Source organism: Argiope bruennichi, chromosome 4 (assembly GCF_947563725.1).
Source record: "Argiope bruennichi chromosome 4, qqArgBrue1.1, whole genome shotgun sequence".
Classification (NCBI taxonomy): Eukaryota; Metazoa; Arthropoda; class Arachnida; order Araneae; family Araneidae; genus Argiope; species Argiope bruennichi.
In genome coordinates, this window is record NC_079154.1 from 72,226,913 (window position 1) to 72,505,234 (window position 278,322).

The 278,322-nt window shown below is 29.0% G+C and overlaps 4 protein-coding genes across 10 annotated transcripts; 2 read left to right on the forward strand and 2 right to left on the reverse strand.

The window, feature by feature from the left end:
* The first annotated feature begins 4,330 nt into the window (after positions 1 to 4,330).
* LOC129966934 (uncharacterized) lies at positions 4,331 to 23,557 on the forward strand. 2 transcript variants are annotated; one of them, XM_056081549.1, is made up of 4 exons: positions 4,331 to 4,708; positions 5,963 to 6,056; positions 10,663 to 10,833; positions 21,420 to 23,557. In XM_056081549.1, the coding sequence occupies exons 1-4, from the start codon at positions 4,706 to 4,708 to the stop codon at positions 22,292 to 22,294; spliced, it is 1,143 nt and encodes a 380-aa protein (XP_055937524.1). In that variant the 5' UTR covers positions 4,331 to 4,705; the 3' UTR covers positions 22,295 to 23,557. The 2 variants fall into 2 exon arrangements, with proteins under 2 accessions (XP_055937524.1, XP_055937523.1); XM_056081548.1 differs by having other exon boundaries at positions 4,331 to 4,508.
* Positions 23,558 to 38,069: 14,512 nt separating this feature from the next.
* Positions 38,070 to 95,836, reverse strand: LOC129965589 (tetratricopeptide repeat protein 36-like). Its single transcript, XM_056079618.1, has 3 exons — positions 95,615 to 95,836; positions 45,432 to 45,620; positions 38,070 to 38,514 (listed from the first exon to the last, which is right to left on the reverse strand). The coding sequence occupies exons 1-3, from the start codon at positions 95,715 to 95,717 to the stop codon at positions 38,270 to 38,272; spliced, it is 537 nt and encodes a 178-aa protein (XP_055935593.1). The 5' UTR covers positions 95,718 to 95,836; the 3' UTR covers positions 38,070 to 38,269.
* On the forward strand, positions 55,638 to 133,176 carry LOC129965588 (lipoma-preferred partner homolog). Of its 5 annotated transcripts, none has more exons than XM_056079612.1 (11): positions 55,638 to 56,012; positions 115,938 to 116,167; positions 117,929 to 118,161; positions 120,252 to 120,492; positions 122,500 to 122,532; positions 123,214 to 123,315; positions 123,405 to 123,472; positions 124,404 to 124,451; positions 125,218 to 125,348; positions 127,648 to 127,768; positions 129,471 to 133,176. In XM_056079612.1, the coding sequence occupies exons 1-11, from the start codon at positions 55,993 to 55,995 to the stop codon at positions 129,597 to 129,599; spliced, it is 1,356 nt and encodes a 451-aa protein (XP_055935587.1). In that variant the 5' UTR covers positions 55,638 to 55,992; the 3' UTR covers positions 129,600 to 133,176. The 5 variants fall into 5 exon arrangements, with proteins under 5 accessions (XP_055935587.1, XP_055935592.1, XP_055935589.1 ...); XM_056079614.1 differs by having other exon boundaries at positions 55,645 to 56,012; positions 117,956 to 118,161; XM_056079615.1 differs by lacking the exon at positions 55,638 to 56,012 and adding an exon at positions 115,385 to 115,523.
* Positions 133,177 to 141,724: 8,548 nt separating this feature from the next.
* On the reverse strand, positions 141,725 to 267,640 carry LOC129965435 (eukaryotic translation initiation factor 4 gamma 3-like). Of its 2 annotated transcripts, XM_056079295.1 has the most exons (47): positions 267,512 to 267,640; positions 255,816 to 255,847; positions 251,454 to 251,648; positions 246,065 to 246,161; positions 244,450 to 244,589; positions 243,109 to 243,268; positions 239,132 to 239,190; positions 235,719 to 236,010; positions 232,921 to 233,054; positions 232,726 to 232,842; positions 231,444 to 231,741; positions 228,524 to 228,657; positions 228,314 to 228,445; positions 226,217 to 226,264; positions 225,842 to 226,048; positions 222,421 to 222,564; positions 222,234 to 222,310; positions 221,966 to 222,143; positions 216,814 to 216,912; positions 216,494 to 216,653; positions 215,420 to 215,511; positions 214,636 to 214,808; positions 211,130 to 211,334; positions 210,168 to 210,266; positions 209,952 to 210,083; positions 209,771 to 209,846; positions 209,508 to 209,654; positions 205,430 to 205,602; positions 188,102 to 188,215; positions 182,793 to 182,945; positions 182,387 to 182,593; positions 170,216 to 170,362; positions 170,005 to 170,081; positions 169,743 to 169,920; positions 163,182 to 163,280; positions 162,870 to 163,029; positions 158,204 to 158,301; positions 157,238 to 157,359; positions 156,060 to 156,265; positions 150,943 to 151,037; positions 148,981 to 149,153; positions 145,372 to 145,576; positions 144,664 to 144,750; positions 144,450 to 144,581; positions 144,272 to 144,347; positions 144,018 to 144,164; positions 141,725 to 142,150 (listed from the first exon to the last, which is right to left on the reverse strand). In XM_056079295.1, the coding sequence occupies exons 1-46, from the start codon at positions 267,534 to 267,536 to the stop codon at positions 144,025 to 144,027; spliced, it is 6,294 nt and encodes a 2,097-aa protein (XP_055935270.1). In that variant the 5' UTR covers positions 267,537 to 267,640; the 3' UTR covers positions 141,725 to 142,150; positions 144,018 to 144,024. The 2 variants fall into 2 exon arrangements, with proteins under 2 accessions (XP_055935270.1, XP_055935271.1); XM_056079296.1 differs by lacking the exons at positions 244,450 to 244,589; positions 246,065 to 246,161.
* Between the last annotated feature and the right edge of the window lie 10,682 nt (positions 267,641 to 278,322).

Genomic DNA, 278,322 nt, shown 5'->3' on the forward strand with positions numbered 1-278,322 from the left:
ATTTGAAAGGATGTTATAATTCAATAAAAATTTCATATCAATAAATTCACAAAAAAATGTAGAAAAAAAATCTTGCATTTATTATAGCTAAATTATTAATACTTAGAAATACATGATGCTGATCAGTTATCAACGACATAGAATACTGATAGATCTATCGAATAAGAAATAAAACATTAAATTATGATTCTTAGAAAGAGACAATAAAAAGACGTATTTATTATAAATAAATACTGAATGCAACATAAACATATTATTCTTTAAAATGTATTATCCCCATTTCGTTACAAAGCTATTCGTGAAAGGAAAAAAAAAAAAAAAAAAACTTCCGATGTAACGCACAATTCCCCATCACTATTCATTTGAAGTTTAATATCAATACCGTTCAACAAAGAGCTTGATCGAATAGAAAACCCGGAACTGATGAATAAAATGAAGTTTCTGTACTCTTTTAAAATATCAATAATCTTGTAAGAAACACGATTAGTAATATTCTAAAATAGTATAAATTCTCTCAACTCATAGTAATAATCCTCTAATACGTTATTTATCACTGCAGTCTTTGTATTAATTGTGAAAATGAATTTTTGTAGCAGAAACAATATTTAGGATGAACTGACGTAAAACGGTGTTATATATGAAAAAAATTCCATCATAAAAGTAATTCTTGAAAAATTTTGTAAATTTTATTTCTTAATCTTACAAAAATAAATATTCTGGTACCAAAAGAAAGAATATATATCGTTACGCATTTCATTGGTTTTTCAAAATGAAAACATTAAATGTATTGAAATATCAGATAAAAATTTTTGCTTCGGAAAATATAAAGAAGCCGGTTTAAACAATTTAAGGTCTTTTATACTTTTTTAATTTTGAATTTTCCTTGAGATATTTTTGAAAAAAAAAAAAAATTACTTAGTTTCAAAGGGAAAGAAACAAAAAAGTAGGAAAAAAATTTATATTGAAAAATTTTATTTACAAATATTCCAAATGCAGAATTTTGCTGTGTTTGTTTTGATCAATTGAAAGAGATCAGAAATAATAATTTTGTATCTTTATAAATTTATTATTGAAAAGTTCCCAGCTAATTTCTACTAAAGTCAGAAGACTAATAATTCGGAAGGCGCAATCAAAAAAGTGGGCGTGGTCATCCCGACATATTCCCGCATATAAAAGATTTTATACTTCTATCTCTACCGTAAAAGTGGGGAACTTGTAAACTGCAAGATCTTGAATACCTTGTATGATATTGACGAATAACAATTGCGATATAGAGATTTTTGTTGTGAATCAAACATTTTTACTGAATTGTATTGTACGAATATGTATTATGGACTATTGCTTCCGACCCGGAACAATAACTGTAGCTACAAATTCACATACCGAAATTCGTTTATTCAAGTTATTGCGTTTATAAGTTGCTGTACTTACACGCATGCAAAAGTACAGACAAAAGTCTCAACTCTTTGACAGACTTTGATTCAGAATTTGGTAAGAATCTTACATTCTAAATGATAAATCTGAGCACCAAATTTTACTTCTTTAGCTCCTTACGTTTTGTAGATATCAAGTTCGCATGTACTCGAATAGCAAGACAGGCAGACTTTATGAATTTCGTTCGAATTCTAATAGAAATCTACAGATTTCGATCTAAGATTGGTATACCAAATATCATTCATTTGGCTCAAAGTGTTTCTGATATTGTTTTACACACAGATATTGTTTTTACACACAGACAGGCATAAAGTCAAAAATGTGTTTTACGAACTAAGGGAGGTTTGAAACAAGGAGAATTCTCACAATTTCTAGTTCGGCGTATGAGAGAAAATAAAAATCGCAACGATATTCTTTGCATTCATTAACCGAAATTCGTTCCCAATGGAATAAAAATTAATCATAATACTTTACTTCCTTATTATTCATAATTTAAATAAAAAAAAGTAAAGCATGTGTAAATAGTGGAAACTAGATAGACTACACATATAATCCTGTGAGGATGACTTTTTGAACTCAGCTCTTAGAATGCTTGTTACCTTCCAAGAAATAGAAAGGCCGAAGTGACTTTATTAAAGAGAAGAATATTTTTTTTTCTATTGTACCTAGAGTCATTGAATCTTTTATATATATATAAATAAACATTCGGAATACCTCATAATAACCTGAAGATATCCTAAAGATATTGTTAGGTATTTTTCTGCTAATAGATATTAATCTTCGCAAATCTTTAGCTGAAGAGCGAGACTGAAATCATCTATCACGTATCAAATAGCCCATCTTCCCTACTGGAACTCTTTAGACCTTATCCTAATAATGCTAAAGATTCAACAAGATTTCTTCGACAATACTATACGAATTAAAAAATATTGAATAACATTATAAAATATTGTGCAACTTCTTTGAGCTAGTTGAGTGGAACTTTCACTTTTAGAAGATTATTTGTTGTTGCAAGTTGCGTTCAACGATTTCAGGCCGACTAAAATCTCTGCCCTCAGGAGCATTAAACCGAAAAAGCAGAAGGAAGGATTTATTTAGGAAGAGATTTGGGGAGCAGTATTTATATTATTTGCATACCAGTATATTTTTCAGGGACTCAGTTGGGTTTTCAAAAGCCTAAAGGGCTTCCTCTATAAAATAAAAATCCATTTAATGACCTGCAAAGATTTAAGAATATAACCCTTTTGTGCTCTTCTATGGATATGATATGTCATGCGTTGATCATTTTTGTCGCATTTGCATATCGCGTAGTAGTAAGTTTAACTTGATCGTTATTGAATAGTTAGTTGTATCGCTCTAGCTGTTTTATAATGCGTAGCATCTATGTACATAATTTTATTATAATAAATAAAATATTTTCTGGTTGTCTTTGTCTTGTGTTCATAACTTTTATGTTGATTAATAATCACTAATTTTTACAGCAGCGATAGTTGAATTAAAGGTATATATAAGTTACAGGACTATTTCAATTTAATATACATTAAAACAGATCGTAATTTCCAAATTTGGATTTTATCCAAAAGTCCTATCAAATCTTATGAGACAAGGTGCATTTTTAAATCCTATGATTTTGCAGGATGAAATTTTAAGTTTAGCAAAACTACACACATGAAGTTTTAAAGATTGCTTTGCTCATTTTAATCAATGAAATATTGCATCCTAATAACACAACATATTGTACTATAACCTGTATCATATTGTTCGATATATAAAATGCTCTAAATTATTTGTGAAGATCGTAAATGAATTTTTAGCTGATGGAGCAGAACAATAACATATTGATATTTTGAGTCAAATTCAATTATAGATATGAAATTTCACATATTTTTGAAGAATTTGGATTGTGAAGACACTTAGGAGTAAGCATTTGTTTTTCTTTGAATAATTGAAGGTAATGCATTCATATCTTCATTTTTCACTTTTTTTCTTTTTTTTTTTTGATCGAGAATATGAGTTGAGATTTTTTTTTTTTAGTGAAATGGTTCATACTTCTTTTGATTCTTTGATTGAAAATATTTAAACATGACACTTTGAAAGATTTTCCTCCGTTTTCACGTTGAAATTAAATTATTGCTGGAACCACTCTAAGCAGTAATAAAAAGATTTTAGAGCAAAATAATCAAATAAAAAGTGAAGGAAGGGCAGTCGTAAGAATATTAAAATTCATATCTATTCGGAAAGTGAAAGCGGAATTGTTCATTTATTTATTTACTGAAAATTTTCAAAGCTTTTAAAACGTATGTTTCAACATAACTTTTATGTCATTTTTGTAATTTTTTGTCTTTAAGTGCGTTACGCTTTTTACCTAATAGGCTTCTTCTTAAGAAAACATAATAATTAGCAACATTTGAGCATTATTTTATCATTTGTTTTGGTTGCAAATTCTACACATGTATGTGTATGGACTTTAGCCAATATCATACTAGAACTGCTTTAGAGTTACTGAAGATTATCTGAAATTAAATTTACCATGAAGAATTTTAAAAAAACTTATAGATTAAGTGTATGAATAACCTTTACTTATAAGTTAGGGAACGTATAGTTAATGATTTAACTATTATTCAGCTTTTGCACAAATTAACTTCCAAAGAAAGACTCGAAAACATTTGATGGGGTAAAAAAAAGGAACATTTTCTTTCTAGAAGTTCATTACTTATAGTATGATAAACTAAGGTGGTAAATAAGATGAAATTCACATTTTTATAAAATTTACAACCATAATAAAACATGTTATTTTGACTTTTTAACTGCTAAGGACCTCTTGTGTGGATCATAGTCAGCAGTATTTTTTTTTCTACAGTTGTGTCAGCACTCCAAAGGAAAACTGGAAGTTGGTTTCTCTGTTTCTCCGCTGTCGGCCGGTCGTTTTAGTTACCTTACTGCGGGGGTGATGGGCAGGTGAATTTGGGAAGGAGAAGGCAGATGAATGAGAATCCCTGCAGGTTTTGAAGCAGGATTGAGTATTTAGAGTTTCGAAACTCTCAGAAAAAAGCTATGAAATAATGACATCTGCAGTAAGTACTTGACAGAATTCAGCGGGATGTGCATGACCACCGACCCTGTTTGAAACAGTTATAGATTCAGTAGGCCTAGTACAAATAAATCTAAAAAAAAATTATCAAAGATGAATTTTCTCTTTTTTATTCCACATCACTCTAGAAATTTTCTATATTATCAAATGATAATGAAAAATGAATAGAGGTTCTGCTCAATGGTATGTAGATCAACAGAAACTCATCGTACTTTAATATATTAAAATTTACAATCAATATGCCAAATTATGCATTATTCCAATTCGCGATTATTTTAACATGCTGTTTTTTTAGTGAAATATAAATTGTGTGCATGAGTTGTTTCAGATGCAAATTGTTTATTTTTTTTATTTATCAAAATATATTCAAAGGATACTCAATTGTATGGAAAATATTTATATAGTAAACTATTTATTCTTGTTTTCTGTATTAAGCGTATACTTTAAGTCTTTCGAAAATATTTGTGTTATAAAAATATGTTTTCATTGTAAATAATATAGTGCATTTAATTTCATTAGAAAGCAGACTTTTAAGTACATAAGTTCACTATTTAAATTGTAAAATAAGTATGCTTAACATTTTTTTTCAATTAAAGAGCTTTCTTATTGTGCCTTTAGAAATATTAAAATAATTTCATAATATACTTCATTCCAAGATGGCATGAAGTTAAGTATTGTAATTTATTTCTAAAATGCATGTTTTATGATCTATCAAGGTTTCACATGTGCTTTTATGTATGTCATTTAAAAGCAAAAAATATTCAGCATAAAAGTGTTGCATTTTGTATTTTCCCAATCGAAGCTATCTAGTTTTCTACTGTGATAATTACTAAATTCATAAAATTTTCCTGATAATTCAAGTGCATTTTTTTGCATATTTGCTATTCTGTTTCCATTGTAATTACATTAGTTATATTGTGAATTTTGCGTTAAAAAAAACTAATTATTTCATTTACTATTATAAATTTATTTTCTGTATTCATTTTGCATTTCATTGAATTTTCTTTCTCTTAATTTCCTGGAATAAATTTTCTAATAACTTTATAATTTTTGATATATGATAGTTGTTTGTTTTAGTTGTGAGTATGCAATTTTTTTAAAGAAAAATAATCAAGATATGCCATGCTTTGAAATCTTTTATTACTAATAATTGCCTTTCTGATTTTTGAATTTTAAATTTAGATTTTTAAAACTACTGCTAGTATAGTTTGTATGCCTGTTCTAACATCAATATTTTATTTTAATAAAATGTACTATTTATTTGAATAATCTCAAATACCTATTATATATTCTAAGTTCTTGTATCTGTTTTTTTTAATTTTAGTGCTGCTCTAAGGAATATTTCTGTTAATCAATTATGCATAGTTTAACACCAAATTTTGTTTAATATTTCCTATAATTTTTTTATCTTTTTATTTCTTTGTTTTAATTTTCTAGGAATCCAGGCAGCGTCCATATAAAGTATGGAGCTGTGACAGACAAACTAGAAAAGCTGTCATGGCATCTAATTTACGAGAATTACGTGAAAGAGGTGTGTTTTTGCAATTCTTTTTAACGCTATTACTTTTATAAATAATAAATTTTGTCAATAGTTTTTAATATGTATTTTTGAGAACAAGTGATATTTTGTTGTTAATGTTTTGCATATAATAATCTTATAATGTGGTATCTTAAAAAATTACTCAGGTAGCAAATAGTTTTATGGCACTATATAATTAATATTCACATAATGGAATCTTATAAAGTAGCCAAAAGTTCTGTATAACATAGGTAATACATTTTGATTGTGTAAAATGATTAAGTTGCTGTGACCACATAAGAACTTGACAAAGTAAATTTTACCATCTAAGTACTTATAAGTAGTAGAGATATATATTCTACTCTCATAAAGCTTTTAAAGAAATAATGTTTCATGTTGTAGTTTAAAAGTTGGCTTAGAAGAACATAAAGATAATTAGATTTTATCATTTTGCTCACTTTTCGTCTGTAGCTATTTTGTCATATTTTTGAAATAGAAATGTCTAAAATAAAATTGTTTCAAGCAGTATATTTTTCAGTCTTTGGGATTTTAAAAAACTGCCTCTGAAACTTGAATGCAAATCCTATATTTAGTTCCTAAATGCTCACATAGAATATAAATTTTTTTATTAAAAAAATGCAGATGTGAAAGAAATATGATATATAATTGTTTATTTATCCCTGTTGTATCAGTTGGAAGGGAAAGGAATGAGAAATCTTCTAAAAAAATAATAGAATTCTTGAGCATCTAAAAAACATGAATGATAATAGTAAGTATATTTACATCAGTATACTGTATTTACAGTAGTGAATGTTTGAAAGAATTCAAAGGGTCATTCATATTTTTAATAATAAGTTGCATATGGATTCATTTTATATCATTGTAATTTGATATTTCACACTTAAGATATTCAGTTTAGTTTTCTAATTTTGATTATTTGTTTCACTTTAATGGTATCTTGTTAAAATTATATATTAGGGATTCAGATTTGCTGCATTTTGGAATTTGAGATTTTTTAAATGCAAACTCATTATCTTTCTGAAATTTTATTTCAAAGAAAATATATCCTACGTGCATTAACATTTAGTTGATATGTTCAAATGCAGGTTCTCATTGAGTACTGAGAGTAGACTAATGAAATACTTTATTCTCGTTAAATAAAGTGTTGGAACTTTTTGCACCAGAAATAGGAGTGGTAAAGAATTTTGGAATATTTAAATGTATAACTACATAACTTAATAAGAAATTTTGCATCACTTGAAGGTTCTTTGTAATAACACATCTTTAATATCTATTAATGAGAATTCTATTCTAATACTTGAGACACAATTAGAAATATGCTCTGTTTCAATATCAGAATGCTCCTGATTAATCTGAACTTTCATTATTAATGAAAAATATGTTTATTTCTCAGTCTGCAATCCTCTAAAAAATGAAGAGCTACTTTTTAAAAAGTTAGATAACTAGAATGTTAGATATGTTAATTTTAAGAATAGATGAAGATTTCTTACAAGTTGAAAATTGTTATAGAATGTGTTATATGCATTTGGAAATTTTTATACCTTTAATATTCTAAATTAGTAGAATTCATATTAAGTTTTTACAACATCATAGTTTTGAATTAATTTTGAATATCCAATTATCTCTCTCCATTATGCACTGTCATATTCTGCTCTAAATTTGGTTTATCAAAATTACTATTTTTTAAGAATGTAATAAGTTTATGTATGAAATAGTTTTTTATTTTTAGTATTAATATATTTACATTGAACAAAAACTAAAAAATAAGCATAAATTTTTATAGAGATCTTGCGATTTTCTATTTTTCTTGCCTTATTTTTTTTATGTATTTTTTTTATTGATTAATCTTTTTAATGACTAATTCATTTTTGGATGATCAGTCTGTTGTAATTATTTAAAACTAAATGTTTAAATTAGCTTTAAATAGTTCAATATCATACATTTTAAATATATAAAGTATAAATATTTTATGTTCTTTATAATAATCTTCCAATTGTTCTTATTAAGATTTTAGATATACTATGCAAGTTTATTTAGAAAGTGTTTCATTTATTATTTGAGATGGAGGCTTGAAGATTAATGAATTTAATATTTTATCCCTGATTACAAATAGTAATGAAATAGAAAATACATTTTCCAAAATCATTCGCCATTTCTTTAAAAGCTGGGATTAGAAAAGATACATAGAAATATACATGTCACAGTCTTGATTATTTCTAGGCATTCCAAATTTTGAAAGCTGTGCTTTTGAAAAATTTGTAATATCTAGAAAGATTTTGCAATATATTTTGCTTCCCAAAATCTCTTCTCCTTATGTTTTTGTAACCAAAATTATGCAGAATGTTTGAAAAACTGCAGCACTGAAAGATTTGAAAAGTTATATGGTTTATTTTAATTTAATCTAAAAAAAATATTGTTTTAAGAAATATTTTCGGTATATGATAATTTCATCAATTCAGAATACATGTTTTTAGAAAAATGAAAATGTTAAATTTTTTTTTGTTGAAAAAAACTTTAAGCAAAGCATTAAGTTCTGTAGCATTTCCCCTCCTCTTCTTGTTAGGATTGGAGGAGATCAATTTTGAACTATTTTCAAGCTTTCTTTATTATAGGCACGGCAAATAGCATATGCATTCTGAAGAGTTGGTAATACAGGCTGTGGAAATATTTCATTAGCTTATATTACTTTAAAATGAAATTTTGCAAAAAAAAAAAAAAAAAAAAAAAAAAAAACTATTTTTGATTTTGACACACCTTAGAATCATTTTGGAAAAATAAAGATCTAAGAATAATAAGTAGCTGAAAAGTTAAAATGAGGTCTCATTTGAAGTAATTATTAAATATTTATTTTTTGAGTGAGAATAAATTAAAATTACTCTACATATATATCAAAATATTAGAAGAAAACACTATTTTTAAAACATAAATAAGTTATTGGTTACATCATTTGGTATCTCTTACTACATAATATTTTTATTTGTTAAATTCATTAAATAATGATATACCAAATCTCTGATAAACTTTTCTAATATTTTTAATCTAAAAAATACTGGTATGTCCAACTTTTTTTTTATTGTTATTGAATTTGAATATACTTTTCATTCTAATATGGGGAAACCCAATGCACTTGTATTAGTTGGCCTTTATTTTGTCAAAGAAGGTATGGAAGACAACTTGACAAAAGGAGGCATTTACACTTAACAATAGGGTGAACTTAGTTATTCATGAAATTAGGAGGCAAAATAATTGCTAATCTTTCTGTATACCATCCTTCTATGAAGTACAATCATCTAAATTGCTAATCTCTGGATTCTGAAATGAACAGTATATATGTATGCTTATATACACACACACTCACACATATGTATGACATAATTTGTATTATCTTATCAATATGTTTAAGTTGGAGGAATGAAAATATCAATAGAGCTCCAAAAATAAATAACAAATAAATTAATAAAATAAAATTAGTAGAGCTCCATAAAAAAGTTCCTAGTCCTAAATAGATTGCTTGTGTCTATACAATCCTTTTATGTTAGTAAGGATATTTTCCAAAACTTAGTGAAAGATTAAAGGAAAGCAATAGATACTTTGCTTTTTTTTCCCCCTGTTCATTTTCTTATCTTGTAGTAAATGTATGCTGTATTCTATATACAAATAAAAGTAAATGTGTGTTTAGTCTATCTACTGATCTTTGCTTGGCAAATTTCACCACCAATTGTTATGTGCCATCTTAGAATTCGATAATATTTTTTCAATTAATCCAATTGAATTGTCTATTTTATTCTCTTACTGTAATGAATATTTCTCTAATTTGTGCAAATATTTAGTTTCTCTTTTGTTGTTAAAAGTTAAAGCATTTGGGTTCTGTCCCCTTCCCCTTATATACATACATTCATAGTATCACAATCAATATTTTTTATATTTCTTCATTTATTTTTTATAGAATCTGTTTGGAAAGCTTTCTAAGGTATTAAGTATGCTAGTAAATTATCTTATACACTGATTTATTTTAGATCTTTTTTAATTATTTTTATCTTCATGCTTTAATGTTATTAAGATAGTGCCTGATATAAAATATACCTCATTATTTTAATAGTTAATAAAGTTTTATTGGAGTTTATGCAGTTTGATGATGCAAGCAATTCTGACATGAGACTTCATTATATGCATCTTATGCACAATAAAAATAAGAGGTGCAAGAGTATTAAAATAACAAGGTATAAATGTACCTCAGTTTAAAATTTAAATATGTTATATTAATTTTAAGGGAACTGTTAATGTCAAATTATGCATAAGTAATTCATTTAAAACAAACTGTTTGTTAAAAATAAAATCATTCCATTTTCATTCGAAATATAATAGAATTTTTTTAAAATATGAGCAATTCTTTTCTCACCTAAAATTTGTGTGTATATTTGTTCAAATAATTGCTGTGGTTCAGAAACATTTCTGTGATTCTTTTCAAAAAACAGCATTTGGTGAAAAAAAATTAGTCGAATTTATTTTTGTAATTTTCCTTTTAAAATTTGTCTGTATATTGGTAGTTAACATTTTAAAAAATTCAAATTGAATTTGAACTGTTTCATTTTTTTAGGAGCTTCCAGATTAGGCTTGCCTGGTGCTGATGTCAAAATTGTTCTTGAAAGTGATGGTACTGAGGTTGAAGATGACATTTATTTTCAAACCATTGACAGGGATACTATATTTCTCATTCTCTGTCCTGGAGAAAGATGGCTCCCACCTGGAGTAGAAGCACTCAGAGCTGGTGAGACTGCTTATTCTATTATATTTGTAAACATCTTAAAAACTTAATAGTATATTGCCATTGTTTTCTCTTTTTCATATAATATAGCATGATGCCTGTTATTGATTCTGTTTATTTGCTGGCTTTATTTTCCTCTGAGACTGTACAATCTAATATTTTAATTATTATTTCCTATATGAACACATTTTAGATTATAGGATATATGTTCTATGTATTAAACATGTAATGTGGTCCTTGTCTTTTTCAATTTGTATCTCTCTGCTTTAAGCATTTTTGAAAGCATTTATTTTTATTAAAATCCTCAAATAAGATGTTTTTGAGAATAGTGTGCTGTCATATGCAATAAATGATTTATTGCAATTCTACGTGCATTTGTTCTCGCATGAAAATAGTTAAATAGTTAACCTAAATAGAAAATATTTAACCTTAAGATAAACAAATAGCTTCAAATGGGAAAACAATTAAGGCTTTTTTGGATAGTTCATTAAATATTACAGACATGACACTTTTCTGCAGAAATGTGATTTTTCCCCTATTTGAGGATTGTAATTTATTATTCTTGGAATTTATGCCAATATTTTCAAATTGTGAATGTATTGGGGTGTAAGGGGGAGGGGTATTCATGTAAAAGATGTGAGTAATGTGCAAACAAAAATTGAGCACTGTTTGCAGATTTTGTTGTTTGTTCTTGCATCCAGAAATCATAGAATAATTTTATGCATATGCCTGGAGGTGTTTTTTTTTGCCAAAATAGGGATGAGGTGAAGATGAGAAGAAAAAAAATATGTATAATGGGATGGAAGTTAAGGTCAAGGCTTAACAAAGAATTTCATAAACATGCACTATTTACTGTGTATCATCACTTTTGTGGAATTAAATTGTCTGAAATATTAATTTCAAAATTCTGAAACAAATTTACAATTCGAAAGTGGGAGAATTTCGAATTTATAGAATATGATATAATCCTGTCGAAAGCCTTCAGAATTCAAAGGTGCAGAGGAAAAAGAATGGGGAAGGGAGGATTTGTTGCATTTAGGATCAAATTTCAGTGTTAGGAGGAATGCCTTATGGTTATATTCTTTTCTTTCTCGCCTGCCATTTCATCTAATCAAGAAATATCTGGAATGAAGGGATGCAACTTATTGCATTTTGAGTACAAGAGGAGAAAAAACTAATAACTCTCTGTGAAAATAGACATTTTATTTTCATGATTTTTTAACAATGTGTTGTTTTTGTTAGGCATTTCAATTTAATTTTTGTTTAGTTTTGTTTCCTTATATTAAGACTATTGTTTCCAATAGTTTGAAATCGTTAGGGCACTGATAAAAATAATCCAAGGAATTTATGTGACTGACTGGTTTTTTTTTTTTTTTTTTTTTAACTTGGAAGGGGTAGGGTGAAACTAATGCACCAGTGAAGGAAGTATAAAAAAAAAAAAAATTGATGTCAGTGGGAAAAGTGTTGAACAGTTTTTACAATGACTGTATATTATGATAAAAGAGGATTGTATGCCATGCTGACCATATAAATGGAGCATATAGAGGTCTTTGCAAAGAACACAAACTATTTTTTATCTAACAATTTTATTTTCAAGCTGATCATCTTGAGTCACAGAATCTCAAATGCCGAGTTGCTAAATTTGAGTTTTATTGCAGAAATATATTAGCATTTTCAATGGCTCTCATTCTGATAATGTTAACAAGGCCCTAGCTCAAGATTTTATAATATGCGCATACATAGAAGCTACAAATCATTTGTTATGAAATAAAAAATTTTCATTTCCCAAAATTTCGTGTAACAAAAACATTTTTGCAAGACACTTTGAAAAATTTACCAACTATGAAGTTTGCATTGGATTAAATGAAGCTAGTAATAATATGAGAATACTTTCAGTATTGGCAATTTATCCCTCCTTTCTTCTGTAAATAGAATTATGCTGAAATGTCTCCCCCCCCCCTTAGTACTCTAATAATTAGTTCGGAAAATATTTTAAGTGAAATTTCAAAACTTTTTGAATATAATAAAATTTTTTGAGAAATTCTTGTGTCTATTTTAATGGACTCTTGCAGAGTTATATGGAGAGTGAAGAGTGGCATTGAAACAAGAAATAGGAAAGAAAGAGCCTATGATCTGTTGGATATTGATGGCAATTTATGTTATCATATTCATAATGCCAGTGAAAAATTTTGTTTACTTTTTGACAATTGGTATAGTTATAATTTAATGAAGGATATTTTTAATAATACAAAATGGTCAACTGACATTACAAAGTGTCTGAGATATGTTCCATATTACATCTGAAATATATTTCTCCAATAAATGTTATTTCCTATCTTTGGTTATCACATTATGACGCTGTAATGAGCATGTTATACCTCATTGAGGCTCTGACTCGGTACTGTGCATTCTTCAATAACCATATCAATTTTTTTTTTTTTTTTTTTTTTTTTTTTTTTGCAATATTGCTCTATTTTAAAAGCATAGACATGGTGATTCCGGAGATAGGGGCTCAAATGAAGAAGCTGCCATCTAAAAATGACTGATAATGTAAAAAAGATTGAATGAACCAGAAGTTGCATTACTATTGGGGATATACTCTGATAAATCCCCATTTTAAAATTTTTTTTTTATGCTGCTGCTACATCTCTATTAAAAAAAAAATGTATATGCATGTTTCATTCTAACAGCCTCTCTGTTCATAAGTTGTGTAAAGAACAGAGACAGATATTTGTAGATTTTTAAAATCTTGTTTTGTGAAGTAAGAATTGTCGCAATGTAAAAGTTAAATAATAATAATAAGCATTCATGTAATGAATTATGGGAATTGTGTAGGTTTGAGTAGGATATTTATTGGTGCTAGAATATTTATATGTTAAATGATCATAATTGTTTTATTTAAAAAATATAAAAAGTATGCTGATTGTTTGCAAAATAAATTATTTCTGGCTGGTCTTTTACCGAAATGCACCTCCTCTATTGATCAGGCTGCTAGAGGAAAAGAGGTCGCACTTAAGAGGCTACCGATGGGCTTAAGAGGCTTATGTTTTGACAAAAACTAAGGATGAAGAGGATTGTGCATTAGAAATTCACCTGTGTCTTTAAATTGCCATTTCCTGTTTATGATTCAGGTAAATTTAATCTCGTGAACATTAAGTGGTCTAAATTATTCACTATAAAAGATGTACTGGTCTCTGTAAGATGATAATAGCTATAATTATTTGTTCTCATTATCCTCAAGTTGAAGGTATATTCAACGTAATGTCAGACCTAATACATAAAAGATCTGGAAGAATGAAAATTTCAATTCAGACTGTAAAATACAAAATGATGAGCAAAGAACAATCTGCTCTTGAATGTTTTAGGAAAGAAAAAAAAAAACCATGTGATATTATTGATAGCAGCTTCTACAAAAATTTAAAATCTTCAAGATAATACCACCAAAAGGCATCGTCACAAAAAGAAAGAAAGTAATAAAAGAATTTTTAAAATGGGAGAAAACAAATTGAAGCGTAAAAGAAAGCTAAAACTTTTGGTCAAAAAATTAAAAGGTTTAAAAACAATGTAAAAGTTGTTACATGACCATTGTTTCATTATGAGAAGGTGTCTTTTCATTTTTACCATAGTTTTATTTTAATAGAAACTTTTTAAGTAATTTATTTTCTACCAATTAATTCTATAATATCTAATATTGTTAAAAAATTATTTTATTATTCAATTAACCAAACTTATTTTACTTCTCAGTGTTTATATTTGGCACATTTCAAATTTATGATGTTGTTTCTTTAGTTCCAAGTCTGTGTTTTGTTTCAATAAGATATGTTAAAATTTAACTATTCATTCATAAAAAAATTATCTATAACCTTTTCTTTTAAAACTATTTTAACCAAGGAAACTGAATTTAACATGTGACATTATTTTAAATATGTAATGTGTAATTCTTTGTGCTCAAAAATTAGATATTAATATAAGCTATTAAAAATAAATACACTGACTGCAATTGGTTGTAACTGCCTTGCAAAAACAATAATAGGAAGATAAATTAAAAAAAAAAAATAGAGATGGTTTGTTAAAGCACTTGTAATTTCTCTATGTGACTTCTTTCTTCATATAAGCAATATGTTTGTGGTAATCCATTTCACTGTATTCAAAGCATGCACACAGTCATCACTTGTGCTTCAATAGCTGTTAATGTTTCATATTCAGAATGAATGGACTGAAACATAGATGTGTCTATGTAGTCAAAGAAGTTGCATATTTCAATTATTATGCACCCAGACAAAGCTTTTCTTTTTGCTTGTATTAATTTTGTTTCTATCATTTCTATCTATCATAAAATTATAGCCAATAATAATGGGTGCAATTGTTTTGAATTAACAATATGTAAAATCCAGGGAATCTTAAATTTTTCATTTTGTGAAGAAATATTTTATGACCTATTTCATAAAAGGTTTTATGCAGAGGACTTTACGAAATATTTAAGAACACTTTTGAATACAACTTTTGAGATAAAATTTTAAAGTATATTGTTTTTTAAACTAAATTAGTGGCATTTTGCATTCATATCTCTCTTGGTAATTGCTTTTCTTTACTATTGAACTTGGTAACTCTCCTACCTTGTCAACCATTCTGAGAAAAAATACCATATTCACATTTATAAGAATTGAAATACGAAAGGTATAAAGTTATTAAGTAAAAAGGAGAAATTCTGTTTCACCTTTTTATAAATGGATTTTATATAACACTCAATTATGATTATTATTATTATTATTATTATTTTTTTTTTTTTTTGTATTAATGACTGAATTTTGAGAGATCTAGTTTGTTCTATTTAGTTGTAATAGTACTTTGCTAAAAAGGAAAACATATTTCAAAAGATTTTTTTTTTTTTTTTTTTACCGTAGTATTTCTGAATTAATACTTTATCTGGTTGTGCAGTTATTGAATGCCCAGTGGATCATTTAATACCCCCATTAGATTCAATCTACTAATGAGTCCGTTCTGCTTACTAATAAATATTTATTATTTATAGAAATCCTTTTATAATTCAACTATACCATATTACCATGATTTTGGAATTTGATTAAAGGAATGTTTGTTCATTTTATAGTTGTTCATTAATGTTTGTTCATTATATAGTTTGTTCGTTTAAGGAAGCATCTGAAGTATTTTTATCCTACCTCTAATCATTTAATGTTTGCAGTCTGTTAAAATTTGAAAAGAAGAAAGCTTTTTCATTGCAGTAATGCCAGAAATCATAACATAAGACAGATAACATTAGAAAATGCTGCTGTTTTAGAAAATAAATTATTTTTCTTATTCAAAATTGTATTTATTCTTACATATTAAAGTATAAGTTTTATCAATATTGCTTGATGAAATTTTTATTAATATACTTTAATATGAAAGGATTTTTAAAAAATGAAGCCAGCTAGTATCAAAGACTGAGGGAGGGATCTAAATGTTATTTTAAAAAATTTGCTAATGAAAGATGGATATTCCATGTTAAGTGAATAGCTATTAAAAGGGAAAAGAATTATAATAATAGTGAATAATTACTTATTGCTCGTCTATAGTATAATTTTAATTTTTCATGTAATGGAGTATTTTTTAGATTTTCAGCATTTTTACAGACTCTAAAATTAGAAATCATTTGATTCTTGATCACAAATAAAGATGAGGTTTAAAATATATAGATTAAAATTATTTGTTTTGTGATTAAAACGGTGAGAGTATATTTATGAATTACACAGACCTATACAGAAAAATATAAATATTTTAAAATAAGTTTTCTAAAATTATATCTTGAAATACAATAATTGATTTCCTTTTATACTGTACTAGGCTTAACTTTATAAAATTCCCATTACAATGTAATTTTAAAAACTAGTTCTGAACTCTAATTCAATTCACTAACAAACTGCTATTTCAAGAAATTTTAAGCTATCAAACTATTCAAACTGTAATAGGCTAAGGCTCTGTCGACCATGCAGACGTTGTTTATTATATATAAACAACCGATTCTGTCAGCAACCAAAAGTACTAGTCAGTCAAGCTAATGTCAGATGCATACCACCAGTTATTCATGTAAATGTCATGCCTGTGTTTTTTCCCAAAACTGAATAGAGTTTGATTTATTGTAATTGTGTAGTTAAAGCCAAATATGTATAATGCTGCTCAATATATAAGATAACTGCTATTTAGAAAAGAAGCTATGATTTTTTCATATAAAAATGAAGGAATGCAATGAGAATAAAGTACACAGCAGTTATGACTTATTAAACTATGCTAATAGAAAGTCATTCAAATTACTTTTCTAAATGGAAAAACTATTTGAAACTGATTTTATTCTTTTTAAAATGGAGAATGAAATCGTTACAAGTTGAAAACTATTTCTCTTTATCATCAAAATGTTTAAATGTTTTTAGTATGAAATTTTACAAAAAGTATCTTTCAATCCTTGTAAAGACATAAAATTTCAATTAAAAACACTTTATATTGTAACTGGACCAAATTGGAAAAAATTTTATCAAATGGCTTCAAAGTGAAACCAGGGAAAAGAATTTTATTCATTTTAAAGAAGCTGATTGTTTAAAGTCAATCAGTGATAGTAATATTGAAAATAATTAAAATGCTGAATTCTGATAGTTATGACAAAATTCATGATGCAAGATTTGCTTGTGATGAATTTTTAAAAAAGAAAAAAAAAGGTGAATTATTCCATGAAATTGGATGTTTTTTAATAAGATTACATATACTTAGTTAACACAGCTGATCATCCCTGATTAATTATGAAGAGTTTGTAAAATTATAAAAAGAAACATTTTATTGTTGTTGAAATATTTGAAACTATGTTTGGAGTTGTTTTACAAGAGTGGGAATAAAGTTTGTTGCTAATTTCTTTTAATGTTTCATAGAGAAATCACTTGGTTAAAAGAAATTTCTTCGTAGATTTTCTCAAACTCTACATTCATTAAAATTACTTCTTTCAAAATTCAAGACAGCTGAGAGTAAAAATGAAGGAAGTTACTCTTAAGGTGATAAGTAAGGCGATAGAAAAGCTTATGTATTCATCTGTGGGAAGTTCGTGTGTCACCATTTTTTGATATCGAAACTCTTATTAACATTAGAAAGATAGAGATTGCACTGCAGTCTAATAAATTTTCTAGAATTTTTAATTTTTATGTGTATATATAATTCACTGTTTATCAAGAAACATATAATTAAATTTTAATCTGTTAACTGAATATGACGAAACATTTCAATGGGAAATAAGTTGACTAAAATTGAATAACATAGTTAACAGGTTAGTGAGCATGCAGGTGCCATTTTAGAATTATAGAAACATTATAAACATATAATCATTTAAGAATTCTCATTTTTTAAGAATTTATCTATCTAGATAATTCAATATAAATTCTTAATATATTATTAAAATTTCAGAGAATTTTTAATTTACTAAACATAGACAAAATTATTTCCAGAAAAATTATTCTGTTTTATTCTTTAGTATCTAGAAAAAAAGAAAATTCTGGAATTGGAAAATTATTTAGTTATATGTATGTGTATAAAAAATGAAGTTATTTCTGGTGTAAATTATCAAGCACTAGACGCCACACAGGATAGAGAATATTTACTTGGACAAGATATTCTTTTGTTCACTGACATTTACTTTTTATGAAAAAATGTTGGCATACTGCTAAAAATAATCAAATTTAAATTTTTTTCCTTTCCCTTTCAAATGACATTTTCAAGTCTGCAATTATTAAACACAAAATATAAGTGCTACAGAAAGAAAAATGTCATTTTATTGAATATTGCATTCAAATGTATTTTTTAATCAATAGGAATTTTTAATGGAATTTTTTAAAGGTTTTTTTTTTTTTTTTTTCTGATTTAAGTGATACATGGGAGATTAATATATGCCAATCTTCAAATGATATCTCTAAATTTTTTTTAAGTAGGAATATTTAAGTAATTGTTTTCATAATAAAAACTGTTGCAAAAACTGGTAAGGAAAAGATTGAATTTTGAAAATTGTTCAAAATTTTACAAATGATCTAAAAAAATCAGCCCATTTTAATCTTTTTTATATATTTTCCAAGATTTTACTTAATATAATTTCTAACAGAATAAATGAGTTAACAACTTGGAAAGAATTCCAAGTCTATAATTCACCATTTTCATCACTTAAATATAAATCAATATTATTACACAATATTTTATTAGTTTCTTTTTAGTTCAAACTTTCCAATATCCAGGCAATTCAGCAAGAATGCTTCGTAATTAGCAAATAAAAAGTTTATTGTAAGTTGAGCACTTACCCTTGAACACTTATTGGAGATATCAATTTATAATGACTGTAGAAAGAGAAACAACCAAAATAAGAGATAAGATTACTCTTTAATGTTTACCGACCTTCTTGGAAGAAGGGGAAAGAAATGAGTATCAGTTTGTATGTTAGATCCTCGGAGCCATTTTTGTCGCCAGAGAATTAACTTTCCTTTGATATTAAACAAAGTGAAAGTATTTTTAATTTGTAATAGTTCCATATAGATAATGTGTATTATAGTAAGTTTGATAAAACTACAATACTTGTACTATTAATGATACATTGTATTATTTTTGATATAACTATTACTCAAGTTTTGAATGAATATAAAATGGCAAACCTTTTAATATTTTTCAGTTGTAATTATACAGATTTTAGGACACATTTATGACTTCAATCAGACTGAAAGTTTGAAGATAAAATCTTATTTATCAAAATTGATTTTTATGCAACAAGATCTTTCATCACGTTAATCCTCATCAAGAATAACATTTACTTATATACATTATTACCCATTTGTCATATATTATGTTTTATTAGTGTCATTTCAAGTATGACACTAAGATACTGTATATTTAAGATGTTATGCAGTATTTCATGATTAACTGTTCGTTTTAGGGTGCATTGATTTTTATTCAGAAAATGCTTTTATGCTGATATTTATCTTTTTTAGCCTTATTTATTAGACAAAATTTTTTTAAGTTTCAGGACCTCTATATTATAGTATGTTGGGGATTAAAATGGTAGGATAATGTCTTTGCCACTAGAACCAGACCAGTTTGAATTTTTTTTTTTTTTTTTTTTTTTGCATACTTGTTTTTTAAAAGTCATTTTATTTTTTGTTTAATTTTATATAATATAATATGCATTTAAATGTAACTTAATGAGTATTTTTTATAACTAATGATTTGCATAATGAGCAAAACAAGATATTTTAAAAAATGACCCCTTAACAAGCAATGTTTCAAAAAATACATTATGAGGGGACTTCCTGATGTGACATTATATCTCAACTCTCAATTTGTGTTTAGCATAATAAAAAAAATGTAATTAGAAAGAGAACTTTAAAGTTTCAATTAACTGCATATAAAAAAAATGTGAGTAACATGAAACATGTTACATGGCAAGAATCATAGTTTCACATTGTAATATGAGGAAGAAGTATTTCAATAACATGCAAGAACAAATACAAGCATAGCTAATAACTGTATTCTGTGTCATAGCAAGAAGTTGATTAAGAGCTTTCATTGGTATAATAGCTTCAGTATAGCATAAAACCTTCCATTGAAATAAGGGAGATGCTGAAGACACATGGAAACTATTGTACTGCATAGTGAGAAGCATTACCCTATTAAGGTAGTAGGTTTATAAATAAATAATAAATTACATTACATTATAACAAATTTGTTTGAGAAATTTTTTTGGAAATGAACACATTATTCCTTTATGCATTAATCCTATGTGTAAAAAAAAAGAAAAAAAGATTATTCTTGTTCAGCAAGATTGCCGTGTGTATATATAGACAATTAAAAATTTTCGGTTACAGGTTTTTCAATTTTATTTTTGAATATGCATTTATTTTATTATTGTTTTGCTAATTTATTTACTGTATAAACAAATATTATTGGTAAATGTTGGATTAATTGAAGTTAACCTAAGATGTGATAATTTTTTTAAATCTTGGTTTTTGCTGTTAAAACCAGTTAATGCCAATGCAAGAATTATTAATCTTGTTTAGTTAACACTATATAATCAGGAAAGTTTTAAAATAATAGTAAAAACAAATATAAATTCAAAATTATTTTTAAAAAAAGTAATTAAGCAAATAAGCTTTGAAATCTTTTAGATTATTTCCTGATATTCAAATTTGCTTATTTCTGATGTGACAATATGATGAACTGAAGATTTAAAAATACCGTTGTTGAATTAATATTACCATTTGTTAATGAACAAATTAATGCTGCCATTTATTAATAAACAAATTAATGTGTGCATTTCTAAAAATTATGTAATTCTCGTCAAGTTACCTTTCATTTGCTTTTAAGTGTTTTTCAAGATTTTCTTTTAAGCAATATTACTTACATAAAAAATATTTAGAACATGTTGCATGAAAGCTTTTGCCTCCAGAAATAGTATGCATGTTTTATTTATTTTTTAAAATTTTAAATCCATGAATAATTTATGCAAATGTTTTAAAGTCTTTACTTATCAATTATATTTAAAGTTCCAGTTTGAGCTTGTTTTTTAATCCATGTAGCCATTACTGCCATTCCTCGTATTGTCTGCGAAGCCATCAACAGTATGGAGTTGATTGACAAACAGCCTTCTTGGAAAATCATGGATAACAAGGGGAGAGTTACTGTTGTTTTACACTGGGATCAGCGAGACATTCGACGATCGGCCGACAGTAGGGACCGTTCAGGAGACAGGGAGGCTGTTTGGCGAGTTGAGGTGATGTCCCAAGAAGTTCAAACTGCTGACACTGCCACTTCCACTGATGGAACAGTCATTAGCATACCTCGAACCAAGCTCACCCTTGAAGGGCTAGGTCCGAGACCCTCATCCAGAATGCTTCCACAATCTGAGGGCAAGGAGAACAGTCCAGAACATGATCATTCCCTCTGTGACTTTCACTGCTCGGCTCTGCACGAGAAAGGTGCTCAAATCCACGTCAACAAGTCCGTCGCTACCTCGCCCATTCAGGAAGTGCCCGAGGGAACTGCAATTGCCACTGCCACTGTTGGGGGAGTTGTCAAGAAAGGGACAGGCAAAGGTCATGTCCGCTTTTCAGATGTGGCCGAAGAAACAAAAATCCCAGCTCAAGACGAATCAGAATCAGACACTGAGAATACGGCCAACGAGGAGGAACAGCTCTCCGAACGTTACTTGTTGTTGGTCGACCAGTTGTCTTTGGAGCAGAATCGTCATTTAAGTGTCAAGGACCTTGGTATCATCTTGGAGAGGCTAAGCTCAAAAATAGTTGATGTGGACAGGCTGGAACGAGAACGTGAGAGTACAGATGTTCACAACTGGACAATCAAGGCCACTATCCGTGGAGAAGTTCTTAGAGAAATAGGAGTCATCTATAATGGACAATATTATGGGATAATGGAACACCCAGGGTACTTTTGATGCATGGCCTTCTGTGCTAAGGCTAAAAATTCCATTGTTTATTGTCTTTGACCTCTAGAGTCGATGCTGTGTCATCGCGAGGTCGTGCAATTATTGAATTGAGCGATGAGGATAACTAGTCTATCGCCAGTCAGTAGTATCTCAAGTTAGTCACATATATCGCAAGTGATGGTGGTTTAAATGCGATATGAAATAGCAGTCACTGCCAGTTGAGTTTGTAATGGAAACCAAACTCTGTATGCTGTCCCTGATCTACAGTATATAAACTATATTGTTAAGCAACTTTGGAGATATACTTAAATATATGCGCTGCTACTTAGTTATAAAGGTTTGTGGATGCAACCTTGTTCGAAGTTAAGCTATTTAGTACTTGTTATTTAAATTACCTTTGGATGTATGTATGTTCCTCTCAGTGTACATCTATTATTTACTAGAGTTTTATATATATATTGTGAATTTAGCATGTTTCAAAGTAAACTAAATTTGTTGTTGGCCAAAGTGTTCCTATGCTGCTATATGGCACTTTGGATTTTGAATAAAATGAAACTTTATATTGAGAGTGAGGTCAGGGACAGCTTTGTTATATTAGGCTGAAGATTTATCAATTTTAACACTGCCATAGGGTTAATATCTATATGGAGTGCTGTCCTTTTAACTTGAATAAAGTATGAATTGGAGATAATTGCTTAGTAATCTCTTGTTAAACAACAAGCAATGTTTGAGAGCCTGTTGGGTTTGGATTGTAGTTCTCTTCCAAGTCCACTATGTAAATAACTGTACATAAAAAAAATAAGTATTATTACCATCATGCATTGTAGATAGTTTTTAGTTGTAGTTTTCCCTTTATTAAATTTTGTTCAGTAAGAAAGTAATGCTCCCACCAAAGGGTCTTGTCAAAACAGTTACCCAGTAGCCTTGTTATGTCTCATGTAGGAGTCTTCCCATGCCTATTTGAATATTGTAGGTAATTACTCAGGTTGGGAAGATTCCATCCAAGTTACAGAATATGTTAAATTGTGAGACAGTCCTGTATCTCTGTAAGCAAGAGCTGTTTGTTTAACATTGAGTTTTCTTCATTCTTTTGATGTTGTAGAATGTTAAAAAAAATCGCTTTTTTTTTTCTGATTTTTTTTATAGTAGCAGGGCTGTGTTTATAAATCATATCACATTAGAAATAGTATATCTGTGTGATGTGGCAGATTATTTTTATTACTTTAAAATTATAATTTAATGTATTAAAATAACTTGTTTTTGTTTATCTGAAAGTGGAATGGGTTTTTTTTCTGTTCATTAATTCTAAATATGCAAGTTCCTAAGACTATGCTTGTATAATTAAATTGATAAATTATTGAAAATCATGATTTTTTTCTTTTAAAAGAAAAAGGTGTTTGTTGCATTGTTAAATATATTGTATTACTTATCCAAGCTAATTGTTATCATTAAAAAGTATTGATTTTAATTAGTGATTTTTTTTATGAAACTATTTGGCATTTTCATAGAATAGTAAGTTAAATAAATTGAAATAACAGATAATAAAGCAAAGAACAAATCAAAAGGTATATCTAATTTTTTTTTTAATTCAAAAAAACCAACTGATGTTTTAAAAATACTTATATCTATTGAAGATTAATTTTTTAATTTCTGTATTTGCTACTGAAACTTCAGCGTTAAAGACAATAATACTTTTAATAAACTATATTCCAAAATAGATTAGCCCTAGTTCCGAATATCATTTAAAAATGTTTGGGAAACATAATTAAATTTAATATTTATTGTATTGGATTGTCTCGTATATAAAATTTGTATGTTGCATACTTTACTTCTGATAACCAAATATATGGAAAAATAATGATAATTAAAAATAATTTTCTAATATGCATTATTGCAAGCATTCCTTTGTACACTCAATTTAGTATTGTTAGGTTTATTTGATAAGATTTCCTTTTAATGTGAGATTTTTATGTGATTAAAGTCAAATCTGTTTGCTGAAAATTTTGATGTTCTAAAATTATCCAGAAGCAAAATAAGGGAACCATTTATCTGTTTCTACCTGCATGATATAATTTAATTGTATAAATAGAAAATGAGATATTAGCTTTCCAAACTTGGAATCTGATTCCAAGTTATTAATTTATACAATTTTTTTCAACAATAAGATTTATCATCTTTTTTAGACTACTTTTTGGATCTGTAAATGGAATAATCCCTTTTGATGGTTTAAATGTTGACATTCTAGATGAAGTATTAATAAATTGTGAAACTAAAAGATTAATTTTGGGGGCATCTACAAGTTTGTATCCTCTTCATTGCTTAAATGTTGAAATTCTAAGATGAGGAGGTGTTAATAAATTGAAAAAAAAAAGATAACTGGTAGGGACATATGTATGTGTATCCCTTTTGATTGCCTAAATGCTGAAAATCTAAGGTGAAAGAGGTTAATAAATTGAGAAACTAAGGGATTACTTTTGGGCTAAGTAATATGACCACAATAAACTACTTGTTAAATAGATGAGAAAAGATATAGACAATCCTTTTATTTATTTGTGTGTCAAATATATTTTGTTACATAGTTGCTTCATGAATATAATTTAAGAATTGAATCTGAATTTTGATTATCCTATATGAATTTTTTTTATCAGAGTTCATGAATATCTATATAATATTTCACTGCAGCATAAATTAGGTTATAATTTTACATCTTAATAATTTGGCAATTTATTAAGTGAATCATCTTTATTCTATCACAGTTTTTTTTAAATGCCCTTTTTTTAATCGTCAATAAATTGTTTAAAATAATTTCAATTTTTCTGTTTGTTTATAAAACAATGCAACAAATACTCTGTTATTTAAATGTAATTAATAATAATATTATCTTTCTTCTTTGTTGTGCTCAAGGGTATTTTTAACAAATAATAATATAAGGATTTTTGATAAATTTTTGCTTAAAATTTTTCATTTAATATGCTTATTGCCATGAAAATTTTAATTGGGAAGAAAATTAATAGACTTTTCATGGCATCAGTTCCTTAATATCATTCTTCTAAAAATATGATTTGGAAATTAGTAAATCAATTTATTTTAATCTTTTAGTGAAAAAATTGATAATGGAATCATTTTTTAAAGTATAATTTGACAATTTAGTACCTTACATTGACATTCAGACCTATTACTATGTGTCTGAGCTATTTCATTATATTGCATGCTAAGATTTTCTATAGATACCTGTGTCTTATATCACAGGTAAAAACAGGCTCACACACAGCCCTCTGTACTTAATTATACTGTGGAAGAAATATTGGTGTGCATTATTTGATATTGACTAGACTTTTTAAACGCATGCTTTATTTCAACTTTCATCAGATGTTGGGTGTGTTTTTGGCAGCTATAGATATTTTCCATACAATTCTCAAATCACAATGACAATGTTAAATGTGGCCTATGCACAAATTTTTATGATACATCATTTCTGTTGCACAATACTAAATACTGCAAATTTTTCGCAATTATTTCAGTATAAATGTGTTGGGTGTTGTGAACGCCTTTTATATCTGATGTGAAATAGCTGACTGAATTTATTGTATGTGGATACTTATGGATGTAGTATATATACCATTTTACTAAACTGTCTAAACAAGAAAGAAAATTTTAATGTTTATTCAAAATTTTGTACTTTGTATTTTGAAATATTTTTTTTTCTGTGAACAGTGCCAAAATATGTAGGGTTCTATTGAAAACTCAAAATATATCTACTATCTCAAACAATGATCTGAATGCATTTTCCACTTGAAGACAACTTTCATAGAGATTTACATATGAACCTTTTTAATAATATTTATTGGTTTTATTTTTGTCAGTTCTAAGTAAATATTGGACCAGTGATAGACACTAAAGAATTTGTGAAGTAAAATCTTGTAACTTTGTTATGAAAGTTGCTGGTTTGTTGCTTTGAGACCTTTTGCTTGCTATTCAGCTGACTCCTCGCTTATTGGAAAAACAAAAATATTTATTAGAAGCCCATCGTGTTCTTTTAAATGAACTTGTTTTTATATATAATTTGCTAGATTGATGGTCTATTGAAAAAACAGTTGGACAGTTCTCAGTTTTACACAAATTTTCTCCCTTTGGTCAAATAATACTTTATCGTACTTTGGTCAAATAATTTAATTGTAAATGATTTTAACTCCTTCTCTTTGCTTGTCAAGTGCACAAGCTTGTGATTGTAACAAAGTACATCAAATAATTTGTAATTCATAAATAAAAATAATTTCGATTTTGTTTCTTTTTTACAGAATATTAGCTACAAGTAGTAGTTGTAAAATACTTTATGTGAAAGTAATAAAACTTTGCTGCCTTACCTAAGCAAAAGTATTGCACATGATTATATAACTAAAATATGAAGAAATATTTATTACTGAAATTAGGAAAACATTTTTTTTATTTAGAGAATAAAATTATTTCAAATCTTGATTATTTCAAAATTATTTAGTGTTAAACTGGTCCAATATTACTTTCTGTGAAGTTCCTTTGAGAATTGTAGATTTATATGTATTTATTTTTACTTCATACATTTCATGTATCATTAGATTTAATGGAAGTAAAATTTATCTGTTTATTGTAAAATATAGAAGATATTCAAAAAGCTGAGACTATATTGAATTATCTAGTCAAATATTTTGAAATTCAAACTTAATTATCTGCTTGAATGCTTCCTGTTTTGTGTATAAAAGTATAAGATGATTTAATTTTATAAAACTAGATCATATCATTGGAAAAATTATATATTAATACTAAATTATTTGTTTCCTATTTATTCCTGTTTTCGAAATGAAATTAATATATACTCTCTTTTTTCATATGTAGCAACTCTTATTATCAATTTGTTATCCACAAATGCATAATTCTATATATTTATTCATGAATTGATATTTAAATTGTCTATGACAATGATTTCCATGAAACTAATTACTATGATATATAATTAGAATTTCACTGTTAACTATATTAGAGTGCCTCTGTTGTTTCTTCATGTATTATTCATGACTGAAAGATTTTAAGTCAAAACTCATTACTGTTTATTACTATTTTCATAAAAAATATTTAAGTGTCTAATGAATAATCCTTAAATGTCTATATTAACCATGCTCGTGCAATGATCAGATTGATAGTATTTGGAAATATGCATTCTCCTGCTGTAGTATTGCAAACAACGGGGGAAAAAATCTAATTTTTAGCTTTAATTATTTAAAATTTTATATATGCTGTTATTGAAATTTTGATCTTCTAGTCATTTATGATTTTTATCTACTGTGATATTTTGATTATTGCTATTAATGTTTTTATTTTTATAATTTTGATAGCATTTATTTCAAAGAGTTCTTAATTATAAGTTATTTCATATGCTTTTAGTATGAGATTGCTCTTTCTTATTTTTAAAGTGTATGAAACAGACATGTAAATTGTAAAGTGTAGAAAGATGATTTTAAAATGTGACTCTGTAAGAATTACAGAATGTGTAATCAGATTGTAAAGGTTTATGATTGTAAATATATAAATATATATATATATAATAATAAGAGAAGTATGAGAAGTACAAAAAGTAAGCATTTATATTGTATGTGCATTTAACAGACTGTATTGCTACTGGTATGTATCCTTATTCAAGTGTAAGGTTTTTACTTTAATCACTAGGAAAGGGTGTGGTGCTAATATTTCTCTTGATTCCATTTTATAATAAAGGATTTTTATGAACATTAAAATATACACATTAAGAAAAAATATGCTTAAAAATAGTCTCATGTTCTAAAAAGAATTTGGAATCACAAATGTGTATTCCCATATCACTTTTTGAGCTGCCCAGTTTAAAATTTTATTGCATAAATTGGCTTGAATATATATTCAGCATCTAGTGTCAATACTCTTGTTATAGTGACATACATTTAAATGTATTTTGCAGTATGAGCATATATGTGCCATGAAAACTTTAAAAAGAAAAGCTCTTACTGTGATGCTTTGTTGAGTATGCATTCTCCTCCCCCCCCTTTCATAAGGCCATTAAGTCTAATCTAAGAAGTTTCTAATGTTATTCGTTTTTGGTATTTACTTTTTGAAGTTCTTTTTAATGAAGTATGATTTAAAATAAATTATATACCTATTAATATTCTCCTTTTTCACTTTTAAGAATATATTCCATTTATTTAAGAAAAGTTTTGAAAAAAAGTTATTTTAAAAATGGTATAAATATATATAATATTGAGTGCTGACAATGTTTTATTGATTGTCAGTTTTAATTTCAAATGGTGCTTTTCTATCCCTGATCTATGAGACATATATCTGCAAGATAATAGTTCATTGTCAGAATTTAACATTAACATGGATAATGTTAGAATTTAGCATTAGTTAATTTGGTTTTAATTGTTAAAAAAAACAACTTATGCTTAATATAAATGCATTTTATTTTTACTTTCGGAATGTGTTTTAAAAAACTGCAGCATTTTTTCTTAATGCTCAATAATTTCATTCAAATTAAGGTATTATCAGCATATTTTTTTAAATTGCTGATCATTTTTACATTTGTATTCTTAATTATAAATTTGCTGTCATTTCTATCTTGAATTGTGCATACAAATTCCTATTAATCACTTAGGAGTCTGGTTAAATCTGTTATATAAAGATAATCGAATCTTATTCAAATTATCAAAATTCTGATCTGTTTTTTTCCCCCAATATATCATCACTCATTCACTATGAAATCATTACATGTTATTTAAATGATCTGTATTCAATAAATTCTTTTTTTTTCTTTTTTTTTTTTTTTTTCATAAATATTTTGGGATAGAAAGCTCCATTTACAGTAAGTTCTTTATAAAAAATAAATTTTGATTTAAAGCTGGAATGCAGTTTGAGAATGTAAAAAAAGTTGACTACATATACAAAATATTAACTTTGTTTCTTTGAGAAATGAATTTTTCTGGAGAAGTAATAATTTAATTAGGCTTCTTTCAATTATTTATAATCCTTTTATTTTTTCCTAAATTTATTTAAAATTTTCGCTATTGTTTTTCCTTGGGTATATTTTAAAGTATTTAGCTGTTATATTAGCTGTATATATAGTGTAGCTTACTACTAATCCTTTTTTGCTTTGGGTTGAAATATTGCCCATTTTTAATACTGACACTAATTTATAATTAATGATTTAGAATTGCATTTTAATTTAAAACTGGTCTTCTCTAATTAATATTATTATACTGTATGGGGTATTTGTATAAACTGAGATTAATATTTATTTTCGTTTTTGAGACCGTGTACATAAAACTATGTATACAGTCTGTACTGAATTTTTATAACTAATGACCTTGTGTCAAAAATATTATGTGAAGATTCTTTTTATTGAGCAGGTTAATCATCCCCTTTCCCTACCACTTCTTTCACTTATTGGTTAGAGAATAAGAGAAAAAATCTTATCAGTTAAAAGAAAGATGCCTTGAATAAGCAGTATATCTATAGAAAAAATGTTTCTTTTTTAATATTATTACTTGAATATGTGCAACATTATGAGCATGGGATACATACTACAACTAATGTTCTGAAATGGTTGTGATTAATTATAAATATATTCAGAAACTTAAAAACAGAACTGTATGTGGCAATTGCAAGTGAGAAACAGGTTAGTGAATTATACTTTTAAAAAACAATGGTAGATAATATCTACATCATTGTTAATGCTTTTTGTTTTATTTATTTTTTTGACAACAGAATGTGTATTTTAGTTATTTTCTTCTCCAAAATAATTTGAGAATTGTGTTTTCTAATTCCTGTTTAATTGTAGAATTTCATTTAACATGAATGATAAAGTTTGGAAAAGTTAAGCATAGATAATTGATTTATATTAAGTGTACAGAAATGGTCGCTGGTACTGATGCTTAATTTAATGCTTTCTGCTGATAAATGTTTATTTTTTCACATAATTTCTACAGTTCATGATTATCAGCATTTAAATGTATGTATTACATGTAATTCTACTAACACAAAGATGCTCAATTAAAAAAATAGTTTATGTGCAAGAAATTTTTTAGCATGTTTAAACTTCTATGTTTTGATTGTATGCTCATGCCAGCATGTATTTTTAGATTTTAATTGTGTATAGAATTTTTTATTATGAAATAAAATTTCGTAGTATTGTTTCTTATATAAAATGTGATATTTTAATGTGTTTAAATGTAGTTTTAAGCATTGTTGCTAGTTAAAAGTATATGTGATATTCTATAATATATATAAATATGAATTTTATTTTTTATTGTTTTTTTAAATATTCTATATTTTTCCCTTATTTGTTTATTTAAATTCTATAATATTTTCCCAATATATCTGCATTTTTTTTTTATTAGTTAAACTGATATGTTTTTATGTTTAAAGTTTTGATGTAGTTACTTTTCACAACTTGATGCTCATGTTCATATCACCAAATTACTGATTTCACCCATTTATATGTTTTCATTATATGCTTTTATGTATTTATTTTTAATTGTCTTATTTTTTATTTTAAAAATTGAATAATGCAACTTATAAGTAACAGGAAAATAAAGTAACAGTTTCAGCTGTTATATAGCCAATCTTTTTAAGAGAGATATTTACAACTTTATTAAATAACATTAATTTTTATATTATTTTCACAGATATTTAAAATATTGAAAAATACTCTAAAACTATTGAAATTTTTTTGAAGAATAATTTTATAAATGTTGCATATTAAATTATTTTTGAATGAGGAAAAAATGGTGCTTGTTTTATTTAAGTATTATTTCTAATTTGGATTTTGTAAATCCTGAAATATTTATGAGGTTTAATTCGTTTAAGAAATATTTGTAGTTATTGAATAAAATTTAATTTATAATTAATGTCTGAGAGACTGTCCTAATTTTTACAATATTTTATCAGTGGCTTGCTTTTTTTTTTTTTTTTTTTTTTTGAATTGGAAAAAAAAAAAAAAATTGCATTTAACATGGTCTTTCCCCTTCAAGTAAAGCAGAATAAATAAATAAAATACTTTATTTTTAAAGAAACAATTTGCTGTTAATTCATATAAAATAAATTTTCTGTAGGATTCATGCAGTCAAAAAACAATATGAATTTACCTTTTTGTGAAGAAGGATTAAAAATATCAGAAATCAAGATCTGTATATTGCATTAAGCCTAAAAATAACTTATTGCTTATGCAAATATGTGGCTAACTTCTTGAAAAGGTTTTACCTTACAGGTTATTTTTATTGTTTAAATCATTGGATTTATAAAATTTTTAAATGAGTCTATAGTTTTTGCTGTTTTATACAAAAATATTTATTTTGTACAAAGAGCATCAAGTAATTAACCATCTGATCTTTCAGTATATTTTGTGGTAAGTGATCCCTGAGAAAAAAAGCTTCACTTAGTTTGTCCTTATGTTATTCTCCATTTTGAATTTAAATCATGATTTTATTTCTTCTTAATGATATTGCATTTATAACAGATAAATACTGCCTGTATGCTCTTAACAGGACAAGCTCATTTGCTTGTACTTAATTGATAAAATTACTTTAGCAACGAATATCAAACTCTCTATGCAAATATTGATGCATTTCTAAAAATATTGATTGTTCTCATTGTGTAGTGTTTAGTAATTATAATATTATATTCTAATTCCATTATGCTTGCAAGACTATCTTAAACACATGAAGTGAAAGTGTCTTATAAATACGTCTTAAAATTTTAAACTTAACTTGTTTATTTAAAAAAAAAATGGGCAGCTCTGTATATTTTAAGCACCTGGTATATCGCAAAAAAAAACTTGGTAGGTGCTCAAATAAACTGGTACCTGAAATAATTCTAGTGTTCCCTGCCAATTTCCTGTAAAATCGTTATTAATAGTTACTATTTTTAAAAGAATTCCTCTGTCTCCCACAATGTTTGGGAATGAATGCAAAGTTTGTAGCAGCAGTGAGCATTAATAATACTAACTGCCTGTCATAAAAACAAATTCGTTTAACCCTTTCCTTACCCTTTTTTTACCGCAGACGATCTTTGTAGATTTTTATTTATTCTTTTTTTTTTTTAAGAGAAATGTGTAATAATTCAAGATATGTGTTGATTTTAATATTATCATGAATCGTTTGCGTTTTGATGTTCGAATTTGTGATCTTTCAAGATGCTGTTTTAAAACGATGGATATTAATTTTATTTATTTAATTTCAATATTTCACTTGTCTGATACTTGTATTCCATAAAAACTTCTACAATTTAACTAGTGTGTCATATGTAGAGAATGTTGAGGGAAAATTTTAAACATTTTATTACATATGCATGAATTTGCATTTAAGAGGTTTTTATTTCCATATCTGAAAAGGAAATTTATTGTAATATTGAATAGTTTACAATTTGCGTGTACTTTTTATGTTAGGTAAAGATAATTAAATTATAGATGCAACTAAATTAAAAAAGAAAACACAATTTTCTCCTTAATCTAAAGCTATAATTTTCGGGAAAAAAAATACTTTTTTTAATTAAGATTTAAAAGCGAATCAAATTTCTCATTTGTACAAAAATTGCTGTTATGATATATTCTAAAGTAGTTTATATTATCAAAATATATTGCACTATGCAATAACTGAAAAGCAGCCTATACATTTCCTCAGTTAAAAAATATTTTTTTGAGTGCTACCAATTTATTTATTATTTATTCATTTAACTGGTTATTTAGCCATTTCCACAGTTTTCTAAGGATATTTTTAAGGTTATTTATTTTTAATTTGTTTTCTATTCAAGATTATTTTTCACCCGTCTTCACAAAACATTTTCAGAATTGGATTTTGAACAGCAGGCTATTATCTCTTATTCGATTCCCACGCAAAATTAGTCAAAAGTAAGACTTTCTTGTAAGAATGGTAGAACCGATTTTAAAATACTTTACAGTATTTTTATGATGCTAGTCTGCTGTTTGAAATCTCTTTTGAGTTTCTTTGTAGCCGTTCTCTTGATAAAAGAAAATTTTGCTTATTATATGCAAGACTGTTAACTATGAAAGATTTAAAATATATATATATATATAAAAAAAAGCAAAGCGGATTTAAAATATTAACAGAGAAAATAGAATAGAAAATTCTACGTTTATCGAATCGCAGATGTAAATAAGTATAGGAACTGCAGGAATTCCTTTTCTTTCAGCTGTTGTATGTTAACATGCTTTATTGAAAAATTAGTCTTTGCCTTTCAAACACGAGTGAACATTGCTCTTGTCATAAGTAGAAGTGTTGCAACGGGATTTTCCAGACAAAAATTAATTAAATATATTAAGAATATCATTTTATAGCAGTTTTGATTCTTCTGGTCAAGTATAGCGTAATATAACTATTATGAAATTATTGATTGAAATGTCATTGAAACCTCTATAATCCATTCAAAGAAAAAATGGATTGCTCATGCATTTCTTATATGCAATGTTCAGTTTTTATATTTATATGTGCTTATATACATATATATCTATATATTCGAAAATACTGAACAAATATGCACCCATTGCTCTCTGCTGATGTCTTTTTTGTGCCAAAACTGTGGGTGCTTTGTTTATTCTTAGCCCTTTCGAGTTTATGAAAACATTTGAAATTGTTATATGAAGTTGATTAAATGTTCCCTGTTGATTTTGTTAAAATTATTCTGGCCATAAAAAGGCTATACATGAAGTGACTTTTTTTTCTTTCTGGTTATTAATAAAAGCTGAAGACAAAGCTCACAGAAATATTTGTTCATCTCTGTATTTTGTGCATATTTATTTCAATTTGTACGTTATATTGACTCTTATTATAACAGAGAATTAAAATCTTTTTATGGACGTATATATATAATGGCTCCCAAAGTGTTCATATACTTTTAAAAAGTGCTGCAACCTGGAATTGAATTCAAATATGAAATCTAGCATTTTTTTTTCATATTTTCGGGGGAAAAAATCATTTTTTTTTAATAAAAAGGAAAATGCAAGAAAATAGAAATGAAGCGTGTTATTAAAGCGATCGTACATCGAAAAATGTTTTAATCAACTCATAACTAAAATTATCGTCTGCCACTTTTTATTTTTTCGTTAATCGTTTAACTTCAATCTTAATTTGCCGGATTCTTTATATTCTATTTATTATTTTAATTAGTTTCGCAATCGCAACGATACAACAAGCAACATTCAATTATTTTTCATTATAATAATGAGTAAATCAATTCGGCATATGGTCAAATTTGTAAATTTAATCCATTCTACAGTGCCGCATGTGATAAAGCACTTTGAAGAAGAAAATCGAATTGGAAACAAAAGTAAGAAATGATTCTCCAGGAAAGTTAACTCCATGTAGTAAGAGATTAATAATTTTTTAAAAAGTTTTTTTTTTTTTTAATTCACTATATTTGAGAATATTTCTGTACAGTTTATCAAAGTTTTCTTCACTTTCATTTGAAACTGTTCGGCGAATTTTGAGATCAGCTGAATTACATAAACTTTTATCCTCGGGGAAAAAAAAAAAATGTTAATGCAAAAAAAATTAAAAAACGTAGGCTTTCATTAGCGAAATCGGTCATAAATAACTCTGAAACATTTTGAAATCGGGCCATATTTGCAGATGAAAATAAATTTAATATTTTGGTTCTGGTAAATATGTAATTGTATGGAAAATCAAAAATTTAATCCTAAGAACTTAGTTGGAATAGTAAAGAAAGGCTTTGGAGGTGCTTTTGCATCGGGTATAAGGCAGCAAAAGCTCTAGGTAATTTGATATTTATTAATGGATAATGAATCATTGCTTTTTTTTAATATCAGCCCAAAATCTAAATATTAGGAAAGCTCGTTTTTTTTAATTTATTTATTTATTAGGATTATAATTCAGAAGTTATCTCAATTTTCCCTTCTAGTGTCTGTAATTATCTACAAAATCTGAAATCACCACTTTAGTCGCCTGATTTAAGCCCATAGAACATATTTCGAGAGAACTGGAACATTTATTATTTATTAATTTATATAATTTCTTTGAAGTATGGAAATACATTTGTGAAATAACTTTCAAAGTAAACGTTTCTGTACATCCTTAAAATATTAAACGAAGTTTTGTTAAGATGCATTTGTAGGTATTATTAAAAAAAGAATCGCATTCTAAAATATTAATTCTTAGTAACGGATAGAAATTTTACGAATATTTTTGGGTGCCATTGTATGTATTGCATGTCCAAAATTGGGAACCGACAGTATATTTCATACCGACCGAAATATTTCAATAACAAAATGATGCATTATTTTTTTAAAGTTATATGTGAATATCCATTATAAAGAAGTTTAAAAATAAAGAAAATGTATACCTCTAGTCAGGAACATCGTACTGTAACTAATGTTATGTAAAAAAGCATTTCTATTTCGTTCTCGTTGCTGTATCAAATTTACAAATTCATAAAAATGTGATACTTTCAGTAAATTTGAATCTAAATAAGCTTGTAGATCTTGAAAATTATTTTTTAATTGTAAAGTTCTTTTACTTTCTTTTTTATATATATATTAAAGGAAATATCATGAAACTGATTCCACCATTAAATATATTAAAAGATTTCAATACCGAATGAATGATAAAAATATATTGCATGTATCATTGTATAAATTTTTTAAACGTACATCAAGATCAAAGGACCTTAGCTCAGGATTAAGATTGGTATTGTTGAAATGATTTTTATGAATTTTAAATTTTTTTATGCGATAATATGCTTTGAAGTTATAGAGAATCAATATTCAAGATACGATTAATTTGAAATAATTAAATATGTGTTAAATTATTTGTAGTGATCATGTACTTACTTATGAAGTAACTGTGTACCAAAATTGTTCTTTAGAGCATTTTGCATTATTTTCGCATCTGGCAGCTTACAGATAATATGCTAGTCTAAACTGTATTACCACTCTTTAAAAAAAAAAATTGTAAACATTTTAATATGTATTTATTTGAGAAAAATTCGGAAACATCTTACTCTTAACTCGAATCTTACTTTTAACGCTAAACACCCGTTAAACGAAACGCTTCTTTCCATAGGAATTGATGTAAAGGACAACGCGTTACGTTTCATATATATGTATATATAATTTATTATTTATAACATACTTTTTCTTACAAGAAAATTGTGCAAAGACATTTATTATCGGCTACGCAAAAAAAAATTGGCGAAAATGTGACACAGCATTATCGAATATGTAGCGAGCATAGCTACTGCTTTATCAAAGTACTTCTCAATAATAATAATTTCCCATAGCTTTCAACGTCTCTCTTATTTCATTGGAAAGTTGCTACTCCGGTGCATTATTTCTTCCTGTCCTGATCTAATCTCCTCCGTAACTTTTTGCTGTGGAACAGAAAACAGCTTCAAAAACTCTTCGGTATTTCTGATTATATTCTACCATTTCATCGATGTTATTGCTAACCACCTCTAGCCCCATAATCTTGGCCAGAGATAAAATCTCGTCGATTGCTTCCACAGGCACCTCCTCAAATTTTTCAGAAACGCTATCCGGCCAATTTTCTTCCATGCAAATGTAAGGGTTCTCTTCAAACAAGCGCTTAACCAAGGACTGCTAAAGCCAATTCCGCATGGGATAGTGTCACCTTGCCACCCGTTTTGAGTAACATCGCTCGTTAAACAAAGTCTGACTGTGCTGTTACATCACTAAAGGCGGTATACGATGGAAATTTGAATGATTGAATGAGAAACTTGAGGTTTAATGTTATTTTCATGCCTTATTTAGATTTCACATGAGAATTTTGTCATTGAATTTATAACTAAATTTGATTTTACTGAAAACGAGTAAATATTATTGGACTGAAGAACTAATCAATACTTTTAAGGATAATAGCAAGGGATTCATCTAGATGTAAAGATGTATTATATGACCCTTTAGATTTACCCTATATAGACTTATGAGTTATCAGTAAAGACAGACGAAATTAAGATCATAAGACAGTCATTAATGCTATTAGTGTTTTTGTAGGAAATAAAGGTCTTACTTGAGTCCTTCAATCCTCCATCAGCTGGATACAGCTTTAAAAGTAAAAAAAAACTTTGAATGAAGAATTTGAACATTCATATTTGGAAACTTCATCAATAATAAAATGTTATTAAATTCATTTACACTTAAATGGCATGTCCGTAGATCAGTTTACATTATTTCTTAAACTTACAAATTAAAATTACGTCATAATTTTTTTGTCATAAGTTACATTTTTTTTTTTTTTTTTTTACAGTTTTAAATTTTTAAAACGGAACATGGTATCTGATTAGACAGCAGAGAAAACTTAACATTTAAGCGACCCATTTGATAAAAATTTATAAAATGAAATGTATAGAAATAAGAAATATCCGTATTTGCCACATTTATAATTGATAGAATATGCCTATTTAACATCCTGTTAAAAGAAATCAATTGACATGATTTTCACATGAAAAAAAGAACATTTTTATTGTTGTTTAAATTTTTCGGTGCTTCAGCTTGGAAGTATATTGAAAAAAAAAAATAATAATAAATAATTTTAAAAAAGGAAAGAAAGTTTTTTTATTTACAACGCTCGGCTTCAAAACAAATTATTTCTTAATATATCCATATAAATAATTAATTAATTCTGTTCTCAGGCATTCTTTTCTTAATGTATGGAAATTGCACACATAAACAAATAAAAATGAAATTATGTTTATTCTTATTCTTAAAAAAAAAAAAAAAAAAAAAAAAAAAAACTTCACATAGTACATTTTTTTTAGTACAAAAGTAGCATGATAATAATATAAAACTAGTAAGTTATGATTTTAAACCATATATGTACTAGAATTTTTTATATATATATATTCCAAACCAAACAATGCCAGTGCATCAATAATTCTTCATAAAAGGGTTACTTGGATATATTTTTTAAATAAAATAGTTTGTGATATAACTCCTTTTGCTTAACGATATTGCGCCATTACTTTTCGAAGCATCTGGTTGCACAGAGCTGCATACGGATTCATCAGAACCAGCTGCGATCGGGCAAATTCACTTCCTAAGGCTGCAGCCTTCTCAAAATCGGCCACTGCTTCCTTTTGTTTGTTCTGTAATCGATAGATAAGAGCTCGCTGACAATAAGCTAAGCAGGCTGATTTGCCTTTACCTCCACTCAGGTTCAGTGTATTGTTCAAATCTTCCAGAGCAGCTGCAAGTTGAAAATAAAATTTGCTATTACAACTCGTTCATTGAATAATTTCGGATTCGAGTTAAACTATTTTATATCAACACAGATAATGGGATGAAAGCTATTTAGATAATTTTTTTCTTTGCACTCGCATTGTAAAATCATATAGAGAGATTGTAGAGTAAATATTATTTTAATTGTCATCATACTAGAATTTTCAGTGGCCAAATAATTCGTCACTATTGTTGATTTTGTATGATTTCACTACGAAAGTTGGCGCTCTTCTCTAAAATTAAAATGAGTTATGATTTAATCAATCTGGATTTTATTATTAGATATTTTGTTTAGAAGTTTCTCCAGCTTAATTTAGCAAGTGTTATTACAATCTAAGCATTTTCAATATGGACCTATCAAACATTGTTTCATTTTCAACATTTCTCTATATTTTATATTATTTGTAGAGATTGCCGGCGTCCTGGTCTATGGGTAGCGCGTCTTCCCCGTTATCTGGGCATTCCATGTTCGAGCTCTGGTTAGGGAATGGCTGTTTTTTATCCTGTGTTCTATCTGTGAGGTGTGTGAAACAGCCCCCCCCCCTGTAAAAAGGGGTTCTGCAATCGAGTGTATGAGTGTCATCTTTATATGAGCTAGAAGTCAGACTTCGGGTGCTCACGGGTCTTTACCCTCAGAAGCTACTGCACTCCCTTTCCTTGGTAACGCGGACACGACATCATCAGGGTAGAGATTGAGTTCTTAATCCAGATATATTTTCATATTTTATTTTTCTACTTCTTTATACCGATTATTGTTGTTGTTGTTTTTCTTACCCTAAACGACTCAACATGTCTCCAAAATGTTAATTTTGTAATTGATTAGGATTAATTGAATCATGTAATATATTATCAACAACAAGCCATAACAATATTTGTAAACTCAAGCAATCCCTTGATTGGAAACAATATCAAACATATATACAATAAATATTTATACTTATTTATAAACGTGTTCATAATGATCAAATAACTTTTAAACATAATACTAATTTAAATTATTGCAAAATTTAATGCTGCACGTTTCCATAACAGAAATTAAACATTTTTTTTTTTTTTTTTTTTTTTTTGAAATCTGTACTGTCACCAAACATCTATTGTGTGAATAATATGATGGTGCTCTAAATTAAATATATGTAGGTTTTTCAGTACAATTTTAAATGATTTTTTTTTTTTTTTTTTTGAGGAAATGAGACTAAGTTTTTCAAAACTTTAAGTATTTCTTGGATATTGCTCCTTTTTCATGATTTGGTTAAATTGGCTACTTTCCCATTTTGACACATTTTTAATGCTGATCAAGTTAATATGTTTATTTTAGTAACTCTGTGAATATTATATATTTCATGATTGCTTATAAATATCGTAAAATCTAAATGAACATAATGAAATAGATAGAAAGCTGGAAAAATGATTTTTTTCCTAATGTTTTATATTACTGATCTGTTGATTTTATCTTAATATTTTACATAAAATTTGAATAGTTTATAGATTTATTTGAAACCCAGGCTGATACCAGTTTTTTAAAATTGATCTACCTACTGTCCCCTCTCGGTTTAGCGACCTTAGGTAACTACCTAGTTTCAAACTAGTCTTCAAAAGAAAAAGACGTCGGTATCACTTTAAATACAGGGTGGTCAAAAAAAAAAAAACTTCCCCTATATATGAAACCCTAGCGGCCTATCCGCTCAACCAATCGAACCAAAATTTCAGACATGGTTGTTTGAAGGTATGCACTGGAGATTGTGATGATTCTAAACAACACAGGGTTCACAGTTACGGTTACAGTGAGAGAATTTTGAAATTTTCGAATGGTAACACCCACTTTTTCCTTGCGCAAATTGATCAGCGTATTGAAAAACCACAAATGGCGTTGGAACGATTAGCGTGTGACGAAAATTGCCGCCGTAAAGCATATGCAAAGAAGAGCATTATAAAGGACTAATGACAACACAGAGAGGAAAGAGAAAAAAAGTTTTTATTGGAATGGGAAGCTATAATTACAGGTTTTCAAAGTTTTCATCTTCGCAGGCGACAACGCATTGCATTCGGGAGATTGTGGACAACAATGCCGAACGTAACATGAAAGGAGGAATCTGCATAACTTCACGTGTTATCGCATCTTGCAATTCTGACACAGTTGCAGAATTCCGTTATTCCTGAATTACAGCAACGAAATGTCATTAGGGACATTGTATGGATGCAAGATGGGGCTCCTCCACTCGTCGTCCAATGTGTTCGACCAGTGTTGCAACAATACTTTGCTGATAGAGTCATCTCTAGTAACTTTGCAGTTTCGTGGCCACCGCGATCCCCCGACTCACTCCTATGGATTTCTGGTTCTGGGGTTATCTAAAATCTAAGGTGTACACGTCTGGTCCACGAGATGTGTCAGAATTGCAAGATGCCATAACACGTGAAGTTATGCAGATTCCTCCTTTCATGTTACGTTCGGCATTGTTGTCCACAATCTCCCGAATGCAATGCGTTGTCGCCTGCGAAGATGTAAACTTTGAAAACCTGTAATTATAGCTTTCCATTCCAATAAAAACTTTTTTTCTCTTTCCTCTCTGTGTTGTCATTAGTCCTTTATAATGCTCTTCTTTGCATATGCTTTACGGCGGCAATTTTCGTCACACGCTAATCGTTCCAACGCCATTTGTGGTTTTTCAATACGCTGATCAATTTGCGCAAGGAAAAAGTGGGTGTTACCATTCGAAAATTTCAAAATTCTCTCACTGTAACCGTAACTGTGAACCCTGTGTTGTTTAGAATCATCACAATCTCCAGTACATACCTTCAAACAACCATGTCTGAAATTTTGGTTCGATTGGTTGAGCGGATAGGCCTCTAGGGTTTCATATATAGGGGAAGTTTTTTTTGACCACCCTGTATTTGTGCTTTCAAAAAGTTAATTTTAAACATTTTGAAATGTTTGCTATTTTTGTTCTAGCTTTATATAAATCTAGATTAACCTTCCAGACACCAGATTTTTAAGAAGATATCTTATACATTTTTAAGCCTTCGTATTTAAACAATTTATTTGACACTTAAAGCCATGTGATGTTTTTCCTCGTGACACACGTGTTCGTTCTTTAACAAAATCCATTCATTATTCGCTTGGTAATTTTTTTTATTCAGATTGCTGGGACAATTACTTATGATGGGCGGCGTATTTCTAAGCTCTAGCAGTCTATCACTCTTGTTTATGAGTCCGTGTGACACACTCACAACAAGATCAAGGTTGAGGAACTAAAATCTTGATGAAGATAGCAGATTAATGCGCGGAAATATTACGGTGTTGACAAACGAGTCTATCGATTGCAACATTATCGTAATTTAGCTATTCGAGAAATTTTGGTTGCACCCTCAATCTATATTTAGTTTTCATTATTCGTTCTATAAACTTATCTGATAGAGAAGTTAACCCTTAACTGGGGAGGGGAAATTTTAGGACTTAACTGGGAAGGTGCGGTCTACAAGACCGCATTACATTTAGACTCAAATTAAATTTTCTAATGAATGTATTAGTATGAAAAATTGCCAATATATTTTGCAGATATTTTTCTTGATATATAGATATGTTTCAGAAATTTTTCTAAGTATATTATCATTGAAAAAAGTGAATGCGTTGGAACATACATCTTTTTTTCAAATTACATGTTACAATAAATAATATTCTTGAAAAAGCATATTACTTATTACTTTTTACATTATATTTATTTTTACAGTATATGAAGGTATATAGAAGACAATATAATGTAAAATTCAAAAATTATATGAAAAATAAAAGAAATGACAATGGGTAAAATTGGCCGTTTTTTTATCGGCTTGTGTGACTTTCATAGCACGGTTTTCTAGGGCATTTTAAACATATAGGTTAAGAACTAGTATAAAAATCAACCTATAAATTCTGTATATATGTATCTTGGTATATTAATATATTTTATAAATTTTTCAAAATACATTATCACTAGAAATATTAATTATGTTTGAACATACATATCAAAATAAGTTGAATGCGAACTTTCATCGGAAAACTCTTCTGTACAATTATCCTTATCACAAAAATCACTTTCTGTTTCATTTAAAAGTGTCTGGAGCACTGATTCATAATAGTATCAGTAAACTGGATGATATTTCGGGGCCTAAGTTTTAGCGCCATCTGCTAAGCCTGGTTTATGACTGGGACACTAACAGGGAGATGCGGTCTTAGAGACCACGCTCGAAGAAATAACTAAATTATTTTAAAAAGCATCTGCTGAAATCGGTTGAAAAAGTGCACATGTATTGAAGGTCACAAAGCAGGAAGCTACAGGGTCAATCCATTCAATTGAACTAAAAATAGAATAGTGGTGACAGAAAATCCATCGCTAGCGGTCTCGCAGACCGCACGTCCCCAGTTAAGGGTTAAACATTTTTGACAACCTCTCTCTTGCGGTACCAGACTTATTGTAATCGCAGCCAATTCGCCATCTATGAGGCAAATTTTACGCTGAAATACGAGTTTAAAAGTTGGGCCCTAAATATTTTTATATCTAAGTTACTGTAAAAAAGAGGAATAATAAGTTGTAACTATATTCATAAATTAATATTGACGGGTCGAAAGCAAATAACTGCTTAGATGACCAAACGCCCCAAATGTGCCGGGATGGTCCCGAATTTTGCTTGCTTGCCCTGGATTATAAATATTTTGAATTATTTTATTTATATGCATTCGGGATTCCACGTTAAATCTACAGATCAGATTGTTTGATCTACAGTACCAAATATGGCGCATGTGTACCTTGGAAAGTTAAAATGTGCACCTCGGATCGATTTTTTAAAAATTTAAGTAAGATTTTAATCAATAAAAAAATTTGGCATTTTTTCACGATAATTTAAGTATATTATTGCACAAAAATAAATTTTACACTATTTCAAAAAATTTTAAAAATTATCCAATTTAACAATCGTGCGGATTTTGCAGAATTTTGGTAAGTTTTCATTATTTTATCAAATATTTATTCACATGATTTTCTTCCATTGTTGAAAGCTGAAGAAAAGGATTCTGTTTAATATTTGTGCAGTTTACAAAGAAAATAAAAAAATGAAATTACAATATAGCAAAATTTGAAAGATAGATGAACCGGATATATACATTTTAAATAATACCATGTCATCATAGGACCATCTCCATTAGATAGGTTCAAGTACATATTGAACACAGCAAGTGCAAGATAATTAAAATAAGGCGGATTGATATCAGACAATTTGGTGAAATCATGAACATGAAGTTAAAAACGATTTATCTGTAATCGAATATCGATACTATTTTCGGCAAACCAACTGGTCGCCTGAAACGGTATGTATTGCATAAAAATTTTATTTATGAAAAAAATCGGCATTGGTCTGTTTTTCTGGAAGTTTTGTGATTTAAAAATCATTTGGTGCACCTAATGTTCTTTATTCAGTTAAAAATGCAGTTACAGACACTAAAAGATTTTTCTGAAATATAATTAGTCGATGCTATTATTAAACACATTTTTGCTTTCTCGCGTATGATGGTTGTTACACCAAGTAATTTACAATAGCTGATTTGATGAGGTAACTGCAGTTTTTGTTACATATAAGTACATCAAATTTTGCTTATAAATACAAAATCATAACTATAAAAGAATACCTCCGTCCTGCCGAAGCATCCGGGTACAGTGACACGGGTATTGTGATAATTACAAATAAGCAACAACGGTCCAATTAGGTTATCAGAGATATGGGTAACCCAATCACAATTATACTTTCCAGGGGATTGAGAAGTCGTTTATTTTTTCAGCAAGTTATGTACATATTTGAAATGCCCTTTCGAAGGACATAATGAAGCATTAGGGAAATTCTCATAACAAATGAAATAAAAAGTTTGTTTTTAATTATTATTATTAAAAGAAGCGATATTTCCATCCAATGCAATGTCTATTACGTCAATTAGTAAATAAATTCAGATAGATACAATAAAATAATTAGTTATTACAAAATTTTTAGAAAAATATGCAAGACTAATTCCTATTATTTCTTTTTAATTGTTTCTTTCGGCTTATATATAGGTTCCAGTCGCATTAAAGTGGGTTTGCACAATGTATAATAAAAACTAAGAAAGAAAATTCTTCAGAAACAATTTTTAAAAAAATTAATCTTGCCTAGTATTGCCACATAAACCAAACTAACTAGTATTCGCCATAGTTCAGTTGGTAAAGCATCACGTTTAAGATTGGTTGGCCGTGTATCGAATCACAGGAACTGGTGCTTTATCCAAAGATGAATTCTTTTACTTAAATTGTAATCAATTCTTTATCTAAGATCTGTAAGGTTCTATAATAAATATTCAAATTGTATTGTTCTCGAATATTTTATATGTGTATAAAAGCTGAGTTTCATTATTAATGGGGATAAATTCTCAGTCTCCTGCTGTTGCGAGTTGCTTCGTTCTAAATCAATTGTCTGTTTAAACTAACGGCACAGTTCTTTACATCTTCGTGACAATATTTTACTGATTTATTTTCCAAGAAACGTTAAGGAAGTGGGGAGAGAAAAATCATTTAAAAAACTATATTAAATAGTGCGAATTTAAGGAAATATGTGCGAAAAAACTAAAAAGGTAAATAAACTGAGTGATCAAGCACAAAATATGTATGTGTAGAATTTCGCATAATTATAATTTTTATTTATTTAAGTATAATTTAAAATAGAAGTTCCCTTTATTGTGATTAAATGCAATTTATCAAAACCGGTTTATATAATTAAATTAATACTACTAATATGGTCGCCGAAGCCGGCTAGTTCGCTTTTATTATTATTTAGAAGTATTCCACCTTTCGCATGAGTAATATTTAAGAGTGCATTGCTATGTTCACTTACCGGGAATATTTCCTTTTAATCTGTATGCTTGTGCTCTATTGTTATATCCGGATGGACGTCTTGGAGCTAACTGGATGCACTGACCGAAAATTTCGATTGCTTCATCCACATTCCCAGCCTCGGCTTTCTTTACAGCTTCAATTTCCAATTTCTTGGCCTCGATAACAGAGTCGGTCAATTCTTCTTCATCTGAAAACAAAATATCATAGTTTTTGATAATAGAGAAAAAATATATATATAATCCTTTTATTTCTAGGCAATTACTTACATTCGTTAATTAAATCTCGTCTAGAGTCTAACATTCATCTTTCAGATCCTCTGACTTCGAAGTAAAAGTTATACATGAATTTAAGAAAATACTAATAAAATCAAATTCTATCTATATATTCTATTGACTGTTCTGAAATCTCCGAAATAAAATTTTCCAATTTTATGAAAAGAATTATTAACTAATTTACTCTTTATATAGAGAAAGATAAGTCGAAATCAATCATGTTTTTATTAAAAGCCTTATACAGAATTTATTCTAAATTCTATAAGCACAAAAAAAGGAAAAGTATTATATTTTGCAAATTTTTGCTGAGTGTTCTAAGCTCGCTATGATAAATGAGTTTGAAGGTATGAATAATGATATGTTTCTGTATGCCTGACCTACAAGCTTGTCAAAGAATTTTAGAAACGTATTCCACATATGTTTGACATCCTTTTATTCAAAATTTTTGTTACTTTAATAAAATATCGTTGAAATTTCAAGATGGTGTTGCGTTTTAAAATTATGTTATTGCCGTTATTATTATAGTTCTTCCTTTTTTTATTTCACGTTTTTTAGTTCCATAAATAATAAATATGTTATTAATATTTCATTATTTTGACTAATATTAAAATTATTTTTGGCAGTTCAAGTTTTTTATTATAATATAAAAGTTAGTAGAAAAAAAAATTTGTTTCTTGTGCTTCATTGATACTGCATGTCAGTCGTTTGCGTTCTACCATAAAAGTAGTTGAGATTGCTGATACATTCCTCAAAACGAGAGATATTCACATCTTCCTCTCTATTTGCGTTCATGTAAGCTAACATCATAAGTTAAAAATGCAAAAAGCTGTATAGATGAAATTAGCAACATATTTTTATCATCAGAAATGTGGATCTGCATCAGAGCTCTGAAGGTATCTAGCAATAGTTTGACTGAGTGTGAAAAATCTTATTTACATGTATGTGAATGTACTATAAACTAGATAAATGATATTTAATAAACAAACTTGACATTAAATAACCCAGATGGAAAGAGATTCAAGATGCGTTCTCAATATTTTTCGCTATCATATTGTTATGAAATTTTCCGGGTTCGTTTGGATAGTGGAAATGATATGGTGTGGAGAACGCTCAATCAGCAGGCGACAGTAGAAAATTATAAACCGTGACAGTTGCAATGTTTTACGTTGTATTAATGTGTTTTTACGTTGAATTATTAAATTCATTATTAAATAAGTTAAAATATAATTAATTATTTATTTATAATGTTATAATATATTCATTAATTATTTATTTATAATGTTATAATATATTAATTAATTATTTATTTATAATATTATAATATATTAATTAATTATTTATTTATAATGTTATAATATATTAATTAATTATTTAAATGTTATGTTATATTCCGCTTAATAAGGCCAGTAAAATAATAATGTAGCACTCTTTTGAAATTTATTTCATTTTAATCTATATTGGCATGCTTTTATCAGTAAGTAGGGAAATCATCAATTAACATTTAAATAATGATTAATAATGTATTAATACACACAATAACTAATAAACATGGTTAATTTTTTTTTTGAAAATTAAACTAAATCGATATGCATTTGGACATTTAAAAATTTGTTTCAATGTGAAACAAAATTGACCAGATATTAAAAGAGATATTTCACAATATGTATTGGTATCGCATAATGCCTAAATCTGCCACTGCGAATATTCCCTTCGACTCATATAATTTAGAAAACTTTTTACTCTCTCGTATACGCAGTATAAACAAAGTATTATAATCGTCAAAAAATTCGAGCTCTTGAGATTTTGATGAATCTCCACGTTTTAGATCTCCCTGATTACGACAAACACAATTTTGGAAAACGTCCTTCTATCTGTCTGTGGCTTTTAGTTTGTTTTAGTTTTAGTTATATTAACGTCCCGTTGTAAAGAAACACTAGGGCTATTTTGGAACGGACCTCGTGATTTTAAACCACGGTCAGATGACGAGGACGATACCTGAGCTGGCACCCCCTTCTCCACATCACACCAGCGGGAGGACGTTTGGCATGACAGATTTAACGTGCAACAGACCCACTTACACGACGGTTCTTCGGTGGAATCGGGTCTCGAATCAGAAACCCTACGGCTCATAAGCCGAGACCGTACCACCAGGTCACCGCAGCCTAATTCAAAAACGCTTTAAGCTAGAGGGTTGAAATTTGGTATTCAGTCTTTGCACCAAATTTATAGATTTCTATCAAATTTTGAGCAAATCCATTCTGTCCATCCAGCTATTCGAATACAAATGTATACGATTACTACAAAATGAAGAGAGCAAGCTGAATAAGATTCGGTGCGCAGATTTTACATCTACAGTGTAGACATTTGTCAAACTTTGTGCCAAATCCAATAAGAGGTTGGCCATCTATCGGTCTGTAATTTCAGAAACATGTAAACTCGATAGCTCAAAAACGCAATGATTTAAATATATCAAATTTGGTATGGGATTTTGTGACTACAAGTGCAGTTTTGTGTCAATCTTTTTCAATCGGTTTTGAAAAATGCGTTTAAAACAGAAATTAGATTTTTGGATACTATTAACTGCATGTCAGGGATTAATCATCAAAACTCTTCCCAAGGATGACACGATAGAATCAGTAAAAATTGTAAATACAAGTCAAATGTTAATTTTTCATAACTATTTCAAAACCCGCAAGGCAGTTTTTGGAATAACGCCTTTATTAGAGAATGTGCGAGAAAGCTTTGGGGAAATCACTCATGCTGTTTTTACATACAGTGTCTCACAAAAGTGATGGGACACTTGTGCTTTACAAAAGGAAACTGCAATAAAATAAATAAATAAACATGTACACAAATTTTTTGGGTGTGTTTCATATTTAAAGTTAGTAGCAATTATTACATAACATACATTTTGTCACAATATTAAAATATTAATTTAATAAAAATACAATTGTTTAGAACGGAGCAAAAAATTGATCACATAAGTGATGGGACACTTATTTTTCCATCAAATATTTATCCAAAAATTTTGCTTTTTAAAAGGTTTTAATATTTTGTTGGATTTCCTTTTACTTTTAAAACATGATTTAATCTTCTTGGGATGGATTCGACTAATTTTTTTGTGATTTCTGGAGTGATTTTACCCCATTCTTCTTGAAGCACCGATTTTAATTGTTGTTTTGAAGAAATGGTGTGTTTGCGAATTCTTGATTCTAATTCTTGCCAAATATTCTCTATGGGATTTAAGTCTGGAGATTGTGATGGTGTTTTTATTATTTCAGGACAGTTATACAGCAGCCAGAGTCTAACGTTCAAAGCAGTGTGCTTGGGGTCATTGTCCTGGTAGAATTTAAAATCGTTATGAAGGTTCAATTTTCGTGCTGAAGATTTCAAATTTTGTTTTAAAATGTCAGTATACTTGTACTGATCCATTATACTGTCAATAAAAACAAGATTACCAACTCCAGAGGACGATATACACCCCCATACCATAACTCCTCCTCCACCATGTTTTACTGTTAGCACCAAGTTCTGTTTGCGAAATTCTTCCCTGGGTTTTCTCCACACCAAGATTCTACCGTCAGAACCAAATATATTAAATTTACTCTCATCAGCAAATATAACTTTATTCCAGTAATCAGAATTCTTATTTATATTGGATTTTGCAAAAGCTAGTCTGAGTTCCCCACGTTCCCTGAGATTTCCCACGTTCAATATGAAAATTAATAACTAATTTTCGAATTTCAGGCGAAGTTTCTTTTCGTTTAGCATTCATGGCTGCACAGAGCTAAAAAACACAAAAATTCCAAAACAAACTGGAGAGAAATACTGCAGACGATTTTATAAATTGTTGCCAATTGCTTTTGAGTAAAAATAAAACCACCAAAAATATTTTTATTGCTTATTTCAGACGATTTTTGTTGCATATCTAATGGTGTCCCATCACTTATGTGAGCTGTTTTTTGCTCCTTTCTAAACAATTGTATTTTTATTAAATTAATATTTTAATATTTTGACAAAATGTATGTTATGTAATAATTGTTACTAAATTTAAGTATGAAACACACCCACAAAAAAATTGTACATGTTTTTTTAATTTATTTTATTACAGTTTCCTTTTGTAAAGCACAAGTGTCCCATCACTTTTGTGAGACACTGTAGTTTAGTTTAGTTTAGTTATATTAACTTCCCGTTTGAAGCAACACTAGGGCTATTTTAGGACGGACCTCGTAATTTTGAACCGCGGTCAGATGACGAGGACGACACCTGAGCTGGCAGCCCCCTCTCCATACCAGCGGGAGGATGTTTGGCAAGGACGGATTTAACGTGCAACAGACCCCCTTACACGACGGTTTTTCGGTGGAATCGGGTCTCGAACCTGAAACCCTCCGGTTCCGAAGCCGAGACCTTACCACCAGGCCACCGTGGCTGTTTTTACATAGGATTAAACATAAGATTATGGGCTGGAAATCTAATAGCCCACGCATGTTTATAAAACATAGTTTGTTTCGTTTCGAGACTCATGATATTTGTTACTATTAATTTGATAACTAATTTGAATGAATGAAATTTATTTTATTAAATGTATACGTGACATAAAATTTGTTATCTGATAATTTGTACTTTAAAAAATGCTTAGTACTGTTGTTTTTTATTAACTTCTTGCCAAACCATGTTCTAACTTTACTGAATAAGATCTGATCTAATTCTAATTAAAGTCATTAATATTTCACTGATATGTACATATATTAAAAATTTATTTGAGAAAAGACGAAGCGAACCTCATGCCTCTTGCAACATAAGCCGGGATAATTAATGACATCTTAAGAACGATTTACTACTTCCTTGAGAAATAGCATGGTGATTTCGTGAGACGCTTTGAAACCGATACAGAGGAAGAAAAAAAGTAAAATTTTTGAAGAAGAAAGAAATTGAGCGGACCAAATACGTCTTTCCAGGGAGAAGAAAGTGACGTGTTCTCCTTCGTGAAAGTGAAATAAACTTTCCCGATGTACATGTTAACCTCTTGAAAGAAAGATCAGATTTCTTCACCAGTAAGTTAATGGTTTCTTGAGTCATGTATTTAAAACAGAAAAGTGATATCACTGTTATCATATGATCCTTGGAAATCTCTGGAATTTTGATTTACTTGAATGGGTAATAATCTAGAAAAGATGTCTGTAATATTTTATTACATCACCCTTTTACGCTTAGTGTGTGATATCTATTTCAACAGATATTAAGAAAGTAATCAGAAAGTTCAAAAAGTCGGTTTCCAATGAGAGAGTTATTATTAGTATAAATTTTCTTTGTTGTTAACTACAAGATCATGACCAAAAGGATATTTTTATCAGTTTCAGATGTTCAATACGATAATATTTATAGACTGGCATATTATTAACTAAATGCGACATGCTTTAGTAAAAATCATATTAAACAATCTACATAGCAGGTTATTGGACAAAAAAGCTACTGAAATTAATAGTTAATTAATTCCTGGATAGTAGGCCTTTATTTTAAAATTTTAATTAGATTTTTAATTAAAATTAATCGAAATTTTAAAATTAATCCTCCATAACTTCGGAATGCATTATTGCACAAAATCTATTTTTAATCCACTAAACTATTTATAAAAATAGTGTTTAATTCATAATAATAAAATTTTCCCTCTAGTTTTAATGAATTTTTAAAATATTTTATACCTTTCGGCCCTATTAAGCAAATACGTTCCGGGGATCAGACTTCATTCTCTGTCGGGTATATAATCTTATTTTTATATGGAATTTAAAATTTTAACTATGCAAAAGTCGAGTAGAAAGAGTTAATATATTTTACAAAAATATTTTTTCCCTCGTTTATGTCACTACATTTATGCATATCCACGTTTCTTTGGATTCATTGGCGCAAAAACCATCTTTGGCCAACTTACGCCAAACTTATGGTACGGGCTCTCATATCCATGTAGCAATTGCATTCAATAAATTCTTTGTATGTACGTTTTCTTCGTTATATTGCCGCATTAAAGATAAACAGTCGAATCTCCATGGCCGAATGGTCATTGCACTAGGCTCACAATCAAGAGACCGTGGGTTCGATTCCCGCTAGTGACAATGCGATTCATAGTATTTGTTTTTTTTTTTTTAAGATACTGGACATTTCTTTAGTTTACCAGACAAGTGTCCTGGACTTTTCTTACTGTCTCCAGCATTTTCAGGTTGCGATGTTTCAGTATAGAATTTCGATTCTATCCTTTAGATTTTTTTTCTCTCTCTTTGATCACATTATTTTTATACCAGAACTTCAATCAAATTTTTATGCGTTTTTATAAGTTCCTAAATTTTGATTATTTTTTTTATTAGATGGTGATGATTATAATTTTATTAATATAAATAAATTCAGTTATTTATATGCGTGCACATCACTCATATTTTTTAGAATTAGTGCAATAAAAATTATATTGATGTCATGAAAATTAATAGTTTATGTCGTATAGAGATAGATTAATAATTTTTACTAAATTGTTCGCTGGATCATTTTTAATTTTTACTTTCTCCTATACATAGTATAGAGATAGTATGTAATCGTCCAAAAATTCGAACTCGAAATTTTGAAGCCCGAAGGATCTACGTGTTTTAGATCTTCCTGAGTTCAAAAAATACATTTTTGGAAAGTGTCCGTCTATCTGTCTGTCACTAAAATAATTTAAAAATACTTTGAGCTAGACGGATAAAATTTAGCATGCAGTCTTTGTACCACATTTGTAGTTTTTTGTCAGATTTTGAGAAAAGTCCGTTTAGAGGAACTTTATCTGTCCAGCTGTTCGAAAAAAAGCTAGATAGATGAAATTCGGTGTACAGATTTAACATTTATAATATATACATCTATTAAGTTTTGAGCCGAATAAAACAATGGGTTGACCATCTGTCGTTCTGTACTTCAGAAACATTTAAACGCAATAAGTCAAAAGTGCAATGACTTAAATGTATTAAATTTGATATGAGAATCTTGTGACAACAAGTGCAGTTTTGCGCCAAATTTTTGTTTTAATCGTTTGCGAAAAACCGATTAAAACTCAAATTCAAATCTCGCCAAGATGACCTCGACATTTAAAACGTCAGTTTTTCTGATGCTATTAACTGCATGGGGGAGATTAATCGTTAAACCTCGCCAAGAATGACACTATTGATTCAGTAAAAATACTGAATTCACTCAAAAGATTAATATTTTTTAACTATTGCACGCTAATTCCATGCAAGGCATTTTGTGGAATAAAATCTTTATTAAAGAATGTGTGCGAAAGTTTTAGGGAAATCACTCCCACTGATTATATTTTAATTAATAAGTTCATTTACCATGTGTTGGGAAAATCTTTGTGCTTAAAAACGCATCCAGAGTTTATAGCAGACTTCAACCTTCCGACAATTCGTGTTTGCTCTATAAATAGGGATATTATAAATGCTTCCATAGATCCATTTATCCATATTTGCACTATTAACGCAACTATATAATTGAAAAGTTGTGCGAAAATGTGATCGGAGCATAATGTAAATGACAGATCCAAATTCGCAAGTTGGCCTTCAATGCATCTCATTAGATGATCTGTTCTGTTATGTTTATCATGTGATTTCGCATGAATTTTTACCATCATATTATAAAAAAACCATATTCTATTAGGGAGAATTCACTATAATTTCAATCCACAGGTCAAGTTGAAGAAAGGCAGAAATATTTTATGAGTGCCCATACGATTACCATCTTTTATATTAATTGCCATTCATGACCTAATTATAGCTTTGTGTTTCACAGATTCTGTAATTTTATGCACGAGTAAAACTTATCACAATATACGAAAAAATTTTTAGAGACAGGGAGACTTATCTTATATATCATATGAATTTATTTTTATATCTATACTAGCAGCTATATGTACCAGATGTAAATGTAAGATCAGCAGAAGTGGTGTTCCTAAAACTTTCTCACTTACTTTCTTATAAACGCCTTGCATGGTCTTGGCGTACAACAGTTGCGAAATCAAAATCAATAGTTTTGGCGTGGATTTAGCATTTTTACTGAATCTATCGTGTAATCCTCATCGAGTTATTGGCGATGAATTCCTGGCATACGTTAATTTTATCTAAAAATCGAATCTGTGTTTTAGAAACGTTTTTTCAACCGATTGAAGCCAATATTTTGAAACAAAACTGCACTGCAAAAACTCAGGAAAGTCTAAAACATAGAGATTCTTGAAAATTTTGGGTTCGAATTTTTTTGACGATTACTCTTCTTTCTCTAAACTATGCATATGAGAAAGTAAAAATTGCTTAACAAAAGCACAGGTTCAAATCTCAGAAGAAAATTAATTTAACATTGGCAATAGTATGGAAGTGATAGATGCAATTAAACCATACGTTAGGCTAATATTTCGATGGCAAAAAAAATAATAATAAAATCGTAATATGTGTTTTAAAATTTAAAACATGAATTATTCATGTTTTAAATTTTAAAACTCATTAAAATGCTAATTTTTTAAATTTTAAAATGATGTAAAAATGATTTTTGCGCAATGATTGTTTAGAAGTTATGTCTAAAATAATGTAAAATTTCTCATTTACCCCCCTCCCCCATTTAGAAGTCCTTGCAAATTATTTAATAGCGTAATAAATTCTTCTACTTGCTATGAACAAGAACTTGGTATGTATCAAATTTCCTTCCAATTCGACAAGGAGTATGGAATTGTTTAAGGTTCAAATATATCAACTAACGAAATTTCAATTATATATACATAGATACGTATGTGTTATTCACAAAATCTTGGATATTACATAACAGACTATTATTTGATGAGGACATCCTAAAAAATCATTGATTATTATTAATCCTAACAATTCTATAGATTTCAGTAATCTGGTGGTATGGTCACGGCCTTAGAGTCTTAAGATACTAGAGTCGAAATTAAAAACCACTGTGTGTATAAGCGGGTCTGGTCCATCGGTTCAAATATCCTCTCACAAGTGTGATTGGAACGAGTTTTGGTGATTCAGGCGTCATCCTCGTTGTTTGATCATGTTTCAAGATCCTGAGATTTCTTCCCACCTTTCGTATCTCTTCATAACGGAACGTAAATACAACTAAGCTAAATTAAACCAATTTTCTATATTATAATTCGTAACAAAAATAACTCAAATTTCTGTCGAGATCTGATGTTATATTTTCACAGTTTTGAACCCTTTGTAGTCGGAAAAGTAATTCGATGCAAAATTATTCATCTAATATAAAGGGCCTGTTTATGGTCCCGAAAAATAAATACAAATAATTGTTTCAAATTGAATTTTCCCGAAAAGTTAAGTTAAATCTTTTTACCATTCTTTAGGTATTTTTAATAATCAAAATTGAAAAATAAATAATTAAAACATCAAAATGATGCACCGTCTTGAATGGTGAGTGAGAGGTACCATCTGAGTGCAAAGGGTTAAAGAACATAAATAATTTTATTATTTGAAGTAATCAAACTCTAATTTTAACTTAAAAAAGGATCTCTATAGTTAAAACGTGACGAAACGATGCAATAAATTCTTCATTGTTTTAAAATGTTTCAGAAGAAGAAAGTCTTATAAATTAAATGGAACTCTCCCTAATTGCTTCGTAAATAATTTCAGCTCTTCCCATTCAAGAAATATCCTACACTGTTTCCAATGCAGCCTTTCCGTTGACTCCAAATCGACTCGGAACGAAGTAAAACTTCTGAATCAGCTGTCGTAACGTGTGTATGTAGTTAATCATTGGAACACTCTGTCACATATGACGGATTGTTTTATTTATTTTTTTTCCGGGCAAGATAGGATCCTCCTCGAGACGCAACCACTTGACGTCTGTTTGTGAAGAACAAATTAAGAACAAATGCATTAACAGGCTGTCGTAGCTTTTGACTATAAGAAGGCATCCACTTCCTCGTGCTATGTCTGATTGTGAAGCCTCACTTGGTGACCTCGCACTGACTATTATGTATCGCATCTCTCTTTTGGAATATCGTGTGTCCTAAGTGCTACGAGCTATGTCTTTTTTTCTCTGGCCAGAATCACGTTTCTCGTCAGTAGCTCTCCTGGAATTTCGGAATAGTTTCTCCTTTTGTGGTTTTGTTTGACATTGTTAAGAAGGCATTGAAAAAAAAACGCGGTTTGCAAGTGCATATTAGTTTAGTTTTTTTGTGGTTTTCTATTGTGTGAAGTGACAGATAGGCATTTTGGAATACCTGTTCTTGGTTTGTCAGTCTAAAGTGGATTGATTTTGATGATCAATATGAATTTTAGGTAAGTTAAATTTATATTTTAATTGTTAATAATATATCATATGTATTATTTATATTATAAATAGTATCTTTAGATTCTGTTGTAAAATTCGAAAAATAAAAATCTAGAGCTCCATAGTTTTTAAGTACAACAATCCAATCATATATAAATTTATTATTTTAATGATGCCATTGAGTCCCTCGTTTAGAAGGTATTTAGGTAAAATTTTTATAAAACACTTAATTTTCTCTTCAATTGCTTATCAAATGGGAAATCCAAGCGTCAATTATAAATTTTTTAACCATTTGCACTGGGAAAAAAACGATGCATAATTATTCTTTTAATACAAAGGCCTGTTTATTGCTCCATTATATATATATATATATATATATATATATATATATATATATATATATATATATATATATATATATATATATATATATATATAATATTGGTGAGAGACGGGCACTATTCGAATGCAAAGAGTTAAATATTTAAAAATAATGATGATTTAAAATTCATTTATAATTTTTTAAAATTTCATTTTTTTTAGCATTTAACCGAATTTAAATCACAGGTATCTATATTCGTTTACCTACTATGTAGCTAGGTAACAATCCGTTATTTTATTACTTTAATTCAATCAAAATGCTTACAAGCTCCGAAAACGGAATCTTTCATTCAGCTAGATATTGAAGAAAATTAAATATTTTTTTGTTTATTTTCTCTCTGTTAAAAAATACAAAGTACAGTGAGTGCTCTTTATGAAGTTGCATGTCATACATTATTCATCTAATGAGCGTGCGAAGCCATTAAATAATAAATAAAATTACAATTTCATTATGTGGGATTTTAATTTCATATTCTTTGGATTTTAGGTTTTGTCTCTACTTTGCTGTAATTGATCTACTTTCACTAATATATGAAGATGCATATTTGTTTGAAATGCCTTCCATTTTCCATTTTAATAATTTTTAATAATTCCTTAATTCTGATTAATTTTAATGTTTTACTTATGTCATTTTAATTCTAATAAAGATAAACAAAAATAATAATAATGCCTCAACAGCTAATAATAATACTAAAGGATGAAAATATATAAATAGCAGTTATTAGAAAACAATATCAGATATTATGAAATATCAATGACTAGCCAATCCACTGAGAATATTAGTCGTATTTAACCAGTTAATTGTTTTGACCTCTTCAGGAAATACTATTTAAACTGTAATATAATTAAATTTATAATTAATTATAATAAAATAATTGTTAGTGGATAAACTTACCATAACGCAAAATATTGTACTTTTTTTCATGACGAGTATTCTCGTTAAAAAACAGTTAACTAGTTTAATTTCAATTAAATATCATAGCAGAATTTTATCGTCTTCATTTCCCCAACAAAGTATTTTTAATGGTGTTAGATATTAAATTCGCATCGTTTTAAAAGTCTATACATCTGTTCTGAATTCATGAAATCGTCGTATGATATTATATTAATATGAAAAAAAAAATTATTGTGACGTCATCTAACGCATCACTTGTTATTTCACGCGATGCTGTAATATTAGTCTTTTTGCTCTCGTAGAATATCACCACAAGTCATTTCCAAAATTAAAATGATACAGTCCCTACAAGAGTTTGGTAATAGTTTTTACAAAAAAAAAAAAAAAAAAAAAAAAAAAAAAAATTATGAAATAATATCTTAAGAAAAGGAAAAGATTTCAAAGCAATGTGAAAAAATAATCTACATTCCTTAGTTTAGAGAAATTTTAAAAAGTACTCGATTAACTATTTGCAGGAGCAATGAAAATGGTTTTAATTTTAATGCAAAATGAAAAGTATTATGTATTGTAAATTTTATATAAAAATATTTAAAAAATAAAACCTCACAAAATTCAGAAAAAGTGATTTTACAAGATCTAAATTGGTGTCGTTTAAAAGATAATGATTTTAAATTTTGATATTGTTTCAAAATATTTTTAGAAATCTTTAAAAAAAACTCACTAAAATATTATTTAATTCTTAGTGTTTTTAAGAAATATAATTAAAATTTAGAAAAAAATTGCTACGAGGAGTACTTTCTCTTTCTTCAGAGAGCAGAAGATGATTTACTACGAATAAATTAAGAAAAAGAAACGTCTAAAGTATACAACAAATGCTAAAGGAATAAAAATTTATCATTACACAACAACATACGAGATGTATGTATCTTGAACAGTTATTTTGAGTACTCCAAATGTTCTTCAATCTACGGCTTACTTTCCAGTTTATCTATCACGATGCTTACGATTTTTGACGGTCTTATTTGCATTAGCTAGTTTATTAAGCCTGTTTGTGCATTTCTTTTTTATATCACTTTTTTAAAATTTGTTAAAAAAGAGCCTACTGTAGGGACCGCCGTTGGAATTTACGACTCTATATTTTATTATAAAAATGACTTATTTCCATATGTTTGACCAACCCTTAAATTGTCTCATTATTTTAGAACACCTGCATTTATTGCAAAATTGCAGTTATTGGTAAAAAATCTTAAAAGGATATCAAAAACCGAATGATATTTTTCTTGGAAGATGCATATATTGCTATTAGTAAAGAAAGCGAAAGCACTAGAAATATTCAAATTTTTTTAGTTTGAGAAAAATGTCTATGCCAGAGCAAAGAACAATTCAAATAATAAAAGTAAATACATGAAATAATTTCTAATTAATCAACGTTTTAAAAATAATTTCCTAATCATTCATAATATCTAAATTCATATACCATCATTCATAATATCTAAATTCATATACCATCATTCATAATATCTAAATTCATATACCATCATTCATAATATCTAAATTCATATACCATCATTCATAATATCTAAATTCATATACCATCATTCATAATATCTAAATTCATATACCATCATTCATAATATCGAAATTCATATACCATCATTTATAATATCGAAATTCATACACCTACATTCATAATATCCAAATTCATACACCATCATTCATAATATCCAAATTCATATACCATCATTCATACTACCTAATCATTCAAGTATTAAGCTTCTCTGAGATGCATAGGCTAAATTTTTTTTCCACAATACCAAAGCGTCGTGTTGTCAAATTCCTTTCAAAAGAACTATATAAGCTCCGATTAATATCTCACGCTGTCTTTTTCCTGCTTTATGTGTTTCTAATCGGTTCACTGCATTGTCTCGTCTTAGTTTAAATAACAAAAAGGACTTGACGAAAGATAAAAATTGGAGAATTTCCTTGCAATCACGAAGAATAAAAATCCATATCATTAGAAATGTACATATATTAGAAAATTCCACATCATATATAATATTGAATTTTCTAACATTTTTTTTATTCCTTTTGGAATGATTTTTCTTATCTTCTACAATTTTATTCGTTCCAATTAAGATTGGTAGCATTAGGCATCCACAGAATAAAAAAAAATTCAAAATAGCAAGTCAGCGCTAACTTGGAAATAGAAACCAACATGCTTCAGTTTCTTAGAATGCTAATGAGGAAAATAATCTCGACAGTGAATGCATCCTTGGAGACCTTGGCAGCCCGCGTGGGTGCGAACTTACAGATGATATCTCATTAAGCGGTGGTGTTAAGTATATCTTTTAAAGTTCCTGTCTTGAGTTAGCTTTTCTGCAAGGTTTTGTCAAGCCTGTCTATTAAATTTGGAGGTACTGTAGATATGTTTTTTGGTATTTTTATCCTAATTACGCGGAAATAATTGACGTTTAAATGTCCGGAAGCACTTTTTAAACAAATGGAATTAGTGTAGGTGTTTGTCCCCTAGTTTTAGACAGTAAGCGGGTGATATCATCTGCAATGTTGCAGATTGGATAGTTAACGTGTTTTTATTTCATACTTCGGTGTGTGATTGTTTGCTTAAATTTCTTTCACCTGCGGGAAACCCAAACATCTAATTAATTTGCTTCATTTCAGCAATACCATAAATATTTTTATAATAAAATTTCCACTGAAATCGGAAATCGTTTGAAAATACCGATTTTAATAAGAATATATGTAGTATTTGTAATCTTTTTTTATCCTTTTGATTTCTCAAATCACTGTTTGAATATTGTTGTTTATTAACAGTGATTATTAAATCATGTATTATCCAAGGTAAAGCATTCTAGCATAGGTTATATTTCAATTTTTAAATGAAGTAAAGTTGAAATATTCTAATATCTATACTAATAATAAAGTGTGTGTGTGTGTGCTTGCAATCTACTGGCCAGACCGTTTGACTTAGTTATCAAATTTGGCGCATATATACCTTGAGGGAGCAAAAGTGTACTTCAGAGAGATTTTTAAAATATTTAATTAATTAAAAACTAAGCTGAAATTTGGCTTTTTTTTTCAATAACTTCCGAAAATATTACAGCACAAAAAATAAATTTTGCACCTTTCCAAAATTTAAAAATTTGTCTTTTTAATAATACCAATTTAATTCTTGCAAAATCTTACTAAATTTTGGCAATTTAAATTATATATATATATATATATATATATATATATATATATATATATATATATATATATATATATATATATATTGCCTTATTTGAAACAATATATTGTTACCCTAAATTTCAAACAATTTTCATTGTTTCATCAACTATCTGAGCATGTAATTTTCTTCCACTATCGAAAACTAAAAATCATTCTGTTTAATATCTGTGTAATTTACAATATAGAATTGTATTAATTTTCAAATGGATAATTTAATAACAAAATTTGAACACCAGATTATTTTTGAAAATCATAAGTAGGTTCCTTTACTTTTTTTCTCAAGAGAAATCTGCATCCAGAATTCTGTAATAGAACCAAATCTATCATCAACTCTTTGTAAAGATATGACCATTCCTCTTTTAAGATTGATAGCTGTCAATGAAAATGAATTATTTAGAAAGTTAACACGGATGCTTAAACGAACTTCAAAATCCCTTATCTCATCAACTTCCTGATAGTTGGTTAAGTTTCATATAATTTTTTTCAGAAATGGTGAAAGCCTTTATGTATGTCAAACGATCTTTGCTACTGTCTTTAGAAATTTTTTCAACTTTCAAAATAACAATTTTTTCATTTTGCACTTCACATAATATAAGCGTCATTCCCAAAATCTCTACCATGAATAAAATTTCAAGTCTTCGCTTGCTTAATCAGTGTACTCTGATTTTTATTAAAGTTCCTGCTTTTTATATTTCATAACTTTACATTTATAAATTGCTTTTCCCTCAGGAATTGCTTCTTTATTTTCATTTCATTCTTCCGATTATGATTTCATTAGGAAGAAAATGGCAATCATGGTTTCATAAGTTCTGTGAATTTTATTTCATCCCATTCTCAGTTTTTTTTTTCTTTTTTTTTTCCCAAATAGTCACTTTTGTTGTTTTTGATTAATTCACATTCACCCACTCCTCTAAACTGCAATTATGTGAAAAAGATAAATATATATTTAAAAAATTAACAGACAATTTGAATTTTTAGTCTGAAACGTTAAACAATGATAATAATTTAGATTTATTTCATAGTATCTTTATTTTATTTCTAAAGTTTAATTTTGATTATAAGGCGAAAATAATATGTACATGAACTAGCTGGAGTCGTCTCCCCCTACTCCCCTCACAGACTCTAATAAACTAATCATGCCAGTGAAGGCCTTACATGGGATTGGCGTAAAATAGTTACGAAATATTAACTTTTGGCGTGTATTTAGCATTTATACTACACCTATCATTTCATTTTTGGCTAGTTTTTTTAGCTATTATTTCATGCCATGCGTTAATAGTAATGCGTTAATAGTGGGATGTTTTAGTGGAGAAGGTTGCAAATTGGGATAGTTAAGTTACATCCACACATAAAGAATGTGCGACGACTTTTTTTATATAAAAATAAACATCTTTTTAATTTTTAACGCTAACACATCGACAGACAACAGATTTTTTGTAAGACCGGAAAATTATCTTTTTAATTCGCACAGCTTGCGCGCTTGATCGTAGATAACTGCTTCGTACTTCCGGTGCGCAGTTAGGAAAATAGTTTTTCGAATACAGTCATTTTGATGGAAGCAGGATCGCCACAGTATCCAAAACTCGAATTTGTGTTTTACACGTTTTTCTCTGCCATTTGAAAAAAAAAATTAACACAAATCTACATTTATAACTACAAAATCCCTTACCAAATTTGATATATTTAAATCTCTGCGTTTTTTGAATGATCGCGTTTACATATTTCTGAAAGTATAGACCGACAGACAGTCAACCCATAGCTGGATTTGACACAAAATTTGTTAGGTGTTTACACTATAGATGCTAAATCTGTATACCGAATTTTATATATCTAGCTCTCTTCGTTTTGTAATTATCTTGTTAACTTATATTCTAATAGCCGGACAGACAGACTTCCTCTGAGCAGATTTTACTCGAAATTGGACAGAAATCTGCAATTTTGAGGTATATACCGCATACCAAATTTCAACCATTAGCTCGAAGCGTTTTAGAGTTATCTTTGTCACAGACAGACAGACATTTACCAAAAATGTGTTTTTAGAACTCAGGGAGTGGAGAAACGTGGAGATTTGTCAAAATCTCGAGTTCGAATATTTTGATGGTGACTATTAGGGATTGCAATACCGGATCAAAATTTCAATACCGGTATTCGGTATTTTTTAAATCTTAATACCGGGATACCGGTTTTAATACCAGTATTAGAAATTTTAGAAAAAGAAAGAAAACACAGGTGTTTCTTTGTTTTATTTGCCAGTTTTGTTAAAGAGTGTAAATATGACAAAAAATAATTTGTAACTTATAAATTATAACAGTATGTAATCATAAAAAAGTAAAGAAACATCTTATTTATTTAAATCACAAAAAAAGTGTAAATATCACTATTCAGTCTGTGATACTATTACAAATTTTTGAAATGTGATCTTAAAAAACATAATCACCAATTGTACTGTCATTAAGCCTGAAAAGCAATTTTGTGTAAAAATTACCAGCTGTCGAAAACGGTCTTTCAGCATCTACGCTAATTCGTGGTACTGTTAGCAATGCGCGATATACTTTTTCCTAGTATTTACCTTTAAATCCCTCAGCTTCACACAAATCGATTTCTCGTCGGATGGTTTTGGATATAGCTGATTTCTGTATTGTATTTTGGTTCGTTGAAATTTTTTTTATTTAAGTCGATTATTGCTTTTTGGATTGGATTTCTCAGTTTCAAAAATCGTTCCATCATTAGGAGTAAACTGTTCCCAACGTGTTTTAGAATCTAATAGTAACATATATTCTGTTTTATTTTCAGTTAGTATATATTTTAGTAATATATCCTTTTCATAGGGGAACGTTTAAATATCTTAACAACTTTTCGAACTTTATAAATTATAGGAATCAATTCTTGATAAGTTAATATTTCATCCTCATTAGCAATATCTTCTTCAAAAATTACATTCTCATTATCTTCATTGTCAATATCACTCTCACTCTTACTCTCTTCAAAGTTGGAATCCAAAATTTCTATATCCACAGTATTTGGTTTCTTAGGTTCTTTATTTTTTTGGTATAATACATCTATTGCTCCTAATTGAATTCCATGTGCATAGCACAACTTTCCAACTTTTTTCATAATTGTTGCAACATCAGTCGTTATGGTTACAATATTTTCTTTCAGAGATAATCCATGTTTCGCTAATTTAGATTTAAGCCATTAATTAGCTAATTAATTTCGCCCGTTAGGGAGACATATAAACGAAAACGTATACTATTTTGCTATGTTCTCGATACCTGAATATATAGTGGAGACCATTTTAAAAATTTCTAGTAAATACCGAAAAACCGGCATTTAAACTTGTGAATACCGGTATTACGAAATTGTACAAATGGCTCAAAATACCGGTATTCGGTATCCCAGTATACCGGTATTGCAATCCCTAATTAGGAGTAAACTGTTCCAACGTGTTTTAGAATCTAATATTAATATATATTCTGTTTTATTTTCAGTTAGTATATATTTTAGTAATATATTCTTTTTATAGGGGAACGTTTAAATATCTTAACAATTTTTCGAACTTTATAAATTATAGGAATCAATTCTTGATAGGTTACTATTTCATCCTCATTAGCAATATCTCTATCACCAATTACATTGTCATTATCTTCATTGTCAATATCACTCTCACTCTTACTCTCTTCAAAGTTGGAATCCAAAATTTCTATATCCACAGTATTTGGTTTCTTAGGTTCTTTATTTTTTTGGTATAATACATCTATTGCTCCTAATTGAATTCCATGTGCATAGCACAACTTTCCAACTTTTTTCATAATTGTTGCAACATCAGTCGTTATGGTTACAATATTTTCTTTCAGAGATAATCCATGTTTCGCTAATTTAGATTTAAGCCATTAATTGGCTAATTAATTTCGCCCGTTAGGGAGACATATAAACGAAAACGTATACTATTTTGCTATGTTCTCGATACCTGAATATATAGTGGAGACCATTTTAAAAATTTCTAGTAAATACCGAAAAACCGGCATTTAAACTTGTGAATACCGGTATTACGAAATTGTACAAATGGCTCAAAATACCGGTATTCGGTATCCCAGTATACCGGTATTGCAATCCCTAATTAGGAGTAAACTGTTCCAACGTGTTTTAGAATCTAATATTAATATATATTCTGTTTTATTTTCAGTTAGTATATATTTTAGTAATATATTCTTTTTATAGGGGAACGTTTAAATATCTTAACAATTTTTCGAACTTTATAAATTATAGGAATCAATTCTTGATAGGTTACTATTTCATCCTCATTAGCAATATCTCTATCACCAATTACATTGTCATTATCTTCATTGTCAATATCACTCTCACTCTTTTCAAAGTTGGAATCCGAAATTTCTACATCCACAGTATTTGGATTCGTCTGTTCTTTATTTTTTTGGTATAATACATCTATTACTCCTAATTGAATTCCATGTGCATAGCACAACTGCTGATTTGCACCAATCAACTTTCCAACTTTTTTCATAATTGTTGCTCCATCAGTCGTTATGGATACAATAATTTCTTTCAGAGATAATCCATGTTTCGCTAATTGAGATTTAAGCAATTAATTAAGCCATTAATTAGCTGATTAATTTCGCCCGTTATGGAGACATAAAATAAACGTATACTGTTTTGCTATGTTCGCGATACCTGAACATATAGTGGAGACAATTTAAAAAATTTCTAGTAAATACCGAAAAACTGGTATTTAAATTTGTGAATACCGGTATTACAAAATTGTACAAATGGCTCAAAATACAGGTATTCGGTATCCCGGGATACCGGTATTGCAATCCCTAGTGACTATACTTTCCCTATACTACATATACGAGAAAGTAAAAATGCATTTAATATTTTGCAATGCAGGTGATTATAAATCCAATAGTTAACCTGTATGAAGCATTGTTGTAAATTATATATAAAAATTCCTTTTAAAATGTATTAAAAGTAGAGAAAAATAAAAGGAAATAAAACTGATGTCATTGAAAAAAAATTATTTTAATTTTATGTTGATGCGAAAACGTTTTCGTGCTATAATAGTAATAAATTATTAAGGAGAAAAGGTAAAATTATGAATAATTTTTAATTAAAATATCAAAAAAAAATCTAAAAGTTTGAAAGCTCTATTTTAGCTAGTGCTTAATACGCAAGTGCATGTCTATTTAGTAGCTCTAGCTAGAACGATGTTTCGTTGTGAACATTTTAAGCAATTTTTTTCTACTACGCATGTTTTATTTTACAAATGCTATAGAAACCTATAAATATTATCACACTGAAAAGAAAAAATCAAACATTTCTTTTTTTTTATTGGTGAAACAGCAGTTGGCAACGCGCTTAATAAATATACAGTCAATAAGAAAAAAAAGTAAATAAGATTACAATAAATAATTATTTAGATGAATTTAATGAAAGGTATGTAATTCTCATCTGATAGTACAGATATTTTGTATTTTGTATCAGATTTTTATTAGAAACCATTATATGGTGGCACATAAACAAGCCGTCTTGCGTTTTGTTATAAAACTCTCTGCATCAGTAGGAACACTCTTGGTCACTTTTCTGTTTACGGCCCTGAGTAATTGAACCATTATACTCGTATAATGTTTAAATTACTCAGTAATAAGGTAAGTAAAAGTAGTTAAGATAAAACTAGTAAAGATAAATTTTGCGAACAAACTGCTGGTAAATATGCAGATACGAGTATAATAAGTTTCATGGAATAATTATCACAATGGCAATTATGGAATTATCTTTTAGCATGGAAATTTAGTTGAAGTGCATGATAGAGAAATACTGAAGACTCTGCCTATACTGATTAGGACAGCGTAAGTTGTATATGGCCAGGTTAAATATATAGCCCCAATTTATTTATTTATATGTATAAAGATTTAAAAATAGCAATTTATATGGCTGTTCCAAAATAATACAAAAAAAATTTAAATATTTAGTTATTTGTATTGTCTCTGCATCCCCTCCAAACTCTTCATCCTATGTCATGACCTATATTGATTATATTAAAACTCTGACGCTGGTATTCGGCTTCTAAAATGATCGAATTAGCATAAGAATGTATTGCTCGATATTTTGCGATTCCATGGGAAGTTATTCAGCTGCGGAAGCTCAGATAGCAAAAATTCACAATCGCATCTGACGTATCATCTGTATGATGATAACATGACGATCTCTTAGTCCTGACTCAATATAACATTGTTTTAAGGTCTTAATCTGTTGTATAACAACATGAAATCGTAAAAAAAAAGCATTCAAGATTTTAAATTAAATAATACATGGTCATTTTAAAGGCATGACCTTGTCATCAAAAACTCTATACCTGCACCTTAAACCTGAAAATTGCGGTAAGAAATCTTTGACATTAGTTGTTTAGACGTCTCTATTTTTATACAGGATTTGTTTCCAAATATTGAAGGAAAACTTTACAAAATAAAAGAAGCTTACTTTTGTTTTTCTTAATGCGACAATCTTTAAAAATTCTGTTGGTAATTTAAATGAAATGATTTGAAAATTAAACTTTATTTAAAAATTATTAGTGGCTAAGCATGAAATATTCAATAAAACTTCATTGTAATAATTTAAAGACCAAAAAAAATTTCAGTCTCTAGTTAAATTTTTATGAGTGGTCAATGACACATCTGATTTTTTTTTTCTGAGCATATTTCGAAGCCCATCTGAACTTTCTCTAAATTTTAAAATTATTTGAATTCCATTTTTTTTCTGTAAATTTGTAATCCATATTCAGCGTAATCATAAAATTTCAAACCTCCGAAACTGCCAGAAAATATTTCATAAAATTCAATTGCTCATTTTTACGGCTCTTAATGGAAGAAGATTTCAAATATAATAAAAGAACTATATTTAATCAGTTAATGCAATGACATAACGCTAACGCACGAGACACAAAAAACGCTCTTATTATTTATTATCGAATGGCAACAGACAAATGTAAATAATACGTATAAAAAATGTAATAAATAATCTGGAATATTCGTTGCTTTACAAATATTCATTGAATGTTTTTACAGCTGCGGTTAATTTAATGCTTCGTTTAACTAATTAAAGGAGTTGTAAAATATTTTTAGAAATTCTAGGTTTTTCTGAGGAGGATTTTCTGCTAAAACCTCCATTCAATTAGAGGAAAAAATATCTAAAAAGATGTTAGAAACAAGGTTTAATGGAGCGTAAAATAGGTTTAATATGCCGGATGGATAATTACTATGACTCGTCCTTTGGAAACCGATATTCATATCTTCCAAAATAATTATCTTAAAATGTACCATCTTAAAATTTTAAAAATTACCTTCTTAATTATATTTATTAAATTTAATTACATGTTTTTTTCTTTATCACAAATATTTTATTTAAAAATTTACATTGGTTTCAATCTGAAATAGTGTTATGATGAAATTCGAATTTGTCCATCAAAATACTCAGTATCATGCTTTTGCTAGTGTTAAAATTAAGATTTAAAAAAATGCCTCTTTTGAATATTATTTCCGAAGTAGGATTTTCATATCCACTTTGTTTTGTATTACATACTTTTTCTTTAATTTGCACCTCAATAATTTGTAGTAGATCGATTCAATTAAATTCGTGTCTTTCAATTGCATCAAATAACACATTGAGATTTTAATTAAAAAATGCATTCCATATTAATCATTTTATTGCTTAAAAAAATTGATAATCTGGGCGAACAGACTGGTCGCCAAAGATGACAAGTAAAATAATATTTTTCATTGTTGAAGAGAATCTTAGGGAAAATGAAATTCTACAGATAGATTAGATATTGTAAAATTGCAACTTGTTCTCCATTCAATAACTTATCAAACAGAAATATCATTTTAAAATTTTATTTAATTAAAAGACTGATAGAAGATGTCACATCGTTTTAATAACTCTTTAAAACAAAATGGATACACTCTGAAAATTGCTCAATAAGAAAATTTCATGTCAATAAATCCATTACAGGGATTCTCAAATCTTTTAAGTTTTATATCACATGAATGAAGGTAAGAAATATGTACAACAATAAAAGTATTTGCCAAATAATATGCACTTTGAAATGAGTGCTTATAATCAAAGAATAAAATGTTATTTTTAAAGGCTATGGTCCACCAAGTTGAATTCTTGAAGGCCACGTCTCGCCAAGCTAATTTCTTGTACAATTCTATAACTCATATCAATATTATTCCAGCTGTAATTACAATTACTATCACTTATTTTAAGATGACCAATTGTCCTGCTTCAACAAGGAGAGTCTTAAATTACGCAAATAAATAATTTCTGCTAATCTTTTCCGGGACTGTTGTGCCATTTGTCACTACTGGTATAATTTGCATTTAGATGTATTTCCGCTTTTAATTTAGGCTTCATTCTGCTTGATGGGACCGAGACGGTAACATATTCCATATGTAGATGTGTAATTTTAATTAATGAATCCGGATGTAATTAGTGCATATGGTATAAATAAATAATTTTAAACATGAAGTTTTTTAAGCCACTTTTTTTAGCTAACATAATAATTTGAACCAAAAAGGTTTATAAAAAAGATTATTTTTATCTATTTAAATAAATCGAATCAAAGACTAATTCCGATTCTGAAATTTTATAATATAATGACTGCAATTATGTGGGAGAAAGTATTTTTCTCTATGATTACATTTCTTTCTGATATTGAAGCAAAAACATTAAAATCTGGGAAAGAAATAATAAACGTATCTTGATTTGTAAGATACGTTTTAGAAATGTACATTTTCGTGTATACTCGTTTTTAGAAATGTACATTTTTGTGTATACTCGTTTTTAGAAATGTACATTTTCTTATGTGGTATCATGTATTTATCTTCGCATTTTGGAATCAATCAATGTAATGAAGGAGGGCGTTTTCGAGGTTTTAAATTGGTGCGGCGAAACAACAGAAGGTAAAAATTCTATTATCATGTCGTAGACTGTGGAATAAGATATATATTGGAAAAAAGTTATGACTAAGATTTCATTGCTTTAGGAATTTCATGCTTAGGAATGATTTAGGAATTTTAGTTAGAGACCAAAATGACTTTCAATTTAATCCAGTAAGATATTTAAATTTAAAAAAAAATTTAATACGTTTGTACGGTATTTGATTTAGCTAAATAAATATCTCAGTACATACATACATATTTGGCATTTTAAAATCCAATTTAAATCCTAATTTTTTTTCTTAATTTAGCCCATATTAATTTTATTCTCAAATGTTCTCTTATTTTCTGATCCAATTCCATCTTTATTATTTCATTAATTCAACACGCGTTCTATAAAACTACTCATTTCAGCATTTTCTCACGCTCCGAGTGAAGAGATAAAAATCCTTAATGTTTGCAATATTCTTTTCAAGATACATAATTTCCTTTGCCTAAGGTTACACTTGTCAAAATCTCATAGTAAAATGATCGATGGGAAAAATTTCTCTCTCTCACGGTGTTGTGTCACGATGTAAACGGACATCAGTTTCATCATCGCTTATTATACATAATTTGCTTCCCGGATGAAATAAATCTAAATTTCAAAAGTTTCTTCCATATATATATATATATATACTTCGTCTTCTGACATGACAAATTTTCTGAAAAATCATTCAATTTTGATAGGAAATAATATTTATTTAAAAGCTACAAATTTGTACAGCTTAATTTTATGTTCAATGCACTATTTCTGAATAATCTTGGAAAAACAGGAAAAAAAAAAAAAAAACCGCTTTACTTTTTCCTTTCTAACAGTCGGAGTTCGACTCAATGGAGGAGAAAAATGTCCTTAATAAAATGATTAAAGCAATAAAAAATTAGTCATATATATTTCAATTGAAACTATCTGGTCGTTGGTCTATTTCCAGAGTGTGTCGTACAGCCAAGAATTGTTAGTGATCTAATTTCCCAGATTACCTAGAGAAAGTCACGAATTTCGACTTTTATTGCTGGATTTGTCCCGAATCAGAATTGAATAGTAATGGATTATCATTGCTTTTAATTATCAATAAATAGTTCATACTTAAAAAAGAATTTAGCAAATTTATCCTTTAAAAAGTAATTTACGACGAATTCTGCTTCTCCTATTTTAATACACATAAAACTAGATCAATTAAATATAAGGAATTCAGATTAAACAGCGTAATTGAATTATATTAAAAATAAAAATAAAATGTATAAAATTAAAGATGAATCCTCGTTAACATTTGTTTCTCTAAGCTATTTTTTTAACAATTTATGATTTTATTTTTTTTAAAAAATATTTTATTTATTGCTTTTGCTAGTCGCCTTTGTCAACCAGCTTGTTCGTCTGAAACATTGATTTACTTTGCTAAGTAATATGGAATGCCTTTATTTCAAGTTCATCTTATTTGATACACTGAAAAATATATATGTTTAAATTTATCTGAATATATAAATTTACTTGACATATAAATTTGCAAAGAATACCGAGCAATGCGAAGAATATAAACAATGTCTTTTACACGGCCTCACAAGAAATCCACTCACGCGATCCAGAAGCCAATGCATTAGTCTCTCAAGACCAATCCATCCATCGAGAAACACTATCAAATCGCTGAAAGGGCAGAACGATTCCAATTGCAAACTGTTGTATATTGTACTGTTTGACTGTAAATTTTCCAGTTGTGGAATAAGGTACAACGCAAGAAGATAGATTCCAAGATCACCGCTAATCGTCTTCTCCGCTAAGAATAGAGTGATTATATTGACCTTAAAAGACCAAACAATAAGTTTGGGACAGTCTTATTCATGTTCCACTGAAATCTGTGTTTTCAGAGATATTCTAATACTATAGCGATAATTCATGATAGGAAAAAAAATACTGATAGATTCTTTATTCTTTTGCTGCAAAGTGCATTTTACTTCACCTTTTCGTAATTGTGTTATTAATATTTATAATAAAAAGGAATTTTCTCGGATAGACTAGAACTTTTTTATGCAGAGGTTTATTTCTTAAGCAGGATTATAGTTTTTACTATCTTATTTAAATTTCTGGTAGTAATTCTGCAGTTAATAACACATTGAATCTTAGAGAGCTTGAATAATAAGTTTATTTATAAAGTTTATTTCTTACAAGCATAAAACCAGTAATTTGGGCTCACGTTTTTAAAAATTTTCATTTAATCATTTTTTTTTTAAATAAGACTACGATTCGATCGTGAGTTTCATTATAATTATTATTTAAAAGCATCGCATTGAATAGGAAAAAAAGTTTGCTATTCACAAAATCGCTACGAATCGTGATTCTCAAAAATGAAATTGTCTACTGATATTTCTATCATGATTTAAATAATAGATTTCATTTATTTCCTCCTTTGAAACCTGGCTCGCTTTTATTTTTAAAACTGAAATAATCGATTTTCATATGCTTTTTTCATTCACTTTTATTCTCTTCTATCCATGAAATAAAACAAGTAACAAGTAGTAATTAAGTAACAACAATTAAGTAACAACAAGTAACAAGTAGTTAAGATTAGTAAACAAGTTTGATTAATATATTTCTGCCTACTTAAACTCGGATATAAAGAACAAGAAATTATTAATCAGATATTTGCCCAATATGCAATAATATCTATAGTCAAAAGACAAAATTGTTCTAAAAATGTCTATTTCAGTAACAATGAAGTGGTCTCATGACTTTAGGGGAAAATCAGTTAAATCACAGTAAAAGCTAAAATGTTTTTCCCCATTTTTATAATAAATTGCTAACCACTTTTTGCAACCATTTAATTCGCCGGATTGATAATTGCTGAAAAATTTATCTACTTTTTTTTTATTCTACTCTATTTTATTATTTTATTTACCTATGTTTTATTGTCTCCATAAAAAAAATACTTTGTAATTCTAAATTTTGATAGACCCCTTAATTTAAAAAAAAACTATCATTCTGTTCATTGTGATATGCATTCATCAAATTTTTCTGTCTATATCCTATAACGTACAAATATAACAGAGGGGGAAATAAAAATAAGCGCACTGTAAAATAATCCACCTTTGCTTGATTTCAGTGTTAAATTTTAATCTATACTAATAATAAAGATGATTGTGTATGTGCGTGTTGGCGCTCTATAGGCTATATCGTTTGATTTACAGTTTCCAAATTTGGCACATAAGGAGGAGCAGAATGGCTCATGTTGGCGCCATTCTCTCCTCCTGCTCAGGCGGTCTATTCAGGGCAGGAATTTGCATCTCGGTATTTTTGAAATTTTTAAAAAGAAGTCAAATAATTAGAACTTTATTTAAATAAAAATTAAGTTGAATGGTGGTGATTTTCCGCAACAAATTCCAAAAAATATTATTGTGCGATAATAAAATTTATACCGTTTCAATTTTTTTTAAAAAATTGTCTTTTTAATGATACCGCTTTAATAGACGTGTTTATTTTTGCTGAATGTTTGCATTTTTTTAAAAAAATAGTCCAACAATGGATTACAGTGTTGCCCTGAAATTCAAATTTCAGTGTTTCATCTAATACTTAATCGTGCGATTTTCTGTCATTTTTGAAAGTTAAAGAAGAAGGCTTCTGTTTAATATCCGTGTAATTTACAAGACAAATAAAAGTGAAATTAAAATATCGTGAAATTTAGAAGATAAATAAATGAACCGGATATTTACATTTTTAATAGAATAATGTTATGAGATTATATGCATTAGAAAAGTTCATGTACATAATAAATAGGATTTAAGTAAGACAATTAAAATAATACGGCTTCAATGTCAGACAGTTTGATGGAATCGTGGACATGAAGTTATAAGAAAATCGATTTATTTGAAATAAAATATAATTAAAATTCCCGATGAACCAGCTGGTAGCTTGAGACGATTAGTTGTACATATAACGCACTTTCAAAAATTGTGTTAAAAGCCCTCGTTATTTGAAAAATACTCAACTCAGTAAAAAATAAGACTTATCTTGTTCATCAAAAAAAGAAAGGAAGCAAAGGAAATACTAATTGCAGCAATGAAAATAGTTTGAATTTTACACTAATGAAATATATTGTTGTAACACACGTTGAAATATTTCTTTAAATTATGTGGCAAAATTTGATATTGTTGTTATGTAATGTTTTTGAATTTTTGGATATAAAAATTATTTTTCTGCTGAAATATTTTGGAATCTTATTGCGGAAAAATGCAACATTTCTCTTAAGATTTAATTAACTGAAATTCTAATTAATTTTTTAAAAAATCGTACCGAGATGCACATTTTTACCCTCCAAAATATATATTTGTGCAAATTCTAACTAAAATTTCAAAAAAAAAAAAAAAAAAAAAAAAAGGAAATCGTTCTGAGATACAGATTCTTACCCTCTAAAATGTATGTGTACTAAGTTTGGCGATTCCGGGTCCAAACAGTCTCACTTGCAGATCACCAACACACACACTCAAACATTCATCCTTATTATTAATTTAGATTAAATATAAATGCTGTTGTTGCCAATGTTGCATTTAAGAGACTTTTTCAATTTGGTCTTTGCTATGTAGATGATTAAACACACACACACACAAAAAAAAAATAGTAGTAGTATTTTATTGAAAGAATACCACTGAAGTATCAGTTTAATTTTTCCAGCACTAACATTCTAAATGCAATAATTTTTTTAACTCTTTTATGACCAGTTAAATCACTTGTTTCAAATTCACTACCGTTGCATTTCATCCAAAACTACTCCACAGTAAAACTTTTGTTGTATGTTTATATATCGTACAGAAACTTCAATAAATATTTAAAAATAGCCCTAGTTGGTGATCGACTGGATCACTGCGATTAATGGTTGCCAAAATATTCAATTAAATATTTTATGTGGCTTGTTCTTAATGGCGTCCTCCTAATTGCATTTTTTTTAATTTCAAGTTTTGATGGACATATAACTCATATTATTTTAGTGCAAGTTTTATTTTTATAGCGAATTAAAATTTAAATCAAAATTAATTAATATAAAAGGAAAAGGTTACACAATAAAATATGGAGGGGTAATTATTATTTGTATTGAGCAAAAACATCATAATAAATAGTCCTTTATTGTTGCAGTTAATTTATTTTCTTGGAAAAGAGCAAAGTACTTTTGATAATTAGCCTGAAAAAAAGTTATTCTCGAGGTGCCTTTGCATAGGCTAGTTAACTGATTATCTTTGTTTTAATATAAAAACTTGCGGCTTATCGAAATTTTGATTCCGAACACAAAATCTAAAAAACATGAAATGTCCATAAATGTAAATTGAAGGTATGATTATAAGCGTTTACGAAAATCTTGCCTTGAGATGTGCAATGAGTCCTATGTTTTTAATAATAAATTATCTTTCAGTGCTAATCGAAAAAAAATTTATTAAAGGAATATAGAATCGAAACCATGCACATCAAAAGGCTTTTTATGTTTGCTTGTAAGTTTTATAAATTCTTGTGCGAATTTTAAAACCATAATAACCTACTTGTAATAAAATTCTCGAATGTAATTTCATAATCGATGTTATATTACTATTGTAGAAATTTTATATGCGAAGAATAAATCAAATCCGTTTACATTTATTACATTAATTTAAACGTAAAATATACTCCAAAAATATGAAATTTCCCGAATTTTTTCCTTAAAAGACTTCAAATCACGTCTTTGTTTTCGAAACAACGTCTTTATTTCAATTTCAATATTTATTGCTGGAGAAAGCAGTCAGACCAGTCTAAAAGAGTAGCTAACGCCCAGTTTTCTTTGAGGAAATAGATCTAAATAGAAATATTTCAAATATTTTTCCCGTAAAAATTCAAATTTTTCTCATTGTGACAAGTTTTTTTTTTTTGACAAGTAGAAGATATATATATATAAAAAAATTAAAGAAAACTGGCATAAAAATTTGAAAAATCGATATGAATAGTTACTTTATGAAATGATTGGTTCATGAGTAAGATAATAAGATTTTCTGAATTTTTGAGATAATGGAATTTTATAAATTAAACGAAAAAAATTAATCGAAAATTCAAAAACGTTGAAAACAGTAAAAACATAAAAAAAAATCTTGAAATGAAAACAATAAGAAAAAGTAGCATAAACGAAATATTTTTGTATAACATTTTTCCCATTTATTCATACATATTAATTTTATTAGCGTGCCTATATTATTCATTAAAAATTGGAATTCTTTAAAAGTTAACTTTTTTTATTGAGTATAGAAAGATAGAAATATCTCGGTAATCTCTTCTTTCGTTGTGAATTATTTATTTACCTCTACTAATAATATAGGAGAAGTGTGTGTGTGTGTGTGTGTGTGTGTGTGTGTGTGTGTGTGTGTGTGTGTGTGTGTGTGTGTGTGTGTGTGTGTGTGTGCTTTATAGATCAGACAGTTTGGCCGATTTTATCATATTTGGTACAAATATACTTTGGAGAGTGAGGATGGCATCTTGGAACAATTTTTCTTATAATTTTATTTAGAATTATTATTTTACAATTTATAGTTTTATTTTATTTTAAAATAAACCAAATTTCGGAGTTTCCCCCCGATAACTTAAAAAAATATTGTCATACAAAATTTTTTTTTACACCAGTTTAAAATTGAAATATATATATACATATACGTATATAATCTTCTTAATAATGCTAATTTTACTGTCGTGTTTTTTTTTTAATTTTTGATAATTTTTTAAAAATATTTCATCATAATTTCCGGCAATAGATTTCATAGCTGCACTGAAATTCAAGCCGTTTTCATTGTTTCATCAGATATTTAATCATGTAAACTTCTTCCATTATTATAAACAAAAGAAGAAAGAATCATTCTGGTTAATATATGTGCGCTTTATAAAATGAATAAGAAAGCGGAGTTACTGTACCATGAAAATTAGAAGATAGACGAAGCAAGCAATTACGTTTTTAATAGAGCTATGTTTTGGGACTTGATTTCGTTAGGATGGTTTATATACTTAATAAGCAGAACACATGTAAGATTATTAAAATGGCATTCCTTTCATGTCATGAAATTTGATACATAAAAATAGTTGTTCACGGGTTAATGAGCATGAACTTACGTATAAGAAATTTATTTGAAATTAATGCATCCAATATTTTTGGAAAATTACCTGATCATCAAAAGCTGCTAGTCTATATCTATACTTATAATAAAGCTCAATGTGTGTGTGTGTGTGTGTGTGTGTGTGTGTGTGTGTGTGTGTGTGTGTGTGTGTGTGTGTGTGTGTGTGTGTGTGTGTTGGCGCTCTACAGGCCAGGTCATTTAATATACAGCTATCAAATTTGGTACATGTATAACTTAGAGGTCGGGAATATGCACCTGGGGTCAATTTTTTTGAAATTTTAATTATTAGTTAAAAACTAACTTTCCCGCCAAAAAAATCTTCCATTTTCCCCAACGCCAACTTTTCCGCCAAAAAAAAATTCCATTTTCCCCACCGCCAACTTCAATTTTTTTTTCTCCCAACAGAAATGAGGCTAGGGTTAACATTTTTCGGCGGATTATTTCAAACGATTCTGTTTATTTTCTTAATGTTTTATACATTTAAAATTAAACATTGTTAATTAATCCATGTTTCAGATTCATTCTGAAGTACTTTTGAATTAAAATTACACAGAATAAAAGAAATTAAAAAGGTATAATCTGCATAGCGTTACCCCAACTGGCGTAGAAAAATTCACGCATTTGCGTTACCGGAGCTGGCGAAGAAAATTCACGCATGCGCATTCTGATTGTTGCCATGACAACCGTTATCAACGGTTGATTTAAATTATTTTTATTTTAGTTGCATGCTTTTGTAAGTAAATTGTATTTATGTTAGTTATATATTTTTTGTATATGCTTATAGTTTTAAGTACATCGTTTCTTAAGTAGATTTATTTAACCTGTTTTCAATGATTTAAATTATTTTTAGGTTAGTTGCATGCTTTTGTAATTAAATTGTATTTATGTTAGTTGTATATTTTTTTGTATATGCTTATAGTTTTAAGTACATCGTTTTTAAAGTAGTTTTTTAAACCTGTTTTCGACCGATTATTTTAAACGATTCATTTTATTTTCTTAGTGTTTGATGCATTTAAAATTAAACATTGTTAATGAATCAATCTGTTCATGATGAATCTGAGAAAATTTTGTTGACAAATTCTTGAGATATTACATAACTTAAGAAAGATATTCTTTAGTGCCCATAAAGTTTAAACGCTCAGTGACTCTATTATCAGTAATCATATTATTAAAAAAAATGCTTTGTTTCAGTAAAAAATATTATATTAATTGCAGTTTAGTCATTTCCATTTTAATTTTAAGCATAAATTCTACCGGAACTAACAGAAAATTAGAGAGATACATATTATGTTATGGCTAAAGGACTTTATATTATTATGAGTGAATTACATGACTATCAAAATTTGAAGCTTTAAAATATTTGATGAAGAAGCTATTAAAGTAGGAATTACATAAAATATTTAATTATTAAAATTTTAACGGGCATTAAGATTGGCGAACCGGCTGGTCGCCAAAGGCGGCTAGTTTATTAATAAAAATGTGTCAATCTGGGATATATTTTCATGTGAGGTCAAAATATCAGAAGTAGAACAATCTCAATTAATTCGGGAGGTTTGGTCACTTTAATTAATCAGATAAATGAATCTATATGAAAGATTAAACTTTTAAATTACAAATTATTGAACTTCCTAAAAAGATTAGTTATCTTATTTTATACATTCATTATAAGAATTTTTAAAACTATTAACATATTTTTATCATGTACAAAAGATTTCTGTCTTTAAGTTAATTTGATTGAATAACAGATAAAACAGAAATTCTGTAATTAGATGCGTCATATAACTTCATTAGCGTAACATCGACTTCATTATGCCATTAAAATATACTATTCAGTTATTTCATAGAATTCCTAGTTGTATCATGAAATAATTGATCGTGATTTATCAATTATTTCATAGAATATTTAATTTATAGAGTTCCCAAACTTATAAACATTGACATCCACTTTTTGGAAATTGTATCTATATCTATCTATCTTCCAAAATATCCCAAGTGTTGCTTTAAAAACGTGATGCCAATACAACTAAACTAAACGCATCTATAGCTACTCATTACATTGTCCGATTATTCATTTTTTTTTCTTTGAGATGACTAATCCATATTCTTTCTGAAAGAGGTTTTATGGACGGAAAAAAAAAACTTTTGTGATGTATAAAACATTTTACAATCATTTAATTTTCCAAAAAAAAAATCTAATATGTGTTTTGATGAAAATTTTAAGCCCACATCACATTTTTACAAATTGTTGAAAGATACATAAACACATCCAAGATTTTATCGTGACTCACCAAAGTTTGACTCACGATCCACAGTTTGGAAACTCCTGATGAGTGGCGTAGAGAGGCTAGTGGACTGTCAAGGTATTATATAATATTTCCTTAAATTCGTGGTGATTCATTTTGAAAAATGCTATAAAGGCGCTAATGTTGTTCCGACAGCACTCCATGAAACCGTCGTCCTGGATATCCATATCCCCCCTGTCCCATGTCGTTACGCCACTTCTGCTGATTTAGTTATTTCATGTAATAATTAATCGTTTTCTAAAAAATAATGGATTTCATTAACAATAATATTTTTGCTTCATTGTATGTCAAAGGGATTATTCATTTGTATTTCGCAGACAGAAATGCATAGAAAGTAATGTGTCAAGTCCCTACTCTTTTTTAATCGAATATCTTTATAAAATTAATTCTAAGCATTTGAAGCAAAGTACATAAAGTGCAGTAATTTTCGTCTGGCCAAATAAATTATTACAAATACTTTGATCAATTATGTTTTTATTAAACGAAACATATGTTCCTGCATCAAATTGATATGAATATAATCCTGTCATCGTTCTCGGTGTAGGTATCATTGCATCAACCACTTACTTCCACTAACATCCCTTTCTGTGGCCCGTGACATGCGGTATCAAAAGCAATTACTTGAAAGCATTGCAGTTTTCTTTTCATTTGACGTCATCCGGATAAATGTTTTGAAGGTCAGTACAGTTTCACATAACACTATTTGACAGTTTTAATTAAGCAATGGCATCACTTTACCTAGCCTCCGGCAAAACAAATGGAGATGGGTGCGTTTAAAATAGTTTATTTTTTTATGTTTCTTCATCGCTTACGTCTACATAGCATATATTATTGTAGATGTAAACCTTAGCACGTGTGAATTAATTTTATCTTTTTGAAGATCAGCTCGGATCATTAGAAAACTGGCTGATTTGCTAGGAATACTGCCTATGCTTTGTTTTACTTTATTTGTATCAAAATTAGCCTCTCTCCTTGATAGCGAAAGTATTAATTAACCTGTTTCTAGAAATATTAAGATATGTTTGAGCACCAAAAAACGAAAAAGAAAGTCCGCATTTCTAAAGAAATGGTGTTTAATTCTGGCACCTTGTCACTTTTTAATGTGGTTCTTCTTTTATGCTGGTATTGTAGTTTTTCGTTGATAATACTAGTTATTTATAAATGAATATTTAATTTACAAGTCTGTTAAAGGAAAACAAAACAAAGTATAGTTTTGTTTTCTTCAAGGATAAAAAATAACAGTTGAAAGTTTAAATTCAATGCAGTTAAAAGTGTTCAACGTAAGCCTCTACAGAAATGGGAAAGATATCGAAGATGTACGATAACTCGTCCCACAGTTTTTCTGCATGTCTGATGTAAAGATTAGAAAACGAAAGTATATTGGATGAATTATCACCTTGATATCGTTCATATTATCGGAGGTTCGTTATTATATATTCATTCTCATTCTTAAAATGAACATTTATAACTGTTTGAATTCAAACTTACAACTGTTATTTGCAATTTCCGACGAACAACAAGGTTGCATTTTTTGCTTTCTTTTAATAGCCCTGCAAAGTTGGATAATACTAATATTTATAAACGCCCTATATTTTCAGATAAAGTCAGTAATCTGATTAGAGTCAATAGATATTAAGCAATTGTCTAAGTCATTTAGTCTAATCAGACTAAAGTCAATAGACTGATTAAATCTTAGACAAGTGCCTAAGTCAATACAAGGTAGACAACTACCTACGGCCTTAAATAGGTCGATTTAGAATGCTATTAACTTGTCACCAAAATAAAATTAAAAAATATATATACAATTATTTGAATTATAAAATATTAGGATAATACTAATATTTTATCCAATTTAATTTATCAGCCTCTGTTTCATTATTTTCACTTAGTTATTACTGTATTTATTAAAATCGATCATCTATTTAAATATAATTGTATATAACCATCCCTGATTCATAATAAATAAAACCATGAGCCTTTTCAAAATTTTAATTTAATAAACTAAATGATAAAAAAAAATAAAGATGTATTGAAATGTGAAACTAAATCGATTAGTTTATTAAAAGAGGAGCCACATAATATGCGTTGCCTAAAATGTTTAAATCCAACAGTGGGTAAAATAAAGTATCTTCATGAAATTACTGATCAGGAGTATCATGAGAAATCTTTTCTTTTGGAATTGGGAGTATTCTTATCTGGATTTTTTTTAATCTGCTATATTCAGACACCTCACATCCACTTAATTCTTTAACAACGAAACAATTCTCTTCTCTTTTAAATGAACAAAATCTAATCATCGAAAACCGAAAAAATCAGCGGTATAAGGAGGGTGAAGTGACCCAATATCTGGGACTTTTTTCACGATACTAATTGAGGAAACCAGGGGATTGGGAAAAATCTAAAAAATAAAATACCCAGAAATAATGAAATTGTTTATTATTAAAAAAAATTGGGAAGAAATTTTTGCTATTACATTTTTTTTTTTCTTCATGCTGTTTCATTCACGCTTATGGTAGAATGATTAAAAGTTTATCTATAACTTAAGTCTAGAATTCATCAGAACTTTCAGGGTTTAAATCTAGTTAATCTTTTTTAAATTCTACTTTATATTTGGAAGATTGGCCATGTCGTAATTAGGGTTGTGTGTATTTGTTGCGACTCCAATTATTGGGACATTTTATAAAAACAATTTTACTGACATTTTAACTAAAGAAATTAAACATTTGATTTTTACTACGAGCTTCACCGAGGCAGTGCGCGAGAGAGTTCCGACGAGAAGGGGAAAGAATAGCTTTTTTAGAAGTATACCCGGATGATGAGCGGCGCGGCAATTACGTCACGCACAGCCTCGACGGAGCCTGTAGTTTACAGATATCTGATATGATTTATATGGTTTTATGATAGGCATTCACTGCTGCCACTTACAGGTTACAATAAACCCCAATACAATTTATAAATAGTTTATAGCCTTCAGTCGAAAACTATTTTTCAACTGACATTGATAAAAAAAAATCCGAAATTGCTTTTTTATTGGCGAATTTCCAGACATATTCTTTCATTTTGTGAATTTGATGTTTTCCGATGATAGCTTCAAATTTTATTTAAGAAAAAAGCAATGTTTTAAAAATAAAATAATACAAAAAATTATATTTTCTATGATGGACATTTTTCGATATCCACACCATTTTTATAAATTCGTTTTTAATTATATTATAGTCCTTGTAAAATTCATAAAAATAAATAAGGTTAACTCGAAAATTGCAGTGCGTTATGAACAAGCGTATAAACTAAAAAAAATTTAACATTATCTTTCAAACATAAGTGACAAAGTGTTAGTTAATAAAAATTTACAAGGAAATTCAAATTTCTAATTTCCTTAAGATGCTGTTTCTAGGTAATGGGTTAAGCTTCCTTCATGTATTTCGTCTTCGTTTAGTTTCATTACACCAGCCATTGCATTCTATGCATACTAATTTTTACATTACACTGTTTATTACAAAAACTGCCAAACAAAAATATTTAATGATAAATACATCTTCTTTTTCCTGTCTAGAGGAAATAAAAAAAATCTTTATTCAATAATATTTGTCTGATTTTTAAGCTATTTTTTCCATTATAAATTGCTTTTAAAAATTAATGCAATTTTCTTTTTATTAAGTGCTTTCTGGATGAAAAAGGAAAATTTTAAAAAATATTCTAACCTCTATCCGAAATTCTCGTAAGAGGATATCGTTCTATGATTCATTCGTCTATTTTTGCATTACTTTTTCAAAAGTTACTCTTTATTATAACAACAATAATATGCACATTAAAAAAATATATCTAATATCGTGCATGTTTATAAACGTAGTTAATAAAACTATGGAAAGTGTAGCTGCAAAATGTATTTAAAATATATGAAAATTAGATGAAAATTTCACGAAAAAAATTGATGTCCCCGAGAAGTAATTAAAAAATATTTTTTTTAAACTTAGTAAAAATAGCTTTCCCATGAAAATATTTCGTATTTATTGAGGAAAAAAGCATTAAAACTTTGATTAATTTTAATTAAAAACCTAATTCAAATTAAAAGAAACTTTCCATAGCGAAAACTTATAATACCAGATATAGCCACATGCGAAATTCTATAACTCTAGATTTGATAACCTACTTAGGGTAGAGTATTTTGTACGATTTTTGATCATGCCAGTAAATTAAATGATGCAAGTGCTATGAAAATGCAATAATTCAAGGTATACGTAATTATTTTTACTTATTTATTTTGCATAGTGTAGAAAAATTGTTGCACATTTTAGAATTTCCACTCACGAATTTTGTACAAACAAGTTCACCTAGAGCTGAAAATAGGAGAGCCAAAATCGCTAGAACAGGGACCGCGGGGAAAGATAAATCCGCAGATAATGAAAAATATATATTTCTGATTTTCAATGCGAAGTTAGCGTGTAGGCGCATTCCAGTTGTCATTTTTCGGCTCCTGATGTTCAAAATTTTATATAAAACTAGAATTTTGATGTAAATCTCTTATATAATGGTTTAAATATATATAACTCATTGCGTTTTCAAATCATTATGCTCGCCAATCGAGTCGTCAAGATCGCCAATCAAGTCATCATAATCGCCAATCGGATTTCTCGTTATTAAATATGGACAACATATTGCTATCGATTCTTATTTTAGAGGTCGAATTTAACTATCTATCTCTTTGACATTTTTGTTTTATCGCGCCCTCAAACAAATTCACAGAGGCTCAAATTTGGTAGTTCTCACTCAAATGGTTTAGCCTGTAGAGCGCCAACATATTGATGTAAACACACACACACACACACACACACACACACACACACACACACACACACACACACACACACACACACACACACACACACCATTCTCCTATATTATTTGTAGAGGTAAATAAATAATTCACAACGAAAGAAGAGATTACCGAGATATTTCTATCTTTCTATTCTCAATAAAAAAAGTCAACTTTTAAAGAATTCCAATTTTTAATGAATAATATAGGCACGCTAATAAAATTAATATGTATGAATCAATGGGAAAAATGTTATACAAAAATATTTCGTTTATGCTACTTTTTCTTATTGTTTTCATTTCAAGATTTTTTTTTATGTTTTTACTGTTTTCAACGTTTTTGAATTTTCGATTAATTTTTTTCGTTTAATTTATAAAATTCCATTATCTCAAAAATTCAGAAAATCTTATTATCTTACTCATGAACCAATCATTTCATAAAGTAACTATTCATATCGATTTTTCAAATTTTTATGCCAGTTTTCTTTAATTTTTTTATATATATATCTTCTACTTGTCAAAAAAAAAAAAACTTGTCACAATGAGAAAAATTTGAATTTTTACGGGAAAAATATTTGAAATATTTCTATTTAGATCTATTTCCTCAAAGAAAACTGGGCGTTAGCTACTCTTTTAGACTGGTCTGACTGCTTTCTCCAGCAATAAATATTGAAATTGAAATAAAGACGTTGTTTCGAAAACAAAGACGTGATTTGAAGTCTTTTAAAGAAAAAATTCGGGAAATTTCGTATTTTTGGAGTATATTTTACGTTTAAATTAATGTAATAAATGTAAACGGATTTGATTTATTCTTCGCATATAAAATTTCTACAATAGTAATATAACATCGATTATGAAATTACATTCGAGAATTTTATTACAAGTAGGTTATTATGGTTTTAAAATTCGCACAAGAATTTATAAAACTTACAAGCAAACATAAAAAACCTTTTGATGTGCATGGTTTCGATTCTATATTCCTTTAATAAATTTTTTTTCGATTAGCACTGAAAGATAATTTATTATTAAAAACATAGGACTCATTGCACATCTCAAGGCTAGATTTTCGTAAACGCTTATAATCATACCTTCAATTTACATTTATGGACATTTCATGTTTTTTAGATTTTGTGTTCGGAATCAAAATTTCGATAAGCCGCAAGTTTTTATATTAAAACAAAGATAATCAGTTAACTAACCTATGCAAAGGCACCTCGAGAATAACTTTTTTCAGGCTAATTATCAAAAATACTTTGCTCTTTTCCAAGAAAATAAATTAACTGCAACAATAAAGGACTATTTATTATGATGTTTTTGCTCAATACAAATAATAATTACCCCTCCATATTTTATTGTGTAACCTTTTCCTTTTATATTAATTAATTTTGATTTAAATTTTAATTCGCTATAAAAATAAAACTTGCACTAAAATAATATGAGTTATATGTCCATCAAAACTTGAAATTAAAAAAATGCAATTAGGTGGACGCCATTAAGAACAAGCCACATAAAATATTTAATTGAATATTTTGGCAACCATTAATCGCAGTGATCCAGTCGATCACCAACTAGGGCTATTTTTAAATATTTATTGAAGTTTCTGTAGGATATATAAACATACAACAAAAGTTTTACTGTGGAGTAGTTTTGGAAGAAATGCAACGGTAGTGAATTTGAAACAAGTGATTTAACTGGTCATAAAAGAGTTAAAAAAATTATTAAGCGCCAAAGAAAACTTTTTATAGTTCGTCCTTTTTAAACATTGCTATTTTGTCCTCGAAACAATTGGATGTATAAAAAATGTATAATCATCATTGTTTTGACTTAAATTTTGCTTACTAACTAAACTACATTGATTTTTTTTTATTAAATCATTAATCAAATCGTCAAAGTTATCGCATAATTTCATCATATATTCAAAGCATATACAAACAAAACTTCAGTCCTGAATAGTTATACTTGTTATCCTTATACTCGCTATGAATAAATTTCGATCCAACAAGCTTGCTTTTGGATTAGTTGAAGTTTAATCATATTAGTTAAAATGCCAGATAGTCAAGAAGATGAAGAAAACAATAAACAGAAATGTAAGGCTTCTAAAATAGAATGGAAGGAAAGAAAATCAAAATTAAAAGTCTGAAATTTCTTTGCTGAGAATGAGATTAAAACCAAGCTATGTATAAAAGATTTAATTAAATTTTTCTCTGATCAGCTATCCCGGAGAGCCAGATGGTTACCAGAAGCGATTAGTTGAAAATAAAGGTTATAAGTGGCTGAAACATTTCCTCTTTTGCATTATCAAGAAACATAATATCAGTTGCCTTTATATCCAAAAAGTGCATCAATCTTCGTCTATATTGGTCATGTAAAGAAGACCAGTACAAAGCTCAAAGTATTACTATAAAGTAATGTTAAACAAAAACTAGAAAACATGAGAGTATGATTTCAGAATACAATTTCTTTAAATATGATTGAAATGTATTAAATGAAACGTGAATATAATATAATTAAAATATTTTTAAGAATTGTTCAGTAGCGTTATTTGTAATTAAATGAATTTCCTCGAAAGGATTTTAAGAAATTGTTTAAAGAATAAATGCGTGGCATGTTTAATATATACAAAATAACTAATATATTAATTTTACGGAGAATAGATTTTAAATTCTAAAATGTCTTTAATTACGAATTTTTTAATTACATACAACCAAGATATGTTGCAAATTATTAAATGATTAATTGCTCTGGAATTTGAAAAACAGTTACTAAACTTTTTGTTTCAAAAATATAAAATGATTATTGGGAAATCAGTAAACTAGCATGCACTGTCATAAATTTAACAAAATAATATTTTTCAATTTTAATAAAATATATTTCTTACCAATGTAAAAATACTAATGATCATTTAATTTCCTTCAAATCTAAAAACTAATCAAACCTAAATCTAGATTGAATTAAATTTTAAAAAGGTTAAAAAGACATTTATACCATTTGAATCGAATCCAATATAATTAATAAAATGGCAAATAATATTTCCAAAATAATTCATCCTTGATTTCCAGAAATCATCTTTTACAGGAATAATCTGTGCACAATTTTTTTTTTAAAAAAGTAATGAAATCTGATTTATAAACGGTAAGAAATAATTACAATAGTTTGAAATTAAAAGAATATTATGTTTAACCTCACTGTTGTTAAGAAGAATTGAAAACATAATTGGTTCGGTTATATTAACGTCCCGTTTTAATGCAACATTAGGGCGATTTTGGAACGAACCTCGTAATTTTGAACCGTGGTCAGATAACAAGGATGATACCTGATCTGGCATAATTGGAAAATGAGATAATAAAATATCATTGCTTGAGATTCTTTTTGTTTTCTTTATTTAATAAGTATACTAAAAGCAAAATATTTGAGAAATTCACCGAAATTCGAATTTGATGTATTTCTAAATTTTAGACTAATTCTAATGACTAATGAAATTAGTTTGAACCAGGCAAATGAAATTTAGTTTGTGGACTTTAAATCATATTTTTTTAAATAGATCTCTAGCAAATCTTCCTCCTTTTATATATCTGAAACAAGCTTCGGAGAAAATTCATCAAAAAAAGGGGCAGTGCATGAAGTCTATACCACAAAAACACAATGAGCTTAATGAATGAAATTCAGCTTGTGGTTTTATTATATAATCGTTAATTTGTAAAATATTTTGATTCAAATCCATGGTCCTATATGAGTGATAGTTGATCGTCTATCCGTATATATGTGAACAGGACAGTTCAAAATCATAACAAATTAATGCATAAATCATGGATTGAATCTTGTGAACTTCAGATCGAAATTTTAGATCAATGTTTAATTTGAAATCTAATCAGCCAACAGGAAAAGATGTTACTTTAAAATGCATATCCTTTTTTTATTCATTATTGAATGAATAAATGTGAAATGACACGAAAAAAGATTCTAAGAAATGTGGTTTTGCAAAATTAAAACAACGATGATTTTGTATAGTAATAATAATAAATTATTTTTACTATCCATCATTAACACATCTTCGTCTTCTGTATAAATTGCTTATCATGTGCATCATCATGTAAATAGATGCATCAAAAAATTAACTCGTAGTGTTTTCTCAGAAAATACTAATTGTTATTTCAAATTATATGCACATTAAAATTCTTAAAAATTCTGTAATACCCTAATGAATTCGATATTTATTTCATACGTTATTAAGCTATTTTCGTATTATTATTTTTTTAATTTCTGCAGATATGTTGCTCTTAACTCAAAAGGCAGGAAATTAAACGTAAGAAAACTTAGAAACTTTAAGTTTCGAAAATGTATTCATAAAGCACATTGATAAGAATACGAGACAAAAATGATGTTATGCTGTAGATTAGAAACGGTATATTTTCAAGCAATATCTGAATGTTGTTTAAGAAATGCAATTTAAAGCATGCTTAGTCGCATACTTTCAGTTCAGTTTAATACTTTTTTCAATATACGCTCGAATTGCTATACTTAATCGATTGTGTACAGATCTAGAACAGGAACAGGAAATTCCATGGTTCGGGAAATAACAATTTCAAAACTACTGTTTAGATTATTCAGAAAATAACTACATTTTTTCATCTCGTACACGAAGTACAAAGGAAAAGTATTGTACTTCGATTATAAAAAATTCGAATAAGAGATTTTGACTAATCTCCACTTTTCAGATCTCCCCGTGTTCGAAAAACACATTTTTGGACTTATGTCTGTCTGTTCATGTCTGTCTGAGAATTCAAAACTACTTTGAGCTACATGAATGGAATTTAAAATGATGTCTATTCATTACATTTATAAATTTCTTTGAAATTTTGAACAAAATCTATTCAGAGGAAGTCTATCTTGCTGACCGAATATAAATTAACATGATAACACATAACAGAACGAAGAGAGCAGCGAAGAGTACTGTAATGAGTATATTTTTTGTATTTCAAGTAAACTTGAGTTTGGCACAGCTTGGCCAGTATTGGCCCTTGCCCCATAAAAAAGACAATCAAATCAAATGAAAGCAGAACGAAGAAATCTAGATTGATAAACATATTGGTGCTTAGATTAAACATCAAAAATGAAGAATATACCAAATTTGTAACACAGTCCATTAACAGGTTGACCGTCTGTCAATCTGTACGTTAACCAACATCTTAATTTGATACTCAACGCAACGCATTAACTCAAATATATGGAATTCGGCAGATGATTTTGTGACTAAAGTTAGAATTCAGTATCAAATTTTGTTTTCAATAGGTTGGAAAAAACCTATAGAAAATACACATTCGGGTTTTTTTTATGCTTGAGTATTAACTGAATTCTATAGATTTATCGCTAAAGATCGTACGCTGATAGGATCTTTCGTAAACACTGTTCGCCATTGAAATGTGGTTGAAAGTACATTTAATAGAGTATATGCGAGAAAGTTTCAGAGAGACCACTCCAGCTCGTTCTATTTGGAAAAATTTAATTAATTTAAGTGCTCAGTGCTAAAATATTAAAGAAAAATGAAAATGATCTGGTTGTGTTACTAATTATTCTTTCTGCATAAGAAAGTTATATTTGTTATGAATTAATATTGAAGATATTTACTTGAAAACCTGCAAAAATAAGCCTATATTAATGACAAGAGTGAATTCCTTGTTGAAAACTAAGGAACGAAAATTCCTCTTGTATTTTATCATATTCTTTAGCGACACAGCAATGAATTTCTATTTTAATTTATTTCATCAAATTTTTTTGTAGAATCTATTAATGAGAATTCTCTAAAATATTAAACAATACATCGAACATGCTAAAAGATTATATTTTCTGTTATATAATTTTTGATTAACATGCTTCAATCTAGGTAACATACTACAAGATTTGCTTATGTAATGCAAGTAATATTCATCACACGTTTTTAATATTAGAAATAATTGCGTATTCTTCACATGAAATAACGGTAATTTATAGAACAAGGTACATTTAGATATTAAATGGTGCAAATAATTATATTTTTCATGCATATGTTATAGCACATTCTATTCCATTATAGAGGTTCCTTACACAATATAAAATGTATAAAACTAATAAAATATCTTGTATTTATAACTAAGATAATTTGATACTTAAAAATATTTGAATATCAAATTATTTATAAAAATTTAGTTGAAATGAAGCAAAATTAAAATTCAGCAGATCATTAAAGGTGGTTTGTTATAAATTAAAAGAACTAACAAAGTTATGTATATTGAAATATTGATTCATTTCGAACGTAATGCACACTAATTATTTCAATTATTTTATTATCTTTTATAATATGACTTTATATTTCGCACTGAATGTCTTTGACTGGTAGTGGGTCAGATGCGTACAACCATTTGCGTACGAATCATAAAACTGTCAATCAGTTGTCTCGTTTACTATGCGGTTGTGCTACTGAGAAGGTTCAGTTCTAGAAGAGGTTACAACATCTTAAACGTTATCTAAAAGTGTCATATTTGGCGAGAGTTAGCCTGATGTTTGACACAATTTCGAATACTTAACGATACGTTCCTTAATATAATTTCATGCGTTTTAATACTATAGGAGTAATTTCTACTTGCTTTTTATGAAAGATGGATTGCTTTTCAATGTATATATTTAAAAATGTAAGATAAAAACATTGGGGAAAGATATTTCTGCTCATATAAATAGTGTACCCACTTCGAAATAATAATCATTTTTTCTAGATTTCAGATATAAATGCATTACTTTACATAAATATAACGTTTTGCATTAAACGAAAGAGTTTGCGTTTCATTAATTTTTGATTTATTTCTTCTTGATTCGTTTATTTAATTCAATAAGTTCGTTATTTAAATATAGGCAATTAAAAATTATTTCTTAAATTTAAAGTACAATTAAATGAGGTTAGTAGAATTGGAAGGATTTGTAAGGAGGGATTTGTATTTGTTTTTAAAAAATCAGTTTCCAGAGTAGAACGCCATTCAAATTTAAACTTTTCTGTTTATCATCGTAGATGTAATTTAAATGTTGTTACATTTTTTTCAAAAATCTGTACACTGATAAAGATAAATTATTTGTTCATTATACGACTTTGCACTTTATGTATGAAATATTTTAAGTATAAGGTGCGTAAAATAAGCAGCTTACTAAATCAGAAGTATATTAATATTTTGCTAACTGATCATTTGTACCTGCGAAAATTTGTAGGAAATATTAGCTGAATTCAAATTTAATGTTCTTCTAGTTGCACTATTCATTAAACTATAATCGAAATCTACTGTTAAATATAAAACAAAATTAAGAAAAAGAATTTTTACATTAATATATGTAGTATATGTTCTTCAAAAACTTTAATTTCATTAAAGATCGTTCTTATATGTACAAAAAGTCATTAAAAATAGTGTTGAATGAAGTTCTGGTAAAATACTCTTCAACAATATACATCTACCCCTTTATTGAAATGTTTACTTATTAGCTATGCGTTTTTTTCCATATTTTAAACAATATAATTATTTCTAATTTCAAAAGAATTCATGGCCGTTTTAAACCTTCCTGGGGCCCTGAGATAATGCAAATCTCAAAGCCCCTTTTTCCCTAAAAATATCGAAAACAAAAGAAAACTTTCTATAACACTCTAAACAATATTGTAAAAGGAAGGAATATATTTCTTTAAACTGTAAAGCTTCAAATTTTTTAGAATTATAAAATAGCATAACGAGTAAATGGTAATTAGAAATATTACTAGAGTAAAGTCTCAAAATTAATTTATAATTTTGATTATAACTTGAATAAATTTGACTGCACGGCCCACTGTCATTAAATGAAAGTATAAAACTATTTACCTTTCTACAACTATTAAAAATTATCAAGAGCTGAGGGGTTCCTTGACAATTGCCAACTTTACCTATTTAAAAATCTTGTCCCCTCCCCTCCCCCCAGATTAGAATTATTTAAATAATTTTTTTGGACTGTTGACATAACAGCTCCTGTATAGCAGATTCAAATCTCTTGGGAATTTAATTATATTTAATAGAAATGGCTTCAAGGGCATCTTTCGATTTTACCATTGATTCGGACGTTCTTAAGCGATTTTTTTCGTGAAAACAATGCACAATTTGCAGATATTTTGCTATGGAAAATGTCTGGTTATCTCACAATGAGCCCATAGTTTTCAGAAGTCCAGTCGAGATCCATATAAGATTTTAAGAGCAAATGAATTTAGAACATTAGTTTCTTTATTTAAAAAAATAAAGTCAGACTTCTTTTACTGCATTGCAGAAGAAACTCTTGCTGTAACATTAAAGAAGTTTTTAAAGAGATGTTTTATTTCTTCATAACTATATAAGTGAACATTCACTTCTATTTCTGTAATTTACTTTCATTCATAATACATGAAACTTTGATTAAATCTTCAGTATTCCATTATAGTATTTCCATTATAGAAATTTGCAATCTTGTAATTAAAATAAAATGAATAATTTCCTATTAGTATATTGCTAAATAAAAAAAAACTGCATTATAATACTTATGTAACAGTTATAATTTTTTTTCTCAATATAGGCTAAAAGTTTGGTGAGTTTGTATTGGATTTGAAGGAATATTTCACAGAGCATTAATTCTTTAATGCTACTATGTACAAAACAATAATTTAAATGATTTCTTAGATCATAGTATTCAATACACTGCAATATTATGAAAATCAAATAAATAGTAAATGCGGGATAAGTTTAAAAATTGTGAAAAATGCTTTCTTACGTATTATTATTCCATTTCCATTTGTAATGTTCCATTAAAATATCCTGAGTTTTATTTTTAATTCATAAAATAAAATAAGGACTGTTTTAGGAACTTAAATAAAAAATTACCTAATAACATACGCACACACACACAAAGGATGGGGGGGGGGGTGGAAAAAATTGGCTTTTAACACGGAAGCATATATTTTAAATTTCACAGATATCTCCAAATTTTTCGTTTAAAATTATTCAAAAATTAAAGTGTGGAATATTCAGACTTTAATCTAAAAGTTTTAATTAACAAAATAAGATTTTCTTCCAAGAATGAAAGTGAATGTATATATATGCTTCTATCATTCTATTTAAAATATCGCCCATTGGACGTAGAGATACTAAATTTAACCCACGTATATTTGGAAGAAAAAAAGATGCAATTCAGTGCATTTAAAAATATTAATACAAAAAATATGTCTTACGTAAATTATCTTAAAATTTTTTAAAAATTCATTAATTTTATTGGTTTATCAATCTTTGCTTAATTTTATTCTATAAAAAGAATACAGATCTTAGATAGCATGTATGTTTTATAGTCAAGATCTTCCTTTTATATTTACGTACGAAAAGATAAAGTTTTCACATAAAAGAGAATACTAGATTTTTAAATATAAGATAAGATGTATTTTTATTATATCAGGCTTCTTAAATTATTTATTTCATGTGCATTTGAATTATTTGAGTTCCAGAAATTCAAAAGCTTTGAACAGATTTAATTTCAAATAGTAGTAAATTTATCACTGTTAAATTCTCTTATTGATTTATGTGCTATTAATTAGCTGAAATGCACATTTAAATGATCCACTTATTTTAAAACAATGGGAATCGTTTGTGATGGTAATAGTTAAGTTCAGGTGTATTTTTATTTTTTTTAGAATGGAATTTCTATTTCGGATTTTTTTAAAGTTTATTGATTTTCATTTCATGAGAACTATATTTAGCATACTTTGATTTTGAATGAATAATGCAGAGAATTTATATGATTTGGAAGTAAAAACTATTTTTTACTGTAAATTTTTAGAAAGTTATCAAATAATTCTCTTATTTTTTGTTAAATTAAAATTCTAATTAAAAATTCAAAAAACCACTTTCCTACCCTCCAAAATATATATTTGCCAAATTTGATAGGCAGACGGTAAGGTGTGTACAGAGCCAGCATATACACATAGAGACAAAAGTTTTTTCCCTGTGTTTAAGCATCAAAATTTAGTTAAAATACCAATACATTTTCTCGCCAAATACTCTTGCCAACAGATAACATAGGTTTTAGCAAACCTAGACTAATTACTCCCTACCCCCTTTTTTCAAAGAGCTACGCGTGATTTATTGGCTTTTTTTATGAGCTGTACGCAAATGGTTGTACGCATCTGTCATACAACCGTCTTTGACTATCTACATTCAAAAATCATTTCATATTATTTTTGTCAACTGAATTAAATATGCGCTTATATTTTTTTTAAAAATCGATGTTTTATTATCTATTTTAATAGCTAAATTTATGTGAACATACATCGTAATTATTTTATTCTGTATGAATTAACTTAGATTTTTGCATATTACAAACATTAATGAACTTTCAGGATAAAGGAACTTATTAATTTGTATAAAATACTATATATAAAAGATAATTCAATGTAGTATAAAATTGCAGTACAGTTTCGAGGAATTTTTCAGCCACTGTTGGTACTCTTTTCCACTGTTATCTCTGTTTCCTCAATTGATTTTGTATCAGATTTAGTTATTTTGCGAACCTTAGTAATGGATATTATGATGCCCTTCTCTTAATCATTGTGAACAAAAACAATGGATAATTTAGTTTGACATTTCGACATATTTTAAATAAACAAAACAAAATCGTTATTCAATTTAGGTTTTAAATTTTTTTTATTTCCTTTATTTTGTGAACTAGAGGTAGTAGTTATTTCAACTGTCTCCTATACTCTTTAATAAAGGTGTCATAACAGAAAATGCCATACATGGCAACGGCGTACATAGTTACAAAATATTAGTTATTTTAGCTTTTTTTACTGAATTTATCGTGTCATACTTGGCTAGTTATTTGGAGAATAATCCCTGACACGCTTTAATATTGTCCGAAAATCGAATTTTTATTTTAGACGTCTTTTTCTCGATCGATTAAAACAAAAATTTCACAAAAAACTGCACTTGTAATAACAAAATCCTATACTAAATTTGATATAACTAAGACATTGCGTTTTTGAATTATAACTTTTACATGCTTTTAAAAGTACAGACCGACAGACAGTCGTCAACCTTTGATTGGATTTGGCTGAAAATTTGACAGCTGTCTACGCTATAGATTTTAAATCTGTGTACCAAATTTTATCAATCTAGCCTCTCTTCGTTTTGTAGTTATCGTGTTAACTATTCGTACAACCGGACAGACAGACTTCCTTTGAACAAATTTTACTCAAAATTCGATAGAAATCTGCAAATTTGCTGTAAAGAGTGTACATCAAATTTCAACCGTCGAACTCAAAGCGTTTTTGTGTTATCTTTGTCACAGACAGATAGACAGGCGGACATTTTTTAGAAATTTGTTTTTTGGAATCAGGAAGCTCTAAAATGTGGAAATTCGTCAAAATCTCGAGTTTGAATTTTTTGATAATTACTTTACTTTCTCCATATTACGCATACGAGAAAGTAAAAATGTATATATTTTATTTATTTACTTATTATGATCCATGACTGCGCGATGTTCACATTTGTGCACCCCATTTTTTAAACAGACGTTTGATTTGTACAAATATTTTATTAAGTGATGAAACAGATAGAAACCTGGTCAGTTGCGCTTGATAAAGTATTAATATTATCCTAATAATTTATAATTCATGGAATTAGCGATTAATTAATTCAACAATTATTTTATGGAAATTATTTGTTTAACAATTAAATTACTAAAATCATTTTAATCAACCTTTCTGTGCAGCTCTCTTCAACTGAGCCGTCCTAATCGGATATCCACTCTCATCTTAATGAACAAAGCTCTTATTGTCCTGTTTGTAACTATGGCACAAAGCATATAACAGTAACAACATTTACCTTTTAATTCTGCATCCACAATATCATCGAAAGGACACTCTCCAATGGGCAACAGAGGGTTGAAAACGCTGTTGAGAATCTCCAAGTCGTGTTTCGTAGCCATTTTGGAGTCTGCTAAAATGTTCGTCTAACCTTATTTCCGTTTTGAAATCCTTCTCCCAGTTACCCCAGTTAATCGTAGGGGAGCTAGTAGATTTAGAAGTGATAAGGTTGTTGATGGTTCAAATCTGATTAAAATGTCATCTGATAGCTTTATTTATGTTTTGGATTACGTTGGATCGCTGGTTGCTCAATTCCTTCTTTCGATAAGATCTTCTACGAAGATTTCTGCGTCTTAGATAATGCGGATTATCTTTCAGCGCGCTGCTTGTAGAATATTCAATGTAATCTACATCATTTAAAAAGAGAGTGCATGGGAGGCGGTAAAATACGAAGATACTGAGATCTGATGAAGAAGGAAACGAGTAATACCTTTCAAGGAAATGCAAGAAGATGCGAAGTTTTACATTTCCAGTTTTGAATAAGAATTATTATTATTCAACTAAATCCTAAAAGAAAAGTGCATCTCTTGGATCTTATAAGAGTAACTATTAATTAATAACCATTGTTTAATTATTTTTCTTAAACGTAATATTTGTTTTTTCATATGCGAAGTATAAAGCGAAATAATGAATTTGTCAAAAAATTGGATTTCAAGCTATTAATAAATTTCCCTGCTTAAACCTTTCTAAGTTCCTTAATGCCATTTTTGAATTATGTCTATATGTAAACAAGGTAATTCGAAAACAGATCAGGCTAGATGAATGAAAGTTGGAATATGATCCGAATGCCAAAATTCTGTATGTAATCCGCGGATTATGTGTTAAAAAAGTTTCGAATTTCGTTGTGCGTATTATATGCCTCCACAGATAATCTGATAAAAAAAACATTCTCTGTCAGAAAAACTGTATTAAAAGTTTTGAAAGAAATGCTTTTTATGTTTTATAAAATAAATAACAATATATAAAATAAATACATTAAGTTTTGTAAAATAAAAATAATAAAAATTGCCGCGAATTATGCAGTTTTTTTTTTTTTTTTTTTTTTCGAAAAAAACGTTTTGCGGATAATTTGTATCGATGCCAATTCTATTATTTCTATGTATCGAAAAGCACTATATATTGAATCTTTTTCAAGAATCTTTATATTGAATAAAATTACCATAAATCGAAAAAAAACCCATAAAAATTATGCATCTTTAATGCAGTTAAGAAGCAATTATTTCGTTCATAGAAAAAAATATAAATTAAGAAAAAAACACCGTATGGCCGTTTCATACTATAGTAAAAATATTCAAAAGACAAGAAATCGTTTAAGAAAAAGCTATAAGCATAATTGGTGAATCACAGATTAGTTTTAGCTTCTATTCGACGAATCCATTTCCCAACTTGAAGCGAGAGTAAGAGCTTAAGAGAATAGGAATCAAAATTAAGAATTTGTAATTCATTTTTTCTAGTGAATATAGTCCCTAAACTGAAATCTTTAACCCTTCATTAACTGATGGTACTTAAAAATATTGTTTATATCTTGCAGATATCTTCGTAATATGATTATTTTTTCTTATAGTATTCAAAAGAATTCTAAGAGTAACTCGGAGAGCAAGCAATTGATATAAAGCGGGCATTAAAAATCTATAATAATTAATTGAATTATTATTGTAATTAATTAAAAAGATTTTTACCCTTTTCCATGAGATTATACTATACCACAATTTTGAGAACTCTTTTAAAAATCTTTGCTACAATTTTTATATGCTTATGTGTATTACTGAGTCATGGGATGAGAGTTAAAATAAATATGATTCGCGCATAGAGGTGCACTCTAAAGACTATCTTGGGTTTACTAGCAATTAGTATCGTGGAAAAGTGCCATTTGCGCTCAGTTATTAATTTCTGTTGGTAATCAGTCGTGGGATCATTATGAAAATTGCCGTAAGGTAGCAGATGAATTCAGATGCCATTGAGCTCACGATATAAGTGTATTTATATAGACGAAAAGACGATGGAAAGAGGTAGACGGAGATGGCTATAGATGACATGTACCAAACATGCCCTAATGTTCTACAAAATGTTCATTTTTAAGTTTTCTTTTGAACCTTATTACGTTTTATGCAAGACGAATAAACAAAGTTGTTTAGAAAACCTGTTCTCTGTTATTTCTCCAACAATTTCTGCATTTTGCTCTCATATTGTAGATTTAATGAAATTTAATTACCTTTAGCAGAAAAACTTGGCTTGCATCTAGAGGGAATAGAATAGAGAATACTTCTTGTTATGATAAGAAAGTGATTGTTGATTGAGGGCCCTTTTTGATGGAATAGTCACTTTTTCCAAAGTAAAGCTGATAATTATCCTTGAAGAAGGCAATTAACATCTTCGAAATTTAATTTCTAGATATGGGGTTCGATGTGTCTACTTTTTATCCTCCAGTGGCTTTGATTTGATTTTAAATATGAATTATAGTATAGAAGTTTTCGAAACATCAAAAGGAAATTCATCAGTTATCAATATCGACAATACCGTAGTAAATCTTGAAAATGTAGTTATATTGTACTGCATTAATGATGTCCGTTAAATGTAAGTGGTTTCTGAAAATATAAGGCAACTGTGATCTCTCCGAAATGGCCGGTTCTTGTAAGCCGGATGAAGCTAAAATCGATGTCGGTAAACATTTATTCTGTGTAAACAGAAATTCTGTGACTGAAGAATCCATCGCTAAGATATATCCCCTTTTTCAATGGAGGATTTGAATTTTTGATAAAAATTTCTGCTTTATTATCCATCAAAAGTTTAGTATGTAGATCCAGAAGGACAGCCCAAGGGATTAGCAATGAAGCATCTACTGTTAGTGAAAAAAAATCATCCTTTTAAACTGTTAAACTAAATAAAACGTCGAGGGTTGTTTTTTGCTTGCTTGCTGATACAACTACAAGTGAATTGAGTGAAAGAATTATAGTCCTTGAGACTTCCAAAAGGCTAAAATATTCTTCACAAATGTAAAAAATTCTACTCAGACAGGACATTCAGTTGTTGTTATTGTGGGTTATCCTCCACCTGTCTGACGAAGTCAGACAAGATCCATTAGACCGTTGACCCAGAGAAAGTAGGAGTATATGTCCTCTCTGGAAAGTCCAGGATGTGCTCGGCAGAGGCTTGCTGAGCTTGGCATTTAGAGCAGACCGCAAAGATCTTTCTACCCTCTAAAAACGGAGATTTTTAGTGTGACCGCTTGCCAATCTGGATATTATCGTTCGAGAGACTCTGTCACAATTGAGAGCAAACAAAGAGCCCAGCTCTTTGTCCGCATATTAGTAATGGCTAGGTGGAATCTTCCACTCCCTTGAAAGTTTAGCATTAACTATGCATTGATGTTCTAAAAAGGTGAGGGCTGAAGAGGAAGACCTAGAGTGGCTGCAGCCCTCTTTGGCCAAGCTATCTACATGCCCATTGCCGTGAATGTCAACATGTGAAGGGATCCACTGAAAATGAACGTCATGGGACTCTGAAATAATCCTGAGTTTGAGAAGGATGGAAATACGCTTTTGTGAGATGTAAGAGAGCAGAAATTGTGTGATTGGTAGGCTTGATATTTTATGCGTCCCCAATGTTTTGGCAGAAAAAAAGGACTTGATCAATGGTGCTATGGTCCTTTCTGTAGCCAAACTGTTCGCGTGGCATTAGATTCTTACTGTCCAGATAGATTTGAATTCTATTTAAAATCATTTTCTCCATAATTTTGCAGGCTGTAATAGTCAGTGCAGTTGATCTAAAGTCCTTAAGAGCCCAAATCTTTTAGCCAGTTTTCTTAAGAAGATTACAGTGACCCTTTTCCAGTCAGATGAAAGACGTATAGTTTTCCTAGACATATTTATAATATCGGACATTCAGTTATTTTCGTTAGCAGTTTCTGTACATCGATTTTTAATACGCAACTATTTGGAAAATTATGTTGCAGTTATTGGAAGCTGTTTAGAAGAAGTTAATATTATCCCAGTTATACTTGTTTTTCTCCCCAGCCAAAAATAAAACATTTACACAAAGCTTTTCAATGTTTTAAAAGAATCTCATTAAAATCCTAAATGTTTGATATTGAATTTTGAAATTACCATTATAACAGGCGCGAAAATATTATTCCCTACACTAAGAATAAAATCCTGCAATTTTCATTTCTATCAATGTTTATAATGATAACTGCAGAGTATTGGCTTGGCAAAAATGCTCGGTAAGTCCAATTCAGATGTCAGACTCCATGTTCAGAGCTTTGGTCCCCTACCAGGAGAAGATGCTGCCAAATTTTTTGACTATTTTGTAGATAATGGCTCGAAAATAGTACGATTTTTGTTCGCATGCGAAATTGTTAGTAGAGACTTCATGGAACCAACAATGCTGTCAAAAGATGGAAAAATAAAATAAATTTATTTGTCAGGAAATCCCATTTAAGAAAAGAGGAAATAGAAGAACTGATTTGTTTTCTAAAAGAGGAAGCTGAATGTAGTGTCTCATTAGCAACAAGAAAAGATTTAAATTTAGGAAGAAAATAGAGAGCAATAAGTACATAAATCTAGATAATCAAATAATCCGAATAATGGAAAAATACTCGTTATTTAAAGAACCTGTCTTATTAAGTTGTATTAAGAGCCTGTATTATTTTGCTATATTTGTTCCCACAAATATAACAAAATTCTTATAAAATAATAAATAATTGAATAAAATAATTTTATAAGTAATTATTTAAATTGATTTTTTTATATAATTATTTATAAAATAATAAATAATTATCTAAAAAGCAATTTGTAGCAATAAAGTGAAATCAAATGAAAAAAAATAAAGCAATTGTAAACTTGAAGAAATGAAATGCCTAAAATGTTCAACTTTTGTATTATAGGTAATTTTTCATGTAATTATTATTCATTCATATTTCCTTCGTCTATCATATTTTTTAACTTGGTGTCATAGATTGAAATTATATTTAAACAGCAATGTGGCTGCAATATTGTATTTTGTATTTTAAATCTTGTTGGATTGAAATAATTTATTTGATTTGTACTATATATGGTACACTCCCGAGTATCTGACAGATGTAACAGAAGGACTGGCCGGATAACAAAAAAGCCGGATAGGCCTGAGTTCTATGAACTTATTTCGTTGTCCACCAATACCAAAAGAGACGTTTATATACCCAAATTCCCTATTATTATACGTATTTTCTCACTTCTTATTGAGTACTAAGCCCTCCACTTATCTCAAGCCACGTAGAATGTGAACGCAACCGCGGCCCAGTTAATCACAGAAACTTGTCGAATTAAAATAGAAGACTGTTCTGGTAGTTTATATATGTTTAAAAACTGCACTGCGCCTTTCAAGAATTTATTACAAATAATAAGTTAAAGGATATAAACTGGATTACAAGGATTCAGCATAAATACTGTAATGTCTAACTTAAATGCGGGAAACATAAACAAAACATGAATGTAAATTGTAGGCGTAGTTCTTAAGAAGATTGACTCAAACAGATTTTATTTTCCGCTGATAAATGAGTATACAGATATGAAAAGGTAACCCTGAGATACGAGTCAAAATTTACGGTTTTTAGTTTTTAAAAATAGACGTCCGTCAATTTTCTTAATATACGTCCGTTACACTCTAATAAAGCAGTGAACTACGAGCAGAACTCTGCTCTTTTCCTGTCACAACTTGTATTTTACACACGACACGTAGGAGGATCATAGCAGAAGCCCACTTCCAGTGCCTTGGCAATGTTGCCAATGCAACGCCTTGCATTCCTCATTTAATTATGATAAAAGAAAACTAGGCCGGATAGTCGCGAACCTGATACTTGGAAGTGTACTATATTCTAATAATAGAATATATAATAAATTCTTCGCATTTACTTTATTATTTTTAATTTTAATTTATTTATATTTAAGTTTTTTTTATTAATAAGCACTTTAAAATGTTTAAGTATTGTAAAAAAATATTAAAAAGGGCGCATGCCCATTACTAAATTAGTTTTATAAAACTTTTTTAAAATTATTTGTTAATCATTTTATAGCAATCTTGAAACGAATATTATTTCTCTGTAATGCGTTCATTAAATTCGTAGCAATCTTCTTTCAATCGCGATATAAATGTTCATGAACAAAGCTAAGGCCTTGATGCTAAAATTTCCCTAATAATTATGGCTAACATTCATTAACCAAAATAACTTATATTTATTAGATTTTAACGATTTGAAATTAAGCAGCATAAAATTATATTAATAATTTCTTTGCAAATTATAAATTTAAGCAATATTTTTTTTAAATCTCTATTTTAAGATTGTCGATAAATATCTAGATATCATATGCTATATAGATATCATATGTAAATTGATTGATTCCAATATAGAGATCATATGTAAATTTAACAATTGTATAAAAAATTTTATAAGTTGAAGAATATTATCTTCAACAGAAAAGGGAATATGTTTTATATCTCTAAATGCAAATAAGCAGTGTTCAATTATCATCAATATTTGGAATTTTTAATAATCAAAATGAAATAATTATTATCAGTTCATTTCGAACACTTCTTATTATATCACAGTGCAAGAAAAAATTTGATTTTATTTTGCAAATATACAATTTAAAATCACTTATTTCTAGCAAAATTAGAATTTATATAAATAATTTTTAAAATTATAGAAAAAAAAGACAAAATAGATGGTTATCTGTCTACAGAAATAATATATAAAAACTGATCCAACTCTATTTGCGCATATCTATTTTAAATAGACGTTATTTTTTTTGAAAGACATGGCATGACAATTTAATTGATATGTTTTGTTTTAAAGTAGCATAAAAATTATTTTTATGCAATTATTTTTTTTTTGAAAAATACTGTGGGGAGATCCAAAAATTTTTTTATTTGCTAAAAGTATAATTAAAATTTTAATTAAACTCATCGAGATGCATATTCCCTTCCTCTAAAATTTATCTTTACCGTATTTGGCAGATCTAGGTGAATTGGCTGTAACTAATGAATAATAATACTTTAATACTCCAAAATTTATCTACAACAAATTTGGCAGCTCTAGGTCAATTGTTGGCCTGTAGAGCTCCAATAAATAGACAGGCACATATTCTTCTCTATTATTATTATAGACAAAAATTGCAGTCACCATTGTAATTTTTTCCAATAAATAAATTTCATTGTTTAGTTATGCATTTTTTTGTTGGCACCACATCCGAATTTCCAACTTCCTTTCGATAAAAGAGTCGCATAATTTAAATACTTATTATTCCATGTGTAGATGGTTCTTTACATGGTTGCTAAGCTTCCTGTTTGCGGTTATTATCGTAATTCCAAAAATCACTGCGGTTTCTAATAACGTTCTTCCGTTTATGGTTGCAGTTTCGCTTTATCATAAATCGATGCAAGAGCTTCCTTTTGAATATTTCAAGAATCGAAACATCTTTCGTTAATTATTTGCCCCAAAGTTTTTTATGGTTTTAAAATGCTCAGAAATTTAATTGAACAATATTTTTTAATGCTAGTTTTTTAACTTTAATAAAATAAATGTGTCGGGTTTTTGTTTTTTGTACTATTGAAAATTTTTATTTATTTTTTTCGCATTGAGAAAAGTGGTAATGAAACTTGGCTAATTGGAAAATTATGGAAGTACAATTAAAAGCTTATTTGACTCGAATTTTTAAAAAAATGGATCTACAAAGGACTGCGACAAAAGAAATCATTGGAACATTTTTTGAAAAGAAAAGTGACTTCTGAAAAAGCTATAAACTTGTCTTATAAATAAATTTAACTGATTAACTCAAGGTTTACCAAGGGGTCATTTTGATCCCTCTGAGAAAACTTTTCGTTAATTTTCTTCAAGAAAATTATTGCTGTATTTCATGAGAATATTTTTATTAATTTTCACTTACATTTATAAGAGATATAATCGCAAATCTTATCTTTTGTTTTTGTTTAGTTTCGGAGGAATGTACATCTACTTTTACCGAAGGGGTCATTTTGACATTCTAATAAATATTGTCGAGAATTCATACATTTATATTTAAATATTTAACGATATGATAGGGACGCACATAGATATAGGTATCAATATAGAAATAAATATGTGTTAGCAAAATGTGAGTATACAAGAAGCAAGAAGACAAAGCCGAAAGTTAGTCAAATAGAAGCAATTATATGTTGTTAATAAGAAGATGTGTGAGTCAATGTTTTGGTAGAAGATGATGGTAGAAGAATAGATGGTCTTGAAGACCTGGATTAGAAAATAAATACTTTTTTTAGTAAATAAACTTATCATCCCACCACACCTCAACAAATATACTGAAAATATAAAAGTTTTTTTCTACTTTAACTTCATAATAGATTGGTAAATTTATATTTTTTCTAATTAAATACCGAAAGAGGTCATTTTGACCCCTTTGGTAGAAATAGGTATACGGCAACTCCTGGTAAACCTAGTGTTAAAAAACAGGAAATTATATTTATACATAAAGTAAATAATTATAATTTTTTAAAATGTGGAAAGTGTTTAAATGTGTTTATTAAGGATGCAATTAATTAATAAAAATAATCTCGAAATAAATTTCTGACAGTTCATGTCCTAAGACATGTTCTCTTGCACATTAACCCTTTAAAGGGCCATTTTTTTCTAGTCATATTATGTTAAAATATTTTTAGGCTTGAAATTAGAATAAAAAAAGGGATTCATTTAGATTATTAGATAAATTTAATTTGATTAATTAATTAATTTGGTTAATTAATAATTAAGTAACAAATAAAGACACATCATTTTGATTGAGATAAAGAACTGAAGCATATAAATTTCTGTCTTCCTAAAAAAATTTGTCAGAACTTATGCCAACCTACAAAATTTCATACAAAGATTGATAAATTTGGTGGGAAGCATACTTCCCACGGCCCTTGAAATGGTTAAATGCAATTTGATTTCTTAAATGAAGGCACATGCTGTATAAGAATTATTATTTTTAAAAAATTCACGAAAACTGCATCTTCTGTAATAATTAATAAATATTTTCTTTAATTATGCAATGTCATTATTGAATAGTACTGAACTATTAAATCCTTTTACTGAGATGAAAAAAAATTCCATATATATGAAAAGAATTGTCTATAATATTTATCAATATTTATTTTAAATACTTAAAATATATTGATCGTTTTCTAATTTGTTTATCTCTACTAATAATAAAGAAAAATGCATGTGTGTGTGTTTGTTCTTCTTTTCCCTTTGTTACTTTTTAAGGTAAAAAAATTAAACAAAATTTTAGCGTTTTGTGCTAAAAGAAATTTAAAATCTGAAAATATTAAAGTACAAAAATAATTTTAAATCATCTTAAAATTTAAAAATTATCCTTTCAATAATAGAAATGTTTTGAAGTATTTCTTTTTTCTTCTATTTATGAAAATATTTTATTTGTATTTCATAATAATATTTTGTTGAAGTGGAGCTCAAATCGTTTTTAATGTTGCTACTAGTATTTCATCTTGTCTTTTTTTCGTTATTGATTGTCAAGATATGAAGTTTCGGCTTATTGTTTCTTTTCCATGTTCAGCAAATTCGACATTACGTATAGTAGAATTTCGTAAAATTTATGAAATTTTATAATTAATATTTTAATTTAGAATCAAGCAACGAAAAAAAAACTTTTCAAATGCGCCCATTTTTAAGTACTGCTGTTCTTTACTGTGAAATAATTGGATGTATAAAGATATAGATAGAAAATGTGTGTGTTAAGTAGCACAATGTACAGAAAGATGCATGGTTTCCAATATAACATAAGTTGCATGTCAGTCTGAATTTGAAGTTTACAAATATTTTGCTGAGGAAGCCTTTAAGACATACTTACACAAAATATTTGACATTTTTAATAACTATTATCACGGCGAAACAACTGGTTTCAAATAACGTTGCTTATTAAATTATTTAAAATATGAATAATGATTCAAAAAAGAATAAAATTTTATATGACTGATTGTATTTTATTTTGGGGCATCATAATATTATTGTATGAGAAACATCAGTTTTAACTTCATTATTTAATAACTAATATTTTTTTACAATATAATCTTAGATATAGTTTTTAGTGTTTACTCTTTTAAATTCTTTTTATTCTGTTAAACGTCAAATATTTTTCAACATATATCTGTCATGTATGGTTTGAACTTCTTATTTCGAAATTATAACTCTTAAAGAAATTTTGTTTAATTTTCTTTTTCTTACTTTATGAGAATCAGATTTTTAAAATTACATTAATTCCTTACTGAATATAAAATGCTTCCTTATCATACTTATATAGTATTTTAAGGTGTACGTACACACTAGAAGATTTTTTTAAAATTTTAACCTTAAAAATCCAGTTTTTCACAGTAGGTCGTTAATGTATGTTTAAATTCATTTCAGTGAGAAAAAAACACATTACACTAATTATTAATTAATTAAATAATATTTAATGAGCTAATTATCATATTTTTTGAAACATGATATCTTAAATTCTAATTTGTACAGACACACAATTCTAGTTGTAAATTATGCCTAATATTAGTATTCATGTTGTCTGCCTCAACCAAGTTATAAAAATATAGTTTTTTTTTTTTAACAATTTTTTCATCAACGATGAATAGAAAAAGTGAGATTTTTTTCTGTAATTTTAACTTTTAAACAGCTATAAAAAATTTTATTTCTATAAATATAACTTTGATTGAGGCACAAAACATCCGTTATTTCATACAGATTATTTTCATGTATAAATAAATGTATTTGGTTAATTTCTTGTTGAGTTATGATTGTTTGAATGAAGCAACATTGTGTTAAAATATCATTCTTCATAAAATGAGTTTTAAAAAAACCGCAACTAGAGTTTTTAATGAAAGCACAATAATTATAACTCGAGAAATATTTCGAATATTGACGACATCTTGGTATCGTTTGAAAGCTAAAGGATCAGAGAACATTATTAAGCAATAAAAAAAAATATTAGGTATTTTGAACGATTTTCAAAGTTTAAAGTATGTACATAAATAGAGCAAAAACATCATTTAAAATATCAAAGGTATCTGTTTTATTTTCTACTGCAAAACACTTAGAAATGTTTTAGTGAGTTTAAAGAAAATCCTACTATAAAGAAAGAATACTTAATGAAAGCGAAAATTGTACGATAAGGGCAAGACAAAGTCAAGAAAATGAAAATTAGTTATAAAATAGCAAACTTCGTTTTTCTTACTTTTTTTTATGCTGGATAGTAGCAAAGGTAAATAAGCTGAGGTCTCCTGATTCCTAATATTCTCACTTCAGTTGGAGGTTATTGCTAGTATTTTATTTCATCATCATTTTTATTTTGTATCTGACATTGCATTTTTTCTGTTAATGAATCACTATTTGTTTCAATGCGATTTTAGTAATTAGTTTTGATTTGAGTATTCGTGAACATTGTGGATAGAGAAGATCTTACTGTAAAGAAACACAACATTTAATATTACTAAATATTTACTTCTAAAATGTGTTAAAAATAATATTTTTTTTTTAATTTTTTAAGCATTCTGACAAAGCACGTAAGATTTTCTACTAGAATTTTGGTTAGCCAATCTGCCAGAGATATTGACAGGATAACAACCGTTTAGATAGACACATCTAATTATACTGTAATGTTTCAAACTGATCAATTATTTTTTCATGTTTATCGAACATTATTCCCTTTAAATATATTAAAAGTACCAAGAAATACATATATAAAAAAACAGTGGCCGAATTAGTATGAAAATATTGTTTCGACAGAATAATAGATCCTATCTGTATCTACCATAATACCATCATATAGTTTTTATAATTAATAAACAAAATTATCAACTATTACTTGATAATTTTGAAAATAATGAAACATTGATGGTGAGTGAAACAAAAAAAGGGTACTATAATTTATGTAAAAAAATATACTCTTTATTAATTGTAGCATGTAGCTAGCCGGAAATAGAATACTAAATTTAAATATAGAATTTTATTTTAATAATTTTTTGGTAGATGTATAGTAATCTGTTATTCTGGGATAATGCTCGATCATTTTGAAAATTTTCATTTCAACCGGGTATAAATTTCAATATGTCTACAAGTTTCTGTGTTTTTAGTTAATATTTCTTACTGATAAAAAAAATTACTAGCTATTTCGTAAAATATAAATTTTGTCAACAGCATTTAATTATCTGGATGATATTATGCAAATAATTGCTCCTACATCTAAATTCATCAAAAAAGCTTCTTTGTAATTGGTTTAAACATGTAGGATTCTGAGTTCCTCTAAGAGCAACGAATTCTTTATCCTGGTCTTTTATTATCTGTTAGATTTAAAAATATTCTGTCGCATTGCAGTTGGGCAACTGATTCTTTGCTGGTCACATAAAAAGTATTATATGATTTCCCGTTACATTTGTTGAATGCCAAAATTTTTAGCACATACAGCGGAATAGGGTTGCAAGTTTTATAGCTACCGTTGAAACACAAAAAAAATTATTCCCAATGTTAAATAATAGATTTTATCTATTAAGAGTAATATAAAATAAAATATTTCCAGCTGATATACATTTATGGGAAATAATTTCATACCTCATATTACTTCATTTATTTTTTGCAGTAATTTTAACCATTGCTGGTTCCAGCAAGTTAAATCTCTATACTACTGGGATCTTGTACAATTTTTTTTTTTTTATTGATTGTAGAATGGGATCTATTGTTAGTTTAAACTTTTACATGAAAATAAGACTTATAAAAAATCATTTCAAATCAAAGAGTATCGGATAAAGATGCAAGTCTATCTTCTTTTTATCTTCCAATGAGATTACAGACATCACTTCTATCCTTCATAATACTGATTTTATTACCAATTGCTTGCAGAGATTTTTCATATCTCTGGCAGCGATATCTTCAAGCTCATCTATGGTTTGTAAATAATATAGGCTTCGTTTGTTTTGAGACTTTTTAACAATCAATTAAAATAAATCTATTAGTTGATACATCTCACAATAATTCTGAAAAAAAAAATTAAATATTTGCGAAAACCCCTGTTTTGAAATCCATACTATCTAAGGCTAATTAACCGTCGTATAAGTTTAAATTCGAATGATCCATGAAAGTTATGAAAAATGAAAGTTATCTATAATTATTATCATCTTATAGTATGTAATATTTTAGAAAATATGGAATAATCTATACTATGCACTATTTTACATGAATCGCAGCCGAATGTGGGTATTAATAAATTGTCTTATTTAAAAACAATAATTTACTTACATAGTCAGATTATAAATATTTAATTAATGGCAAATGATCTCATTCACATGTCTGTCTCATTTGTAAAACTTTCGTTGTTTATTTGCTGAATTCTTCTCTCCCAGTGTCAACGAAATAGACCTGGGTTGCAACTTTATGACCAGAAAGTGAAGACGCTGAAAAACAAGAATTGTTGAGGCGAGTTCGACTGGCGGAAGAGATATCTGGTTTTCTGTTTGAAATAGATGTATATAATCACACTTGTTTAGATCTATCAATAGATGTATATGCCTATTTTCCATTGATGTCTAGAAGGTACTTTCTTCCTTTGCAATACTTGATATTAGCCATCAAAAGGTTTCTGTATAGGACTTCATAACATGCCTCTAAGAAGGAAATGATTTAAGGATTTCTGGATGAATAAATGTTGGGAGTCATGGGTAATGTTGGGAGTTGGGGAAAAAAATCATAGGATTATTATCTGGCTTTGAAACATAATTCTCCCAGAGATCGAATAGAAATAACGAAGACTAGTTCCGCCATAGTGCACTATACATCATCCTTTAAAGAAGATTGAAAATCAAATAAGATGATGGAGATTGCTTCTGTCTGGTGTTCAGTAGCGTGACACTTGATAGCACTTTTCAATGGACTATGGAGTTCTTCGGTTTTCTCATTGTCTTGTGGATGAAATCCTGTTATTCTACACTTTTAGACACTTGAGAGCACCAACCCTTGAGGTACTTACTGAATTGAAGACCGAATTGACGTCATTTGTCTGTTATTAATATGAAGAAGCTCCAGAATGAGAACCCATGATGAAAAAAAGATTTAAGCTACAATCTCAGAAGAAACATCTTTGAGCTTCTAACCGTCTGGAAAATTGGTCTCTTATCGTCAGATATGTTTAATCATTTGATGGCGAAATTCAAATCAGATTCAAATTAACATATTTAAAATGGTTTGAAGACTCCTGGAATACTGAAAGAGACTTATTGATATGGTGACGAATATTTGACTTTGGGCAAGCTTGTGTCTTGTCATTTAGACACAATTGAAGGTGTTAATAGCATTAAAAATGTTTCTTCAGTAATTTCACTGAGCGACGTAGGCCAGGATGAGATGCATTGCAAAATGTACAGAATAAGGGTGCTCTTATGAATTAAGGGATCTTGTTTTACCTGTTGAAATTTTACATATAACTTCAATTGTAGGGTTAGAGAGCGAGACTTTCTTAAAATATAATGTTATCTGAAATGCCATAAAAATAGACAGTTCTTGCTTTGTTTTGTGATTTAGCAATAGCAGCATATCCAAATTTGCTTGGAAAAGTAACTGTTAAGACGAGACATGCAGCAGTTACGGCATTATCGGGTCCTGATAATGATAAACGATATTGGAGTGAATTGTAATTCATAGGCCAGTTGACGCAGTTATTATATTTCTGTCGAATTGCATATGTTAACGTTTTATAATCTATGAAGAAAGTGAATTACTTTGCTTTTAGCATATACGAAAGTATCAAATAGCCAATTAGATTGCAAGATCATAAGCAATGTAGTCTCGATCATAAAAGCTGTATAAGGAATTTTTGCGCTAAACTTTTGCTAAAAGAAATTTAAAATCCACAACTTGGGGAAGAACCTCACCAAAGTCGAAGTCGGATCTATCTACATAAAAAGCTAGTGTAATTATTGTCGAAGGTTGGACAAGAAGTATGACATCAGAAATAGACTGTTTGTGTTTCTAAAATGCTTCGGTAGCTTCAGAGGTCCATTTTATCTGTCACGAGTTTTTTTTTCCCCTTTTTAAACCTTATAAAAATTTGTTGAATAGTTGTTAAGTAATCTTTGGCAAAAGTAAGTGATAAAAGTTTAACAATCTTAAACTTTTCTTAAAGAATCAACAGTGTATGGTTGTTTATATTAAAGGAGCGTTGACTTTTTCTGAAAGAGGCTTTACATTTTTAGTGATAAGATTACCGAAGAAAATAGAGTCCAATTCTAACCATACATTCAATTTCATGCCATAAACGTTAAGATATTGGGTTATTGCTCTTTAGTGAAATGTGAGCTCTTCAAAAATATCAGAAAAGCACAAAACGTCTTCCAGATAGAGAGAAAATGTAAAGCTTCTAAGAACTTCCAGTATAAGCCGCATAAAGATCTATGGTGTATTCATGAGGTCGAAAAATAATCTTGTATATTTGCACTCATCTCACAGAATTGTTACAGTTGTCTTGAGATATTACATTCAGCTATAAGAATTTGAGAGAATGTGTTAAGCATTTTTTTTTGACGTGCAATGCATGTTAAGTTATCCTATAGCTGTCCTTTGCTTTACTTACTTTTCCAAAATCATGTAACTAAGACATAGTATAATTATCAAAGCAACAACATTAAGCTCCTTGTGATCTGCAGGATATATTATAATGTTTGATTTTGGAACTATACCTAGAAGACTCTTTAAAGGTCTTACTATGGCTTGCGCCTGCAAAAATTCTAATTTTGATTTCCCAACATTTTATAACTTTAGAAGTTATAATCTTGGCAAAGCCTTTAATCATTTGCGATAAAAAGAATGCCACCCATGTTGAAATGTTTTGTCACAAAATCGCCCAACTCATGTTGTTCACGTCGGCAGGCAATTATCAGAGAAGTAAAAAAGATGTTTGTTACCTGTCGACTCAGATGGTTTGTCAGGACATAGTATACAGGAGCAAAGACAGAAAATTAATTCATGTAGAAATAATAATAATAATATATATATATATTATAAAAATTTTCCTTTGTAACTTTATATGGCTTCGCTGCGAGTTACAGTGGACTATTTTGGATGAAGCGCCTGTTAATCTTTTGTCGGCATAAGAGGTAAAGGGAGGATCTCGAGTTAATATATATAATGATTGTATCGTGAGTTGTTAATTAACAATAATTGACCATTTGACAATTCTATCATTTCCGATGCCAGTCAGGTTTTTATCTCCTAACTGAAGTGCAGTCATCATTTTCTTCACTTTCTGCAAATCTGAATCTCCAAATTCACTACATTCCATTCAAAATGTGTCTTTTATTTCTCAATGGAAGGTTAATTAAACATTATATCTGAAACGTAAGAAAGAATTTTGATGTGAAAGTTAGTGATAAGAGCAAAATTTTTAGTATAATTGCTTGCGATACCACTAAAAGAAAAAAATATTATTGCAATGCGCAATCCACAGCTGAAGATTTGATCCCGAAAATGGTGGAAGTCATAGAACAATGCATGAGAATTACGTATCTTCAGTCAGTTTTTTCCTTGGAGCAAAGTAAAAAGGGTAAAAATTAATTTCTTCAAGCAAGAAGACGAAAGATATGAAGCATTATAATTGAAATGATGCCAAGGGAATTTAACTACTTTGTCGTCGCTGTATATTTACCTACTCGCAAAAATTAATTTGTTTCGCAGGGGGGAAAATACCAGTGGGAGAATCTCTCTGAACTTTTCTTGCATTCTTCTTAATAAAGGTATTATCCAACCTCTTCTGCATAAAATTGAGGAATTTGAACAAAGTAGAGAACACCAAGCATACTCAGATTTTTTTTCTTCGAATTCCGCACTTAAGTGCTTTGTGCTAGTCACTATGATGGTGAAGAAAATAAGGTATGCATTTTGAACGTTTTTTTTTTACGACCAATTTAAGACAAAATTACATAAAAAAATTTTTTAAATAAAGTAAAAAAATCACATATAAATTTTCTTTACCTAAGTTGCTGCATTTTTGAGTTATTGCGGTGCCATGCATGAGAATGCACAGATGAATAGAAAATCAATATCTCTGTAAACTAAATTCAAAATTCGATTTAAAAAACCACATTTTAGATATTTACATATTAAATATTACAACTGTATTTCAAATTTTATTTATCTAAATATTTCAGTTTTTGAGTTACTGCATTTACATGCATGCAGAAGCACAGGCAGATTGACGGATAATAAATACTTGGGCAAATGTGATTCAAAATATGATATACATCTGCTTTCAGATTTAAATCTGTGTACCAAATTTTATTAATCTAGCTCTTTTCTTTTGCAGTTAACTAGTACCCTTATATTCAGATAGACTTCATGCAAATAGACTTTCTATGAAATTTGAGAGAAATTTACAATCTTGTTTTAAGGACCACGTATCAAACTTCATTCGCCTAACTCAAAGCGTTCTTGAGTTATCATGTTGACAGACGGGCAGACATAATTTCAAAAATATATTTTTCGAACTTAAGGTGGTCCGAAATGTGAAGATTCGTCGAAATCTCGAGAGTGAAATTTTTTGATGATTAAAATATTTCTCTTTCCATACTTCATATGCGGGGGGGGGGGGGAAGGCTGTGAGAATTTTATAGCTGTCTATAGGGTCATCAGTTATTTCTACAGTCAAAACATAGATTTTAAATCATTGGTGATCAATACCGGGTGGGCAAAAAGTTTGTAGAAATTTTAAAAAATTCATAAACACGTAAAATTAAGCAAAATAAAAAACGGTTTGCAGATTTAGCATCCATAAGTCACGGGGTTTCTTGGGGTAAGAATTTTTTTTCAAAAACAGCCGATAGGTGGCGCTGGTATGAACGACTTAGTTGTAAATATATAAATGAGACAGGTGAATATAAATATTTACGCTCTTGATCCAGAATCAGTTCACCGTTGCATGCTATGTAAGTAAACAAGAATGCTATGTGGAAAAGATAAAGCTTTGTTGGCGAGGCTGTTTTACCTGAACCAAGAATCAGCGACTGTTACACTGCGTAAATTCCAACTTGAGAAAAATATGAAGAATCGGAAAGGACATTTAACAGTGACAGCCTCATAGAGCTTGTTCATGATTTGAGGAAATGGAATCGCTGGAAGATCATGTAAGGTCCGGACGATCAATGCAGCCAGTTCGGAGCGCGTTGCAGCCCAAATGGAAACATTAACTTCCGAAACTGCGGCAGGGACTAGCAGTGCACGAGAAGCTAGCAGACTCTTGGGATTACCACCATCCTCGATACGCAACATTCTTCATGTAGTTCTTAATCAGTGTCCATACAAATTACAGTCTTTTCATGAACTTTTAGCATCGGATACTGTAGAGGGAGAAGCATTTGTGAGGTGTGCTTTCTTCATAATTGAACATAATCCCTCATAGGTTTTTAACATGCTGTGGATAGATGAAGCTCATTTTTCGCTCCAAGTTAGTACAAATAACTGATGTATCTGGGAGACGTCAAATCCACGAGTGTACGCTGAGAAACTATTGCATTCCCAAAAGTCGCAGTGTGGTGTGAATTTCACAGCTTCCATCATCATAGAATCCTTTTTCTTTGAAACAATGTCCAGTAAATGGGTGGAAAACGATGACAATAAATGCTCAGGGTTATTTAACGCTTCTGCGCGAAAAGGTTGTTCCGTGTCTGCGTGAAAAAGATGCGTTTTCTGCTGTTACATGTAGCAAGATGGAGTAACATGTCACACTGTTATTCCAGTCTAGGAATTCCTGATACAGACGTTCGGGAAAGAGAGAATCATTAGTAGATGTTGCAAGTTTCCGTGACCTTCTCGGTCACCATATATGACACTAGCAGCCTTTTGGCTATAGGAAAATTTAAAATCCCGGGTGCATCAATCCCGTCCATCCAATATGTCGGAATTGAAAGATTCAATCCGCTGAGAGATGGCATGTGTACAGCCCGACATGCTGCACTCTGCCGTTGCTGGATTTATGACGCACCTGCAATGGGTAATCACTTATGGCGGTGGCATGTTGAACACATATTGCAATAATAAATGATTTGATAACATTATTTTTGTTATTTGCGTGTCTATTCTTACACTTATATAGGAAACATCATCTATCAGCTAGTTTTTGAAGTAACTTTTTTTCTTGCCTAAAAAAAATTCCTGTGACTTATTGATGCTAAATCTGCAAACCGTTTTTATTTTGCTTAATTTTACGGGTTTTAGGAATTTTTAAAATTTTTACGGACTTTTTGCCCATCCGGTATTTTTCAGAAGAATCTCTCTCGTTTCTAATAGTTGAGATGTTCATCTACTCTACCACCAGGACAAGATGGTGACCTTCCATAATACGAAAAACTATATTAATCCAAAAGGAAAGAACGAAAATGTAATTTTCAAAGAAAAGAAAGTTCAATTGCTGGAATATCTTTATTAGTCTTATATATGGAGTATTATAAAATTGCAAGAAATCTTTCTTTTTGAAAAATTATTTTGTTCTTTACGAAATTTACTCCGTTATATAGAATGCCATATTGTATATTTTTTCTGAAATTCATTAGTAAATAGAAACTGCATAAATATTGTTTTATTTTAAGTTTGTGTATGCAAAGACACGCGATATAATTTTTTTTTCTTCTACTTTTGTTGTTGAAAACCAATTTGTAATCTTGTCGGTATTTTTTAAATCGCAACGTAACCAACATCGATTTAAATTAATCGTTATGTTATTATGACTACGATCTAATTCATTCTTTGCATTCTGGTAAAAAAATTTCTAGTGACTCATGCCGAATTAATTTTGACAGTCCGAAAGAGAAGTCTGCTGGTAAGTGAATCTTTTATCTGTAGAAATATTTGAAGAACTCGTATCTTTTGGCAGTGCTCCATAACCGATTTTTAATAGCTCGTAGCGTTTCTGCAATTGCTTCTGGTAATAATCGGTTTTGGTTTCAAGAATTTCAGTTTGCAGGTCTTTTAACTTGCAACTCTGTATAAATCTCAAACATTGTTGACATTATATTTTATCAGATTTTTTAAGTCGTAATAAAAAGATGGTGCATACAATCGATGACGTATTGCATTCATTTCAAAAGTTATTGTTTTTGACCGTCAAGTTTTGATATGAATGTTATTATCAATGTGATCATTTATTTTTCCAAATTTATGTAGGAATCGTTACTTGGTATGAAAAGATTGATTTTTCTAAAGTAGTTTTTTTATTATATAAATTTTCCTTTAGACATAGAGCGATGGCTTCTAATCCCGAGATGCTCGTGCGAGAGATGGGTCATTTACAGATATCCAATTATTCCCCACAGCAGTACTCGCCTAGCAATAAAAAAGTTGCTCCTGTTGTACCACCTAAACCGAAATCGGATATGTACGCAACTGTAGCATCTAAATCGAATGGAATGTATCATGCTTCTATTCATTCATCTCCTCACTCAGCTACTACTGTGCACAGTACTGGTAGGTTGTTTTGTGTTATATTTTGTAGAAAATTATAAGTATTAATTTTATTGAATTTTTAATGAAGAATGCAATTTGTATCAATAATATAAAATTATTTTTCTCTTTTTTTTTTCTGTCAATCATGATATTTTTCATATGAATTGAATTTGGATTAATTAATGAATTTATCAAGTGTTATGCATTAAGCATCAACTGTACTTAGCTGTTTTATATAAGATAAAATCAAGTAGATCAGGGATATCAATTTTAAATATGATCAGTATAGTAATTATTTATTTATTTTACTTATATATGTATTTATTTTACATTGTTACTGACCATATTTGTAAATTTTGTAGTTTATGATATTTATTATATAGACAATTGATTTTTTTGATATTTTTTTAATTGCCAGGAGCATATGTTGGTTAGTTTATAATGTCATTAAACTTATTTTTAAAAGATGAAACCAAAAGGTTTGAAGTTAACTCTGTGAATTTGACAGCATTAGATAAATTTTATAAATGCATTTTCAGCTGTTAAGCAAATTATGAGAAGTACAAATAAATTTCTTTTTCTGTAATTTTATGTTGATTTCTATTAGAAATATTTTCCATAAATATTATAGTTAACTGATTTATTAATTGACACTTTATAATAGTGAAGGAGAAAGATAATTTTCTGTGCAAAACAATAATTTTGAATAACGAACTAATATTGCTTATTTTGTTTACATGTAAATAGCTCTATAAAATGAATTATTTTTTAGTAAGCTTTGCTCGTGCTAAAAGTATTAATCAAACTTGACTTTTATGAGTATAAAATCAGTTTTCTTTAGTCTGAAATGAACAATTTATAGTAGTTCAAAAAATTTATTCATAAATTTATTAAACTGAAATGTTTTATTGAACTTTCACATTCTAAAGGCATTTTGAAAATTCTGCTTAAAAATCCTAATCTTGCCTTAGCAGCTTAAAATTATTATTTGTGTTTGGAGGAAGAAATTACATATGCTTTATTTTTATGTATATTTTTCTCTTTCACCACCCATGTATGTATTCCTAATACAGATAAGAAAAATTAAAAGCATACTTTTCTATGCGTACCAAGTAGGGTGAAAATTGCAATTATGGATGTTTATCAAACTTGAATGGTTATCGAAACTGTTATTTGGTCATTTTGATCAAATAATGCTCATGACATAGATGACATTCTAAATGTTAGGTAGTTCGTTGACAGTATTCTAAAATCAAAACTTCTTCATTTTATCTGGATCCATTTATAGACATTATAGCATTTAGTTTGTAGTTACACTACATTAATATACAAATAATGGCTCTCTAAAAAGAACAAAAAAATGCTGAAATAACCAGAAAACTACTCCAACCTCTTCCTTATTGAATATTTGTATTATTTGAAAACATGAATTTGTTATCCTTAAAATATAAGAGAAGTAATTAAAGCTATAATTTCCACTGAATATTCCTTAATAAAAAATACAAGTTTCAAACATTAACAAGATCAATGAAAGGTTGCTGACCAGCTATTTTGAAGAATTAAAGTATGCATAGTTATTAATTAACTGCTGAAGGATTGACAATTCCTCGATACTCTTCATAATTTTGTTTTATGAAGAAGAATGTTATATTTCTGATATTTAGTTTGTGTCTTGTTCATTATCTTATTTCAGAACATTTTTTTTTACTATGAAAAAATATTTTTTTGCTGTTAAGTCTATTAATATACTGTTTACTAATCAGAAATTTTTTCTTACAATAGATTTTGAATCAAATGCTTTTTCCTTAGGGGATCCCATTTACAGTAATTATCATCCTGATGATGATTTACCTCCCCCTCCACCGCCACCTCCTCAACAAGTATCTTATTCACCACCTTCATCACAACATTATCCTCCACCTCCTCCTGATACAGTTCCTGCACCTTCTTCGCCAGCAAATTCAACTTATGGAACTCAAGCTGGCTATTCTTCCTATAGACCTAATTCATCAGTGGTAAGATGAGAAGCTATTTATTTTTTTCATTGTGTCACATATGTTTTCTTTGTGTGTGTGTGTATTATATTTATTATTAATAAGAAATTAACTCTTTTTTTTTTTTTTTTTTTTTTGTGGAATCCTTTATTACTACAGAATATGAATGAAAGTAATATTTTCAATATCAGATCCTAAATGTGAAAAATAAATAAATTATAAACTTTTAATTAAGTGATCTTTTTTTTTTTCCCTGCAAATATTACATTGTCACCGACTCTTCATTAATTTGCTATTGAATTATATATGTGTGGCAGTCCGAGATAAGAATATTTGTTGTTTGACATTCATATATGTATATAAAATAATTTGATTGCTTAATGCTTTCTTTTTATATTGTTCTGAATTAGATATTTTTATTGTAAAAAGTAATTGTATTTATTTTGCAAATAGTTTTTTAATAATTTTAATTCCATTATTTTATTTATTAGTAAAAAAAAATAGCATTCTATGCTTATTGCTGTCAAATTACTATTATTCTTGTCTTAGGATTTAGAATATCTATTATTATTCTTTATTTGAATTAACTAAAAGTGTTATGGACACATTGTGTGCAGTGTAAACAAATTATCATATAATTTATCATTCTTAAGTTTCATTCTAAAAATTTTTAAAAAGAAAGTTTATAAATGATCATAAAGTTAAAGATTTCACTTTATGATAATTTTTATATCAGAAAATTTAATTAATGTATTGATGTTTTTTTTGTTTTTTTGAAATAAATACATCTTTTCATATTTATTTCCATTCAACTGCACACATTAATGTTATAAATGAATGTCATCTATTTTTTTATTACCTAATATATTTCCATGCTTTATTCTGTATGCATATAATGAAAATAAGGTACTTAATAATTAAAATTGTACTTTAGATGTAGAATTAAAAGAATTTTAAAGAAATGTGAAACTTGCTATATTTTGCACCCTCAAAATACATTGTACTAATTATAAACAATTTATTATTATTTAATTCTATCATTGTCTGTGAATTGTCTAAAAAATTTTTTAGTATTCTTGCTAAAAAGAAAAAAATTGTGCAATGACAACTATTAAAATATGGTTAATGTCACATGATTGTTATTTTAGAAATATATTAAAACATGCTCGAAATATTAATAAAGCTCAGAAATATACTTAAAAATAGATGTTTAACAACTATTGTTATTTATAAATTTAGATTTCTTTTCAAAATATGATGTATTGAGAGAGACTATCTAATGTTTACCACTGACTCAATCCTACAACTAACTAAAAGTGGAAACGATAATGAACAAAAAATTATTAAAAAATAGCATTTTATTTTCGATAAGTATTTTATTTTTTATGCAAAATATTTTAAAATTATAGTTTAAATTAAACACAAATATAATATGTATTGTATTTATCTTTCTTTTTTAATTTAATGTGTATTTGCTTTTCAGAATCTTTCCAATTTTAGTTCTTTCTCCTGTTTTTCCATACATTTTCTCCCACCTCTGAAATCCATCTTTTGAGAGGTGTGATATATTACCCAAGACTATTTTAGATACGTTTTCTTCAATATATATGTATATAATATAAATTCCAGTCTGTTTTCGATTCTTCAACTATTTTCTGCAGCAATGGATATTATCGCTTTATAATGCCTAACAGTTTTATTTTCTTTAGCTATCAAAATCTAAATAAGTGGGTGCGATTCTGTAATGTTAATATAAAAAAATACTTGGAATGAGTAAAATTCCTGGTATAAATCTTGAAAGAATGTTATGAGAATCTTGTTTGTTATGAATTTTTATAACAGTTTTTCTGTTTATTTGTCTGATTGCACAGAATGTCCATTGCACAAAATTTCTTTATGAATTATTTAAAATATTTAGTAGACAGTTAGATTTTGAGGTTAAAAGCAATATAAAATTATTTCCCTTTTGATTGAAATTAATCTAAACTATAGAATGTTTTTGAGGTATTTTAAAAAGCATACCTTAATTTTCAAGAAAAGTGTCGATTTTAAAATTATATTTATATTTGTCATTTCTATTATTTAAAATTAATAAGAAATTTATCTTTCAGAGTTCTTATGACACCAGTTCTATTTATGAACCTATCACTCCTCGACCACCCAGTCAAATGAGTAATCGCTCTAATTACAGCATGGGCAGTGGTAGTACTTCTTTATATTCCTCTTACTATCCAGCTTCTGGACGAGGAAAGGGATCTGCTGGGCGACCTACAGGCAAAGAAGCAGAAGTCGATCGTCTTACAGATCTTATGGTTCAAAGCATGGAAAATTCAAGTGATCCTGAATTTTATGGTATACTAATTTTTTAATATGTTTGTAGAAAATTTAAGTAAATAGCCTTTATATTGATATTTAGACCATAATCGTTTTCAATGGCTAACTTCATCTGTCATGTATTATTATGAATTAGATTTCTGTTAATGTACATTTTGAACAGATATGTCATTTTGAATCATTTCTTTTTATTGTATCATTACTTGTTTTGCATTATCATTGTATCCTGGGAAATCAAGAAAATTATAAGCTAGAATAAACAAATTGCTGTTTTAATTATTGGGTGGAAAAATATGACTTCATTATTTTTAAGTTTAAAAAAAATGTTTATTCTAAAAATTATAGATCAATTTGTGCAAAATATTTTATCTTGGGAACTTAAGTATTTGACCATATTTCATGCAATAAACAAATTCCACAAAGAAGAAAAAAAGTTGATTGTGTATATGCAGTCCATTATCGAACCAATCATTGATATTATGGGAATCGAACCTTTTTCCAGAAAAAAACATCCTGCATTGAAGTAAAACAAACAGTACTCTTAAAAGACAATACTTAATGAATATGGCAAGCACTGCAACACATTTCAATGAAGTAGCTATGTAATTTCTTTCACTGGTCTGAACCTTATTATGTCTTTTGCCATATTACAGATGTTTCTTAATTATTGTATGTATCCCTCTCCATTGATGGTTTCATCGAGTGATAGTTCCAAATTTGCATCATGGATTTTTATGTTGGTTTACCATGCTTTCTCTCATGTATGGAAAGCATCATTTTTAAGTCACCAAACCCATTCTTTGCAAGATATATTTGATAGGGCATAATAAGGCACTATAAATATCTAACAGCCACTGATGTGTTTCTACTGTAGTTTTCTTAGCAATGAAAAAATGTAACATAGCATCTTACAAATGCTGTGTGTTCAGCTTAAAACTCAGTATGTCTTTTAAGCTACAAAAAATATTTTTAATATTAATTGAAGGTTATCTTCTAATTTTTAAAAGTGATCAAACCTTTCAAATACAGCCTTCTTGTTTTACTCACAGGCAAGTTGCACATACTTTTTATTATTAAATTTTATTTTTTAATATTCTTTAAATATTATCATTTTTAGTTCAGACAGTACCACAATTTATGTTGTTGAATTTCCATATTTCTTAGAATGCAGAGCTGATCAGTACTTTCTTTTTTGTAATATCAGTTCTGATTCATATTGAATGTTGCTAAGTAACTTTCAAGACATTGCAACAATGGTTAAATTAGACTTGTGACAGTTGGCTAACCATATTTAAAGCTAAAGAATATATTCTTGTTGTCAGTAATGTTGTTATTAGAATCTTTTTTGCACAGATTTAAACAATTATAAACTTTTTCTTGCATAAAAGGGTAAGAACACATTTTTACCTTGGAGGACGTTTATTTTACCTTAATTAATAAATTATTATATAATTAATGTTTGTGGAAAAATCTAATTTCAGTGTTGTCTTATTTATCACTATTTACTTACTGACCATAAGAATTTTTACCCATTTTTTGACTAGGAAAATAATTTTCTCAGACCTCTAAAGCTTGGTGTGCATTTCCAGAAATAATTGCAGAGGATAAATAATAAGATAGATGGAATTAAAGATCTAGCATAAAATTAGAAATGATAGAAAAGAAGAAATTGATAAATGTTATAAAGGAAAACTAGAAGGGCCATACTTGCAAAACTGCCCAGAAAAACTAGTGGAGTAAAAATTGTGTCATTGCTTCAAAGTACTTTGAAAATACTTATTGTTTAGGCAGTAATTTAAATTTTATGTCTAAGATGAACGTTTTATTAACAGCAATTTCATGTAATTTTGTTTTTCTATTAAATTGTGGGGGGATTGTTTTGAGCTTATGAAGCTTGACAGGAGTTCTCATATATTTTTGAAAATAGATGATGTATTGTGTATAATTAAATCTTCTAGATATATGCATTTATGTTAATGTATAGATATAAATTGTTTCATCCTTTTATTCTCATGCTTCATAAAGAGGAGGAGGAAGAAGAAGAGATACCAGTAATTGGTGAGTGTAGATGTGAAAAGAAATGAATTAATGAGTGAAACAAATTTAAAACACTTTTCTTTAGTTTTTTACAAAATGTGTTTTGAATTGGAAAATAGTGAATTATGTTATGCATGTAATAATTCCTTAATATGCTTTTTTTATATATATCGAATTGGTTAGATATTCTAAGCAGAATTTTATTGAATGTTTTTGTGGGAAACATTAATATTTATACAATACAAATGGAGTATATTCATTAGTTCAATTTCAATATCTTTATTGTTATTAAATATAAATAAACTGTTCATTTTTTCATTAAAAAATTGTTTTTTTTTATTTTATAATTCTTGGAAAAACTTTTTGTATGTAGTACATTCTTTTGAATATTTCTTAACTCTAATGATGATTCAGATCAAAGTTTATAATTTAATGACAAGAAATCCTATTTTATTGTTAAAGTTTCGTATAATAATTTATTTCAGTGCAATGATAATTGCATTCATTTCATTCCCCTCTCCTATTTCTTTTTAAAATGTTTTTTTCCCCCTAATTAAAAAAAAAAAAAAGATTTCCAAGTTCAGTTCCAAATTTGTTTCATAAAAGTCATTTTTCTTTTTTTAATTGTTTTAATAAATTAGCATTAGATGATGTTTTTTTTTCTTTTTGTATTGCATATTGAATCAAAATGTTCTTCTCTAGGCATGTGTTACAAATGTGGTGAAAAAGTATTTGGAGAAGGAAGTGGATGTACTGCTATGGAGCATGTTTACCACATATCTTGCTTTACTTGTCACATATGTCGTAAGTTCATTTTATTGGTAGATTCAAATGCTGAAACTAATTTTTGTAAACATATAACTGTCATTTTAAATATCATTCAACTTTAATAGATAAGGAATTAAGAGGCAAACCCTTCTATGCTAAAGATGGGAAACCCTTCTGTGAAGATGATTATTTGGTATGCTTTTTTTTTTCACTTATTATGCTTTTATTTATATTTATGGATTTTCACTCTTGTAATAAGTATAATATTTAATGTATATTGTGAATTTCTTAAAAACATTTTAATATCTAACATTATCTTTAAATAATCAAGTTTGTTAATAGAATGTGAGCATTTTCTAATAGATGTTAATGATTTCAGTAAAATATTATTCCTTCCATATTTAAATTTCTTGTCATCTACATTATCTCTTTTAAGAAAGTTTAATTTTATTGTCAACTTTTCATGTTGTTTTATTGTTAATTTTATTTTTACAAGTTCCTATAAAACAACATGCATTGAAATTTGATATGTGTATATGGAAATAAAAATAGTGATTGCTTAAAGGATTTAAAAATTCTCCTACCATAAAACCATTTAACAAATATCTAACTACTTTTTTTTTTTTTACTATATGAAGAAAGATAACAAAATTAACTTTTAATTTTATCATTCTGCTATCTTCTGAGTTCACACGAACACTCACTGTTTTAGCATTGCCAGAAGCACAATAGACTAATTTTTGACGTTGAAAGCTAAATTGACCATCCTTCTGCTTACAATAATTGGCTATGTATTCCATCTGATATTCAATTCCTATATCAGTTTTTTTCCTGCCTAAAAATTGTTAATTGATTCAACACTTATCTAATAATATTCTGCAGAGCTGAATATTGCTAGACAGGTGCAATATCCTTTTTTTTTTTTTTTTAACAATAATTCTTTTTTAAAATCTTAGTAAAATGTACTACAGAAATGAATCTCAATTTTCTTCATACTGTTCTTTGTTATTAATGCTTTTCATAGAAGAAATAGAAAGAATGTTTTATTGTAAATTTTTTACACTCCTCCCCTTTTTATTGTTTTCTAGATTTAGTTAATTCAATTAACTTTGTTTATATTTCAGAACACATTAGAAAAATGTTGTGTATGCGGTGGAAGAATCCTTGATCGAGTGAGTATAGAAATCTCGATACCTTCTTCTCCATCATAACTAAATTTTTATTTTATGATGCAACAGCTATTGTTATATTATTAAAAACCTTTTTTAAATGTAATATCTTTTTTATCACTTGTCCAAAATAGAGTAAAAACTTTTTTATGTGTTGAATTCTGATTTAATTTCATTTTTTGTATTTTAAACTGTTTTTATTGGTTTGTTTCATAATGTTAACATGCTAAAAGGTGCATTAAGAAAGCATGTAAAAATTGTTATGATAATTATTAATGAAATAAATTCAGGAATTGTTTTGTATTATCATTTATCAGTTTGTTCAAATTTAATTTACAATAAATGAATAAAAGGCATTTAATTGAGTTTTGTGCTCAAGATGTGTGAAAGTGTTGATTTTTGAAAAATTTTAATTTTCTTCTGTGTCAGTTCCCCCCCCCCAAGGAAATTTAAACTTATTGTGTCTTTTGTTTTACCTAAAGTGTTATATATTATCTTATATACTTCTAATTTTCTCCTTTGGTGAAAAATTAATTTATTTTGATGTGTAAATTTAAAAGAACTTTTTATAACTTCAAATTACTTGATATTTTGTTGTAGTTTTATGAAATGTTGGTTTTAAAATAGTCCAGGTAATTCAGAATCATTTTTAAGGTGCTTTAAGAATATTTGTTGCAGTAATTTTATATTCTCTAATGAGTCTGTTTTTTACTCTGTGTGATAATTACAAATATCAATTGAACCCATTCTTTTAAATATAATCCAATAGATTTTAAGAGCCACTGGAAAACCATATCATCCTAACTGTTTTACCTGTGTTGTTTGCGGAAAGTGCTTAGATGGTATTCCATTTACTGTAGATGCAACAAATCAAATTTATTGCATTGATGACTTTCATAAGTAAGTGTAAACTATTCAATTTTTTATATATTTTTAAAATTTTATTTCTTGTTAAATTTTATTATGTTACAGTGCATTATTCATGCATTTTAATCTATATTGGATTCAGGAATCCAGCTGATATCTGATTAAAGATTGTTTGATTATTAAAAATGCCAGATCTATGGAATTATAATAGCTAAACTTATTTTTATTGAACAAAATATACTTCAAATTCCTGTTGCTTGCCTTGTGCTAAAGTTGCTGTAATCAGCTTTCAGTGATTGTTTTCTTTTTTATTCCCTTTATTTATTGAAAGAATTAATGTTGCTGTGCTGAATTACTGATAATTTTTTGTGCTAGATTGCAAGAGATTTATTTTTAAAATACCACTTATTGTATTACATGCTACTTATATTTTTCACTTAATTCTATTTTGTAAATGTTAAGTTTACCTTTTAATAAAATAACTCTGCCGAGTATAATGTAGTTATTTTTTCAAAAAAATATGTGATTAGTTTTTGAGAATGGTATATTTTTGAATTTTAAATTACTTGTTCTTATTATTCTTATAGTCTTTCTTAATTATGCTAAAAGATAATTATCAAATGTCAAATTGTCTTTTCTGTTGACTGTACTGTTCATTTATAATAATTTCCAAGTGCTTTTTTGTGTTTAAGATGACAGTTTTGTTTTATTTAAATTAATAAAAAAATAATAATAAATACTAAATAAGTTAAGATGAGAGGGTGAGAAAACTTGCTAACATTATATCTTTCAAGATAATTAATCCAACATGAATAACATTTGGATATATGGATTTTCATTTCTTAATGATTGTATGATTTGATAAAACTTGAATTCCCTAGTAATTAAAATGCTGCAAATTGTGTTTAAATTTTAAATCTGCGCATAAATTGAGAAAAAGGTGTATGAAAATAAATTTTATATCATTGAGAAAAGTAATTATTTGATTTTCAAAATGATTGGGGGGGGATGCGAGATATTACCAGATGATATAGCAGACAATACCCTCTTGTTGAATTCTTAATCAAATTATATTTGAATGAACTTTTTTTAACTTTGAATAGTAATCTTTTTTATTTTGAAGAAAGCATGTACCAGATTCAACAAAAACTGTGATTTATTTCAAGAACAGTCACACTTTTAGTTTTAGATAGTTTAATTTTATACTTCTGAGATGTTAATTTGACAAATTATTTATTTAGTCATACTATATTAGTGTCGAATAAAAATTCAAAGTAACATTCAAAAATGGAAAATTTTCACTATGGAATTTTGACCCTTCCTCCCCCCCCCCATAACTTCCTATATCTTAATTATAAACTAAAAAATTATTTCTTTGTGTTTATATGTTTACCAAATTTTTGTTAAGTCTTAGATTTTAATGTAAATATTTAAAAAAATCAGTTTTTATGTGTTGTGGGCATTTCTTCCCTGAATTCACTGAAATATACTACTTTTATAAAATAATGCAAATTATTATATTGCTATTTTAGTATTTATAAAATAGGAATACTGAAACTAAATGATTTGATTTGGGATGGGGGGGGTGATATTTGAGTTAAATTTATAATTTAAATTTATAATTTAGGTTCACTTTTTTAAGTGCATTGTTTATCCTTTTCAATATTTATGTTTCTGGAAGCTTCAAGTTAATTATATATGTTAACAAATGTTTTGTTAATTTTCTGTGATTATTTGATAATGCTGATTGAATGGAATAATAGATTTTTCACTAAGTAATCTTCTAGAGCAACCAAGTAAAGTCACTGATTTGGAAATGTCTTAAAGTTTAACTTAATGCTTTTGAAGCAACTTTAAGACTTGTTAAATTGCAACAATATGTCTCTAATGTAGATTCATGGCTTGATGACATGATACAGTACGTAGAAAATTTTGATTTAGAGGAAAGCTACATGTGATCACAAACTTTTTTTTTTATATATAAAAATCTGCTTTTTTTTTATAGCTTCATTTTAATCATTTTTACTTCATCACACATTTTTATTATTAATGTTTTTTTTTTAGATATATTACTGGACATTAAATTTAATGGATAGTGAAGGATATATATTATTAATATCTTGAACCTTCTTGATTATATGACATTTTCAATTATTTTATATTATAAATTTATTTATATCTGATAGCTGAAACTGTTGTTTAATTATGGAAGCTTATTGTTTGAACAGTACAAGTTTTGTATATATTGGTTATTTTATTATTTGAAGTGCAAAATTTTCCATTTAAGTGGAATTTGCATTTGACTTATCTTTTGTATCTAATTTAATTATAGAAAATTTGCTCCTCGTTGCTGCGTCTGCCAACAGCCAATTATGCCTGAGCATGGAAAAGAAGAAACTGTTCGAGTTGTTGCATTAGATCGTAGCTTTCATGTACAGTGTTATAGATGTGAGGTAAATTGCTTTGTTTAAATTTGTCAAATAGATAATTTAATATTAAATTCCTTACCTTAGTTTGGTGGCAGGTAAATGTCTAAACTCAAGCTCATAATGATCCATGAATTATTAGTTTTATGTTAAAGTTATTACTAACTTTAAGTGCGAAACTTTCTCTAAATTAAATTTAACTGAATGTAGACGCTATCTACTCTAATTTGTGTCATTAGCTATTCCTAAACAATTAGAAAGAGGTGTACTTCCTACTAGATGTTTTTTAATGGCTTTAAGAATCTGCTTTATGATGTTTCAGTCAATAAATGTACTTCTGAAAGGGGGGATACAGAATATAAACTTTGTACAGTCTCCCTGAACCTATTAGTCATATTTAATTAAACATTTCTGATTCTTAAACTTTTTAGCAGAAGTTCTAGTATTCTGTAATGAAAATTGATTGTTTTATGAAGCTCTGAATATCACTTTTTTTTATAATTTCTAACTATTTCAGTAGCTGCCTTAAAGACTATTCAAACATTGGTTCCATTTTCTGCTTTGAGCATTGATTGACTTATAATATTGAAATTTAAGCACTTCATAATATAATCTATTTTGTTCGCAATACAATATTTTGTATAAAATGCTGTAGTCTGAAAAGAATATTTTATGAAATATAATTAAAAGAGACCAAATTACAAATTAGTAATTTTCCTAGAAGTATAATTATTGACTCAAAGAAAATAAAAAATATTTTAAATTATGTAAAAGTTTTTTTTCCCAGTTGGTACTATATACCTATTGCTTTTAAAATTATCTATTGGGCCATGACTGGAGTAGACATCTTGTATATTAATATGTTGAAAATTTTGTTAAACTATGTTCTAACTGTATCCATTGGACATATCAAATTAGCTGTCTTTTTGACGGCCAACTTGTTTGCCTAGATTACTGCCTTTTTAATTTGTAATAGAATGTTTTGTTTTTTTAAAAATTCACTTTGTTATTGGATATGAACTGAAAAACGAGAATTCATTTGAATTAATTAAAATTAAAAAATGTACATATTATGAAATAAAAGCAAAAGTGAAAATTCTATTACGTACATAATGATTGATAAAAGCACAAGATTGAATGTTTTGATGCACAAGTTTGAATTCCTACATAACATTTAAAAGTATATATCAAATTAAACTAAAAAAATTTTATTAAAATTAAGAGATATTAACTATGCTTATTGAATGAAATCAATTATATTTCCATATTTTTTTTAAATCGTAAAATGATGCAAAGACAATTTTTGTCAGATAATTGTTTTGGAAGATATTAATGTCGCTTTCCACAGGCAAGTCGGCGATTACTCATCTGGTGATGGTTAAGTCTATTTTTGCTCTCTTCTAAACTTTTTGCTAGAAACTTATTTCTTGGTTTCTTTCCCCTAACTAAATTGACTATTTTGTTGACATAGCAAATCCTTCTTAAAGCATTTAATAATATTTTGCAACTCCATCAATTAACTAAGCGAAGTGCAAGTTTAATGCAGCTGTAAATATATTCAGTGAAGCAGTCTAAAATTCATAAGTTATTTTGTTTACATTTGTCTGTTGCCACTCGGCAGTAAGTAATAAGTGTGATTTCTGTGTCATGTATGTTATTGTTTTATTTATATATATATATATATAATATAATATTGCAGAATTTATAAAATTAACTTTTGTAATTTTAGGATTGTGGTTTGCAGTTATCTTCAGAAGCTGAAGGCAGTTGCTATCCTTTGGATGATCACATACTTTGTCGCAGCTGCAACGCAAAAAGAGTGCAAGCTCTCACCTCCTGTATGACAACTGAATTGTAGTTTGTGTTGTTATTTCTTCCTCCATTCCTCAAAAGCAAAATCTTGTTTCCCTTCCCTGTAAGTGTCAGCAGCTAAACCATTCTGACAAAAATCAATTGAAAAGAAATTTTTTTAATGATATATTTTGATATGTTTTTGTTTTTTTGGTTTTTAGCATTGTTTTACATTAAACGTTTATCTAGTCTGTACTTTTCTATTATAAGAAATCTGCTCTCGTGTTTGCATTTCTCTTTGCCTGATTTTAAATGATTTATTTTATTTTATTATCAGTTATAAATATGATTTTTTTTTTTTTTTTTTTTTTTTTTTTTTTTAACTGCTGAAGTGCTATGTTGGAAAATTAAGTTCGTAAAGGAAGTAGGAAAATTTGATTATTTTTAATTTATGGTATTTTACATTTTTATTAATAACTATAATAATTTTAAAAATCAGATGCCAGCATTTATTCTTTAAAGCTTAATAGCAGAATAATCTAAACTTTTTTTTTTAATTAAAATGTTACATAGTTGATATAAACTATACGTACAGAGCTAATTTAAGGTCGATTCAGTTTAATAATTCATAGATATATGGGAAGAATTTACAAGTTCTTGTATGGAATATGTTGCTCTTTTTTATTTATCTGATTGATAGAATCAATTTAGCTAGCATGAATGGGCTTATTTCATCCTAGCTTGAATCAGTGGAATAAATGCAATAATCAAAAGTTCTCTTGTATATAAAAATATACATATTCGATTTCAGTCTTTCAAAGTTCTTATGTTAATTTTCATTTCAGCACTATCATTCCAGTGTATTATTTATAATTGCAAAATACTAGATTTGAAGTGCTAATTTACTGAATGAAATTAGACATTTATTGTATCAATTTTAAGTTCAAAAGTTAATAGTGGAATCCACTAAGACTTGTCCTACATATAATATGGAAATCTCATTTAATTTGATATTTGTTTCCAAATTTTATTGAGATTGTTAACATACATAGTTCCTTATAAAAAGGTGATAGAAGATAGATTTCTTATTTGGTTTTATGCATCTTTTGATTATAAACATACAAATGAAAATGTAAACTCTCTTTATGATGTAAATTAAAAGATTATTTGTTTTTACTGAAGAATTTTACATCGGCTCTGTTACTAATAACCGATGGAAAATGAATTTTAAGAATCTTTTATATAATCTAACTGCTATTAAAAAAAAAAAAAAGAATATTGCTGTATCTGTTATGCATTACCATATTTAGTTGAAAAAATTGTTATAATTCATAAGCCTGCCATATAAATTTAACTTTTAAAGTACAGATCAAAGAATGTGTGCTTTGTTATAGTCTGATTGTTCTTTAATATCTAGGATTATGTTTATAATTGGAAAAAATATCCATTTTAGAATATGTTGATAAACAAGCAATTTAAAAATTTAAGGATTTTTAAAAAATGAAAGACTATATTGTAGCTTGGTAAATATTTTTATATAGATCTGAACTGCATTTTATTATTATTATTATTAAAAGCAATTTGTATGTTTTATATTTTATGTATGCTAAGCATGCCACCTTTTTGTTTAATCAAAATTTTTCTTTCCTTAATTAATTACATTCCCTTTTAGCAGACCATAATTTCTATAAACATTCCAAAAAAAAAAAGAACTTTAAATTATTCTTTTTTCTTTTGCAATATCTTAAAGTGCGTTATCAAACAAGGCAATATAAGCTTTTCAGACATTTAGTTTTAAAACTTCTGTAGCAAGAGTAAACAATGATTTTTATGATTTCACTATGGATTGAATTCCTTTAGTTAAATACGTGTTAATGAAACAGCAATTATGAATAACATATAGGGACACCAGTTTCAGAAAATCATGTTTCATGTATTTGTTATAAATTTAACTTATTCTGCATTATTTTTGTTTTGTATAAAAGGTTTTTTAAAAGTGTTGCTATTAATAATTATTTTGTATTTTTACCAATATAGAAAACTCTTGTTTTTAATCTGTAACTAATCTGATAGCTCCTATTAAGAAATTGAATGTAATACTCTGTTTTCCCTTATTTTTGAAATATTGTTGTTATTAAAATTGTTTCTTAAATTTCATACACTGCTTCACATTAGTATTGCAGTGACTTTTTCAAATGGACTATGCTTTAATATTAACAACAGTAGTCATTGAGGGAGCAGTGAACTTTTTGAGGTGTGTCATGTAAATATTCTTTATGTAGATATTTTATTAAGTAGTGCATTTTGATATTCTTTTCATAAAAAAATTAAAATATATTTTTTCTTATTTCTTAACAACAGACACTTTTTATATACTTAGGAAAAGATACTGAGATTATTTTAATTATTATTTATTTTGAAATGTGTGAGCTGAATAAAAATACTGTGGTGAATTTATTTTTAAACAATGTTTTTAAAATCTGTTCAATGCTAAGCCTTTGATTTGAAAACAAAGAAAATTGAGCATTGTTGATATCTTCTAGTCTTACCAGATTTTAATAGTAGTGATAGTGGTGGACATTATGAATTTTAAATTGCTTTTGATTTATGATGAATTTGGATCAGGATTTTGTTATTGACAATGAAATTTTTGTTAAAACATTTCTATGTATCAAACTTTGAATCGTTAACAAGAAAAGAAAAAAAATTCTCATATGGAGAGATTTCAATTTGATTGTTAATGTACATCATTTTTGTAAATGTCAATCTAACAACAAAAGTTGTGTGATAAAAGTATTGGAGAAATGACAGTTTTTGATAGTGAAATTCTTTTTTGCAACATGTTAACTTTTATACCTGTATATACATAATGGAACCTGTGCAATGCAAATAGAGTATTATTTTATTTCTCTGTTAATCACCTCCTCCTCTCCCCTAAAAAGGTATACTGAATTTCAAAAACAAAATTATATCCAATGAATAACTCCTATTCCCTCTCAATGCATGCAGCATACAATGTGAGAAAGAATTATATTCTTTAAAAATGTTACTTCATCTCCCTCCCATTTGTTATCTTAATCTTGTGATTTTTCATGATCTATATTTTTAATGTTTATTTAGGTGTAATAGATTTGATCAGTTTGATCTTGTTTTTGACTTTAAAAAAAAACTGCTCTACAAAAGTTTTTATTTGAGTTTATTATTCATTGAAAAATGAATAATTTAAATTAAATGTGAAATGATTGTGGTTGTGATTTATGGATGTTTCTTTATCTTGATTGAGTTTAACTACTTCCAGTATGTATTAGTATGAAAATAAAAAGGGTTTGTTTGTGAATATTATTGCCATATTCGGCTGAAATCATTTTATACAATAACTCTTTCTACATAATAAGCTATTCAAAATAGCCTGAACTTGAAACTCTATTATGTAGTTATCTGCTGTGGTGCACTGCAATTTAGATAAATATATATGCAAGTTTTTATGTCCAGAAGGGTTTCAAACACTTTTAGCTAGCTTTTATAGTTGTGAAAGTATCATAAAAGGTCAAATGGCAGTTTCTGGTCTGTAGATAACAGCTGTGCCAAATTTGAGGCTTAGTTTTGTTTATTAAGTGTCAATTAAAAGTTTTTAAATAATTTCATTTGTGTCCTGTATTTTATTTCTATAAAATATCAAATGAACTACAAATATACATTATTTGTCCACAAAGAAATTGGAATTTTAAAGTAATTTAATTATTGCTACAGAATACCTTTTTAAGAAAACGTTTCCTGCAAATTATCCTCTTGTAATTTGTATGTTATCGGTAAAGTATGAAATCTGGCATTCTATAGAATCCCAAATGAGAAACCGGCAAAGTGTGAAATTCATCTCCAATTCGATGAAATGGATATTTTGTACACCCTTTGTTTCAAAACTGAAAATGCTATTATAGGTAAAATAAATTCTATAATCAATCTGAAAATATAATTTAAAAAAAATCAGAAAATTAAAAATTCCCTCTGCTTGTTTGGGAATTACGGTACGAGTTCCTATTCCTGACGTCGATAAGGGCCAGTATGATTCGCGCAATGAGGGTTTCTGCCGACTTGGAACTTCTGAAGAAATTTTAAATCAAGTATATGCGAGCTCACAATTCACTTTATACTTAAAGAACTTGCTTAGAATTGAAGATATTTCTGACCAAAAAATTCCTCTCCAGTCAGTTGCAGTTGTTCAGTCCTGTGGTAGCGACCAAGGATTCATCAAATGTAAGCATAAAACAGTGTACCAAAATATGAAATTTAATTAAAAATACCATTCAAGCCTATATCGTCTTGTAACAAGCAAGTTAATTTAAATTTTTTTTATATGAAAATTTTATTTCCCTTTATAAGAAAGACAAGTTTTGTTATGTACAACTTTCATTTTTCTCCATGTATTTTGAATACATTTTTTTAAGGGTATTCTCATTATTTTTTCAGAATATGATTTGTATTTTTGAGGAATACACATCATTTATGTTATAGTCTTATCAGGACCTTTTTTTCATACTTTGCCAAAATAGCATTTCTCATTCCATAAAATACCTAGGTATTATATATAATGACTAGGGAAAGTATGTTATAATTCTCATATTTCATACTTTGCCTAAAAACGACCGACATTATACAGGGTGTTTCAGAACTTCTAAGAGGGGTAGGGTACATCCTGACAACTCGAAATCATAGAGCAATGTGGGGTCGGAAATGCTTTCCTGAAGCGGTATTGTACACAGAAGCACCATAAAGAAAAGAGACCGTACATGAGAAATCGTTTTAATAATACATGAAAAGAAGCAAAAGGTACATGGATTAAAGTAAGTGTTCGAAGTTTCTTCCACGAAGTACAATACACGCCTCACATCTCCAACGCATGGACATCCGAACATTCTGGAATACTCCAGGCATATCTCGAATCTCTCCGGCAGCTACTGCGATTCTTGCAACGAGCTCCTGAGTAGTGTCAACAGGGGTGTCATAAATTAGCGATTTCATATGACACCAGAAATAAAAATCAAGACATGATAAGTCTGGTGACCGAGCAGGCCAACGCACGGGACCCCCACGTCCGATCCACCGTTGACCAAATGTGACATCCAGGTAGTTGCGAACATCTCTTCTATAATGGGCAGGGGCTCCATCGTGTTGGAACCACATTGTCTGTCTCTCAAAAGTTGTGGCAATACTTGCTGCAGAAAGAGGAAGTACGTAGGTCCGGTTAGACGACCCGGTAACTGGTAAGGTCCGATGAGGTGATCTCCCACAATACCGGCCCATACATTGACCGAAAATCGATTCTGTGCTGCACGACGTCGTATTGCATGCTTGTTCTCGATCGCCCAGATATGGTCGTTATGCGTGTTGAAAATTCCTTCCCTTGTGAAGGATGCCTAATCGGAAAACAACACTTCAGTAGGAAAAATTGGATTTGTAGCATATTTTCTCAGGTACCACTGTGCGAAAGCAATACGAGGTACATAATCCTCCGGTTTCTGTGTCTGGACACGCTGCACGTGAAACGGATGCATGTCTTCTGCTCGAAGAATCCTCCAGACGCTGCAATAGGAAACCCCGACTGCGTTTGCTACACTTCGTGTACTCGTTCTTGGATTCCCCTGTACATGCTGCAACACATTCTGTTCGGTGTCTGCAGTCCGTGTTGTTCTTACCCTGTCCCTGTGAGCTCTTTCTAATGAACCTGTCTCAGCTAACCTCTGGTGCAGTCTTGCAAAGAAATTATGACTGGGAATACGCCTTGTCGGATATCGTTCCGCGTACAAACGCTGTGCGGCTGGCCCACTACAATTTGCAGCCCCGTACGCCAAATGCATATCGGCTAACTCTGCGATCGTGTAATCATCCATCCTACTAACTTGGCGTTCTTGTGCGAAATGAAGATTCCCTGCACGAAAGCTCGGACTTTTCGCACAACGCCATCTACCGCGTCAGGAAAGCATTTCTGACTGCCCATGGGTATACGATTTTGGTTCGTCAGGATGTACCCTACCCATCTTATAAGTTCTGAAACGGTTCACTGAAACACCCTGTATACAATGCTTAGGCATTCTAGACCAGTGTTTCATACTTTGCCGGTAACATATACACAATATTCAATGTGTCTTTCATGACTCGAATGGTACTAGAAATAATGTTGAAGAACGGCAGGTAAGCTTCATTTTGAATTTTTCTATTAATTAAAATTAACTTTTCAGGGTATATTTCAATTTTGGTAATAATAACATGACAAAGCTGGAGAACTGGGAAACATTTCAGAAAATTTTGATTTGGTGTAATCGACAACTCTTGATTAGTTGTTACGCAATTTGTATCTTACTAAGCAATTAAGTGACGAGGCCAATTTTGCTAAATGTAGTGCAGTGCGTTTCCAGATTATCAGTCAAAATTATGGAAAATAAATTTTTGCTGGTACTTTTAAGTGGAAAGACAACAGAACCAGAATTTTATCGATCCGGAAAAGTCAGGGAAATTAAAAAAAAAAAAAAAAAAAAAAAAAATCTAAAAATCAGAGAAAACTGTAGACATGAGCATTTTACGCCAAGCATGCACGCGGTCTGTAATATCACGCTATCATTTCTCGACTTGCGAAACTTAAATGTCGCTAAAACAATCATATCAACAGCAACCAGAAACAGGTTTGGTGCTTCTTCTTTTTCTTCTTTTTTTTTTAATCTCAAAATTGTGCTCCAAAACTTTTTTTTTTTTTTTTTTTTTGCCTTCTAGAAAAAATTATATATAATATAAACTTTTGATATCTTCTCTCGCTGTTTCGCGTTGATTCCCATTTTTGTCTGTGCGCTTTTTCGGGCGATAACTTCTTACGACCTTGCCCTTTATTTTCTGCCGTATATTTTAAAGCTTAAAAAAAAAAAAAAAAAAAAAAAAACCAAAGCAATGTCATTTTCTCACATGATTAAAAAAATGCTTCCAGAAATTTCAAAATGATGGAGCATTGATTTGAAAATCTGGTTATTTGATGATATTAGCAAGATGAAAATTGAGAAAACAAAAATTCTGTTTATAGAAAAGTTAACTTATTATTAAAATTTTTGTTAAAAGGACAATAATCTCCAAAAACAAATATCATGCCATTAAACTATTAAAACAGGAAATATAACCTATTTACTCTGCCCTTTGTTATTTCAATATCTTCGACACTAAGGAAATTGATCTAAAGTAAATCCTAAATTAATAATTGCTTATTTAAATAAAAGCAAAATTCATAAATAGTTTGTATGCTATAGAAAACCGAAGTATTCTGTGGTTTTTCTTCGAATTTTGCTTCCTAATACTAAGTGGAAGGAAGCTTCAAATGAAAATTCTATTCTATATTTAATTTTATGTCCTTTTTTTAAATACTATTTGTAACTTTTGGAAAATATTAGTTTCTCGTCGGTTTTTAAATAATTTTTAAAAAATATATATTCCGTATTGTTTCCAGAATCTGAGAGATTAAAAAAATTGTTTGGTGTAACTGATATTCTCATTTTAAAGACATCTCTACAAATGATAAGAAGATTTTATGCATTACGATATTTTATATAAAACATTTTAAAATAAAAATATATTTTAATAATTTTTAAAGATTGGTTTATGTATTTGTGCTTTGACATTTTGTTACATAACCTTCAGCAATTGATCTGATAAGTGATAGATGAAATCTTTGGTGCATGCATTGTATTGTATTTGCTTTGTTGTTGACATTCTAAATGTTACAGACAAATACTAAAGCAAAGGGGATATTTCAGTGGATGTTACATAATAACTAATTAAAAGGTTTATTATATATAAAAATATTTTCATCCCGATCAACGTCGGGTATAGCAGCCAATAAGGGGAAAAAATGCTATCGAAATATAATTCATCTGATTGCATGTGATGTGGTTTTTCTCATAAATGTTCACAAAAGACACACATTAAGAAAATATGAATTTTAATATCATTATATTGTATTAATGTTTATTTCTGCTTTGATCGCAGAATCAAAGCTACTTCTGAGTGAAACGACTGCAACAAAACCGAATCTTAACTGATAAGAAACGAAGAACATAAAATGCATCTGTCATTATGATAGACTTTATAGGGAAATTCCATATAAATTCTAATGGTGTTATATGTCATCTGTTGTTTCTAATTTGGAAATCCCGAAGAAGCAAACAGTTTTCTTTTGATACTTTTGCCATCGTTATAATCGGGTTGGGAAAAGATGTCCATTCCACCCATGGAATTTCGGTTAATGGGAAAAAAAAAAAAATGATCCATCTTTCAAACCAATTGCAAAAGTTCTGAAATATATGCAATTAGCCAAATCGATTAGCCCAAAGAGTTCCAGAAATCAGACACATAATTAAAGACTTACTTGAGAACCTTATTCGGGGTCTCCTTTTCTCATTACTAGATATGAAGGTTGATTTTTACATACTTAAGTATGTTCCCCCCCCCCATCCCCGAAAAAAAGCTTTTTTTTTTTTATTTTTTTTTTTTTATTTACCATAATCCCATAATCTAGTTGTTTTAATGCTTACAGATCAAGTTAAAAGTTGCTCGCTTCTTAAACACAGAATTTAATGCCAATTTTTACTTGAAAATGGTTAGAGGCACTAATAGAAAAAATTACATTACTTTCGAATAATTTTAGAACACTTGGAATATTTATCACCAATGGCTGTTAATTGTTATTAAATATTACAATTAACTCTATAATTTAGAAATATACGAACATATTAATGTTTATATGCAGCCTTTTATGGTGTTCCTTTTAATGCCTGTAAAAATGTAAATTGATAAGTTGAAAATTTGAATAAAATTATCGTAAAGCCTCTGGTCTGTTTAAAATAAAAAATAATAAAATGCAGATATATCAAGTTACTTTGCTAAAACTGTACCACCAACGTCCAGAAAGTGCAAATTTCATTGTGGAAAACACGATATTCAGAATCTGAATTGGAATTAGAAATTTTCTCATCCAATATCGGACCTAAAGAAGATTTTAAAGAAATCTTTAGAAATAGTCCTTACAAGATAGTTCTTCTATATTGTGTAAGAAAAAGCCTAATATAATGCCTGGCACTTACTAAACAGTTTACTCGGAGACGCCAGAAAAAAATTCAATCGGTTGAGCACACCGAAAAGTAACCAAGCAATTAAGCCTAAGTCTTAGCACACTTCTTAACATTAGACTGAGATTTTAAAATCGGACATCAAAATACAATTAAAAATTATAGAAATCGGTCAATCAGATCTATTTTCGGTAGAATCTAGTCCGTAAAATTGCCACAGCGTAGGAAGCACACTGTTGTCTAGAATAGTGGGGTAAGAGTCGCGTTGAACTTACCATGAATTGTGATGAAGGGTCCCAGTCCATGAGAAACATCCCCAGACCATAATTCCACCTTCGCCAAACTTTACTATAGGCATAATGCATTCTGGCCAAAGGCGTTCTCTATGCATACACCAAACCTAAACTCTGCCACCCGAATGGTAGATGCATAATCCACGATTTTTTGAATAACAAATAATTTTGCTATTGTTATTTTTAAATATTTGTTCCAAATATCTGTTATTTCAATCATATTATTAATTAAAGATTATTACTTAGTATTAAATATAAAATTTATTAATTGTAATTAATACTTAATTTACTAATTTAAGTAACGTGCGATTGAATTAATTTATCTATTTCAGCTTACTTCTTAAATTTGATTTTTTTAAGAACTATTTATTTAATTTCTTTATTGGAGTAAACCGTTTTCTGAAAAATTTGAATTAAATATATATGTTATTTCTTTAAAATGTTTACTTTAGTTCTATATTCTATCAATAGATGGCGCCAGCAGTAAACAGAATATATGCAAAGTCATGCCATAAGCAATTAAAAATGATTTGTATGGAATAGTGCATCGTCAAATGCGAATATCGAAAAGTCAAAGTCACTCTCATGAAGTGGAGCGGCGACTTCACACTTTCCAGTGAAATCACCCCTTCGATAAATTTCAGTGATATGCAATTCAATGATACGATAATTCCAAGGATAACCAGTCTGTTCACTTTTCAACCCATTCACAGATTTCTCCTTTTCTGTTTTGTTCGAGAGCTTCCATTGGACAGATCATATCGATTGTTACTTTCTATCGTGATCCAAAACCTGTAATCGAAATATCACCAGTAAGATCGTATCAAGGATTTGAATCACACCCCTCTTTGAATAGTATCGATCACTGGTATTTGTGACTTTATGATATTGGTTTCGACCCGCCTTGCATCACTTCAACCGAGCAGCGCGGTTGGATTTTCTAATCGAAGGCTTATAGACGTCAGCACGTCCATGAAAACCAAGCAGATGTATTTCCTCTCGGATGGTATTTATGGAAACAATAGTCCCGGGTGCTTGTTGGAACTCCTAGCGAATGTGGGCCATCGATTTTGCGCGGTTTTTCCGAATTTCTTTGGACAGCACTCGTTAGTCTCTATCTCTTAGTTTCATGGGTCTGCCGGGTCTCACTAATCACCTTCCATTTCTTAATCACAAAAGCCACTGTCGATTTTGGAATGCTTAACTCGCTGGATATGCCCTTTAAGGATTGGTAAGTTCTATGATATCCGACAATTACGTCTTTCTTGAAGTCAGTTCTCAATTTCGTGGTATCTTGCATGCGACTAATGCCAGTGCTATTTCCTACACGATATTTAAGTATGCAGATCAAAACTGTAGATATCCTCATTCGCGTGGGTGTCCAAATACTTATTGGTAGATAGCGTGTAATCTATGCTATAGAAAAAACTGTATTTAGAGTAACAAAATTTCACAATTGAGACCGACCATCGTCTGTCAAGTAAGTACTGGGTCAAACCTCCAGGTAATGAGATGGTCGTTATCTCATCAACATAACATTCAAACACAACATTGTTCACCGAACAAGAAAAAAAAAATGTGATTGCCTTAGCAGGAGCAAGCTGTGAATAAACAAATCAACTTCAGGTAGACACAAATGAAAGTTTTCTTGTTTATTAATATAACAGAAAAATCGTCGCCCCGTGTGAATATTGCTTTGTGTTTGTCCGTTTTGCAAGTATATCAGATTATTAATTAAATTGTTTGCATTATTTTATACATTAGAAAATGTTGTTTCTGGATGTAGTTTTTCCAAGTGCATGTGAATTAAAGGAAAAAATTTCGTCTTTCACCTCTTGGGAAACTTTTGTTTCCAAGGGCTGTGATGAAACCATCATTACTTTCTCGTATATGTAATACAGAGAAAGTATAGTAATCGTCAAAAAATTCGAATTTGAGATTGTAACGAATCTAAGTGAAGTTTTTAGAAAATGTCCGTTTGTCTGCGACAAAGATAACTCCAAAACGTTTTGAGCTAGACGGTTGAAATTTGGATACGGTATTTACCCCAAATTTGCAGATTTTTGTCAATTTTATGTCAAATCTGTGCAGAGGAAGTCCGACAGTTCGAATATAAGTTAAAAATAACTATAAAATGAAAAGAGCTAGATAGATAAGATTCAGCAATCACATTTAATATCTATAGCGTAGACGCGTATTAAATTTTGAGCCCAAATCAACAAAGGGTTGACCGTTCTGTCAGTCTGTACTTTGATAATCATGTAAACGCGGTAATTCAAAAACGCAATGCCTTATATATCAAATTTTGTAAGGGATTTTGTGATTATAAATGAGATTTTCTCAAATTTTTGTCTCAATCGGCTGAGACAACTGTGTCTAAAGCGCAGATCTATTTTAAGATACTATTGATGGCATGCCAGGGATTAATCGCCAAAATAGTCGCCGTGGATGACACGGCATATTCAGTAAAAATGCTGAACTCACGCCAAAAGTTAATATTTCGTAGCTATTGTGCGGCAATAGTGTAGAGCGTTTCTCTGGTTGACAAGTTTATTAGAAAGTATGCGACAAAGTTGCGAGGAGATTTCTCCCGAATCTACTTCCCTACTTTTTTGTCTATATCTTAATGGGAGTATTAAAAATATTTCATTACTTAATTTTGAAGTTAAACCTTAATAGCAAGTACAGACAAAATTTCGAAAATTGTAAATCAAATCTTCACAACTTGATTATTAACAATGGAAATAAACATGGGATGAAATATTAGTGGCAACAGTAAAAAGGAATTTCACTTTATTTTAATGAAATTTATTGCAAAATATGGTTCTTTTACAAAGCCATGTACAAATAATACATAATTTTAAAAAAAGATATAAATATTCATGTGTCATTTAATATTAATTTTTGATTATGTGAAAAAATATTTAAAATTTTATTGTATATGTGAAAGATTAAAAAAATATTTTTTTTTTTGTATGTTTATATACAATTATTGGAAAGTAGGCCAGTTGTCTGTTACGAGCAAAAGTAGTAATCACTCAGTGTTCATATCTTCAGTTTCTTCTTCAGGTTGTCGAAGGCAAGTAAAAAACACTTCACGGAATGAAAGGCAATAGCTTTGTCTTCTGCTTCATTGAGATCATCATTTTACTGCCATTCAATGAAAGATTCATCCCTAATAACATTATTATCATACAAAACATCGAAAATTGCATGGTGAAGACCTACAAAAAAGGAATTTACTAGCATACAGGTTTCTGCTCTAATCATGGTTCAATAGGTAATTTCTAAACCCATAGAGATAAGTTTAAACTTCCAATTGGAATTTTCCGAATTAAAATACTATTTATTTCAGCTGACAAATAAACTTTTGAAAAAAAAAATCATTAAAAGGTTTGGCCAATCATTAGCGAAGTCATTAAGGAAGTGGTCAGATTTGATTGGTGGATCTTCCTCGAGTTGGTCGTTTATAAATACTTTAAAATTGCCTAAAATAGTTATTTTTAAAGTTTCATAACTCGGCCGGCTTATTTAGCAGAAGAGTGAAACTATTTTGCTTTACAATGCTAGCATGTCATGAATATTTTATTAAATAAACTAATAAGGATTGTATACAAATTTAGATTTTGTAATTTTTTTAACAGTACATTTAGTGACTCACACAACATAAAACAAAATTCTTTCCTGCAATTAAAGTATTCTTCAAACTGGAAGAATATGCTTTCTCTAACAGTACCCCCCCCAGAAATAAGTAAGTGGTCTGTGAGTTTAATGGACACCCTATGCATACCCTCCATCATTGCTTACTTAGTCATCAGTAGAACTTCATACAGTATATTACATATAACATAGTATCAACAAATTATTGAAGAATAAATATTTCCAAAGAATTTAAATTAAAACAAATATTTTGAAACATTATTCAGACTTATTTAAGAGACATTTTTTTATTAATGACTAAATATATAAGCTAAATATTTTTTTTGTGAAGAAATGGCAAGACACGATTTTGTTGATTACTCGTTAGACATTTACATTTTTTTTTCATTAAATAGTAAGCATTTTTGCTTCTTTAAAAATCCTCATTGTTCAGTATAACATCATAATAAACTCCCACATACATTTTTATAAAGGAGAAGGATTCCAGTGTTTTTATATTTATGCTGAAATAAATTTCCATTTTTTTTTTTTAGCTATGCTAAAAATTTATTCATTAGCAGCATTGTTGTGAGAGCGGTGTCGAAAAGAAGGTATTTTCACCGGGTTTTTTTTTGTTATTTTTTGGTATATTTATATATCCGTTTTTTGTAGCTTTCCATATTTTTTCATTGTATATCAGTAACTCCTTAGTCTTCGCCTAATTTCCGCAACAACTACAGAAATTTTGTAGCTGGAGGGTATGCCTATGCATTAGAATAGATTTTTTTTAAAAAAAATTTCTTCATATATCTAAACCACAAAAAAATTGAAAATTGGTAAAAAATATAATAAATAAATAAAAAAAAACCTCATAAGTGTTTAGTGTAATAAATAAATAAAATGCTGTGTTATCACTTCCCGAGAAAAGTAAGCACTTTTTGAGGACGTTTTTCCAAAATTAAGCACTTTTAAGGTGCTTAAAAATGATTTTCGAATTTAAGCACTGTCCATTACGCTACGCACCATGCAGTAATAATAAAATAGTAGGTAATTAGTAATCATCGTAGTAGTATGTAATAGTAGTATTATGTTAGTAGTAGTAGAATTAATACGTAGGTAATAATAGTATGAATTAGTAATAGGTAATTAGTAATAATGAAATAGTTGATAATTAGTTGTATGCAATATAAACTAGAACGCATTTGCTGAGTGCAAAAGATTCCATTTTGATCTCTACATAATGAGTAGTAGTTTCAATTGTAAAAAAAAAGAAGTTATAATAGCATATTTTGAAGCTATAAAATAGTCCTGTGTGTACATTTCGAAGAATGATACTATCTGTTAATTGTTGTATAATGGACTATAATTTTTTCTTATTACATAGTTAACATTTATGGAACTATCCAGATATACAAAACATATAAATTAAGTGCAAAGTTCATAGATACTTACAATTATGTTAATCTAATTGATTCATAAAATCTTGAACGGCATAGAAAGCTTGCAGCTGTAGTTTTCTATTTGTGGACACATAACGGGATATCAGAGGTGTCCTTGATTTCAGTTTACTTATATTTAATTCCCATGTCGCTCCTGAACCTGAAAGGAATATTGTATTTAAAAGATTAGAATTAATCAGATGTAACAAAATGCCTTTGGTTGAGACATACGGTGTGAAGCTGCTCACGAATAGAATTATTTCTTACCTGATAAACAACTTTCATGAACTGCTGTTACCAAGGCACGGATAAAAGTTGGACCACTAGTATCAGATATATTAGCCTAAAACAGTAAAATTTCCTAAATCGAATATTATCTTAAGTTAATATTTAATATGTTAATGTTAAACATAAAGGAGAAGATAATAATAATTAAAATATTTACGTCGACCCAATCGAAAACATCTTCTAATTCGGAATTTTTTTCCAAAAGATTCAATAGGCTCGTCTTCATTTTTTCCATTGGCAATTGAGTCTGTTGATTCGCTTTTGTTGGGCTCAATGTAAATTCAAGTTGCTACTTAAGGACAAAATAAAATATTAATTTACGAACTCACTAATAACATATTAAATATTAACAAAGAGATAACATTTCTTACATGTTTCTTGACAAATTCAGCCACATTCCCATCCATTCCAATGATATCAGTCCATTGCATACCGGATTCCCTCCAGACTTTTCCAAGCTTTATATTGTGAAAAAACATTTGAAAAAATGGATAAGCATTCATATTTTGACATCCTTATTACGCATACTGAATTAAAAAAAATTATGTCATTGTGTTTCAAAACCTAACTTATTAAAACAGATGAAAATGTTTGTAAATCAAATTCACTTTTAATGAGATTTGTATAAAATTTCAATATATAATTAATATATACAAATAAATTTTATATATTCAAACAATTTAATGACAGTTTTTAATTATTAATCTGCATACAATTTTCTGAAAATTTAGGATTAATAATAAAAACAACTTGCACAAATTTACAAAAAAAACTGAATCCTAAGAAGATAATTCCAGAAGATGTTCTTAGTTAGCTATTAAAGTAACATATTTCTTTTCCTACAAACGTGAATTCTTTAAAGTTTTCCACATAAATTCATCAAATGAGTTATTTTTAGAATAGCCTTTTCTAATATTTTTCATTAAGTCTTTTTGGCGAAGATAGAACAATCTAAGGAAGGGATTTTTTTTATTATAAATCCACTTTAAATGAAAATTCAAATTTCTAGTAACCAATCATGGCATGAATATTAAGATTATAATCTTTCGTCTGAGCAGTAATGCACTAAAACATATTACCTTCCATTTGACCGCACATTTCATTGTGGATGAAACTAGCATACCAGCTTCTTCAGAAGGTATGCATGGTTGCAATACTTCTTTCAGTAATTGGAAAGGAGTTTCAATATCTTCCATGATAGGGGCCAGGATTTCTCCAATACGATCCCAAATTAACGGAATATTCTTGGCATAATCATTTATCAATTCTAAAATAGCAGCAAATCTACAGATAATAATTATAAAATATTGGTATCGATAATCAAAAACTCAAGTCTGTTTTCGCAAAATTAAATAGAAAAAATTAACAAACAAACAATCAACTAGTATTGTATTTATTTCTAATCCTTAATTTCGAGCGGTTATTGTGATTACTTATTTTAATTATATTAATTAATAATGTTTATAAAACTAGTAGCCTCGGATGATCTGCTGGTTTGCCAATAATGTAGGTTACATTTGTTTTCTAAAAACTCATTCCATGATAGTTCATTCCTATGATTCAGTTCAATTGTCTGATATAAAATCCGTGATATTTTAATTATATTACTTATTCTGAGTATTGTGTACATAAGCCTTTCTAATGGAGACAGTCCCATAACATCATGTCCTTATTAAAAAACTAAATATCCGGTTAATCGATTATTTAAATTTCACGACACTGTAGCTTCACATTTTTAATTGTTTCCTAAACTACACAGATATTAAACATAATCCATCTTCTTTCAGCTTTCCACAATTGAAAAAAAAAAAAAAAAGCACGATTAAGAATTTTATGAAACAACGAAAAAGGGTTTAAATTTCAAGGCAACAATGTAATCTATTGTGATAATCAAGGGGAATTTTTTAAAAAGAAATTCCCAAAATTCAGCAACAAACAAAACAGACAATTTTTTTAAATTTTGAAATGGTGTAAAATTTATTTTTGTGCAATAACATTTTCACACACACGCGCGCGCGCACACACACACGTCTTGTATGCCTTGTCTTAATGGCTTCCATAGTGAAGAAATTTTTAACTTCAAATTTTGCTAAACTCAAAGTTTAAATTTAATCATGCAAAAAAGTGATTAAATTTCAACTAATCTAACTCTTGATTGCTAAATTGAAAATATGTACATAAAAATTAGCAGGGCATCGATTGATCGAATAATTTGAAAGGAACAAAGGAAAAACAATGTACATCTATTTTTTTCCCCTCCAACATTTAAGGTCACAGCGCCATTTGTTCTTATCAATTAATTTTATGACATCGCCTCATAAATGAAATGGACATTAAGATTCTATCAAATTACACGATTTAAGGAATGGACAAGTGGCGATATAAACGATGATTACACATTTTATTTTTTCTTTCTTTCATTAAAAGAAAAAACAAACAAAACTGAATCCTTTTATAGGATTGGCCGATATATCGTTCAAGATAAATCGATATTTCTTGATATATCACGAATTTATTATTTATTAATCGAAATAATAAAATATAAATAATTCTTTCAACATACAGTCTTATCGGAATTTCATACAAAAAAAGACAAATTTTTAATTATATAACTAACCTTTGATCAATATCGAAAAATCGGTAAGTATTAAAAGTTCTATCAAAAGTGATGAGCATCAAAATTTAGATAGTGATCATATAATGGCGAGCCTATCTTCCACTTAAAATAATCTTCTTTATAAATAAAAAAAAGTCCAACATATTTTAGTGAAAAATATATTATGAAATAGAAATGAAGCAATATTTTTAGAGGTAAAAAATTTCACTTTTTTCAAAGTATAAAGCCCAAATTATAAAAAAGTATGTGAATTAAAAAGTTGAAAAGATATGCCTCACAAACATCCCAACATATATTCCACCTATAGAGTCTAAAATAAATACAAATAATAAAGGTGTCTCAATGCAAAAACATGTATGCCCCTTCCGAAACGTTTCTACAGTGATACCTCGAAATTCATTTTGTAGATAATACCAGATTTATTGTCGATGGTATGAATGTTCGATCAACATCAGAAACTCGATAAATATCTAAAGTTCGGTCAAGTTCAATTGGCATTAAATGTTCAATTAAGATTGATGAGTATTAAAATTTAGGTAGTGATCAAATGGCGGATGAATACATATGTCGCTAAAATTAACCTTTATCATAAATTATAAAAAAACTGACATTATTTAATAAATAATATATTATGACATAGAAATAAAACAATATTTTTTTAGAGACAGAAAGCTCAAAAAATTATCTATTCTTGAAAGTTTAAAAGCACATATTATAGGAAAGAAAATTATTTAAAGAAGAAAAATTCTTAAGATATAAAAGCACAGTTGATTTCGAAATTTCGAAGAAAAAATTTCATCAGAAGTAAAATTTATTCCTTAAAGGTAAATAAACGTGTAGCTTTAATTTTTTAGATTTTCATTCCTTTATAAATTTTTTTCTATTTTTGTAACATTTGTGCTTTTATCATTGCTAATGAACCAACAAATTATTGAACAAAAAGTTTTGTAAATTATCTCTAACAATAAAAGAATACAATTTAAATCTTATATTTTTAACGCATGGCCGTTAAAATTTGAAAGATATAAATATTAAAAAAGCACGAAAAATTGAAGAAATTTAATATATGAGTACATAGCATAAAAATGGTAATGAAATTTGAGGGCATGTTTTTAATTTATTCACAGTTCATCTAATTGTATGCATAAAATTTTGAATTAAAGTTTTCAGTGGACAATAAATATTATACCCAAAAAGAAATTTTATTGACTCAAACAAATAATCTTACAAATTTAAAACTAAGCATGAAATCTCTTTAAATGTGAATTGAAATGTTCGACATAAATTAGACGGAATTTTACTATAAAGAAACGGAACTATCGTTTTGGTTTCAATAGTGAGAAATGTGCATTACATTTTATGTAACTATTTTCGTTACATAAAATGTAATAATTACATTTGAATTAAAAAAAAAGTTTACTTTTCGGACATATTGTATCGTTTTATTTCATGTTATTTATTTCAAAACATTCAATTATGAGTCGGTTCCTTACAGAATAATTTAATCAAAATGGGATTTTAGAAGGATAATGCAACAGGAAAACATACAATTATAAAAACTCTGCAAATTCACCAATAATACAAATTCGAGTAAATACCGATTAAGATGAAAAGGAAAATTATGCACATCGAGTAATTGATTGTGGTTTTATCATGGGCCATGATACATCGTCATGATATAATAAATCAATTTTTTTCAAAACTTGTTAAAAAAATTGACTATATCCGAAATATCGATTTTTTTCGATATATGTATCTAAAATTGCCATAACCTTATCTGTGGATCCTCCATTTAACATTGGTGTTTTGGAACATGTTTCATAATTTAGCTAATATCAAAATAAAAAAAAAATCTTTGATTGAAATTTTTAAGCATTTAAATATTTTATAGGAATTATCAGCACTATTTAAAAATGGTCACATTTTAGATAATCTTTCAACGGAAAGTTAACTTTAACTGTAATTACTAAATTTTAAAAAACAGTTAATTTTAATAAACTCATGCTTTACAAAGAAATAGAGAATATTTTGAATAATCGTGAATAATCTTATGAAAATGCACAGAACTTACCCTTCTTTATACTGGTCTGAAGTTATAATCTTCTTTTTTAGAAGGGACGATAATAATTGGCCTACATAGTACCTGGCCTGACTAGATCCTTCAAGTACTTCTATAATTGTAGTGTTGATAAATATATAGACGGTATTTGGAGAAACCAGCTCAACGACACACTTTATTGTTTCCTAATAATACATATTAAATAAATTGGACTTTCCAATCATATCACATTCTCAGAATTTTAACAATGGTCTATGAAATATAAAAACTTAAGATACGATAATGGCTTTTAATATATTTATGAATTATTATGCAATGTTTTCACAAACACAATTTTTAGAGAGAGTTATCTTTAAAATACGCTACTCAAAATAAGTTATAGTTTTCAATCTAAGCTTTGTTAAGATCAATTTCAAAATAAAAGTCTGATCTAAAAGTCTAAATTAATATTTTCAAGTGGAGCTCTAATATACTAACAAAGAATAAGCACGTGTTCTAGTAAACAGAAGGTTTGCAATCACCACTTAAAATATGAATCTACGAGGGTTGGAACTCTAATAGTGGCAACTATTTATTTACATGGAATACAAAAGTGATTCATGTCACCATGTTTTACAGACCTTCAATATAGTCGCCAGCATTGTGTACAACCCGTTTCCAACGATATGGAAGTCGTAGAATACCTGTAGTAGCGCCTGTTCTGTTGATAGTTCGAACGGAACTACTCCGGTCTACTGCGGCAAGAATCTCTGGAACAGTTTTGAAACGAATGCCACGAAGTGGTTTCTTCATCTTAGGAATTAAGTCAAAGTCACAAGGGCTTAGATCTGGGGAGTATGGTGGATGGTAAAATATTTTCCAGCCCCATCGATCGAGCATATCAGCAACAGCTTGCGCTGCATGCGGCCGAGCATTGTTGCAAAATGATAGGAACGTTCTGAAGAAAGTGTCGGCGTTTTCCCCCCCTCAAAGCCGGTCTGAGATGATGCTCCAAAAATGAGCGGTAATACTGCGCATTGACGGTCTGCTATGGGGGAACGGTATGCGTTAGGATGACACCATCACAGTCGTACAAGAGAATCAGCATAACTTTCGCATTGCTGGGGTTCTGAAAAAATTTCGAACTTCGAGGTGACCCATAATGACGTAATTCGATTGATTGGCGTTTCAATTTTGGCTGGTATGATCTGACCAAGTCTCATCCAGCGTAATGATACGATGTAAATATGCCTCTCCTTCGCGCTCATAGCTCTCCAGGTGGGTTTGAGCAGCATCGTATCGTAGCCATTTCTGCATTTCCGTCAAATGATGTGGAACCCATTTTGAAGCAATTTTTCTCATACCCAGGCGTTCCTTCAAAATGTGTAGCACACTCGTATGAGCAAATCCTGATACCCAGGCGTTCCTTCAAAATGTGTAGCACACTCGTATGAGCAAATCCTGTCTGTCGGGCCAGCTCTTGAATGGTTTGGCATCGATCACTGTCCATTAGTGCGGCAACAGCATGCACTTCTGCTTCGCTGACACTAGGATGACCTGGCAGATGCATGTCTACCACATTTTGGCGTCCTTCATTGAAGGCTTTTACCCATCCTGCAACAGTTCTGTAAGACAAAGCAGATTTCCCCGCAAGCCTCTTGAATGGCATGGCACATTCTGTTTTTATCCAACTTCGTTGTTCGTGCTTTGAAAACATCCTGGCAACACTTACTTTAGACCGCAAGCTAATACAAGGATCAGTTCGCGTCACTCCGCATGCGCGTGACGTAGGAAGGACAAGTATTTTACCTGAGAGGTAAGGTAAGTATGTAGCTAACGTGTGTTTTACGTGACATTCATGGGTTTTGTTGCGTGGCGTTTTTACAGCAGTGTTGCCACTATTAAAGTTCCAACCCTCATATAAGCAAAATTTTTGCACACAGTTGGCTGAAGAACTATATTTGAAATGATAAATGGACAGATGCATATGCATACCTCAACATCCTTATTGTGAAGGAATTCGCCTATAATGTGCTTTGTCTTCATCTCTATGAAATCTTCGTTGTATTCTGGACACTTGAGAGTTAATTCTAAAGAATAATTTTTCAAAATGAAGAAACTGTTATCATTTATCTGCATTGAGTATTTATTGATCAAACATATTATAATAAGACATTTATGACTTTATAGGAATCATTTTAGATATATTCAAAGAAGTAAACTATTTTACAAAGCAATGTTTGCTGTATTAATATCTTTTTATTTCAATCTTTTCTAATAATAAAGAAGAATGGGTGTGTGTCTTTGAATATATCTACAGGCATCATTTAACTAGAGCTACCAAATTTGGTCAAAATTTAGTTTAGAGAGAGGGGATATACATTTCGGAACAACTTTTAAAAAAATTTTAATAATTTAAATTGACTAAAAATTAAGCGAAATATTGGTGTTTTTTGCTATAAACCCCAAAAATAATATTGAACAAAAATAAATTTTACACTATTCCAAAATTGTTTATTTAATGATTTTTACCAATTTATTATGAAAAATTTTTTACTGAATTTTGGCAATTAACTTATTACTGTAAATTACACTGTTGCTCTGATATTCAAACCATTATCCTTGTTTCATGAAATATTCGATCACATGACTTTCTTCCATTGTTGAAAGCTAAAGAAGGATTCTGTTAAGCATCTGTATAGTTTACTACACAGACATTTACAGCGGAAATGGGAGTGGTCACCCCAAAACTTTCTCCCACACTCCTAAGAACCTTTCAATCTACACATTCCAAAGAACGTCTATCATAGCACTGGTGTACAAAAAAAATTAACTTTTGGCATGAATTTAGCATTTTTACTGAATCCGTTGTGTGATCCTTGGCGAATTTTTGGCGATTAATCTAATGACATGAGATCACAAATATCTGGAAATCAAATTTGGACAAGTTCTTCTTAACCGATCGGAATCAATCTTTGAAGCAACACTACATTCACATACCAAAGTCATACCATTGTAGTCATATAACCACATACCAAATTTGATATGTTTAAATTCTTGCATTCTTGAATAATCATGTTCACATATTTCTGAAAGTACAAACCGACAGATGGTCAACTTCTACTTGAATTAGGTTTAAAATTTGATAGGTGCCTACAATTTAGATGTTAAATCTATTTTCTGAATTTTATCTATCTAACCCTCTTTGTTTTGCAATTATCGCGTAAATTTATATTCGAACAGGCGGACTTCCACTCAACTGATTTTCCATAAAACTTGACACAAATCTATAAATTTGGTGTTAAGGTTGTATACCAAATTTCATCCGACAAGCCCAAAACGTTTCCGAGTTATCTTTATCGCAAACAGACAGACAAAGGGACATTTTCCAAAAATATGTTTTTCGAACTCGGGGAAGGCTAAAGCGTGCAAAATTCATCAAAATTTCGAGTTCGAATATTTTGATGAGTACAATACTTTTTCTATACTTCAAATACAAGAAAGTGATAAAAAAAAAAGTAAAATTACAATATTATGAAATTTGGAAGATAGATAAACAAGATATTTACAGTTTTAATAGCGCAATTATATTGTTACGAAATTTCCGGGTTCGTTTGGATAGTGGGAGGTATATGGTGTGGAGAACGCTCAATCAGTAGTAAATAGGCAGTAGAAAATAAAACAACGACGTTTATTTACACGAAGACACACAGGACAGCACAAAGACGACAACTATATACAGCACAGAAGACGATTATCTTCAGCCGAGACGTGCAGCATACAACCAGACTCTACTGCAGACAGTAACGCACAGCTTAGCTCAGCACTAGCTTGACTTCGTCGCTGCTCTGCTAATTCCTGGAAGACCAGTTCTTCATCGTCGATTCCGACTACTACCACGACTCTCGCAGCTGCGGCCGCCTCCTTTTATAGGTCTCAGGGGGTGGGGCTAGAAGCCTCTCAACCAATCAGGAACGTTCGAGGCGTATCTCGGTTCCTACTGGACGGATCGGGAAAATTCTCGATGTTTCGGGTATAATCTATTTTGGCGCCAAGTCGCCAAATGGTCGCCAAGCTCCGGGACCTCCGACGCGACACACGGACTTCGTCCAATACAGATGACTGTAAAACGGTCTTCCTGATGATGGAATCAACTATGCTGGGAAGCAGCATTACAGATTCGTAACAATATTATAAGACTACTTCCATTAGAAAGATTCATATACACAATAGACAGTACTTAAGACAATAGGTAAGACAATTAAAATAACTTTAAAGCCAGACAGTTTGGAGGAATTATGGAAATGAATTCATTAAAAACCATTTATCTGAGATCAAATATAGCCAATATTCCCGGCGAACCTACTGGTAGTCTGATGAGAGTAATATCATAACATATACTAATTGAATCGGATATAGTTACACTGTGTGAACATGAAGTCTTTCTCTTGCTGAAAAATGCCAATATGAAATAACCGTTGAAGATAGTGCAAAAAAAAGTATATGTCATAGAATAACCATTCCCATTAGAGCAAGATATTGTACTATGTTCACGATATTTGATATTCTGAATGCAATACGATATCATGAACATTTCCTATTAGGATTGTTAGGCATTTTGATCTAATATGAATTTTCTTAATTTTATTGTTTTTTATCATATCATTGAAAACGTCTGATAGTTAATTTATACATTTAAGACTGAGTGATATTGTAATGAAATGCTGAGATGCAATGTTCTTTGTAAATCCATGAAACAGGATCAACCATTTCTGATCGTGGATAGTTTAAATGTTATAGATATTCAATATATTAATTGATGATAATCAAACCACAGTCTAATTATTAATTTAATTAATACAGATAATTTATAAAAATAAACACATGCTTAAGTATAATAGTTTTTGTTCAATAAGTTCATATGATCAGGGCCAGATTTTCTCCCCTCCCAATTTAACTATGAACCAATGCCAAAATGTATATTCCAAAGTACAACATAACTTTGCATGATTTAGGAAAAAAAAAAAAAAAAAAAAAGTAATTTTTCTTAAATGGATTACTTTATTATATAGATCAGGGGTGGCGAACTTTTATGGATCAGCGTGCCGTTTTTTCTAAAGAAATGTTTAATGAGGTATAGACGTGTCGTGAAATAATTTTGACCTATGATTATTGGGAAAATAATAAAACTAAATACTAACAACTCAAAACTCTTTATTTACTACGAAACAATACATTTTGGACTGTTTAGTTCTACGTGTAATTCAAATTAAAGTAACATTAGTGCGACTTCTTTTGCTGCAGATTAAATGACAAAAAATTTATATTAGGATTGCAAAATGTTACTTTTGGCAGAATGCACGCTGAATTGGAGTCCTCTGCCAAACGGTTTTTAAGAGAGTCTTTACAGTTATTCATCTCTGAAAATAATGACTCACAGGCATAGGTAGATAAAACTAAGCTTAAAATAGCACGAGCCAGCTTCTCCAAACAGTTAAATGTGTCTGGAATCGGATTCCATGTTTCCGAAATTTCGTTACATGCATTTTTACGTATACTGCTTGTTAATCTTTCTGTTTCAATCAATTCCAACTTTTTCCTTGTTTCTATAAATTTTTGAATCATATTGAACTAGATTGGAAATAAATCAGTTCCATTTCAACTAATTGAATTGGGGCAAGTTTAGTTTATCAAATGAAATCACACTAGAGTACATAATAAACATGAGCGTTTCCGATCATTCTTTGAACTAAGAAAATCTGGCTGAAAATTCCTTCATTGACCAATCAATTACGGAAATAAAATCTTCAATAACTTTTTCTTCATCCGGTTTCTCCTGTACATCTAAATCTTTGATATATATATATATATATATATATATATATATATATTTTAAAATTTAGGAAGTACTTGTAGTTTCTTTAAAAAATAATATCGTTCCTAAAACAAACAACCTAGCGTCAAAAGCGCGAATGAGATCCATCATGACGATAACTGTTTTATTTGTGCTTGAAGCGTTACGTTTAGTTCATTGAAATGTTGGCATATGTCTGTAAAAAACATCAATTTTGAGAGCCACATAACATCCAACAACTGTGGATACTGTTCAATTTCACCCAGATTTTGCAGAAACAGTCTGATTTTTTCCAAGCAGTCAATAAATCTTTGAAGTTCGTTCCCTCAGCTCGACCAGCGAACATTATTGTACATTAGTAAGCAATTATACATCGAGTTGACTTCATCCAATAAAGCATCAAACTTTCGCTTATTTAAAGCCTGCGACGATATGAGGTTTATTTATTTATTATTTTGTGACTAAAGCCAATACATTATCAAGAGATGTTAAGCCACTCTTAGAACACAAGGCTTGTTGGTGAATAATGCAGTGGAATTCAAGAATCGAATGTCCTACGGCTGTTTGAAATAAACTAATGAAACCATTTTTTTCCCACCATATTTGGAGTACCATCAATTACTGAAACAATTCTTTTCAAATCAATTTCTTTCTCAGCAAGCGAATTTTTAACAGCTATACAAATATCTGTACCCTTCTTTTAAATGGGAACACTCGCGTTTGTTTGTAACACTTCATAGAGAACTTTGTTACTTTGAACTAAAATTCAAATCGTTTTGATCGGTGGCGTGCCCAAATGATTGTGTCCAGTGCCATCAATGGCACGTGTGCCAAAGATTCGCCATCCCTGATATAAGTCCTCTGTTGTGATAAATACTGGAATCAACTCAAGTTTGTGAATTCAATAATAGTCTTAACATTCACAACAGAAAAAATACCCATAATTTGATAGTTGGCAAAAATCTCCTAATTGCATAAAATTATGTACTGATATTCTGCAAGTAATAGTTTATTACGTATTGCAATAAATATAATCTTAAGACGATTATTTCCAGTAAGTTTAAAAACTTAGCAAAATTATGTACTATTAATTAAATAAGATAAGTGTTCGACATAGAATTCAATCTGGGCATAATGTTTCCATTCTTTCACAAAAACTATTTAGTTGCAAGGCAAGATTAAGAGCATAGTTCCACTCAGTCATATTAATCTCAATTCCCTGGAGAATTTTATTATTATATTCTAAAAATGGTTTTACCTTCTGCTGCAATTGCTTTTCCATTCCCACGAACATCAGTAGCTGCCTTAACTTCAGGAGCTATAGCCTCAGATGTCTTTCTAATGGCAGGGGACAATTGACTATCGCGGCCTCGACTAGATTCACGACTGGAAGCTGCTGATCGTTGAGAATCTCTCCTTCCTTCATAGTTAGATGATAGAGATTGTTCCGAAAGTGCAGGAAACCTTCAAAAGACAATTCATTCTATTAAAAAGCAAGACAACTTTATAACAATTGTAATATCTAAAAAGGCAAATCTCCTATAATATAAATTGCAAAAAAAAAAAAAAATGAATTTTAAAGTCTCTTTCAAATCAAGTGATTTTGCCATTACCATTTTACCAACCATTATCATTACCATTTTACCAACCATTGTCATTACCATTTTACCAACCATTATCATTACCATTTTACCAACCATTATCATTACCATTTTACCAACCATTGTCATTACCATTTTACCAACCATTGTCATTACCATTTTACCATTATTTAAATGGATTATTCAGTAGTTTCCTCTGCAAGAATGGTGAAGATTGTTGAACTGAACTCAAAAACTTCATTTATGCTTTCTGATACCAAATGCATTTATTTAATGATCCTTCCGTAGCTCATATATAATTTTTTCATTTGAGAATATTTTATCCTATGAAGGTGTATTATGAAAATAATGATGATAATTTATTTCAAGTTTATCCATCAACAAGAAATTTCTATACAAAATCGATGATACTATCGAAGGGTATGAACTTCAAACATGCTCCAAGATATTTAAGATAATAGATGTCACCATTAATTTATGAAAAACAAAGACAAAAACAGCATTTAAAGAATTCTAGAATTAATATCCAAAACATGAAAAATAATTTACTTGCAGCAATTAAATTTGTAGAAAGTTTACCTTAATATCTTTAATAGTAGTACTAAATGAAATAATCAATAAACATAAAATTTTCTAAGAAATTTACTCCTAAAGTTAAGAATTTATAATTTATCAAAAAACAGGTTACTGAAAAATTTCAGTAGCTTTCACAATAATCTTTATGTTTTTTAAATCAAAATTCAACAGAAAAATTACACATTTTCAGATTTTAATGCATGATATTTGCAAAACAGAAATATTTCAAAATAATAATTCTAAAGTAGACGCAATTTACTTATTTGTTAATGCAGTTTTATCAGAATCAGCAGTTGTTTTAGGGCCACCACTGCTGCCTCTACCCCAACTTTGAAGGCCTCTTCCACCAGGACCAGAACGAATGCTCTCTACTTCATCAGGCTACAATGAATAATAAATTATTTTTCACAAAAAAACAAACATAAGATTCCAATAAATTATATTTCACTAAATAAATCAGCACACTCTAAGGTGTTATCTCCCCCTCCCCCGCATAAAATATGGACCCTGGATAAGATCTCAAATATCATGCACGACATTGGTGGGCAATAGTTATGAAATAATGATCTATGGATACAATTCAATAGTTTGACATAACCTATTGTGTTTCCTTTGATCAACTTTTTGGTATTAAACTGAAATCAAATTGGCAATCGAAAAACAAATTTACATTTCAGGCATGTTATTTCTAAACTGAAAACTAAAATTTGACACTGAACTGCAATTATAGTCACAAAATCAGTTACCAAATTTCCTATATTTAAGTCATTGTATTTTTTAGCTAACACTTTTACATACTCGTGAAAGTACATGACAAATCTGATAGAATCATAGTAAGAACATGACATTCCAAAACGAAACAGAAAGTGCATGACATTCCAAATCTGATGGAATCTACACTTGAGATTTAAATCTGTACACCACATTTGATTCATCGAGTTCTCTTTCTTCATTTTGTCATTATGTTAAATTATATTTGGATAAACTTTCTCAGAATGGCTTTTGCTCAAAAACTGACAAAAATCTACAAATATGGCACAAAGATCATATACCAAATTTCATCAGACCAGTTTAAAGTCAGAAGTTTTACTTCAAAAACAAGAAAGTAAAAACTAAGCATGACTGAGAGCAGCATGCCACAGAAAGACAACACTCCACTTTTTTAAACTGTTCAAACATTTTTCTATTTTAATAATTAGGAAATGGAAAAGATAATTTTAAGTACCTTGGTTAGTTTCAGTTTGGAAGGATCAACCACACTGTAGATACCTTTATTGCTTTTAGAAGATGAAGTCCAACCATCCTCAGATGGTCCCATTCGACCTATTTAAAAAAAGTCAATGCTATCACAAGCGCATAAAAATTTAAGGCCTCTTTTAAGGCTATTCTCTATTCTTAAGGCGATTTGGAATATAATGATTTGATGTGCTATTTGTTACAAAAACAATTGGGTGCATAATTTCCACATTACAATAACAATTGCAATTTGCCTTTATAAATAATGAAATAAAATAAAAATACACTAAAGAGAAAAATATAAAATTTGATATTCTGAAAATGTATTGATTATGAATGCTTCAAAAGAATGTACACTATTAATGTTTTCCGCACAAATGTATACCTCATAATATTAAAAATGCAAAAATAACTTTTACCAAAGAGTCAGAAAACTTATTATGCACTACATGCAGAAAAACAGGGAGAAATTAATGTTCTTTTAATCCTTTAAGCAATTTTTTTAACTTTCCCTCAATATTTTCCCTTTTTTTTTTTTTTTTTTTGCTTTTCTAAAGCTTTACAATACCTCTCGTACACTAATTTTGCTTACAGTAGCAAATCTCTTGAGAACAATTCATTTAAGATATCTTCATAAAAGTTTATAGCATAATGCAAAGTTCTTAGACCAATTAAAAAAATCTTTCACATTTCCATCAAGGATATTATTCTTGTTGAAAATTAATCCCATTTCCACAACTGCATTGCCATGTGACAATACAAAAATTATTTTTAGAACTTCTAAAAAACAGAAATTTTTTTAGACTTTAAAATATTAGAATAGAAATCATCTAAATGAATTTGTCCAATAAATTAATCGAACTTCACTTTTTAAGCCTTTTAGGAAAATTTCTTAGATCCTTACATGTTCTGCAACAGAAAATTGTATTTTGGAATAAAGAAGTTGTAGCAAATCAATCAGTCGCTTTTCACTTAATACTGCTTTTTTTTTTTTTAATAAATGATAATTTTAACAAGACGCAGCTTCTAAAAATAGCAAAATTTTTGTACATGCATTCATTTTTGTTATATTTATTTTTTTGTAATATTCTTCACAAATATTCCCTTTGCTGCACTAAAATTCGTGTTAATTTAGTTTTTTCAGCAAAAGTAAGCTAAATATAGAAGAAAACGGAATGAGTAGAAAAAGGATGAGCTTCCACAATTTAATAATCAATTCTTTTTTTAAAGCTATGGCGACATTTTTTTAATCTTACAATGTTTAAAGAGAAACACTTTTTAGATAGGAAGAAAGAAATTTTAAATTTCCTAGGTTTTTAAAGAAAATTTCAAAATTCTGTTTCTTTCCTTGCATTATAATTTTTAAATGCTCCCTGTGCCATGATAATCTTGTAAAAGCATTTCCTTTTTGTGTGTTGAATTTCTTTTCATATCTTTTGATTTTCAAAGAGAGACAAATCTTTTTAATTTGTCCTGTTGCAGACAATCTGATTCTCTTTGAGATGTCAGGGCATGTAAATTTTCAAAATGTTTAAAATAAGCGTTTCTCAACCTTTCAGTATTCGCGGCCCAGTTTTCAATCATAATTTTCATCGTTTCTCCCCGCTTGCAATAAAATAATTACAACAATAATGTATATTGAATATTTTGGATTCTGTTTTTAAATTATTTTTAACTAACTGCCAAAAAGAGTAAAAGCGAGCCCACTTTGGCGAGAAACCACAGCTTGCATTTTGGACAAGCGGATAGTGAATAGATGAAGCGAATGAAAGCGGGGAAAATTTACATATTATATTTGAAATGAAAGCCAAACAGGGCGATAATGTTAAAAGAATATGAAAGTAGAAAAATTCATTAATGAAAGTTAACCTAGACGGGGTGAGCTAAATTTAGAAACTGGGAATACAATTTTTCGAATAATGAAAGAAATAAAACAGAAGCATGACTAAACAAAAGTGAAAAAAAAAGCAATATTTGTGGAAAGGAATCCACACGACCGATGCCGTCTCGAGCATGCGCGGAGCAAATGTTTTCTCATAGGAAGAAGGAAAATGTTCTATAACGCAAGTTTCAATTCCAGCCAGTCTCATTCGAGTCGATCCTTTTATCGCTATCGAATCTATCGTGAATGTGTATGTTATATATGTTTTCGTGTTAATTGTAATTCACCATATTTACAATAAGCAGCAGATTTATGCAGACTCATGGATAAATTTTAAAGCGGAAGTAAGCAAGCATTAGACGATAGTCAAGCATCAACAAGTACACAGACGAGCGTGGTTCCGAAAATAAAATCATGAATATATTCTCAAGAATACTTAAATTTTGGGTTTACCAGTACTGAAGTAAATGAAGAAGAAAGGCCCCTGTGTATCATTTGCTCAAAAATGTTGACAGCAGACAGCATGAAACCTAATAAACTTAAACGACATTTCGAAACGCTTCATAGTACGTCAACAAACCCAGAGAATTCTTCGAATTAAAATTAAAATCATATAAAAAGCAAAAATCATTTTTTATAGAAACTTTGTCTATGAATAAAAAAGCTTTAATTGCATCTTACAAAGTTCATATAAAATAGTCAGATAAAAAAACCCTCACACCATTGGTGAAGAGCTTATTTTGCCAGCAGCAATTGAGATTGTAGAAACTAAGTTTGGAGATAATTTTTCAAAACAATTGCAGTCCATACCTCTTTCAAATGATACTGTTGTTCGTTGAATTGGCGATATAGCTGAAGATGTACAGTGTCAGCTTTTCTCGAAGTTGCGAGACAAATTGTTTTCATTACAGCTTAACGAAGCAACAGATAGTAACAAAAGATACTTATTTAAATACCTATGTTCGAATTTGTGATAATATGTCAGTAGTAGAAGAACTATTTTTCTGCAAACCAATAGAACTCAAAACAACAGCATTCGCATTATTTGTTATTTTAAATGATTTTATGAACGAGGCTGTGGCGGTTTGGGATGAGCGAGGATAGAATCTGGGAAATTGTGGTTCGCAGCCCAGTAACATGAACCCAATACAAAAGCAATTGCTCGGGTAGCGAAGCTGTTAACTGGCTTATAAGCTTTCACCACAAGGCAAACATAGAATGGAAGAATTGCGTCGGAATATGCACTGATGGTGCTCGTTCAATATCCGGAAATTTCCAAGGTATACAAGCACTAGTAAAACAAAACTCGCCTCAGTGCGCACATTGCATGTTCCTCAGAGAAGATTTGGCCTCGAAAGAAAAGAATTCTTGTTTTAATATTGTGTTAACTACGGTTGTAACCGTAGTAAATTATATAAAAATCAGACCCCTCAAATCGAGAATCTTTTCCGCACTTTGTAAAATGAGTAGGATCAGTACATTGGTTCAATACATGGGTTCAGCACATTCAGCGCTACTATTTTATTGCGAGGCAAGATGGTCATCACGTGGGAAATTTCTGCAACGTGTTTATGAATTAAGAAGAAATCGCAATTTTCCTAGAAGAAGAAAACAGACCGGTGGCTGAGAATTTTCGCAATGGTTTATTTGTGATGAAATTGAGGTACTTGGTCGACATATTCGAGAAATTAAATAACTTGAATCTTCATCTCCAAGGAGCAAATACACATATGTTGAATACGAGTGATAAATTAATGCTTTTTGTAGAAAATTGGAAATGTAGATCAGAAATTTAAAGCAAAAAAATCTAACAATGTTTGCAAATGTGGATGATTGTACTAAAACTTACAAGGCTGCAGAAGAACATGTAAAAGTTGTTTTTGTAACCATTTCAAATCATTTAGCCATGCTGGCAAAGAATTTTCAAAAGTATTTTCATGCTGACGACAAACTGATAGCAAGTTACGAGTGGATTAGGGATCCATTTCGTAAGACTCCCGAAGGACTCTCAATTGATGAGGACGAAAAATTCATAGACTTCACGACAAGTGGCGAAACTGAAAGACAATTTAGTATTAAATCACTATTTGAATTTTGCGCAGGAGTAAGGATGATTTTTCTGTACTAAAAAAAAAAGGACATTTTACATTCTATTACCATTCAACATCCTACCTTTGTAAAACTGAATTTTCTGCTGTGACTTCTTTGAAGACAAAATATAGAAACATAACTGAGAGTGGCTATTTCTAATATTAAGCCTTCCGTCGAAAAACTTTGCTCTGCAAGACAGGCCCAAGAATGTCACTAATAATTATTAAATTTGTTTTTAATTTAGTATGTTTTGATTTAGTAAGTTGTTTTACATTAATAAGTTATTAAATATGTCGAAATTATTTTGCTTTCTATGTGTAAGCGTGTTTTCCTTTCAGTCAGTTAATCAATTTTTAAAAATAATATGTTTTCTTGGATTTTCTCGCTCCCCCCTACGGGGGGTGCCCCCCACAGGTTGGGAATCGCTGTTTAAAATACTTTATTTGGCTATAAAATATTATTCTTTTAGGTTTTCAAGTTGGATTCTTTTATTACAATTTTACACACACACACACACACACACACACACACACACACACACACACACACACACACACACACTTTATCAACACTGCTAGTGAATGATAAAGGAATGATTTTAAGTTCATTTCTCTTCTGTGAATTTAACAGATTTATAACAGAATTTTAAAGCTTACTCAATTAAATTTAAAAATACACATACCAGCATTTTTCCGCCGGTCTCTATAATCGGCTATTCGTTTTGGATAATTAGTCATATTTTGATAAACTTGTTGCTGTTCACGAGATTCGCGTTCTGCTTCTTTGTGAATTTGATCAATAGTTTTAGGGTTGTTTGCATCTCTCCTGGGCACCCAATTATTCTGTAGAAAGAAAAGTTAATGAATCTATGTTATATAATTAAGATAATCAACATTGTCATAATAATTTAAAAAACATATATACAACAGACTATATAAAAAAATAATTTCAAAGATGAAAATAAACAATATGAAATAACAAAAGATAGACTTACTTTTTTCAGATCTATAACATCTTGTAGCTTAAACCTAACTCTAGGGCTTGTCAGTCGCTTATCAATAATTAATTTTATATGGGCAAAATACATATCCATCTAGAAATAAATTAAATATGAGATTAATACAATAAGTCCATCCATGTAGTAATAAACTCTCAGTATATGCTTAGTTGAATTTCTTCATTCAGCTTCATTAAGGACATTTAAAAACTAATATAACTCAGAATAAAAATCATAGAAGATACTGACACTCTAATGGGGGGGGGGGGTTCTTTCACTTGTAACATATTTATAAATTCGTGAATTATGATCGGAGACAATTTTTGAATGGCGATTTTAGTCCCTAGTTATTCATTGATTCCTCTGGCTAATGGGCCACAACACAATTCCATACAAATATATAAAATATTTTATCATGCTTTTCACACTCCTCACTCTGCTTCATCTATCTATTCCCCTTTTCTCTTCCACTTTCCTCCATGTTTGGTGATTAATTTTATCGCAAAGCTTTTAGAAGAGTTCGCAAAATCATAGTGGCACCTTATTTGCCACACTTAAATTACTTCCTTGTGGCTAATTTTATCACAACACATAAATGGAACAATGGTAAATACAGGGTGGTTATAATTAAAGTGCAACTATTTGAAAGAAAACTACTTGGAGTAGGTTGAAGAAATTTAGGATATGTTATATTTACAACATGGGGAAATGAATTACACAATTTAAAAAAAAAAAAAATAGTCTAACCTTTTTGTTATAGGTGGCGCTGTTTAATGACAATATTTTAGACATTGCAATTATAACATATTTCTTTGTTAAATTATGAAATACGTAATGTATTACAATATTTGTTCAATATGGGATCCTTCAAGTCCTATCAAATGTTGTAGATGCAAGATAGCGTTTCCACAGTAGCACCTAATGTTTCCTGCTGAATTTTTAGGACATGTCTAGTAATGCTGCTTTTTAAAGCAAAAACAGAGGTTTATCCTTGTAGACGCGATCTTTTAAATATCCCCATAGCCGGAAATCGCAAGGATTAAAATCAGGTGAACGCGGTGGCCACACATTTTAGAAACATCTGCTAACCATACGATTCTCGCTAAAAGTTCGGTGAAGCAGTTGTGTAACACAATGAGCGATGTGAGGTGGTGCACCATCTTGCATGAATATTGTTGAAGCGAGACAGTTTCTGTCTTGGAAAGCAGGGATCACATTACTTTCTAAAATTTGAGAGTAACTACTGCCTGTTACGGTACGACAAACTAGCCCTGCTGATGTAAGATTTTCGAGAAAAAAAAATGGACCGATAACAAAGTCAGCAGTCATACCACACCAAACTGTAACAAACGTTGAATGCAAGGGTTTCCCAAAAATAATATGCGGGTTGGTTGAGACCCGTATCCTACAGTTATAAGTGTTGACTTGTCCGGATAAAGTAAAATGTGCTTCATCACTCCACAAAATCTTTCGAATCCATGATTTGTCTTCATCAATTTTGGCAAGAATGAAGTTGGCAAAATCAATTCTTTGTTGTGGATCGCCTGGCTGCAAGTGCTGCAAAATTTTAATTTTATACGGATAGCGTCTGAAAATGTAGCGCAAGACCTTGCGTGCGTTCGCCAATGGTTGTGATAATGTCTTTGCTACACTTCTAGCGCTTACAGGTCGTTGATCCACTAACCCTGAATCAATTACTTCCCTAATCTCTTCCGTAACTTCCTGATTCACAGATCTTTTCACTCTAGTTCCAGGAAGCACTGCGATTTCTCATGTAGCTTCAAATGTATTAATCATTTTCTTTACGCCATTCACAGACATCAGTCCTTTTCCCAAATCTTTAAGACGACGATGTTCTTTCGCAGCACTGTAATTGCTATTCTTTTGGTAATTACACGTTCCACCTTTGACAAAGTCATGGCTATAGCTTAAAGACACATGACTTTTATCATTATAACGATTTTAAAATTGAAGTAGTATTCATTTCGACATAGTGCAGAGCAAACAACAACGTTTTAATAACCTACAACGCCATCTATTGCAAAAAAATGAACTAATTTTTTTTATTGTGTAATTTATTTCCCCATGCTGTAAATATAACATATACCAAATTTCTTCAATATACTCCAAGTAGTTTTTCTTTTACAGTCCTTCAAACACTTGCACTTTAATTATAACCACCCTGTATTATAAACTATTTTGCATTATAATATAGCAGATCATAATACATAATACAAACCCTTAATTTCTTAATTATAGGGACATTTTATACACATTATACAAAAGCAATGAAAAAATGTATTGTCTTCAGAGAAACAGCATATTCAGTGTTCATTCAATCGCAAAACATGTTTAATGACTGTTTATATCTCATTATTCAGGAAAAAATTGAATACTCACTTATAAAAGGTATATACAACTATCAAAATACTCTCTAAAAATATTAACACAATACATTAATACAACAAACAAAAAACAATTGATGCAACTCTTAATTTAACCTTGATAAAGCATCGGCACTTCTCTGTTGCACACTTGGCCTAGGTAATAATAGAATGATTCCATGTTTGTAAAGCCAGAGCCCAATTTAGGACTTTTTGATGTGGTTTGATTCAAATATTTCAAAGAATTATGATATAAAGTAATTTCAATTGACTCTGGTCCCATAGATCCATATATATTAAATTCTTTTCAATCCAAATAACGTTTCACATGCTTGTTTTTTCAATAGTAGCCCAATTCTACTGAATAGAGTTTAACTTTTGACTAGCAAAAGCAGCTTTATAGTGGCGTGTTGTGATTTTCTAAGGAACTGCTCGGTTTTACATGCACTATTTTCACTTCCACAAACATAGCTACACTACAAAATTCACAAACACTTATTACAACAGACACGGATAGAAATTCAAGTTACAGAACAGTATGGTGGATGGATTCCACTGTTTCCAGCCGAAAGCATTCGGCGTTAGCGCAAGGGTTGCGCATTGGGATTGCAGGGTGCAGGTCTGCCGCTCAACTGCTTGCCTTCTGTAAAACGCCACAAAGGGGCGCTCTCTGCTCAAGGGGAAAAAGAGGTGCTACAGCTTTTAATTTCTTTTAGAATCTTGTTGAGTTAGACAACTTCTTACTCCATAATCTAATGCACCACAATGCTCTTAAAAAGGTAGATTGAATAAGGAGGGGATAAATCAATTCCTCACATAAAAATCCCTTCAACTGGAGGAATATTTCTCCATTTGCCCCCATGTGACAATGTTAGGTTTATTTTTTATAGCTAATTTCAGCATAATTTGGATGTTCTATAAAAGCCCATTAACCCTAACACTGATCATCTATTCCCCTTCTTTGTAGTGGGTCTTCCTAATCTTCATATCACCAAGACATTTTCTTCAGCAAGTCCATGTTTTCCCCTCACCTATTACGTGTCTCAAGCATTTTATATTCTTAGGTGCAAAAGTACATTTTTAAACATTTCAGAAAATCTCGATCTGTCTGTCAAAATTAACTTTAAGTGGGTCAAACGTTCCGCAAAGGTCTTAAAAAAATTACCACATCAAACATGTAGACTTAAACGTATTCAGAATGGGATTTGAGTACAAGGTTAATTTAGCACTGAAAAGTACCGCTCCTGCAAGACCAAAAGGCATAGTTTTTCATTAATATATTAAGAATAGTTAACGCGGTTAAAGGATTGATCTCTTCATCCATTTCAATCTGCCAATAACTTTTTAAAAGATACAAATTTATTAATAAGGCTGGAGATCCGGTAATAAAAGTCAATTATTGCATGCCCTTCATTGGAAAAACAGCTACATTCACGGCATTTAATGATCCATAGAATCTTTCTTTTGTGTGTGTGTGGGGGGGGAAGAGCTACACAAATTATTGGATGAGCAATTTCGGATTATATGGCTCTATTAACTTTAAATCTATTAATTCCTGAACCTTACGCTCTATCTCCTTTCTAAATGCGATAAAGAGGCACTTTGTCACAATGAGGTTTTTTCCGCACCATACCGAGTAAAAGCTCTACTTTATAGGTACCAACCTAAGCTGATGGCACAGGATCGTGAAAAGACGTTTGAATTTCACAATTAGCTTTGTTATAATTTTTAATTGTAAATTATCCAAATGGTTACCTTTAAGATTGTCAAGAATTTCGAAAAATGTAGACTCTTTTCAATATCCCCAAACTCTCTTTTCCTCTTCATAAATAAAATTTTCAGAATTAACTCTAGCAATATAATGCCTTGATTTATCCAGATGCACATGTTTAATTGAAGCATCTAGTATTTTTACTAAAAGTGACTGAATATTCCATTTTTCAGCAACAATTACCACTTGGCAAAAAGTTTTCTGGGTAAATCTTATATCAATACTGCTGCCTTATTTCAAACTTTAAAAATTTTGCTAGATGGCCTTAATATATGATTATGCAATTTTCTCTTGCTGGATTTCTGAGACGAGTTTAGCCTGATTAGCAGCTTTTTTCGAATTTTAACTTCAAATTTTCCAAGTAAGTAGATTCAAGTAGGAGTGTATACAATTTCAAATATACATTCTTTTTATATAAATTGCTCTTCAGATTTCGTTTTTATTTCACTGCCAGAAATGCTCTCTCCCCTCACAGGTTTAATTTTTTTGCCATATTAATTACTTCTGTCTGTCCCCCAGCAGTATCCAGCTTTCACTGAATAAAGTTTTTGAAATTCCGTGAGAGTGGCAAATATTCACTAGCAAGGTAAAGCTCTCCAGTGCATTTTAATGCCATTTTTTTTTTCAAAAGGGAGTTTTGACCTATGGTTGGTTGTCCCAGGGCTAAATGTTTTCAGGAGTTGGTTGTGGATTTGCAGTAAAAACCTTTTTATAAGAGATAAGACTTGACTATAGGATAAAAAACAAAGAAAACCTGAATGAAAAGGATTGATTTGGTATGAGAGGAGTCAATGCCTTTTTCATGTCAGTGCAATGGTAGAATATCTAATACCAATGTCCTATGATTACCGATTTTGTTCTTGAGATCCCAGTAGTGAAGGTAGGCACTTTAAAATTTTTTTATTATTATTCTGGAATTCCATAGGCAAATCCGATATTTATTGCAAGGAAGCATAACTAATTCCGATACAACCCCTCCCCTCCTCCACTTGGAATGGAAGATGCCTGTTATTATCTATGACTCTTAAATTTCATTTGTAATTGAAGACCCAAGATATAATGCCTTTGCTAGACATACTCTGTTCCAGATATCTCTCACTGATGATGGAAGATACCATATCTGATGTTGTAGCTCCTGTCTATGTATCCTATAATGAGTGTTCCTGCAAAGGAAGAAGGTAATTGTTCTTTCTCCAGTCTATTCCAGGCAATAGATCTCTGACTTTATTCCTGATAGACTTCTGTTCTTTTTCTAAAGCATAGGTACAAAGAAACCTGAAGAATGTCTTCATTTCTCTTAACCTGCTGCCTTGATGTAATCTAAAATTTAAGGTTACGGTTCTTTTTTAAAACCTGGATTGTATTATTTTTCTAAAATAGATGATTTTGAACTAAAAGTTATAGTAAATCGAAAAGCGAATTCATAAGTCTTAAGGTACATTCCACTGAAGTTTTGTCCCAAGGTATTCTTGTGCAAAAATGAAGAGCAATTGAATAACAGAAAATTATGTCAATATAATACAATCTGCAATAATTTTGATGTAATGAATTTTTTTTTTTGAAATTATATATATGATCATCATGATGTAGAGTTTGAAAAACATCTGTAATTAAGTCATATCACTGACTCTCCGACCCGGCAGAAGGCACACGGATAATAATTATCGGAGCGCCACAACAACAACACTGGCGGGAACTGTGGTTGAGTTCAAAAGGCAATCACCGGCCACGGTACAACCCTTCCCTAAGGAAGTACATCCCGTCATCGATGGTAGGAGGCAGACCTCCACCTTTGCGTGTACCCTCCAGGGTGGCGAAAACCAACCACCATACCGGAAGTATCTCATTCTCATTTCGAGGTGCCCTCTGGGGAGATAATATCTGCAATTAATAATTTTCTTATGATTGTCTGAATAATTCAAGATATCTAATTTATACACAAATGCATATTATATTAAAAGGCTCATAAATTTTTGTAGCAATATTTAGATGCGGGAAATACATTCATACGTGCGTTTAAATATATCACGTCTAGTATTTTAATAAATAAATTATAATAATACCTTTAAATTATGGTATGGTTAACAAACGGGTCACATTAGCAATGCTCAAAAATTATTTTGATAAAACGGTTAATTTTTGCTAATTTATTACCATTTGGGTAGTTTACAGTATCTTTTAAAATCATGTGATCGGTCATAAATGGACAATGTCACAGTATCAATTCTTTCTAGAAATACATTAAGTTAAAGAACAAATTATTTTAGATCCCATATTCTTCAGATTTACTCCCTATACTGTGAGAATGACATTAAAAATTCAAAAGTGTCATATTATATATTTAAATAGTAAAAACTTCAAGCAACATTTACTGTAGAATACAACAATAAAATACATATATACCTGGGTGTCTTTGGGATTTTTAGTTATCTTTTCATCTTCTAACTCTTTGCCAACTGTCTTTAATAATATTGAGAGACACTCCAAAGACTCTTCATCACCTTGACTTAGCAGCTTTTTAATGCATTCACGCATAACTGGTCCAATCAACATACCTAATTTAAATAATTCTCCAACGAACCTAAAAAAATTGTAAATCAAAACATTATTTACAGAATATATTATATTTGTATTGTATAATTAAGACACGGACAGATATTTTTACCTTATGTTTCCTAACTGTCTATACCTAATTTCTTCTTCTTCTTCTTCATATTCAAGTTGCAGCTCCTTTCTTTTATCCTGCAAAAAATTATGCAGGATTGGAATAAGATATTTTTACGAAATTTTTTTTCAGGCATAAATTATTGACATAATTTGTTTTCTGTCAATATCCAAGGCAGGAAAAAATCAAACAACTTCTGTTAATTACTTACAGGATCAGCTGCTTCTAAACTTTTCATTTTTTCTTCAGTCTTAAGTTCATCCTTTCTATCTTGTTCAAACTCCTTCTGACATTTAGTAAGCATCAGTTTGCGGAAATTAACTTGGGCCCCGGAAGTTCCAGAGAAAGGCACCTTAATCTATAATTATATATATATATATATATATATATATATATATATATATATATATATATATATATATATATATAAGTAACCAATCTAAAGTAAGAAAAAGTTTGTTTGAAAACGAAACTAAAATGAAAACGAAACAAAAAGTTTCGAAATCGCAACTAAAATTTATAACCTATTTAAACTAAAACCAAAAAAAGAACTTCATAGTATTTAGAGAGCGCAATTGCAGCTACTTCTAAAACACAGATGAATTGATACAAAAGTATTAGAATCAAGTTAATAAGAAAAACAAAAAAATCAAAACAAATTAAAACAAAAAAATTATAAAAAATATAAAAAAAGAATCCGGCCTGAAGACTTTTTCAAGGGTCACCCTCAGGCAGGGATTCAAAGAAAGGGATTTTTTCTGTGAGGAAAAACAGACATTGTCTAAAAATGATTCCTCGTGACCCGAAAATCCCCTGAAATTATGCTCAAGAGATATACCATTTTAACAGAAAGGAAATATAAAACAACAAATAAGAAGAAATTAACCACAACAAAGTAAAATTACAAAAACAAAAATAACAATAAAAACAAACAATAGCACTAAAAATAAAAATTAAAAACGAAAAGGCCAGTACATACCATTAACAGTCAAGAAAACTTTTAACCTATTGATTGTGATTCCCTGTTTTTAAAAAACTAGCGGTAAATTATGTAAACAGATGTAGGCTCCCAGCGCCATCTATTGAGTAATCCAATATGCAAAGAAAGTTCTATTTTTATTTAAGCCAAAGGATTAATCCCAAACCATACCTTGTTTAATTAAAAAATTGACATTACAGTAATTTCTAGGAAATTCATTTTTAATTAAATTTTTAAGGAGGTTGTTTGATGCTTCAATATAAGAATTTTTATTATTGCAAACCCTTTTGATCCTGTTAACTTGTGAGAAAATTAGATTTTTGAAAATTTTAGAGTTTAGATTGGAATGGTAGTTACATAGTTTTGTTATTTTAAAGTTGAAATCATCCCTTTTATCGTATATACCAACTATTGTTTTATCATTAGCAATTTCGATTTTTAAATCCAGAAAGGTAGCCTCAAGTTGATTTTTATTTGTATCTTTAAGAATTAAATCTTTTGGATAGCAATTAGTAATAATATTAGTATTGTCGAAGTTAATCAAAAGTAGGTCATCAATATATCTCCACCCGTTTATTAAATTATATTTAATTATTTTTTTCTCATAGTAATGCAGGAAAATATTAGCTAAAGCACTTGAGAAAGCTGTTCCTATTGGAATGCCCTTGACTTGTTTATAAAAATTAATACCATTAAACACGTAATTTTCAGTAATATTAAAATTACATAACTGAAGCCAGTTATTTTTAGGAATGATATTTTCATTTAAATATTCGTCATATATAAAAGTGCAGACCTTTATTAATTTTTCATGAGGTAGATTAGTGTATAAATTTTCGAAATCAAAAGTATTAAGTTTATTAATGTTGTTATCTTTAAGAAAATCCAATACTTCTTTGTTACTAGAAATAATAAAGTTGTCTTCATTTTTTATTTTGTCCAGGATAATTTTTAAGTATTTAAAGAAATGTTTACCCGTATAGTAATTATAACTGCCAGTGCTACAGGTTACGAATCTGAATTTTAATGGATTTTTATGAAATTTAACTGTTGGGAATAAATAAGGATAGTTAAGAGAGCAAGTCTTAGTTTTGGTTTTTTTTGTGAAAATCCCCTAAAGATAAAAGAATGCTAGCTTTCGCAAAAAAAACCAAAACTAAGACTTGCTCTCTTAACTATCCTTATTTATTCCCAACAGTTAAATTTCATAAAAATCCATTAAAATTCAGATTCGTAACCTGTAGCACTGGCAGTTATAATTACTATAAGGGTAAACATTTCTTTAAATACTTAAAAATTATCCTGGACAAAATAAAAAATGAAGACAACTTTATTATTTCTAGTAACAAAGAAGTATTGGATTTTCTTAAAGATAACAACATTAATAAACTTAATACTTTTGATTTCGAAAATTTATACACTAATCTACCTTATGAAAAATTAATAAAGGTCTGCACTTTTATATATGACGAATATTTAAATGAAAATATCATTCCTAAAAATAACTGGCTTCAGTTATGTAATTTTAATATTACTGAAAATTACGTGTTTAATGGTATTAATTTTTATAAACAAGTCAAGGGCATTCCAATGGGAACAGCTTTCTCAAGTGCTTTAGCTAATATTTTCCTGCATTACTATGAGAAAAAAATAATTAAATATAATTTAATAAACGGGTGGAGATATATTGATGACCTACTTTTGATTAACTTCGACAATACTAATATTATTACTAATTGCTATCCAAAAGATTTAATTCTAAAAGATACAAATAAAAATCAACTTGAGGCTACCTTTCTGGATTTAAAAATCGAAATTGCTAATGATAAAACAATAGTTGGTATATACGATAAAAGGGATAATTTCAACTTTAAAATAACAAAACTATGTAACTACCATTCCAATCTAAACTCTAAAATTTTCAAAAATCTAATTTTCTCACAAGTTAACAGGATCAAAAGGGTTTGCAATAATAAAAATTCTTATATTGAAGCATCAAACAACCTCCTTAAAAATTTAATTAAAAATGAATTTCCTAGAAATTACTGTAATGTCAATTTTTTAATTAAACAAGGTATGGTTTGGAATTAATCCTTTGGCTTAAATAAAAATAGAACTTTCTTTGCATATTGGATTACTCAATAGATGGCGCTGGGAGCCTACATCTGTTTACATAATTTACCGCTAGTTTTTTAAAAACAGGGAATCACAATCAATAGGTTAAAGTTTTCTTGACTGTTAATGGTATGTACTGGCCTTTTCGTTTTTAATTTTTATTTTTAGTGCTATTGTTTGTTTTTATTGTTATTTTTGTTTTTGTATTTTTACTTTGTTGTGGTTAATTTCTTCTTATTTGTTGTTTTATATTTCCTTTCTGTTAAAATGGTATATCTCTTGAGCATAATTTCAGGGGATTTTCGGGTCACGAGGAATCATTTTTAGACAATGTCTGTTTTTCCTCACAGAAAAAATCCCTTTCTTTGAATCCCTGCCTGAGGGTGACCCTTGAAAAAGTCTTCAGGCCGGATTCTTTTTTTATATTCTTTATAATTTTTTTGTTTTAATTTTTTTTGATTTTTTTGTTTTTCCTATTAACTTGATTCTAATACTTTTGTGTATATATATATATATATATATATATATATATATATATATATATATATATATATATATATATATATATATATATATATTACAAATTGACCATAATCACTAGTTATAAGCTAAAAACAAAATTCTAACAAAAATATGCAATGTTTGTCTTTGTGACATAATTTAGATACACTCGGATTGTCAGAAAGCATTACATATCCAAACTTGTAGCATTTGCCTGGAAAAGAATCGATTTTCAAGTAATAAGATTGAATCTGAAGTGCCCACCTGGCTAGCCTTCCAGTGGGTGACGATAAAGTCATTAACCGCTGAAAGGGTTGTTGATCAGAGACTACTGTTATATCTGCACCCTCAATATATCCTCAGAATTTATTCAAGGCTCAAACAACCACCAAACCGACCTCCCAAACAACCTTATAATGCTAATGACAATCCTGGGACAAACACCAAAATATCCAAATTCCCACCACTTCGTCGAGATGGTCTTAGGCGGTGTAGGGGGAGGGTGTAGCAGTTGCATTATTCTATCTTCTCTTTTGGATAATAGATGGCGATACCTAATTAAGTACTCATCCCATAGTGCTTTGCGATTTTAATTATAATGAGATGAGACGCTGCTCTGGTAAGCTGTACTCACCTTATGTCTTGTCTTAAGTGTTTTGTGTTTGCTTGTGCGAAATGTGATCATTAAAGAAATGTTCCCGAAAACATACATCCTCTTGTTGCCATTGCACGGATCATAATGATCGTCATTCCACCATAAACTTAAAAAAAAATTACTTGTCTGAAGAAATGAAAAGACCCTGACAGTCAAATAGTTTCAACAACTTTGGAGACACACTGTAAAGAGAAATCATAATGAAAACTGACAAGCTGAAGAAACTGTACTAAAAAAAATATCATGCAAGAAAAAAGACATTTTATATTATTTCAATGTTAGGATAAACCATTTTTATAATAATTATTCTCTATTTTTGCAAATGAAAAAAAAAATCTTATTGTGAAATGAAAAAGAATTTTATAAATTTATAATGAACTTCTATTTTCTTAGATTCATTTCATTATATTCCTACCCGTGAATTAAGTGTTATCAAAAATCAACTATCTGCAGATAGCATGAATCCAACTATTGAATAATAACAGTTAGATGATAAACTACAATTCTCTTGTTGTTTCTTATGGCACTTGATATAGATAAGCCCACTGAAGAAGTCAGTGATTTTCAGCCGAGAATTTAGCGTCTCTTGTTTCAATAGCGCCATCTAGTGCCAAGAGTACGACTTAGCTACTCGCCCCTTTTTAGGGGGCGAACTTCATTTATATATTTCCTTCACTCATCCACAGATCGTAATTTAGACCCGAATCAGAGAACGATCACATCTGATCAGTACTCCCAGCAGTATTGTCTTGACTTAGAGGACTTTGTGACTACGACAAATTTATACGTGCGCCAGCCACCTTATAAAAGAAGAGTCTTAGGCTGGCGGGGTCCGAACTCACATCCCAAGGGATGCGGATCCAATGCCCTATCAATCAAGCTGTCCCGGCCTACTACAATTGTAAATAATATAAGAGCTATCTCCCAAATCAAAGCTGTATTAAAAATATTATAAAAGAATACAAATTCTATTTTAGGTGAAAGAATCCTAACATATGAGTTTTTTTACAGTTTTTCAAAAAACGTTATTATTAAATTTTAGAACATTCGCATTTAAAAGATGTGATTTAACAAAATAAGCGCACACTACCTTTAAAAATAATAAAATCATTAAGAAGATCTTCCAGATGATGATTAGCCAGAATATTAAGCAAAAATCTAGAGGCACCAGAAATGACAATAGTCCTTCCTATTATGAAATGTCACAATTTCAAACTATGCAGATGAATAGCACCCACTACACCCAATTTTTAATCTGAATTCATGCAACTGAAAGCAACACGAGGAAGCATGATGAAAACTGATTTATCTAAGAAGTGACATTTTAAATTGTAAGATGTGATTTGGCGATTGAAGAGATTTGATTTGGTGATTGAAGAGATGTGATCATTAAAAATATAAGATGTGATTTACATTATGCTATAATTGTCATTGCAATCAAATTGGAACTATAACGCGTTACCACAGAACACAAAAAACCCTATCCAACACTAAACATTTTAAAGTATTAGTTGATTTTATGAAACCCTAACAACACAAAAAATTAAATGTTCACCACCGCCGAAGCAAAACTACCATGCCTATGGGAATTTTTTTTATTTATTTTAGCTAGATTATCATTCCATTTTAAATAAACATGAATTTTATTTTGGAACGGGCTTCGCAATTTTTTGTCATGGCCAAATAAAACTGACTGCATTTGTGATACTGCATTTTATCTGCATCTAATTTATCTAATTTTATCTAGTATCTAATTTGTATCTGAATTTTTACACCACATTAAGAAAAGCTGTAGAGCAGCGATTCTCAACCTGTGGGGTGCACCCCCCTAGGGGAGCACGAGTACACTAGAAGGGTGGTGGTGCAAGAATATCCAAAAGAAAATATTATTTAAAAAAATTGATTAGCTGACTGAAAGGAAAGCACACATACACATAGAAAACAAAATAAATTTCGACATATATAATAAATTATTAAAGTAAAACAACTTACTAAATCAAAACATACTAAATTAAAAAGAAATTTAATAATTATTAGTGACATTCTTGGGCCTGTCTTGCAGAGCAAAGTTTTTCGACGGAATGCTTAATATTAGAAATAGCCACTCTCAGTTATGTTTCTATATTTTGTCTTCAAAGAAGTCACAGCAGAAAATCCAGTTTCACAAAGGTAGGATGTTGAATGGCAATAGAATGTGAAATGTCCTTTTTTTTTTAGTACAAAAAAATCATCCTTACTCCTGCCCAAAATTCAAATAGTGATTTAATACTAAATTGTCTTTCAGTTTCGCCACTTGTCGTGAAGTCTATGAATTTTTCTTCCTCATCAATTGAGAGTCCTTCGGGAGTCTTATGAAATGGATCCCTAATCCACTCGTAACTTGCTATCAGTTAGTCGACAGCATGAAAATACTTCTTAAAATTCTTTGCCAGCATCGCTAAATGATTTTCAATGATTACAAAACAACTTTTACTTGTTCTTCTTCAGCCTTATAAGTTTTAGTACAATCATCCACATTTGCAAACATTGTTAGGTTTTTAGCTTCAAATTTCTGCTCCACAATTTCAATTTTCTACAAAAAGCATTAACTTTATCACTCATATGCAACATATGTGTATTTGCTCCTAGGAATTGAAGATTCAAGTTATTTAATTTCTCGAATATGTCGACCAAGTACCTCAATTTCATCACAAATAAACCATCGCGAAAATTCTCGGCCTCCGGTCTGTTTTCTTCTAGTAAGAAAATGGCGATTTCTTCTCTTAATTCATAAACACGTTGCAAAAATTGCCCACGTTGTGACCATCTTGCCTCGCAATAAAATAGTAACGTGGAATGTACTAAACCTATGTCTTTACAAAGTGCGTAAAAGATTCTTGATCTCAGGAGTCTCATTTTTATATAATTTACTACGGTACAACCGTAGTTAACATAATTTTCTGACCAAGACTCATTTCTTTCGAGGCCAAAGCTTCTCTGTGGATCATGCAATGTGTGCACTGAGGCGATTTTTGTTTTACAAGTGCTTGTATACGTTTGAATCTTCCGGACATTGAACAAGGACCACCGGTGCATATTCCGAAGCAATTTTTCCATTCTATGTTTGCTTCGTTCATAAAATCATTTAAAATAGCAAATAATGCGAGCGCTGATGTTTTGAGTTCTATTGGTTTGCATAAAAATAGTTCTTCTACTACTGACATATTATCACAAATTACAACATAGGAATTAAATCAGCATCTTTATTACTATCTGTTGCTTCGTCAAGCTGCATTGAAAACAATTTGTCACGCAACTTCGAGAAAAGCTGCCACTGTACATCTTCAGCTATATCATCGATTCGACGAGCAACAGTATCATTTGAAAGAGGTATGGACTGCAATTGTTTTGAAAAATTATCTCCAAGTATAGTTTCTACAATCTCAATTGCTGCTGGCAAAATAAGCTCTTCATCAATGGTGTGAGGTTTTTTTACATCTGGCTATTTTATATGAACTTTGTATGATGCAATTAAAGCTTTTTTATTCACAAAGTCTCTTTAAAAATGATTTTTGCTTTTTATATGATTTTAATTTTAATTTGAAGAATTCTCTGGGTTTGTTGACGTACTCACTATGAAGCGTTTCCAAATGTCGTTTAAGTTTATTAGGTTTCATGCTGTCTGCGGCCAACATTTTTGAGCAAATGATACACAGGGGCCTTTCTTCTTCATTTACTTCAGTAATGGTAAACCCAAAATTTAAGTATTCTTGAGAATATTTCCTTGATTTTATTTTCGGAACCACGCTCGTCTCTGTACTTATTGATACTTGACTATCGTCTAATGCTTGCTTACTTCCGCTTTAAAATTTATCCATGAGTCTGCATAAATCTGCTGCTTATTGTAAATATGGTGAATTGCAATTAACACGAAAACATATATTACATACACATTAACGATAGATTCGATAGCGATAAAAGGATCGACTCGAATGAGACTGGCTGGAATTGAAACTTGCGTTATAGAACATTTTCCTTCTTCCTATGAGAAAACATTTGCTCAGCGCATGCTCTAGACGGAATCGGTCGTGTGGAATACCTTCCACAAATATTGCTTATTTTTTTTACTTTTGTTTTGTTATGCTTCTGTTTTATTTCTTTTATTATTCGAAAAAATGTATTCCTAATTTCTAAATTTAGCTCACCCCGTCTAGGTTAACTTTCATTTACGAATTTTCCTACTTTCATATTCTTTTACGTTATCTCCCCGTTTTGGCTTTAACTTCAAATATAATATTTAAATTTTCCCCGCTTTCATTCGCTTCATCTGTTTACCGCTCGCTTGTCCAAAATGCAAGATATTGTTTCTCGACAAAGTTGGCTCGCTTTTACTCTTGTTTTGGCAGTTAAAAATAATTTAAAAACAGAATCCAAAATACTTAATATACATTATTGTTGTATACATTTTATTGTAAGCGGGGGGGGGCGATGAAAATTATGATTGAAAACTGGGCCACGAATACTGAAAGGTTGAGAAACGCTGCTGTAGAGTCAGTGTTGGCTCATCTAGTAAGAAATTATTTTCGTTTTTTACATAATGTACTAGCCATTCCTTTGAGAGAATTTGATTCTCTGTGTTTACTTAATTTCTCTTACATTCAACGAAAATGTAAACGACTTCTAAACGCAAACGCAAACACAAACGCAATTCGAATTCTTGTTTTTTACTCAAACTTAAGAACGTAACAACAGTTAAAACGTAACAGTAACGACTTAAAAAAATGAATAGTTGAGTTGATTCAGCTATACACAGAGAGTTGAGTTGTTACAAAATGTAATGCGAGTATCTCGTGTATAAGCAATAACTGTTTAATGTCACAACTGAATTATCTTTTACAAAAATGAAATGAAATAATACAATAAAAACAGCAAGTGAAGATGGAAAATGAATCAACAAGTAAAAGAAACAGAGATCGGAGGAAATCATCGGGCACATCAGGAAACTCTACTGTACGCTCAATTGATTGATTGATTTGAAGACTGAAACGAACTTTTTCTCCCATTCAATTTAGTTATATCAAAGTTGAGATTTTGCCATATCCGCCTGAAAGTGATGAGGAATGATACTCTTTTTTATTTTATTCCCATACAAACTCACCTTCATTCTATCTAAGTTTTCCTTTCTTTTTTTCTGCTTTTCTCAATGGCTGTTAACATTTTTGCGAAAATCCAGTTTAAACTAATTTGGAATAATCTCTTAAATATTGTATTACGCAATCGTCAACTTTTAGAAAAGCGATGGATTTTTCCTCCCATCTCAAAATTGTTCGAGCTCCAGAACTTTTTCGCGAGCTAGAAGAATTGAAATTTTTTTTTTTAATTATATAATTTTTGATATTTCTCCTCGATGTCTCGCGTTCATTCCCATTTTTTCTCTGTACTTCGGGCGATAACTTCTTACAATCTTGTCTTTTATTGGCCAGACAGGAAAATCGGGAACATGGCGGACATTCGCGACAAGTTGTAATTTTTGTTGGCAATAAGTCGCCTAGTGTGACAACCTTTTTTATCGTTTTGAGGTACCATTCTTTCAAAAATTGATACCTCAAAAGCGATGAATTGACAATTTTCTGCCAGTGCATTTTGAAGCTTCAAAAACCCCAAACCAACAACATCATTTTCTCGCATGTTATAAAAAATTGAATAAAAAAATGTAAATCGCTGTATGCAGGATTTGAATGTTGATTAACAATCTTCTAGCATGGAAATCCAATAAGAAGAAATTTCACAGCCTCATTTACTCTAAATAGTTGGTTGTATGACTGTAAAGTAAAAAAGGTATTGTTTGGTTGCTTATTTTTACTTTATAACCACAATGATTTACTTTATAACCACAACCCACACAACTGTTTGTTGATGGTAAGAAAAATTTACATAATCTTATTAAAAGAATAAAAAAAAACAAGAAAAATTTAAGGAATATGATAGATATAGTGAAATTTGGTAATAAAAATTTCAGGTCTGATTTTAAATTTAAAAACTGAGTATGCTAAAAATGTATGGCATTTGGTAAGGCTCAGTTTAGTAAAAAGAATTGTAATGACTTGAGAGTGAAGTAGTGTTTTTTTAAAAAAATGCAATTTCTTAATAAACATTTTTTCAGCACTCGTAATTACCGAGATGACAAGCCGCCATTTAATAGAATATTTAAAATAACTACTTATAGCAGTGTTGAAAAGTTCAATACATTGCCCAATTTCACTTGCTTTCTACAAGTATCTTTCTACAATCCCTGGTAGTGTTTTTTCGAAGCAAAGAAGAAGATATTCCTGTAAGAGCTTTGATTGATACAGGTAGTCAAAAATCTTACATAAGTAAAGAAGCTGTAAAGAAAATGAGCTATAAACCACTTAGAGCTGAAGAAATGGTCCAATCTTTTTTGGTGGTGTTGAGAGTCACCAGAAGCATCAGCTATATAAAGTTTATGTGAACAGCTTCCAAAAGGACTATTATTGCACTTTTGAAGTTTTAGATCAAAAGAAAATATGTGCTGATATCACAAGAGCAGTTTCTGTGTCCTGTACAAAAGAAATTAAAGATAAAGGCAGTGATCAAGAAGCATCCCTTTCCAATTCAACATCCTCAGTGCCTTTATTGATAAGTGTTGGTAGCAGGCAAACTTTATATACGAAAAATATTAAAGTTGTGTTGCGAATTAATTGTCATGGAAACTCTGTTTGGATGGACTTTCATGGGTAAATTAAATGACGAGTTGAAGAATGATAGTTATATAGCAATTTTATCATTACATGTAAACAACAGAAGCATTTGAGATCTTTGGAATTTGCATACCACTGGAATATTGGACCCTGCCTATAAACGAAGTCAAAAGCAATTCGAGAAGAAAATTGAAAAATTATTTTTGATTTCTGTTCAACAAGATGAAGATGGAAGATATATTGTTTCATTACCTTGTTTAGAAAATCATCTTACACTACCTAAAAACAAAAATATGGCAAAAAAGGCTAAAAAGTTCAATTGATAAAATAAAACCTCTTGGAAAAGAATTCATGGTTATGAAAATATTTTTGAGGACTGAAAGAAAAAAGGTACAGTTGAAGAAAAAATTATTAAAAGACATAGACAGCCCTGACTGCAACTCTCTTCTTCATCGACCCCACGTCTTAAAAGACAATTCCACAACAAAGATCAGACCGGTTTCCGATGGATCTGCCAAAACTAAAGGGAATCCATCATTAAATGACTTCTAATGAAAATCCAAATTTATGGAACTTATTCCATCCATTTTTTATCCGTTTCGAATGAGGAAGTATGGTATCATCGTTGATATTCATAAAGTTTTCCTTCAAATTCAATAGTAAAGGCAATGTTAAAGATTACCTGCGATTTCTCTGGTGGCAAAAAGGTGACCCTAACCTTATCAAAGTCTACAGGCATTATCGTGTAGTCTTTGGAGTTAAATCCAATCCATTCCTATTACATGCAACTATGGGTTATCATTTAGAAAAAAATTTCTGATTGTCATCGATTAACTGCTCAGCGCTTAAAGAAATCTAACTGTGCAACTACTGTTGCAACAAAGTAAGAATTAGAAAAGTTATAAATGAATCAAAAGAAATTATGGTTCAAGGAAAATTTGATTTACCTAGCTGGTAATATAAATCTTTTGATGCCTTAAAAGAAAACTACAAGGAGTCTGAAAAGACTTCTTCTAGCTTACCGGATATCCCTGTCCTTGGTCTTGTTTGAAATATCAAGAACGACACTTTAAAAGTTGACATTCAAAATGAAGTAGAATGTGAACTCACAAAAGTAACAAAAAGGCAGCCGGCGCCCTGGCATAGGGGTAATGCGTCTTCCTCGTGATCTGAGCATCCCGGGTTCGAGTGCCGGTTCGTACATGGCTGTTCTTCTGCGTTCTGTCTGTGAGGTGTGTGAATGCCCCCCCCCCCCTGTTTCTTAAAAGCATTCTTCTTTACAGTAATAAAGAGCATTTCAACCATGTAAAGAGTCAAATAATAATAATAATATAATATTATTAATAATAATAATAATATTCATTTTTATATGCTATAAATAGCAATTACATTTTATCAAAGCCAATAAAGCAAATGAAAATAAAAGTTCCTTACCAAAGCCAAATGCTTGCAGAGATTTGCATAAGGGACGCTAAAATTTGGTTCATCTATAGCCTTCTCAAATATTAAATCGATAACTAAAGCTAATTTTTCTATTGTATCTATATTGAGGCCTTTAAGCTGGGAAAGCAGAGTTTCAAACTTCTGACGAGTCAATTTGTTCAATATACTTAGAACATTTCGTTTTAGTTTATCCTTTTCCTAAAATATAACAAAATTTTCTTTATTAATTTTAAAGATACATAGATATACAATAAACTAACTATCAAATATTATCAAAAGTAATTTTGCTCATTGTATTCAACTAGAAAAGTTTTATAAAGTTTTCATTGTATTTTAAGATGGCCAATAAAACATTAATTGACATGACACATTAAAACATTAATTCAAATATACTAACATCAAGTGGTATCTCACTTAGGCGTAGTGGTTTCCAAGGATTTGGTGATTTGTGTAATTTCACATTTGTATTAAGAGAGCTCGAAAATGAAGAACTTTCTCCGGACTTTTCTTCTTCAACTTCCTGCTTGTCATGATTGATTGAATTAAGAGACTGAAAAATTGAAATCCATAAAATAGTTACAAAACACTATCCAAAAATATATTAACATAAGATCGTTCTATAATCGTAGTCTTAAAAAGTAATTTCTAAATTTTTACTAATAAGCATACAAATTCAATTAGATAGGAAAACTGAATGTTGCTTCAGATTAAGTAAAAAATTAATAAGTAATATTTTGCTGAAAAATATGAAATATAAATATTAATACAACCCCTCTCATTCCTCGTAATCATAACTAGTAAATATTTTTGGCACATTAATATTTAAGCAAAAAAAATCTCTAGCAATCTTCAACCAAAAACTGGCCGATTAATTGAGCTTTGAATTTCATTATATTATTAGACTAGACCAAAAAGGTTCGTCTAGAAGTAATGGAGTCCATTGATTTGATGATAGTTCATGAGGCTGCAGTAGAAATGGGCTGAAATAGTAATATCAAAAGTTTCACAATTCAGTAAGTTTTGATAGTAAAGTAAGTTTTCTTTGATGTAAAATGTTAGACAGTAATATAGCAATTAATAATAATAAGACTGGAGGGAGTTTCAAAATTCAGATGTCGCAGCTTTTTCAGTAATACATATATTGACAGAAGCAACACAAAATATCATTTTTTGTGCCAATTAAAGCATATTTCGATATGAAACTATAAGCTTATCTCTAACGGTTTAGAAAGTAGCTATTGGATCATTATTAGAAAGATTAACCTATACACCGAACAGCCATTACATTATGACCATCCTGTTAATAACATGCAAGATCACCTTTAGCCCGCAAAACTGCCAGCATCCATCGAGGCATTGACTCCACAAGGTGCTGATAGTTAGTCTGAAGTATCTGGTATCAAGAGCTCACCAATTGTTCTTGCAATTCCCTCACATTACGAGGGAGTAGCGTGGCAGCACGAATTTGGTTTTCCAGGTGGAACCACAAATGCTCTACGGGATTAATGTCAAGTGAATTTAAGGCCAGTACATGACTTGAAAGTCACTGGAATGTTCCTCGAACCATTCCCTGACGCCGGAAACAGTATTGTCATGAATGGAGGAACTTGGTCTGCAACAACGTTCACGCAGCGCGCAGACGTCAAGAATTGTTCTATGGGAATTATGGGTTCTAATGTACACCATGAAAACATTCACCACATCATAATACCCTCACCACTGGCTTGTCTCCGTCCAACTATACATCCGGGAACCAGGGTTTCCTCTGGAAATCGGCGTATTCGCACACGCCCATCGATGTGATGGATCAGAAAACGTGATTCGTCGGACCATGCAACTTCTTCCATTCTTCTAATGTCCGATTCCGCAGTTTCTTGACCCATTGCAGATGCAGTTGTCGGTGATATGCCGTCAGTGCGGAGACATGCATCGGCCTCCAGCTGCATAGGCCCATACACAGCACTGTAAGCTGTATAGTGAAAACTTGTCTGGGTTGCCACTGTTGGTGATTTCGGCTGCTGTAGCTCTTCGGTCACGGCGAACAATGCGTAGCAATCTCCGCTCTCCTCTGCACAGTGGATGCAACGTGGATGACACACCGATGGCCGGCGACTTGTCGTTTCACCATCCATCACCACTTTTGATATGTGCTCACAACTACAAGTGAACAACCCATTAAACGCGACGTTTCTGATAATGATGTTCCCAGTCGCAGAGCCATAACGATTTGACCTTTATCGAAATCTGATAAATCAGCTGCTTTTCCCATTCTTTCGCTAATCTTGCTATGTTTGAAAAGAGACGTAGACGTAGACGAAAGAAGCTGTGGTATCCACAGCGCGAAGCACTGTTACCCACAATCAGTGATGGGAAGTTCTGGGTTGGTAGATTCGCTGGAGTAGATGAAGTCTGGGGCTTGAGTGGAAACTTGGTACGATGTTGGAGTGTATGTAGTCTTGGGTAGGCAGAGTCTTTGGTCCAATTCGGTTGGATCTTCCAGAGGAGGTGCGAAGCTTCTAGGATGTGATGTCTTTCTCCGGAGATGCTTCTTGCTTTGGTGTGGGGAAATGTGCAGAGGTTGGGGTATTGTGTTTATGTTTTCTGACCAATGAAAGATTCCGGTATGGCTCATGTGGAATCTTGATTACGATATTGCGATAGATGTGGAGAATTTTATGATTGATTTTCAATTTAATATTGATGGGGTAGAGATGAGAGAGCTTATTTGAGAGTATTAGCATTAGGTGAAATGTGGCTACATTACAGAAGAATTAGTCTGGGTCTTTTGCTACTTTTGTTTGGTTGATAATTTTCTATCTCTTTTATTGCTTCGTTATCAATTTGGATTATACCATGAAAAAAATTTTCTGCAATGCTTTTGAGGATTCTTTTAGATATGAGGAGATATTAAGGGCTTTCTTGAGGAGATATTAAGGGCTCGGCTTATATAGTCCTTTCTCATGAATAATCTCGCTTTCGTTATTTGTCTAAGGATTATATTTTGGCACATGTCTATGATATTTATATTGGATTTTGCTACGCATGCCCAAACTGGGCAAACATACGTTAGGATAAATCTTAGCATGGCTGTATAAACAAGCAACTTATTTTCCCCAGACATTTCTGAATTTCGAGCAATTCGGGGATATACTTTACGGGCGTTATGTCAGAATTTTTGTTTAACATAGTTAAGATGGGGATTCCAAGTTAAATTTTTGTCTAATATTACACCGAGGTATTTAGCTGCCTGAGATCATGAGGTTTCAACTTTATTAATTTTAATTAGGTTTGGGGAAGTTTTCACTTTCTTTGTGAAAAGCACTGTTATTGTTTGTGAGGCATTTATTGCGATTTACCATTTGGAGAACCAGCTTTCTAGTTCTTGGATGTGTTTGTTTAATTCGTGATTGATGAATTTTATATTTCTGTTTTTAGCCAGTATAGCTGTATCATCTGCGAAAATGCAGTTTGGTATTGTATTTCTGAGGTATATCTCATAATAAATATTGAGTATAAGGTGGGGGATAATTTATCTCCTTGCGGTACACCTGCTTTCAAGCAGCGAAGTTTGGAGAGTGTGACGCTAAGGCGTATTGTGAAATTTCTGTTAAAAAGAAAGGAGGAAATTCATTTTACGAGAGAGGGAGGAGTGACGTAAGAGATTAATTTATAAATGAGTCCGTCTAGCCACACTCTATCGAATGCTTTTTGAATTTCGAGGAAAACTGCTCTCGTGTTTTCTCTATTTTCGAAATCTGCAGTGACATATTCAACGACTCAAAGAAGTTGGTGGGTGGTAGGCAATTTGGGTTTAAAGCCGAATTGAATGGGGATTAGAATATTATTATTAAAAAGGTGCTTATTAAGTTTTTGGGATAAAGTGTTCTGTTATTTTGATAAAATTTGGAAGGAGTGATATTGGCCTGTAGCTGGTAGGATCAGTAGTATCTTTTCCAAGTTTTAAAATAGGAATCATGACAGCAGTTTTCCAAGTTGAGGGGAAGTATTTAAATTTGAAAACGAGTGTGATTATTAAATAGATTTTTAATTTGGTGGTGAGTGGGAGAGTTTTGATAATTTTATTAGATATGCCTTCTATCCTGGAGCCATTTTTACGTTTAATATATTTAAGTACTGGAAGAATTCCATAGGGGTTGGTGGCTCTATTTCGGAGTCGTCGGAATATTTAGAAAGTTTCTAGAATGTTGTTTACTTTGTTTTCTGTGTCAGTGTCATGCATGTTATTCAAGGTGAATTGTTGCTCCAAGCTAAGCTGAAGTTTCGGCTTTATCGGTGTTTGAAATGGAAATACTGGTCTGGCCTTTAAGGGCGGAAATTTTTGTATGTGTTTTCCTCATGTGTTTTGCTGTGTTCCAAAGTGAATTATCATTGGGTTGAAGTGCTAACAGTTTGTTTTTCCAGTCCTCTTGCGATACTCGCTTTCTGTTTTTTTTTCTTTCTTTTTTCTATCATTCTATTTAATCTGTTTAGGATTTTTTTTAATCAGATGTGTATCTAGTTTGAAATTTATGACGCGATCTTCTATTCAAACAATATTTTTAGTTCGTTGTTTACATATCGGGTGGTGTGGTCTATTTCTTTGGAGTTTGCTCGAAAAGTTGTGGTGACTGAGTTTGTAATATTTATGAGTAGAGCGTCTAGGTCGTCTGTTGGAATAACATTAATATTTAGATCGGTGTTGTAGAGTATGTTTGTTTTAAATTTAGTTCAGTTTGTTTTTAATTTATTATTGTTTTGGGGGGTTTAAATGTAAAGTAAAAATTTAATAAAACTGGGTTGTAGTTTGAACTTAGCTGGTTGCTGAATTGGTGCCGGTTTATTTGAAGTAACATCTGCGAAGCTTTTGTTAGATCTGTAGGTGCTGTTGTAATTTGAGTTGCAACAGCGCCTATAGATCTTTGTTAGAACAGACTTCAACTTCAAAGATACTATTGTCGGAGCACCCGTCCTTAGAGCAAAGGACTATCTCCGTCATGAAAGTGACTGTTAAAACTATGGCTTTTAGTAAAATGACATGAGCTATTTTGGGCTTGTCTGAGCTTGGCATTGAGCTTGTTTGGAAAGACATTGCATAATCGCTTTATACACTTCAACTTCAATCGCGCACGAATAGTGGGTTTGTTCCTGGGCAAGCCCATTGTCATGGAGGGTGGTTATAATGTAATGGCTCTTCGGTATATATTTTTATGCTTTTAAATCCTCTTCAGAGGCAAATAGTAAATAATTATATATGTTTTTATTGAATCAAAAATAAATTGAAAAAAAAGGAAGTGAAAAGAGAATAAGTTCTAGAGGCAATGAGCAATTGAGGAAACATAATCAAATTTTAGCTATGAAAAAACAGTGCGATCTTTGTCGATCAATTACTGACATGCGGTTAATATGTACGCGACTTATTTCTGTAGTATCAGTAATACAATATTAATGATATATTTATTATAAAGGCATGTTTTAAAGACAATTAAGAACTTTTAAAGTCAAAACGAAAGAGAAAATTTAGAATATTTTTAATTAATGCTTTTTTTTTAAAGTGGAAACTCCGATGTGACAACTTTAAAACAGATTAAATAGATTTCAAAGGCACAGAAAGTAGTATTTTAAGACATTTTTCTCGAATCAGAAATGGTTAACACCATTACCACCATTGAAGAAAGAAAAAGAAAAAAAAATCACAAATGAACTTACCATTCTAGATATAAGCTCAGCCAGTGAAAATCCTGAATTATAAGCAGCAAAATTCAACATTGAATTGCTCAATACAGAAGGTGGTGTCTCATTCCCACCACCAAGTTTTTGAGTCTACCAAATAAATAAATAAAAACTAAAAATTACGTTATCTTAATTTGTATGAACTTCTAATATAATATTGTTATTGATAGCAAACGAGCCGCCTTTGGCGACCAGCTTGTTCGCCCAAATTATTGATTTTTTACAGACATTGCACATAAAGAGAAATGCCGTCATTCAAAGAGTAATTTTTTGAGTTTTAAGATAATGCAAAGATCCTTTTTATAAGATAAAGATTTTGGGAAAATAGTCAACAAATTCCGTAGGTAAGTCATAGCGATTATCAATTTTGCAATAGTACAGTTTATTTTTATCCTAAATTAGACTATGCTTGAAGTCTATTTTTAGATTTCGTTTATATCTTCTGAGTGAACAGAGTTTATTAGAGAGTTCTATTCAGAGCATTTCTAATAACAGCTTGCAGTTTTATTAATGAAGCATTGAATTAAGTTCAACTATATATATATATATATATATATTGGAACTACCGGGGCTCTTTTCCGATTTGTTGGTCGATGAAATAAACAGTCCTTTAGTAACAAACAAGGATGTTTATTGAACACGAAGACATTAATCACGAAGATAGCAGATATATAGCTGAAACGCATACATACAAAACACAGCAGCATACTACAACAACAACAGCCCACAAGTCGTAATCGGTTGTAATAATAACCACAGCGCTGGATTGATGCAATTATTTGCCGTCTCTTTCCACGACTCGTTACATGACATGAGATTGCCGGCGATTTATAGTTCTCAGAGACGGGCACAGAAGGTTCTGGACAAATCAGGTGTATCTCGGTTTCCAGTGGCTCAATTGATAAAATTCTGTAAGTTTCCAGTATTATCTATTTTGTCGCCAAATTCGCTAAGTCACCAAATGGTCATTAAGTTTTGAGATTACCGATTTGGTATCCGATCAGCATAAAACAGAGCTGATCGTAAAACGATCTTTCCAGTGATACAACCAAAACCATGCTGGGAAGTAACATTACAGATTTGTAACGATATATATATATATATATATATATATATATATATAAAGAGAGAGAGAGAGAAAATGATTTTGTCAATATGTTATAAAACCAAGTATTCTTGAATTTGTTATGATTAAAGCATTCTTCAACAATAAAAATGCTTTTTAAGGCAGGCTAGTTTCAATGGACATTTCAGAGTCTGATTGGATCCAAAACTTGATGCAATTCTATAATTTCAGACCACAACTCAAGATCACATAATATATATATATATATATATTATATATATATATATATATATATATATATATATATATATATTCAATTTCACAGTGTTTTTATTTATTTATTATTTTTTTAAGCTTATCGCCAATGTATATTCACTAACAGACAGGGAATCACCTTTGAAAAGAATTGGTTTCAATTTGACGCAGATCAACAATTCTTACGATAAAGTAATATGCTTAATTTTACCTTTCCAACTAAGCAGTATATTTCTGAGAGGTATGTAAACATGGATAAACAGTCAAAGAGACTAATTTTTTTTTTTTTTTTAACAAAAATTAATATTTTTAAACACGGCTGTGATAAAAAGAGTGAATGCTAGTATAGTAAAATTTTTACATGATAGCAAAGCTGGGATGCTAAGAAATTAAAATCCTAAAATTTTGCAGATTTTTTTTTTTAAAAATATTTAAAAAAAAAAATTCTGCAAAATTCCCTTTGTCGATTTGAAACGCCTTGACAACGTACTTGTTGATGCACTGTACTATATTATATCTAATTGTTTCTATAGATCTACTGATTAAGAGTTCTAATTACTATTTTAATATTGCTATTGGATAATTTACTGATAAGATGATTTTTTTTTTATATAAAGTGGGATGTCCTTTTTTATTGAACATAAATATATTTAATCAGTTGGTATGAAAGTGTGGAGTATTAAAAAGAATTTCTTATTAGTAGAATGAATACTTATGTCGCCGAATAACGATTTTAACGTATTATTTATATTTTACTGTCTTTTCTAAGATTTAAAGCTCAATGATTAGATGTGAATTAATGCATATTTATGAATTGTTAAGTAAAATTTAAGATCAGTCTTTACTTTAAATTCTTAGATTTCGTTGGACATAAGAATTTCAAATAAGGCCGATAAAAACTGCTCTATTTATAAATAACTAGCCCCCTTTAGCGACCAGCCGGTTCGCCAATCTTAACGCTCATTAAAATTTTAATAATTAAATATTTTATGCAATTCCTACTTTAATAGCTTCTTTATCAAAATAGTTTAAAACTGCAAATTTTGATAGTCCGTAATTCACTCAAAATATTATAAAGGCCTTCAGTCGTAAAGTAATATGTATCTCTCAAATTTTCTGTTAGCTCCCGTAGAATTTATGCTTTAAATTAAAATGGAACTGATTAATATGCAAATAATATAATAATATTTTTACTGAAACAAAGCATTTTTTTATAATATTATTACTGAAAACAGAGTCACTGAGCATTTAAATCTTATATGCACTAAAGAATATCTTTCTTAATTTATGTAATATCTCAAGAATTTGTCAACAAAATTTTCTCAAATCCATCATGAGCAGATCAACTAATTAACAATGTTTAATTTTAAATGCATCAAACACTAAGAAAATAAACAGAATCGTTTGAAATAATCGGTCGAAAAATGTTAAGCCGAACTTCATCAGCATGAGAAAAAAATGAAGCCTTACTGATTTGGCGGTGGGGAAGCAAAGATTTTTTTGGCGGGAAAGTTATTTTTCAATTAATAATTAAAATTCTAATTAAAAATTCAAAAAAAGGGACCCCAGGTGCACATTCTCGACCTCCAAGGTATATATGTACCAAATTTGGTAGCTGTAGGTCAATTGGTCTGGCCTGTAGAGCGCCAACACACACACACACATTGAGCTTTATTATAAGTATAGATTATCAAATATAGTTAAAAATTTCTGTTTTCCATACGGAAAAAAGCTTTTTTTCCAAGGAGTTAAAACGAATTCTATCTTGTATTTTTTAAAGATATTCGTTTGGTTGGGATTAACATCTTATATATTATAACTTCCCTTTTTTATTCGTCTTATAAACTAAATATATATGGATATTTTTAAAAAAATCATTAGCTTTCAAAAATCGAAGAAAATCAAATGATTAAATATTTGGTGAAACAATGATAATGGTTTGAATTTTAAGGAAACGATGCAATCCAATGTTGGAAATTAATCAAAAATAACATTTTAAAGAATTTTCAACATTAATTAAAAAATTATAAGACTATTAAATTCGTATCCTAAATTTTTTTTTTTAATTTTGAAAGATGTAAATTTTTTTTTTTACTGCAATAATATTTTTGGAAGTTACAGTGGATAAACACCAAAATTCAGTTTAATTTTTTAATTAATTAAAATTTTAAAAAATCGCTCTGAGGCGCATATTCCGCTCCTCAAATTATCTATGTACTAAATTTAGCTAAAGTCAAAAGTCATCTATGTCGTGTAAAAAAAGTTATCTATGTATATTTTGTCAAAAGTTATCTATGCAATTAATTTAGGTACACGGTCTGTCCTGTACAGCACCAATACATAAACGCACACACATTCATCTTTATTATCATTATCAGAAATTAATTACATCTGTATAGTTTTGTCCTGTTTTCGAAGTTTAACATTATGATCTCGTTCCATCAAATCGTTTTTAATTATCGCTATTAATGTAATATTTTTGATCCATAATAAAGTTATTTTAAAATGCTTTGCTATTTATTTTGTATTAAAAAATTATCTTCCAGAATGAGTTAGGAAATTTATTTTTTAAAAGAAAATTTGACTTACATTCTTTACAACTTACATTTGCAAGCGATATATAACATCAATTTGATTTATTAGTTACAGATAAATACAGTGAGCACACATGCATATACGGAATAAATCAAAAGGGGATTGTATGAGATTAAAACCCTATCAATTATAAGTCAATTTAGAGTATTTATAACGCTTCTATCTATCGATGAGGTCAGTGTGTCTTTCCTTCTTACAATTACAATCAAAATATTAATTTTTAGCCATGAAATCACTAACCATATATTGTTAAAAAATAAAATCTGATTTTGTTTTCTTTTCGTTTTACTACGTCAAACTTTTAGAAAGGGACTCAATTACCTACCAATATGAGAGCCGGGGGGTATTTATGACAACATATTTATAAATTAACATCACCCTTAAGACAATGTTAGTTTCAAAAAAATTTCAGATATCAGAGAATTACCGGATTAACAAAAGCTCTGGATTAGTGAATCATGATAAAAAACGCAATTCGATTATAAAACTTATCTTAATTGCATTAAAAATTAGAAATTACTATTGTGCCGTCAGCTGTCAAAAAATGTAAAAAATAAATAATTACCACTACATACTATTGCAAAAAATTACCATACAAGATAATGCTTTTCTTTGTAGTTTACATAATCTTAACTAGTTCTATTTTAAAACAAAAGAAAAAGAAAAACTTACATATGTGCACGGTATTTTTGTTTTTACTTTGAAACAGCAGGTCTAAAAAAATGATCAATTTTCGTTTATTTCTTCACTTTAAATAATACTTGGATTGCTTTTCATAAAGTTGTTTTAACACCAAGATATATTTCACTGAAATATTACTTTCATCTGTCTCTTTAATGCTAATGGAAGCCGTGGCAACATGTGAGGAAATTGTTTGAACAAATGACTCTCGCCTGTCTCCTTATTTTCGTATTTATTCGTCATTTCCTCTATTGTGCCGTCATCTGCCAAAAAAAAAAAAAAAAAAAAGTCCAAACAACTTTAGTTTTGTTTTTCATCCGAGAGGCGCTTGTTTACGTCATTTGTTGACAGATCGTCCGCTCTTTCCATTCAGCTTTTCACCAATAGTATCTTACAGCTAACGTAACTCATAGCCAATATTTTTTTTATCTTCTGCAATGGCCGCTCATTGATGTTTTTCGTTTTTGATGAGCAAATTTCATTTTCTTATTTATGTCTTCCCAAGCATTTGCAAGGCAGAAAACTACATCCTTCACATTTGGTTTAATTGTTTCTGATGATAAATTTATATAAGTATAACAATTATGATCATATAAATTTATAATATTTATTAATTTTTATATTTGAAGAGTCAAATAGCGAGGACAGCACATGAGCCGGCACTCCTTTCGAAATCATACTATTGGGAGAACATTTAATCCAGACGTATTAAACGTTCACTGGCTTGACTTATATGTCGGCCTCAGCATAGAGTCCAAAGTGCTTCAGGTTCAAAAGCCAAATCCACTATGCATGAGCACATAGTTAATGCTAAATCTAGTGTCGAAGGCCTATTACCCATTCACTTACGAAAATGATGCATTTTGAAGAAGAGGAAACCATCAGCCTCATTTCACCAAGGCTAAAAATTATGAGGCCCATCGTAAATTTGTCCTTTCGTTTTCTCTAAATGGAACGTAAATATAACAGGATATTTTTTCTCTAACTTATTTCAATAACTATAACTCAACTAAAATAGAAAAATTACTTATTTCAATAACTATAACTCAACTAAAATAGAAAAATTACTTATTTCAATAACTATAACTCAACTAAAATAGAAAAATTACATGAATAACTTACTATATTACATGAATAATAACACTATAACTGAAATTAAAATAGAAAAAAAATATGAATAGCTATGACTTAAAATAAATAGAATACTACCTGAAATTTTGATTTGAATGAAAATCACTTTATATGCATTTTCCCTTCATTTTAAATTGATTTCTTGAAAAAAATATTAAAATATTAATTAGTCTAAAAAATTTGTTATAATTTTAATTTAAAACTGGAAATTATAATTTCTCTTTCTTCACGTGGGAGCCTTTATAATAATTCCCTAAATTATATAAAATTTTAAAATTTATATAAATTTTTATACAATTAACAAAAGAAAAGTTCTAAGGTAATAAAGTAACACGTTTATCATTTAGATATATTCTACACGTAGCGTTTTTTAAAGAATTCTTATTCCATACGAAAACACAGCTTCAAGAATTTTGACCTCAAATTTTACTTTCGAAATAGTTATGAGCAAAGTAATAGTAAAGTAAATAGCTGCAAAAGAAAAAAATACTTTAATTTTTTTAATTTAAAATATTGATATTCGAAGCAATTTTATTTCCATTTTCAGATGACATTTATATAAAAATTTAAATAAATCGTAGAAAAAAATTTATAATTTGAATAATTCTAATTAGAAATTTTTGCACTAAAATTGATATTTTTCCAAACATTTTCTATCAGAAAAAAAAATGATCGTATTAATATATGCTGACGTATATACTATATAATCAATGATGAATTGTTGTAGAATAATGCAAAGATTTAGCAAAAATTCAAAATCTTTCCAAATTACGGGAATTTTAATGTGAAGTCAATGATTTCTGTCGATTTTTTTAAAAAAAATTAAAAATGGCATAACTTTTTGATGCTTTATCATTGCATTTATATCTTGGTTCAATCTCTAAACAGAATCACAAACAAAAAATATATCGCATTTCTGGCAAACATTTTTAGTAATATTTTAACAATCGTATTTAAAAAATAAAAATTATAAAAAATGCATTTAAAAAAAAGACATAAAAAACAAACTTAAAGATTGTGTTTTTAATTTTCAATGAAATAAATTTTAGAAAACAATAGGATACTTAAGGATAGTAAGGAAAACTAATAGGATACTCAAATAATTCCGAATTATCTAAATATGCAACAGTACTATCAGGAACAAAAAATTCATGCTAACAATATTGCAAAATAATCTCTAATACTAAAGATGAATCTGTGTGTGAGTGACTCTATAGGCCAGATTGTTTGACCTACAGATACTAAATTTGGCCCATTTCTAACTTGAAGGACCTCAGGACAAATTTTAATTAAAAATTCAGCTGAGTTTTGGCGTTTTTCTGACAATATGGCACAAAAATGATCTTCGCATTTTTCAAATTTTTTTCTTAAATGTCTTTTTATTATTTATTCCTAATCTAGGTTAATAATTTTTTAACATATTTTTTCCTAATTTTTAACAATAGATTACATTGTTATCCTGAAATTGGAACCGCTTTCATTGTTTCACCAAATATTTTTCATTGTTGAAAGCTAAAAGAGATTTTTATTTAATATCTGTGCAGTTTATAAGGCAAATAAAAAAGTGAAGTTACCATCTCACGAAATTTGGAAGATAGATTTTTAGGTTTTTAATAGTACTGGGATTTTATGGAATTGTCTCCGTTAAAAAAGGTTCATGTACACAATAAACAGAACTTAACTAAGACAATTAAAGTAACATGACTTTATGTCTGACAGTTTGGCGGACTCATGAATATAAAGTCATAAAAATGATTTATCTACTATCAAATATAACCAATATTCCCGGAGAACCATCTTGTCGCCTGAGACGGGCTGGAATATAATATATGGTAAGACAACAAAATAGAAAGAAAAAAAATGAAAAACGTTTATTTATAATATTAGCTGTTAAATTCTATTAAATACCTTTTTTTCATGACTAATTATCATAACAAGTAATATTATATATATATATATATATATATGTTTATAATAAAGCTCAATGTGTGTTTGTGTGTGTGTGCATGTGTTGGCGCTCTACAGGCCAGACCGTTTGACCTACAGCTACCAAATTTGGTACATGTATACCTTGGAGGTTGGGAATGTGCACCTGGGGTTCCTTTTTTCGAATTTTTAATTAGAATTTTAATTATTAATTAAAAAATAACTTTCCCACCAAAAAAATCTTCCATTTTCCCCACCGCCAAATGAGTAAGGCTTCAGTTTTTTTTTCTCCCAACAGTAATGAGGCTAGGGTTAACATTTTTCAGCGGATTATTTCAAACGATTCTGTTTATTTTCTTAATGTTTGATGCATTTAAAATTAAACATTGTTAATGAATCGATCTTTCAGATTTATTCTGAAGTACTTTTGAATTAAAATAAAACAGAATAAATTAAATTAAAAATTTCTAATCCGCATAGCGTTACCCCAACTGGCGTAGAAAAAATCACGTATTTGTGTTACGTAACTGGCGTTGAAAATTCACGCATGCGCTTTGTGTTCTGAATTCCGCATTCTGTTGACAATTATTATCAAAAGATGCGGACTGGATTTAAATTATTTTTAGGTTCGTTGTATGCTTTTGTAATTAAAATGTATTTATGTTAGTTATATATTTTTTGTATATGCTTATAGTTTTAAGTACATCGTTTTTTAAGTAGTTTTTTTAAAACCTGTTTTCAACCGTTTATTTTAAACGATTCGTTTTATTTTCTTAGTGTTTGATGCATTTAAAATTAAACATTATTTATGAATCGATCGGCTCATGATGAATCTGAGAAAATTTTGTTGACAAATTCTTGAGATATTACATAAATTAAAAAAGATATTCTTTAATGCCCATAAAGTTGAAACGTTGAGTGACTCTATTTTCAGTAATCAGATTATAAAAAAAATGCTTTGTTTCAGTAAAAAATATTATTATATTAATTGAAGATTAATTCTTTCCACTTTAATTTAAAGCATAAATTCTACGGGTGCTAACAGAAAATTAGAGAGATACATATTGTGTTATAACTGAATGCCTTTATAATATTATGAATGAATTATATGACAATCAAAATTTGAAGTTTTAAAATATTTTGATGAAGAAGCTATTAAAGTAGGAATTGCATAAAATATTTAATTATTAAAATTTTAACGAACATTAAGATTGGCGAACCTGCTGGTCGCCAAAGGCGGCTAGTATATATATATATATACAAAAGTATTAAAATCAAGTTAATAGGGAAATAAAAAAAACTAAATAAAAAAACATTATACTTACTTTTTATTAAATATACTTACTTTATATACTTACTTTTTATTAAATAATTACAATTAATATAAAAATGTATATACATATGACAAAATTAGAATATTAAGTGGCAAAATAGAGCTTGGCGACATAGCGATTTTGGCGACCAAATAGAAATTACTGATCAAATTTAATTAATTAATTAATATTTAAAAAAAAACTGTATTAACATCAAGAGTCATCCACGACAAATTAAAAAAAAATATATTTGAACTTGAGTGGATGAATAAAAATTATTTTATTAACGATTGAAATTTGAACAAGATATATATATAGAGAAAGTATGAGCTAATAGTAGGAAATGAAAAATAAAACATAAATGGTTTTGACAATGCAAAGATGCATGCTTTCAAATAAAATATTTAAAAGAAACGAGATTTTCGATCAAAAATGGGTTTTAACGTAGACAGACACTTCAATAAGAAATCTTTAAGTCTTCAGTACTATATCTAATTAAAAAATTATATTAATATTTTAACTATTATTGCATATTCCTATTTAAATATTGTATCTAATTAATTTAAAATCATTAACTGTGAACATTGAATGCTATTTATATATTACTCACCTTGCTACACCTGCACTTTTTCAAATAAATTATTTCTAAAAACACTTTTTAAAACTTTATTTGCAAATACTAGTCAAACATTTATTCTAATCGTTTCTAATATCTTATGACAGGAAAAGAGGCCCTTATTTGTGGCTGAAGTAATCGATGAAACTGAAACTAGTAGATAAGAAACACACTACGTGCACTAAAACAATGTTTTGCTATTGGCTCTTAGCTTATCACAGCTCCGTTTGTTGTCGGAGAAAATTCGCAGATAAAATATGCAGCAGCCTTTTGATAATATTGGCATCCTTAAAATAATACTTTGAGATCTTGCTTTAGTATTATTGATTCGAGAAGTGTTTTAGTTCAGCTCTTTCAACACTTTAAATGAATATAAGATTGTTAACCAAAAGTTATACAGGATTTCGGTATAATGGTGGCCCATTAGCTATTTTTTAAACCGTTAGAGATAAGTATGTATATTAACTTGAAAAAATGCTCTAAATGAAGTTAAGGATTAATTTTTCAATTATTTGTATTATTAAATGCATTGCTGAAAAATACGATGCCTCACGTTTCAGGTAGTCATCTTGTTCCTTCAATCATATTTGGTAAAATGTATTGGACGTTTAAACACTTTTAACCAAAAAAAAAAAAAAAAAAAAATCCATTTGAACTTTGACCAAATTAGGAAGCTTTTAATTTTTCATTATTTTGCACTATTTCATTAATTTTTTATGCTTCAAATGTGCATAGTTTATTATGTGGATTTTTCTCTAGGCAACCGCTGAAATAATCTAAATTAGTGATATTCTAATTTTCAGATTTAATCGAAAAAGAGTGGCACCTATTTTTGTTTTTGTTTATTTAAAAAGCCAGATTTTCAAAAGTATTTTTTTAAATTATTGATAATATGTGTAAAAATTTAGACTTTTTAGTAGTTTTTTTTTCAATAGTATATTTATTTTTACAGATAACTAAAAATTATCTTTTACTTCATTTAAAGTGTCCTATAAACAACCAACTGAATGTAGATATCTGTCTCGAACAGTTCAGGTTATTTTTAGGATTCAAGTGACACCCTGACAGTTCATCAAAATCTATAAAAGTATAAATATTGGGATTCAACCTAAAATGTGCTGTTTATTTTCTATACCGATGAAGAAAAAATAAGCTAAATTTCTTCATCTATCTAATCACGTTATTGTTATCGTATTAAAATGTAAATCTGACAGGGAGATTTCCAAAGACCAAATTTCATCAAAAATGTATTATCGATAATAATATAAATGTGATGATCACATTATGAAGTCCATCTGCTCAGCAGTTCTGTTTGAGAGCCATCGTGCTCCAGGATACACGCAATCAAAATTGTTTTATTTATTTAGGGAGATACAAATAATAGAGAATCACCAAAATCTCGAGATTGACTTTTTTGAATATTGCAACATTTCCTCCAAAAGAGAGAGAGAACAGAAGGTAATAATAATAATAATATATATAATTTTATGAATGCTTTTTATTTTTTGTACAATTATCTGAAAATGATATGTCCAAATTTCCAGTATTCTGTATTAGCCATTAATTAGTATTTACACCATTTTCAAATTTTAATGTTTGAGAATAACTCGAAAATATCAAATTTGATATATTTTTGTCTATTGCTTTGATTATTCGCCTAAACAGTCTTTTGAGCTTTTTTGTTACTTGCTTACCTATCTTCATGATTCTAAGCACCCAACACCATTCGACTATGTATAATCACTAAGAACTACATATAAGTACAGGAATAACATATTATATATATATATATATATATATATATATATATATATATATATATATATATATATATATATTATTTTTACTCAAGTTATGTAAAAATTGTGCATATTGATAATGTATATTTTTAGTAAGATTTAAATTATATATATATATATATATATATATATATATATATATATACACACACTAGCCGCCTTTGGCAACCAGCTGGTTCACCAATCTTAATGTTCGTTAAAATTTTAATAATTAACTATTTTATGTAATTCCTACTTTAATAGCTTCTTCATTAAATATTTTAAAACTTCAAATTTCAATTCACTCAGAATGTTATAAATGCCTTCAGTCATAACGTAATCTGTATCTCTCCAATTTTCTGTTAGTTCCCGTAGAATGTATGCTTTAAATTAAAGTGGAAATGATTAATCTGTAATTAATATAATAATATTTTTTACTGAAACAAAGCATTTTTTTTTTTTTTTTTTTTTTTTTTTTTTGCAATATGATCACTGAAAACAGAGTCACTGAGCATTTAAACCTTAGGGGCACTAAAGAATATCTTTCTTAATTTACGTAATATCTCAAGAATTTGTCAACAAAATTTTTTCACATTCCTCTTGAGCAGGTATATTAAATAACAATGTTTAATTTTAAATGCATCAAACACTAAGAAAATAAACAGAATCGTTTAAAATAATCGGTCGAAAACAGGTTAAAAATTTTTTTAATTTCCTCTATTCTGTGTTATTTTAATTAAAAAGTACTTCAGAATGTATCTGAAAGATCGATTCATTAACAATGTTTAATTTTAAATGCATAAAACATTAAGAAAATAAACAGAATCGTTTGAAATAATCGGCCGAAAAATGTTAGCCCTAGCCTCATTCCTGTTGAAAAAAAAAAAAAAAAATTCCTCATTTGGCGGTGGGGAAAATAAAAGGATTTTTTTTTTTGGCAAGAAAGTTAGTTTTTAATTAATAATTAAAATTTCAAAAAAAGGGACCTCAGGTGCACATTCCCGCCCTCCAAGGTATACACGTACTAATTTTGGTAGCTGTAGGTCGAACGGTCTGGCCTGTACAGCGCCAACACACACACACACACACACACACACACACACACACACACACACACACACACACACACACACACACACACACACACACACACACACACACACACACACACACACACACACAGCTTTATATATAAGTATAGATAAACACATTTAATAGGAACCATGTTGTATGGCAATTTTCAGTAATTTTAAATCTGGATCGGATTATGACAACGAATTTTTCATGCTGAAATTTACTTTGGATGGAAACGTCAGTTTTTTTTTCAACATCCTTTTTCTCTCTTCTATCAGTGTCCACTGCATTATTTTTAATACCCACGGAATCATTTTATGTACCATTGAGGAGTACGCTGATATAGAATATGAAATAAATTGAAGATAAGAATGAACCTAATATTCAAAATTAAGAAAAATGTTTATTTTCGATCAATTATTGCATATGGTACGGGTTGACTGTGGTGGAATTAGGAACGTACTTAGATTAATTAATACTAAAATAAATACCATAGAACAGTTAAAATTTAAAACCCATAAGCATGATCAGGAAAGTGTAAAGCAGGCGTTACAAGATGGAACAAAAAATATGGGTTAATAGTTTATAGAGTCTCGATTCCACAACATTTCATCCTGGAATTCCGGCAATTGAACAGTTTCTTTCACTCTTTTCATGTTTTTGGATAGCTGTATAAGAAGTAAAACAAGTTACAATCATCCTCCCAAGTGCATTCCAGACATTTTCTATGGGATTAAAGTAGAGATCTAGTTGGCCAATTCATACACTGAATATCCACACTTTCTAGAAATTCTTTGATTATACTAGCCTTTTCTCTGTCTTAAAAATGAATTCAAGGCCACTTGTACCCCAGTAAAGATGAACAGAGCTTTCTAAGATCTCATATTTATGATTGATGTTAAGCACAGACGCAAGAGAAAATCTATATACCATAATAAAATTAAAGTCAAAATTTGAGCAGAGGTAATGAGGAGACCTTTATGATCGCTGATGATACAGAATTAAGTCAATTTAACCTGTAATTCTCGATGTACAATACGTTCATGTGGAAGAAATCAGGGTCCCTTTATACGTCCGCCACAATTCGAGAAAAAGACCAATATGTCAGCGCAAGTTTGATGATCTGAGTTCAGTTAGTTGTGACTGATTTTAAATAAAAGTATAATTTTCTAGCCCTCTTTTCATTTTTTCTAGGATGTATTTGATCCATATTTCTATTTTAAAAGCGATAATGATCTTTCTACAAAAGGCTCACTTTGTTGATGAATTTCTTAAAAGTAAGGATAATCATTGCATAGATTGGCAAACCAGATCTCTGAATTTTATTTCCATAGAGCATGTCTAGGACATTCTTGAGATATGAAATATCATCTCATGTAACTCCTCTCCCTCATAAATATTTAGGACCTGAAAAATGCAATGTTAAAGGAGAAAGGAGCGGCTGCCAACGATACTAATATACCACAGGGGTGTTTGTGGGACCCCAAAAAATCCCCTGAAACTTTTACGGACTTACTACCGACATTTTGGAGTTTCGAGAAGGGGGGGGGGAGAAATGAAAAATTACAATTATGAAGTATTGAATGACCTAATTATAAAAGTTCAATGAATTACTTTTTTTGCAAAATTAAGACCTTTGAACCCAGGTCACGTGATCGCACATCTGGTCGAACGAAGTCTCTCCCTTTTTTTTCTGCCGCGCCTACTTGCCGAAAAGAATCCAGAAGAGAATGTCCGAGAACCGGGGGAATGAGTCATAACTCGCAATAAGGAAAGAACAAAAAAGAAGTTTTTTCCCCCTTTTCACGCATTATCACTGCCTTTGGAGAAAGAAAGGAAAAGTTTTCACCACACACACTGACCTTGCGTTTTCTGCTTTCAAAGCAAACAAAATTACCCAGATCAAAATAAATAATTCATTATTATTCCTACTTCCTTTTGAACGACGATCCCCGGAATTTCCGGGCATCGAAGTTCAAAATCCCCGGAATTCCGGGGTTTCCCCGGAGCACAAACACCCCTGATACCACCTAATTTTCAGCATGAATTAATGTTCTGAGAACTGAATAAGTGTAAGAAGATATCATACATTTTATCAATTAATTTTTGCCCTATTTTGTAATATTTGTTTTATACTTTTAATCCTTTACTCGATCATGCGTATTAATCACACATGTTCTTTGGTATTTCTTTTTGTGTTATATCAACTTAACATATATGTATCAAATTTCATCCAAATCTGTCCTACGTTTCTGGATACAATCAACTCAAACTGTAAATTTTCTTAGTTTTTATAATTTTTATTCTAGTTTTAATAATCATTTTTCAAGCTCGGATCCGTATAGGATATAATTGAGGTTTTTTCTTTTCTTTTTTTAAATAACATTTCCAATCGAATGCAAATTTCCACATTTGTACGTGTAATGGGTAAATCCAGTCCACACGAACACACATTTCGCGGCTATGTGGTTGCAATTAGAGAACAAGAGTTTATATTTAAATAGCATCAATTAAATATCCTAATAAAAAGTGTATAGTTATTTAACTCTCAAATCTGCACCAGCACATGATTTTACATTGCAACTGGTGCGAATTTTAGAATCAAAACATACTATTATTTTAATTGTGTATAAAATGGGAAATAAGTTCCTTGAATTGAATTAGCGACACTATTTTAAAAGCTTTTTTCTGCTTTAAAATTCATTAGAGAATACTTTTTTGTGCATAAATAAATTATAAAATATTCTATTATTTTTTTAATTAAAATTATTTCCCTACTAATACACATTAAAAATGCTTCGACATTCAAACACGATCATTTTTTCTCAAAGTATCTATCCTGCAAATGAGATTGCAATTAACAGTTTTCGAAATACAATCGATTCTGAACTGTAAGTTCCGTCTCTTGTCATTGCAAAGTTAATTACTAAAGAAATTAATGGGCAAAGAACAACTGATAATGAAAAGCAAAAATAATCCGACGTTTTTCTGATAAGAAAGAGAAATGATTTAAACTTGGTACTAAAATAGTGATCCTCAACCGACTGCCAGCGGACAACGGAAGGTCCACAAGAATCTCGGGATTTGCCCGAAGGAGTATATAACAGCACATATGAAAAAACATACAATAGGTTAATATATTTTTCAGCATTCATTTTTCGAAAATTTTCCATTTCGGGAACGTTTGTCTATTGAAGGAGGGGTTGATCCGCATATGATTCTGACTTAAGCCGCGTTCCGACGATCTGTGCGTGTCTGGAGACAGGCACATTTTGACCCCTTTCCCCTTTCTTGTGGTTTTCTGGGGCTCTTTCATGTCTGTTCATTTTACTGACAGTCTGAGCACCGAATTTTATCTATCTAGCTCTCTTTGTTTTGTAATTATCGAATTAAATTATATTCGTACAGCCGGACTTCTGAACGGATTTTACTCAATATTTGATAGAAATTTGCAAATGTGGTGTAAAAACCATATACCAAATTTCAACTGCTTAGCTCAAAGTGTTTCTCAGTTATCTTTGTCTTAGACAGACTGATGAATATGTCTAATATGTTTAATAATATATATGTTTTATAATATATATGTTATAATAATAAATATGTTTTTGATAGATATATACTATTTCAGAAGCCTTGTGCCCTCCTGTTCATTGAGCTTTACATTTCTCTAATTTTCTGTCTATATATTTATCTACCGTTATATCACAGAAAAAAATATCCAGAAATAAATAATAAAAAAAATATTTCCTCATTTTTTAATTCTGAAGTTAAATATTAATTGTAAGTACAACCGAATTTCAAAATTATATTAAAAGCATACCTTACACTAAAATCTACTCAACATGAAATAAATCAAATCTTTATAACTTGACTTAACAATGGGAAAAATAAAAGCCAGGATAAAATATTAGTAGCAATTGTGAAAAAGACTTAAGCTTCACTTTCTTAATAAAATCTATTGTTATAAAATATGCTAAAAATATATTTTAAAAATTAATAAATATATATATATATATGTCAAAAAATTGGTATCATTGAAAAGATAATCTTTTTAAATATTACACTGATGCAAAAAGCTCTTATATAGTATTCTTGGAAGTTATGGTGAATAAACATAAATTTCAATAATAATAAAATATTAAATAATTATAATTATCACATAATAAAAAATTATATAATTAAAATTCTAATGAAAATTTCAGAAACACCCTGCGGTGCACATTAAAATTTTTTTATTTTAAAGCATGTGCTAAGTTTGATAGTTTTAGTTCAAATGGTCTGGACTATAGAGTACCAACACAAACATATATCTTTATTATTATAAGGAACAAAGATTATGGATAAAGATTGTATGGCATATTTGCATGCAGATTATTGGCATATTTACATACACATAAAGCAGACACTTACTGTCTATAAATATGGTAATGACTAAGTGAATATGATGAACAACTTGAAACCAGATCAATTATACCTGACAATACCATTATCAGGTTAATAGTTAATACCATTCTTATTCTAAAATTAAATTGAGTTTGCATAATTTTTTATTATTTTTATTTATTTAACTATTAGATTAATAGCATCGCTTGCACCCTGTTCAGAATTTTTTTCGAAAAAAATATATGATTTTAAATAATATATGATCTTAAAACAGTAACTCAGAAAGAAGATATAAACGTTCTTGTAACATTTATTATTAATTTTTTATTATGTGAAAAAATATTAAAACTTATTATATACATGAAATATTAAAATACTTTGTATATTTATACATAGTCACTGGAAAGTAATTATAGTAGTAGGAAAGTAGTTAGTAGTAGTAGTATCTGTTATAAATAAAAGTGGTAGTCACACAGAGTTCATTACTTTAGTTTCTTTATCAGATTCTAGTAAAGAAGTGAAAAAATCTTTCACAGAATGAATGGCAACAGCTTTTCCTTCTGCTTCATTTGCATCATCACTTTGCTTCCATTCTTTGAAAGTCTCCTCACTAACCACACCATAATCAAACATAATGTAGAAAATCTGATGCAAAAGACCTGGAAAAAAAGAATATTCATTATTATATATATATGAATCATAAAAAAATATATATCGCATACATGATTTTAAATAATTAATATGAATAATTAACGAAAATTAAAATGTCAATCACTCAAAATCTGCTCACTTTAATACCTTGATTAATACCACATTCCATAATAGCAGTTTGTCTGCATAATACATTAATATCAAATGAGAAAAAGCAAAAATGAAAATCATTAGTTCTTTTATGAGCATTTCATAATAGATTAAATCTCTATCTTTAATAATAAAGTTGAATATCATTGACATTCTACACTCCTAAATGTTTGACATATAATTCATATTATTACAGAAACCACATAATATTTTGTTCATTGTATTATATTTCTCTCTAATTTTCTGTCAGCTGCTGTAAGATTTAAATTTGAATTTGAAATGGTAAAAATAAGACTTCAATAAATACAAAAACATTTTTGCTGAGATCAAACATAATTTTTTAAAAATATGACTACCAAAAATCGAATCCTCTAGCATTGTAATCTTATGTGCACTATAGAATATTTTTTATTATAATTTATGCAATATTTCAAATGATCATTCAATAAAAAATCCTCCAATTCATCATGAAATTCAATTTCACCTTTAAAAAATTTAAATACAGGAAATAATATATTATTTTATATCAATCATTATATGTACTTCCAAAAACAATTACGAAGTTCAATTGTTATACAGACCTTTGATCCTATAAATCATATTCAGTAAAATTACTTTGACATCTAATATTTCAATCTTGTGCGATCAAGCCTGACTGAGTTATAAAGCTTCGAATATCATTATTTTAAGACAATCAACAATTTCATTATTTTAGATAATCAGCCCTTGGGAAAGTCCAAATACTGATTAGTATATTTTCTACAAGACAATAGAGGGAGAGTTCTAAAATTATATGCTTTTATAGAATAAAAACATTTAGATTTTCATAATTCAATCAGTTCTAATTGCAAATAAATTTTTTTATTTAAAAAATTAGTGTTTCGATAATAATTTATTAAGTATAAGTCTGATTAGAGGATCTATACAAAAATTTAAACTTCATAATTCATCTATTATTCACTTATTATTTGAAACTACATAAAATATAATTATTTATTTCATTCAGACCAATTTTATTAAATATATATGCCAATTAAAAAAGTTTTAAAACTATTGAGCCCTGATTAGAATGGATATCCGGTATATATTAAACTATATATGCCTTAAATAAAACTGAATTACTGAGTTAAAAATGTAGCTAATTTAAAATGTCACATAAAACTTTTTCTCGCATTCCTTTTTTTAAAGAAAATATATTATTTTATATTTATTTTATTTCATGCAAGTACTTGTGAAATGTTACATTTTCTTAGGTTTAGTTTGCAGTAAGTATTAACTTAATCTTTCAATTCCAGTTTTTGTCAACACACTGATAAAAGCTGATTTTAAACCACACACACTCATAATGAGGTTAACACTCATGAAGGTTAAATTTTATTTTCATTGTGCAAAATAAATTATTGAAAAATTTGATTAATTTATTTTTTTATTCATAAAAAATAGAACTTAATTTATAGGGTAAAGCATAAGTAGTATTGAAAATATTCCAATGTTTTGAACTTTAAGATGATATAAAAATTAGTTTTTGTGCTGTAATATTTTTGAAAATTATCAGGAAAAAAACTCCATTACTTTTTAATTAATCAAAATTTTAATTAAAAATTAAAAAAAAAATTGCTCCAAAATACACTATTAACCCTTCCAAAATATATGTTTGCCAAGTTTGGAAGCTGTAAGTCAAAAGGTCTGTATTATCAAATGATACATGCACATCTTTATAATACGTAAAGATATGTAGTGCGAATATAATTTGGAGAATAAAAATGAGTACATTTAGGTGATTTTTTTTTAAATTTTCGTTAGAATTTTAATTATTAAAAGTTAAGCATTAACTGTATTTAATTAAATGCTTTTCTGTGATAATTTCCAAAAGTATCATTATCATTACACCAAACCAGTTTTTAAACCATTTTAAAAATTAAAAAAAAATTATCTCTTTAAATTTACTTAATTTAAAAATCATGCAAATTTTCCATGAGTTTCAAGCAACTTTTCTTTACATTTTTCACCTCATTTTGAAGGAAGAAAGGATCAAAGAACATTGTTTCACGAAATATTTAATCAAAGGATTTTTTTTTTATTGTTTGAAAGCTAAGGAAGAAGGTTTTAGTTTAGTATCCGAGTATTTATAAGTGGTATTAAAAGTCAATTCACAATAACATAAAAATGAAAGAACCAGACAATAACATTTCTAATAGTGCTTAATGTCATGGGAATGGTTACCATTCGAGAATTTCAGGTATTCAATAAACAGGATACATGTAAAACAATTAAAATAATATAGTTTTAATATCTGACAATCTTAAAGAATCATGAAATTATATCTAAATAATTTAACTTACATTAAATATGTCTAACTAGCTGTTACCCGGAACGTTGCTGCCACCAAAGAAATAATTTTGGAAATATTGTGGAAATTTGGAATTTTCTCGTCGACAACGAATACATTCATTGAAATTAAATGATATATAAAGGAGAAGTATAAATAATATTTATTCTATTTTTAATTACTTTAGATATAATAATTCTACTAAGCCTATACCTTTCTCACAAATGCAAGCAATAAGTTGGCAAAGTTTTATCATAAGCGGATGAACGGTACGGCAGAGCATAAAATACAAACAAACAAAAATTCATGTTTATATATTAAATATGTGTAATCTTTTAGAATTGTAATGTTTGATGTTTTTTCAGAATTGTAATTTTTTTGTATCTTTCGTGATTTGCTCGATATTCATTTAGAATTCTCAAGATTAATGTTAGAATATATGATTAAAATCTTTTCATTTAAAATTGTTTAAACATAGAAAATATATTTATGCCATAAAATTGTTGACGTAGTTGAAAAGATATTTTTTTTTTGAAAATTAAGATGATGCAATTTTTTTTTACTATAATATTTTCTGAAGCTATTGCAAAAAATGCTAAAATTTTCTTAAATTTTTAATTAAAACTTCAAAGTCGCAGGATTGATCTCTCCGAAACTTTCTCGCATATTCTCTAATAAAGTTGTTGCCTCACAAAATGATTTACATGGCATTTGCATACAATAGCTATGAAATATTAACCTCTAACTTGAATTTAGCATTTCTACTGAATCTATTGTGTCTCCCCAGCGAGTTATTTGAAGATTAATCCTTGGTTAATAGATCCAAAAATAATTTTTTTTATATACATTAGATAATTGCACTATGCCTATAACTATCGGTAAGTGCAAGTGGTAGGTTGACCAAGTTTCATCGCAATCGGTTGAATAGTACGGCAGCGCATAAGGTACGAACAAACAAAAAATCATTTTTATGTATTAGATACGAGATATGATAACTGTACTATTCCTATAACCTTCGCGGAGGTGCAAGCAGTAGGTTAATCAAGTTTCATCGCAATCGTTTAATTGTTTCGGCAGCGCATAAGGTACGAACAAACAAAAATTCATTTTTATATATTAGATAAGCTTGCTGAAAAGCCGATTGTCAAGACAACTAACACAGAATAAAATGTTTCATGTTTATTTTTAGAACCAACATTTTCATACTGATAGTAGAAAGTCCAAGAGAAACTATACAAAGAATAATCTATAACTAAATGCGTTCAAACTCTAAAAACAATTAAACTGACATTTTGAAGGATATCTCAACTTATTTTCATTATTGTATAATATACTACAATGTTCTTGATACAGATTTATTTATTTTTGAAAATATGGATTTACACAGTGCATATATATATATATATATTAGATGCAAACTACACACACACTTACCACTAGGTTGCCCTAACTGATCCACAAGAGCTTGTGCAGCATACAAAGATTGCAATTGTAATTTTTTATTGGTGGACACATAACAGGATATAAGAGGTATCCTTGATTTCAGTTTACTTGTATTTAATTTCCATGCAGTTCCTGAATCTGAAAAGAATAGTCTTTTAACGAGCAGAATTAATAATATTATTAGCCAAGAGACATGAAACTTTGCTTTTGGTTGAGACAATCGAATGCTGTTCACAAATCAAAGTATTTTTTACCTGATAAACAACTTTCATGAACTGCTGTTACCAAAGCATGGACGAATGTTGGATCACTAGTGTCAGATACATTTGCCTAAATAATAAAATTTTCAAAGTTAAACCACATTTTAAAATAAAGTTGCGACATAAAAGTAAAATTTTAAAAAAGGATGTTATAAAATATTTTAAGAATAATTACTCCGATCCAATTGGAAACATCTTCCAATTCATCATTTTTTTCTAAGCCACTCAATAGATGTTTCTTCATTCCTTCCATTGGTATCTGAATCGGTGGAATGACTTTCATAGGGTTCATGGTAAATTCAAGTTGCTACTTAAGGACAAAATAAAACATCAATATGTAAAATCACTAATAAAATACTGAACAAAGATAAAGAAGTAAAACATTTCTTACATGTTCTTCAATAAATTCTGCTGCATTTCTATCAATTCCAATTATATCAGTCCATTGTACACCAGATTCTCTCCAAACTTCTCCAAGCTTCATTGTGCCCTATATATGAACACACACAGAGAGAGAGAAACATAAATACTGAGATTATGCTAGAAAACTATTAAAGTTGCTAATTCAATCAATACATTCATGTCCTATTAATTAACAATATCAACATTCTTAAGTGCATTTAAATGTTTACAATAAATTGATATTTTGCATTTATGGTAAATTTTCCTTCAATCAGGTTAGTGCAAAATTATAGTATGAAGACTTAATAATAAATTATAATTACCCAATGTTTTTCTTTTAAATTCTCTAAGTACTGGAACTATTCAAATGCTACAATAAAGTTTAAAATAATTTGTAAAAAGTATTCCATTATTGGATTAAGTATTCCAAATTCTATTAAAATATGTTTTCTTTCACACAAACATGAATTAAAACTTTCCAACATAAAGCTGTCAATATGACAAAACTATTGACAATGACAATCAAATAATACATTTTTTAATAATCTTAATGAGTCCTTTTGAAATGGTCAAATAATCAACTATTTTGACAACCTAAGCAAAATAACACAACTGACTATTTCTGATTTCTATATTCATTTCAAAAATCGATTCATTTTCATGGATATATGTTTAAAAAATTCCAGGGAAAAAATCCTCTTGTTTCAAAGACTTAATTAAACACACATATACAGAGAGAGAGAGAGAGAGAGACAGAAAAAAACGATTTATTCATTTTAAATAGTACAGATAAAGCACATATAATAGATTTCTTATCTTTAAAATAAAAATCCACAGATGCTTACAGAGTTAAAAAATGCAAATTCAATTTGCAAGCAACCAACCATGGTAGAAATATTTCAATTATAATTTTTTTATATGCACAGCAATGAAATGCTTTATATTTATTACCTTCCACTTGGCAGCACAGTGAAGTATGGATGAAAGGAGCATACCAGCCTTTTCAGATGGTATACATGGTTCTAATACTTCTTTTAATAATTTAAAAGGAGTTTCATAAACTTCTATCATCGGCTCCAGGATTTCACCCATATAATCCCATATTAAAGGAATATTCAGAGCATAATCATCTATTATTTCTAGAACACCAGCAAACCTAGAAAAATAGAAATTGTTAACAAGCTAATAACTTTATTATTATTTAAGTAAATTTGTTAATTAACCCATACCTAACAGAATGTATATAAAACAAAATATTAAACTTTTATATATGCACATTATTTGATGCTTTACATATTAGAATTTGACAACTATATTTAAAAACCATTTTTCTAACTTTCAATTAAAAATTAATTGGTTATTTTCACAATAAGTTTCAAAAATATTTCTGCACAAAAACAGTTTTTACACCACCTGAATATTCACAAAATTACTTTTCCAATGACATTAATTTTCTTTTGCAGGGTTTTTCCTATTTTAAAATTTATTTTTAAATAAGATTTGTAAAAATACTGCATTACTTTACAAAAATTTTTATAATGAAACTCAAATTATTTCCTTACTTCAACAAATCTTTATATCATGTATTTTATTATACATTTTTAAAAACTCATTTCATTAGAAAATGGTAATTTCTCTTATTTGAAATAGTAAAAATACTTTATATTAATGAAATATAATTAGTTCAAATACTTTTTATCCTACTGCTTAATAATGTAATTAATGTTCAAATAATCGACAAGCCATATTTTTTGCATTGAAAATTGTATCACTTAAGATATTTTACAGCTTATGGATGTTGCCTCTCAAATTTACATAATCAGAATATTTTTATTTCAGGATTATATTTGCCATTCAAAAGAATTTCAAATCAGTATTTATTCAATTCCATCAAAATTTTGTTCAAATATTAAAAATTTTAAGTGTATTGTTTCCCTATTATTTTTGGGTCTCCTGAACAATTAATTTTAAATTAATAATTGTCAAAAATTAAACAAGTTCTTATTGTTGAAATTTCGTAAATGGGGTCTTCCTGAATTCTTCTTTGGGCCCATTTTTAAATTAAGATTGTACCACAATCAGGATTTTACAATCAATTACAATTTCTTATCTTATTAATAAATTATAAAGTTTCAAACACTGGACAAATTAACGAGTTACTGAAGGTAACTATATTTGAACAAAAAATTTGGGTCCAGAACATTATGAAAAAAAATAATGAATATTTAAATTTTCAATAAATCAGACAAAACATTTTTTTTTTAATTTCAAACTTTAAATAGCATTTTTGAGAATTCATAAGACTGTTTTGTTTTATAATTATATGATGAATCAATGATTTTTCCTTTGATGTTCACAGTAATAAAATAATTTTACATTTTCTGAATACTAAAAAAGAAATTAATTCTAATCTTCAAAGATGAAGATTCTGACTTTTTATAATTATTGTAAATCTCATAAAATGATTAATGAATTTCAAAGATCTTTAAAAAAATAATTTCAGTGAATGAATAGCAAAAGGCATTAATTAATATCTTACCATCAATTTATGATAAAATTCTATAATGAAAAAAATTATTCTATATGAATATGAATTATTTAATTTACTATTAAATTATGAATGATCTTAATCGTGCATAAAATATATTTTGTATACAACTAATTTCTAATTTAGTAATAAATTATATACTTAAAAAATGTCATCAAGAGTGTTTTTACATTAACGTTTAAAAGTTCATTGAAAATAACATATATCTTTTCAGAAATTACAAGATAAATTAAAAACTACATTTTCAATATGTAATATTAAAATAAGAAAAAAATATTGGCACACTGAAATATTTTATACGAAATATAAATTGACAGTAGGTTTTTGTTTGTATAGAGATATAAAGACCACCTATCCTTAACCTTCATCCTTTCTTCCTCTCATTTATATGAGGATGGAAAAGAATAAACAGACATTATACCTACTTGCAGAATTCAACAGCACACAAGCAGCAAATCTTTATTAAATAATTGCACCAGCACAAAGCATTTAGAGAAAATTTGATGGAGATCAACACAGCAAAGAAAGAGTTTACTGATAACTCTTTGAACTATGTCTCATGTATCTTTTACATCTCCATGACATATCGTTAAAGCTTCTAGAAGGACATTGTGTCTTTGTCCCTAACAGATACATCGACAAAATTCCAGGAATTTCATGAAATTTTGCTTTTGTCGATAATAATACACCTTAAAAATTTTCTGAAGTATATCTTGGATTGAAGTTTCAAAGTTCTTTGAGAATAATTTATTTCTCTTCAGAAATTACAAGATAGATTAACAACTGCAATTACAATGAATTTTTCAATTTAATGAAAAAAAAAAAAAAAAAAACTGTAGGCAGATTGAAAAACCAGGACGCTGTTTGAATAATCATATAAAGACAACTCTAATCCTTTCCTTTTCTCATTACATAAGAGGATGAAAGAGAATAAAACTAAAAACATCTTTCCAACAATGCAGTATATGTTTAGTTAAAAAAAAAAAAGTCAAAAATAGAGTGTTTCAAAATCACTCTTCAGTAACAAGTTTTTACGCCATACATATATATATATATATATATATATATATATTTGGGGGGGGGGGTATTTTCTGACGAAGTAATAATTCCCTTAATTTGAAAGTTGTTGGATTTTTTCTTCAATCATCAAGAAGCTGTGTGGAATTGTTGTAAATGGTTCAAGGAAAGAAGTGAAATAAAAATTTCATGTATCTCCCAATACATTTTATATCCCCCCCCCCTTCTTAAGCTTTATGGTCCATCTACAAATTTAATCAAGATATTATCCATTTGACAACATTTCTCACCTGTTCAAATCTGATCAAAATTAAGTTAATTATGCAGTTTACAAATTAATATTGGTAAAGCATTACATTATATTTAACAAGAATTCCATAAAGATCATCATTGATGAAGATTTGCGGAAATAACTCCAATTGTGTTATCAGAGTCATTACAAATTGTAGTATTCCAATAAGAAATCTATTCCAAAAAATTGATTACAATTTAGGAAAAAGCATATTTCCTACTATTTTCAAGAAAAATTTCCCCATTTCCTGAAATAAAAAAGTATATTTGATATTAATTTTTTCAATAATATTTAATGGTCCAAGAATTTAAACACTGCATCAAGATAATTAAAAACAGTTATAATTTGCATAACCATTATATTCATTAAGCATCCTTTCAAATTGCAGTTATCAAAAGGTTTCTATAATATGCAACACAAAATGTTATAGGTTACTACAAGGGCAGATCAGTACATTTGACCAATTGTAAAACAAATTTTCTAAAAATTAAAGTCTCAAATTAAGAATACTTATAGTAAGGAACACATAATAACTGTAAAGGAAATGCTTTTTAAACCATAAAAAAATGTTGTAATAAAGATTCAAAGCAGAGAACTTACCCTTTTTTATACTGGTCAAATGTTATTTTTTTCTTTTTCAGAAGGGAAGCCAATAACTGGCCTAAAGAGTACCTAGCCTCACTAGACCGTTCAAGAAAGTCATTAATAGTAGCATTAATGTACATATGGACAGTATTTGGAGAAGCCATCTCTATAACACATCTTATCACTTCCTAATAAAGATGAATATTTGCTAAATCATACTTTCCAATATCATAATAAACAAATATATTATTCCAAAAAGCATTAGAATTGGTTAATGAAATATGAACAACCAAGACTTGATAAGGTGCAAAATACAATCATGAATTATGTCATGCATCCATTCATACTAATATTTCATAGTACAAAACAATACAAAACACGAAAATATATATAGTGCTAAAAGAATAATTGTCGGGAAGCAACAATTGCAGAATTTTGCAATTGTTATTTTTGAAATAAATTAGAATCTTGAACAAAGTGGTTTTCCCTCCTTTTCTTTGCTATAATAAAAATATAACTGATTTTACCCAATTCGTTTATTGCTATTAATCAGTTAATGTTATCAATTTCTTAAATCCTGAAGTGATCTTATTAAATGGCCTTTATTGCACTTCATGCTAAAAATCAAACAATTTGTAAAACAATTGTTGGCCTTTACAGTTTCAATATATATAAGTGAAGCACCAATAGATTTTGAAGTAAATATTTCTATTTGTGACAAATGCATCCTTTGGAAAATTGATGCAGAAATAAAACTTTTATAAGAATTTGATAACTGAAAAAACGTATATATGCCTACTTCAAAATCATTATTGTGACGAAATCCATCTCTAAAGGAATTAGACTTCTCCAATTCATCTTCATTGTACTCTGAGCTGTGGACACCCAATTCTAAAGAAGAAAATGAGAAAATTATCATCATCTTTCAGTGATACACACTTATTTAAATGTCAGTAAACTAATATGATTACTTACTGAATACATAAAATATATTGTCCAACCTTTATAAAATTATTTTAATAATAAAAACAAAAGTGTCAATAATGAAATTGATGATATACATTCCTGCAATTTTTTCAATTATACAACAATTATTTCCTTTGTGTCTAAAAACTGATAGTTTTTCTATAATTCACTGCATCATAAACTGAATATATAAGAAAAATATTTTTTAACTAGACAAAGAAATTAAAATTAAGTAAAAGATCTACAATACAAAGAATTCATAATATGTATAAATATGTATATAAGTAATTTTCTAAAATTATATACTAATGTTCCATATGAATATCTGTGGTGTTTGTTATATTTGACGATCTTAACATGGTAATTTAATTATTTCTGGTTGTGTATTACAACAGAGTGTTCAGAAATACTGACATATGATTATACTTGTTCCTATCAACATATAACTATTTAATTTTGGATTCTGATGAGTATTCTGCTACATACTATATTATATATATATATATATATATATATATATATATATATATAGTATGAAGCGTGTGGCAAAAAAAAAAAAAAAAAAATGCAATGCTTAATGTTGTTAAATAATATTCACAATATTATATAACATTATTGAATATTAAATAATATAGCATTTCACAATATTATGGCTCTGTTATCTAGGATGCTTTTTAAAAATTATTTTTACTTTCTGTTGCAACTGCTTTTCCATTCATGTGAATATCAGCTAATGCTTTAATTTCTTAAATTATGGCTTCAAATAGACTCATTCTACCTTTACTGCTTATAAAGGTTGAAGGCCAACCTTTTTCAAATGGAATAATTTGATTTATATTTATAAAAAGTCAGTACTGATTTTTTAAAAATTGTATTTTAAACTAAAGCGATTTGAAAACTTACATACCAGCATTGTTTGGTTGGTCTCTATCCTGAGGTATTGTCTTGGGATAATTAGTCTCATTATTAAGAAGATGTTGCTGCTCACAAGCTTCGCGCTCTGCTTCTTTACAAATTTCATCCAAAGTTTTAGGATTGTTTTCCTCTTTCTTAGGCACCCAGTTATTCTGAATGAGAGAAAGGTGAAAAATATCCAAACAAAAATAAAAACCAGATGATGAATGCTTCTATAATCTTTAAACACAAAATTACATATATGACAGTAAATATAAAAATGTATTAAATAATTTCTCTTAAACAGTAAAAAAACAAAAATGGCAAACATACTTTTTTGAGATCTATAACATCTTCCAGCATAAATCTAACTCTTGGACTTGCCATCTGCTTATCAACAATTAATTTTATTTGAGCTAAATAAATATCCATCTAAAAAAACAAGAAAAAAATTATAACCAATAAACAATATTTTCATGAAATTAGAAAATTATTGCAAACACCAGCTTATTTTCCCTCTCAACTAGGGATTTCAATATCGGACCAAAAGTTCAATACCGGTATGCGGTATTTTTTAGATCGCAATACCGGGTACAGGTTTTAATATAGGTAGTAGAAATTTTAGAAAAATAAAGAAAACACAGGAGTTTCTTTGTTTTATTTGCCAGTTTTATTAGAGAGTGTAAATATCACAAAAAATAATTCGTAAATTATAAATTATAACAGTATATAAAGAATCACAAAAAAGTAAAGGAACATCTTATTTATTTAAATCACAAAAATGTGTAAATATCACTATTCATTTTATGGTACTGTTAAAAATTTTTGAAATGTGATCTTCAAACCATAATGCATCGATTGTACTGTCATTAAGCCTGGAACATAATTTTGTGCAAAAATTACCAGCTGTCGAAAACGCTCTTTCGGCATCTACGCTAATTGTACTGTTAGCAATGCGCGATATACTTTTTCTAAGTATTTATCTCTAAATCCCTCATCTTCAAATAAATCAATTTCTTGTTGGATGGTTTTGGATACAGCCGATTTCTGTATCGTATTTTGGTTTGTTGAAATTTTTTTATTAATCGCTAATTCTAATTTTTGTTCAAGAGACAATTCCTTTTCACTATCGACATTAGTGTCATCATAATCTTCGATAACTGTGCCGAATTCTTCTGAATGTGGATAGGTTTGTGGGTAAAAAATTTTAAGAAAATTTACTATAAACTTGATCAGATTTGAATTGGTTAATCTCTTTTCTTCATTTTCATTTTTAAAATCATTATAATTATGTAAATACCGTAAGACATTTTTTTCCATTTCGGTATGCCTTTCTTCTGTGCGATTTTTAAATGTAATATGTAATTCTTCAGAAATAGATGTGTGCTGTTTTTTCAGTGACTGCAATGCATTTGCTGTATTGGAATCTCTCCTGTTAATATTGGAATCTCTCCGACATAATGCCTCAACAGCCAGTTTTATTGGAAGTAGAGCTGTAACAGTTCTGGATATTAAATCAAATTCATTATATGAAAAATTAATTTGCAGGTTTAAGTTAATCATTGCTTTTTGGATTGGATTTCTCAGTTTCAAAACTCGTTCCATCATTAAGAGTAAACTGTTCCAACATGTTTTAGAATCTAATATTAACATATATTCTGTTTTATTTTCAGTTAGTATATATTTTTATAATATGACATTTTTTGTAGGGGGACATTTAAATATTTTAACAATTTTTCGAGCTTTATAAATTATAGGAAGCAATTCTTGATGGGTTAATATTTTATCCTCATTAGCAATATCTTCTTCAACAATTACATTGTCATTATCTTCATTGTCAATATCAATCGCACTCTCTTCAAAGTCGGAATCCGAAGTTTCTATATCTACAGCATTTGGGTTTTTCTGTTCTTTATTTTTTTTATATAATACATCTATTACTCCTAATTGAATTCCATGAACATAGCACAATTACTTATTTCCACCAATCAAATTTCCTACTTTTTTCATAACTGTTACTCCATCAGTCGTTATGGATACAATATCTTCTTTCAGGGATAATTCAGGCTTCGCTAATTTAGATTTAAGCACTTCCACACATTTTTTGGCTGGCATACTTCCCGAGACGTGTAAGTCCTATATTCCAAATGTTCTTTTTCTGAATGAATATTTATATTTAAATAGCGTCTATTTCTTACATTTGTCCATTCATCAAATGTAAGACTAAAATTTTCACCATTTACTTTTAACTGTATTAGCTCGTGTTTCAAAGAGTTGCGAACACCCTTATTGTAGTTTATAACAGTTCTTCTTATAGTGTTAATCGATGTTGGTAGATTTTTAAAACCTCTAACGGATAGTGATTTTCTAAATTCAGTAGAAATGCAAAACAATCGAAATAGCTAACCATCTACTGCTATCATTTTACTTATAATTTCACCTAATTATTTTTTTTTTTCAAAATAATCTAAAATCCCTCATGGCTTGGGCTTAAAACCCGTTCTTAAATTTGTATCTTTATCGCAATTAGATTCTTTCCTCGTTAACAAATTTGTATCATGTTTCGTTTTTAAATGTGTATGGAGTTCGCTTGTACTTCTTCCGTTCACTTTAATAAATCTGGAACATTTTTTACATTGTGCCACCATATTCATTTCATCATACAAATAATGAAACCAACCCGAAGTATTATCAACTGATTTTTTTATGTTCTTAAAAGTTATTCTTATTCATTATTATGGGTTATTATTTATGACTATATATATAATAAATCTGAAAAATATTTTGAACCCTAAAGTATGATATGAAATACAATGTGAATAGCAAATTCGCCAATTAAAAAAAATATTTAAATATTACGCCCTTTCTTCACAACTACAACCTTGTTTTCACAGATACGAATATCAGACTACGAATCCTGCTCATGTGCAGTATCACTCGGAGCTGTAATAGGATAGTTTTGACCCTCCTCCTTGGATGATTCACAGTATTTTATCACTTCTCTTGATTGTAAGATGCAACTTTGTATTCACAGTCTAATTAATTTCGCCCATTAGGGAGCCATAAAAACAAAAACGTATACTATTTTGCTATGTTGGCGATCCCTGAACATGTAGTGAAGACAATTTAAAAAAATTTCTAGTAAATACCGAAAAAGCGGTATTTAAACTTGTGAATACCGATATTACAAAATAGTAGAAATGGCTTAAAGTACCGGTATCTCGGTATTGCAATCCCTAATCTCAACTTCTGCTTATATAGATCTTTTGACAAAAAAAATTATTTACTCTGAACATAAGAATACTAAATAATTACTAAATAATGCCAAATTTTTCAGTTTCCTTTTTATAATGTAGTTCAGTATTGTTACACAGCTTTCCAAGAAAAAAAATTACTTTTGATGAATTAATTGAAATTTTGAATTGAAAAATTGATGAATCTTCCTGAAATTGAAGCACACATCTTTTGGAATTATGTCTATTCATAAACATAATCACATAACGAGTAAAATGATGAAAAATTTGATCTATAAACATCAAATTAATAGATTTATATCCAATTTTGAGCAAAATCCATGTAGAGAAACTTTCCTTATCTATCTATACATATTTAAGAGAACATGGTGACTACAAATCACAAGACGGAACTAAATAAATAAAATCTAGCTCACATTTTCAACATTTGATCCACAGATTTATATATGGACAAGAACTAATCCATCAATGTCTTGATCATCAGCCAGTCTGTTAATTTGAATGTGCGCAAGCAAGATAATCCGAAAATGCAACAACTTAAATAAATGAAATTTGGTACGAGTGCTTTGGTATGTATGATATTTTGTATTCTACAACAATTTTGGTAATAATCAGAGGAAAAAAAAGGATGTCTAAAGTGCATACTCAAATTTATACACTATAAAAAAAAGTACAAAGTGTTCCTAATCCAGACTCTAAAAATAAAAATTTGAGTGTTCATGGTATTCAAGGCCTTGATTGAGCCTCACATATTTTATGCTTTTAAAAGGAGATTAACATCTTTATATTCAGGGTGTGTTGTATGAAATTTTCATGTACTTTTCTGCAAATATCACATATTATACAATATTGTACAATATTAAATATAATTCACAATATTTTATAATATTGTTGAATATTGAATAAAACAACATGGTATCATGCAAATCTGAAACATATTGAGCGATATGATGTGCTATTGAATCCCCTGGGTCACAAACAATTTTATTTTAAAATTTTAACAATCTGTCATCTTAATAAACATGACTGATTATTCCACCCCAACCTAATAGTAATTCAAAAATTTGAACTGTCCTCTTCGACTTTCTAAATTATTTTAATTCCTACAGTGGAAATAGATTTCATTACCAGTCCCCTCTAGAGTACTAAATCAGAAAATATTACTAACATTTAAACAAAAGCTTTCCATTTATTTTCTTGCATAAGCAGTATGAAGAGAGTATCAAAATCATTAAAAAATTCGAACTCGAGATTTTGACGAATCTCTATGTTTGAGACAATCCTAAGACCAAAAAAACCCAATTTTGGAAGAAAGTCTGTATGCATATCTGTAAACACAAAGCAAAACTGATTGAAAAACTAGATTTTTCAAATATGGTATATGTTCTTTATAGCAAATTTGTAGATTTCTATCAAATTTTAAGCAAAAGGAATTTAGAGGAAGGTCTGTCTGCCTAACTGTTTGAATATAAATAACATGATTTGAAACAAAAAGAGGAGAGTTAGATCGATATAATATAGTATGGAGATTTAAAATCTAATATGCAGATACATTATAAATTTGGAATCGAATCTGTCAAAGGGTTGACCATCTATAAATCTGTACTTGCACATAAACATGATAACAATAACAAAAAAAAAAAAAGTTAAATAATTCAAACAGCATATGATTTTGTGATTATAATTGTACTGTTTCAATCGACAGAAAGAAAGACGTCTAAAATGCACAATGAGTTTCATTGTACTTGTGTATTAACTGCATGTCAAATAACTATCTTATAGGTTCTTTCATTACTATCGTTTGCCAATCACATGTGATTATTCTGCAAGTATCTTTTTTCCTTCTTTTCCTTTTTCTCCAACTTTTCTTTTCTTTTTTTTTTCCCCTGTACAACTGTAAGTATATAAATTGCAAAAATCTGATAATAAATGCCTAAGCCCTCATGGAAATAACACCTAGCCCAAGATCAACAATTTAATCTGGAGGAATTTGGAATAACAAATTTATTAAATAGTATGTATGAAAGTTTCAGGGGAATCACTCAGTAGAATTAGACTTCTTTCAAGTATTTTTTCTTAGAATGTATTACAGTAGAAAAAACACGAGTCTGTAGCAATTATCACAATATATATTAATCTCAAAATGAAATAAGAGTATCAAAGATGTAATTCAAAATTGGTCTCCACTTATTTATTTTAACAGAAAAAATATAAGAATAAAACCTATATACCTGCTTGCTACAAGACATTTTAATTGTGCCTTTACCATCCAATTCTTTACCAATCGTTTTTAAAAGTTCAGAAAGGCATTCAAACGACAGATCATCAGCTTGATTTAGAAGCTTTTTAATATATCCATGCATAATTGGTTCAATGAACATTTTTAGTTTAAATAACTCTCCAATAAATCTAAAAAAAAATTATTAATCAAAAGTTATTTGAACCATACACTATTATATTTACATTGTACTCAAATAAAATTATAACAATTATTCTTACTTTATATTTCCTAATTGTCTATTCCTAATCTTTCTCTCCTTTTCTTCGTATTCAATTTGTAACTCTTTTCTTTTGTGCTACAAAAGCAATGCAGAATTGAAAATATCTTTTCAGACATAATGAGATAATTTTTCTCCAATCAGTATTTAAGTAGGGATAAATCAAATAATCCATATTAATAACTTACAGGATCAACTGCTTCTAAATTCTTCGTTTTTTCTTCATTTTTTTCATCACTTCTATAGAATTCAAACTCCTTTTCACATTTAGTGAGCAAAAGTTTGCGAAAATTCACTTGGGTACCGGATTTTCCAGATGTAGGAACCTTAATCTGTAAATAAAAGAAATTTTTACATTTTAAATGTAACAACTTATTAAGAATGGAATTGCTGATTTTCTTCAGCATAATTTAAATCAGCAAAATTTCTAAGATGCCATTTAGATTAAACTGTGCTACAATTCTCCTTGCAACAAAATTGGAATCAAAACGTAATACTAAAGAAAACAACAACCTAATGTATTCTAAATCAATATGAAACTGGAACATTTGAGAATAAAATATTGTTACACAAAATACACCCAGTGAATGTATGATGATACATCCAACAAGCTCGATAACAGATTTCGAAACTTTATTCTAATAGGAAGCCAGAAAACATATTTATCAAAATATAGCCAAACCGAACACAAAAAGGCAGTTAAAAGCATACAAACAACAAATCATCATGAGACAACTGCAACAGCATTAAACGTTTAGAGAGAACTTGTTGGATGTCAAATTAGAAGGAGACAATACACTCCACATGTGTGTGTTTACCTCTACTTTTATAGCTCCTGTGACAGATATTGAATCTTCCAAATGCAACTATGAATCTTGAGTAACTTGTAAGGGAGTTATCACCAACATTCCAAATATAAGGGAGTTATTCTCATTTTTGTAGCCAAATTGCTCTATTAAGCATTAGGTAAAATTATCTGTGAAACATTTATTTTTTTTTTTGTGAATATCAGCCTAATTGCACAGGGAAGCAAAATTACAAATTAGCAACAATATTTAAATTTCACTGAAGTTAATTGTTTTGATTACTGGGAAGGATTTATTTTAGTTAAGCTAGATTAACATCCCATTTTGTATTAATTTTAGTTCTATTTTACAACAGATTGGATAATTTTCGAGCTACAAAGGATTGACACAAGAAACACATCTGGATTTAGCCAAATTTCTTTTTCATACTAAAAATAGTTGGGGAATATTTAGTATGCAATTGGTTAAAACAGCATAAGACCTTTGTAGCGAATTTTTAATCGAATTGAGTCAAATCAGCACATATATTTTGCTGGTCCAATTTTATCAATAAATGTAAATATATTTTTCACAACAAATTAAATGATATCCATTGGAAACCAACATTTAAAAAATAAGTGCTGAATTCAGTGTTTTACAGAAATGGAAAGCATGAAATGTTTTTGATAATATACTGAAAAATCTAAAAAAAATTTCTTAATCTCTAAAATAAAAAGAACAATTACCCAGTAGAAAAGTGGTGCAATTTTAAATGTGTTCTACTTGTAAATATAAAAGTATTCACACATATAGCCTCTTTAGCCCTGAATTTTTTAAAACTAGTTTAAAAATTTGATTTCTAGATCTTTCACCTTTGTTACATCTCAATAGTTTGTGGAAAAAAATATTTGCTGATCAAACAATTTTAAGTCCCATAATTTTAAGGTACACATATGTGTACCTCAGGTCTTAAGCAAGTTAAAGCATCCCTGACAAAAAAAAAATAATAATAATAATTTTCCTGGTTATTTAATAGCTATACTTTTCCTATTCTAAGGCCTTATAAATGAAAAAATACAAAATTTATTATATTAATAATCTATTAAACCTTATTTTAAATGAAATTTAATTTTTTAAAAAATATTACATAAGTAGATACTGCATTTTGAGCACTTGGCTGTTCTAGATTTACATCCTAGATACCTGCATTTTGATTCATATTTATTGTCCATGTAATGTTGTAGATGGCTTGACATATCTAGTCTTATTTCTTTTTAATTTTGAAGGGACAATTTTTCTTGCTCTTTTAGAGGTATTTTTCACCAGATGGTGGTAATGAAATCTCCAATGGTGTTTTAGTTGCATTTCCATCATTTGATGAGCCTTCATCGATTAATTTGTTTTCATTCAAAGATGATTTTTTACTTGTTCTTGATTTCTTTTCTTGCTGCTGATGAGAATTCCCTCAGGGGACCTCAACAGGGACCAAATTATATGCATTCAAAATTGCATTAAGTTCATAACATTTTTGGCTCCATTCCTAATAGCTCTGCTTGTCACTTTATCACCATTTTATAGCATATCAAGCAATTGACAACTACTACATCTACATAATGCGTGAATGCTCGCATCGGTCATTTTTTGTAATAACTGCATACCGGTAATATGCAAAATAATGATCGATGCCTCCCATATTATATGCTTTTACAATAGCAGATTATTTTACATCAGCTTTTTGTTTCCATTATTTTGACTATCTTCTGCCTATTCCAATTGGCTCATACATGTGGATAATAGAGTCACGGATTTATTATCTTTCTACTTGACAAAGCAAATTTGATTATCATCTGAGACCCATTCATCCCATGTGCCAGGTTTCATAATTTTCGATACATGAGAAATTCTATGGCTTCCCCTAAAATCACTTTTTTCTAAAAGTTCAATAACCTTCTTTTGAGTTAAAGCCACTTGGCGTGAAAAAAAAATATTAGCTTATAAAATTCCGTATATTCTATACATAATGCCAGATTGAAATATCAATTACTGACTACAAGACAGCTATAAAATTAAATTTCTATAATTCTAAATAATATTTTTAAATTTACATCTTACTACATTACAGAACATAAGAATTATTTATTATAAATAAGATATACAATATATTCAAGAGCAAGAAACGACAATTTGAAAACAAGCGCTCAAAAGATAAACAGTGCAATAAATCGTAAGCAGTCAGGAAATGGGAGCGAAAGCGCCCGAGGTACACATATGTGTACCTTAGTAAAATTTGTATTTTCACCGATTCTATTATAGATAACAAGATATAATTTGGTATTGACTTTAACCAGACACTTAGTATTTTATAAAAAAAAATATATACAATCGTTTATTTTAATAATAAATATTAAAAAATGTACTTATATTTGTTGTGTTTTCTGTTCTATGCCATTTTCATTATATTTCTAATTAATATATTATGGATATGAAAAAAATATAGAACTATAGTGTTATTTATTGATGCAAAATGGAAGCTTCATTCATAAATGTTGAAATGCATGCATTATTTCGAAAAAATTTACTTTACCAGATAAGAAAAGTGAAAAAAATTGCAGGTACACATATGTGTACCTCAGGATTGAAGAGGATACAGAAATTAGTAAGAAATTTTATTGAATCAATAATGACATATACAGTTTATGGAAAATATTATTGAAATAAAATTTCTAACGAGCGTTATAATGAGTTTATATTAAAATTCTAATTTTAAAAAATGCACCCATTGAATATAGATTTAATTGAATCAAATGAGAAACGAAATCCTTACCAAGGCCAAATGATTACAGAGTTTAGCATAAACAGCACTAAACTTCCTTTCATTTATAGCATTCTCAAATATTAAATTGCTAACTACAGCTAATTTTTCTTCTGTATCTATAGGTATACTTTTCAACTGAGCAAGCAAAGTTTCAAATTTCTGAGGTGTCAATTTATTCAATACACCTAGAACACTTCTTTTCAGTTTATCCTTTTCCTAAAGAGTAACAAAAAAGGTGGAAATTATTAGCAGTTTTAGAGACATGCAATCAAGTAATGATTAAATACTATTAGATAATATAGAATTTGGATTACAAGTTATAAAATCATACAACTTTCATAAATTTCTAAAAAGATCTTTAAAAAAAGACATTAAATAACATACATTAAGTAGTTCTTCAATCATATGTAGTGGCTTCCAGACATGTTGTCGCTGTAATATGACACAAAATAAAATTAAAATAGATGTCTACTTGCTAATGAAACACAACTGAAATGTTTGCTTCTTACAAAGAACAAAACTCAATACCAAATTAAATAAATGGTGTATAGTGTGGTAATCGAAGTGCCATCAGTACCTGAGCTCCACCTATTCAATAAATACATGTTTCAGGCCAATAATCAATAAAATTCATTAACTAATTTGTATCAGTGTGCTAACAAAGAATTACAGATGGATGAATTTTGGATAGCAAATTAAACATTCCTAGGTATACTTTGAATAAAACAAACTCTAAATACAAAAAATAAATAAATAAAGGGATTAAACATTTGCCATAAACTTAATTCTAATATTAAATATACAGTCACAAGAGAAAAAAAATAGGAGCTAACGTGCTTTATTTTGGCCTTATTCATCATATATATAAATAAAAATATAAACGTTCATTTGCACAAAGCCAATAATATCCGAAAGTTCTTCATCGATTACTTTGAAATTTTGACACAACATTTCATTTGAATATAGGTGGGGTTTTATACACTTATTATATAGATGTTACAAATGTAACAGGCAAAAACATTTTTTTTATTGTTTTTGATAATGAAATCTAACAGATGCTGCTGCTTTACATTGTGCCCTCTGTTGGAGGTAAAAGCAACAAATACTATACTAAATATATTACAATTCCATTTCATTTTTCTCGATTGCATCGTTAAATTGAATTTTCATAAATTTCAATTTATTTTCACTTTTTTATTTTAATTATTTTGTGAGATATTTTGTTGGAATTGAGCTGCGTATTTTATCATAACACTCATTTCATGCAATCAGCAGAATGGCAAAAGAAAGCGTTCAAGTCTATAACAAAAAACATTATCACTTCAAACAAAATTGATGCTGTCATCGATAAGGATTTACAATTACAAGGTCAATTAAGGATTGTGGTAAACAAAATCTAATTTCACCATGCATGCTAGGTGAGAAATTCTCCAAACATTTCTTGAGCATTAAAAAGTATCCAACAGAGTCACAGGAATCCATGGATATCCTTTACATAGCTGAAGATTCATGCCTTTGAAAATAAAAATCTGAGCATTCACAGAGATCCTTGAATTGGCCGAGATGCATAATTTTTTGCGGGGAAAAGGAGATAACATTTTTAATAGAATATGCAAGAAAGTTTTAAAGTATTCATTCTCATTAGTTATTTTTACTTACAAACTGATGCATTTGATGGTAATTGGAATCAAAATATCTTTACTTTTTGCATTTCTGACATTTCTGAGTCCAAGTGTTCAAAAACATCAATTGCAAATCACTTGATCAGATTGCTTTAAAATCAGATTACTAACATTAAATACAAAAATGCTATCTAATTTAAACAATTAACACATTTTAAATGCTATTGATTTATCTGACTCATTTTAACTCATAAATCAATAGAACTATCGGACTGGCGAAGGTGACTATGAGAGTGTAATAATAAAATTTTTTCCATAGTTTTAGATTCCTTTCAAAGCTAAGAAATAATTACTATTAAAAGTATACAAAAGTGGAAATTTTTTTAATTCATTAAGCATTTGAAACTAGTAATTTGTTTCATTGTGCGATACAATAATTAATGAAAAATTAAAAGCATGACCTAATTAAAGCATATATTTTTACTCAAAGCAGAGAAGGATTAGAACCTACAGAAGTTTCGATAGAAATGAAGACATCGACAGGCATTTCTCTAACACATACACACAAAAGTTTTCAACAGCAATTACAATTTCAAGCTTCCTCCAGAATGTACAAATCTATGTATTAAAGATTCATAAGTCTGTATAGAGCTATTCACAACAGGTTCCTTTCCATTTTATATAAGTTTCCATATATAATCAAAACCAAAAAGGAAGAATTATATCCTATACTGATTACTGAAAAAATGAAACTGAAAAATTAAATTAAAAAAGTAAATGGATTTCAGAGTAGTCAAAAGAAGATTTTTAAGATGTTGCTCCAAGAGTTTCTGTCACACAAACAAGGAAACTTAATTACCTCTCCAGTGAAAAGAGCAGTTGGTGCATGCTTAGGAACAAAGAGCTCACCACAGGAGAACTGTCCACTTTTAGTCACCACAGGAGTAGCACGCTTCTTTTTCTTTTTTGTAGGAGGATTCTGTAGATAAGCCTATGAAATGCACTAAAAATTAGACAAGCAAAAAATAAATTGATAAAATTATAAGGGGAAATTATGATCTTTTATTACCTTATATGGTTCATATTTAATCACATTTGGAATATCGTTTAATTTGCATAATGATAAAGGGTCGGATGACACCTGCAGAAGAAACTCCCGGTCATATTGTTTCTTGCCTTCAGGATTCAAAGGACTCCACTGATCTGAAATTAAATGTTACTATAATCATATAATTAAAACGACTGTTAAAGTATAAAATAAAAAAGCTCAGCTTAAATAAAGTATAATATTAATAGGAAATATTTTTTTAAGTTATATGCCTAATTAAGACATTTTTTTAATAATAATTCATATTTAAAGAAATTAAGTCTCAATATAAAAGACATAATTCAGAATTCATTAAAAAACACTGGAATAAAATTCTTAAAAAAAGGATTGCAGTAAAAAGAAGCATCCTAGAAAGTGAATATAAATCTTCTGACATCAAAAGTTATATATATATACAGGGTGTCTCAAAAACCTTGGGCGTAGCTTTTATTCCCGAAATATTGATCATAGACATATACCGTAAATTACAAAGTTGTGTAAAAAAAAGGTGCAAATTACTATGAAATCAATTAAAGTTTTTAGGGCATATAACTTTAAAAAATACAAAATTTAAATTTTTATATGGACCCCACACAAAAAAATTCCCAGTGAGTAAAATGTGCAGTATCCTCTAATAAAGTCATGTATGAAATTTCAGCATTTCATCACAAAAAGTCTCACAGATATGAAACTACATAAATGCCGACTTAAACCACTTTTCGATACCTGGATATGAGTTTGCAAAGAGAAAAAAGATAGAATGTTCGTGTTTTGGGGATCGTACATAAATTAACAATGAAAGTAATGATTGAATAAATAAATAGTAATTTTACTATTTATTGGTTCAAAAGTATTAAAAATGTGTAGAAATAATAACTTAAAAACAAGATTACATAAAAGAAAGATTACTTAAGGAAAGATTACTTTAATGAAAGATTACATAAGATTTTTTACAAATTCACTGACTGTGCTATTTTTAAGTTATATTATGTAATTCATGATACAAAATTTTAAAGGATTTTTCAGGAAGAATAGATTTTAAAATATGTATTTAAAACTAAAATTATGAAGAATATTTAATTTTCTTATGATGCATTCCTGCGTCGCATCATCTGCAATGAAGCTGTAAACATTTGCATTTTAATTTGTGATTGATCCTTCTCTTAACTTTGTTTTAACAGAATTTTCATCATAAAAATTGTACATGACCTTATTAGAGGATAGGGCACATTTTACTCAGTGGGAATTTCTTTTTGTATGGAGTTCGTATAAAAATTTAAATTATAAATATTTTTTAATTTAATCCCCTGAAAATTTTAATCGATTTCATTATATTTTGTACCTTTTTTTACGCAACTTTGTAATTTACAGTACATGTCTATGATCAAAATTTAAGGAATAAAAGCTGTGATCAAGGTTTTTGAGACACTCTGTATGTATGGATGTATGTATGTAAATATATTATACTAGCCGCCTTTGGCGACCAGCCGGTTCGCCAATCTTAATATTCGTTAAAATTTTAATAATTAAATATTTTATGCAATTTCTACTTTAATAGCTTCTTCATCAAAATATTTTAAAACTTCAAATTTTGATTATCATATAATTCATTCATAATATTATAAAGGCCTTCAGTCATAACGTAATATGTATCTCTCTCATTTTCTGTTAGCACCCGTAGAATTTATGCTTTAAATTAAAGTGGAAAGAATTTATCTTCAATTAATATAATAATATTTTTTACTGAAACAAAGCATTTTTTTATAATCTGATTACTGAAAATAGAGTCACTCAGCGTTTAAACTTTATGGGCACTAAAGAATATCTTTTTAAATTTATGTAATATCTCAAGAGTTGGTCAACAAAGTTTTCTTAGATTCATCATGAGCCGATCGATTCATTAACAATGTTTCATTTTAAATGCATCAAACACTAAGAAAATAAAACGAATCGTTTAAAATAAACGGTTGAAAACAGGTTTTAAAAAAACTACTTAAAAAACGATGTACTTAAAACTATAAGCATATACAAAAAATATATAACTAACATAAATACAATTTACTTACAAAAGCATGCAACTAACCCAAAAATAATTTAAATCATCCATTGATAACGTTGTCATGGCAACAATCAGAACAGAATGCGCATGCGTGAATTTTCTTCGCCGGTTACGTAACGCAAATACGTGATTTTTTCTACGCCAGTTAGGGTAACGCTATGCGGATTAGAAATTTTTAATTTCCTTTATTCTGTTTTATTTTAATTCAAAAGTACTTCAGAATGAATCTGAAAGATTGATTCATTAACAATGTTTAATTTTAAATGCATCAAACATTAAGAAAATAAACAGAACCGATTGAAATAATCCGCGGAAAAATTTTAACACTAGCCTCATTACTGTTGGGCGAAAAAAAAACTGAAGCCTTTCTCGTTTGGAGCTGGGGATAATGGAAGATTTTTTTGGCGGAAAAGTTGGCGGTGGGGAAAATGGAAGATTTTTTTGGCGGGAAAGTTAGTTTTTAATTAATAATTAAAATTCTAATTAAAAATTCGAAAAAAGAAACCCCAGATGCACATTCCCAACCTCCAAGGTATACATGTACCAAATTTGGCAGCTGTATGTCAAACGGTCTGGCCTGTAGAGCGCCAACACACACACACACACACACACACACACACACATTGAGCTTTATTATAAGTATAGATATATATTACACATTTTTTTTAAAATTTTATTTCAGATGATACAAAGTATACATGCATACAGTTTTTCAAGATTTTAAGAATGAAAATCAGACATAAAAATATACTTGCTCCAGAAAAATCTGAATTTATAATGAGTATTGAAATAGTTAACTTCAGAGATTTTTTTAAAAATAAAAATAACAAATTATCTTGTTACCTTCTTTATAACTGTATTTCAAAACTACTTTATTTTGCTGAGGTTCAATAGCATTCTCCTTGCCCTTGATATCTGTCCTTGGTGATACAGAAGATGTTCTAAAAGCTGGCTTACTTGCCGGTACATCATTTTGAAGTGTGGTAATCAAAGTCTCCTCAAATAATGGAATTGTATTCAAAATTTCCCTATCCATTGCTGGTGAAGATGATAAATTTCTTTTAAAATTCGTAGTAGGTGCAGATGTAGAAGCTGCTGTTGCTGTAGGTGGATGAGGTAGGACTGAATATGCAGTTGTAGGCTGTAAAAAATAATAATGAACAAAAATTAATATAAATATGTTAATTTTGGAGCTAAATTGGCCAAAAAATTTCTTAATATAAAAGTATTCAATATATAGTTCTATTAATAAGTATTTTAAAAACTATTATGCTTTATATAAACGTCTTTCACTCTAATCAAACTCATGAAAAAAATCAAAGGAAAACCATGAGTTGCTTACAAAAGCTGATGCCGAATAATATTTCTTTAAAAAATGTAGTTTTTAATATATTAATAATATAATAAATAAATTTTTTAAAATTAAAGATGGTATAATTTATTAAAGAAAGAGTTATCAATTAGTTTTATTAATTATGAAGAAATTAATACAATTTATGCAATTATGATTGGAGTTTGAATAAAAAGGATTATATACAAGGCATTGAAGTTGAAATAGCATGTTTTGATACTCAAATTTGACAATCTAAACTGGGATTAATAAGGTATTTTTATTTGCTGGATTGTCCAGATCAATCAATATTACCTTCTTACCTTGATTAAAGAAACTAAAAATTCATTACATTAAATAGATTTAACGTACATGACTTTGCACTTAAAACAGAAAAGGATTAGAACCTACAGAGATTTCAGTAAAAATGAAAAAAAATGAAAATTTCTACAGGCATTTCTCTCACACATAGAGACAAAAAAAAAAAAAAAAAAAACCCTCAACAGCAATTAAATTCTAAGTATTCCTTCAGAATATGCAAATCCATGTATAAAAGATTCATAAGTCTGCATTCAGATATTAAAACAAAGTAGGCTTCTTTTCATTTTAAATGAGTTTCTATATAAAATCAAAAACAAAAGAGAAGAGTTAGATCCAATACTGATTACTGAAAAAATGAAAACCACAAAAGTTAAATTATTAAAGCAGAGTAAATGGATTTCAGAGTGGCTGCAAGAAGATTTTTAAGATGTTGCACCGAAAGCTCATATCAGAAAAATAAGGAAACTTAATTACCTCTTCAGTAATAAGAGCAGTTGGTGCATACTTAGGAACAAAAAGTTCACCACAGGAGGACATCGCAGGAGCAGCAGGCTTCTTTTTCTTTTTTGTAGGAGGGTTCTGTATATAAACCTATAAAATGCACTCAAAATTAGATAAGAGAAAAATAAATTGATAAAATTATAAAAGGAAATTATTATCTTTTATTACCTTATATGCTTTATATTTAATCACATTAGGAATGTCATTTAGTTTGCATGATGACAAAGGATGAGTTGCCAGTTGCAGAAGAAAATCTCGGTCATATTGTCTCTTGCCTTCAGGATTCAGGGGACTCCACTGATCTGAAATTGGATGCCATTATAATCATACAAATGAAACGACTATTAAGGTAAAAAAAACACACCAAGAAACAACAATAATTCCTAGTTAATAAAATAAAATCACAATTTACAATACATACTGTTGAGTAATTTGTTCTGATACTAAATATTTTTATAATTTTCTAAACCTATCTATAATTTTAAAAATATTATATTAGATTATAAAAATAAATAATTTTCAGAAAAAGAAACCTCCAGAAACAGTAAACGAATTTTCTAACTTTAATTGCCATGTGCGCACATGCATGTGTATATGTTCAGAACTCCATTCTAGCAGGAAACAGTACAAAATTTTCAGTAGAAAAATATCACAGAAACATAATAAAAATGGGTTATAATAAGGAATGTGCCCACCTGCAATGTATAGGTGGCATCATCTTTTCATGCCGAGATTTAATTTTTGATCACCGAAATGGAAAGCTCCTTCTTCCTAATCTTACAACTTTGGGAGAAGAAATAAAAGCAGAAACCTGTCTCCCAAAGTTGTTCAAAGGTAATCTGTTGAATTGAATTCAGATCTAGGAATCGAGCTGGTCATTTCATTCATTCTATATTACGACCCTCAATAAAGTCCTCAATACACCGAGATCTGTGGGGTCCCGTATTATTGTGGCCATATTTAGTATTGACTAAATAAATAATTACTTCTTTAATTACCAAAATGCTAGAATATCATATTCTTTTATACCATTAGCTTGATATGGAACAGGTTAGCTTGTGGGACAAAATAATAAAGTAGTACCAACAGTTGTAAGAAAAGAATTTTAATGAAATTATGATTTACAAGAAGAGTTTAAATCCATTTAATTCAATTAAAATTGTCTTTTTTTTTTTTTGCTGAAATCTTAGAGTTTAGTAGTTTCAAACAAATCGCGTACATCGCATGTATCGTAATAAATCCAAGGAAAATCATAACCAAGGGCAGCAGTATATGGGTGGACATATGATCAAGTATCTCATCAAGATATCTAACAACATTCAAAGTTTTTCCATGAAACACATGCAGGTCAGTGTGACCACCGAGATCCATGATCAAACCATTCTTTCATCACAAACATAACTATGGATTTCAATAATGTTAGCTTGGTCATATCTGGTGCATTGTTCTTTCCAAATCATCTGATGAAATGCAATACAGAAGCCCATTGCTGACTGATCCAGGAGACATATTCTTTATAAACGGGCAGCTCTGGATCTTAGCTTCAGAGGAAACACACAACTGCTTGTCTCGCATGCATACCTGCAATGTAAATGTATCTTTGCAAAATAATAGTGAAGATTCATGTCCCTGTTGCAACAAAATGATCTCTATGAGTAGAGAAACAGCAGTGTTTCTTTTTCTTTGGGTCATAAGAGCTAAATAAGAATCTCTCGCTGGTGTTGCATACTCATGTTGACCAGAAACATGTCTTTGAGATACATATATCCTCCAACATTGGTTACCCTGTCGTCTGTAGCACTTTTTATAAATATATTACATATAAAAATATCCACAAATTATTAAAAAATAAATATTTCCAAAGAATTTTAATTAACTAAAACATTAATTTAAATTATTTAACAGATATTTATCACTGACTAAACATATAAGTGAAATAATTTTACTTTAAAAAAACATAATACAATTTGTTGATCAAACAAATTGATACTGTTTATCAGACATTTACATTTTTTTTAATTAAATAGCAAACATTTGTAATTTTTTAAAGTCATCATTGCTCAGTTTGACATCACAGCAATAGTCCATATGCATTTTGTAATTGAGAGGGACTCAAGTGTTTTTGCATTCATACAGGAAAAAAAATCCACTTTTTTTTTTATAATGCAAAAAAATGTTTCACTAAGCACTAGCATTATTGTGAGCAAAGATTTAGAAAAAGAGTATTTTCAGGGTATTTTTTTTGTAGTTTTTTGTAATTTTTCACTATATATTCGTAACTATGTAGTTTTAACCTACTTTCCATAGCATCTATGGAATTTTCATAGTTGTTGGAGAGTATAGATGAATTGTAATAGATCTTTGAATTGTAACTGATTCCATAGTCGTTTGACTACACTAGGAGGCAAAGCAAGACATCTAGCAATTTGTGACAATCCCATTTCATTAATTTTACTACCTGCAACCTGAATGAATCAGGCAAACGACTTCTAAAGATTGCTCGACTCTTTTGGATATAGTCAATGAAACTGCCAATAACAATAGAAGTTGCAACAACCATGCAGAAAACACACAAGAAATTATGAAAAACAGATTTTCTCTCATTCCAATATAAGTATACAATTCTTTAAAATAAAAGTGGTAGCTATTTTTCGCATATGTATTCTTAAAGTTCATAACTATCATGCATATAAACTGTGAATTTTAATGTTATTACCATTTGTTTTTAATAGTGAGCTTAAAAGAACAAGTTTTACTTCAACTTCAACTTTTGGAGGCCATGGTGTGTGTGTGTGTTTTATATACTAATATATATATATTAGTATATAAAAAATAAAGTTGTTCATTATTTAAAAAAGTAAAAATATAAGAAAGGAACATTTAATTCAAATAAATCTGAACTTATAATAAATACAGAAATAGTTAACTTCAGAGAAACTTAAAACAAAACCATATTATCCCTCCACCTTTTTTATAACTGTATTTCAAAACTGTTTTATCATGCTGAGGTTTGACAACATTCTTCTTGTCCTTGCCATCTGCACTTGGTGATGCAAAAGATGTTTCAAACGTTGGTTTACTTGTTGGTACATCATTTTGAAGAGTGGTAAGAGCCTCTTCAAGTACTGGAATTGTATTCAAAATTCCACTATCCATTACTGGTACAGATGACAGATTCCTTTTAGAATCTGGAGTAGGTGCAATTGTAGGAACTTCTGTTGACGGTGGAAGAGGCAGGACCAAATATGCAGTTGCAGGCTGTCAAAATAATAATGAATAAAATAAATAAGTAAATTAGTTTTGGAGCAAAATTTGTCCACAATTTCTTAACAGAATACAGCTATATCAATCAGTATCTTAAAAAAATTATTATATTTCAAATAAAAAAACCTTAATCATCCTGAGGCATTTTTTTTTTTAAATTCAAGCAAAAGTAAATATTTTATTTAATTATGAAGACTGGAATTAAATAAAAAAGGATTAAATAAGTTCCGAAGCTTTGATGTTCAAATTTGTGACAGCATACTTTGATACACAAATTTGAAATCCACATTGGGTTTAATGAGATACCTTTATCTGTAAGATTGTCCAGATAAATCAATATTGCTTTCTTACCTTGATTTAACAGAATAAAAATTTATTACATTAAACTAGATTCAAAGTACATGACTCAGCATGATATGGAGAAACTGAAAATATCTAATAATCTACAGTTTCATGAAATACTGTTATATTATTGTATTATCATTACATAATAATCTGAAATTTCTCTGTAGTTTAAATATTTCTTTTTCATATATACAGACAAGAGAAAGTATTGTTGTAGATTTGTATAAAATTTTGACAAAAATCCATTGAAAGATTTATTGTCTTTCCTTCTATTTGCATGCATGTAAATATAACTTTGCATGCATGTAAATAAACATAAATCTCCATCAAAATTTGAACTATATTTATCAAAGGGTTGATATTCTGTTGCCAGTATTTTCACTTGCATGCAAATGCCATCTTTTAAAAAACTCAATAATTTAAATCAATTAAATTTGATATGTCACTTATTACTAGAAGTGTAGCAATGTGTCAAATTTTTATAACATTTTTTTTGAAAAAAAAAAGGGTGTTTAAAATGAATAATCTGATTTTATAATTTAAATAAAAAGTACATGACTATCAGTAGAACACTGAATATAAAAGTCTGAGCATTAACTGGCTTGCCCAAGACCCTTACTTTTATGTGGATATGAGGAAGAATGACACCTGTACAGTGAGTAAGAATTTCAAAGAAAAATAGTCTGAGAATAAAATCAGCAGTAAATCAACACCATGCAGTCACGTATCAGATTGCAGTAGTTATTGGTACAGGACATTAGAAGGTGAAAATCCCATATGCAGCAATTTCGATTATTCACAGCTCCATCTAAAGAAAAGTTTGCCTCATCTGCTCACAGAATTTGTGACACATCATCAAATTCAATTCTTTCCAAAAATTGGCAAGCAAATTCATAGCATGTTTAGAGGTCTTGAGATTACAGCATTTGCACCACATGGATCTTATACTGATACCATTTTAAAATGGATCGTAGAATTTTTTGATCAAGCACCTGCTGGAGAATAATTGGAACTGGAAGGTCTTTCAACTACAACAGTAGTGACTTTTTCAACAGTTTCACTCTCAACCAGTTTCCACCCTCTACATGGCAGCACACGTAAGTCCCCAGTCTCTTCAAATTTCATAATCATTTTCTTCAAACCATTCTTCGACAAGGGCCCTTTCCACAATTCTATTAAATGACGATATTCACACAGTGTAGCTAAGCTATTAATGCCATTTTGATAAAATAATTTTACCAGTAAAGCTTGCACAGAAGTAATGGCATGATTAATAATGACAAAGGCATGCAGAATGATTTTCAGGATCTGACCACAAGTTTCTTGGTGGTCAAACTTTGAACTATTTTTTTTTCATTGGTGAAATCTTTTCCCCATGTTCCATATACGTATATACCAAGATTCATCAAAATCCTATAGACAAAATGGGTTCCAGAGGGGACTGAACAGGGTCACTTTAATTATAACCACATTGCATATTTATAGACCAGAATAAGATAACATATTATTATTTAACATAATTTAAGTCCTTTTGAAAGTAAAATTAAAATGCAAATAAAATTATGAATAAGAGAAATTTTTATTGAATAATTCTTTGAGATACTGCATAAATTAAGAAAATTATTCTGAGGTACTTAAGACTGCAAAGCTGAACCATTCTGCTTTCAATTCTCATATTAAAAACATGCCAGTTTTAGAAAAAAAAAGTATTAATTGAATGTTAGTTACTTCTGCTTTAATTTAGAGTTCAAATTTTATGATAGCTGACAAAAATTTAGAAGATACTTAGTATAATGAACAGAATGGCTTAATGGTTCTATAAGAGCATGAGTTATATGAATTATCAATATTTGAAACTCAAAAGTATTCTGCTGAAGAAGTTATTGAAAGACAAAGTTACATAAAATATTTAATTGAAAATTTTAGCCATCATCAAACTTGACAAACTAGTAGGCTGCCAAAGGGGACTAGTTTGTAAGTTTGTAATACTATTGTGCATTATTAATTTGATGTTATGTTATTCAGTCCTTAATAATTCATTTGATTAAAAATCATTATTTTCCAATATATCCCATAAAACCACAACATCCATTATTCACACAATCTATTGCCATTCTCAATTAAAACATTTTACATTTAGTGATGTTGCCATTCACATATATAAATATGTTACAAGGATGTATAAACATATCTTATCTATATTTAAAATATATATATAAATTACAAATTATTGATAAACTTTCATAGATAACTTTCTCAAAAATTTTTTATTTACAGTGTGATAAAATAATTTATACCTTCATACATAAGAAGATAATAATTTTTTTTGTACATTCACAGAATTAAATATTATATAAACATAATTGCATTTATGCAGAAAAACATTGAATGAATGCAAAATATGCCTTTTGTAACATTTTTTGACAAGCTTTCATAGAAGTTGTTAAAAAAAAAAAAGAAAAAAAAAAAAAAAACCAACAATATTCCAGGTAAAATTTGTTAGATTTATTTATTCTACATAGGAAATATCTGAAGTCATGTTTTACTACATCCGAATAAAAATAGATTGCTTTGTTATTAAAGACAGCATATAGGGCATATAAATGGGGCACCGTTTTCAAGTATAACTCGCAGTCTATATATAATTGATCAAGATGCTACAAGATTAGTTTTGCAACAATTATAACTAATCCAACTAAAATAATAAAAAAGTAATAGATAAAAAGTATCTCTTTCTTATCAAAAAAGCCATTAATAAAATACAACCAACCTTTTCACTTTCACTTTGCTTATTTTTATTATTTCTTCTTCTGGCCTTTTTTTTCCTTCCTAAGAAAAGGATAGTAACATTTTAAAGTATTTATTGGCATATTACACATTACTTTACTAAACAATAAAACGAAGTAAATACTTGACTCCTTCGAGTTAAATAATGAATGTCTATTTGAAAGAAAACCTTATAATTTCTATTGTACAATATTACAACTGAAAATATAACACTTCCTGGAACAAGAAATAATATGTTTTCTTTTTAAGAGATTATACACATAGGATTTCTAAAGAGACATTAAAATGAAGCTATGATTGATATTTCGCAAATTTCATGTACTTTCTTGCAAGACAGCATGTTCATAATTACTAAATACATTAACTTTAAAAACAGAAAACTATAAATGAAACATATATAGAAAATGAAATTTACTATGTCAAAATAAAGCAAAAACATTCCTGCAAATAGGAATAACAAATAAAGGCACGAAAATTAACAGTAAATGAAATAGTTATTACGTGGGTCCAGGGTGGTTCAAGAATAAGGAAAGCGAGTTGCAATCAAGAGCACCTTACACACATTATTTGAGTTAAGGTTCAGAGATATTGGGTTTAGTTTAGTTATATTAATGTCCCATTTTTTAAAGTAACACTAGGTCTATTTTGGGACGAACCTCATAATTCTGAATAATGATCAGATGACAAGGATGATACATGAGGTGGTACCCTCACTTCCACTCTCTAAACTTCCATATCACACCAGTGGAAGGATATTTGGTCCCAATGTATGGATGACACCAGGTCCGCTTATGCAATGGTAATATGACAGAATCGAGTCTCGAACCTTGAACCCCCCCCTCCGGTCTCAAAGACGAATTCTTACCACCAGGCCACCGCTCCCAGAGATATTGGATAATTAATCAATATGCCAAATATTCTCCCTTTCCAGGAATTCTTCCACCAGATGAGTCCAAAGCGAACAGCTAATTTCTTTCTTAAAAAGAAAATAAGGATAGCTGCATCTTGAAAAGGCAAACAGAGGACTGCAAGATCTCGTCCTTATAATTGAAAGATTAGAGAAGTCTTTTAGTATGGTGCAGGGACCATCCAACATGAATAAATGTCAGACTATTGTATTCACTGATTCTTCACAATGTTCATTTGGAGGGAAATAAAACCTATTATGTAACTGCCAACATCTGAGAAAATGTTTCTTGGCATAGATGATGATTTGAGCAGACATTTTATAAAATAGGTACATAAATCTTCATGTTTCTAAAACAGATTATGTAACTAAAGGATCTAAAAATAAATTCATGGACCTCTTTTTTGTAATTTTCATAGGTACAGATGATCTTCGGTATTTAAAGATGGCAATGATCATCCCTCATAGGGCTAATCTAATTGTCAAATATTTGACAAGGAATAGTAACCTATATATATATATATATATATATATATATATATATATATATATATATTATATATATATATAAACCAAATCTGAGTTTTTAAATTCATGCAGCATATCTCTGTCACTCTTAGGAGAGACAAAGCAACTTACATTCTATTTCTCAAAGTCATCTAAGACCTGGAAACAGTGTTGTTATAATAGCAGTTGCAATAGAAATTCAAAAACTGCTTAATTTTTAAGATAAATTCACACTGAGAATGTTGTATAACTTCATGCATCCTAATTTATCTGCCCCCCCCCCCTCATTGAAAGTCTGTTTTACAACTTCTGTGCTTATGGTTTGCAAACATAATAACCTATGCACACAGAAAACTGAGATATTTCCATCTGAATCAATTAGTACAAGATATTGTACAATATTTAGTACTAATGAATATTGTCTCTATGAAAAATTACACATATTCTGAATAAAGTAATTTTAAAAAGTACTATTTTGGATATTTTTGGGAGGAATTTAAGCTACTGAATTTCATTCCTCCAACTATTTTCTTTTTTCCCCCTTTCTTTTCTTTCTTCTTTTCTTTTGTATCATATTCATAAGCAAAAATGGTTTTCCGAAGATGAGCTTTTGATACACAGAAATATCTAATCTCTGTGTGTGGAAATTCTTTAAAATCTTAAGGATAAAGAATTCTACAATAGATATGAAACAATTATAAATTGATAAGCTAGTATACTTGTGCCAGCCCTTAGGCTGAATTTAGTTCTCTGTCTTGGTGGTGATGGCTGTCGTTCAATTATTCTGGGTGCTTTGGCAGGACATAAGCAACTTCAAAGTGGTTATATGCTACATGTGTTCCAAGTGGGAGAGGAAGAGTGCACTGTGAGTATATGGATGATAAACTGCCAAATAATTATGTAATTTTACACATTCCTGGTAGATACAGCAATGATGCAGACTCGAGCTACCACCACTCCAATGACGAGCTGTAGTTTCCTTTAGAGGTGTTGAGCAATATTATTATGATTGTTTCAATTCTGAGTTTTATGATTCCAATTTCCAGCTATCTTAGTGATAGTCATTTAATTAATCCTGATTCTCAGACATGATCATCTTTCCATAGTAAGTTTTCAGCTACACATATCTTCCAAGGCTGCACCACAAGAGTAGGGATGAAAAATTGTGGGTGGAATAGGATTGTGAAGGGTGATGACCTTTCGGATTCCATTCTCAGCTTCCATATCGCAATAATGAAGACATTAGTTAAATATTAAATGTCTAAACTGAGCAAGAGTAATATAATTAATGTTTCTTACTACGCAAAGGAATTTTAAAAACTTCGGTAAGTGTCCCGAGAGTGTCAGTCTATTCTGAAAAATTTAAGATCAAAAGAAACCTTTCATTATTTTGAAATTTCATATTTTCAATCATGCAACAATTTAGCTTATATTACAGGGTTCTTGGATTAGGATAATAAAAATTTTCTCTCTTTTATCCATAATATCCATGGTGGACACTTGTTAACTTACATTTGTTAAGTTGTTACCAATAAAGATATGGATTGCAATATCATTAAGAAATATACCAGTTTTAGAAAAGATTGAAATATATGGTAATCACAGGCAACCAATCAGAAGTTAATAAACTCATTATTCTAAATTAAATTATTTTATAAAATTTTAATTAAAAGAAATTATGGCTTTTCCTCGATAAATTCAGAAGGTATTTTAGTACAAAAATAATTTTTAAACAATCGAAAAAATTCTAAAAAATGTGTGAAATTCTAAAAAATTTTCTGTGATTCCACTTTATTATTGTACACTTTCCCCCTTAGACTTAATAAACTTTAAAAATCATTTAGAGTCAAATTTTAGAAAAGGTACTTTACATTCTAGTTATGAAATTCAAATAATTTTCATTATTGTTGAAAATATTTTATTCTAATTTTTCTTCTTTTGTAATAAAGTATTAAGATTTATAACTTTTGCATATTAAATCATTCCCATATTTTGTTAATCTTCAGCATTCAAATGACACCATTATGGAAACATTGGATTACATGCATACATTAAGATGAGAGGACATTTAACACGCACACTTAACAAAATTGATAAACTTTAACTCAAATCAAATGGACTAATTTTGATTTTTAAAACAGTGTAATTAAATTAATTGTATTGTTTTTTTAAGGAATTTAAATAATGAAAGGGAACCAGTGAAGCATTATAGCCATCTAATTAGTTTTGGATAATAAAAATTTAATCAAAAGATTGGTTTTTATTTTCTTCTTTTTTTAATGACCTCAAGGATTCAACAGCTACCTCAAAAACATTTCCTTGTCTATCCTCAATTCTACCTTCCAAGTCTACAATTTTGATGGCACAAGGCTTGCATTAATTAATATTACTTGAATCTTAATTTTTTATGAAGAAAGATTCAACAGTTTCTTCATTAAACATCAAATTCCTATTTTTAGTGAATTTGACTTCATTGAAAACAGGCTTTTCATTTCACAAATTTTCAGTGTTCCAGAGTTTACTTATAATTTCAACAACAAGCTTACCAATAAGCATTTCCTGCATTCCAACTTCTTCCTTTTTAGGAGAACATAAGGTATCTGTCTTTAAAAGCTCATGCTGCTTAGATCTGATGTCTCTATGGCTGTCATTTGAATTAGCAACTTGTTTTGCAGGCTGTGCACAAATATTTGATTCTGTATTTTCCTGAAAACAAATGCAAAGTAAAAATTATCTTTTTTCTGAACTTTTAAAAATTAAAAACAATGAATGCCCATACATAATTCAAAATTATAGGTTCTAAGTGGCATATAACTTGATATCAAATTTTATCAACTGATTGTGAAGAGCAAACAACTTCCTACTACTTTTTCGTTACTAATTTTATATGATCAAATAAGCCAATTGTGCAGCATTAAATGCAGTTAATTAAGCAGCACATAACAATTTTTAAAAAAGCTTTGCTTTAAAATTGGTTTTAAAGCTACACTTATAAATGAAATAAAAATTAAGAAATATATTAAAATTAAGTATGTTAACTATGCTTTAATCAACATAATACGTGTTTCATACTTTTTAAAAAATCTTTAACCATTTAAATGTGAAGAATTACAATGGTTAGTTATTGAAATATTCAAGTAATCATCAACAATTGCAGATGCATAAAGATATACAGATTTAAACCATATAATTTTTTACCATGAATTTTCGAAATAGAAGTTATTTTAATAAAATTATGAAATCTGAAAACAACGCAACGAATTTGCAATGTTGCTTCCGAGTATAGTAAGTTCCATAGAAGGGAAGACAGTTTTACAGATAATTCTGGTGGACGGTGGATCAATGACCCCTTTATAAGCAACCATTTGGCAAGATTCCAGAATCAAAGAATCTTAGCGATAGGCTCATAAGGATGTTAGTTATAGTGATCTTTCTGGGACATTTTTTGCCCTTTCATTAAATCAATAAAAAGTTTGAAGACAGAGATGGTGTTAATCAGTACTGAGTCAAGCATTGAGTCAGTAAGGAATTGACAGTCGACTTTAGCTCAAGCGAATAGACAGTGGAGAGTAGCAGCTATCCAAGAGTCATGCATAGTTGAGTGTATAAACTATGGAGTTCTCTGTAAGACCTTTTAGCAATTACAATTGTTTATTACTGATTTATTGCTTGTTTACTACTGTTCTTGCACATGCTTTAGCTGTATGTTTTCTACCTATGTGTTCATGTTATCACATCAAATAAAATGTTGTTATTTGTTACTTAGTCTTGTAGAATTTTTTTTCACACACATATTGCACAGCATCTATTAATTACAATTTTTGGATTAATTTTTTCATAACAATATATTAGCCACTAAAACTTGGACAGTAAAAAGAAAAACTTACAGATTCTTTTTTGTTACTTGAATGAAAGCTACTGCCTTCAGAGTTTTTATCATAGGTAAACACCACTCTTTTTCCAGTTCTTGGATCAATAATTGGAATAGCTCTACCTGAAGGGTTGCTGGATATTACATTAGAATTATCTGAAAATGGTTTGGAAGTTCATATACTAATTTTATATGTTAATATACATCATTATATTAAGCCAATTATTAGAGAAATAAAAGGTCCCAATTAAGTGTAACACAGAAATTCATAAAATGATATACTGGCACAAGACATTCTGCCACTTCCATTTGATCATGTTTAAAAATTACAAGATATACTTTTGTGATCATGCCTATATAATAATGGTAAAAACACAGATAAAAATACACTTGTTTTAAAATTGCAAGATAATATTCAGATAGCAATCTTATTCCTTTAATTTTGAAACTATGTGTTGCATAAAAATTTATAATATTCACTTAAAAAAATAAAATAAAAAGAAACATCCAAAACAACAAGCATTCATTTAGATTTCTCTTTATTTCTTCAAGGAAAAAAAAAATTATTAAAAGGAAAAAGACAAGTTTTATGACAATATTTGTAATCTGAAAATTTTTTCACTTCGAAATTTAAGAGTAAATGCAAGAATAAATATAAGTTACCCACTTTCAAACTGAGACATAAAGGAAGAAATATTTTGTTTAATCATTTGGAATGTTAAAATAATTTGTGGATAAAAGAATTTAACAGGACACACAAATTCAATAATACATGCATGGGCATGAAAAAAAAATGGCACATAGATTTAAAAAATTCAAATACAAATTCTATTGAAATAAAATGATTTGGATTAATCACTTTTAAAATACCATATTCAATTTAATCTATATGCAAAGACAATCACTCAAAGTTATAATGCAAGATAATTTTCTGATTTATATATTTTTTTTTAATTGTCATGTACATGAAAAATTTCTATGAATATCTGAACTTAAAGTCTCATATGTGCTTTTAATCTTAAAACTAATCAGCTTGATAACATGAAAGTAAATCACAGTGCAGGATTGCAACAGGGCAATTGTTATACAATATTAATACTGAAGTGAAACAAATGTTGTTATATTAAAACCAAAACTAACCACAGATATATCTTTGCCAGGCATGTGAGTGCAACTATCAGTGATTAAATTATGGATGATGAATAAATGTGAAATTTCATGTTCAATGAGATAGTTTACACATAAAGATATTAAGCACCTTCCACATGTTTTGATGATAAAACAATATCAAATATCTAAAATATTACAAAAAAACATGGTTATATGGTTTAGAATTTCAATACTGTGCTTTGACAAGTGCAATTCATCATCAATTTTTAGACTGGCAGTCAATTAAATGTATATCAAATTCTGCAGAAAACATTCATTTTATGAATGTATCTATAATCCTCTATCTAACTGCTGTAATTTGTATGCTATATTACTGATTATTAAATTCATTAAATTCCTTTTTTTTTTATGTATCTCACTTATAAAATAGTCTTACTGTATGTTTGTAATATGAGAACAATTATAAATTTTTCTTTAGGAATTGCTTAAAATAAGAAATTAGATATAAAAAATATTAATACCATTCAAATTATTCGATGATTGAGTGCTGCAATCCTTTAAGTCTACCTGACTTGCTGTAACAGGAAACTGTGCAGGATTATATGCTCCCTTAAGAAACTGAAAGAGGAAAATGAATTAATAAAATTTAACAAATGATACAAATTCATATGGCATTTTGGAAATATATATTATTATGACATCTCAATGATGGTCGAAAGTGAGTTCCCCCTTTTGTTAATGATTAATTCTTTGTTACTTGCACATTATTGAAGCAACAAAACATTACTGCAACTAATGCATTTCAGTTATCTAGATGGATGCAAAGAATACAAGCTAAACAGTTGAACCTCTTATGGTTCTATTACACTATCACCAGCCTTTGAGAAGGATTCCACAGGATTCTTAATCTGGAAATGACCATCAAGGTCAAATTTTAATTCCTTTAAAAACGCCTTTGTAATATTCTGGAGAAAAATGTACATGTATATTATATACCATCAAAGCCATTCACTGATCTAATTATTATCAACCATAAATTGGAATATCCTTATCCTTATCTAGTTGTATAGATGCCCAAGAAGCAATTGCTTATTACTAATCAGATATATGAGAATAGATCCAAAAAAAAAAAAAAGATGTATCAAAAGTTTGAAGTTCAGTTTGAAGATGTGTCAGAATCACTGAAAAGACAGGTGGTCTTATGTGGAAGTGCAAGCAGTAACATGTTTGTTACGGACAAAGAATGTGTCCAAATCTGAAATTCACAGTTAAATCATTGAAGTTTATAGTAAAGAAGCAATTAGTAAAAAATATAATGGTGTTGCTCTTTTCAATTTGGAAACGAGGATATGGAATACAAAAACAAGTTACTATCCATATTCTTCAATGACAGATATAAACACAATACAATATGGTGAAGCTGTCCAATGCAAATTCCCTGGCATGTTGAGTAAGGACATTATTCTCTTGCATGAAAATGCCAGGCCCCACAGTACTTGCTAAACTCAAGTATTGCTGCAAAATTTCAAGTAAGAAATCTGAAATCACCCACCATTATCACCATTCAACCTAGATTTAACACTCGGTGACTATTTCCAGTTTCTGAGTCTGAAAGAAAGCTTATTTGAAAAAAAGATTCTCTTCAGACTATGCTGAGAAGGCAGCCGAAAAGAAATGGTGCAATGGAAAGGAAATGATTTCTATCAAGATGGGTTAAACAAATTGATCTCTGGGTTTCAATAAATGTCTGAAGTGGTTAGGTAATTATGTAGAAAAGTGATCAGTATATACAGTTCTTGATTCTATTTGTATTTTCTGTGCACTGCTAATAAATAGTTTTTTTATTACTAAGTTTTGTTTTTCTAGTCCATAAGCTTTGTTTTTTGGATCCATATGCATATCTAATTAAAATTATTTCCATGTTATAAAACTAATATGCAAGATTGAAACTTAAAAACTACTTCAAATAAATCATAAATACATATATAAAAAAAACATAAGAAAGTTAAAAAGTTAAATTGCATATCAATATGGATTAGTTGACACATGGAGGCATTTTAATTCAATAGTAATATATACTGAAATTCTAAATAATTCTAGAGTTCTAGAGAAGAGATGCAATATAAATAAACTCAGAGATCAGATATGCTATTCCATTAACCATTGATTGCAATAAACATGCTATTTTGGGTTACTTTTTGGAGGAGATGATGAATCACTTGTATATGGTTATCACACAATGCACTAAAAATAATGGATAAATCAAAAACAAAAATGAAAACTTCATGATTATAAAATAAAATTTGATTTGCGAATTTCCAGAATATATAATTTTTGCTTCATATATTTACCTTTTTTATAGCAAATTCATTAATTATATCATGATAAATTAATTTTTTTTATCTAATATAGATCCGATAAATGTTTACGGAGGTTAAATCATTCAACTTGATTATTCTAGATCTCAAATAACTCTTTATATTAAAACTACAGAACAAATTCTTCACAAATCTCAGCCAAATCATGTTAACAGTAAAAGTTGCCAAATATGAAATAAAGAAGGTTATCATATTTAACAATTTATCGTCTTTAAAAATTAGTTTGTCAATTGTACAGTATTCTTTAGTTGAACTGTTTTTATTATTTTTAATCTTTGAGTAAATTTGCCGATTTGAGGGGAGTGTCACGGAGTGCTTGAACTCAAGGTTCTTAACCTCCGAATATAACAGGTGAATAGGGTAATGGCATGGCAATGAGATTACATAGTAAATGGTTGTGCAAGATAAATTTGGGATTTTCTTAACATTTGACAATTAATCAATAACACACGAGATGTAAAGTAAAATTCAAAATTCCCAGCTAGCTTTGAATTGGTAAAAGTTGAATGTTCAGTAATCGCTACATTATTCAGATGTATGTATATACAGATTTAAGAAAAAAAGACAGAAAAAAGAACAGAAAAAAAACATCCATTGTTTGCCACACTTGGTTTTTTTTTATCATGTAAGGACATGATGTTGTTTTGGTTATGGGGTTTTGAAGCTCGGAATCGTGTAGACAATGAATAATAATTGAAGCTCGAAATCGCGTAGGAAATGAATAAAGTATAAATGGCAATTTTCATCACCATCTTTTAATCGCATATATTTTTTTACCTGCTTTTACCAGTATTGCATTATTATTATGTATGCGTCTTTGAAAGCAGATGCGTTTATAAAAGGTTGACTTGCTTTTACCAGTATTGCTTTATTATTATCTATGTTTCTTTGACAGCAGATGCATTTTTAAAAGGTTGATGTAGAACTATGACATCATAGCTGCTATTTCACCTCCAAAACTTTGTTTGCCAGCTAGAAAAATTGAAAATGAAAGTTTAAAAAATTTATCATTATATATATAGTGGCTCAAACAATAGAGAGTACACTTTACTTTTCCTTGATACATCCAACTTTCAATATAAATAAAACAATATACTGAGAAGTGCAAGCATGTTTTTATTTTTACATATAACAAATGGTTTAATTTAAAGCAAAAAAAAATAAAAAAATATCAAAAACATTTCTAAATTGAAAAGTTTTAGAAGCGTTTTAAATAAACATTTGCAGATTTTTGCCTCAAAAAATTGAGAGTACATCAATTAATTTTTTGTATTATCTGTCATAGAAAGAAACTGTCAGTATTTATTTGCAAGTCTTTTGGCTTTTATAATGGCCTGTAAACCATGTGGAACCGATTCCACCAATTTTTGGTGGTATCTGAAGATATTTTACCCCATTTTTCTTGCAACACTTGTTTTAAATGGATTTTGTTCCTAATTTTGTGTTTTTGGAACATTATTCCGAGTATAGCCCACAGATATTCAATGACATTTATGTCAGTAGACTGTGGAAGTGTGTGTAAATGCTGTTTACAATGAAAAAGACACCATATGTTGACGTGTTTTGGGTCGTTGTCCTGCTGGAAAATTAAATTTTCCATCTTAACTCAAATTTTTAGCACTTTCCTTTACATTGTTGCAAGGTATATGCAAGTAAACCATATAGTTTATAATGCCATCTATAAAAACTAAATTTTCTACCCCAGATGAAAACATACAATCCCAAATCATGACCGAGTTCCTACCATGTAGGACGTACATTTTTTGGATCCAAAGCAGTATTAGGCTTTCCATATGGTGCAACGGCTGTCACTGCCAAAAATGACGAGTTTTCTTCCATCACTACTTATAACTTTCTTCCCAAAGTTCTTGGTCATCAATTGATGAATTTTTCCAAACTCCAATCGCTTTTTCAGAATTTGTAAGCTGATGAACAGTTTCTCTCTAACAATTCGCCTTTTATATCCAGCTTCTCTAATTACATTTCGCATAGTTTCAGTACATTCACTTCTGCCTAAGATTTGAGAAATTTCTGCAGCAAGTTGCATGTACCATATGGTCGTAGCAATCTAAGGGAAAGTGATTAAAATCTGGGTTTAGATGGCAATTTCATTTTCCAACAGAACAACGACTCCAAACACATTGCACATAACATCAAAATGTTGTACCTTTTTTTACAGTTACATACACCACCACAGTATCCTGACATTAATGTCATTGAATACCTGTGAGCCACACTCGAAATAGTGATTCAAAAACATAATATTAGAAATAAAATCCATTTAAAGCAAGTGCTGCAAGAAGATTGGGGTAAAATATCTTCAGATACCATCAAACATTGGTCGAATCAGTACCACGACGTTTAAAGGCCATTATAAAAGTCAAAAGACATGCAACTAAATATTGGCACTTTCTTTCTATGCGAGATATTACAAAATTTTATTGGTGTATTCTCAATTTTTTGAGGCGAAAATCTGCGTATGTTTATTTAAAATGCTTCAGAAACATTTCAATTTTGGTATTTTTCGTTGATTTTCTTTATTTTTACTTTAAATTAAGCCATTTATGCGTAAAAATAAAAATATACTTGCACTTCTCGGTGATGTGTTATTTATGATGAAAATCGGATTTGTCAAATGTGCTCTTAATTGTTTGAGCCACTGTATGTATATATATATATATATATATATATATATATATATATATATATATATAGAGAGAGAGAGAGAGAGAGAGAGAGAGAGAGAGAGAGACCAATGGGGAAGTCTCGTGATTGTTTCAAACACGTTTAAACTGGTTAATGTCTTAAATTAATTAAGACAAATAATGACTTAAAAATAATAATGTTCTGTCATTTTAACTTGAAATTTGCGATCATATATTTTATTTTCATTTTTCTTTAGTTTAGTTTAGTTTTTTTTTTTTTTTTTTTTTTTTTTTTTTAAAGCGAGATTAGTCAATGGAGTAAGGACCGTAAAAGTACGAGGTGCACGAACCATTCGCAATCTCCTCAGGCCGACCTTGAGCAATGCTACACAATTCTTACAAAATATCAACAATTTTTGAATAACAATCATTATATTCCGAAAAAAATGGCAGCATAATGCTACAACAAAATGGTCCTAAAAATATATTTAAAAATAAATTTTTAAAAATCTTAAAACAGAAAATTGAAGAAATTGACTGAAATCTAATTTAGAGTGCCTCTTCATGCCGCCAAGGATGTAGCAATGCCAAGTCGCGAAAATCAAAATGGCTAACAACTGTTTTACTGTTACTAATATTAAAATAACATTTTTTTTTTTTTTTTTTATTCAACTCAACTAGAAGACGTAATCCAAAAGTTGTGGAGTAAAATGTAATACTGCTTCCTCCACTATTTCTTTCCATACTGTTTATCTAGTTATAGAACGGATAATGAAACTTATCGTGTTTCATAATATTGTTTATTTGGTTAGCCATCTTGATTACTGACTTGGAGTGGCCACAAGAAACCGAAAAAAAATTAAATTAAGAGTATAAAAGGAAATTACCATTTGTAGAAATTGATGATTGCCCAATGTTGGCGGGAACGCATTAAAATTATGGTGCATTGGGTATGCCATCGTTGGTATTGTCCTATACTGAGAAGATGGTAGTTGATTAGGCTGGCTAACAACAGCACCTATGGGGGTGTTAGTATTGCTCTGTGTTGATGGAGCAGGAACCCTCGATGGCGCATAATAATCCTAATGGAAAAAGCAAATGAAAACAATCAATATAAGACAAAATTTTACAGTAAGACTTAGTGTCATTGTACAGTTTCTCGCCAAGCACATCACAATTGTGCAAATCGACGAAAATCCTGTCAAAATCAGCTATTGTGAATGTCCATCAGAAACGGTAACAAAAGGCACTTAGAGCTGCAATAAAAAAAATTGTCACGATTACGAGTCACATTGAATTGTCATAATTGAGAACAATCGTTCTAAAATAATTCTCTTTTGGCGGCCTACATTAATCTTATTTGCTACTCAACCCGCAAACAGTGACCATAGGGCTGGGAGATGACCGAACTTCATCATCGCGATATATCGTCCAACGCATTTCGCTATATCGTGATTAGCTATTATAAGTTATAAACAGCATTTCTTAACATACTGACTGATCAGAATGACTTCAGGAAGTTCCAATTTATATAATAAAAATATTTGCTTTTTGTTTAAATAAAAATTTTTTTAAATAATCGTGTTAAAACCCCTTTAATAAAGTGTGTCAATGCCAAAGCAATGTCTGCATGTTACAATTTATAACACTGCATTTTCTTTTCTTTTTTTTTCAATATAATAATTTTTAAAAGTTTACTCTTTTTACTGTCAAGTTAATTTCTTTAAGTACATTTATCGACTCAAACAAAACAAAATATTATTACTTATGTCATTTAAATCATTTTGAAAACAGAATTGAAAATTGAATTTTATGATAAATCAGAAAAAGTTTTTATTGAATAATTCTTTGAAATATATAATATTGAAATTTGTATTTATTATATATTATGAAAATTATTCTGTAGCGCACATAAGGCTTCAATACCGAACTATTCTCTGTACTCATATTTTTCTAAAAAACATACTTAGTTTCAACAAAAATAATGTTCTTGTATTAACTTTAGTTACTTCCACTTTAAATTAAAGTTCAAATTTTAAGGGAGCTGACAGAAAATTAGAAAGATATATAGTACAATAAACAGAACGGCGTGAGGGTTTAACAATAGTATGATATAAAATAGTATATAATAAGTTTAATAATAGTATGGCTATCAAAATTTGGAGCTTAAAAATATTTTTCCGAAGAAGCTATTAAGAGACCAAGTTACATAAAACATTTAAATGAACATTTTAGCCAGCATTAATCTTCAGCTGTAATTGTTGCCATTTGTTCCAAACGAAGCTTCACTCGAAATGTAATCAGAGTAAAATCTGTTATATGTGTCGACATGCCACCTCATACTAGCATGTATTTTGATAAGAAAAAAAAATTGAAAGAAATGCATTGTTTTCTGTCCCATTTTAATGATTTTTTTATTCCTACCAAAGAATCCTTTTGCGAAATTGAGATGCCTCACAAAAATTGTGCAGCTAAGGCTTTTGATTATTGCGATATACCTTAAAACTATTTGACAAATTTGTATAAAATTTGGAATGGAAATGTTTTAGGTCTGGTCCCTTCGATTGGCATCAAAATCTTTATGAGTAAAAATTTTGATTTCGGAATTTAAAAAACAAATTAAAAATGTATTATACATTTGCATATTTTTAAAATAATCTTGCTTACAGAGCATTTTAATGTTGATTAAGAATTATTATTAAAAAGGTTTAGATCTCGAATTATAATGAAAAAACGGAAAATCTCATTTAACATTAGGAACTCAAATGTTGAGTTGCTTTTAACCCATCAACCGTTTACTCAAATTTACAAAGTGCTACATGCATTTGAGTTATTTTAATTTTTAAAATTCAGATATGTATTCAAAATCGCCAAATTTCTATTTGAAAAACTGAGTTGAAAAAAAAAAAACACCTTAATTATGGAAAGAACCCTCTACATGCAGAAATATTTTATATGCTATAGAGAAATATTTTTAAAACGACAAATATTTACAGTTTCACTGTGCGTTAGTCAATTTCAAAATAAATATTAATGTCGGATAATTTTTTTGAGACTGCACATCGTTTTGACTATGCTTTGGTAGATAACATAACGAGAAATGTTTCGAATTATAATTTCATGAAAATATTTTGGAATTGGATGTATGTTATTATAATTTTTAAATTTCGGTATTTGCATATTGATGTCATAAAATTATAGTACATATATTCTATATACTCTCGAAATTTCATAATAACTGGTTTTAATTATCACACGAATAATATATTTTTAGTGCGTTAGGCATGTTGGGATAAAGAAATAGACAATTTACCATCAACCTAAGGACTAACATAGGGATTACCCCAAATTCGTTGCAGAATTACAGAAAACAAGACCAAATTGTTTGCGTATTTTGTGTAAGAATTATTGAAATGCATCAGTTATTGTCAGGTGTCAGCCAATAGCCTTATTACTCTCAAAAGATACTGATCCCTACAGATAAAATATATAGCTAACTTAAATTTAAAATATTCATATCTTTCTTTGAATTAATCTTTAATTTCAAAATTATATCGAATTTAATTTCAATTAAAGGAAAAAGTAGAAGTCTGAAATCTCTGCATGTGTCAACTCTGCATGTGTTTTTCTTCTTCGAAAAGATCTTTCAACGCATTGGTAGGCCTAATTATTAAAATGTAACCAGTGGGAGAGGTCTTCCCAAACTTTCGCGCACACTTTTTAATAAAGATTTCATTCCAGAGAACGCCCTGCATGGAAGTGCCGTACAATAGTTACAAAATATTAACCTTTGGTATGAATTTAGCATTTTTATTGAATTTATCGTGTCATCCTTGGCGAAGTCTTGCGATTAATCCATAAGTGTTCAATCAGTGCATGACAATTCCATTAATGACGAAGCAGGAGTTGAAACTTGCATAGGTTTTATTTTCACACATATATGGACACGGATATTTCTAAGCTACCACACAAGCACATCACAACACAAAGACGACAGAGAGGGAGTGTACATGTCGGCGCGTCGGCGTCTCGAATACATCTGGTTAGGGGAACAGAATTTTCCCTTTTCTCCACCGGAGGGAATCAAAACTCTAACACATAGCATGCTGTTATTAGCATCAGAGAATCGAATTTCTGTTTTAAATGTGTTTTTCCCAACCGACTGAAACAAAAATTTGACACAAAACTGTACTTGTAGTCACAAAATCCCATATCAATATTCAACTTACTGCGTTTTTTAATTATCGCGTTTCAATGTATCTGAAAGTATATACCGACAGACGGTCAACTTCTCATTGGATATGACACAAAATTTGTTACGTCTTTACAATATAGATTTTAAATACGTGTACCGAATTTCATCCATGAATCTCTTTTCATTTCGTAGATATCGTGTTAAATTGTATTTGAAAAGGTGGACAGACAGACTTCCACTGAACGGACTTTTCTCAATATTTGATAGAAATCTACAATTCTTTTATAAAGACCGCATGCCAAATTTTATCCATCTAGCTCAGAGCGTTTTTGAGTTATCTTTGTGATAGACAGACGGACATTTTCCAAACATGTGTTTTTAAACTCAAGGAGGTCTAAAGCGTGGAGATTCGTCACAATCTCGACTTCGAATTTTTTGACGGTTACAATACTTTCTCTATACTACGTATACGAGCAAGTAAAAATGAATAGTCGACCTCGAACAATTAGTACGATTACGAATAGCCATTGATCCAATAATAAATTCAGAAAGTGGGCAGTTTATTGACTTTAAAACGTGATAATCTTGATTGGCATTAATAAAATATTTTTGTTTAAGATTGTTCAAAAGAAAAAAAAGGGGGGGGGCGGATTGTCTTATATGTCATCTTTCTTTAGACAAAGAAATTTTAATCATATTCAAAAAGATAAAAAAAAAATACTGCATTGATTTACATCATATAGTTATCGGTGGTGAGAATTAAACGGAAAAAAGTCAATATGATACAGAGAGAAATTAATTTAGCTACAAACTTTACACTAGCTTTCTGACTTTCTAATAAATGAAGTTTATAAATATAAAGGATGATAATTATTAAAAAAATTGACCTCCAGATTTAGATAGAATTTATGAAAAAATTTAGTATTTCTTTAAAACAAGGAATCAACATGCAAATTCGGAAACATACAAGATTAATTAAATGAAACTGGACAAAAAATTGACTGAACTTGATGAATTAAAAACAGATAAATTTAATAGACTTTTTTTTACTTACCTGATGATTCCCTTGTCCATGCTTGGCATGACCTGCAACAAACAAAATGAATTAAATTAACATGTTATAATAATTTTAAAATAATACCCAAGTAGTTAACATTCATTTTTTTGCAAAATAGATGGGACAAAGAAATATTCTCTCATCTTTTTCGTAAAATTAACACAATATCATCTTGATGACAATTTGGTAGAGTTGTTAAGAACATCTTTTGATCATATGGGTCCAAAATTTTTTGATGTAAATATCAAAGAAAAAAATTATTTATTAGATTTTTTTTTGCATTGATTTAAATCAATGCATACATACACATATGAATAGTTTCACCAATAGATAATCAATTTTTGGACGGATTTCATAATCAATTTAACACTGATCCAGAACTCGGATGATCAAAGCATATACATAAAAATAAAACCCATCCAGCGTGACTTCCAAGTAGGCTGGAAGCATATGCCAAATTTCATCCCTCTAGCTCGTAGTGAATTTGAGTTAACAGTGTTCGCAAGCGCATACACGGTAATTCAACTGATTGATTGATTTCTTAATGATGCATTTCGTCCAAAATTTGATAAAGAACAACTATTTTAAGTACTTCCAGAAACTAAAATTTTAAACACGGAAGGGAGGAATTTCAGATAATAAATTCCATTCTTCCAGATACATAGGGTTTCGTTGTTATTATTATTATCATTTTTAGAGATAGACAAACATAATTTCAAAGATTTGACAAAAAAACTGCCCTTATAGTCACAAAATTCCATAACAAATTTGATATATTTAAGTCATTTGCGCTTTTGAAATATTGCGTTTACATGTTTCTGTAAGTGCAAACAGTCAACCCGTAATTGTATCTGGCTCAAAATTTGTTAGGTGTTTACACTATAGATGTTAAATATGTGTACCGAATTTTATCTATCTAGCTCTCTTCGTTTTGTAATTATCGTATTAACTTAAATCCAAACAGCTAGACAGAGAAGATTCCTCAGAACTGATTTTATGCAAAATTTGACAGAAATCTACATATTAGGTGTTAAGACCGTATGCCAAAATTTAACCATCAAAGCGTTTTTGAGATAGCTTTGTCCCAGACTGACGGGCATTATCCAAAAATGTGTTTTTCTAACTCGGGGAGTTCAAAAACATGGAGATTCCTCAAAATCTCGAGTCCGAATTTTTTTTGACGATTACTATACATACTTTATACTACATACACGAGAAAGTAAAAACAAACACTGACACGTGCTAATGCATAGCAAACCAATTAAGGGAATCAATTTAGATCAGGAAATTCAACTTCAACAGGTCGTATCCAACATCATAAACAATCGAAAGCCTAATGCATAAATTATGACATCGTTCACAGAAAGCACATAAGGAGAACCACAACCAACTAGATTTAAGTTGTTAATTTCCAACACAAATAAAATTTTTAGTTTGAATAATATTGATGCTAATAGTATGGGAGTAACAACCAGTTGACAAAACACAAATGATTGAACATTTCATAGCTTGTACACATTGACCAAAATGCAAATGTCATACAATCCAATGCAATAAACATATTATTGAAAATCTTTTTGAAATTTTCAATTCAGTTCTCCTTTTTAAGAATAAATTTTCCTTTTAAAAGCATTTCTACAATAATAAAAATAATAATTCTGCCTTACCTTTAAATTAGAAAACAAATTGGAATATTAATTCATATACCAAGTGATATACATGATAATTAAAATTAATTTCACGGTAATTAGACTAGTAGCTTCGTTTTACTGTACGGATCTGAATGAGACTTCATATATTTATTACTCAGACCATGAGACTAAGCCTTCTAATAGAAAAAAAAAAAAAAAAAAAAAAAATGAAATTTTGCCAATTGATGCCGTTGTAAAGCTTAAAACCAAATGCTAATGATTAGAGCATCTAATTTCACTATAAAAGAGATATCTGTTTGATTCAAAGAAATATCATTCCCCCGCAGTAAACATGTCGCTAACCACGATAGAGCTCGCATTGATCGCAAAATGCTTTTACCAGAACGCAAGAAACGCTTCAGAACCACTCTGTGTTTACCAACGAATGAAAAACTTAAGGAAAGGGTTGAAGGTTCGTAAATGAAGTTAAAAGCAATATGCCTAAATTCGAAGAAATCAATTCTCTGGATGTTGTACCAGGAAGAGGACATGTAACGGAATCGGCAATTGTGGAAAAAAATTTGCAACTGCAAGTTCTTCAAATGCTGCGATAAAAGACCCCTCAATAGACCTAGCACTAGACATTCAGTGAACAACCCCGCGCACGACTTAACGTAAAATTCTGAAGTTGTATCCTTATAAGATGCACGCCGTGCAACAAGTGAAATCGAAAGATTACTCCGTGCATCTTGATTTTGCATTGCGTTTTCTGACGAGAACGCAATTGGATGAGAAGTGGCCATCGCATATTTTATGGGCAGGCAAACGAGGCTCATTTTCACTTAAACGGCGCTGTGAACATACAGAATTGCCGCATATGTGGTTCCACCAATTTTCACCAACAGCCGCTACTTTTCCCATAGGCCACGGCATTGTTTGGATTCTCGCTAATTTCATTTTTGGTCCGCACTTCTTTGAGAAAGTCGCAGTGAATGGGTTCGTTAGGTGTTCAGTCACCTGCGACTTATACAGCAAACTCTTGGAAGATCACATTGCCCCAACGTTGAAGCAACGAGGCTGTTTAACCATCACAATTCATACGGCAAAGCCGAATACGAGCAACTACCAATTACAATCTGTATACAGGCGCCTCAATCTTAGGAGACACCCGAGCACAAGTCGAATCTGATTGGTTCGTTCTATCAGTGAATTGAAAACCGCCAAATTCGTTTCCTGCCAATTTTACAGTAACCAATATTTATCTGTGAAGCGGTAAGCATTGTTCTGCATTGCAAGGATAAGCAATAGAAATGGAATTAAAATGTGCGTTATGCGGCGCTGAATTTTATAAAAAACGCAGTTATTTTAAACGCATTTTATAAAAAAAACAGTTCATAATATTTTCTTTTCAAATATAGAAATAAAAGCTTCTCCCTGTAAAGTTATTGCCTTAAGTTCCGAACACATATGTTAAAATGGATCCAGTGAGTTTCGTAGATCTGTGCATTTCATTTTTATTGAAAGACAACATTTATAAACCAATATAATAACAGTTCATAATATTTTCTTTTCAAATATGGAAATAAAAGAACACTTAGAAACATGTAGCAGACCCTGATTCACTGATAGAACGAACCATCAGATTCGACTTGTGCTCGGGTGTCTCCTGAGATTGAGGCGCCTGTTCTCAGGAGACACCCGAGCACAAGTCGAATCTGATTGGTTCGTTCGATCTCATGACTTCAAACTATACGTCATGGGAAATCTCCTGTTGGTTACTTATCTTTCTTTTTGGCAATTAGATGCGTTTTTTGGCGAAATTAATTTGAGAATAGATATCAGTACTGTAGTATTCTGTTTTGTAATTCAGTTGATTAAAATTTTACATTCATATCTGTTTTATAATAAAGCTGATATTGAAGAAATCAGGGTCTGCTACATGTTTCTAAGTGTTCTTTTATTTCCATATTTGAAAAGAAAATATTATGAACTGTTATTATATTGGTTTATAAATGTTGTCTTTCAATAAAAATGAAATGCACAGATCTACGAAACTCACTGGATCCATTTTAACATATGTGTTCGGAACTTAAGGCAATAACTTTACAGGGAGAAGCTCTTATTTCTATATTTGAAAAGAAAATATTATGAACTGTTTTTTTTATAAAATGCGTTTAAAATAACTGCGTTTTTTATAAAATTCAGCGCCGCATAACGCACATTTTAATCCCATTTTTATTGCTTATCCTTGCAATGCAGAACAATGCTTACCGCTTCACAGATAAATATTGGTTACTGTAAAATTGGCAGGAAACGAATGTGGCGGTTTTCAATTCACTGATAGAACGAACCAATCAGATTCGACTTGTACTCGGGTGTCTCCTGAGATTGAGGCGCCTGTTTATTCAGAAGGCAAGAACTTGATTCAAGCTCACTTCCCAGATAAACATATCATCTCGTGTAGTTTCCCATTTGCCTGACTAGCACGACCAGCAGATATGAATCCTTGCGTCATCTGGCTCTGGGATTTTCTCAAAAATCGCTTTTATCAAGGACGTGTAACTAATGAAGCAGACATGAAAATCAGAAGGGTTTGAATTGTCTCCTTCATTCCTACTGAAACACCACGTGCAGCCGTTGATAATGCAGTGGTATGCTTTCAGCATATTGACCGACAAGGTATGCACACAAATGTGTAAATAAATAAAATATTCTGTAATTCTTTTATTTTTGAACTTTTATCTTTCTTTTTATCTTTTTATTTTATTCCACCTGTTGACAAAATTTCAAACTTTCCTCGAACGAAAACCTCGGCTCCATGGTTTTAATAACAAATATATAAAGTATCATTCACATCTTTTCTGTAGAAACTGAACTTTAATCTCTTAATAATGTGAGAGTAATAATAACGTGACCTTAATAACGTTAAATGATTTTTTAAAGGTATTTTAACATCAATTTCACGATCCATTAAAGATACCAAAAATATAGACTGTATGGATGGGCTAAATATATAGACTTGGATGCTGAAATCAGATTCTGTTGCGAAGGCCAATCTGCAATAGAGTGCATTTAATAGTTGTCCTGGATACTTTTCTGATGCATTGCTGATTCATTTGGTCTATCGTTATATCGATGCTAGAGCGTCGATCATTCTTGACCTGGCGTTGCAAGTGAACACCATCGCTATCATTAATGGTCTCTGATATCTCACAATTGGCTCGATTTCACACTCATGTGATTTTTCCAGTTATTGCATACATTCATTACGACACAGCATGAACACTTCACGAAAGCTTAAAGCTATAGTTTCAGAAATACTGCCGCCGCATGGTCTGTACCTGATAATTATACCACTTTCAATGTTCATGAAATCGCGTGACTTGCCCATTACAATTATTGGTATGCGAACACGTGATCTGAAACCCCTTCTATATGTTTTCCAACAAACAAGTTTCTCATTCCCATCTGCGACTGGCCACAAATGTGTTTACGTCAACCCGCATTCTTTCCATAATAATCTTATTCGACTGCGTATCTAATAACGGTCATATTTAATTATGCAGAAACTGATATCGATAATTTTCCATCTATTTATCTATATCTATACTTATAATAAAAGTGTATGTATTCTATAGGCCAGACCATCTAACCTACAGCCAAAATTTGGCACATGTGTACTTTGGAGATCGGAAATGTAAAGCGAAATTTCGGCGTTTTTTGCGATAACTCCCGGAAACATAATCGCACAAACATGATTTTTACATCAAGTTAAAGCCCAAAAAAATTATCTTTTTAATGATACCAATATTTTAACTTACAAATTAAGTTTCTATTTTGAATGAAATTTTTAAAAAATAGCCTAACTATACTTTCCAACAATTTATTTCGCACAAAATAAAAATAAAATTTAACCTGCACGTGCCCGTTACGTGTGCATGGGAAAAAATTAGCTTTTATCAGCGCGTTGCCATCACGTTGACAAACACTCAAATTGATAGATTAAGCTAGCGCTTACTGCAAACTAAACCTAGAAAAGTGTAATGTTCTAATATTTTAGTATCGTATGTGTATAAAATGGAATAAATATGAATATTTTCTTAAAAAGAATAATGCAGGGTAAAGATTTCTGCGACGTTTTAAAACAGTTATATTAATAATTCAGTTTTATTTAAGGCTGATGATTAAACATGATTTAATATGTACAGAAGATCCATTCTAATTAGGGTCTAAAAGTTAATTTTTAAAACTTTAATTAGTAGAAATACATCTATTAACAAAATGGTCTAAATGAAGTAAATAATTATATTTTGTATAACATGAGTCAATAAATGTCTTGATGAATTATGAATTTTAAATTTTTATACAGATACCCTGTCCTGTGAATCATATTTAACAAAATATTCTTGAGACATTAATATTTTAAATAAAAAGAATTACACTTCAAGCAACTAAATCGACCACTAAAAATGGCTAATTTATGAAAATTTGAATATCACTAGTCTATAAAAAAGCACGATTTTAGACCTTTCTATCCACCGTCTTAAAGAAAATTTGTCAACCAATGCCCGGACTTTCTCCAAGGCCGATTATTAGATAGTTATATGTGTGTTTGCGTGCGTGCGTGTGTGTGAGGGCTCTACCCACCAGATCATATGACCTTGAGCTAAACTCAAACCTTATACACATTATAGGATAACCTGCACCTAAGAAAGATTGTTTTGAAATTTCGCTTAATTTTTAATTAGTTAAAAGTTTAATGTTTTTCTGCGATAACTTCTGTACTTATCAGAGCAGAAAACTGATTTATGCACCATCTTAAAATTCAAAAATTAATCTTTTCAATGCCATGAATGTTCTAACCTATAAATAAAATTTCAATTTTTAATGAATTTTTAAAAAAATATTTTAAGTATTTATTTTGCATTAAATAAAAATAAATTTTAACCTGCACGAGCAAGTCATGAAGTGCGTGGGAAAATTCAGCCTTTATCAGTGCGTTGCTATCACGTTGACAAAAACTCAAATTGAATGACTAAGTGAATACTTAATGCAAACTAAACCTGGGAAAGTGCGATGTTCAACACGTGCTTGTGTGAAGAAAAATAAATATGAAAGATGATAATTAAAAAAAAAAATAGATAGAAAGAAAAGAAAACGTGAAGAAGTTTTCTGTGACAATTTAAAATAGCTATATTATTAATTCAATTTTATTTAAAGTACACATAGTTCGATATATACAGGATATCCATTCTAATCAGGGTCCAACAGTTAATTTGTAAAACTTTATTAATTGGCATATATATTGCTGGCAAAATAAACAATTCCATTACAAATCGACGACGTGTACACTTGTAATGGGTGTAAGGTGCAACATTCAACAGGCTTCAATAACAAATAACGACGTTTATTAACACCAAGACAGACGACAAATACAGCCAAGACGTACACAAACAACACAGCAGCACACTTAGAACAAACAGCAGCCCACAAGTAATAATCGGTAATAAATAACAACCAGAACCCACAAAGCAGCCAGACAGAACTCAGCCAGAGGAAGGAATCTACATAGCAATTCACTAAGGTCTCTCCACACGCCCGTTATTCTCCACTGTCTCCTCGTTTAAGCTGTATCCAACTGCCGACTCACTACTATATTTTATTATATTTTATGTAGTTGGAATCAATAAATATTCTGATGAATTATGAATTTTAAATTTTTTTACATTGTACTTTATTCTGCGAGTAATATTTAATAAAATAAACTTGAGACAATAATATTTTAAAGAAAAAGAATTCCACTCTTTTGCAATTAAAACTTATTGAGTTATGAAAATTTGAACGTCTCTATTCTGCGAAAACGCGCGATGTTAGACTTCGCCATCGACCGTCTTCAAAATAAGAGGCCATTCAAAGCTTGGACTTTCCCCAAGGCAGACTGTCTAAAATAAAGTAATTGTTGATTGTTGTAAAATAATGATTTTCAAAGCCTTATAATTCAGTCAGGTTTGATCTCAGAAGATTGAAATGATTCTCAAGATAATTTTACTGAATATAATTTATAGAATTGAAGAATTGTATAAAATTTAGATTTCATAATTGTTTCCAGAAGTACATTTATAGATTGAAATAAACTAAAACATTATTTACCGTCTTTAAATACATTTGAAGCTAAAACTGAATTTCATCATGAATTAAAAAAATAAATTATTGAATAATTCTTGGATCTTTAATTCTTGAAAATATTACAAATTATTTTAAAAAATATTCTATGGTACACATAACATTGCAATGCTGTAGGAATCAATTTTCTGTAGTCATATTTTTTTAAAAATATATATCTGGTTTCAACAAAAAAGTTTTTGCATTTATTAAAGTTTTATCGCTTCCATTTCAAATTTAAATTTTACAGCAGCTGACAGTAAATTAGAGATATATATAGTACAATATATTGAATATCATAGATTTCTATAATATTATGAGTCATGTGGCTATCAAAATTTGAAGCTTAAAAACATTTTGTTGAAGAAGCTATTCAGGGACTAAGGTACATAAATATTTAATTGAAAATTGTACAGATCATGAGTCTTGGCGAGGAAGCTGGTAACTAAAGATGACTAGTTGTTTAATAAATTCAATCATAACTTTAAAAATGACATCACTTTTACAAGACTTTAATTTATCCCTAATTTTGAACAGATATCTAAACTTGCCAAAAGTAAACTCTACAAAATGGACAAAATACTTTTTTTTTTTTTTTGATAATCTGGAAAAATTTAGTTACAAATATAATCTGGAAATAAGCTAATATATCAGTTGTTTCAATTTTAAACAAAGGTATGTAGCAATATTATGTTCTTTGAAGAATCTAATTTCAAGAGAGAAATAAGGAATATCCATAGTGAATTTGAACTAATTTTTCGACCGACAAAAAGTGATAAAAGAACCAATGCAGATCATAAAATGCAAAATCAATCCTATTCTATCTCTTATTAGTCTGTAAATTTTGGATATAAAAAAATATACTACTAATAGAAAGGGGGATTCTAATTTTAAAAGTTCTTGCTAGATTTACCAACTTATTTTTTAGACTAAATTTCTCCTGAATTAGAACATTGATATGATTTATTGTAGGCTTATTTCATAGATTGTAGCTAGAATGGTATTTGCAATATTCAATACTAAAGATTTTGGAGACAATTCAATTTTCCATTTCTCCAAGGTTTCTTCACTTGTAGTTTGGCTTCAGATATCCTCAGGAAAATCATATAATCTTATAGGATTTTCTGCGCTGTTTCAAAGCATGCTTATTTTAAGATTTGGTTAGGAAGAAACTTTTTAAATTAGTATTTTTCTTGATAGGTAGTATTTTCATTTTATCTGTCATAACTTGCAAATAGTAAGAGCTAGAATTGCTTTAGTGTTTTATGTCCACATGTACTCTAACATTCTCTTTCATTTGGCAGATTTAGGTCATACTAACCCTGTATAAGTAATCCAATTGTTAGATTATGTGAAAGAAATGTATTCTTCAAAGACCAAACAAGAAACACTCAGTTGTATGGATAATATATTGATTCACAGATATATCAATGGAATTGAAATTCAGATGCCTATGATTATCAGTTTCACTTGTGGTCATAAATCAGTATCTGATAAATTGTTAAAATAGTTATTTCAAAAGAAGTACAATTTAAAAAAACAGAGAATTTACTGGAAAGTAAAATGTGACATTGCATTTGAAATATGAACATATTGGCAAAATTGCTACAACAGATATTCCATTCTATAATTAAAAGTTATAAGACCAAGATAAATGTAAATACAGTGAAAATATATCAAAGATTATTGATAATATATCCATCTGATTAAGTAATAGAAGTTACCTAATCAGCCCAGAAGTACTGTATATCTCACAAACTTCAAAATCATGAAAAGCTCCATTAGTTGTTAAGACTTAAAGAAGAGTGCCAAAGAAACGTGATTTATTATTAGCAGGTTACCTTGAAACTAATCAAATATTTCATCAAATAATATTTTGATATCAAAAGGACTAAGATGAGAAAATACATGACAGAATATAAGAAATATAACAAATGAAACAGTTATTGAAGTGAAGACCTAGGTCTTCACTTCAATAACTGACTTACTCTTTAATAAAGACTTACTCTTCAATGTAAATGTTAACTCTGGACTAAAAATCATAAAAAATTTAATTTAATTTTTAGAATTATTCAACTGTTTTAATAAAATTATTTTGCTATTCTTCCTTTATTTTTTATATCAAAGATACATAACTTGAAGAAATTTTATTGAAATATAAATAAATTTTAATAATAGAAACATCTCATAAGTACAGTAATGTAACAATTGTAATGAATGTAAACCATCAAATAAAATCTTACACCAGTAGGAAAAAAAACATCATCTCGCTCCAAGGCTTGCTTATTTAAAATATGCTCTTTGGAGTGAATGAACATATGCTGGCAAAAATATGCTTTCAGTGGAAATGCAGTTAAATGTGATAACTGAACAAATTGCTTCCCTAAAATTTGTTCAAAATCTTAAACAAAGTCACAAATGGCTTTCACTTTATTATCAATATTGATCAATTCAATCATAAGAAAACTGTATCTCAAGAAGTTTGACAGAATCAGGTCACAAATACAAGTATGCATAGAGTAAAAAAAGTAACTTGATAGAAAAAAAAATACTGACAAAAATTTTACATTATAAACTTGATGGCAATGTATGGATTATACAGCATTAAATCAATAAAGAATAAAATTAATCTGCGCCCAAATACATAGTACTTAAAAATTTACCAAAAACTTGTAAAATTGAAGTTAAAATCCCCATATGAAATATTTAATTCACATTGTCTCTACCATAAAAATGTATTTAATTCAGACTCAATGAGTCAAGAGAACTTTATAAGGATTTTAATTCTTCATTGGGACAAGCAATTTAGAAGAAAACGATAATGAACATATTCTGCATTTTTGCAAATAAATATACCTATTTATCATAACAACTTGAAATACAAATGAATATCACTAAACAATAAAGAACATAATATACATTCATTAAATAATAGCAATTTTAAAATAAAATTTCTTGCATATGTATTATGGAGAAAAAAACAATATTGTCAGAAAAAACTTTTAATAGAGACATATAAATGCCTATTATCCCATTCCTAAAATAGCTACTAATAGAGATTCATTAAAGCTTAAAATAAATTCAAATTTCAATATCTTTTTATTTAATTACATTATCTTCTTATTGATTATTTCTATTATTTATGTCTTTTCATTTACCTAAAATAAATTTGAAATTTTAGTATATAGCTCATAGTATCTCAATAATATATTATATTGTAGACTTCAATATATTACAAGATAATCTATCATTTCATAATTAAATCACCAAATTACAAATAGTTTTAGGATCTTTCATTTTAAAATGAACTACAATCTAGAATTAAACAACCGATGCTTTTATGACACTTACGTATGCTCCAACTTTGAATATTTACTGCAAGGCACATGGAATAGACTTAAGGATTAATCTGCATTTGAAACTTTCTTTTAAATAACAATTCTTAATATCTCCAGAATATTTAAGTTAAAACATTTGCCATATATGTAAAAGCAGGCATTATTATAAAACTATTTTAAAGATTCAAATTATATCTATATTAATTGTTACAAAATATAGTGCGTCTAGTTTAATCGTAACTTGTTTCTGTGTAGAATTTCCTGCTATTAACTCTGGTGCAATACTCTAGAAATACAGCGCATATATTTTATTAAATATATTAAAAATGATTAAAAGTCAAAATGTTTACAGTTAATACAATAAATAAAATACTTCAGAAATTATAAAAATGACAAAATACTTCACAATAATAAAAATGACAATAACAACAATTTAAAGAATTAAAACTGTACATTTGCAAAATAATGCGATAATAAAATTAATATCACTCTTATAAGAAGCATCAAATCAAAAGAAATGATATACTTTATCCTTTGTTATTAATATAAAACATAAACTTACGTTTTTTAGAATTGTTTTGATTCATCGCAAAAATTATTCTGAATTCATCACATACGAGCCGAAAGCATTTGAGGGGAATTCCCTAAATTGTAGATAGTCAGCAACAGGTTATCGCCAAATAGTAAACAAAGTGGGCGATAGTTCACCGAAGTCGGATACCAAATCTCTTTTTACCACGGATTTGTTAAGGTAATGAGTGGTTTTCATGCATCCGCTTTAGTAAATAGTTCTTAAATCCGTAATATGACTATGTACTTCCAATTCAATATAAAGCTCCATTTAGCTAATATAATTCATAAGAATATTAATAAAATTTAATAATTAAAAATAAGAAGTATATTAAATTCTTAATAACATTATCGTTTACTTTTTATTTTTCACATATTTTGCAATTCCAAGTAATTTACAATTTTGTAATTAACGTAATAGAGTAAAATAATTAAAAAAACTAATTTACTCCCACAGAGAAGGATCTCTTTCTCTGTGTTTACTACATTAGCAATAATTACTTTAATAATATTTTATTATATCTCAATCATATCAATAAAACTTTTATTATATTTAATACAATTAGAACTGAGTAATTTATCCTTAAGGAAAAAGAAGAACATTTGAGTTTATTTAATCATTTTTTCATCAGCTTTAAAACTTTTTTATTATTATTGTTAATAGTTTTTCTTTCTATTCAACTAAATTTTCTGTACAAAACTGACGTCATTGCAAAGGAGATGAAAATTTTAAAAAAATAACATGAGAATAAAATGCTAAAGAAAAAAAAAAAAATGTGATTAAGTTATTCCTGTTCCAAGTGTACGTATAATTGTTTTCAGACTCATTATACAATAAAGCAATATTTAAGCATAAAATCTCCAAAAATAATACAGCTTTTAAAAAATATTGATATTTTTCAAGATTTTTACTCAAATTATTTTTACTGTTGCTTAATCAAAGAATGGGAAACATTTTTGCAAGAAATTTAAATAGAACAGCCATTTCGAAGGGGTACAGATCATTTACATGTAATTACACATAAGACATAATAGCAAAAATAAGTAGGTATTTGGCAAAGATAACACTTCTAAATAAAAAATAAATCTATGAGGTTTAAATTAGCAAAATGAAAAAAAAGTGTCTTGTGAAATTAAAAGAATTATCTTATGACTTTTAATACATCTGAAAAAGTGGTGGTAGAAGGATTTCGGTTTAAATAAGCTCTTCTACATAAATATTGATATTAAAAAAAAAACTAAGCAATAATGGTACATTCTATTAAAAAATTCCAGAAAATTTATTAAATTGACCGCGCAATAATTTGGGCGAATCTAACGAGATAAATTAAATAGGATGGTTAATTCCAGAATGCTCTGATTTTTAATATTTATTGAAGATAAAGAATCAATATGTTATCTTAAAAATATCCTTCTTAGTTTTCCGAATTCTTTTCTGATGTATCGATAAATTCTAATCATACAGAAATATGAATAGCCGTATGCTTCACAGATGATTACAGAACGTAGTGATACATCCAAACAAATGCATTAGTGCGCAAACCGCATTGCGCAGGGTTTACCAGAGAGATACGTGCGACGATTAGATGTAGATTTGGCGATAAAAAAGGTAAACAAATTGATGACGTCCTGACCATTCACGAATCTGCCATCGAAATAAAGGCGCATGCGTGAGAAATCAGCGTGCGTCTAGAAACGAAAAACAAGTTTTATGACAGCCTTTGTTGCCTTTCCGCCACAGACATCATTTCAGAAGTTGGATTGTTAGCCGCTGCAGTAATACCGAACTTCTGCTTATTATGATAATTTTCGTTGTAATTAAACGAAATTTAACTACAACAGAGAAGCGTGTATGTGATAGTTACGAAAATTATATTGAAGGTTTCTTTGCTATCTTTATAAAAAGTAAACGTATATTGTATGTAAAACTGCAGAGTGCATAATATAACTTCATTTTTATATAATCTTCAAAAATCTAAATTTCCTTTGGTGCATTCATGGCCCATTCCACGGTAATGTATGTGACAATCGGACTAAAAGATATGCATAAATATCTGATAAATTTATGTACAAATGTAGTGAAAGTCAAAAATTTAATTTTGTTAGACAATTAAAAAAGAGTTTTAATAAATGGTAATGAAAAATATATTTGTATTTAAATTTTGAGAGACCTTTTAAAATTTTTTTTAGATAGTCACGTATGTGACAAAAATTGGAACTGTGATTTGATAACACCAACTTTCTTTAAAAAAATCAGTGAATTATATGCATGAAACGTGCTTAAAAAAAGTTTCCCATAAGAAAAAGGTTTAATGAAGACAAACTAATAAATGCATTAAATATTTCTTTAATTTTTCAATTAAAAAAAAAATGTAACTTTACAGGTCATGTATGTGACAAGTAGTCATGTATGTGACATCGTTCAATTTCACATAACTGCATTTTGAAATATTACAGTATTGCGACCGTTAATTATAGGTGTTGGCAATACTCTAATTATGTCATCCCGCTGAATAACTCCTATATCATTCTCTTGATAAATGAAGTTGCATACGGATACCTGCTTTAGGAAAATAACATTGATTTCGGTGTTATCTAATGCAGACACCTGTGCTACATAAGGCTTCCAGGACTTTTTTCCAAACACTTTTACAAGTAAAAACTTGCCAAGTGAAATATATGCAGAAGTGTGATTTTGTGCAAGTAATGGAGTTCTTTTCAAACACTGTTCTGTATTTTTACAAAAGCATAGCTCTTGCACAGTTGTATCCAAATTTTGCTGACTTGTAAATAAACAAATGTGTTCATCCAAACATTTAATTATGTGGGCTTTTTTAATTCCTGGAACATCCTTAGCTAAATTCCAATCAATTTGAGTTTTATCTATATCCTTTTGCAGCATAGGAATGACAGTGATATTTTGTACTACTTTTGCAGCAACTGTAGCAAAATCAACTGCATTCTGTACTATAGCTCTTCTTGCCTTTACTTCCGCATAGACTCGGGACTTTGCAGTACCTCCTATCCCATCAACAACTCCCTTTCCATGGGAAGTTGCTGAATATTTCCATTCGAAACTAGAAAAATGCTTTTGTGTTTTGAATAAAATAAAGAGGAAGTAACAAATAAATTTGTTTTTAAACTCGCTGGATGGTCCATCGCTCCAAATTATTAATTTTGGTTTATTTGCCTGAAATTTAATAATTTCCAAAAGCTTCAAAATGAAAGCAGACACAGATAGCTTAGATTTATCTTTAGTATCACTTACAATAAGATAACTCTGTGTTTTATGATTCTTTTCAAATAATGCAGCTGTAAACAAAGTTACGTTTTCCCGGCTCCATAGTGCAGACTGTATTTCACTTTGCCACTCACATGAATAACTCATAGCAAAATCTACTTGCAATACAACAGTATTGCTTTGCTTTATATCAGATTGAAAGGCAGCAGCTTGGATTCGTTTAATTTTTACATGCTGCTTAAAACTTTGAAAATTTTCTAAAACATTATCAGTTAATTCAGCTATGCAACCTTCATTGGTTTCTTTATAGAAGCGCTTATTTTCTGACTTAACCCATTGGTGCCATTGTACATTAGAAGCATTATTTAATCCTTTTTTGCCAATAAAATCTAAAAGCAATTTTCCAGCATTACATTTATCACATTTTGTTTCCCAACACTTTGATTCCAAGTCTGAATTGCACAGCACTTCTTTCCAAAAATCATTGTTATAATCAATATTTAATCCTTTTAACAAAAGAATGAAATTCTCATGACTCTTGCATTTACACTGATCACTAGGTGTGTCTTTAAGAAGAAGAACATTTTTAGGTCTTAAACTGCAAAATTTTGAATATCCAATATTAATGCTTGGATTTTCTTCCTTAAACAAAGCATGTGCTTCTTTCATATACATTGTAAGAAAATGTTTACGAACACGTTTTTTAATGCCATTTTCCCAAATTATCATTTCATCATGCATTCCTGGAGCAGTGTAGACTATGTCTGCTCGGCACAAGAAGTCTGCCACAAGTTCTTTGTTTTGATTATTATCACTGATATTGGACTCTCTTTCCTTTTGCAGTTTTAAACCTACCTTTTCCACTAAATTGCTGACTACAGCCATTCGTTTTCGAGGTGAGGTTGGTAAGGCTTTCAAAGTTTTTTTAACTGCTTTGCCAAGTGTCTGGGGAACTGTATAAGGAGAACATTCTGGGGTAGTCGCAATAGAAGAATTCAAACTTGAAATTTTTGTAGAATTACTTATCTTTTTGGCTGCTCTGCATTTCCTCTGCCTTTCTCTAGCTGCTTGCTTTTGTTTCTTTTTCTCCTTTTTTGTCATAGTTGCTGCTTTTAAATCTCTTATTTTTTTCTGCCTTAGCTTTTCTTTCTCTTTAAAATCAGGATCATTTCTTTTTTTCTCATAATATCTCTTTTGTTTAGTAGCATTTTTTATTCTTTGTTCATCATCCATATTTTAAGCTTAAAATAGCAAAATAAGACTAAGATGCTTAAAGATAGCAAAATCTGACTTGCAGCATACTTCAAACACAGTGTGCTGTGAACCTTTGCTTAAAAACAAACATTAGGTTATAGCTGGAGAAGTAAAGGAATGTACTGCCATCTGGTGAGATGAATTTAAAATAACTGCTTTGGATTTTATAATTCAATGTCACATACATAACTGCTTGAAGTCACATACCTGACCATTGAAAATTATAAATTAATTATAATATTTTTTAAATTTTTAAATGCAGTTTCATCAAATAGTATGATTATATTTAGAAAATAAAAATTTAGAACTTTCTATTAATTTAATGATGCAAAAAATAAAAAAAAAGTTTTAATGGTCATGTATGTGACACTCCACAATCTTCATTAGCTTTGATTGTTAAAACAAAGCCAAAATAGACATTAATTTGTAATTTTTTGATATAGTATTACTAAAAACATATTAACAATTGAAAATTAAAATTCTATAGGCACCTTATGAAAGGTGAAATAATTATAGAAACCTTTAAAAAATATAATAATGAAACAGGCCATTTACAAATTCTCAGCCAAGGTTTTAAAAAATGCAATTTTTGATGAGATCTAATATTTTTACACAAAAATCAAGTCAACAACAAGCAAAATCAGATATTTTTCATTAAAATTATGTGTTATAACCATGATAATAGATTAAAAAAAAATTTGCCCCTTGGTTTCAAAATCCATGGAATGGGCCTCATTCATATTTCGGAAAAAATCATCATATCAATAAAAAATTTTAAAAATCCAATTACAGAAGAAAAAAAATTCCTCACGGCAAGTTGGAAGGGAAGAAAGGTCGATCGATCCCTTATCATCTAAATTACTGTTTCTAAATTCTTTTCAATCTTTTAACAAAAATATTATCGCGTACCTCCAATCAATCCCCCCCCCAGCATAAAATTGTGAACCTCGGGTAAAGTTCGCGAATATTTTTCATGGCATTGGTGAACGATAGTTATAAAATACAGGTTTTTGGCATGAATTCAGTAATTTTATTGAATCTATCTCGAGAATGTGTTTTGGGTGCCTTTTGGCGCCAAAATTTGACACGGGGCTGCAATTACAGTCATGAAACAACATATCAAATTTCATTAATTTAAGTCATTGCATTTATGAATTATTGCATTTACTTACATGTGAAAGACAAATCGTCAACAGCTTGATAAATATGGTTCAAAATTTGAAACGAATCTATATTTTAAATGGGAAATATGTGTATTAAACTGTACTAATGTATTTCTTTGCCCTTTATAGATATTGAGTCCATTTGTACTCAAACAGAAAGACAGTCTTTCTCCGAATGGATTTAGTTCAAAATTTGATAGGTATCTACAAATTTTATCGTAAGTTCGTATACCAAATGTCATCCGTCCATCTCAAAGCAGTTTAGAGTTATCGTATTATTTATTATATTTGTGTTCGGCCAGTTTACAAACTTGCTGAAAAACATATTATATATATATATATATATATATATATATATATATATATATATATATCGGGTTCAGGGAGACCTGAAACTAAAAGATTGGTCAAATTCTAAAGTTTTAACTTTTTTTGACGATTACAATACTTCTATACTTCGCATACAATAAAATAAAACTGAAGCACTATATATTGAAGCAAGTATAGGTAATGTTTCTTTTGCTACCGCACAATTCAATATTTATTGTAAAATAAATAATACAAAGCTCAAATATTATAAAAATCATATACAAACCTGGGTTTGTTACAGCTTATATTATTGAAAACCTGAGGTTTTTAAGCAAAGCCGTATCAGTCGTTAAGAACTAAAAGTTTATCTCTGCATCTTAAACATATTTCAAAAATTAACTGTCATTTGCAATTGTTTTTTCAATTAAATGCAAATAATAATGTTTTATAATAGAAAATACGAATTTATCGTTTGATTTTTCTTTTATATTGATGCAAAAAATCGTTTGCTTTTTTAAAATTAATATTGGAATTAAGATAATTTTGTTGCGTATTTCAATATTTCAATTATAATTATTAATTCAAATAAAAAGAAATTTATTATAATTTTTTAAAAAATGTTCTTCGGCATTTGTGTATTAACTGCAGACCATTGGCGAACATAGTGAACAGACTAGGCAAGAAATAATCAAAAATACAAACATTACGAAATTTCAATCAAAAAAATTTCTGAATCAAATTAAAAAAAAACACCAAAAGATTTTTTCTGAATTAAACTAAAAAAGATACAAATGTATTTAGAGAGCGCTAATGCTGCTACCACTAAAACACAGATGAACCTAACCAAATTAGTAAAAATATTATGTTCATATAAGCAAGAAAAATGAAAAAAGAATAAAAAAAGAAATTATAAATCCGGCTTGAAGCTTTCTCAAAGGTCACCCTCAGGCACGACCTCCGTAATACAAGGCCTCACAACTAGTTCGTGACGTCACACGATTAGGATGATTGCCTGCCGTGAGCAGAATCCTGCTATCTTCCTTGATGTTTAGATATGTTTTAAATTCATTTAAAAATAACTTATTATTCCAAATATTAAGACATTAATCTTGCATAAAATTCAAGATTTATTTTTTCCCGTGTGAATAAAAGAAACGACATGATAGAAAATCTTGAAAGTCCTCTATAGCGTATTGACCATTTAATAACATTCAAACTTTCGAAGATGTAAATTTATTAGATATATACATTGAGGTATTGTTAGTTTTCTTGTTTTAATAGAGTTTTTTTTTATTTTATTAAAAGCTGTTAAAAATCGTTTTATTTTTTCCTTGAAAATATTTTTTAAAGCTTGAAATTAAATTAATCATTAAGACTTTTTAAAGTTTTTGATGATTTTTTTTTATTGTAGTGACAGGTAATACATGTATTTTATAAATTAACATATAATTGTTTACTTCTCAAATTACTTATGAACTATCAAATAAAATACTAATGTGTTTAATATCAGATTTAAATTTTACACCAACTAATTCTGTTGATAAAAAAGAATTACTTTCACACCTTGTTTTTTCACATTAAGAATTGTTTTCATTTAATATATTAGTAATTCATACAATTTAATAAACTAGCTTTTATTATATCTGATTTCACATTTCAATGCATTTATACTTAATCTGAAGTAACAATAAAGGACAACACAAATAAAAAAAATCACACACTATTTGAATCATAACATTTTATTTTCAGAGAGACAATAACAAAATACATTTTGTTTCCCAACTTTATTATAAATTTCACACAGACAAATGAAAATAATTATAATCTATACTTATAATAAAGCTCAATGTGTGTGTGTGTGTGTGTGTTGGCGCTCTACAGGCCAGACCGTTTGACATACAGCTACCAAACTTGGAGCATGTATACCTTGGAGGTTGGGAATGTGCACCTGGGGTTCCTTTTTTCGAATTTTTAATTAGAATTTTAATTATTAATTAAAAACTAACTTTCCCGCCAAAAAAATCTTCCATTTTCCCCACCGCCAACTTTTCCGCCAAAAAAATCTTCCATTATCTCCAGCGCCAAACGAGAAAGGCTTCAGTTTTTTTTTCTCCCAACAGTAATGAGGCTAGGGTTAAAATTTTTCGGCGGATTATTTCAATCGGTTCTGTTTATTTTCTTAATGTTTGATGCATTTAAAATTAAACATTGTTAATGAATCAATCTTTCAGATTCATTCTGAAGTACTTTTGAATTAAAATAAAACAGAATAAAGGAAATTAAAAATTTCTAATCCGCATAGCGTTACCCCAACTGGCGTAGAAAAAATTACGTATTTGCGTTACGTAACCGGCGAAGAAAATTCACGCATGCGCATTCTGTTCTGATTGTTGCCATGACAACGTTTATCAATGGATGATTTAAATTATTTGTGGGTTAGTTGCATGCTTTTGTAAGTAAATTGTATTTATGTTATATATTTTTTGTATATGCTTATAGTTTTAAGTACATCGTTTTTTAAGTAGTTTTTTTAAAACCTGTTTTCAACCGTTTATTTTAAACGATTCGTTTTATTTTCTTAGTGTTTGATGCATTTAAAATTAGACATTGTTAAATAATCGATCTGCTCATAATGAATCTAAAAAAATTTTGTTGACCAACTCTTGAGATATTACAGAAATTAAAAAAGATATTCTTTAGTGCCCATAAAGTTTAAACGCTGAGTGACTCTATTTTCAGTAATCAGATTATAAAAAAATTCTTTGTTTCAGTAAAAAATATTATTATATTAATTGAAGATAAATTCTTTCCACTTTAATTTAAAGCATAAATTCTACGAGGGGTAACAGAAAATTAGAGAGATACATATTACGTTATGACTGAAGGCCTTTATAATATTATGAATGAATTATATGATAATCAAAATTTGAAGTTTTAAAATATTTTGATGAAGAAGCTATTAAAGTAGAAATTGCATAAAATATTTAATTATTAAAATTTTAACGAACATTAAGATTGGCGAACCGGCTGGTCGCCAAAGGCGGCTAGTATTAAATAAAGTTAAAATACAAATTTATAAATAAAAGTTAATAACAATATTAAAAGAAACAATTGTGATAAAAGTCAATTAACAATTTAAACTGATATTACTTATTATGCTTGAAAGTTTAATATTAAATATTTTTATCATCCTTCCTCTTTTTCAAGTTAGTAATTTTTAATTTTTTTTCCTTTCTTTTTTCTGCTTTCTTTACAGCTAGGTTTTTTTTCTGAACTAAAGCTTTTGACCATAAAAACTTGGGCACTAGAAGCAGAAGCTTCAGAATCACACGACATGCCCGTTACACAACCACCTTTATACTCAAAATATTCTTTTATGTGAACTTCATCTAGCAATAAAGTCACAATTTTATCTTTCTCCCGCAAATATTTAAATTTCTGTTTTATGTACAACAAAAAATATGAATCTAGCTGTTCTAATTGTGGGCTTACACTGTACTTTGAACACAGATGATTTATAGTATTTGGATGAGGCAGAACCAAATATCCACTTTGTCTTAGGAATTTATATGCAGATGGTGCTATAGTATACAGTAAAGATGAAAATATCATTATATCAGATGAATATCTGCTTGCATATTTATTATTTCCAAGAAAAGAAACTTGCTCCATCAAAAAATCAATTGCTTGCGAGCTAACTTCAGAATTTTCCGAAAGGGCCTTTAATAAGTTGCCTATTAACTGGACTGTATCTTTTACTTCAATTTTCCCTTTTAACTCATACATAAAATTTTCTAAATGATCTAGAATTTCTATAATTGTACCTGATTTACTTATGACTAATGGAAAAGAAAAATTGCCTAAACTTCTAACCTGCATGATCTGCAACATATGCATGGGCTTCTAATTTGGAAGAAATTAATAAAGAATGACTTACCTTAGGAGCTTGAGAAGTGTCTAGACAAATAAAAATTATTTCTTTTGCTTTTTGAATTACACTCCATATATTTGATTCAAAGTTTTTAAATTTTAAAATTAAATCAGAAAAAGTGTTGATTTTTTCTAACTCCTCTTTTTTTGCTATGTCCTGGAGACTGCTATTTAAAGCTGCTTTTAAGTTTTCCATATCCTTACGTGTTGCCCTGTCCATTGGAGTTTCTCTTCTTGCTTTTGATTCCGAGGAAAAATATGAGGGTAAATTAGGGAAAATTGAAGGTACAGCACCAGGTACAAGCCTAGAAAAAAAAAAAGTGGAATTCATTAGATAAAAAAAAATTAGTAATTTAATAATGCATAAACTGAAAGCTAACGTATGTTGGACAGTATTAAATAAAATCATACTATTAAATAATAAAATTTAAAATCAACAGAAACATTCATTCATCCAAAATAAATAGTTCAATGTTGTGTTGGAATATCTAAAATAATTATTTATAATACCATTCAAGTAATACAATATTCTACATGAATTAATCAATTGATTTTACAAGGTATGAAAAATTCATTTTAAAACAGTTAACTTTTCATTACTTTTTTAAAAAAGTTTAAGATATTTTGTAAAAGTTGCATTCATTTATAACTAAAGATTGTGTATAACTAATGATATTTAAAAATAATAAATATTAATTGTTTTATATATAATCTGATGATTTATAGATAAACAAAAACTACATTTTCTAAACCTATACGAGCATGCAATTCATATTGTTTTACAACTATATCTAACTTTTTTACATTATATTTTAGAACAAAATATAAATTTAATTTGCTACAATCTATAGTCCTGATATATATAATTAAAAATTAAGTTTTATTATTCATTAGATGATTTTAAAC

Coding starts and splice junctions, on each gene's coding strand:
- LOC129966934 (XM_056081548.1), top strand. Junction 6,057..10,662: donor ACGAGAATTACGTGAAAGAG/GTGTGTTTTTGC, acceptor TCATTTTTTTAG/GAGCTTCCAGATTAGGCTTG. Junction 10,834..21,419: donor AGTAGAAGCACTCAGAGCTG/GTGAGACTGCTT, acceptor TAATCCATGTAG/CCATTACTGCCATTCCTCGT.
- LOC129965588 (XM_056079612.1), top strand. CDS start 55,993: ATGATCAATATGAATTTTAG. Junction 123,316..123,404: donor CTTTACTTGTCACATATGTC/GTAAGTTCATTT, acceptor CAACTTTAATAG/ATAAGGAATTAAGAGGCAAA. Junction 127,769..129,470: donor TACAGTGTTATAGATGTGAG/GTAAATTGCTTT, acceptor TTGTAATTTTAG/GATTGTGGTTTGCAGTTATC.
- LOC129965435 (XM_056079295.1), bottom strand. CDS start 267,536: ATGAATCAAAACAATTCTAAAAAAC. Junction 243,269..244,449: donor CAAGTAACAAAAAAGAATCT/GTAAGTTTTTCT, acceptor ATTTGTTTTCAG/GAAAATACAGAATCAAATAT. Junction 170,082..170,215: donor GTTTAGAAGCAGCTGATCCT/GTAAGTAATTAA, acceptor AATTTTTTGCAG/GATAAAAGAAAGGAGCTGCA.
- LOC129965589 (XM_056079618.1), bottom strand. CDS start 95,717: ATGGCTACGAAACACGACTTGGAGATTCTCAACAGCGTTTTCAACCCT. Junction 45,621..95,614: donor TGTGGATGCAGAATTAAAAG/GTAAATGTTGTT, acceptor TTTTGTTTTCAG/ATGAAGAAGAATTGACCGAC. Junction 38,515..45,431: donor ATTAAAAGGAAATATTCCCG/GTAAGTGAACAT, acceptor TTCAACTTGCAG/CTGCTCTGGAAGATTTGAAC.